Source organism: Pavona decussata, unplaced genomic scaffold (genome assembly GCF_977016875.1).
Source record: "Pavona decussata unplaced genomic scaffold, jaPavDecu1.1 SCAFFOLD_91, whole genome shotgun sequence".
Classification (NCBI taxonomy): domain Eukaryota; kingdom Metazoa; phylum Cnidaria; class Anthozoa; order Scleractinia; family Agariciidae; genus Pavona; species Pavona decussata.
Genome location: NW_028145508.1, coordinates 1,165,204 through 1,447,893, shown reverse-complemented (window position 1 = coordinate 1,447,893; position 282,690 = coordinate 1,165,204). Strand labels below are relative to the sequence as shown.

The following is a 282,690-nucleotide window of genomic DNA, read 5'->3' as shown; positions in this document are numbered from 1 at the left end:
GTCACTTTTGCCAGATTCAAAGTTACCCCATGGTGTTAGAGTAGACAGGTAGACAGTGATGGCAGAGCTTGGTGGGTGATTATGTGAACACTGGAGTTTAAGCACCTCAGTCATAGCGCAAGTGTGATTTTACCTTGAACACAATGAATCTCAACTCACCTGGACCGTAAACAGAATCATCAGGCCATCCATTTTCTGTAACTTTCCCATCTTTTGAGTCGCTGATAATAAGGGACACAGATAAAAAGGCAATTGAAATTAAAAGCTTATTGTTTTATTTCTATATAATGCTTCACGTCAAAATCAATAGTACTGTGCTGCTATTGTGTGAGTCAGGGAAGCAGTAGTGTAGCAAATCTCGTAAGCATGAAATAATAATTGTGTAGCATCTGCAGCTATTGTTTTTAGGGTTGGGGGTATTGTTCTTTTGTGTGTTCTATTGTTTTCAAGAAGGGTTGCAAACCAATCACGTGAGACCTTCTTAGAGCTGCTACATTGTCCCAGGGAAGGCCTGGTCACATGTACGGCATACAGACTTCACTGCACTTTATCCATGTGCCATAGCTGAAAGACAAATATTTTACTTTTTCAGTCAGAAGAAACTCGGTTTTTTGGCACATGACAAATTATTTGAAACTGTTTATAGCTGATTCAGATGGTATGATTAAATGAGGGGGATGGGAAGGGGGGTGTACTCCCTCAGTAGTCCTACATTGGTATGTACACTTGACACGTTTTCTAGAATGGGAAGTGATATTGCAAAGCATAGTAGCTTCTGAGATATTGGCTATTCTGAGAATCGACGAAAAACATTTTGTTTTGTTTTCATTCTTTAAAGGTAACTGGAGGCAACCGTGGAATTGGTTATGCAATTGTTAAACGATTGAGCAAAGAGTTTAATGGAGTTGTCCTTTTCACAGGTAATTCCAATTACAGTCGAACCTCGATTATCCAGACTCAACGGGACCTCGGTAAATAGTCCGGATAATCGAGAGTCCGGATAATCGAAAATATGAATATTAATGAGATAGAAATGTTAACAAAAGGTTACAGCAAAGAAAACATCATTTTAATTGTGAAATCTACACACCCTGTAACAAATGAGCTAATCGGACATCAGCTGAACGCATCAGAATATTTCTTTGTCTCGTCGCACTTGCGAATTTTGAAAAGCGCAAAGGATAAATTATACGCTGTTTCAACAGTCTTTTGAAAGGATTATTGGGCTTTTTGCGACTTTGAGTTTTCAAGATCACAACTAATTAATATTAATGAACAAATTGGGACCAGAGAAAAAAGTCTGGATAATCGAGGTCCGGATAATCGAGGTTCGACTGTAGTTAATTTATTAATCTTTTTATCCCCAGTTATGACACGCATCAAATGTCTCCTTACGTGCCCAATATTATCAATAAAGGGCTGAGAGCATAACTGACCCAAATGACTTTTCAGATAGCTTTTTGTTGTACGTTTTATCTCCGATTCACCGGAATTTTGAATTTTTTTCAGGAAATGTTGCTTCATTGTTTTATCTGTTGCTTTGCGGTTTCTTTGCAATAAAAACCTATGATTGTGGGCAAGATTTCCATTTTTATCACAAAACGAAGCACAAATTAAGCAGTGGATAAAACATTGGAGCAATATGTTTGCTAAAGGAATTGAAAAGTCTTTTGGGTCGGTTACATAACATGTCTCTACAGACTAAATGTTTAGGTCAAATAAAAAATCTAGAAGGTCAACTTGGAGAAGTCTGAGTTTTATAAGCTCCTTTCAGAGTTGCCATGGTAATGGCAGTGACGATATCTTTAAAATTATGTTACAACAATATTATCATATGGATATCGGCACTTTCTCAGTATAGTCTGGACAAAGCTGTTTTGTTTTCAATCTTGATGATTTAATTCATACGAATTTAATTGACAGTGATAAGCTTTTAAGAGCCTTCTTAAGAAGTCATGTATGTAATATATGTATGAATTGTTTCAAAACTGTCCAGAATGTTTATGGAGTTGCTTTGTACAATCTGAATGGTATTAATTAAATAAATCCATGTGCTGAAATATTATTAAACATAGATCACTTAATTTTCCAGCTAGAGACACTGATAATGGCACCAAAGTCTGTGGAGAGCTTAGCAAGGAATTGAGTGCAACGAACATCCAATTCCATCCACTGGACATTACATCTAAAGAAAGCATTAACAAACTGCGAGATCATGTCCGTGATAGGTTTGGTGGGCTTGATGTCTTGATCAACAATTCTGGTGTGTATCTCAAGGTAGGTCAAGGAACTTTAAGAGACATGTCATTCTTTTTAACAATTGGCTCACCTTGAAATCAAAGATTACTGGCCATAGAATATCATTCCATAAAAGCCGCGCATATCTGTGCTACAGGGTACTTGTATGTAGTGTGCTTATAATATATAAATGTATGAACATTTTGGTGAAAATGTTCCTGCTTATGTTCGTAGTCGGAAATAATTATTAAATAACTTATTGAAACCAGTTTTTTTTAAAGAGGCTTAAATGACAGCTTTTTGTTGACAATGGAAGACGACATGGCCTTGCGGCTATGTTGCCGCACTTGTAACCTTGAGGTCCCGCTTTCAAGTACTGCTCTGACCTCTTGGATTTGTTTCTTGAAAGCTCCATTTTCAAATTTAAGGCCACTCTGACTATGTACATAGCGACCAGTTGGTCTGCCTTCCTCCAGTTGAGATTTTTAATGTTCAGTAATGGACAGGTTCCCCAATTAGTACTGCAGTGCCAAATACTTTCATTACACTTAACTTAAGTTATTGTTGTCCTTAACCAGTTATCACAGATCAATTTTTTCATATCCTAATTAAAGAAAACTGTCAGTTAATTATGATTGAACCAACAGAGATCTGTACCTTATGCAGACAGAGCAGAAACAACAATTAAGACAAACTTCTTTGGAACATTGGACATGTGTAACAGTTTCTTTCCACTACTACGACCTCATGCAAGGTAAGGCTTAGCAGCAATAGTCTGGCCCCAGTTGTTCAAATAACAGATAACTTTATCTAGTGGATAAGTCACTACCCTGCAGATAAAATGTATTGGTTGGAGTGGATATTATCCACTTGATGGTGATTTATCCACTGGATAGCATTATCCATTCTTTGACAATCGGGGCATGGGTGTGTAGCAGTCAAGTTGTTGTCTATGAAAGAGGTGGGTGTCCATTGTATACCGGTATGTGCTTCTTAGACATTTGCGACAGGGAAGGGTGTCCATAACAAATTGGTTACTGTCTTTGATGTAGAGGTGGGTGTCCATGGGTATTGGTGTCTGTAATATTGGAGTGGGTGTCTATGACATAGGTGGTGTCTGTAATGTAAGAATGTGTGTCAATGACGGCTATAATATACAGTGTAGGAGTGAGTGTCCATGACATAGGTGATGTCTGTAATATAAGAATGTGTGTCAATGACAGGGGTGTTGTATATATATGCAGAGGTTGATATCCATCTCACAAAGGGGTTGCTATTTATAACAACAGAGGTGGGTGTCCATTAGTTAGGGGTTTTGTGTCCATGATACATGGGTGGGTGTTTAGGGCAGAGGTAGGTGTCCTAACTGTGTCTGGTTTATTTTTTGACAGGGTGGTAAATGTGTCCTCTCAAATGGGAGACTTGCAAAATGTTTCTCCTTCGCTTCAGACAAAATTTGCCTCCCCAACATTGACGATTCCAGACCTAACAGCACTTATGGAAAAATACATCAGGTAGTTTGAAAGCGTCAAAGTGATGTACATCTGGCTCCAGTTGTTCAAAAGAGTGGATTCATGTAGCGTTATCCAGTCAATAAGTCACTAATACAGCAGAAAAAAATCTACTCCGTCAAATCCATTTTATCTGCAAGATAGCAATTTATCCACTGGATAAAGTTGTCCACTCTTTGAACAAATCATGGCCTGCCCAAATTCCCATGTTAGAATTCACACAATTTTATGTGTAACTTACTGATATTAATTTGTGAATAAATGATTAATGAAGTAAAACATAATTGAAGGACTTGAATGCTTGGTGCATAACCAACCTATACTGCTTTTCACATCATTTAGTTTACTTCTTTTTTGGTCAGATTTCCCAGTTTTTTGCATTTTGGCCATCATTACCTTCACTGAAGAAACTTCTCCCTGAGATTTTTTCCACTGGTAGGAGAGTATGTTCCACCCGGGCCTTCAATTTGAACCCAGTTTTAGAAGGGTGTTGCAATCAATGTGATACCTTTTTTTTAATAAGCAATTTTTTATACTTTGTTCCAGATCGAAGGCAGGAGATAGTAGGCTATAATTAATTAACAAACATATTTTGTAATGCAATTTTCTAGTATTACTCAAAAGCACAGCTCATATCCCAGAAGCTTCAGTCTATGCTTTGCAATATCACACCCCATTCTAGAAAACTTATCAAATGTACATACCCATGCAGAACTTCTGAGGTAGTTTCCCCCCCCCCCCCCCCATCCCGCTCAGTTAATCATGCAATCTGAATCAGCTATAATCAGTTTCAAATAATTGGTAATGTGCCAAAAAACTGAGTTTCTTCTGACTGAAGGGGTAAAATATTTGTCTTTCAGCTATGGCACATGAACAAAGTGCAGTGAAGTTTGTATGCTGTACATGTGACCAAGCCTTCCCTGGGACAATGTAGCAGCTCTTATAAGGTGTCACGTGATTGGCTTGCAACCCTTCTTGAAAACAATAGAACACACAAAAGAACAATACCCCCAACCCTAAAAACAATAGCAGATGCTACATGCTTACGAGATTTGCAACACTACTGCTTCCCTGACTCACACAATAACAACACAGTACTATTGATTTTAACGTGAAGCATTATGCATAGAAATAAAAAAATAAACTTTTAATTTCAATTGCCTTTTTATCTGTGTTTCTTATTATCAGCGACTCAAAAGATGGAAAGGTTACAGAAAATGGATGGCCGGATGATTCTGTTTATGGTCCAGGTGAGTTGAGGTTCACTGTGTTCAAGGTAAAATCACTCTTGCGCCGTGACTGAGGTGCTTAAACTCCAGTGTTCACGTCATGACCCACCAAGCTCTGCCATCACTGTCTACCTGTCTACTCCAACACCACCACCATCATCATCATCATCATTGTCACCATCATCATTATCATCATCATCATCATCATTGTCATCATTGCATCATCATCATCATCAACATCATCATTGTCACCATCATCATTATCATCATTATCATCATTGTCACCATCATCATTATCATCATCATCATCGTCATCATCATTGTCATCATCATCATCATTATCATCATTATCATCATCATCATCATCATCATCATCATCATCATCATCATCATCATTATCATCATTATCATTATCATCATCATCATCATCATCATCATCATCATTATATACTCAGTGTGGCTCATCGTGCCAGTAGACGCATGAGGCCTCATTTATCTATTGTTATCATTTTTAGCTTACAGAGTATCTAAAATAGGAGTGACTGCACTTTCTATGGCACAAGCTCGACAGTTTAAGCATGACCAGCGTGAAGGAGTCATAGTCAATGCTGTGAGTAGATATGTCTAAATACAGTTTTAAAAGGCCCAGACATACTAGGGGGCATGTTACAGAGACATGAAGAGGGGGCATATTGCAGGGATAGGCTAGTTCCCCTTCAAATAGACCAAACGATGGAACAAATACCCTCAATCCTAAAAAACAATAGCGGATGCCACAAAATTAAAACAATTACAAGCTTACGAGTGCTGCTACACTGTTGGAAAAGATAGTCTTTTTATTGCCAACTCTAACACTTGGGACAATGAAATTAGTAGTGATCCTCTAGGCTCCGTGCGGGAGTTGCTACAAGACCCACAGATTTAGACATCGCTATGCATAAGAGGTCCTTTACGGGTTGCGAAAAACTCACGTGAAAAGGCATCACAAAATTTGGCCGATGAAAACCGATGGCACCCGTTAAGCAGTTGTCGTTTTTTTTTTAATTATAGCACTCCCATTGCAGCCTAAAAGGGCTGAATCGCCCAAGTTTACAAGTAATCAATTACATGTTCGGCTAAAAAGCCAAGATAATTGAAATAACCTAACACTCGTGGTCTTTCCTTTCGCTTTGAAAAATGAGTGTTTAGCAGTCAGTCTGTGGTTGTGTTAGTAGCTCAGTGGCGTCTTTTGTGTGAGGCTAGACCAATCTTGGATTTGCATGCACGGTGCACATGTGTTCAAGAGTGGATGGAGACAGAGAGCCGTTAACCCTTCGTCGAGCACGTCTTTCCCGTAGTTCCGCAACTCTGATTTCCTCAAATGTGTGGACTAAGATAAAAACGTAATTGCAAGAGGAAACAATAAACGTGTTCAAAATACCTTAATGCTACACATAAATTGTACGGTGTTCCAAAACCGATTAGTGCGCACATGTGAAATTTAATAACCGCGCTTGTTCCTCAGATTGTACGTCGGGTCGTGCCCGGGTTGAAGTAGATGATGGAGCTTGTGTGCCAGATCAGACGTTGCAGAGTCGTTTTGAATAAGAAAACTGGTCATAACAAGTTTGTTCGAAGAGGACCCACCTTGTCTGGGGTAGGGGGGTCATCGAAGACACCACTTATCTCATGAACATTACCGACAAAATGTTATTGGCTTCGAGAAATATTCAGCTTGCAAAGGTCAGCATTGCTTGGTAAACAAGGAAAGTGAGGTTTCAATGTCACTGTCATTTTTTACTGCTGAATAGAGGGGTGCATAGCTATGCAATAAGGACACCATCTTTTGAGATTGAAGTAGAGGGGGTACACTCCGCAGGCACAGTACAGACCACCATCTCTTTTCGGGTTTGGTGGTTCCTGTCCGAGTATAGTAATTTTGACCACTTTCCTAAGATATATTTCGTTGGATTTGTGATCCATTTTAGGTGTGTCCTGGCTGGGTTAAGACTGACATGGGGGGACCAAATGCTCACCGGACTCCAGATCAAGGTCAGCAAACCATTTACATGTTACGAGAAGCAGTTAATGGGCCCTTTTTAGCTAACGGTCACATGGTACAAAAAGCACCTTGCTGGAGAGCAAGCTTCGCACTGGGACATCCAAAACAAAGAAAATTCAAGTTTGACTGGATGAATTCGCTTTGTTTAGGACGTCCCAGTGCGTAGCTTGCTCTCCAGCAAGGCGTTTTGTGTACATTGTGACCGTTTGCTGTAAAGGGCCCGTTGTTAGCCGAGTTTCTTCTCTATCAATATTCGTGTGTTCTTTGTTTCGTTCGCTTAACCCTTTCTCTTCTGTTTCAAATATAACGTATTTCGTTAATTTCTCGATTTTATTTGTCTCGTTTAAGGCGCTGATACTCCAGTATACTGCGCACTTCTTCCTAAAGGAACTACAAGCCCGAATGGGGAGTTTGTGTACAACAGGCACATAGTACAGTGGATTTCAGGCAAATAATACTATAAACAATGTATCATAGTAAGAACCTGGGCACGGTTGATCGATTAAAAGATTAAAAGAGCTAAGCTTGAGCCGTAGATAAGGAAAGTTTAATTCAAAAGTGACAGGCAAAAATCTTTGTAGAAAATCTTTGTTTATTAGTAATAAAGCTGGAGTGAGAGTTCACACTAATCTAGGATAAGCCTCATCGTACTTTGAACAATTGGGCCGTGCAGAGTAAAAAAAAAAACTTTCTTTTTTTAAAACTGGTTTTAAACCATTTATAGTTAATATGTTGTTTTAGTATATTCATTTTGATAAATTATGAGGAACCACACTTGTATATTCCACACTTTCACAGCAAGAAAACTGTGATAGTTTCTCAAATAAAACATGCGAATCGTATTCCGGAGAAGTGCTAATTTGTTTGATTGTGCATCACCCTTGAAATTTTGGATCTTAACAGTTTTCTTTATCAATTTACTACACCTCAATCTTATTAGTATGCGAACACTGAGCTCCAAAACCTAACTAACGATTACATTTTTGCTTCCATCAATTATAATTAAACGACTACCAACGGATCATGAAAACTACAGAGAACGCGCGCGAGCCACAGGACACCTACTCACACGGGCGAGGCTTGGTTAAATGGGCGGTTGGTTCCATGCCTAGCCTCGATCGCGTGTTCTTTCCCACCCTCCACCTCCACCTCCACCTCTACCCTGTGTGTACCGACAATATACTGTTGAGAGGGGGGGGGGGGGGTGACCCCAAGGCCCAAGGTGGACTAGCATCTCATCAAGGTGGGTGGTGCGGGAGAATTGCTAGGTCTTGAAGTTAGTCACTACTTGTCACAGTATACTCGGAAACTGGAAGAACCAAAAACAAAATTACAGCTTCAATTTACAGCTTTTGCTTTTAGTATTTTAGACTAAAGAAGTAGGGTGGGATGGGTGATGTCATTCTTTCCTATAGCCTACCCCCCACTCGCCCCACCATCTTGTTCTAAAATCAGTCTGCACTTGATAGCTCTCTTCTAATTTTCCATCGTTTTGTGTTGCATCTTCTTTGCTTCTTCTTTACGATGACTTCAGACAAAAAGTTTGTGCGTGTCTGTTCTAACAACAAGAAACGAAGAAGAAACGCTTGAAAGTAGCTCTTGGAGCTGAATGATCTTCGTACCGTCTTTTCAAAGTTAATTTTAGTAAATGACTTTCTCGACGTTGTCAATAAACCAATTAATTAGGTGCGTCAAAGGATGTTTATTACTTCAAGAGCTGGCTGAAATCCCGAAAGAAAAAATAGAGATATGGGGAAAAAAATCGCTGTGGCAACATTAACGGATGTTTGGGGAAAAAGAAAAATGCTCGAGCTATTTCGAAAACGTTTAACAATCGATTTATTGTGTTAATATGTGAACGTATTGGCGTTCGGTGTGGCTATTGCAATATAAAAGTTAAATGATGCGCTTTTAGAGTTCGAAAACAAACCGATTAGCGAAAGACGAAGAAAGGTTGAGCTGAGGAGAAACAATGCAGTTTGTTTATAGGTTTTAACTTAATGGAGCTTGGCTTTGTGACGTTTTCTTCTAGCTACCATTTTCTATTCCATGCGGCGCAATCTATAGAAATTACAGTACAGCTTTTTGTTTACTAATTGAAAGCATTTTCCTTGGCGAAAAAAATTCCAGCTGCAAGTGGTCAAATGAAAACAAATTAACAAGTAATATGGGTTTTTGCGCTGCGGGCGTAAATATTTTTAGACTGTTTAACTTTAGGAACGGAGCTAATTTCCTTCGATTCGTTTTGTGTGCACTACCCGCCGGCATAGCACCGAAAACTTGTCAAAGACGGGGTTAATTTATCGGGCGAAAACAATAGCACATGGATTAATACGCAAACATTGTCCAATTTTTATGGTAATATTTCTCTAATATCGCCATGCTTAAACCTTTGTTTATTTTGATTACATAGCACATATCTTACGCACGTTCGTAATTTCATCAGTTTGCTTGTGGCGTTTTTATGGATAAATCTTCAACTTCTCCCGTAGTCCCTTTGCTAAATGTTCCTGGCTACGAAGGGAGAAAAAATGACGTCGTGTTTTGTGGTTCCGAAGGCCAGCAACACGTTGTGTTTTTTCCAGGCGATGTTCAGGTAAGTCCAACAAATTTTCATGTCAACGGAAAACTAGTGCGTGAAAAAGGTCAAATTGTTGCGAAAAAGTGTTAATCTGTAAATTGGCTTTTCCGTTTAGCTTTGGCGATATTTTACGGTTGTGCGCTAAGTTGTTTAAGATTGTTTAAGAAGCATTTCACGGTTATTTGAGTATACCAATGCTTTGTCTTGTTTTATGGAAGTTTGTTTTGCATGTGATTTTCAGCCGAGTTCGCTCCAACTGCTATCGGCTATCTTTCTAGATTACAACAGCGCAAATAGCTTTTTGCCGAACTAAAAATGAAAACAATCGAGATTTGCGAAGTCGTGGAAAAGAAAATCCTATCTCAATCAAGTACAAGGTCGTTAATAAATTGATTTACCCTATCATAGTTTTGTTGATGAAGCCATTGAAGTTGAAAGGTTTCAAGTGATGGCGCGATGTCGTCGATGTTTATATGTCCTCATTGAGTATTTGCCGGACACCTAATGCGCAAATTGTTTTATTGAAGACTGACAAAGCCAGATAAAAGCGAAGGATATTCTCTACAGTTTTTAAAACTGTTGTTAGCGAGAGGTCAAAGCAAATGTTAATTTCTCAACAGAAATGCTGTGACTGTTTTTCTTTTAACGATCTGTGTAAAATCTACTCTCCAGGGAACTCCTTGTTCATTGTACTTTGCAGTCTTTCCGGCTGTGAAATCGTACTGGGCTTCTTGTATATACAAATTGATATGATACGGCCCTAAAATCTCCGCCAAACTGCCTTCATTTATTTAGTGTAATGGCGTCAAAGCGGTAAACTGAACGAGGCAATTTGAACAAGAGAATAGGAATTTATTGACGGGGATGTGTGTTGGTGAAAATCAAGTAATTTGGCTACAGGTGTAAGTCTCGGAAGATAGAAGCGTTTTGTTTCTTGGTAGGTTTTCTGCCAAGTTTCCTACCAAGAGCTCCCTCCCTGAAAACTAGGCGGTGAATTTCATTTCTGGACGTTTTCTTTCAGTTACATTCACTTAAAAATCTAAAACTTTGGAAAGTTCTTGAAGGAAAGTACATTTAAATGCTCGTGTCTGGCCAAAGACTCCGTTTTAAAGCTGTGCGTTGAGAAACTGATTCTTCCGAAAACAGTTTTAACTGGCTTTGTTAAGACTTAAAGTAAAACAATTTGCGCATTTCTCATAAACGTTGTAGTAATTGTAATTCATTCAGATATTGATTTTGTATGAAAATGTGTTCACCTTTAATTCCATTGCAAATGTTAGATGAAGACAGATATTGCTTTCAACTGCAATAGTGTTCAATACCCTGAACAAACAAAATGTTGAAAAGGACCGAACGAGAATATTTCTTAAATGTTCCTTGTGTTTTCACGTTGTTTTATGTCCTTTCTAAAGGCATATTTTCGTTAGCTGTTAAAGACAATCTGATCCGTTTGGATTCTTTAGTTGAAATTAAAGCCACATTGAGTTTTTAAGAACCAAATGTTTTATTCCTCGTTAATTTACGTGCTGTTGTTGGCGCTTCCCTTATTTTGCACTTTAAGCGACATGTCGGTTACCCTTGCGAAAACAAAAGAAGTTTCGAAAGTTTGAGGTGATATTTCGATAAACAAAACAGTGGTTTCATCGCAATTTAATCCGAATCTCCGAGGCAGTTAAGCGGTCTTCCGAATAGATCTTCCACAAAAACAAATCGTTCTGTACCTCTGATTAATAACAATCTTTACTTGACCGAGAGTCAGATTTTATTTGCGACTTCGAAACTTTCGAGCGTTTTCAATTTTAGTTCGGTGTTGCAATTTGTTAAGAAATGACGGTGAAAGATCAACAGTCATAAGCCGAATATTTGAGGTATGACGTTATTTGCGTAAAAAAAAAATACAAATAAGTGTAAAAGCACCAACGTAGCATGATGTCTTCTAGTTCTGACACTGTTTGATTTGAACGTTTTAACGACCTACACGAGTTGACTTCAGCGTAACAAAACAACTTTTCGTTTCTTTTCAGGATTACATGGAAAACATGGAAAAACACGCTGACAACAAGAAATGGAAACAGTGGAATCTAGAAGCCACAGCCAAGATATTAGAAAAAAGATTTCCATACAGCTTTATTTGGGTTGTGCGACCGTCCAGATATCATCTCAACACGTTCGCCTGTTATCAGAACTTTGTAGACGTGAATATGTTTGGTGTACCTGACCACAGAAATCTCGATTATGGGGCTTTGTATCATTTGAAAGCTCTACTTGAATCATCTGTTAGACGAGGTAAGTGTATAGTTGGTTGTTTAACTTATTAAGGAACTTCGGCAGCCACGACGGCGACTGCAACGAGAACGTCAACAAAGCAATAAGCTTAATAACCAAAACATGTTCGCACGTTCTCCATAAAGCCTTGAATTTGGTCATTTTCATGTTGTTGTTTGGCCGAGGACGACAAAGAAAGGCACGTGCAGTGCCTATTGTTTTGTGACATTTTCGTTACCGTCGTCGTAGTACCTGCTTATAAACACCTCTAATTTCCTTCCCCTGAATGGTATTTTACTAAAAGCCTTGAAATGAAAACCATGTCAGCGTCATCAAGCCAATCGCAACGAAAGTAAATTAGCCAATAAGGAGTCGCGAAATATAAAGCACAACCAGTGTCAAAAGTGGGAAGCATGCGTGTAGCTTGTATCATGTACAGGAAAGCACGGAACTGTTGCTAAACATGGCCGGGAAAGGTGCAGAGGTCAAGGCGCGATTTGTGCAATTTGATTGGCTAGAGGAGAGGTTCTGATGACCCTTTCAGTGAAGACAACTATAAATAAAGTGAGAGATTTTTTTTTTTTTTTTTTGGAGGGGGGGGGGGGGGGTTGTTAAGCGGGTAAGATTGATATTCAGTTTTTAGGGCCTGGACATTTGATTTGAAATTTTGTTGTGGTATAAGTGGTTACACCTGTTGGACAATCAACAGTTTTGGATGCCTTCGCGCGCGAAAACTTTGGGGAAAAGACCCCGGCTTTCTTTTCCAGTGGTTAAACCCTTCCTGGTTTAAAAGTTTCTGGGTTAAAGTATGAAAACAATACAAAACGTAACACGGTAAGGGGAATTTCACATCGCCAAGACGTATGGTTGACAGTTTCTCACTTTTGAACGTATACGGTACTTAACCCAACGTAAACAAGCTAATTTTACAGAAATGGCCTTCGAAAGATTTGGCCCGGCTTGATTTAGAGGATTCCACATTTGGTTCAAAAATCAGTTTGGCAAATTAAACCGCAGCTCAAAAAATCAGTTTGGCAAAACTCAGCCTTGCTGTGTAAAACGAACAGGAGTTTGGGGACAGCAAGGTAAAGCTACAACTGTTTGACTTTGTTTTAGAATTCTGACTCAAATCATTCAATCCACATAGTTTTGGACATTCCAGAGGACGAGGAAGACCCTACATCTGATTTCCCGGTGGTTCTTATAGGATTCAGTAAGGGTTGCGTAGTCTTGAATCAAATCATTTACGAGCTTTCTATGGTGTCGGCGGGCGTCGACCCGCGCCTCAATGACTTTACGTCACGCATTTCTACAATGTACTGGTTGGACGGCGGCCACAGCGGAGAATCTAACACGTGGATCACTGATGAAAAATTCCTTTACCATCTGGCTAAGCACGTGCCAAGCATTCGCGTGCACGTGACACCCTATCAAATCAAGGATTCCACGCGGCCTTGGATTGGAAAGGAACAGAAAAAATTTGTGGAGAATCTGCGCTTGCTTGGCGCGAAGGATGTAAAGGTCAAAGTTCATTTTCAGGATAGAGATCCCTCGCTGGCATTCCATTTTAAACTTCTTGAAAACTTTAAGGGAAAGTTTTGAGCTACTGTTAATAGGTCTTAATAATCTAAATAAGAAAACAAAAGGTTATAAAAAGGGGAATAACACACGGTTCAACTCACGTTAGTAATCAAGTTATTGGATTGTTCAGTATTCAACAAATATGAAATGGTGTATCGCGCCATTTTGAATATTAGAATAGGCCATTCAACATGTTTTATTTCGTTCAAGAATGTTCAACATTCCCATCAGCAAAGAAAATATCAAGCATGTTATGGTTGAACCTGTGCCGTTTGTTTAAAGGGGAAGTATCATAGGGTTTTTGATATCTTTTGTTAAAAATGATGAAATAAGACCTTCAACTCAATTCTTCAAAGGAACAACTCGTGATCTGTTCTAGCGCATTTTGGAAACAAAAATGCGAGAACTTGAAAGACGTTAGCCTAACATTTTTCAAGTTTCAATCCATTCCGACCTACTCTGTCTCTGGCCAGAGGCACTAATCGACAGTTTTATTGCACTGGGGTGATAGTTTATAAAAAAAAACGTGTCAATCATTTCGTTGTTTCTGCTGACAGACAAACATTTTGGGTTTTGAAATGACAGCAAATTTGCAGCAGCAAGAAAAGTAAAGCACATCCAGTTACAATACATGCAGATATTTTACAAAACAATAATTGAACGACAAGGTGATCATGAAAACGTTTGTTTAGAAACCTTGGTATTGAGTGCTGCATATATTGTATATGGTGAAGCAGATTGTGAGTGAACTATTTCGTATTTTAACGGTCGACGTTTTTCATTAGGGACCTTAGGGAACGTCAGCGACGACGGCAACGCCAACGAAAGCGTCACTTGAAAATATAACTTTGCTTCATCTGTGCTACTTCGCGATTATTTCAACTCGTTCAACTCCTACATAAACGGTGAACTACACAGGAACCAAATTGGAGGAGTAGCGTCGGTTCAAGTTAAGAAAGAGAATGAAAAATTCACCGTCGTGTGTTCACGTTCTCCACAAAACCTTGAATTTGGTCATTTCACGTTGTTGTTTTGCAGAGAACAGCAAAAATAATTTACCAAAATGTATAACGCACGTACATAGCCATTGTTTTGCTAATTACAGTGTAAATTATTTTTTGACGACCTCGTTGTCATCGCCGTTTAAGGTCCCTATATCGAAACATCATAGTCGGAACATCAATAAGCTCGACAGAATAATTTATTTCAGAAATGTTTTTAATATATATTTTCAAGAAAAATCGACAACGAATGTACAGTGTTGGTATACATATACATAGTAATGCTCTTGACAAACTGAATACATTGCACAGCTATATGAGAGTGATTGACATACAGTTTGACTTTATCATTACACAAGTATCAAGCTGCGACCAATATCACACACTGATAGATACGGAACCCTGTTACAAGGTTATTTAATAGCTATTTAAAACTGGATCATTGTATAATGTAATTCCAGGGATTTGATTGGCTTAGCGGCCATGGTATATCAGCCATCATCAGTTTAAATCGTCTTCTGGGGCCCATTTGTCAAAACTCCCGAACAGTTTTCCAGAACCCGAGAAGTATTTTTCAAAGCCATTTTCCATCGGCTGCTGGTAGCTTTTTGTTCAAACTATCCCAAAGTGTTTCTTAATCTTATAAAGTTTTCAACGGTTTAGCTTTCAAAATCATAAAAGTCAATTTTCTGGCAATGAACATCGTGCAAGTAAAATAGTTTTTCGGGCCCGAAAAGTTTTCCGGGAGTTTTGGGAAACACGACACGCTGGTCTCTCTTGCGAAACGAAATCAGCAAGATGTAGCTATATTTTTTGGTCCTTTGTAATAAAACAATTATTACACTATGAAATCGGGTTGTATATGTGAACTCAAAAGTTGGCCATAAATTCATGTTTAACGATTCGCTTTTTAGCAGCGGTCTCAGGGACCTCTGCTAGCAGGAAGTTTAACGAGGTTGATTGAAATGATTGTTTTATGATGTACTCCTCGACAGGGTAATATAGAGTGTTTTCATTCACGTGACTACCGACCATTTTGGTTTACTGAAACAAAAGAAAGTATTTGCATAAAAACAGAGTTCAATTCCCAGAGGTTTAGTTTGGGACACCAACATGGCCGCCATTTCTTTGTTTTGGGACACCAACATGGCCGCTGTGACGTCATGTGAAAACACTCTATAGTTACAAATTGTCGAGAAAACAATGAAGAAAACAAATAGAAGAAACCGGCGTTCAATTTTCCAGTTTCTTTTAAAAACGTAGCTTTCCAAATAAGGTAGTGGTAACATGCTGTGTCACGTGGCTCATTGAGTAAGGCACCAATCAAATTGCTGCATGAAAACTGTACTGTCGTAAGGATAACGAGCTGTTATTAAATGCTCTCCACGGTTATGTCCTACATAACTGTTAACTTAGGAATATTAACAATTAACGAATGTAACGTACAAGGTTAAATAAACACGATTTGTTTGACTGGTTTAAGAATTTGTGTATTCTTGATCCTTCTTTGTACAGCTCCATTCTCAAAATTTAAGTTCTTCTAACTTCTGTGTGAACTTTTTTTATTGGAAGAATATGGTATGGAATAACTTTTTAGCTAACCTGAAGACATTCACTGGCGGAACAAGAGAAGCTCCCCCCCCCCTCCGATCCCGTACTTTTACGACCAAAACCAAGACTCGAGAAAATTCGTTTTTCACGAAGGGATGGAAGATTCGACTTGGGGAGGTGAAAGATCGAATTATGTGGCTCTAACATTTATGAAATCGTAATATCTATGGCACTAATCTAAAATCATACATATTAACTCATCAAAGCTATTAATTTTACATACGTTCGCTTGCCGATAGACATCAGCTACCAAAATTAATCGAAGTTCAAAACATTCGACTGCTCGTTTGCCTCAATTAAGCTTTCCTTGGGCAGTTTGTTATCTAAATGTACAAAAGCCAAATTTTTGCTGATATTTAAAGCGTGAACCAAAGCGAAAGCTAAACGATATTGATGTCAAAATATGGCTACATTTTGGTAAAAAGTTTTACCAAAACATTAATGACAAAGCATGTTTTTGTGTTTTAAAAACTTTTGCAAACGTCTTGTTAACTGAACTGGAATATCAACAGCTACAAAATTAATCGAAATGATTTCCATACGCTCTGTGTAATGCCTACGTTATAGATTAAACGTTGCTTTTACAAAGCGATATTTTTTTTTATCCAGAATGCGAGTTAATGCTTTTCAATTACAGATAAAGTTTTGCTGAAACAATCCACGACAAGCAACCATTTGTAAGTCTAATGTAATAGTTATATTTTTTGTAGTTCATTGGTTGTTTCTCTGAAATTTTTGATTATTTTTATCACCTCTCATTCTAATCTTTTATTTTGTGAACGCTTGATCGTGCTGGAAGTCATGAAAAATTTGTATCAAACAGGTAGAAAAGATATTTCCGGAGAACAATGAATGTTTTAAAACCATTTTCCACTCATTTAACTAATGGCCCACACATTTTTTTTTTCAAATACTTCAAGCTTATAAACAAATTACCGAAACGCTTAATGATTTTCCTATATTCTGGTTTTTTAATCATTTGTTCTTCACTATAACACAGAGGATGCATTCATTTGCCGCTAAATGTCACAGTCGTTTTTTTCAATATTTTGAACCTAAACAATTTAATTTCAGAAACGAAGTAGATTGTAATGGAATATTGCCATTTGGACAACGGATACATATTTTTGTTTTATCTAGCATAATTGATTTTTGTATTTACACGATAAACAGTTGTGCAAATAGGTCCGCTTGTTTTTTCCGTATCTGCTTAAAAAGGCAATTCTTAGGAGTGGCTTTTATCACGTCGACAAAGATTTCACCACGACAAAACGTATAGCTAGCTTGTTCCGTGTAAAGTCATTAGGGAACCTAAGAAGCGACGAGGGCAACGCCAACGAACTCCTGAAAATATGCGTATTTCATCTGGGCTACTTCGCGATTATTTCAACTTGTTCAACTTCTACAGAAACGGCGAACTACCCAGGAACCAAATTGGTAGGAGTGGCGTTAAGAAAATGAAACATTCACCGTCGTGTGTTTACGTTCTCCACAAAACCTTGAATTTGGTCGTTCCACGTTGTTGTTTTGCAGAGGACGGCAAAGAAATGTTCCAAAATTTAAAACGCACGTGCAGAGCGATTATTTTTGCTCATTAAACCTACTGTTTTGCGGCGTTGTCGTTGCCGTTGCCGTTGTCATTACTTAATTTCCCTATTAAATTCTTGTGTTCTGATAAAAAAGATTGCTCCGAGTCTGTCATTTTTCTTGTGTTCTGATTAAAAAGATTGCTCTGTCGTTTTTGTTTTTCAGTAATTAGCTTCTAAAATTTTTGTACTTCTAGCTAGAAAAAATATATAGCTGGTTACGGCAGAGCATTTTTAAAATGTCGTCTTCTTCTTCTTCTGAATCCAAGTGGATTAGGTTGTTATAGCCCAAATGTTTAGAAGAAACATTGCAAGCAATAAACCGTAGCTGTATAATTGTGTTACTTGCCCTGAACTCTCTGTCCCGCGTACTTCGGGTCCCTGGCAATTCACCGCGGATTTGGACAGTTCCGGGAGGTAATCATTCCAAAATGCAACTTTAAGGGGCTCGAAGTCTTTGGCCATATGAGGGTTTGCTTCGATTCGAAGATATGCTTGATCATTTGGCTGAAATTCTTTCCAATTTACGCCATACACAGGCTTCGACGTTGTGACTCCATTTTTGACAAAGTTTGTGTAAACAGTCACCATAAAGTCGCTTATGTTTCTATCCTCCTCTGTATACGGGTGCGGTAAGCTTAGATTTAGCAGAGGGACGCCGAACGCATACGCTGTTATGTCTCCGTGCGCCACGCCTTCCCACGCTTGTTTAGGGCTGTGCTGAGAGCGATGCCGAAACTCGTACAACCATGTTGCAGAATAACGACTTTGGAAAGCCAGGCTTGCATGTGTCGGCGCTACGACGAAGTAATCGGTCAAGGCATCGATCAAACTTTGTCGAATTTTTGAGGCGTTGTTGGTATTTCCCGGCCAGTGTGTGTACTGAAACAGAACTGCGTCAACCAACAGCGACTTCCGTTCGGCGGAGTGTGAAATGCTGTTGATTATGTGCATCTCTATGTTGCTTCTGAACAAGGTTTTGTCGTATTCTTGCGCAGACTTACCCAGCAAAAAAGAGCCTTCGTGGCTCACGAAACCAGCGATGGTGGGTAACTTCTGAAACTTGCCCGCTTTTCGCAGATTTATCGGAGAATCGAGCAAAAATCTTTCATCGACAACGGGATAAAAGAAGCCGTTGGTCCCAGACTCTAAAATTTCCAGCGCCTTTTTCGACCTTAGACATTGCAACATTAAACCTGTGCTTTTAACATCAGGGCACTTTAATTTCTCTGCAAGCCGCCTCGAGGCCCGGGAAACGCCTGAATTGTCGTGAAAGGCAAATGGCGACAAATCGGTTCCGCTTTCTGTGATGATACGATGAAAAAGACCTTTTGACAGAGGCGAGAGAAGATGAAGGTTAACGCTTGCTCCACCAGAACTCTCCCCGAAGAGTGTTACCCGTGATGGATCGCCTCCAAATTTTTCAATGTTCTTTTTGATCCATCTCAGCGCCTCAACCTGATCTAGCATTCCGTAATTTCCTGGAGCAGCTGAGTCACCTGTCGAGAAAAACCCGAAAGGGCCAAGGCGATATTGAATGCCAACGAGAATTATTCCTCGCAATGGCAAATATTCGCCTGGGGACACGACGCGTATAGGAGTTCCAGCGAAGAAGCCACCTCCGTGAATGTAGGCCAGGACGGGGTAAGATTGATTCGAGTTGGACGCGTTGGCCGGGGTGTAGATATTCAGGTACAAACAATCTTCACTGATGTTGTCTGCCTCGGAGAATCCATCCCAAGCTTGCCGAATTGACATGTTGTAGTGGTGAATCATCTGCATACAGATGCTTTTGAACGAGGTCGCTTGGTAGACATCCTTCCAGCCCAGATGGGGCTGTGGCGGGGCGAAGCGCAGGTTGTCAACTGGAGCCATTGCATAAGGAATCCCCAGAAATTTATGGATCGCCTTAACAGATCCGTGGGCGTTTGGAATTACCTGAGTAACACCTTGAATTAAGCCCAGTTCAGTTGTTATCAGAGCGGCAGGATCGTGGGCTTGAACTGTAGCAATTAACAGCGGGACGAACGAAAAAAGGACAATTCTACACGAAGTTGCTTCTTTCCTTTCCGCCATGTTTACCAAAGGCCTATCAGTGCCAAATGGCTGCCTCACTCACCAAGCTGTCGTGTTTCTAATTTTCTCACCTGTCAGGATAGGCTAACGACACAATCTTAATTGCCTTCAAAAAGGTAATTTCGGTTGTTAAGCTTGTTTTTCAATGGATAAAATCAACGGAAATGACCAAAGATATTTATTATTGATGTAACCGCAAGGGGTATGAACAATAGTATGCAATCAGTTAGGGTAATTGAACAGAACACCTTTCCTTGAATGGTAATATTGCAGTGTCTCCTGGACGTCAAAGAAAATCGTTTTCATTTTTCCGCTTCGAATGCCAGTTTTTCACGCAAATTGCCTTTAATTTTTTTTGTAATCGTTATTGGTCATAAAATACGTTTTCTGTGAAGGGTAGTTCTAGCGAATGAATATGCGAGAACATAAAAGAAAATTATTTCCTTGTTTTTGCCCGTTATTGGAAATTGCACACACCATGATATCACCTTTTCTTCTGGGTCAAAATCGTGTTTGACCTGACCAGCAATTAATTCGCTTAAACCTTTTATTCCTTTGTCATCTAAGTTTACAAAGACGTTCAGATCGTGGAGCACCCTTAAAAAACCTGCCGCATGCTGTGTATATCTTTGTTGAAGAAATCTTCAGTTTATGCCCATTTTCCATTTTCACTTGTTGGAAATTAACATGTCACGTGAAGGCTCCAGACTTGAAAATGTTCTGTTGGTATACAAAGTGTTGAAAGTTACGTCTGTTTGTTATCCATTCACTGGTGACCGAGGTTTCTTTCAATGAATACTGCAATGGATTGAAATCGCTTCTCTCTTATCAGTTGTCTTCACACACCGCGAAACGATCAGTTCTTCTTCGTGGTTGCAAACTTTAACCATAGAAACATTTATCTCAAGAATAAACCTTTTTGAAATGATTTTTTTCCGCTTGTTAGCCACTTGTTCAAGGAATAAAAAATTACATTTCTCACTAGTCACTCATCACATTGAAATCAAAATATTTTTTAATATGCGTAGTAACCAGAGTTCAAGTGCTTCTCTTCATTGAAAAAAGAAAAAAACTCTTTGCCTTTTCGGCCTGGAGCTAATTTTCTGTAATTAAAACCCAAGAAATGATGAAAAATGAACACCCTACAGCATAGTATTGCTCAATAGCTTTCATTTGAATGGTCACCCTCTTGATCTCGTTTCGTATCCAAAAAACGAACAACCTTATCGCATGTCTTTCTAATTAGCCTGTTCCGTGCGAACTATAAAGGCGAGGAAAATATTGCGAGCGTTAGAAAAAGTAGAAAAGAAACGCAATTTGCTTCACACGGCTCCCCACTATTTGAAAACCGGGAACAGGCTAGTTTTCTAAACAGCTTTTTTTTAAGCCATGGGTCTTGCGCAAACCTTCAAGATAACGGCACTGCCATCTTTGGACATTTTCCAGTAGAATTACTTCCAAGTCACGTCAAGTCCATTTTTTAACTCCAAAACCTAACCACAGCGCCTAGAAGGCCATAGCTCTTTCCTGAAACATATCATAAAAGTATACCTGTACAGCAGTGATTAAGTTATACGGTGATGGAAATTTAATTAACTTTGATGTAGAGTTTGGATCATTCATAGAATAGTGATAGCTTATGGAGTGAATGACTCAGAGGTATTATCTGCAAGAAAACCCACCTTGGTTTAGTGAAAACATCTGCCAAGGACCTTCGGAGATCGTTCTCCGTAACTGCAATTCGTCTAATGTTTTAACTTTAAAAAATGGCGAGGAAAACTGAAGTTGGTATCTATTTTGTGGCAAGGGCAGGAATGGTTAAGTCAGCTAGAATGTGATTCTCGTCAAATTATCTTAACTGCAAATACAAGAATCTTCCACGAAGCGGTAAAGTAATCCTTTAAAGACGAGAGGTACAATACTAACTACTTAATTTTGCAAATTAAGTTTTAACATAACGAGTTTTTAACTAACTCTGGCGACGACGCTGTGGGGTATGGCGTGAGAAATCTCGTCCTGCAATTTCCTCTTTCCGTTAAATGCTACTGTACGTATATCCAGTTTCGCAGTGGGAATAAGGGGCTTTAGGTCTGTTTGTGTATTTTGCTTCTTACACTGAAATTTACCGCTAATACGGAGGCAATAGATTTATTTACCGACTTGCAATTGTTTACTGATTAGTAAACGACGTTGTTAACTTTGAACAAATGATATTCTTGTTATATCCTTGTTAGAGAGTTGAAAGACACGAGACAAACTAATTGGAACCTTCAAATGTCATATTAGCATCAACAATAGGGAAGCCCTACCGCGAGGAATTTTTTTGGGTGGAATGCAAATGCTTGAAAAGGTGCCCGACACAAGAGAAATCTGTGTTGCTACACTCTAAATATCAAGAAACAATCTGCGACAAGATACAGTGTCAACTAGAATTGTCCAGATACTCAGCCTAGTTTACGACAAACGACTCACAGACGTGAGATTCGCGTTCATGTTTTCTTGAAAAAATTGGTACACAGATGAGAACAGTGGAAAACAATTCTGACGTTTGATGCTAACGCAAAACTACTCAATTTTACTGAGAAACTGAAAACAGCTTGCGGCAAATGTTGGGTACGGTAAACATGGTCACGTGGTCATTTCTGCCGTCTGCCGTTTGCCGTAAGCGTAATTCTCTAAATCTCTTTAATAGTGACGATAAGCTCTAGGCGGCCGAGGAGAAAAATATCCCGGCCCAGGTAGATCGAATCGATAACAAAATAGAACAAAATAAATAAAAACGAAAAGTAAGCAATAAAGGGACAGGTTCGAGAGCTAGCTGGTCAGTAATACAAATAACTGTACAACCGTAGGTAACAAGGCGTTCAGGAAAACCGAGCTTAACAAAGGCGAGACTCTCGCATGGCGGAAGTGTTGCTTTTGAAAGGAAACCTAAGCTTAGAGACAACATGCCGAAGGGTATCACAATACCATTTTGTGGGCGTGACTCAAGTTCACTTAGTCTCCATTTGGATCGTCACACGACACTTTTTTTATATGTGTACTTTAAGTTTTTCCCGATCAGAAAGTACAAAAACCCAAATTTTACCATCTAAAAGTTACAACTACTGTATACAGCTGTTTCAATTGACGTTGTTGGATCAAAGTATAAAGCTTTAAGGCAAGACCTCAGGATTCTGTGGATTTTTTATGAATAAGGTCATCAAAGTCAGCGATGCCTCGTCGTCTGTCCAGTAAAGATATACGATGGCGAGCCATTTGGATGAAAGAAATGTTAGGATATCAAATGGATATGGTGGCAGCCTCTTTGAAGATATCTTTAAGCTCTAAGCTTTGATCCGACAACGTTAATTGAAATAGCTGTATAACCCTATATTATCTTTTACGATTTTATTTTCGCCAAATACACAGGTAGATATATTAACAATAACTGTATGTGATTAGAACTTAATTAAGAACAAATACAATATTTTGTTATCAAACGTTAGAGCCTGGAGGCTAAATAAACCGATGAGTTTTCGAGTTAGCCCCAGCTAGCTAGATTAAATTGCGTCAGTTCTAGTTAGGGAGCAGAAGAAGGTAGCACTGGTGATGGGTAACAAGAGTCTATTGACTATTATCTTGAGGGTGGTACGTGTTGGTTTTCGAGTTGATTTTGGAAAAGTCGATGAGTGTTTTTATAGATTCGGGAAGTTTTCTCCAGAGGTCAACAGCTGCGTGAGATATTCTTTGTTTGCCAATATTTGTTCTTGCACGTGTTTTGAATGCCCACATTCTTCTACCTTCTCCTATGACGAGCTTCTGCCTTGATTTATTATTATTATTATTATTATTTTTTTTTTTTAATTTATTTATTAATTTTGTTTTCATGCTGACCTTGTCTTGACCAGTGGATTTACTTGCAGGAACTGTGTCTCCGCCGGAAGTGCCTTAACGCAGCTTTTATGTCAACAGGTCTTTCTAAGTGCTATGAAAAGTTGTGGAATTGTCATTTTGTTTCTTTATTGTCCTGTTGGAGTTCTCATTTGTTTTGTTGACAAGCGGAAGACATTATATTTGTCGGCAAACTGGTCATGTTACAGAAATACGCCGACATTTCCAGTGCCTGAACATTTTAAACGCGGTTCACTTCTTTTAAAAATTAATTTTAAATAATCAAATTTTTACGCAGTCATTCATGCAAGTAAATTTTATTTTCTGGATGGCTTCAATATGTTTGTATATAGTGTCCATAGTCTTCTATAAGTATTTATTTATTTATTTATTTATTTATTTATTTATTTATTATTTATTTATTTATTTATTTATTTATTTATTTATTTATTTATTTATTTATTTATTTATTTTGAGGGCCATGAGGACCAGATCATGTGTGCAATAGGCTCCCTCGGTCGACATGTCGACCCTGACGCATCGACGAAGTGTCGACCGAGTGTCGACTGATGCACGACCGGCACTCGGTCGACCCTTTATCGATAATTCATGTCGGTCGAGAGTATAGGTCGGAAGTTGACCGATATGTTGGCGCCACGTCGGTCGATACTTGACCAACGTTTTGTCGATAGTTAGTCGCCATTTTGCCGACGCATGTCGGTCTACTCTCGAGACTGTCCATGTGATGCTCGCGCGCGATTACACGCTTCACGGCTGCCTCGCGTTTTCGCGCTTTCGGCCATCCGCGTCTCCCACCGTGAATTTGGAACGAAAAAAGACTGTTTTGCAGTCCAGTTTATATGCCTGCCTCAAAAATCTAGTGAAGGGAAACGTTAACTGTACATTTGATATGGAAGTGTTACTTTCCAATAAAATAACCTATAATGTGATCACGCGGAATTCCGCCATTTTTCTTAGACCTTTTTGTACCCAGGTTTCCCGCCAAGAATTGGCTATCGTACCCAGAGTCCTCAGGCTCTTTGGCCAGCAGTTGGTTGACAGGAGCGACCAACCGCTGGCCAAAGAGCCTGGGGACTTTGGGTACGGGATTAACATTCGGTCAGACAGGCAAAATTCAAAACTCTCCGTATCTTTATATCGATCAAGAATATCATAAAACGCGCCCCAGGTCTATACTTTTGCAACACAGAACGTAAATTCTTCCTAGGCAACCACGAAATACACGTCTTTAGTTGAATTAGCTACAAACCCTGTATAACTTATTGATGTCTGCACAATCAACGACCGCCCCTTGGAAATAGCCCATTTTACAGTTGTGTGCTATGTGACCTGGCCTTGGATTGTAAGCGAGGCTGGGGTGACTTTGTTTTGAGACGAACCTCACTGCTCTTCATATGTAGATCATGCTGTTCTTATGCTAACTAGTTTACATTTACATATGAAAAACAGTGAGGTTTGTATCAAAGCAAGGTCACCCCCAGCCTCGCTTCCAATCCAAGGCCAGGTCACTTAACACACAACTCAGTAAAAATGGCCCATTTCCATCGATTCACTGCACGTTGTCACACCCATCATCGAGAAACACAACTATTTTAATAGCAAACTGATTGCTAGGCTGATACTACAGCAAAGGGCTTGTCTAGGGCCAGAGCTAGTGTCATCCCTGTAATCAGTTTGGTTTATTTACACGTAAAAGAGATGCGGCAACGAAACGTATTCAGAACAGTTTATTTGTGCAAATGAATGTCAATATATAAAACATATATTTTGAGCTGCGGACGAAATATCAAGTAGAAGAAAGATCCTTGCAGTTAGCACGCAACTTAAGCGGTTGCGAAAAGAAAGCCTGAAACTGCTTAAGTTGCGTACTAACTGCGAGGATCTTTTATCTGCCTGATGCAGTGAGAAAGTGATTGTCATTGAGGGGATGTGGGAAGTGGGATTTGTGCGTCGTGTGGTCCCCTGCATTCAAAAGTTTCGTAATTATTATTAAACCTCCAGTCTGAGACACTTGGTAAAAATATATGGGGCTAAATTAAGACCAAAAGGAAAAACTGTAAAACAAAAATACTATCTGATAGTGCTGGGAAAAATAAGCAGGAAAACCCTGAATCGTTCCCAGTCGTCTCTCTCGTCTTTTCGCGCCAGGGCTGATTGCCCTCCCCCCTCCCCACCCCCCGTGCGTGCTTCTCTCCCCCTTGAGCGCACATTTCCCCTCGTGCGTGCCTCTTCTCAAAGACAAGAGAGTCGTAGCCTGCGTAGCAGTCGTTTTCGTTTCCTTCAAGCCAAGCGGGGCAAGCGCGCGAGGGCATTGGACAAAAAGGAGCAAAAAAAGTAGGAGCGGGGGGGAGGGGCGCCCCTCCACCCCCCCCCCCCCCCCGCTCCTACTTTTTTTGCTCCTTTTTGTCCAATGCCCTCGCACGCTTGACCCGCTTGGCTTGAAGGAAACGGAAACGACTGCTACGCAGGCTAAGAGAGTCGCTCAACTGGGGGCAGTCATGGAAAAACCCAAAGTGTCAAAATGGTGATAGCCAGATTACAGATCAGAACTGAAAAGGAATCACCCTTGTTGACATACAAAAACAAAGTTCCCAATCTTCTGCTTCCAAATAAACTGCAATGGCTGACATGGGCATAAGACCTATGTTAGATCATTATGAACTTTTGTGCCAGAAGCTTTTCAACACCATACTAGACGACCCATGCCACAAGCTTAGGGCAATCCTTCCACCATTGCATGATGACTCACGGTATAACCTTAGGAAACAGCACCATTTTAATATGCCAAGGCTTCGTACTGATAGAGCTAAGAATACATTTATATTTGCAATGTCGAGGAAATTTAACTGGAAATTTAGCTAAACTTTATCTAGGCTGTGGTTTCTAGTTTTTAGTTTCAGCCTAATATACGTATCTTTTATGAGACATAGTTACATTTTTCTATTTTTTCTACTATTTCTGTAATTAAGTTTAAATTTAAATATTTGTAAATATTCACGTAATTCAGCCTTTAGGCTGCGAAGTGATTTTTAAATCAATCAACCATCAACTATGACGCTAGGGTGGGTCGATACCAGCTTTTTTTAAAATCGATCCGATACGAGTGCGATATTTACCGATATTTGGCATTTTTCGATACCAATATCGATATTGTGACGTCACAATCCAAGACTTTTCTGTGATGTTGTCACTGACAAGCGAAAAGACTTCAGTTAATGGACCGCATGTCAAAAATTTACGTCATCGCTAAGGTAGTGCCCGGGACGTACAGTGCTGTTACTTTCTTCAAACACACTGCAACAACACATACACAAACTGGAAAATATCGGCTTTCGGCACAAACGCAGGCTTCAGTTTTCAAGTGAATGGTCACGTGAAGAGTATCGAAAGGGATCGAAACAAGCGATATTTCCCCCAAGTATCGATATTTTTCAACGAGGCCTGGTATCGATTATGTCGAGTATTTGGTATCGGTTCACCGGCTTAAGATTTACAACATGTAGGAAAAAGGCACCTCAACAACTGCGTGATTGCTGACTGATTCAGATTTAGCAGACTCCACAAAAAATGCATAATCCAAAGTTGACTTGCTGTTAAAAAAAACTCGCCTTACGAGGTACTAATGATTGGAATTCGATACCCGAATTTGATAGTATCGGTAAAAAAGTTATTATTGGTACCCATTGGCACCAATAATAATAATAATAATAATAATAATAATAATAACAATAATAATAATAATAATAATAATAATAATGATAATAATGATAAATACAATTTTAATAGCGCCAAAATCCAAATGTTCTAAGGCGCTTTACAAACCTTAATTAAGGTTACAATTAAATTAACAAATTCACAATTACAATTATTAAAAGCATATTCAAAACTAAGATGCATCATAAGCAGAACGCATACTTGAATAAAAACGTCTTCAAGTTACTTCTAAAGATGTTAAAACAGGCAGTGTTCCTCAACTGTGTACATGTAATGGGAGATCATTCCATAGCTTTGGTGCACAAACAGAAAAAGCCCTATCACCATATGATTTCATCTTAGCAAAAAAATACCGCTGAAAAGTTCTGAGAAGATGACCTGAGGTTACGTTCAGGGGCACCAATATTGTACCAATAAACAAGTTTAGACTGATGTCAACTCTAAATTACAGGCGATGCAGAATTCTGTTCGCATTCAAATAGATTGCAGTCGTAATCGAAATCGACTAATAAACTAGAAAATCATTCTCTGCAAATTTTTGAATTACAAAAAGTGTTCAACCAATCAGTATAATAAATAAACTAAATACTTAACTTGTAGAACAAGTTCGCGGGTAGGCTTCTATTTACCTCCAACGGCTGAAAGAAAACCAAAGTTTGACTGACCAGAACTTGAGGGCCTGAATTGTGGAATACCCAGGCACAAGGGCCTTCTCCGCGAGACCCCGAAATGGAAAACGAACTGCTTTTTGTTACCTTCAAATTAAGAGATGATTTTGAAGGTGATGTTTTTTTCCTTTAGCTTTTTGGCGATAAAATCAGTGTTACTGAAGAAACCTTCTTGAATTTATTTTACGGTTCAAAACGTTAACTTAGCGTTCTATCACGCGATGCTGTTCTCTTATTGGCTACGCTACTCACTATCAGGGATTTTGTTGTAGATATTGAGTAGAGTGAGTAGCCTAAAGCTGGCGATTTCATAGGCTGATCGCGGCCAATTTGACTCGACAGTGAAAATCGCAAGCGATTTTGGCCGCTGATTGATGCGGACACACCTGGCAATTTTTTCGCCGATCGCGGCGATGTGGCACTTCAACTTTGTTCCCGGGCTCCAACGAGGGGCATTTTGAAAAGTCATGTGATAAAATCGCCCAACCTGATTGGTTGACTTTACTGGCGATTCGCAGCGATGCAGCATAGAAAATCGCGGGAACGGGCACACTTGGCGAATACCTAGGAATACTATAGTCGCGCCGAAACGATTACAGAGAAGGCAAAAAATTGCAACAAAATAAGGAATGAATATTTTTCACGGTAAGAAAAGGAGTCGAAACAAGAGTTAAATGATTTTATTCTTCATTTACACTTTTCAAAGTTGGCAATATTATAATTTGAAAACATTCAAAGTTACGTTTCACTGACACATTTTTTAAAAAAATTGGCTTTCAAAGGGCTCTTTTACGTCAGTATATCTTTGATTGTCATTTTTACATTTTCCAATTAAAAAATCCTCGGCTCCTCGATTCAGTTTCGAGCGAACAATTGAGGCCCAGACAAAAATCAAAAATTGAGACAAATGTCTCAATTTTTTCTGGCGCGAGATTTCACGTTGAGCGGCTCGCGCCATGCATGGCGGAAGTTCGAACTCATTTTCGACGTAAATGCTTCGGTCGATAACTCTCTTTCGAGTGTATAAGAGTTGTTAATTCATATTTTTTTTTAGGAAACAAATGGACCGTGCGGTACGGCTTTATCCTCTAGAAAGCACCTTTTCGACGAGCAATTTGACGGTAAGCATAAGTTTATTTAACTGGGAAATGAGCGATCGGCTTCACCGTTGAAATCATCATGTTGTAATGAAAGGCTCTCTATTTTCAACCGGTTATTTACTACGCTTTTAGAAAGCGAACTAGGGAGTGTGACCCAGCAATTTGGGACAGCTTTGGCATTCAAAATTGCCATCTCGGCTTCCATTCTAGTGATGACCTCGCCTTCAGCTAAGTAGAAAAAACTGTACTTCGCAAGTTTAACAATAATGGCACTGACCACTGACATAGACCCGTAAAGTCCGCCGTTTGAAAAATAAAAAAAAAGCATGCGCAGGCTGTTTTTGTCTAGGGTTCGCCTCGGATACGTCACCAAAAGGAATTGACCGTGAGGGCCTGGGAGAAAGCTGTACAGGGACTAGACTAGGCAATACCAGCAGTAGATTCGCGTGACTGTTTCGAAGCCACAGAGGGCAGAGCTGAATTGGAACCTTATTAGAAAGACAGCGAACCTCCAGGAGGAATAACTGTGCTCGGTTCAGGAAAGATTTCAGTAAGGTTACTCTAGTGAATAATGCAAGGACCACTTGTACAAACAGCAGCAAAGTGTAGCCGGATCTTTGTGTAGATCAGGATCAGCAATGTTGAATAAAACGTAAAACCAAATGCAAGGCTGATCCGAGACAGTTCACAAGGGTAATTTTATGTATATAAAAAAATTACCCTTTTTAGCTTTCTGATCAGCCTAGCAAATGGTTTCAAAGCTTTGAGTAACCGACATAATTTACAGGGGAAGAGACAGTCGTATGACGCGAATGAATAAAAATGAAAGCAACTGACAATATATATACCAACGCTGCGCTAATGATCGAAGCATTATTATAACATATCACGTAACACCAGAAACAGGGTTAAGTAACCCATGATAAATACATACGCCAATTCCTCTCGCAAGTGATCACGCGCGCAAAATCGGACGGTATCGAAGCAAGCGATGACGTCGACACTCCCGCGTATCGATACTTTATCGGCATCTCCCGGTATCGAATACGTGTGTTTTGATATCAGCCGATCTTACTGGAGAGCAGATTGGAATTTGAACTACCGATATTCAAGTAATTTCTGACATGTAATAGATGATACTACACACGATCTAATTCTCGGAAAAAAAATTCAGAGCCCCCTGAGGCATTGGGTGGTTGTCTGGTTCGCTAAATTTCTAAGTGTACACAATTTCTGAAATAACTTCCTAAATAAAAGACGTCTGAGCGCAGGCTAATAATTCTGAAAGGTATTAAATCTCAATGAAGTGTGATTAATTGACTGTCAATTGGCACTATCCCAGACAGGGGCGGGTCCCTGAAGGTTTTATTGAAAGAGAGGGCTGTCAATCGTTGTGAGCTTGGGACTCAGGGGAGGTGCTAGGCAAGACATTTTTGAACAAGGAAGTTTTAAAAGAAGGCAAACCTGATATTTGGAACCCTTATAGTTGACGCCGGGCTTGCAGCAATCAATCAAAAACTTTCTTCAAGTGTCAGACCTTGTACAGCTTAGGTCAAACAAGTCCCATACTTATTTATGTAGGGACACAAATAAATTACAGCAAGCTAACAATAACTGTAGAAAAATTATAATATGTACAAGGAATTGTATAAAAATAAATAATAAAATCTATGATTAAGAAATAATTCGAATTATACGTTTATGGAATTAAAACTCCTCGTTTTTACATCCTTAAGGCGGGGGTTCACCTGAAAGCCTTTTTCACGCCGCTTAAAATCGGTCAAATGGAAATATCTTGTTCGCATTTCAAGCTATACAAAAACCCTCCATTCATTACACATATCAATGTTTTGGGGTGTTTTATGAATTTTTGGGTGATTTTTAGGTATATTTGGAAGGAAATAATTTTTCTTGAAGGATTGGTAAAATTAAAAGAAATAAGAAATGTTGAAGATTTAGGGATGTTTTAAAATTAGAATTTGTAGTTAAAAATTAATAGACAGACACCAAGTTAGTCCACTAGAAACCTGGGGTGCTCTTGCGTGGGTATCAACTGTCTGTTAGAGTTCCAAAAATCATTTTCTTTCTTCTATCCATTTTTAAAACCTCTTCAAATCTCACTCAAATTCAGGTAGAGCCCCGCCTTAATTTCGCCTTCAAAACTAGTTTGTTTGAGAAGTTATATCAAACACTCGTCACAGTGTTTCATCACAATACCAAAAATCTAGAAGTTCGTCAAAAGTACTCCGCTACGCGTCGTATTTTCAACTCTCTCCTCGGTGTTTGATTATCGCATCCGGGAATTTCAGAGAAGATCCGGGGATGTTTTGTGCAGGCTTACATGATGCACTACCAGTTTGATATGTGATGAAACACTGTGTCTCGTGTTTGATATATTACGTCTAACAGTCAAGTATACTGACTGTACCGATATTACGCTTACGTGTAGTGTTTTAAAAACGGCCAGCGATTTAGCTAATCTGTCTGCCGTTGCCACAGTTTGTCCCATAATTTCGGGAACAAATAACTTGCGTAATGAAGGTATTGTATTGTATCTGGGTGTGGAAAAGTCTGCCTTAAGTTATAGGATGAATTATGACTTCCTCAGAAATACCACGGATATTTGTAAGGCTTAGATTGTGTTTCACTTTATCCTTTATACATTAAGATTCTTATGTCCTATAAGCGCAGCCCCCCCGCGGCCTATTTTACTGAACGTAGGCAACTTTGCTCTCTCTAGCAACTGCGAATAACTAGGGTGTTTTTCTCTATAGACCGCCCTCACACCACTTTCCTGTACTCTTTCTAACTTTGTGGGCGTCGCTTAAGAAGTGCAGAAATGCCATACCAAATGGCAGTATGTGAGGTGCGGTAAGATGACTGCAGTGAACAATTGTAGCTTTGCATTTGTTGGAATCAAGTTTCTAAGCCTCATAAGTATACTGATCCACTGATTGGCTTTTTTTTTTTTTTTTTTTTTTTTTTTGCAGAGTTTACGTTCCTTTCTATTATTGTACTATCGTATCAGCAGTTATGAGACTAAGCCGAGTCATCAACTTTAACCCTGTTGTCATACTTGCGAAATGCCGGTTCATTCAAGACCTCCACGATACGTTAAATACCACAGGCTGTCAGCACCCTCAGGCAGACATTGGCTCATATCAAGACCGAGCACAAAGACCCATGCACCAGACATTTAACTCAGTGGAACAGCAATTAATATAAGTACCCACTTCACATTGAAATTGTCACGTAATCTATATATCTCTTAGGAGATTTATCAGGGTTGATAGAAGTCTGAGTGAAGCCACAGAAATGTGAACAATTTAGGGTTCTAACACGGAATAAAACTGTCTTCCTTTTTATCGCTGATTGAATTGCATTTAAAGCCCATCGTGTCTAAACGTTTCCGTCTTTAGTTTCAACTGATGTCCCCAAGGTCAGTGGGTACGTACAGAGCTTTGGACTCAGATGACAGAAGTGCTTTATAAAACAACGAAGCTCTGCTATTATCGATCCAGTGAATGTGCATGAAAGTTCCAGAATCATAAGACTCAGCTAATACAATTTCGCAATTGGAATTGTTAACCTTTTTCTCCTTGTTTGGCTCACACAATCGTTCTAATTAGTATGTCATCGACTATCATATTTTCATGTTTTACTGTATATACTCAAACTCTAGCATCTCATCTGGCAGTACTAGCATGGCGTCGCTAAAAGGATGTGGCTTTTTCAAGGTTTTGATTGATTTTTAATTTGTTTTGAGAGCCACAAAACCTAACTTAATTAAAGGGGAAAAAATAGCACATTGCAATTTCAAAATATTCGGAACTATAACAGAGCAGAAAATCGGTAACAGCAGAATTATTGGCATCATGTTCACTGGGAATAGATAAACTTTCTAGATCATCAACGCAACTTAATTTTGTTTTTCAGCAGGTTGCCTCGTCTATTGTTTAGCTCACAAATGTAAGGGGATTCTTGCCCAAGTATTTGATTAACTATGTCAAACGAAGAAAGTAAAAAGCGATTATTTCAGTGATAGAACCATAGCCTCATGTAGTTTCCAAGATTTGCATCAATACTTCGCAGCCACTTTTCATTAAACGGTGATTCCGATACCTGGGGTTAGAATTTCTATTAAATTTTTTTTTTAAGCATAGATTACAATCAACAAAATTTCTTTGTCAAAGTGTTTTTTTTAAATTTGCGGTGACTGGTGATTCATAAACCTAGAAGTTACTTTTTGGGAGCATTTTGCAATCTTTGTGCAGAGTACATGTTGGTTTTAAATCGCCACCAAGCCAGCTGACGATTTTGCGGGAAACCGAGAAGATGTTATCACCTGGGCACGCCAAGATCGCGAAAATCCGCCAAGTCTTGCCTGAGGGGGCGATTTGCGAGAAGCTGTCACATTAATGAGTCGTGACAGTAAATTGTATCCGAAATAAAGATGATTAAATTATATTCCTTTGCGGTTACACGCAAAGCCTGCATTGCGTTGAGACGCAACTTTTAAACAGACCCAGAAATTGGTCCGTGGATGAAATTGGCGCCATAAAAGGTGTCTTGGTGGCTGAGGTAAATTTCTAAGTGGATTGAGGAGGCAACGCTTTCGTTACTTGTGAAATCCTATGCCGTGCGTGGTGCTTGAGAGAGATTAATTGCAGAGTTTTGTGATCACATATGATGGGGATTATGCAAGTGAAAAGCTTGTTGATAATGGCGGCGACTGTGGTTGTGCATTCGTCCTTCACGCTTTCAATCCCTTTTGGAAAACCACTCGTGGAAACCAAGTATGGTATGATAACTGGAAAGACCACGCATTTCTCCGACGAAAATAGCGACATCAAGTATGTAAACACATTCCTTGGAATTCCTTACGCCTCACCTCCTGTCCACGGCCTACGCTTTAAACCCCCGGAACCCCCGTCTGCATGGAAACCTAAGATATATAACGCAACTTATTTCAGAAATGTTTGCGCGCAAGATCGAAGCGACTACTTTAAAAATTCAATACGCCTAGTCTGGCCTGACTTCACTTGGGAGAAGGATTCTAGTGAGGATTGCTTGTACTTAAATGTTTTTGCCCCAGGAAGAAATGCCACGAATACAAGTCGGCAGCTTTATCCGGTGATAATGTTTATTCACGGTGGAAGTTACGTTTACGGTACGACGGCTCGGCATACCACGCCTGGCGAGGTACTGCCTCGTTGGGGTGTTGTCTTGGTGACTATTCAATACCGTCTTGGTGCGTTTGGTTTTCTCACCACTGGTGATGACAACGCAAGCGGAAATTGGGGAATGCTAGATCAAGTAGAGGCTTTACGTTGGATCCAGGAGAACATACAGGCGTTCAGGGGTAACAAAAACAGTGTTACCATATTAGGAGTGAGCTCTGGTGGGGCCAGTGTTGGGCTGCACCTACTGTCCCCCCTTTCTAAGGGACTTTTTCATCGAGCCATTGCGGAGAGCGGGGTAGAGTTCTCTTCATTCGCGTTTAGCACAGTGAAGAAAGCTGTTAACAAAACTAAAACAGCTGCCAAAAAACTCGGGTGCGACGTGGATAATCACCAGGAAATGATGGTATGTCTACGAGCAAAGGATACCAACGAAATTATTGAGAATTACGAATGGCCATTCACTGGGCCTGTAATTGATAATCACTTCATATTGGACACACCCAAAAATCTCCGCCGGTCGGGGCAATTTCATCCCGTTCCGCTGATTAGCGGTTTCAATAGCCACGAAGGGGCTCACAACATTCGACCCAAGTACAGGCCTCCGACAGAAATCACACCGGCTGTGTTCAGAGAAGCCATCGAGGAATTTGTTGAAAACCAGACATTTCACAAGCATGACGTTACCGCTGCCCTGATAGAAGACGCAATCGAATTCCAGTACACACCCTGGGGCAAAACGCCAGACTCACCCACCCTCCGACAGAAAATAGTTGACATGCAATCCGACTATATTATTGCCGCCCCCACAGTGGAGGTGTTGGGGATTCACAGCCAGAAAGCGCCAGCTTACATGTATTTGTTTAGCCACAGATCACAGCGAAATACTGCCCCAGCTTGGATGGGAGTAAAACATGGAGATAACACACCGTATGACTTTGGCGCCCCGTTTTTGAACATTACCTCGCTGAATTTTACCGAAGAAGATCGAAATGTCAGCAGCGTGATTATGTCGCTTTACGCGAACTTTGCTAAGGACGGAGCACCCACGCCTTCTCCCGTGCACGGGGTGACTTGGGGCGAGTTTAACAGGACGCATAGTTTGTATTTGGTAATTCAGGGAAATCCTGAAATAAAGGTTAACTTCAAGCCGCACAGAATGGCGTTTTGGAACAGTTACTACCCACGTCTGTTGAACTTCTCGAAAAACTTCGCGAATTCTAATGAATCACGTGTAATAATACATAATACAGGAATGGGACGAATCTTGAACCCAGGTTTTCTCGGTTTAGTTTCAGCTGTTATAGCCATTGCAGCTGTTTGGTGATTACAATGATTTTTGACTGCTGCTAATTAGCCACAAAATCAAAGACAAACCGCCGCTCATCGGCACGAAAAGAAAACAGAATGTCCGAGATTTATTGTCAACGATCCATGCTTGGAAATCGGTTTGCAAAGAAACGGAATTTGTAATTTCATTTGGTGGAATCGACCGTAACAAACTTATCAAAGAGAAAAAGCGGGAAAGACCTTCAGTTGTATTGTAAAGAAAGGAAAGAATTCGCCGCGATTTTAATAAATGCTGCATGGAGATTATTGTGAACGTGTCTTAGAAACATAAATTCTAATTTAATGTAATGTCATTGAACCAACAACAATGGACACTATATAGACGAACTCTAAGAAAGCAGATTTCCGTTTATTAACGGAAGTTCATCAGCATAAGCTGGGTAAATCCCGCAGAACTTTTTCGAAAGGGGAAAAAATCGTAATCTACGCTTTCAAGTGTTGTATTTTGATATAATCGTTGTTTTATTTTGTTGTCAGTACCTCTAGTGTTTTTATTTTATTTTATTTTTTTAATGTATATACAACTGAAAAGTATTATCCTTAAAATCTAAATAATCAAAAGGGTCCTTTGTATTATATTGTACCTGAATAAAGTAAAGATCCGTAGAAGTTCTGGATTGTGTCAAAGAAAAGCCGCAGCGAAAAGCAGCTCTAAAAAATAGATCTACACGGGAAAGGGTTAACTCAAGGAAATTGAAGGAATTTTATACAAATAAAGGCTCGTTGTCATAAGCTCCTAATTTTAATCCGCCTCCAAGCCGGATTGAACGCAAGGGATGACAATGCGCGCTTTTGCCTTTCCTCTTAATCTGCCGGAAAACATAACGACAACGCAAACAGAGTGTAAATTCACTGTTTTCAACTCATTTTGCGATTTTCCTATTGATGGTTTGCATGTGACGTCATGGCGGCCATGTTGGTGGACAGGAACAATAAGATTTTTCTCCTCTGGGAGTTCACTTCCATTTTTATGTAAACTTTGTGAACAAATTTTCTTTTGGTTTGTCCACCAACATGGCGGCAATGCAAACCACCTATCCAGGAACGCTCAAATTATGAAAGAGAATAAAAAGAGATCCATTGTCTTACACAAGATGACAAAGAAATAAATCAGAACGTGTAATGCACGTGCAGAGCAATAATAATAATAATAATAATAATAATAATAATAATAATAATAATAATAATAATAATAATAATAATAATAATAATAATAGCATTTATTTAAACAAGAGCAAGTATGAACCACCGGCATAACGCACGCGCAGAGCGATTGCGTTTGCTCTTGTGACCATTCTCGTCCTCAGAGCCCCAAGGTTTTTTTTTTTTTAAATTGTTGAACGAGTGGCTCTGGGTCCATCCAGAAATATCTTTTTTTTTATTGGCTGTCGAAAACCTGATGCGCTATAAGGTGAAAAATGCTACGCTTCTGCGCATTTGTCTTTTCTTCCTAATACTGAGGAAATACTGAGCAATAATAATACTGAGCAAGCGCAATGGTGATTTATCACACTGAGCGTGCGCTACCGGATGTCGTGAAATTCACGACATCCGGTAACGGCTGTTACCAGGGCCTACGATCTCACCGCTGATCAAAAGATCGTAGGCTCTGGGAACGAAGATGTCTTGTGACGATCTCGTTACCGTCGCCGTCGTTGTTGCTTTGACAGGACATTTTTACTATGGCACCATTTGACTACAACTACCAGAATCCTTCATTTTTTTTTTCTCATGATAGAGCAGTTTTCAATTGAGTGTTGAAAGTAATTTCGCGTTTGCTTTGGTTTTGCATTACTACGCTCTGTGATTGGTTAACAAAACTCGCGCCACTTTCTCAACCAATGGGAATCCAACCCAAAACCAATCGTGTTTTCGCCGCACGTGTTTTCCCGCGCTTGGCGCCAGTTACATGTATTTGCTTCAAATTCTGATTGGCTCGTTGCGTTGTTTACATTTGTTGCGATTGGCCAAAGTAATTACTTTGGTTTTGGTTTTAAGAGCGGCTGCCTGTAAGAATCGAGAACTGCATTTCAGCGACCACTTGGTCGAATTTCTGATATTTCGTCTGAAGATATCCTTGGATTAACTATTTTCGAAAATCATATTTTAAAGTTCCAAGGTATTTTATTTTTTGAGAAAATTGCAAGAGTTTGAAATGCGGCCTAGGTGCGGTCACCGGCCGATGAAAACCGCGAAAATTTAGGTCAAAGGACGAAGCCCCGTTTACGGTGTAAAATAACTCAATGAACTTGAAACTTTACACAAACCTAGACCAACCATCTCACAAGAAAATTAATACAATAAACATTCCAAACTCGCTGGCTGCTTTCTAAAGTATGCAGATTTGTGTACGTTACTCAAAATGGCCTTGAAACTAATGCCTATTTTCATTAACATAAAAGTGTTTCTGGTATGTGATTTTCTCTAAATTAAATCTCATATCTCGAAAGACGAAAAAAAGAACTTTCTTTGCTCCAAGTTTCAAGCTCTGATTCACACTCTTTCTCACTCAAGGAAGATCGAATATGCATGCGATACTTGCGGCTCGCAATTCACGTCACGAATTATGAGATCAGAACCGATTCACAAGCACTTGACATCTGAAGCCCGTGAATGTTTCCAAACATCACATATTGGTCCCTAAAACTAATCAGACTGACTGAAGACAGCCATTCAATGTTTTCCGATCCCAGATTTCTTTCCTATTCTGCTCTAAAATAATATATTTATTCCGGTCAATTACACTAGCCTACGAAACATGTGCAACAAATTTGCATACCACTTCGATGTCGCAGGAAAAAGAAGTGCAAATCAAACTTTACAGCTCCTTTATCTTCTTAAATGAAGCAGTCGATCAGTAAAATGGAGAAAAACGTGTGACTTTGTTCCTGTCGTGTTGTTTTGAGTGTTCGTTTTTAGCAGCGGCGGCCCAAATCAATAAGCCAGTGTGACAAAACAACTGTAACTCGATATTCACTTCGCTGATGCCGATAACGCGCACGTGATTCTGGCCAGGCACTTACGCGTTCAGGGCGCTTTTAGAAAAGTACTGCTTGGGGGCTACGAATACTCTGGTGATGATGACCTTGTCAAGCTTAAGGACTGTACAAGAGATCTGAGAGCCCACCTTTCCAGCTTTAGTTTTTTCCGAAAAAAAAAATCGACGTTAGAGTATTAGTGTCAGTTTTTGGTTTTATGACTTACAGTATAATGCAGATTCTGGAACGTCGATTTTTTGCGAAAAAAAAAATATATATATCCATAACCACCATCCCCACAATTAAAAATATAAAATTTGTAACTTTGAGGGTATCAGAGTAGTGAATTCCCCACAGACTAACCCGACCTCCCCCACCCCCACCAGCTATAAGCGTCAATAATATTGTGGTTATTGTTTACTTTCCTAGACCGTTTTCTCGCTGCTCCTGCCAGTTTGTTTCAACTCCGTGAAAAAAAATGATAACATGAAATCTGAAATTGAAAAATTAATAGGCGAAATACGGCCCTCACCCGCTCGTGCTAGCTATAAGGTAGTTACGGCCCTCACCCGCTCGTGCTAGTAATAGGGTAGATACGGCCCTCACCCGCTTGCGCTAGTAATAAGTTAGTTTTCGTGGCCTTCACCAGACAAACCAAGGCTGGCAAGATTCCTATCTTCTCGGAAATTGAAAGAAACTTGCAGGAACAACGAGAAAACCGGTTAAGGAAAGTAAACAATAACCACAATTGACGCTTATCGCCAGGGAGGATGAGGAGGGGAGGTCTGTGTTACAGCCCGTCGCACCAGATCAGGAAGGGTGGTCAAGAAACGTGAGAGACTGGACTTATGACTACCCTACCCTACCCTACCCTAGTAAATTAGCTTTCTAAGTCACGTGCCCTTGTTCATCTCGCTCGTATATCGAAAGTGTTGTAATGTCGCTAGATCGGACGTCAAAAGGTTGTACATCGATGTCTAATGAGCATTAAACGTTGTGTTCAAGAGGAAAGCTGTGTTGGTCGAGTTTCCTAACAGTCGGGTTGTTGGGGAATTCACTACTCAAATATGCAGATTTCATATTTTTAATTGTGAGGATGGTGGTTATGGATTTCTTTTTTTTTTTCGCGAAAAAATCGACGTTCCAGGGTCTGTATAACTGTAAGTTAAAAAACGAATTGACACTAATACTTGAATTTTTTTCCGCGAAAAAAAAAAATACAAAGCTGGCAAGACGGGCTCTCGCATCTCTTGTACAGTCTATTAGCTTGACAAAGTTTTCATCACCAGGGTAGTCGTAGTTTGCTGCCCACAAGCAGTACTTTTCACTGTTTACAGTTTCTAAAAGCGCCCTCCACGCGCAGGATTCCATACCGAAAATCACGTGCGCGTTACCCACATCAGCGAAGTGAATGTTCAGTGTCACACTGGCTTATTGATTTGAGCCGTCGCTGCTGAAAACGAACACTCAAAACAACACGGCAGGAACAAAGTCACACGTTTTTCTCCATTTTACTGATCGACTGCTTCATTTAAGAAGATAAAGGAGCTGTAAAGTTTGATTTGCACTTCTTTTTCCTGCGACATCGAAGTGGTATGCAAATTTGTTGCACATGTTTCGTAGTAATTGACCAGAATAAATATATTATTTTAGAGCAGAATAGGAAAGAAATCTGGGATCGGAAAACATTGAATGGCTGTCTTCAGTCAGTCTGATTAGTTTTAGGGACCAATATGTGATGTTTTGAAACATTCACGGGCTTCAGATGTCAAGTGTTTGTGAATCGGTTCTGATCTCATAATTCGTGACGTGAATTGCGAGCCGCAAGTATCGCATGCATATTCGATCTTCCTTGAGTGAGAAAGAGTTTGAATCAGAGCTTGAAACTTGGAACAAAGAAAGTTCTTTTCTTCGTCTTTCGAGATATGAGATTTAATTTAGAGAAAATCACATACCAGAAACACTTTTATGTTAATGAAAATAGGCATTAGTTTCAAGGCCATTTTGAGTAACGTACACAAATCTGCATACTTTAGAAAGCAGCCAGCGAGTTTGGAATGTTTATTGTATTAATTTTCTTGTGAGATGGTTGGTCTAGGTTTGTGTAAAGTTTCAAGTTCATTGGGTTATTTTACACCGTAAACGGGGCTTCGTCCTTTGACCTAAATTTTCGCGGTTTTCATCGGCCCGTGACCGCACCTAGGCCGCATTTCAAACTCTTGCAATTTTCTCAAAAAATAAAATACCTTGGAACTTTAAAATATGATTTTCGAAAATATTTAATCCAAGGGTATCTTCAGGCAAAATATAAGAAATTCGACCAAGTGGTCGCTGAAATGCAGTTCTCGATTCTTACAGGCAGCCGCTCTTAAGACACTCAATTGGAAACCGCTCTAAATAGACCATTTCCGAGTTAATTGCTTTGAACCTCATTATGAAAGCGAAGCTAAGTGCAAAGTTTTTATTATGAAAAGTAGTTTTCATTCATATGCAAACAAAAATTATTTTCATACGAAAAGTTTTGCACTTAGCCTCGTTTTCATAGTGAGGTTCACAGCGACTCGGAAATGGCCTCAAAGGGCTATTCTTTTTTGCTCTCCACTGGGATTTAATTTGAAAAGCAAGACCAACTGAATTCTGGTAGTTGTTGTCAAGTGACGCCACCACGAAAAATTCCTATTCTCGTAGACAAAGCCCTCAGACCTTTCTCAACCAGCCAGACACTGCTTATGACTTGCCAGGCTCTTTCCCCGTTTGTCGGAACGGCAGGTCATTTTTTGTGTGTTTTCCTCAATTTGTTGGCTAAACTGTTTCACCTTTTCACTGCCAGGCTACAACAATCAATTCTCCTGTTATTACGTTGTTTCCTATTGACAATCATGCAGATGCTTGTCCCATGAATCTAGTTTAATGGCCTTAGCTCCCACGAGTCTCTTGTAGCTCAGTGGTAGAGCATCCGAACTAGTAATCGGAAGGTCTTAGGATCGACTCCTGATAGGAGTACTCGGATTTCCTTTTTTCAAGTATGCCTGTGTCACTCATTCAATAACACATCATTCTCATACTTAAATTGTTGTCTCCTTCCCAGATCGTTTTGTGCCCTGTTAAAGACATGATCGTGTAAGCTAATACAGTTTAATCTGCTCGAATACTTTAGCTCATAATTTAAGTTGCAGAAACTTTTAGTGAACAGAATTTTATTTCCCGAAGTTACGAGCTGTTGCTGGCTTTTACAAAAATGCTAGCTTACCATTTTTTGCATTTTTAACGACGCTGCGCTCCTTCGAAAACGAAAGCAATTAGTTTTTCAGTGTTACGAAATTTTGAACTGACATTTTGCAGAAGAAAAATTAGATTTTCTTCAGAACTAAATTTATGAGGCGATTTTAAAAGGCCCGAACAGATATCCACCGAACTGAATCGTCGGCTACCTTGTTCCTTGTGAAAACGGGCAAACACAAAAATAATAAGCAAAAGCATAAAAATAAAAAAAGGAAATTTTCAAAACTTACGCTTATGCTTACAGCTTATGTGAGTTGTTTATGTTTGGCCGGTTTTCACGTGCATATAAGCGCCGTAATGTCTTCTTTTTTTCTTTGCCGTTTATTTTTTTTAATTTGTTTGTTTACCTTTCCTCCGGTAGATGCATCGTTGCCCTTTAAGAATGAATGCTAATTACACTGTCAATTTTTTTTTCACCAAGAGAAATGACTAAACCTTCCTCTTCTGAGTCATGAAATTAAGTGTGGCTCTGACTTCTCTTATACTTTCCAAATGAAAGTTATTAAGTTGTACTCCAAGAAGAACTTGTTTATTACGCTGCAAAAACTGAAGTTGTACGAAAATTGAATCAAAACTGACCCTGACGGCTGTTGGCCAATGTTATGCTGTCCAAAGCGGCTCTAACGTTTGAGTCTGTGGATGAAATCCTAAAGTGTGGCCATTCAAATGAAAGCTACTGAGCAGTACTTTCCTGTAGTGCTGTTTATTATGCTGTACAAGGTGGTTCTAACTTTTGAGTCTGTAGATAAAATCCTAAAGTGCGGCTATTCAAGTGAATGCTACTGAGCAGTACTTTCCTATGGTGCTGTTTGTTACACTGTTCAAAGCGGTTCTAACTTTTGATTCTCTGGATAAAATCTTAATTGTGACCATTCAAATGAAAGCTAATGAGCAGTACCTTCCTGTGGTACTGATCATTATGCTGTACAAGGTGGTTCTAAATTTTCAATCTGTACTATGACAACCAAAAGTGTGACCGGTCCAATGGAAGCCACTCGTGAGTACGTTCTGGCCTGCCGCAAGACTGTGCTACTCATTTTGTTTACAGTTTAAAACTTTTTAAGTTCAAAATTCGAGAAGTTTTAAATTGAGATAAATAAGAAGCCTTTGTCCTGATTCGTCGGCTGACAGCAAGTGAACCACAACGAATTGGCTGCCCGTTCCGATCCGACTGCCACAGATTCACTGCATTTACTTATGAACGTCGGGGGGAAAACAAAGTTGTTCTCTTTTTCCTTGATTTCTTCCTAGAGTAGAACTGAATATTGTGGGAAATCGCGGGTATGTTGTACACCGTAAGCGTTGACAAATGGGGCCAAACAATCGGCCGAAAATAGCCTGACTACAAATTTTGACCGATGCTGTGAATACCGCAACATCGTAGTTTTCAAAATCAAAATTAAAAATGACAGCTGTTTGTCACATTATCACGAATTTTGAAGTTTACCTCATTGTAGGTTACAGCACCACGATCTTCCTTTTGCCAGTTTGGTTTGTAGCTTTTAAAAATAATTGCTCACAAGCAAAGGGACTAAAGTTTTGGCCAATCACCAACATGCGACTCAGTTTCATAAACAACAGGACCTGCATGTAAGCGAATATTGAAGCGCGTATGACTGACACTTCAACACAGAGCCTTAAATCAGCGCAAAACAAAATAAACTTTTTGTTTGAGTCTTCTTTTCGTGTTAAATCGATCACTAAAGTAACATCAAACTGGCCCCCACCCTCGCCCCCCTGGGTAAGAAATGTCTTTGACATTACAGCGATGTTTACTAATAACATTAGAACAATTCTAGTTGGTGTTCAAGGAAGGTCTCTAAGCGCTTAAAGTATACCGCTTTTTTAATTTAAAATACACACAACTCAATAAGTTTAGATTATTTCACCCGTAAGATCAGTTTTTTTGACAACATTTTCACAGGCTGGAACGATAAGAACGCAAAGTTAGTGAAGTGAAAATTCCACAACCGGTTTTTCTGCCAGGCCTAGTGAAGCATTACACGCGAAAATAAAGGACCACTTGTCCTGTTGTTTGTTGAAATAATGGTGCCAGTTATTTCGCACCTGCTTTTCTCCAAGGATGGAATCGTAACAAACCGTCGGAACAAAGGATCGCCTTTCAACGATTCGCTAGGTTTGCAACTTGTGAATAATTCAATGTGACAGGTTTCTTCTAGGTTAAGAAAATTTTTCGCTTCTGAGGATAAACTTAACTGTCATATGTCACAACAGGCGGTTGTAAAATCAGATCACGCAAAAGAAAACCCAGATTTTCTGGGCAATTATTTTCGCGTTAAATCCCAGCGCGATCGTTTTTGTTTGGGAACGCTAATTTCTCCGCGCCCCTAACTCATTGCTACGCGCATGCGCCAATGTTACAGCCGCGCAAAATTTTTCGCCAATGAACAATAGCTCGGAGAACAATGGAGACCTTGAACCGTGCTGTTACACGTTCCAGTTTGTGTTTAATTAATGACTTCAAGATATAAATTGAAAAACAGCGCTTTTCAAGCACATTTCAACGATCGCCTAGCTGGGATCAGAGGTATGAGAAATTTATTTTAATTAAATAATTTTCCTTTCAAGGTCTGTCTTTCACTAATTCGAACACAGACTTGGTTTTTTGATGCAGAAAGCTTTTCGAAAGGTTGAATTTTAGAATTTAAACCGCACTTATTAGTTTTTAGTTAAGTTTATTAATATTTAGTTGAAAACTATATAGATGGTTCTTTTCTTTTAGCACTATTTCATGTCCATTTTCAGCGAGAAGAAATAAGCGACAGAAACCGCAATCACAACAATACTTTTTTTATGCCAATGTGGAAAAGAAGAGTTTTCAACGCATTTCGCGCAACTCAATCTAAGGAGAATTTTTCAAGTAACTGTAGTATATATTTATCATGAATGGATGTGCCAACTTCTAACACAATTAATTGGTATTTCTTTCCAGATGGCGTCTAAGTTTATTTTAGGGTGCTTGGCGCTCATGGTCGCCTCAACCTACGCAAGATCAAGTAAGTTTTGATGTTTCTTTTTTGGTTTAAATACAAGCTTAATCGCGAAGAATTTTAACGCGATTTAGAATAATACAAGTAGACATGAGGACCAGTAACAGTTTACCACTGACTACCAAACCTATCCTTTCCAAATCTGTTGAACACAGCTCTATAGTCAAAGCTCTAATCAAATAACACCTTCAGTGTAAGAAGTTGGGAAAGCTAGTAAATGAAAAGTTAGCGATGTAAAATATTTCCAAGAGGTTTTCCTTAAACTAACAAAGGGTCCATTTCTTGTCTGTCGTGAATAATTGATTATGACTGAGTTAGGAAAAACAACAGCGCCCAAGCGATCAACCTTAAAATGTTTGTTTCAGGCTGATCACCGAAGCGCGAAGGAAGGAATTTTTTCGTCGTGATGAAATCATCACCCAAACTTCCCAATCATTCAAAGCAATACTACGCTTATATCAACATTAGTAAATTTGATTTCACGAGTGAAGAGCATTTACATAATTTGACGTTAAATAGAGAGCAAAGATCTGTGGAAAAAAAAATTTTGCAATGACAATTTTGCAAAGTTAAAATTGTTTCTTTCATTCCTTGTACGATTTGCCATGCGAACCTCTCCGCCAATCAGAAACGTTGCACTGCGTTCTTGATTCGAAAGATTATGGATTGTTATTGGTCAAGGTTTTACGAAACTGCGGGTTCCTGTAAAAACCTGCAGGTTAATAGAGCGAAAACCTAAAACATGAGTTTTGTATTTATATTTTTTTTTCCGATGGTGCTGCGGTTTAGACTAAAATTTTCCTTCCTGAAATAGAATTGGGTCGTTGAAAAGCGGTTGTTTAGCGTCGCGAATCGCTAAAACAAATTTCTAAATCAGAAGTAGTTTGAATAATTTAGCTGTTTTCGATTCCATCAAAGAACAGATATATTTCCAAGCAAGGAATATTATTTACCCTTCTCAATCGCTATCATTTATGGAAAAGGTAAAAAGAACGGATATTCTGAAAAATGAATGTGAATCAATTTGTCCACCTCGAGCAAAATGATAATAACTTAACAATGGTTCATGTGGTGAGGTTCCAACTTTTCTGTCTAAGAATGCGATCCTACAATACTGATGACTTTTCAAATAAAAGCTACAGAGAAGTTCTTTCCTTTAGCGATGATGTGCTGTCTATCGTCACTCTTTTACAAAACGAAATTATCATTTGGTTTTCAGCGCCCTACTTAGCGATAAGGCCACAAGATGTCTGTAGCTGTTATGAACCTTCGTTAGAATTCCTTATACTTAATGAATCTTGATGAGTAATTTCTTAGAAATAGATTTTGTGATAAAAATACACGCTAAAAAGTCACGACGTTTCGACCTCTTCGAGGCCATTTTCAAGTGGGAGTAAAAAAATAAAAACGTTAGCCTTAGCCATTGGCCCCAAATAACATTGCGCAAAGTTGATTGTCTTATTTTTGAAATGCTTTTTTATCAAAGAACTGAAACTATAACTAAACAAACAGTGTGATTCCATCCGCGCTAAATTATTTATTTAGCTCAGATCTTAACAGGGCTCATTATTGCTTCGTTTTTTATGTCCTTTTTTAACTTTATAAATGCTTATCATTGACATGTTTTATCACATTTTAGCATTCATGACATTCTTACCGATTTTTGACTGTTGTAATATATTTATGCTAAGGTTTCTATTTTTTACTCGCTCTTGAAAATGGCCTTGGAGAGGTCGAAACGACTTTTTAGCGTGTATTTGTATCACAAAATTTATGAATCTTAATTAGAAAATGTCAACAGCAATTGTCAGATTGCCTTAGGAGAAAGAATTTTAACTTGGTCCAAAAAAGAGATTTGTGTCCATGATGCTCCACAAAATTTTCAAAGCTACGGGTATCAGCAAAGTGAGCTTCAGAAAAAAATCTTCAACAACAACAACAGCAACAGTTTAAGTGTTAACCACCGTACAATATCAATGCTATCTTACTTAGCCAAATATCGTCTAACTGTGCGTGTATTAACTTCCTCCTTTACTTCGCAGCATACAAAAGAAACGCTAACCCGTGTCCCCCGGGATGTCCCGGAAGCTGTGCGCCCGCGTGTGCGGTGTCCTGCTGTCTTCCTCCACCACCTGCTCCACCACCACCTCCACCCCCACCACCACCACCACCAGAGCCCGCTAAACCCGGACCACCTGGACCTTCTGGAAGAATGGGCCCACCCGGACCAGTTGGACCTATCGGACCCATGGGAGAGGCCGGACCTCCAGGACCACCCGGACCCCAAGGACCCCCTGGACCACCCGGAGAACCAGCTCCTCCACCACCACCACCTCCACCGTGCCCACCTGTCTGCGCCCACACGTGCGTCTCGTCTTGCCCGACCCAGTGCTGCTCCGGCAGAAAGTAAACGACCTCGTGATGATGTTATTAGCATTACCACGACTCTTAGGAACAACTCTATCTCTAGCGTTCGTAAAGTACTTTTTCAGTGGATTTTTTTTGTTGTATTGCTTTGTACAAATGAGGTAGGAGACGAAAGACAGCGAATTGCCTAAGGTTCATTCGTAGGCGGGTGTACGCGTGAGGAATATTCAAATAAAAAAAATGTTTGCTTTGTTTGATTAAAAACCTATCTAGTTTTTATTGACCAATGTCTTGTGTCCTTGCTTATACTTTCTGTTCTATATCGAAAACGAACTTCATATCGACATAAGCAGAATTTGCAGCGATCAGCAATTGTAGGCGCGCACTTTACATCGATCCAAATTCCGCCAGAAAACCAACTCAAGGCAACACGTGACCGGAAATGGAGTGGTTTTCTGGCAGTTATCTTTGCATTCTGATTGGATAGTGTCTCTTACGTAACTATACCAAATAAATAAAAGCGCATGTGAAATGCGAGCGTTCTTGCCGCCGATTGTCATGAAACTAAAAACCAACTTAACCACATTGGCTTATCATAAAAAACGCAGACAACACCATGGAACTGTTTGGGCCGATTATTTAACGAAATTCAGACAGGTGCTCAACAAAACCGCGGCATAAACCGATTTCATTCTGGCCAACTACCCGAATAGTTGACGTCCTCTACTGTTAACAGTGTGAGGAAGGCATAAAGTAGAAACTAAATTCCTTCTTCTACTTTCTAAACAGATACATAGGTCGATTGATTGTCTTAAACCACTGTGAAAGTTACACTTCGTTTAAATAACCACCCCTAAGTAAAACGCCTGTGAGCAAGTCACCACTGGTTTTGATTATTGGATCAGAGAATTAACTCGGCAGTGTACGTTACAGTGCTAAAGTGAAACCATGAATTTCCCACTGAGGGTAATACATTAGCCCTAGAAAGAAAATGGGAGATAACACCAGTCAAAGAAAAATCGGACGCACGGCCTCAGGATTTTATCAACTGTTGCTCTATCGACTGAACTACGATTGAGGCCAGTTTCATAAGCTTAATTTAAAACATATTTGCTTTGACTTTTGCCAAAATTGAAACACTTTCCTCCTTCCAAACGCACGTTTTAACGCAAGCAGTCAATCTTAGCGCTCTGTATAGGAAAATTCGGACCGCTCTAGGAGCCAATCAGAATGCTCCTTTTTAGCGCGGACCAATTGAGCTATACAGATTAAATCCTCTTTCTTAACTCGAACGCCACGCCTACCAATTTGGTTCTTGGGTAGTTCGCTGTTTTTGTACAATTTGGATGAGTTGAAATAATCGCGATGTAGCACAAATAAAATGAAGTTATACTTTCAAGTGACGTTTTCGTTGCCGTCGTCGTTGTCGTAGTTTAAGTTCCCTATTTTCACGTGATAAACTAGCTGAACATTGGATATCACAGTCCGAATTTTCCGAATTGTGCGAGTTTGTTAAACCGTATATGAACCGTATATTTTAATAGGGGCTTTTTTTGGTTACACCTATTTTTTTCAGTCTATTCTAATCAAATATATGCCTCAAACGTAACAGAGGCTACAGTGACAGGGAGCTGAGCGAAACAAGGCCAACTGACAGGACTTTAACGATATGGCGGCATTCGAGCAGAGGCCAGTGGAAACAGGGTAGATTAAGAAAGCTGTGGTTGTTATTACAAACAAACAAATGAACAACAACAAAACAAAACATTCACTACCTTGTGCTCTTGTGCTCTTAAACGCCAGTGACTTTCCGATCATGTTTTTTTTTTTTGACTGAGTTCATTGATGTTTATCAATTCATGTCTTCGAGCGGCAGCCGGTCACTGAACTTGCGATTTTTACTCGCTTTCGCGTTGCAATGAAAACAAAAATTCTTAAAACTTAGGCCAGTTCCGCGAAACGAGTACGCGGTCCTCTCTGAACGGAATACCGGATCAGATAGAGCGGTAGAAATTGAGACCTAACGTTATAACGTATTATGGTAAAAAAAAAAAAATTAGCGTTAGAAGAGACGAAGAAGAGACAGGTTGGGGAACGAGGGTTGGTGCTTTTGTGTTGTGATGTCAGTTTGACGCCGAAAGAATACGCCACTGCCTAGCAACATCGCTGACCAAAACGGCGGGCTCATTCAATTCCCACCGGATTTTTACAGGAAAGAACATAAAGAAGAAACCCTAATGCCTGCGAAGGAAGGCAGGCACGTGTATTCGCAAGGCTAAAGTAGAGTTTTTGACTGAAACGTTAACAAACAATGAAACTTTTTAACGTAACACTTCCTGAATACTTTTAATGGTTGCAGCCAAAGATACAAGAGTGAAATCGAGGGTCGTAGAAGGCAAGTCACTGAATTAACGCAAAGTTTACATTTCAAAAACACGAATTGTGTTACTTTTGTCACAAAATAGCCTATCATACAACATCCAGAGGAATTTTTAGTTCTACTGGACAACAGAATGCAAAGTAGTTATACGAAACAAGCGAAAAGTGTCGGAATAATGATTTACACCACGACTTTCATTAGTGTTCTGCCTTTACGATGCGAGGTTGATGTTGTGTTGCACAGTCGTAGTGCCGCTTTACAGAAGTTAAAAAGCAAAATCTCTCAGTTGTTTCAGCAGTTTACAAAACGACTGTAGGTAGGTATCACGAGATCACTTTTGTCACCTGATCGTCACGCGCGCATCAAAAACCAATCAAGACAAGCTGTTATCTGTAAGTCATGTTCCTCTGATACCCAAGGCTTGTTCAAGTTCAGCTCGTTTCTGTTGAACCTGGAACGAAAACAATAGCTTTAGCCTCAATTTCACTTCTCAATGAATTTAGTGTCACTTTACGCTGAGAGGCAATTTCTGAGTGGATTCGTCGGTTCCTTTGATACACCATGATCCGAGTGATCTTGGATCAAAAATCCGGATTTGGATTTTCCCAAAGAAACGCATTTTACAACCATTAAAGTGAGTCTTCCATTATTTACCTTGCCATAGAAGTAACGGCACACAGCCTCCTGCGACCAGGGAAGATGAAAGAAATCTGCTCGTCGCTCTTCCTCGGGATTGCCTACCACATCTGTCATTACCTGATGCACAAACAAACATCATTCAACTCAAAAGCAGAACCAAATTCACAAAGAACAGACAGCCAAAGTATAAACAACCAAAGGGCTCCAATTAACAAATCGACGGCAGTTTTCTATGGTCTATACTCTTATAGTCCATGAAATAACACCGCCTGCCTAGATTAGCTCGCTATTTGCAGGCGGTGTTCATTTGTAAGTAACGTTTGAAAAAACTTAATAAAACTTGAAACTTGAACTTGATAACGTCATTTTAGATAGACCATAGAAAACTGCTGTCGATTTGTTTCTTACAACAACATGGAAAAAATACGAGCGGAATTGGCTTTATGAAAAGCGCGCGCGTTACATAGGACGCCAATTTTATTGTCTGTACTCTTATAGACAATAGCTATAAGGTAATCAGCCCGCGGAATTTTGACAGTTATTATAAAACTAAAATTGCATGGTCTTTTCATAATTACCGCTGTTTATACTTAATTGCATACTCGCATCAGATTCAAATATCCAATCATAATTCGAGCACAGCATTTTTGCCACTTTTTAGACACGACTTAAATAATCGATGTCAACGTATAAACTGGTTCAAATATCTCCGTTTTCGTCAGTATTTTCGATCGTTGCAGCGGCTAAGGCTATGCTATTGGCAAAAATGCAGCAAAACGAAATAACTCGAGCACATAAAGTGTGGATAAATACCTTGAGATCTTGGCTCTGTGACTGTATCCATTGATTAATAAATTCCTAACAAAAGTAAATTAAAACTATGAAAATGAAACAAAGTTCACATAACTTAACCCTGACTGTAATCACCCTCCCTCTGCGAGCACTCCCATACTTTTCTCAGGGCTGGTATTGGTAAAACGAGCGACCCACGCGACCGCGCACGAATATTGCGCGTCTCCTCGCAGAAAGCAATTTTGGCGCGCGCGCGCGCGTGCTTGGCTCGCTTTACTATCCCTTACAAAAATAAGGGAATGCTTACAGTCTAAATAAAGCAGCACTGTTAATCGCGATATCTAAACGACAAAGTTGGTGCCTAAAGTACGAATATTATCACCCTAAAGGCACTCAGTACGAAGTAAATCTGAAAGGAAAGAAAGGCGGAATTGGAATTTAGGGCACGTTTTTAAGCTTTGAGAAATAAAGCCAACAGAAGTGCGAAGATATTCTGCCCACATACTTGCATAAAAATCAAGCACGCGGGAATGCCATCGAATTAGATTCAAATATTCAAACTCAACTCTTTAAGCATCTCTGACATTAAACGTTTTCTCCATTCTTGATAATGATGTTGGATACATCAATTTTTTTCCAGAAGTGTTGATATTCTGATTTTTCTTACCGGAGGATCTCTTGCAAATCCAAGGAAAAACTCGCGGTTGATTTTTAGTTGGTTGATGGTTTCCACTGTTTCATAAATCTGCAAAAACAAACAAGAAGGAAATTTAAAAGATGTAGGAAAACACTTGACTCAAACTCTGGGCACACAACGAGGAAAATTACTCATCAGCCGGGCGGGGGAGGGAGGGAGGGGGGTTAAGGACTTTTCGAGGCTTTCCATTTGGTCAAACGTTCCGGTTTCAATAAGGCGTTGAATGCATCAGTATTTTCCAGTTAAATCGACGTGAAAACAAACCTGCTCCATTCACGAGTTTTCTACACAATAAACCGAAATAACAAAATCAACCCAGCCAGCGAAACTGAGCCCGAGTAGGAATGCTTGAATGAAGCGGAAGTTTCCGATTATTCCGATTTCCGGAACGCGATCGCAACCTCGCGAGGTATACCCAATTTTCTGAAATTTTATCCCCGAAAATTGCTGTTCCATTCGATTCCTCAACGCGAATTTCCGACATTCTTTGTCGAATGATAAGCGTCGCAGGTCAATGTCAAGAGTGCACAATTGACCATTTCCGAGCTGCTTTGAACCTCATTATGAAAGCAAGGCTTAGTCCAAAGTTTTTGTCATGAAAATTAGTTTTCATTCATATGCAAACAAAACTAACTTTTAAGTTTACAAAACATGTTTCGACAGTGACTCCTGTCATCTTCAGTTAGTTAATGTACAAAGCGCTAGAAGTTGAACATTCAAAGAAGTTCATATTCAAAGGGAACAACTTTCCTTGAATCAACAATTACACCATGTAAATCTAAAATTATCCTTATAATTCTCACATTGTCACGTTTCATGTTCACTTTGTTGTCACCGTTTATCAAAATTAGCATTTTTGTCTACTTATTATAAATTCAACTTCCAACGCTTTTGTACATTAACTAACAACTGAAGATGACAGAAGTCTCTGTCGAAACATGTTTTGTAAACTTTAAGGTTTTGTCGTTTTCTATAAACTTTTGACTTGCCTGTCAAGACCCTTTGGAAACTAATTTTCATATGAAAAGTTTTGCACTTAGCCTCGCTTTCATAATGAGGTTCACAGCAACTCGAAAATGGCCTATTCTGTGGCCACAGAAACAGTGAGTACAATTAGTTTGATCCAGATTACTCTACAAGGTACCTTGTTGTCATACGCAGCAATCTCGTTTTGACTTGCTGTGGAAAGCAGGAAAGATTGCATTTGAGCCTTTAGCGTGTCATCCTAAAACACATAAAGAATAAAGTTAGAATAGAAAACAATCTGTCATTTAGCAACAGCAGGGAACACAAGTTAAGCACTAAATTTCGCTCTCTCGATTTTTTTAAAAAGCAGCCTGCAAGCTATGAATTAAAACACGACCGTAAATCAGACTGAAGAGTTGTATAAACCAAGGTTTAGTTTTTTCAAAACATTTGATAAGGTAATTTGGTCAACGTGAACAGATACAAGAGCTGACGTTTCGACCGTTAGCCCTTCGCTCGTTCACAAAACCAAACACTCATTTATACTCTCTCTCCCGACGAAGCAACACAGTTTTTTTTAAAAACTGATCCTCTGAACAGGTGTATGTTAACAGGACATCTGTAGAGAATGGAAGAAACAAACAAACAGGACAAGAATTGAAGAACATTTTGTTGTTACTTACAACTTCTACTTCAATGTCATAGCAAGTTGTCTTTTTGTTCTCCGGCGTTTCTTTACTAAAAGGATAAAATAAAACAAATAGAAAAAATACAAATGTAGCTGCCTAGACAGGTCTAGCCCCTGTGATCACACATTCAGTTCATAAACAGTTTGGTTACATTAAACATCAAATGACCCTAAAGAAAGTTAAAATAACACAAATTCACATTTTTGCAGTGGCATTTTCCTTGTGACCTGCCTCCGTGGTTGATAAAGGCCCCGAGGGCAGACAACATCAGATGTCAATTATTGTTGTTTTGTTTCTTGCTTGTTTTAAGGCCCAGGGTGTAGGTACAGGAGAGATTCTCCTCTATTCTATCACTCATTTTCCCATAACTACATGTCAATGTGAAGGGACCTTTAAACTCCTGTAATAGATAAATATGACCTTTTCCTTCATCAGCAAACTACTATGATCTAGAGTTAAAGCCTAGTTTTCATATGTTGGGAAAATGCCAGACAATCAGGGATTTCACTGTTTTCTGACTGTCCCAGATTTCTGCAATGGTTGGTGATCATTCCCGACATAATTGAGACAACTCAAATTTGTACTGTCAGGGAAGTCGGTGACAGTTTCAGCTCATTACCAATCCTCTAGATTACTTCACTCCAGTTCTCCACTTCCCCCCAAGAAATAAAAATGGCCTTTGTCACCGACAAATACCTCAAATTTTGGACAGACATCTGGTGATTTCTCGATATCTCGGCAATCTGGGACGGTCGGGAAACAGTGAAATCCCTGATCGTCTGGCATTTTCCCGACCTATAAAAACTAGGCTTTAAGAAACAAGAACATTGTTAATAAACTACAGTAGTCTAACCTGATAAGGTGATGGATGACAATGGGATCTGGCGGCAATAACAAAGCACTTAAACGCTGGGGAATCTCACTAAACTTCATCCGGTTACATTCAAATATCTGAAAGAAACAACTTGATATATTAGACAGTGTAAAACCACACAAAAAATGCTCCAATCACACCACAACTCCCACAAAAATTTTAAACTACACACTAGTTGATAATCCTTCACTTCAACTCTCTGCAAAATTCACACAAGACACTACACAGAAAATCTGACTCAGTAGCATAACAAAATCGTGAGAAATGGCGAGAATAAAACACATTCCTAAAAATCATTCACATTATTCATATTGTGGGTGCTGTCTTAATTTGCTCTGAACATTGGCAAAGTGACATTATGCCGAGCTTGTGAATCCCCCAACCACTTTTAAATAACCAAGAACTGGGGGATGGTGGGGGTGGGGAAGTGCTAATCCTTACTCTCCTTGTTTCCCATTCATGCAATTCTCACCTGTTGAAAGTATCTGTCACAGTTAATGTACTCTCGCTCATGTGAGTCTTGCAAATTGTGACTCTAAAATCAGTGGAGTAGAAACAGATTAGTGACAAGAATAATGAAATACACTGTAATGAATCAATAACTTCCTCTTGATGCACAAACAAACTGTCTTGACTCAAAAGTGCAACGTCTTTTTATTAAACAGGCCCCAGTTGTACAAAGAATGGATAACATTATCCACTGGATAAGTCACTATCCAGCGGAGCAAATGTACTCCAACCAATGCTTTTGGCAAGTTTTCCACACAATCCCATACTTGAATTTGACATATGTTTCTACTCTATCCACAAATTATAGGGCCATTGGGAAAATCTTGCACACATTTCATCTGCCGGATAGCGACTTATCCAGCAAATAAAACTATCCGCTCTTTGAACTACTGGGGCCAGGTCTGCATAAAGTGGAACCCTTCACCAAAGGGACATGCACAAGTGTCCGTATTTAGTAGGCTCTCACAATAAATGTCACGGACACATGCTTTATTGATACAGAGACTGAAGCAACAGAATGATGTTTATTGTCTTAATTAACTGTAACTGGAGTTCAAACTGAAGAAACCTTTCGCTCATAATTATGTTCAAAAAGTCTTGCCCTAAAATTACGGTTATCTCAGTGCTTCAAATGTGACTGACAACATAGTCATTCAAAAAAGTCAGTGACTTTGTTCTGCACTAGCATTTCAAGTTTGTACGTGCAGTTCAGGCAGATGGACTGGATATTAGACAATTTATACAGTGTGCAGATAACCACTGTCCATAAAGTGAGGATAACTTCGTATGATAGCGTGTCACTCGGATCACAAAAAAGTGTCCCTTGTCTGAATCAACCAAACTCATGGGAGAGAAAATATTATGAGCTTTTCGTCAGGGAAAAAACACAACTGTCCATAATAAGCGGGTGTCCTTAAAGTGGAGTTCCACTGTACCTTTATGAACAGTGCTTCAGTTTGTGGTGGAGGTAAACCTTTCTTCTGATGTTTATCCAAAGCAGAACTCAAATTCACAAGTATCTTTCCGTTTCTTACCTTGATGTATTGCCAGATTGCATTGACGATCACTGGCCTGGTCTGTGTGTGGATACCCATAAGACGTGCCAGTCTGGGATCAAGCTTGTACTGAGGAGGCTAAAAATAATGACACGTTTGTCAAAAGAAGATTGTCAAAACGTTGGTTACTGTTAATTTAGACTCTTGGTCGTTTGTCAGCCAACTGTATTGTTAACCTTTTGTCGGGTGACAGATTACTGTTTTAGCAAAGAGAGACAGGTAACTATGAACATAGCTGAAAACATCCTTTGCCCAGAATGACACTACATGTAGTCAATCTGTACACAGCTTTTTAACTTATTGCATTCAATACCTGATAATCCAACAGGAACATGATTGTACATTTCACATTATCTTCCCCTGGTCGTTTCACCTTAAAATGAACAAGAATCACAATATCACTGCCTGTATTAATTAACTGAATTAGCTCAACTCACAAAGTCACACTGGTATCAATGGTAATTTAATTTGATACAACATTGGATTTTCGAGACATGATCCAGAATGTTCGTGTTAGTATGTTGCTGCTACACGACCATTTGATTTTCGTTGACTGTACTAGGCCGTTCATTATAGCAAGTGTACAGTACGGCTATTTTAACTGTGGCCACATGGACAATAAAAACAAAATGAATTAAATTGCGGGACAGAAACAGAAAATTCCAACTTTAATAATATGTATGCAGCTAATGGGGCTAATCAGAGTTGACAAAACAATTTACATGTATATGTCTTCTTTCAAGTTTACCGATATACTCTCCATTTCTGCTCTGTAAAAATGATTGATTTTCTTCATCTACAGTATACAGCTCCAGTTACAGTTCTGTAGCATTGTACTGTATGCAGACTTGTGCAAGCCAACACCGTGTACATGAGGGTCTAAAGAAAGGTTTCTGTCTTCATGCATAAAGTGTGCCCTCTAAGAAGGGGTTTTATGTTCATTTTGAGAATACATTGTACTCAAAGCCTTGCATTTTGTGATGTGTCTGTGAATGGCAGCTTGAAAACTTGACAAGACATATAGGTTGCTCAGATCCAAGTGGATCAAGCCATCCATACCAGGACCACCTGTTTCCAGCGTGGTTGACCTTCCTCCTGCCATCAAGACAACAAACACATAAAACAGGAAAGTGGAGAGTAAACCAAGCGTACCTGAAAGCCATCTGTCTCTTGTGTGGCACTGGTTCGGTGCCACTGCAGAAAAACAAACAAAACACAATGTTATCCCTGGAAAAGCAATGGATTAGATCCAATTAACAGGAATTGTTTTAATGTCAGCCATCTCCTCCCCCTAACCCACAGGGGGTGTGGGAGAGAGAGTTTCTCTCTAACCCATGTGGGTTAGGGGGAGGAGACGGCTGACATTTCAGACTAATGTGACAGGGCATTTACAGCAAACGAATGTTTGGTTTATCAACAGAGTTAACAACTAAAGATAAATTGGCCACCTTAAAGAGATTCGATGAGTCCTGACGTTTCAATTGAGCATTCAAGATTCGAGCACTCACTCTGGCGAAGGACTAAATGCTTGAAACATCACTACTTGAATCTATTTACGGAGGCCAAATTACCTTTTCAACTCTGTTGATAAACCAAACATTCTGTTCTACTCCCCACCGACGCAGCACCGCAGTTTCTTTAGAAACTAACCCCCTTATCCATTTACAGCCAAGCCACAACACAAAAGTAAATTAAATAAACCTTCTAGCAGAAATTTGTATGTTTCTTTTTTGTTTGTTTGTTTTCAGACAGAAAACATCTGATGACCCTCCAGTCATCAGATGTGATACAATCCAAGCTTTTAATACTACAGCCGTAGCTAACCTTACAGTTCCCAAAGTATTAGACTGACAAATTTCACTCAATTCTGTGCAAGAATTTGAAATAGCTTTGTTGAAACTTTGTTTACTACCTCTACAAGGTGGTTGTCTGGTCCATACAGCTCCCGGTCCAACTCGATAACAAGACTCTTGAAATAAGTGGAGAACTTGTGCTTCTGTCTGGGTCCATCTGTTTTGGGTGCTTGAGTCTAAAAGAGATATGACATTATTGTGAATACTTTAGTAACAACCTCAAAGAACCTTGCACATTTGGAAGCTAAGAAAGACTGCCAAATGTTAATAACTGCTGTTTCATATGGAGATCTAGAAGAGCTGCCAATCTCCAGAATTGGAAATCTGAAGATTTATTTTCTTTTGCTCCAATCACCCCTGCCCCCCCTCCAATCATCAACCCACTCCCCTGGCCTCACAAAAAAAAAATAAAAAATAACTAGACTCCTTTGCCTTTAAAAATAAACCCATTTCCTTTAGTTTCAATAAATAACAGACTGAGTGAAAGATGCCCGAAAATCCAGCCACTGAAGTGAAACATACACTTGAAAAAACAAAATTTAGGGGATATGGGAAACATGGGGGCAAAAGCTTTGTTTATTATAAAAACAACATCCAATGAGACTGGGAGGTTCAAACCATCTGGGAGAGTTGCCAAATATGCCAAAGAGGGCATGTAGACACGTAGAGATATTAGTAGCGGTTTAGCTATTGTATCACATGCTAAGCAAGGCAAGCTCTTCATTACTGCTGTACAGCAAGTTGCTACTGACAGCATAAATACATGTACTGAAATTACTGATACTCATACCCATTGGATTAACTTTGTGGTGGTACACTACACACAGCACTGCTTGAAACAATATTGACCCATTTGCCATGATTTTGCCTCGGTTAAATCGCAGTTTTGATCAGACTGCAGTTTGACCTAGGCAAAACTCCGCCTAACCACAACAAAAACCCTGGATTGGCCTGGGTTTTTCCAGTGGACTTAAGCTACGGTGAAAGGTAGGCCATGGTTTAGTTTGAATAGGCTGTTGTTCACTTTGTTTTCAAGTTCGTTTTAAGCAACAACAGGTGAACGGCCAGGTTTAGGTGTGATAAACTGTGACATGTAAATATTTGGAAGAAGTCGGCACTGGAGGCTCCCTCGTACGACTATGTATAATTTTATGGAACAATTTTCACGTCAAGTTCAACATGTAAAGACGGACTTTACCTCTTCTATGAGCCGACCTTCCACTCTTAACTCCCACGAAGGCACAATATTTTCTTCATCCTGAAAACACATGTATGACAATTAACAGTTATAAATAAAAGAAGCAATAGTATAATAAAGGTGTGAGCAAAAACAAATTGATGCATACATGCACAACAGCAAGTTATAAAGGGAAATAACAACATTATACCAACCCAACTTTGCTACTCTTAATTCCCTAAAATGTTAAGGTTTTTTTGTCAGCCCACTCAAATGTGGAAGGCAACTAAACACGAGTAGCAGGCAGAAACAGCTAAGTCCAAAGGAGCCATAGGGAAATTTAACATGGATTAAGCAGCAATTTTATAAAAACTTTATCGGAAACAAAAGACCTTAATATAAACATTAATTTACAACATTTAACAAAAATAAAAGCACCACAAATCATATTTTACATCGATAAGACTAAAGCCCCATTCACACCACAGGGCTTCTGATATTATGCGATGTTGCGATTTGGCATAATTGAACTAAAATCGCAACAAATCGCATAATTCATGAAAAATCGCAGAATTTGTACAAAATCGCACAATTTAAGGAAAAAAAGAGCAAAAATCTCGCTTTATGTTAAGTTTTCCGATGATTTAAGCGTTATCTCAAGGAGTTCTTTCTTTCAAAAGGCGTCAAAAATCACCTGGAAGCGTTCGTTTGTTGATTAAGCGAACAAACAGGCGTTCTGTGCTTCATTTTACATGCTGGGGACCTGGTGCTGGTTTTCAATATTAAACAAGTGATCATTGGCCCAGAATAAATAACAATCCTTTTATGTAAATACACCAATCACAATCATTGATATATTTTTAAGATGTCATTCGATCCCTTCATACTTGCGATGTAGGTATTAGCGTGAAAACTGCTTGATAGTCGCTTGCAATATGTAGTTATTTTGTTTTAATTGAAACAAACATCCTCATTATGGATAAGTTTGTTGTTAAAACGCCGAGCGCTTCTTCGCAGTAGAAAAAAAAGATCGCACCTCCCTGTAAATATTTCGGCAAAAGACAAGGCAAGAAAGTACCCGAAGGAACGTTTCATGTTGACGATAGTCTGTTGTTTATGCTGCGAGCAGTGTCTCCTTCGATCTTCCTAGATGTTTTGCTCTTCGTGCAACAGAGTAGTTGATCACCTTCGAAAGTTTGTGGTTAACAAGCACATTGAAGCTGAGTCACACAAGCGGAACGTGGAAAAAAATGCGGATGGGAAGCAACAAACACTGACTTGACCAAATTAGCAATATCTGATTTTTAATAAATATGTGAAATGAGGCAACAAATGATTGATTTCAGCTGTTTCTTCATTTCTCCGTGCTCTAATTGCTTCTTGAGCAGCAAAAAATGGATTGTGCTCCTCTTAGACCTAATAAAACAAGGTTAAATTAGCTTACATGAAATCGCATAATTTGCCGCATAATGAGACTTAAAAGTGCCGCATAATTGCCAAATTTTTTCCGCACCCTATCAGAAGCCCTGACACCAACAAAACATGTTTAATTAAACCGGGTTTAACAAAATGAAAATTGGTAACAGAAAGCTGAACCATTGGCTTTGACATAGGATTCATGTAAACGTTAACTAATGCTTGCATTTGTGCTAAATCTGTAGTCTACAAAAATCCGAAAGCAGCTTTTATGAAGGTAACAATAATTTTAAACTGTGTTTAACTAAACAGCTTTTAAACGTGTTTAAGCCTTGGTGTGAATGGGGCATAAGTTTACACAAAACGTAATTACACATTACACATGTATCTGGTTTATAACCTATCTCCCGTAAAAAAAAAGAGAAAGAAAAAGGTGTGAATTAAAATATGAGCCTGTCAGCTGCCTCATACTACACACATATTTATTTACTGTAATGTGATTTGCCACAAATTTCAATGCAGTACTTTTCAAATAACTTGGATAAGAATTCATCTAAATTTGGTTTCTTTATCAACTTTTAATTTTACAAGAAGTACTTCTTTAGCAATAGAGTCAATAGACGCAGTATTATTACATGTAAGTGGTGAATCCTCATCTGTTAGCGACACAATGGCCAGCTGCCGGTACATTTTGAGAGTATGTACATTAAAGCACAGAAACAAAACAGGTTTCTTTTTCTGAATATAAACCAATGCATAATTTACAGCAGGCTGATAGATCAGAATAACAGTTAGTACTTACTTCATTTTCTGGTCTCGGCATGTAAAAGTTAGTTGTAAGGTAAATTCTCAACTTCTTCTTTTGCTGTATAAAAAAAAATCAACTTGATTAATTCCTGGTCAAACAAACTAACAACTTTTATAGTTAAGCTATGGAACTACCTTATTGTAGCCACCTTAAAATTAAATCTCTTGGGCTCAGCCTTCAAAATCTTAAGGAAGGTTTCTCCTTCTGCACATGCCAGGGCAGTCCCAGAAACTCTGATTTGTTAAAGGACAGTGCCTACTATTCTAAGGCATTTTTGGGTGGTTTCTGGCTGGGAATGATAAAGTGGGAAAAGAAGATCTTAGCAAGTGTTAATGAAATCCAAACGAAAATTGTGTGTTAAACCACACATTTTTCAGAGATACATGTACTTCAATTTGGAAAAAGAGATCATTCATTTGCTTTAAAGCAGTTTAGAGATATTGTTGGTTAATTATCTCTACAAAAAGCGTGATAACACCCAATTTTATTTTTTGATTCCATCAAAACTGTGCAAAGTACCTCCGTATTAGGAGGCACCATCCTGAAGATTAATCTTACCTTCATTGGTCTCTTTAAAGCTTCTTGAATGTCTAATCTCTTGCGCATTATAGTGGCGTCAAGCTTCCTTTCAAATGCAAGCAGGTCCATGTATGCTTGTGACTCAGGTACAAGGTCGCGAACCTCAAAAAAGTAACATGACAAAATATATGTAAGATACTCAAAAATATAAATACATGTACCCTGGACAGAATCTCATGATGTGAGTTTTAAAATTTGGATCACAAGATTTGAATTATAAGATTTGGAAAAACGGATGACTTAGGCTACTGTTAAAATAAAATTAAAGAGATTACAAAAGATTACACTCACCCTTTGTGGCAAGATCTTGTCTGCCATTTTCTTCTTTCTAAAACAGAAGATCAGCAATGCTTTACAACAAGGATATTAAGAAAAGATTTGGCAATTAAGAGATAATAAAATAATAATATTGATTAATTTAAATCACCCAAATTCAACATGCATTTTCATATGTGTGTAACAAATTAATACTAACACCATAAAAATAGAACAACAAAAAAATATACCATCACATTTATTCCAAACACAACTTGTTTGATATTATAACAAATTAACACTGTCCATTAATTTTGTCAGAGCTGGCTGTTCAGACAGTCATTTTGGAAATGGAATCCCCCATTTAAATGAGTTATAATATGAGAGATCATAAACCAGTACTTAAGCAATTTCGTCTTAGAAGTTACCATTTTGAGGAAAAATATTCATAGGACTACAGCAGCCTCTTAAAGCGATGCATTTTGTTGACAAACTGATACATCTGATTGGACTGTTCTGACAAACAGAAAGAACCATTTTTTTTCAAACCTTCTTCTGTTCTTGGCATCCTGTCGTCGTCTTGCTTGTTCCAGGGCAGCAGCAGCACCAGGTACCAGTCCTGCTCGAGGAACACTAGGACCATAAGGATGTATACCTGAAGCTCCCTGCTGTAAACGCATTGCCATAGCAGCACTGGAACTGTTGCCGGGACGTTGCTATGGCATAATCATATAAGACACTTCTTAAACCTTAATTTTTAACATGTAAGTTCTCTTTACTGTGACATAGATCCTCATATGTTTTTTGATTTTAATGTATTAGCGAAAACGCGTGAGAACAATAATTTCAAGATAAGACCTAAGAAGACACGTTGAATTACTTTAAATTTTCATTTTTTAATCACTACATAACAGACTGGAATAGTTTTCCAACAAACATTATGCATGCATCTTCATTGAGCAGTTTTAAATCCCATCTTTTAGATCATTTGTGTCATTTAAATCAGGAGTAACTCGTTAGGTTAGCTTTGGGCCATTTGTAAATTTTGCTTCACAATTCTTCATATCAATAATTATTTTAGTAGGTAATTTGTTTCATTTTTTTTCTTTTTTTCTTTTTTTTTAGAATGTTTACATTTTTTTTTTTTTTTGAGAATATTCTTTGAATTTAGTTTCCCCCAATTATTCTCGGGTCATGCGCTTTTTATAACTTTTGAATTTTCATTTTTTTTTTTATAGTACATATACTAGCATGGCAAAGCATTATTAAACATTAAAGTTAACATACTGTTTCTAAGCATTTCCTGTAGTAACAATAATTAATATCGTAATTTGATCAACAATCAAGAAGATCTATTAAGAACTTTGTGTTTTGGTTTTCAGTAATGCATGAGTCATAAGTACGTAAATTATGATCATCTGGGTGAGTGTAGTCCTGAGAAGGACTGTTTGAGGTAACATTGATTGATATTTTGACAACCTGAGCGGAAGTGATCTTTAGAATCAAGTAAATCATGGAAAATCAGTAGCTGGTAGATGGTATAAATTTATACCATCTACTGACGCTTTACAACTTAGGGGCTGTTTACATGGAGGGAGGAAGATCCTAGCACTAGGAAGATCCGAGAAGGCGGAGAAACTTTTCGTTTGCTTTACATGCAGGAGGAGGTTACCAAATGGAGAAGGACAAGAAGAATAACTGCCGGCCTTGAGCAGCTGAACGCCCGGCTGCCGCCATGTTTGTTCTTTTTGTCCCTAGTACTAGGATCTTCTGAGCGAAAGTAGTTTACATGGTGCTAGGATCTTCCTATCTCTCAGCTAGGAAGTTCCTATCTCTAGGAAGATCCCAGCACTAGGGCCTAGTACAACCTTTTGCATGTAAACTGAATAGAGAAAACATACCATGGCACCAGGATGATCCACCCTCTAGGATCTTCCTCCCTTCATGTAAACAGCCCCTTACTTGACTCTGAAGATGACTTCCACTCAGGTTGTTGAAACGTCAGTCAATGTCACCTCAAACAGTCCTTCACAGCCTACCCTCACCCGGATGATCACAATTTACGTACTTTTGACATGCATGACTCCCAGGTTTAAACCGTTTACAGTTTTACAATGCATTTATTTAGTGTTTGTTAAATTAATTGCCAAACAATGAGTGAGATCTGCAAAAAGACAAATCCAATAAATCCGGATGATTGGGATTTTCCCAAACGAAAACACCCTTAGATTTGGAAAAACCAGCTCCTGCCGTATTTTGCCTTGTGATCTGAGCTGATCACGAAAAGCTTGTCAACCGCTCCAACATGTATGTTATCTTTACGCCACGGACAAGCACTAACGCCCGCGGTGAAACATCAAAAATATTCTATAGTACATGAAATAACGGCCATCAAAATATTCTTGACAATCGTTGATGATCTAAAAAATAGCTTTAACGCTTCAGTTAAGGCCATTTCTTTCATTCACGGCTTGTTAACGTAATCTCACGAGCTATAACGAAAAACTAAGGCCATCAAAAGCGTCGAAACTTACCGCCATCCCATATGGTTGCTGTTGAAACTGAGAACGCTGAAACATAGACGCTTGTTGTGGATTATTTGCCATTTTCTGCATCGAAGCCGAAGCTGGAAAACGAGTCGCCATATTGGATAGAACAAAGTAATCCCATAATGCAACGCCTCGTAGACTCTCCGGAAATACGCGACACATTTTCGGTAAAACTCGGTTTGTTTTCGGTAGACAGGATAGAAAGTCTTCCGTGTTCTTCCGTGAACAGACTTATTCCGCTTTCTTTCTGTTCAAATGTTTCAATGCTGATTTGACAGTATGAAGATTCCTTTGGTTTGCTTGGTATTCCTGTACGTTTTGACAGAGGTAAGCTTTATTTGGCGCTCAGTGTATTGTATGATCAGTAGTTTGACAGAGCTCAAAGCCTCGGGGGATGTGTTTCGTAACTGCGCAACAAGAGTGGGTAAACTTTATCATTCCAAAATTTCATAGCTTGATGCCAGCCTTCTTTTTTAAATTGCCGTTCTGGGGGATATTATCAACTGTTAATAGAGAAAGCTTATAATTTATTTGAATATGTATCTTTTCTTTGTCTGTGGCTAAACTATAAGCTTGTTAATTAAATTAATCGGATGAGCAGATACACGGAGCGAGGGAAAGTGAAATTGAAAGAAAGGATTTACTTCACCGAAATTTATCTCGCCCGTTTTGACTTTCTTTCGCCCGAACATCTGCCTCTGGTTTCCTGAGGATGTACTGTAGATATTGTTTATTCTATACATGCTCTAGGAATTTGTTTGTGTGTGTGTGTGTTTGGCAGGTTTGTTTTTGCCTCATGTTATTATGGATGTAAAGGTTTCTCGTTAACCCAGATGTTTTCTGTTTGGATAAAACTTCTGGTAAAATCATTTTGCATATTTTTTATTTAATTATACACTGTGCTCTTTGTAAAGATTCTGATGACTTCCCCTTGTAATGAAGGCTTAAAAGTTTTAGCCGAAACGGAAACATTGGGATTACTTTAATTTGTATTGATGGGTTGCATGTGACGTCATGGCGGCCATGTTGGTAAACAGGAACAATAAGATTTTTCTCCTCTGGGAGTTACCTGCCATTTTTATGCAAATTATGTGAGCAAATTTTCGTTTGTTTTGTCCACCAACAAGGTGGCAAATGCAAACCACCTATATAAGCTGATATTTTTAACCAGAGTAAAGTATGATTAATTTTGTTATGAAAAAACAGTTATCTGAGTTATGTTCTACAGTTTTTTCACTGATCAAGGGACACTGTAGTCCCAATACATCTGTACTTTTTACAGCATTCTTAGTGCCCAGTGGAAACTTAAGTCTACTTCAAAAGTAAATTTATTTTTGGCACTACACAGTCTCAAACAAAGTACGCTCTGCAGTCTGACTGGTCGATCAAAATGGCCTGATCCCATTTGCATCACAATTTCCACGCCTTTGCTTTGCACGCAAGTACATGGAAGTTGAAAAATATAATGTTATTAGTTAAAGGGAGAGTTTCACGGTTCAGCGCATGTGCGAGCGATGACGTAGGCACTGTCAGGCTTATTGTTTTTGGACCAATTAGAAGCGAGTACACAACACCGGCGGGATACAGCGGGAAGTCTTATAACTTTCTTTCAACCTTACAAAAAACGAACTTATATTTACAAGAGGAAACACTAGATTGCAAAAAGTGGAGAACAAAGAGCGGATGATCGAAATTCTGGCACGATTTCAACAGATTGTTTCACCACAAGCTCTTTTAGTGTCAATCCGTACAATTTATTTTGTGAGCCAGTCTGCTTGTGCATCCGCTTAACCGTGAATATCGGCCTTTAACACTCCTCTCCCTCTATCAAAGTGGTGCCAAACTGCTTATTACCATACGTCTCTCTATTCAAAGTTCTGTGAAAAACTGCTTGCCATTCTGACACATTCAACGAACTTATGCACTTTATACAACATGCGCACACTACAGGCACTAACTGTTTTTGACAAAACTTGAGTGGCAGCTTTCATTTCATGGAATCTTGACAAAGTAATGTAAACTCATGGATCAGTATTTTTTTCTGAAAATGGTCAAGGTGAACTAATTAATTACCACCAACGTCTACATCTGTATTTTTGTCGTAATATCAATCCCCCCCCCCCCCCCCCAAAAAAAAAGATTTTCTGAAAAGGCATCCCCCTACCCATCTGGAAATTCCAATTTTGGTTTGACTAATTCACTTTAAATTTTTGGCCTTTGGGGTCCCCTTATCCCACCCCCTGGGAATTTCCAATCCCTTCTGTGAGGGGGAAGGGGATGATTTCAATATTCTCTGAAACTTACACGTTCTTCATCATGTGAGCAGACAAAGTCGTTTTACTGCAAATGTTGAGCATGTGCAGTAATTCAGTTTGTTACATTCCTGATATATCATGACGTCATTAAAATGGACGTTACCTGATGCTCTCTCTCTCTCTCTCTGTCTGAGAGTGAGAAAATCATTTTCCATTAATAACTGTAAAGTTCTAAGGTCCTGTTGCCGGAGGGGGGAGGGCAGGGGAGTAAGCGGGTGGATTGGGTTAACTTTTAGCCTTACCAAGCGGGGAAGGGTGTAGGATTTCAGGTGGGTGGCTTGGGTTATCTCTTAGCCTAACAATTTGTACCAAGGGGAGGGGGGGGGGGGGAGGGCAGTGGTTGGGTTATCTCTTAGCCTAACAATTTTAAAGACAGTTATTCCTTATCCCTAAAATTACCAAGGCCATTTATGTAAGAATTAAAATAAAAGTGAAGTGCAGCTGATGTAAATACAACAAGTGGTACGTATAGGTAAGCTAAAGTCCTTAGTTTTTTTAACCTTTTGCTCAAATACTAAATATTAACAAACTAAACCCTTGCTTGTGGTATTGAAGGTCTGATGTCAGACTCCCTTGAGTGCCTTGTTTTTGCCTTGAAATGGAAATCACTCCAATTAAGCTCTATTTTTTAATTATGCCGCTTACACTCAGGAGCACTTTTGATTTCAAGGCAAAAGGGGCATTTGTAGTAGTCTTCAATTATTTCATCAGCATTAATTAGGCCTTGGTGTCCATTCGCCGATGTCACGCGACGGCCATCTTAGCATGAAATCGAGGCGATGCATGCTGTTGTTTACAGCAACTGTTGCCACCGCAACTCCTCGTCGCAACATGCCGAACAAAGACAGATGTTGCGTACCTTTGTGTCACAACAAAAGGTCCGCCGAGTCACGAACACAAGGGATAACTTTTCATAGGTTTCCAGCAATTAAAAAGGCCAAGAAAGATTGGGTCATAAAAATTCGCCGAGATGTGGGCAAATTCTTCAAGGTGAGCCGATGTTTTTTGTTCGCATTATTTCACATCATGCACAAGCTTGTCCACTTTTTCTCGCCGGCGGCCGACCGCGGCTGTTAAGCTGCATGTGCCGTTGGGAGGATAAAAAGTGCAAAATGTTATTTTTATCATGATTACATACATTATTACCAGTTTGGATTTACAAACGTTTTGACTTGCTTGATGTTTACAAGTTGTAAATTAAACGTCGTTGTCACATTTGTCATTTTCGTGCGGCTGACTATTTACTGTCAGTAGTAAGTACAACAACAACTTGTTGTTTCAGATATCAGACAGCACAAAGGTGTGCTCCGAGCACTTCCTGCCACAAGACTTAAAAAAACATTAACAAGGAAAACTGTGGTTGCCCAGGGAGCAGTTCCTTGTATATTTAAATGGACCAAATCACCTAAGAAAAGGCCGACATGCAGAACAACAAGCAGGATTCAGCGAACGAATTTGCCGTACACAGGTATTTGCTTGTTTTCGTACTAAACACATTTTCTATTTTACAATTTTTGTAGTCCGAAATTCACTTTATAATATAGGTATATAAAGAAAGGTAAATTCCGACAAAGAAAGGCAATTCCGAGAAACTGTATTGCGTAAAATGTAAACATAATTTGATAAAAGTTGGCTCGATTCATCGGCGCGGCCCGGAGGTCGTTGTTTTGATTGTTTTCGTTTTCAAATTAGACTGTCGTTTAATTAGTGGATAGTCGTTTGTTTCTGCCTTGTAATTGTGTACCAGTACTACAAGAGCTAATCCGGAGCGGCCTAGCGAGCAGCTATTTTTTGATGTTAAAATATTCTCATCTGCGAATCGATCGGAAAAGACACAGATAAAATATTAGATTTTAGACTACTCGGTCGCTAATTACATGTCTGAGTTTGAACGAGGCGTACAGAAACAAAAGCTATTCAATAAGATGCAATAACATGTAAATGAATAAGTGACTGCGTCTGGAAGGTATTCTATTATACAATCTATAGCCTTTTTGTTTTTTTGTTTAATTCTGGCTTATAATTAAAAAGTTGTACATAATAATGTTGCTAAGAGCACAATTTCATGCAAATTGTTGTTTGTGTTATTATAATAATTAAAGGTATAAAAAAGTATGTCTGGATCTAATTAACGCCCGAATTATTTTTATTCAGTTGTAGAAAATGTTTGTGAACAGGAAAGTGAAGTTCCAGAAACCTGCACACCAACTATTAACAACCATGACTATATAACCAGTGAAGATCAAGTCCAGACACCATCTACTGAGGACATGCTCTTAGCTGCTCAAAACAGAATCCATGAGCTGGAAACAAAGCTAAATCATTTACAGGCAGTGCATTCTTTTGTGGACCTCCAGTCCAAACCAGATGAAATAACAAAATTTTACACAGGATTCCCCTCATATGATGTTCTAAGTGCCACATTTTATGTTATTCAACCAACTGCTGAAAAAATGTTTTCATGGTCCCAAATGCAGCGTTTAAAACATAAGGGGGTTGAGGAAGTGGATCAACTTAGGGATGCGATGAAGAACTGCAAGTTAAGCTTGTTTCACCAATTCTATTTACTTTTACATAAATTGCGACTGGGATCATTTAACCAGGACCTTGCAGACAAATTTGGCATTTCAGTTGCAACAGTCAGTCGTGTTTTTATTTCATGGTCAAATTTTTTATATTTTGTGTTTGGCACTATGCCAATTTGGCCTTCAAGAAAAAAAATTCAAAAACACATGCCTGAGTGCTTCAAAAAGCTCTATCCAAGATGTTGCGGGATCAACGACGCGTCAGAGATTAAAACAGAAGCACCTTCCAGTTTAATGCTGAACACTGAATTCTACTCTTCTTACAAGAGCCACACCACATACAAAGGGAATGTTTTCATCTCCCCCTCTGGCGAGGTAATTCATGTGAGTGGACTGTTTGCTGGATTGATCTCCGATAAGGAACTTGTGAAGCAGTCTGGCCTTTTGGTATTACTTGAACCTGGTGATCAGATTCTTGCTGATAAGGGATTCACAATCAAGGACCTCCTAACCCCCATTGGGTGTGAGTTAGCAATACCTGCATTCCTTAGCAGCAAGGGTCAGTTTACAAAGGAAGATCTGACAACGAGCAAGCGCATCCACAATTTGAGAGTGCATGTCGAGCGAGCCATACGGCGTGTCAAAGAATTTCATTTCTTTGATGGCATCATTCCTCTCAGCATGGCTGGAAGTGTCAATCAATTGTGGACAGTGGCATGTCTCATAACTAATTTTCAGGGGCCACTATTTTATGAAAAGTCATAATTAATATTGAATACTAGCGTGTGAGGGCATGGGGTAGGCAAAGCTTAATGCTCCCTACTACGGGAAGTTGGACGTTCCCGCCCTAACCAGAGTCTTAAATAAATCTTTAGGTTCCACTCATAACTACTGATTTTTAGTATAAATATATGTTAAAATTTAATTGAGGGTAATGGGCACTGGGGTAGGGCAAGCTTATGCTTCAGCCTACTGTGGGAATATGGACGCATCTGCCCACCAGAGTCTGGGGTGGCACCTTTGGCAAGTGCCAGCAATCCCTAAGCCACCCTTGTTAGGGTAACAATTATAGCCTAGACTGAAAACACAATTCAGCTTATAATATATAATATCATGTGATATGATGTGATGTGATGTAATATAATGTAATGTATGTAATAGTAAAATAATATTTAATAGTACTTATAATAAGGGGAGGGGGTTCAGGGAACCACATCAATTTGAAGCTCAACAACAACAATGAGCAACAATGAGTGGGGATGGTGACCCCATGATACCCCTGCATGCTAAATGGGTAATAAAATAAAATAAACAACAATGACTGCACAGTCAACACAGTGGTCCCCCGCCAAAAATAACATGACATAAAACAATTATTAACATGCGCCCTTACCATGATCAACGGGCTTATTTCATGCGACAAAAACACTAAAACACTAATATTAACACTAAAGCGCTATTTACAAGAATATTATAACTAAATGTCTATTTACTGTAATACAAGAAATAATACTCCATAAGAATGTATGCAAAGTATGCCTGCACCAGAAGAAACCGGGGGAAGGACTACCAAAAACCTTTTCCCCAGGAAGTAAGCAAATGTGTGTACGGTAACAAAACAGTTTAAAGTGAAACATTGATTTTTCCAGTGTTGTCAACTGAACATAGAATACTGTTCAGTGACCAAAAATTTTGGTGGAGACTGAATGTTCAAGCCAGATACCTAGCACCTTTGAAGAATAATTTTTACATAGTAATTCTAGGGGCATAGACAGGATTTTTGATTGAGAGAGGGAAGGGGTGCTGGCTGCTGTCTAGGTGCAATGTTGGTCATGCCCCCACCCATCAATGGAAAATTTCAAACATTATGTCCAGAATTCTCCACTCTACTGCCCAAATGGCAACATCTTGGACACTACCACGGTACTTCATGATGGCCAGTGGGTGAGGGGGGAGGGGCATTTGAGGACCATCCCCTAACTACGCCCCTGAATTCAATCTTAATTAATTTCCTGAGGCTACTGATGCTGGTAGAAAATAATTGAAATAAAATTGATGTAAATCGTCACAGATGTTTGAAAATAAGTTGTCATCTTTGTAGATTCGTTCATAATGGTATTCTTTTTGGCATTGCACAAAGAACTCTGACCACCCACTACCAGAAATCCCCAAGCAGCCAATCACTTGATGGTAATATAGGTGGCTTTTCTTAAGAGAGTATTCTCCTGTTGTTAGATCTTGTTGGAGGTATGGCACATCTTTCCGCTCGTCTTTCATAGAGCACTTGATTTCAAAGAGACCCCAGGGAGAACTTTCAGAAGGGTCGTCGTGTGGCTTCTCATACACGCATTGCCTCTCGACTCGTTGTACCTTATACGTACGCACGTAAATATAAAGCCAGTTAAATTCACGATCGTAAATTAACTTTTACGTTCACGAGTGGCTTTTCATCAGCTTTCATAAATCGTGTCCCGTTTTGTTTATGCATGTAAAGCCAGTTAAATTCACTCCCAGACCCATACACAATTTAATTCCACTTTAAAAATTCTATTTTCCCCAAAAAACAAAATAATCGGCGGAACACTTTTCAAACCAAGAAGTTGGTAATGATTTAACGCATACAGTAAGCCAATTGTATGTTGACACAAGCCTTTCCCAGCGGCACAGCTGCAATTGAAACTGTCTATTCCGACATCGTTTTGATTAGAAAAGACAACAGTGATAAAGTGTGGTTCCTCGTTTTTCTTCATACTTCTAAAACAACGGCAACGCACGGCACAACCAACTGTCCTTGAGGGGTTTCTCACTGCGTGTGACATGTAAAAGAACTGAAAACGCTAAAACACGGCTACCAATTATCGATGGAACTAGACGAAGCCGGACTCCACGAAAAATGACAGAAAAACCACTTAAGCTTAAGCTTACTACAATCGAAACACAATCACAACTGCTTATCGAACACATTTTTATTGAGAAACCACAAACCTTGTACATCATGAATAAAACCTTCATGATAAAACTTGTACCCTCTTGACAACGTGGCCTTTATAGGAAGGTTCTCCTGTGCAAATTTTTCTATAAACGAGCCAGTGATAACTGGTATTTGGTCGAGGTTTTTGTGCCAAAACTCAGACACAACAGAAACGGTCGCCATCGCGACCGCCATCACTACAATCCCGACAAGTACACCAGACACGCATCGCCTCGATTTCATGTTGGAAATTCCCAATATGGCCGCGCGTGACATCGGCGAATAGAAGTGTTTCATGGCTTTTTATGGCAGTCCTAAACTGAATCTTAGTTGTGAGTACTTTTTTTTTGCATTTTTCAGTGTTATGGATACCGTACATGTTCCTACACCAGGTACAGCAGCGTGTATCATAAATATGTGACCAGCTATTACAGGTATTTGTATTTGAATTACAATTATCAGTTGTCATATTTTTTCTTAAACTTGTTTTTTAAATAGACTGATGACATACTTACCAAGTAGAGCATTATCAATAAAAAATATCATTATTTTTGGTTGGTCTCAGCGATACATCTCTTTTTCAAATTGAAGGTGTTCAAGTAGTCAGTACTGCTGTGGGACCAGTAGCTGCTGTACTTATGTTTATCGCAGATGGTACCTATGGTGAGTATCAAATAGAAACTGTTTTACTTATATTAAGGACGGTGCCTACTAATAGCGAAGTATTTTTGTGCGGTTAATGACTATGCGGGAAAAGCAGATCTTAGCAAGGCCTATTGGAATCCAAAAAGAAAATTGGGGGTAACCACGCATTTTTCAGAGATAATTAAGCAACAATGTCTCTAAAAAGTGCCAAAATATAAAGCAATGTATGGGATTTTTTCCCAAATTGAAGCTTAATTTTCTCTGAAGAATGCATGGTTACCCCCAATTTTCTTTTAAGACACCAAAGGTATTTGGTAAGTTCTGCTTTCTCCGCATAGTTTTAAACTGCGCAAAAATATTTCTGTATTAGTAGGTACCACCCATAGGAAACCCGAGTATCTCGCGATGCGCAGAACGTATGCGCAATAACAATAGTAGGCACTGTCCTTAAAGCCATGGTATATTTATGAACATGTTTTCAAAAGTGCCAGAACGTCAATGCCTGTACTTATCTACTTACTTATATTTATATTTACTAATTTATTCTAATTTTGTTCATGTTTGTAATAATTATTAAGTTACACAGCCCACCTCTGCCATATACAGACTGTGTATTCCTGTAAAAGATAGAAGTATATTATAATTAATTAAAGTTGTTGTTGGATTAGGGCATGTCCAAGAAAAATATTTTGATCTTTTATTAATATCTTATTTGATGGTTTTACACATAACATGTCAGGATATTTTGCGAGTTGCGTTGTATTTTTCAGAGCCCTGAAGGGGAGAAGAAAAATACTGGCAATGGGCAAAATGTCCAATGTGTATTATTATGTAAAACCATCGAATAAGAGATTTATTATTTCACTACAAAAAGATTTCTTTCTTTTAGCTCCTCTTTTCTGGTAAGAGTCTTGAAAAACATCCGGCATTATCTGTCCATTAAATGTATGGCGCATTTGAATGGCATAAACAACACTGAAAGCCAGTGAAATGTGTTCGTTGGTATTGCTCTGTTGTAAACTGGTCAAACTGGGACACTACGTTGTATTATGGTCAATTATATTTTGCGCATGCTCTTGACCTTATTTGGTGAAATGACATAACAGACAAGTGGAATAATAACATCTATTAATTCACTGACCCTCACATGTTAATTGAATCTGTCAGTAACATGTACTACAATGTAATTGAAGGGCTGAGCTAGCATTAACCGATTCTTACATTGAATTTTAGTCGATATTTTTCGTTTAGCTCAAAAGTGCCTTAATTTTTGCATCTGGTCTTCAGTTTAGTCAGAGAACATCACTTTTTTCCCGCCACTAGTTTACACTTAGTTGTAAGAAAAACGAGTCCAAAATATGTATTCAGCATCGATCATTTCATGCCATCCAGCTGAAGAAAAGAAAGCAAAGAAGCAGAACATAACAATGCTTTGGAGAAAAAAATGTTCAGCAATATTCTATGGTAAATCGAAGACCACAAATTCCAGCACTTTTGAGCAAAACGAAAAGGTGGCCGAAAATTTAACATATTAAGGCAGTTATGATCTCAGCTAGCCGGCACGCCATCAGTTGCAAATATTTTGTTCTTTGTTTACACTCAGTAAGTATGTATGTTAATTTTACGACTTATACACAAATGTATATGTACTAGTGGGGCGGAGTGTCCAAACCTTTGAAACAAATAACTCAGTCAAATTGAATTTAAATAACTGTGGTTAAAAATAATCTCAACTGACAGGAGGCAAACCAGTTGGTTATGTAATATGTCAAACACGAGACACACTGTTTCATCACGTACATATCAAACACCGAGAAGAGAGTTGAAAATACGACACGTAGCGGAGTATTTTTGACAAACTTCGAGGTTTTTGATGTTGTGGTGAAACACTGTGACGAGTGTTTGATATAACTTCTCAAACAAACTGATTTTGAAGTAAAATTAAGGATGCAAAAGCGAGAAGTTTTTGATCAGATATCCAAACACGTCACGGTGCATGATTTCCTTTGTCTTTGGCTTTTGAATTATTAATTAGTTTGAGAAATAATTTTCAAGCTTGGGGGAGGAGTTGAACTCAGGGATAAAAGTGGGACTCGAACCTGGAACCTCTGGAATTCATGTCTAAGGCCCTAACCACTCGGACCTCTACCTCATCAATCACCACTGTACCTCAAAACAATTAAGTCGTTAGAACTCATTAATAACATCTGTACTGTCAATAACACTTTCAGGTTTGTCATTGTGTCATTTGCCATCATTGTTTTCATCATATGGTGGTACTACCGCTATCGTTATCGTCCTCGCCAGGTTTTGGTCGCACAAAACCGTGCAGTTGTTACCCAAGGAGGTCCAGCGATTGTTGCAGATGGTGATGTGAACATCTTTAGGGTTAATGCCCCTCACCCCACTTATCCTCAAGCAGGACCTGCAACCATTATGCCGAATGGAAGTACTGTGGGCTATGCAGCATATCCACCTCCTGTCCATGGGCCGGTACAAGCTTATTATCCTCCACCTCCAGCTTACACCAGTGTGGTGAGGACGGGAACAACTGTTACTGCGCCTTCTTTTCACTAATAAGAATAACATTATTTTAACCCCAGAGGGTGAGGATTCTCATATAAAATTGATGGGGGTGATTGTCGGAAATTTTGAAAAGAACCCCTAAAAAGTACCAGGAAAATTATTTTGCAGTCCAAGAAAAACCCCATACCCACCCCAAGGAAGGTCATTGGAAATTCCTTGGGGGAGGGGGGTCTTAAAAGGCAAAATTTTAGAAGTAAAGTATGAAGCTAAACTGTAATTTTCTAAGGGGAAGAGGGGTGCAAAACAAAAACCTTCCATAGGGGAAGTATGGATATTTTCTGGAACTGCACATTCGGAAGTGTTTTGTGGCAACAGACAACCAATGTGTTACCCCTAAGAGGTATCAATTCTACAACAATACACTAACTGACAGTTGACTGCCATTTACTTCCTCTCATATTTTCGGCTCAATATATCCTAAAAGGTACCACCATACCTCTGACGGAAGTCATTTTAGATTTTAGCACCCTAAGGGGTACCAAACCACTAATATTTGAACCCCTAAAAGGTACGACAATCACTGCCGTCACTTTTATATGGGAGTTCCACCCCTCAGGTGTTTAAATTATAAGGCTTGAAACAGCAAGGTCATGCTATAAATTATGTGATTTTAGTGTAAGGTGGCTGAACACAGTTTTATAGTCTCTGCACACAATAGTTATTTATGTTAAAATGTTTGATGATTTTTATAAGTTTTTAAGGGGCAATGTCAAGGAGAGTTTGCTGTAATGAAAGCCACTCAAATATTTAACACGTAACCTTTTCTCTGACATAAATTGTTCATAGAGCACTAGGAGGAAAATATTAACTGATTTCTCCAATGAAGAACAATCTTTAAATCATGTTTTAGCAATTTCTCCAAAATAAGTATGGAAGAACTTGAAAAAACTGGCCAGTTTTCAAGTTGTAATTCAAATTTTCCATCCAAGCTATCCTCAGGAAAAGATAATAAATACTGGCTTATTTATGCTCGTAAAGTATTGTTAGCAATACTGAACAATTATTTTAACATTTCCATTAATTGATACAAATATGCTTTTTCACCTAAGCTGAGTCATAATTTGATTGCAGGTAGTTTATTTTAATTTTTTTGACATAATATTACATACCAGAAATTCAGTTGCAGATTTGTTTGTATATAGCTATTTTGTTCTTGAAGAAAATAGTGTTTTTGTAAATGTTAATCTTAGAAGTGTGTAATGAAATTGTTTTGCATACATTTTCACCAATAATGTTAATATTATATAGTCGATGCAGTGTAAAAAATCGTCATGTAGTGTTACTGAAGTTCAGTTCAGTGGTACCACTGGTGGGTGTAAGGGAGGTGCCCATGGGGGGGGGGCTACTCCCCCACCCCCTCCCCTTATCTTCTAGACCTACTGAGGCCGTAGTGCCAAGGCACCAAGATATTTCGTTTCACAACGAGAAGCAAGTGAAGTGTTCCAGAATCCCCCTCCCCTCCCCTGGTACATTATCTTGTGCCCACCGCAGTATTGAAAAATTGTTAGCAGTGTATTTAGTGCAAGGAATAAAGTGTGCGTGAAAACATGTACTGTAGGCGCCAGTTTTGGTATTTTGTCAAAGTGCATTAGCCCCAGTTTGTTTTCTAAAAGGTCATTGATTGTTTAGTGCGTAGCAACGACCAATCAGAATAAACAAGATGTAGTATAAAACTAAAGAGTAGCTTTTACGTCACAAAAGTGAATATGCAGAGAGGCGAATAAACCTAGCCCTTCACCTTAAACTCTGTGGAATCTGTTGATTGAGTCCAGTTTGTCGGATAAAGTATAGACCAGTATGCCCTTAGAGAACAGGGCAAGGTTCACCAATACAAGGGTGTTTAATATACCTTTTGTTTTGTTGTTGTTGTTTTTGTTTGTTTGTTTTGTTTTTTTGTCTTTTTTGTTCCGAAACATGAAATGTCTGCTTTTGCGTGGTTCTCCATTATTCGTTAAACGAACCTGGGGATCTGTCAAGGGAAGCGATGAAAATGTGCATCTTACTTTCTATTTAAAAAAAAAGTTACCAGCAACAAATTTCTCCTTAATTACGGCATTTTTTTATATTATTCCTTCCTCTGCAAACTTAAAGGGGAGACCTGCACTGTTTAACAACGCATCCGGACATCGTTGGTCGAGAAGACAAAAGAACGAACAACGGAACAATGTTCCCAGCCCTAAAAAAAACAATGCAGCTGCAGGTTATCAGGGTCCAGTGAAAATAGAGCTTTACCAAGGTGTAGGTCTACTGAACGTACAGGCCATAGTACCTCTTGAGGTGCTGAAAACTAAAACGGCCACCGTTGTGGGTTATTCTGGTTTTAAGCGGGAAACAAAGTGTGAACAAACGACGCCCACAACCGATATCTAGCGTGTCTCCAAACGTAAAAACACTTCGAATCCGGGAAACTATTATAGGTGAGGGTTAAAAAAGCTATAATGTTTAAATCTAAACATTTAACAAACGCATTGGACTAGTTTGCACGAAAAACTACCTCCCAATGTAACGCAAATCCACAAAAAGCAAAAAAAAAAAAAGGAGGGAAAATCTACAACAAGGAGGGCAAATGCGCAAAAAGGTAGACAAACCCACAAAAAGGTACGCAAATCCACAAAACAGGTAGACAAATCCAAAAAAGTTAACAAATCACCCAAAAGGTAGGCAAATCCACAAAAAGGGTCCCAAATCCACAAAAAAGGGGCAAATCCAAAAAAAGATAGGAAAAATCCACAAAAAAGTGGACAAATCAACCAAAAGGTAAGCAAATCCAAAAAAAGGTAGGCAAATCCATAGAAAGGTAGGCAAATCCGCAAAAAGGTAGGCAAACCACCCAAAGGTAGGCAAATCACCCAAAGGTAGGCAAATCCACAAAAAGGTAGGCAAATCACCCAAAGGTAGGCAAATCCACAAAAAGGTAGGCAATTCACCCAAAGGTAGGCAAATCACCCAAAAGGTAAGAAAATCACCCAAAAGGTAGGCAAATCAACAAAAAGGTACGCAAATCAACCAAAAGGTAGGCAAATCACCCAAAAGGTAGACAAATCACCCAAAAGGTAGGAAAATCAACCAAAAGGTAGGCAAATCACCCAAAAGGTAGGCAAATCACCCAAAAGGTAGGCAAATCAACAAAAAGGTACGCAAATCACCCAAAAGGTAGACAAATCACCCAAAAGGTAGGCAAATCACCCAAAAGGTAGGCAAATCACCCAAAAGGTAGGCAAATCAACAAAAAGGTACGCAAATCAACCAAAAGGTAAGCAAATCACCCAAAAGGTAGACAAATCACCCAAAAGGTAGGAAAATCAACCAAAAGGTAGGCAAATCACTCAGAAGGTAGACAAATCACCCAAAAGGCAGGCAAATCACCCGAAAGGTAGGCAAAACAACAAAAAGGTAGGCAAATCACCCAAAACGTAGGCAAAACAACCAAAAACTAGGCAAATAAACCAAAAGGTAGGCAAATCAACCAAAAGGTAGGCAAATCACCCAAAAGGTAGACAAATCACCCAAAAAGTAGGCAAATCACCCAAAAGGTAGGCAAAACAACAAAAAGGTAGGCAAATCACCCAAAAGGTAGGCAAAACAACAAAAAGGTAGGCAAATAAACCAAAAGGTAGGCAAATCACCCAAAAGGTAGACAAATCACCCAAAAAGTAGGCAAATCACCCAAAGGGTAGGCAAATCAACCAAAAGGTAGACAAATCAACCAAAAGGTAGGCAAATCACCCAAAAGGTAGGCAAATCACCCACAACGTAGCGAAATCAACCAAAAGGTAGGCACATCAACCAAAAGGTTGGCAACTCACCCAAAAGGTAGGCAAATCACCCAAAAGGTAGCCAAATCAACCAAAAAGTTGGCAAATCACCCAAAAGGTAGGCAAATCCACAAAAGGATAGCCAAATCCACAAAAAAAAGGGGCAAATCCAAAAAAAGATACGAAAAATCCACAAAAAAGTGGACAGATCAACCAAAAGGTAAGCAAATCCAAAAAAAGGTAGGCAAATCCATAAAAAGGTAGGCAAATCCACAAAAAGGTAGGCAAATCACCCAAAGGTAGGCAAATCACCCAAAAGGTAAGAAAATCACCCAAAAGGTAGGCAAATCACCCAAAAGGTAGGCAAATCACCCAAAAGGTAAGCAAATCCAAAAAAAAGGTAGGCAAATCCACAAAAAGGTAAGAAAATCACCCAAAAGGTAGGCAAATAAACCAAAAGGTAGGCAAATCACCCAAAAGGTAGGCAAATCACCCAAAAGGTAAGCAAATCCAAAAAAAAGGTAGGCAAATCCACAAAAAGGTAAGCAAATCACCCAAAGGTAAGCAAATTACCCAAAAAGTAACAAAATCACCCAAAAGGTAGGCAAATCACCCAAAAGGTAGGCAAATCAACCAAAAGGTGGGCAAATCACTCAAAAGGGAGACAAATCACCCAAAAGGTAGGCAAATTACCCGAAAGGTAGGCAAAACAACAAAAAGGTAGGCAAATCACCCAAAAGGTAGGCAAAACAACCAAAAACTAGGCAAATAAACCAAAAGGTAGGCAAATCACCCAAAAGGTAGACAAATCACCCACAACGGAGCCAAATCAACCAAAAGGTAGGCACATCAACCAAAAGGTAGGCAACTCACCCAAAAGGTAGCCAAATCAACTAAAAAGTTGGCAAATCACCCAAAAGGTAGGCAAATCCACAAAAAGGGTCGCAAATCCACAAAAAAAGGGGCAAATCCAAAAAAAGATAGGAAAAATCCACAAAAAAGTGGACAAATCAACCAAAAGGTAGGCAAATCAACCAAAAGGTAGACAAATCAACAAAAAGGTAGGCAAATCACCCAAAAGGTAGGTAAATCAACCAAAAGGTAGGCAAATCAACCAAAAGGTGACAAATCAACAAAAAGGTAGGCAAATCAACCAAAAGGTAGGCAAATCACCCAAAAGGTAGGTAAATCAACCAAAAGGTAAGCAAATCACCCAAAAGGTAGACAAATCAACCAAAAGGTAGGCACATCAACCAAAAGGTAGACAAATCAACGAAAAGGTAGACAAATCAACGAAAAGGTAGGCAAATCAACAAAAAGGTAGACAAATCAACGAAAAGGTAGGCAAATCACCCAAAAGGTAGGTAAATCAACCAAAAGGTAGGCAAATCAACCAAAAGGTATTCAATTCAACCAAAAGGTAGGCAAATCCACAAAAAGGTAGGCAAATCCACAAAAAGGTAGGCAAATCAACCAAAAGGTAGGCAAATCAACAAAAAGGTAGACAAATCAACGAAAAGGTAGGCAAATCACCCAAAAGGTAGGTAAATCAACCAAAAGGTAGGCAAATCAACCAAAAGGTATTCAATTCAACCAAAAGGTAGGCAAATCCACAAAAAGGTAGGCAAATCCACAAAAAGGTAGGCAAATCAACCAAAAGGTAGGCAAATCACCCAAAAGGTAGGTAAATCAACCGAAAGGTAGGCAAATCAACCAAAAGGTAGGCAAATCCACAAAAAGGTAGGCAAATCACCCAAAAGGTAGGCAAATCAACCAAAAGGTAGGCAAATCAACCAAAAGGTAGGGAAATCCATAAAAAGGTAGGCAAAACCACAAGAAGGTAGGGAAATCAACCAAAAGGTAGGGAAATCACCCAAAAGGTGGTAGGCAAATCACCTAAAAGGTAGGCAAATCAACAAAAAGGTAGGCAAATCCACAAAAATGTAGGCAAATCAACCAAAAGGTAGGCAAATCACCCAAAAGGTAGGTAAGTCAACCAAAAGGTAGGCAAATCACCCAAAAGGTAGGCAAATCAACCAAGATGTAGGGAAATCCACAAAAAGGTAGGCAAAACCACAAGGTAGGCAAATCAACCAAAAGGTAGGGAAATCACCCAAAAGGTGGTAGGCAAATCACCTAAAAGGTAGGCAAATCAACCAAAAGGTAGGCAAAACAACCAAAAGGTACGCAAATCAACGAAAAGGTAGGCAAATTAACCAAAAGGAGGCAAATCAACTATAAGGTAGGGAAATCACCCAAAAGGTAGACAAATTCACGAAAAGGTAGGCAAATCCTCAAAAAAGTAGGCAAATCAACAAATAAAGGTAGGCAAAACAACCAAAAGGTAGGCAAATCAACTAAAAGGTAGGCAAATCCACAAAAAGGTAGGCAACTCCTCAAAAAAGTAGGTAAATCAACAATAAGTTGTGCAAGTCCACAAAAAGGTAGGTAAATCCACAAAAAGGAGGGCAAATGCGTAAAAGGGGTGCGGAGGGTTGGCGCAAATGCGTAAAAAGGTAGGGAAATTCACAAAAGAGGGCACATCTGAAAAGGCAAATTAAACGCAGGCAAATCAACAAAAGGGTAGGGGCATGAAGAAAGAAAAGGTATGGTACAAGCCGAGGTGAAAAAAAAAAACCTCTGAAGCCGTAAATTGCTGAGGTACAACAGTCTAAAGAAACGACACTAAAGCCGCGTACTTTTTGTTTAGTTTATTAGCAATATGGGGTGAATGCAAAGATACATGAACTGGGAATCTGTGAAAAAGTGCTCACACCAAGATTAATGGATTCCACGCCAAGCAATTTTACGCAATTCTGCAATGTACAAAACCTAAAATAATAGACTTTTCACGATTCCGATGATATCTTGTTGGGGTGGGGTCAATCCTGGAGCCCATGACTTCTAACAATTCTTAATGAATTACAGAAACTGTATTGGATTTTGGCCGACTTTGAACATCTGTAAACGTTGCTCGAATGTGTCGGGTTTTAAAAGGCATTTTGTCCTACGAATAATTTCTTCAAATATGGAGGAACAGGAACGATTCTCTATATAACGGCTGTAAAAGAAATTTCAACTTCAAATACACCCTTCGAATCAAAATTGGCCAATGGCAGTTTGTTACGTCTGTAATGGCCCAGTATCGTTCCAATGAATGATATATTTATTTGATTTTTAGGAAAATAATTTCATTTAAAAGTCCGCCTATGTCGGCCAGAAATCCCATATTTTTACTGTATTTTCAGCCATGTTTGCATCCCAAACAAGATGGCAATGGAAAACAAGAGGAGGTCTATGGCTAAAATGACAAAAAGGCACACAACCAATAGATAAATAATACAACAAAAACATCAAAAGCCGCAAAATCTTGTGTAACCGTTTGCAGCGAAAAACCACAAAGTGGGGTTGTATGGATGCAAACGTTCATTGACTATCAGCTCAAAGCCACCAGGGACTTGAGTTGGTTTCTCAAAAGTTTTCCTTGGATTTATGATTGGATATTTGAGCATGCAATTTAATCTGCCTCATCCCCAAGCGCCTCTTTCTGGTCAAACGGGGTGCGCATGGTGATGTGGAACTGTTGCAGTCTCTTTTCCACCAAGCCCTGCGCCCCCATTTTCCCGCTCTTTGCACGAAACGCGTTGGCGCCTTGGGATGAGGCGGAAAATTAGAAAAAAAGAAATAGTCACTCTTCGGCTTTTTAAGTAGTACAGTCGACGGAACGGAAAGAAGAAGACAGATACCTTGGGACTTTTGGGTCGAACTTACAATTCAGTCACGTCGAAAACAATTCAAGGTTCAGAATCGAGTCTGTACTCTGTTTAACTTTCACATCACCTCTCACAGCTATAAGTCGATCAGTTCGAAACTTCAACATACCCAATGAGAAACCCACCTCCCCCAATCCCACCCCACCCCGAGTATTTGAACTTCGGAAATTTGGCTGGTTCAAATTCCCGCCCCTTTTTCAGCCAAAAATCTGCTCAAATCCACTACCCTTAGGTGCTCAAATGTCTCTCTTTGTGGACAAATTTTCAGGTTAATCAAATGCAGATCAAGATATCTTGATGACACCTTCAAAACTCTTTTGAATCCTCTTTTGAGTGAGCCATTCGCTCAAAAAGCCGAAATACTGTCCCTGATAATCTCCTCAACTCCCGAAAACTAATTGCAGGTTTTGGTTCAAATTGCCCACGTGGCTACACAATCAAATGCCCGGAGATGGGAAGAGGGAGGGAGGGGGAGGGGGTTAGTGGAAGCTTGAATTACATTCGACAAGACAGAAAAGCGACATCTGAACTGGGCTACGAAACAATCGTTTCGTAACCCTTTTAACTCAAATAACTTATTGTTATTGGTCAAAGAAATCCTGAATTAGTTAAAACATGAAGGCGGCTGAAGAATTTCAGACTCTGCAGTCCCTCAGCCACGAGCCTTGACTTGCTTCACTTTGAAAGGATTTCTTTTCTTCATTTCCTTCTTGTGTTCTCTCTCCTAACAAAACAAAACAAACCAACTTAACAGAGGCAAAATATAGCACATTTAAATCACATGGCACTTCAAAACTCATTAAAAATTCATAAGCCCATTGACCTATCAAATGGTCGATGATACAACACGTGCAGTAACTTTATATCGATAAACCACCTCGTTATTAGTATGCGGTGTTTTATCAGCTGATAAGACACTCCTCATTAGTATGCGGTGTTTTTCTCTTATGCTAATTTCCAACGTTCACAAAAGCATAATTGTTATGAACTCTATTGACACACGCTTTTCCAGGAATGTTTTTGAAGCCGTTCAAAAACCTCGCAGCACGACTGTTTTAGCGGGTCTAAAACCAAACGCGATAAAACACTCCTGCTTGCTTTTTAAACATTACATAAACTCAAAACTGTCTTTTTAAGGGTACAAAACAGATCATTTCGGTGGATATCTGTTCGGAAGGCATTACGCGCCTCGGAAAATCAGATTTAGTGATTAAGGTAATCCCAAGTTGTCTTTGGCAAAGGGACAGAGTTCAAAATTTCACAACACTGGAAAACCCAAGGTTTGATTAGCTGAAGATAAAGAACAGTTGTTTGACAAACTGTTTCACAAACAATTGGTTTACTACTGGGCCACCCCGCCTTTATAAAGTTACTTACTAACTTACAAGTGCTAACGCATCTAACAAACAGAGAGGTTGCTTGTTAAACTTAATTAAACAGTCATGAACACTAACCTCAAGCCGACGCTGTCTATCCGGATCGTCTTCCTGCATGATGCGTTCTTTCTCAGCTCGTATCTTGTCTTCACGACGTTGTTGTGCAGCCTTAAGTTCAAATCAAGAACAACGTAATCAATTTAGTATAAAACAAATACGCGAGGTCCCGCAGTTATGCCCTACCTTGTGAACAAACCATTTCACCCCGTGGATAGAGAAACCAGTTGCCTACTGCGGTCAAACGTCGGCGCATGCGTCAGAATACAACCATTAGATGAATCGGCTCTCCACATGTCGGATCCGTGGTTCGTACGAAAAGGGCACCGAAATGAATAGGTTATTTCCGAGTTGCTGTGAACCTCATTATGAAAGCGAGGCTAAATGCAAAGCTTTTCATATGAAAATTAGTTGTTTTTTTTCACCCAATTAGCCTCGTTTTCATAATGAGGTTCAAAGCAACTCGGAAATGGCCCATTGATCGTTTAGGCCTGGAAGGAAGCCTGACAGGAACTAAGCAAGGAAATCAGTCTTTGTTCCACCTTACCTCTTGCCTTTGGGCGTGTGATTGTTTCAATAAGTTTTCCTCAAGCTCCCGTCGGTTTTTCTCAGCTTTAGCTTTTGCCTAAGAGTCAACACAACACTGATTAGCCTTTCCAGTTCAAAGTGATTCAAAATAGAGGATAACTAAGTCAAAGCTACAACAGTCCGTATTTTCTGCGTTGGTCCATCGCATGAGTGAGACTGGGGAGAGACATATTTCTCACATGTGAGACTACCACGCGAGAAATCCGCGCTATCTACGCTTCGTGCCTTGCCACGCGAGTTCGCGATTCGCATCTCCCTTCGCAAATTACCACTGTTTTGCAGTCTAAACCTACAGTGAAAAACGATAATCAAAATCAAACCAAACAAGCCGTTTAAGTGAATTTTGACGCGATTTTCGCAACAATTTGGGGTTTTTATTCAGTGACTAGCCTGCGAACGCAGCCAAATCGTCCAGCTGTCGCTTCTTCTCCTCCGAAGAGAGAGAAGCGAGAGGCAGACTGATACGTCTGCCCTCGCAGGCTATTCGGTGACCGACTTTCCGTGAACTGTCGGCAAACTGTCGGTCATCTGTCGTGGAAATGTCGGATGGAAATGTGGAAATGTCGTGGAAATGTCGGATGTCTGGAGCCAATAGAAACTCGGTCAGTGATTGGATAATTTTATAGACTTCCTATTTGCCAAATATGGCATCAACCGGATGTAACGCAAATTTTCTACGAATTTTCGACGATCGATAGATTGCAGGGCGTGACAAGAATGAGTTTAACTATCGCAGAGGGGTTTCGACTCAGTCACACAACCAGTTGCTACAAACCTCTTTTCCAAGCCTGAAGCGCCGAACCCTGTCAATACAGTGAAGTACTAGCTTCATCATAGGCTCCAATTTGACCATGTCTGCAGACTTGGTGTTAGTACTTTTAGACGGCACTGCAAGGAAATGAATTACAAACAAACGATGAATAACTTGGATGGCTCAATTACACGTCCCCCCTTGAAAGAGCGTTCGTTAAACTGAAAAGAACTGGGATGAATGGATGAATGAATGAAACTTTATTTACCCTCGGATCTGATCGAGGCTGTTTAGACCTCTAGCAAAATACATGCTATTATGCTGAGAAAGAAACAAATCATTTCAACTACCCTGAACGGGATGCCTGTACAATCCAGATTCACCCCCAAGCACTTCGCTGTTTCCAAGGCTTTGAAGCAGAGCAATCTAAGCAAGGGATGAGGAAGCCCACAAAGCATCTCTCAGCTGATCTTTTTTTTCACCTTTTAAGCCCTAACAGTGATCAGCATCAAATTTCTCCTCATAATATCGATGCTTATTCAACCCCTGAGGTCATGAGAATTAAGGATATGATCACCCAAGATGGATTTTCTTGACATTTCAATAACGTCTCCCCCCCCCCCCCCAGTACTTTTACAAGAAAAGTATGGGAACAAGATAGGAGAATTTGTTCTTTGATATTTTGGGCTTAAGGGTACACAAGGCAATTTTCTTTCATCCCCTCTTTGCAAAATATTGGAAAGATTTAGCATTACGTTTCAGCAAATGGCAAACGGCAGAAATGACCACGTGACCATGTTTACCCAACATTTGTCGCTCGCTGTTTTTCAGTATCTCAGTAAAAACTGAGCAGTTTTGCGTTAACATCAAAGGCCAGAATTGCTTTGCACTATTCTCATCTATGTACTCATTTTTTTTTAAAGGAAAGATAAACACAAATCTCTCGTTTGCCGTTTGCCGTGAACACAATTCTTGATCTGCTTATTTTTGGTCAGCCTCGTTATTTTTTGCAATGGGTTTTACATATAATCTTCTATCATGCACTCAAATGAATGTGCAAACAAAGGAACATACCATTGAAGTTAAAAAGCAAAACTTTTTTAGGTTTGACAGGCTTTCCATTGGCTGCTTGTTCCCTGAAAGAGAAGATTTTTGTTTTTTACTTAAGTGTAAGAAAACATGGAAGAACAAAAGAACAACGTTTTGATATCTTTCTAACATTGGTAAACACATATCAGATTATCAGAAGACCTTTGGTTTTGTTCACCCTAACCTTCCCTGAAAGAAGCAAAGTGGTTTGAAATAGTTCCTTAAATACAGAAAAGCTGAATTCAACAGATTCCAGAAACCATCAAATTACAGTCACAAAGATTCATGAAAATTCCACATGGAATGTTATCAGCTTTTAAGAAAGTACATGGCAAACTAATGTGAATTATTTTGATGCAGTCAACAGTCCACTCTACAGACAAAGATGGCAACTGGTAGTTTACACATAATTCTTAGTGGTAAGTGTGCAAAACCCTAAAAACGCTCACAAAAAGGCACAGAAAAGTTCTAAAAACTTCAAACTTAGCATACGCAATGTTATTAGTACAGGGAAGAATTTTGCAAAAAAATGTGGCTTTCTATGTGCCTATTGGCTGTGTTAGGTTCGCAAGGTATTGTGGTAAAATGTACAGCCGCCGTTGTTTTCCATACGGTGGATTGTTCCGGCCATTGTTGTGGATTGAAAACAAACTCCAAGCTGTCTTTATGCCCATATTTCCAGTAATAAAATGTTATTACAGCTGTGCACACTTGATTGGACCTCGATGTTCATGAATGCCCTGTGTCAACATTACTTACAAGACATGTTGGTTATGGATATGTTAATCACAGCAAAATGTATGTGACTCAACTTACTCATCATCTGGTTGTTTAGGACCAACATATTGGTCAGAAAATATTAATGAATCAAACATCTCTTCACCGCCTGAAATAGCTCTTGTGATCTAGGGAAAAGAAGACAATAGTACAGTGAAGGAATGGAATAATATAATGTTGACGTTTAATGGACTATTTCAGACTAATGTTATGTTCCCTCTCATGCATACTATTCACAGCTGTACAATCCTACTCCCTTACATATAATTTCTCCCACATATGAGAAAAAAGGAGATCATCAATTAAGGTGGTGTTACACCTGAATGTTTATTAAATGGGGAGTGATTTTGTGAAGAGAAAATACACTCATGTACCCTGACAGTGTGCTAATGATGCAATAAAAATCAGCTTAAAATCTTCATTTTTCTCAATTTCCCTAAAAATTAATTCTTCGCATCAACCATGCATACCAGTACGTCTTCTTTGCTGTGTTTGACAAAGGACTGAGACATACAGTCAACTCTCTCATAAGTGACCACCCTTGGGGCACGACAAAGTGGTCGCTTACAGGAGGTGGTTGCTTACGGGAAAGATCTACAAAATAAGCCTTATACTGGATTGATTAATTAATTACATAAAAATATTACCTTAGCAGCTAAAATTAGTCAAATAGAAACTAATTTATTTGATTTTTTCACATCTATTAATTCTTCTGATGAAACTTTGTATGACAGTTTGGAACAGATCACTGTAACAATTCCCGTTTACCTACAGATCTAATTACAGCCATCTACTCTGTCTGTAAACTGTTATTATCTGTCAGCAGTTCGCTGTAGTGTAATTAAAAATTGAACTTGTGTCACTTCTGATTTACTAACGATCATACGAAATTATGTTGGGTGGTCACTTACCGGAAACAGAAAACAAAAGAATATGTGTAATTTCTGGCCTAAAAAGTGGTCGTGGTCCCTTAAGAAATTTGAGTGGTGGTCGCTTACGAGAGTTCTTGAAACAGTATTTAACTGAGAAACAAAACGGTTGTTTTCGAAGTGGTCGCTTACGGGAGGTGGTCGCTTACAAGAGTGGTCGCTATGAGAGAGTTGACTGTATACTAATCCATTGGTGTGCCTGTGTTGTCATGTGCGTGTCCTGTGCATACCATCAGATCTTTTTCGTTCGGCATATGTATCGTTCATCTTTTCGTCACCATTTGGAATGACGTCGCATTGTAGTTCCCCAAACAGGCATTTCGAAGCACTCCCTAATCTTTGATTACAACTAGTATTAAGATACTCTAAATTCACTCAAAAAATCTAAGATCTATGTTTATGGGACTGTATGCTACAAACCTATGATGACGTTTTGGATTGCATCAAATGTTAAGGAAATATAAAACATACAAAGGTTAAAAGTGACAATAACTTAGGAGATGCTGTCTCACTTAACAGATGCTGTCTTCACAACCTATGAATTCTCATAACAAGCACAAGAAATTGTGGAGCAATCAGTTAGGAAAATAAATGTTTTGAGCCTACATAATTATATGTTGATGGTACCTGCTGTGATAAGATGGCACTGGCTGCCTCAGCTGATTCACTTAACACAACATATGATGCAGGAAGATCATACTTAGCACCGCTGCGCTTATCAGGACAGAAAAATGTCTGAAAAAGAAGAACACAAACATTGAAAAACTGCTGAAATGGCACACGCATCTACATGTACAGTTTAGAGTGAAAGATCACCACACTGCCATGTCACAGGAAAGATTGAGAAGAAGGGCTGGAGGAGTGAAGTTTAAATGGATTAAGGTGATTGAAGGAGGATACATTGATCTTGGCATCTCATTAGTGGGCACAAGATGCAACGCTGCTGAACAAGAAGGATGGTGTCATGATATACTCCTTCTTCAGTGGTGGATTGAGCCGACAGTTTTTCCTACTGATACACGAAGCATGAAGCAACTTTCATTATGCCCCAAAATGTTTGAGATAGGTTGGAACAAACTTTAAATTCCAAGCAGCAAAGAAGTTCAAGATAACATGGATGATTCTAGAAAAGTACAAAAAAAAAAACTTTGATTACCAAATCCTGCAGCTCCTTTTGCATTTTTGCTGCTGTCTTTTTTGGCAAAACAGCAAAAACAAAGTTTTCCATTTCTTCATCTGTCATATGCACTGTAACAGTCTATAAGAAATGACCAAAGTTAAATTTTGTACAACTCAAGACACAATTTCAGTGATCAGAAATCTCCAATATTTGGAGGGCATGAAAAAAAAAAGACAAAAAAAAAAAAAACAGTGTATCAGAGTTACTCAAAAGATACTGTCACTTGCTTCTTAACAAATCCACATTAAAAACATCACTTAGGGTGGTGAATGAACATGCCTTCTGACTTGACACCCCCACACCATCTATTACAGTAGTCGGTAGATTCCACTGTTTTGCTATTTCTTCTTGTGAAGTGCTGAAATTTTTTTGGTTTCTTGATTCTCCTGTTAGCATCAATAAATATTTAAGTCATTTTTCAATTCAACTATTAGAATTTAGAATTTCAAATAAACTCAACACAATAGACAAAAATGTTTTTGAGAGAAACTTCTTTCTGGTCAACAGTTAAAGGTACAAAAGTTTGCTTAATGTTTACGCAAACTTCAAAATAATATGTGATGACAAACCACAAATTACACTAGGAGATGTTTTTCATGATGTGGTCACACTCAGATGAAACTGAATGTCGGTAATACACATGCAAATTTATGGATGACACAGTGTTTAAACCCAGATCTCTGGGCTTTCTCATTGATCATATTTTGCCAGGAAGGAGAGTGCAGCAACTTACTATCGTGTCTCTTGCTGGTTTGAGTAAATATGACATCACACTAACTAGATCATGACGCTTCTGTAACTGTAAAAGGAAAAACACCAAAATAAATTGCCACTTATTATTATTGGAAAAAAAAAACACTTCATTACACTACAGTACATTGTTTGAATTCGGTAGTGACAGTAGTTTGTCTAACATTTAACCGAGTTAAGCAACAAATGAGTAAACAGTCAACAAGCCTTGGTGGCCAGCCAAGTGGTTGAACATGGCAGTCAAACTCAGTATCAAAATGGCTTGGTGTGGAGTAATTTGGTATTTTCCAGGGTTTTTTTGGCCTGTTATTTTGCTCCTCTGGCAAAGTCAATGTGATGAGTGCCTGGGCACATGTGGCTCATGGCCGAGGTGCAATGAACTCAAGTAATGGCTGGCAACAAAAATTTAAAAGACCATCAGGGTCTGGTTGTTCGAAAGCCAATCTGGTTGTTCCAAAGCCGATTAACGCTTATCCATGATTAAAGATTAATCAAGATTTATCACCTCGCTCATTAAAAATGGCTTCAAATGCTAATTTCAAGCTAAAGGTAAAGAAAAGTAAACGTCAAAACTGAGGGACAATAATCGTTAGGAAGGACCTGTGTTGATGAGTAATTAAACTTGAATCAAAGTTCACATTAATCCACTGAGAATAATTTAGCTTAATCGGGCTTTGAACAACTGGGGCCAGGGGGCCAGTTGACCATAGTGAAGGTATCTGTCTGCCATTTTGTAACGCTAAGCAGTTGGTTTATGTTCTCACACATTGTACATTACATACCTTTATTTCTACAAGCATTCCATCACAGCCTACCCTCCCTGTACACCACAGAGTGTAAAGGCTTTCACTCTCTTTCACCAATACTCCTTGCTGAGGTTCATCGCTGGAACCATCGTCACCTGTCAATCAAATGTCACATGTTAGTCATGTGATTAACCTTTTAGTCACAGGAACAACCTAAGAGCACATCTGGGGTGGATAGCTTTTGCCATGGATTGAAATGCTGCCTTCTGATATCACCAAAGAAAGTCATGGATACCGTATTTATGCGATTCACCACCCATCTTTGAATAGGTGCCCCACCTCGAAAAAGTGCCCAGCCTTAAAGCCCACAAAGTTAATAAGTGCCCACCCCACCCCCTCCCATCAAAAAACATTTCTGTACTAGCCCCGCATGAAGTAAGAGGAGTGCCAGTTGTGCTTCAAATTTGGTTTACAATACGGTTGTCAATGAAGTTTTACTGTATATTGTTTATGGCTGGTTTATGTTAGCTTCTGCACTTTGTTTTGTGTTAGTGAAGCAAAATAAACTTGTTATCACTTGTTTTGTTATTCTCTAAAAATGCCCTTGCTTAGGATCTTTATTTAAAATATTTTGTCATCAGTTCTAAGGAGACTTGTATCCACTTGAAATACACATACATGAAAACAAGTTCTGACTTACCCACTATGCTAAAATTACTTTCTAAAAGTTCTTTGTTGGATTTCAACCTAGAAGGACATCAAAGGCAATAATTTATATCTACAGTACACCAAATTGCTCGTTATACATGTAGTGAGAGAAGAAGGGAAGGAAAGAGAGGTTACAGTCAGTGGTAGGTTTGGGATGGGATCAGGTCAGGGTTAAGTTAAGGTTAGGTCGCTAGAGGGAGTAGGGTTACCACCCCCCCCCCCCCCCCAAAAAAAAGGAAGAAAAAACACCAGCCCACATTTTTAAACTTAGATTAATAACTGATTTAAACTACACCTGTAGGATGAGTACATATAATTTTACTTAGGTTAAAGGCAGATCACCAATTCAACCTATAGTAGCCCTAGTAGCGCTAGTGCAACACACAGGAAGGCTTTCTCTTTTTTAAATCATTAAAAAGGTCACGTTCAGTGAATTAAATCAAGCTTCCTCCAGACTTGAGAAGTTCATAATTTGAGCTCCTAAATTCAGGGTACAGTTTTTTTTCTACGGTTCTATGTTGCCTTGATCCAAAGTGCCAAAATATATATAATTGACGACAATTTTATAAGTCTGTATTCTTAAAGACCATAAAATGTCATCATAAAAATTAATGTTCAAAACTCAAGTGTGGCTCATGGTTTCACTGTCAAGTTTTGAACATTTTATGGTTTATAAGAGTACATGTATAGACCATGGAAGCCTGCAGTTGATTTGTTTTTTTACAATAACCTAGAAAAAGTATGAGCGGAATTGGCTTTTTTTATTTCATTGAGAAAGCATGCCCATTACATCTGATATAATCAGTATACTAGAATTTTGACAGTTATTGTAAAAAATATATACTGAGCGACGACACACCACTTACCATGCAGTTGCAAGTCTGGAGTTTTTACTGCGACCAGCAAAGAAGTTTAGAGCATATGCAGCAAGCCCTGCTAATGCCAGAATTTCTGCATAAAATCCCTCCCAATTTGTTCTTAAATGGACAGGAACCTAAACAAAATAATTTTTATATTTTAAACTAAAACATAGGTTAAGTACAATCTGAGAGACTTGAAAGTAAAAATCAGAAAACAACAACACTGAACAGCTGAAAAAAGAAGGGACTTTTTGTTCATGTAATTCCAACAAATCATGACTGTTCTCAGTTGTAATTTTTTCAGGAGATTCAACTGACTTTTTTTAGCTGCCAATCAGAAGAAAAGTGAACATTAATTTTAGCTTTTTCATAAAAAAAATCCCCAATAAGACCCTGTCTCTACAAAAAAGCCACACAATTTGTATACTGATGGTACAGTACTGCTCAGGGAAAAAATGTTTAATACTGTACCTCAAATAGGAAGGAAAAAAAAATCATATTTTCTAGTCAGAAAATGAGTAAGTGTTTAAATGAGGTGTGCCACACATCCCCACCAAACATTTTGAGAGGACAGGAGTACCCCAACAGAGGGGATGCTATATCCCCAAATACAAGAATTGTATTGACACTTCTTGTTCAGTTTTTTCACCAGAGAACATAATTGTGGCTTCAACACACGCCTGCATTCCCAGACTGTACAAAGTAGACCTACCTTTTCAATTTTTAAATCTGGCTGTGGACCAGATTTTCCTTTTGGCATCTTTTCTTTACTATATCCCTGAGAAGTAACAGAGAGAATTAGAATAGGAGGAAAGCCACAACAACAAAATATAAGTAAACTTTAATGAATGTAACATACAAATAGCCTAAAAGAAAACAAGAGTAATATTATGCCTACCTCAAATTCTTCTTCATCTGTGAAGTGGTCAAATTCTTCTTGTTCTTCGTCAGGCTAAAATCAATTTTCACAAAAATGTCAGTCTTGAACTTTGATTATTATGATGGCAGGCATTTTTTTATTACTAAATTTGCTTGACAATTTCGTTAAAACTTTTCTGACGATTACTTTTGTCAGTGCTTTTCAAACTACCCAAAGGACAAAATGTTACAAAAAGGCATATACCTCCTCAACAGTGGCCTCTGATTCGTCTGTCTCTTCTTGAGCATCACCTGTCAAGTGTCATATCAGTTATTATTAGGAGCCATTCACTGTGATCTCTCAAACACACATTTTGATGAGAATGATGTATTAATCAGTAAATGACAGGCATACTCGAAAAAAATCTGAGTGCTCTTATCAGGAGTTGAACCTAAGACCTTCTGATTACTAGTTCAGATGCTCTACCAATAGGAGACTCATGGGAGCTAAGGCCATCAAACTAGGTTCATGGGACAAACATCCTGCATATTGCTAGGATTGGAATGGCAATGTGTGGCATATACGCAATGGAAATAATGTGATGGAAAATGTTAAGCCTGGTGAATAAATGAGAATGATGTATTAATCGGAAGGTCTTAGGTTCGACTCCTGATAGGAGCACTTGGATTTTTCTCCGAGTATGCCTGTGACATTTACCGATTAATACATCATTCTCATTTATTCACCAGGCTTCACATATTCCATCACACTACTTCCATACATTTTAATTCTGATTTGTTTATATAATCACTGTTTTGCTACGCACTTGATTGGTAAAGCTGAACTTGTGCTTAACCCTGAAGATCAGCATATAATTTCTCCTTACAATTTTGCAAACAAGGCTTGTACAGAGGGTCATGAGAATAAAGAATTACCTGAAATTATCACCAAAGATATTTCGTCTTGATGTTTAAACAAGTTCTCCTAACTAACACCATAAGGAATACTGTCTACTACAGTCATGTTCTGGTAACATGTTTCCTGAATCTTAGGCCAGAACTGGCATAGGGCTTTCTATGATAATGCGATTACCTCAAGGCAACAACACATACACTTTGTTTAAATGAACATTGCTTCTCTTTTGTACTTAATGGTCCCTTGTTTCATTAGTATTTATAGACTTACTTTTCTGTCTCATTTTGACTTGACAATGACGTTTAGTAAAATAATGTTGAAATGTGGTCGATTTTTGCTTTTTTCTTTTATTCGCAAGATGAACTTGAGAGGTGTTTTAATGTTGATTTTTATCGCTAAACGTTTAAATAAGTCACTTTTTATTAATTTAACACATACACTCCATGTGAAAATCAGTAAGGATGTGACTTGCATGACTAAGATATTAGGGCAATTATCATAGAAAGCACTCAAGTTCATTTGGTCCAACTGTGATATATTAGAGTCAAAGATCACCAATTTCATATAGAGACTGTCAGTTCTTCACCATCTCTATAATCATTGACATATGCAGATTGCTTTTCATTGACACCCTTTCACATGACAGGTACCTCATGAACACGTGAAATCGATTAATGCTTTTAAATTAAATTATTCAGTTGTGTATTTCACCATGCCGGTGCACGCAAATGGAAAAACTTGACGCACATGCATCACAGGCATAAAGTAGAAATGGATTTAACATCAGCGAAAATTGTTATAATGGAACAATAAATGATTGCAGGAAAATAATAAAGTGTGTAAAGCCAATAAGCTTATTTACGGACATTTTCATTACAAAGTCATACTGGATCGGACTAAACCCAGATTTTTTTAGTGTAACTCCGAACAAGATCGATATAATTGTACTTTGATTCCATGCAGATTGAGCAACTGTGTTTCATTGCCTACCACAAGCGTCGTTGTTTCACCTTTTATGGCCTATAGATCACGATGTATAAGGATACTTCATCTCACCTTCGTCGTCTTCATCTTGATCACCCGTTCCATGCGTCTCCGTTTCTTCCTCTTCATCTTCGTCCCCCTCCGTTTCGAATTCCGCAAAATCGTTCACGCTGTCGTCTGGTTCGTCCGTAGCAGTAATGTACGTCAAAAATCCGACAAGCAAGAGGAAAATCATAATTAAAATTGGCCTGAAAGGCTTCAAATAACTCTTCATGGTCGCCATCTTTGCCGACTCGCCAAATACTAATCCCAGAAAACCTTTCGCCCGCTTTGAAGGTGTGCAAAGAAATCTGGGAAAGAGCGGCCATATTGAAATTGAACGTTCTGAAATCGTGTTGTGGTTGTTGAAAGTTCCAAATTATTTATTTTGGAAAGAATAAGCTTAAATCAAAAATGGGAAGCGAGGTAAAGATGGAGGTGGATATGGATAAATTGAATAACCGCGAGGAGAAAGAAAATGCGGATAGAGACAGAGAGAGAGAGAAAGACAGACACCGGCAGAAAGACAGACATCGAGAGAAGGATTTGGACAGCAGAGACAGAGATAAAGAACGGAAGAGAGATAAAGACAGGCATCGTGACAGAGACAAACGTGATAAAGACAGAGACAGGAGGAAAGACAAAGATAGAGACAGAAAACACCGCAAGAGGTCTAGGTAAGTGAAATTTGAGAGCAAAATGGAATAAGCCTATATTTGTATAATTTGGAAAAATTTCCGCGTATCCCCATTGGACTTCTTTGTTCACGAACGACAGTCTGCAAAATATATTCATAATTTAGTATGGGGTTAAAAAGAAGAAAGACTCTTGCAGTTATTTACGAAAATTTAGTTCACAATATGACCAGCTCCTAGTTGGCTTCATATATAACTCATCTGGTATCTGGGAGCACTGCACTGGCATTGCAGAGGTCATGGGTTCAAATCCCGTTCAAGCCTGCAGTTGGCATTTTTTTCAGGCTTCTTTTCGCAACTTCTTAAGTTATGTAAATAACTGCGGGGGGTCCTGCCTTCTAATTTGTCTTTCACCCGGAAATCTTGCCCCCTCCCCCCCACCCCCCAACCCCATTATCCTACATTTACAGTTACCAGACAGTATATTTATTTTCTTGGAGCCTCCAGCTAAACGTTGATAGGTCCAAGGTGCATTTTGAGAAACATTTTTGACATGAAGCATTCAGCCGGAGTTATTTTTCAAGTTTCATGTAAGGTTTTAGCCAGAAAGGTATCCAGGTGTCGTACAGACACAATTTAAAAAAATCTCATGTTTGACCTTTAACCCTTTCACTGCTACAAGGACGTACTGAGTACGTCCTGTATCAGATTACTCTTATGCTATGAGGACGTACTCAGTACGTCCTAAGTTACAGTGCTTGTATGAATAATACCGCACATATTAAAAACAATCAAACCGCACATAAATAAACTTATGAAGGCCTGGTAAAGACTGGTACATTTGGTGACAGATACATGGCCAAAAAAACCTGCAAGATTTGTTTTTCCTGTCAACTGCAAATAATATTATCCGCCATCTTGGATTTCCATGTGTGGTTTTTGGTAAATTTTGTGATTTCTTCATCCTTTTATCACTTGAAACTTACAAGCAATGAGTGGATACACAGCTCACAATGTTGTAGAGAGGCTTTGGAACGATTCTGCTGACCCGTAAGGCATTTTTGGCAATGAATTTGACGGCGAAAGTGATGAAGATTATCGTGACGAGTCTGGTCCGCACAGGGGTAAAAAAATGGCCCGCAGCAAAAGGGTTAACCTTTCTGTGAGACAAGTTTTGAGTGACACTGGTCGTCATGGCCGATGCAAATGTTATTTCCGATCTAAACTGTTTGCATTGATTTATTTTATGTTTCAGATCTAGATCACCTCATAAGTCTAAAGACAGCAAAAAATCAAGGTTAGTCACATGTACCACAAGGCTTTTCATATGCACCTTTGATATCCGTGTTTATTCAGTCATAATCATTCATCAGTCCATCAATTTGTCTGTCAGTCAGTCAGTCAGTCGGTCAGTCAGTCCATCCATTTGTTGGTGAGTCATTCATTCCCACCCTCCCTTCTTCCTTCTTGTAAAATTTGTTTGTTTATTTGTTCATCCATTCATACTTTATCCAAGATGCAGAAATTACAGGACACAGATAACCACGGGTATATGATCAAATAAAACATTTATAAGAATTAAAAATTAAGCATCTTGAAAAGGAGGTTAAGAGGTTAACCCTACATGTATATAAAAACTCCCTCTGAAAAAAGAAAGAAAGAAAAGATCATTGATGAAACATTCAGGTGCAATTTGAGCTTGGATTTAAATAGCTGAAGGCTATCAGCTTCCACTATGTCCCTTGGAAGATTATTCAGAGTTTTTACATGTATAACAGTTCAGCCCTGACATTGTCATGTATAAATAGAACAGAGGATGACAAAAAGGAGGAAGACGAGCAGGAACAAGCAAAGACCCAAAAAGTTGAGGTGAGAAAATTAGGCACTGATTAACAATATTGGCCATGTATGTGTACCTTGTAACCACTTATATATAATTAAGCTATTAGAAAATTTTGGACAATGCAATGCAGGACCTGTCTGGTTGTATAGCAACTCAGATCATCTTAAATACATGTAAGTGCAAGTACAGTGTAACATACATATAACATATTATAATCTTTAATTTATTCATCAGAAGAGATAGAAAATGGTTGCCTTGTTTCACACATGTAAATCTGATGCGAACAAACAATGGAGTTTGGGAGAATTTCAAAAGGTCATGTTCACCCAAATTATATGCACTTTGAGTATTTCAAAAGTTTATGTTGACATTATTTTAGTGGGCTTTTACATGTAAATTACACTTCCAGACTTCCTTTTCTTTTATTGTGTTTGCATCAGGATACACAAGCATGTACACCATTTTCTGTTTCTTGATTTCTTAGAGGCAATCTACCTGTACCTAATATTGATTATTGCAGTGTTATGATGCCAATTTAGTATGATTATCAGTCAACTGGAGCTTAAAAAACTATTGATTTGTTGTGTTGCTGTATAGTGTAAGTTGTTGTTCAATAACTTACATTAACTAGGCAGTATGATATCATTTTGTATACTCATTGATAACATTTTTTTACATTATTAATTTGTTAGCCCCTCTCACTTGAGGAAATGATTGCAAGGCGAGAAGCAGAAAAGAAGGCTTTAGAAAAGGTAACAAGCTACGTGTAGCTACCACATGAAGGCATTTGGTACTGTGTTCATCATGAAGATCTCAGTTGTGAGTTCAGCATGCAAATTGCTATTTCAAAGAGCTTGTTTCAGTAGCACCAAGTGAGCTGTCCATAATAAGACATTCAAAATATTGTTATTATAATATCATGGGTGACAAATTACTCCTTAATTTTGGTGCAAAATTTCAGCATTAATTTACAAAATTGCTATCTAATGGCAACATTTCGTATATATCTCAAAACCTCATGATTGTGAGTGTAATTTGTCACCAATGATATTAAAAGATAATTTAGGCTCAGGAAATTATTAGAACTTTGACAAAACATGCGTGAAATTTATTTCCTAATTTCACTTGTCACCATTTGATTACTCATATGAATCATTATTATTAGTTGCTCAGCATGGCTTTCTGGGCCCGGTTGTTTGAAAGCCGATTAGCGTTAATCCACAATTAAAATTAATTAAGGTTTTCATCTCGCGCGATAAAAATGGCTTAAAGGCTAATGTCGAGCTAAAGGTAAAGAAAAGTCTAAGTCAATACTGAAGGACAAATAATCTCTTGGAAGAATCTTTATTTTAGTAATTAAACTCGGGTCAAACTTTACATGGTCTTTTAGCCATAGTCATCACGGTGATGATGATGTTATTGAGTTAAGGGTGCATGATGATGATTATTATTATTCTGTTTCTTTAATAGCCAACATTTTTAACCAAAGAACAGAGAGCCGTGGAAGCACTTAAGAGAAGGCAACAACAAGTAGAAGAACAAAGAAAAAAGACTGAGGTCAGGAACACATTCTAGAGGAAATAGAGGAAATATATTTTTTAAAAATTATAATTTTATTGATTACCTCTTTGGTTGTCTTAAAAGGATCAAGTTTGGATGAGTTAAACCCTCTGCAAGGCTAGAGAATTTTTACTAGGCATAACTGAGTAAAGTTGGATTATCACTAGCACTGTTGTGCAAATTGTGCGTACATACAAATGTACAGACATGACATGAAGAGTTGGAGTGCTAAACATTTTGCATCTATGCTAGGCTTTCATTCGGTACTTCATATATGATTTATTTATACCCCTATAGCCAGATAAATTTATGTTGCTATGCACATGATAAAGGAAATCCGCCTTAAATGAAGCAGTGTTCCACATACATGAAAGACAGGGTCTCAGGTCAAAAATCGGGGAAAAAGTTGGCTTACTGCCCTGACAAATTGAATCATGGTGTTTACTGAAGAAAATCTAGAGAGAACCAGATCTATTGACCCCTCCAAATAGACCTTTTCCGAGTTGCTTTGCACCTCATTATGAAAACGAGGCTAAGTGCAAAGGTTTTGTTAATTGAAAATTAGTTTTCATTCATATGCAAATAAAACTAATTTTCATATGAAAAGTTTTGCACTTACATGTAGCCTCGCTTTCATAGTGAGTTTCTCAGCAACTCGGAAATGGCCTATTCTTCATTGACTCTTTGACTTTGAAAGTTATCTGGAACACTGATGAAGGTCTAATGTACATAGTTCCAAATATTTAAGGTACAGGCTCTGAAATTGTTTTTTTTTTTTTGTCACACTCGGAAACAACTCGGAAATGGCCTATTCTTCATTGACTCTTTGACTTTGAAAGTTATCTGGAACACTGATGAAGGTCTAATGTACATAGTTCCAAATATTTAAGGTACAGGCTCTGAAATTGTTTTGTTTTTTTTTGTCACACAGGAAGAACGACAAATGAGAGAGAAGTTCTTAAGAGAGGCTCAGTATTCTAGAGGTCGGTGTTGATTAACCATGAACTAGTTTGAGGTTAATAGTATGGTGCATTTTAAGTTAAATGGTTGATTATGACTGTTTTGTTTTGTTCTCTTTTGGTAGAGGATGAAGCTGAAAGAGAAAGAAGAGAACGGAGGGAAAGACGTGAAAAAAACCTCACAGAGGAAGAGGTCAGACATTATATTTTCACTGCCTTCAGTACCATTACCAGTATTCTTACCAGGCCACGGCCTTGTGGGATTCATGCAAAAAAAATTGAAATGGTGCATTAAAGCGCAGTAAAAGCACTATTGATGGCACGCAAGTTCAGATCAGATGCTACAAGCAAAATCGACTTATAGAAGTTTGTGAGCAATTTTTTGATTGTCAATCAAAGAATTCAGTTTTGTATATCTCTTCATTTAACAACACACAGAATGCTTTAGACATTCCTGATCCTAGTAATATGCAGGAAGCATGTTCTATACGAACCTATTATTAAGACCCAGCTTGCCACATCTCTCTTAGTAGCTCAGTTGTTAAATCATGTAACAGTTGTGGGTGTACAGAAGGTCGTGGATTCAATTCCTGTCAGACACTCAGGTGTTTTCTTTGTCCCCCACTCATATCGTGATAAACGTTACCTCTTAGAAAGTGCTATTGCCCATTCCACAGTACGGAACTGTGTCTTCTTTGAAGTATATTATTGGTAATTGAAGGGAAGCTTCCCAGGATACTTTTGATTGCCTTTTGGCCCTCTTTTAATTAATTGTTTTTATGTTTGTATTTTAGGCAGAGAATGAGAAAGCAAAGCTACGAAAGGTATGGCTGTGTACAGTTTTTACTGTCAGTTAATATGTAGTTTATAATCCATGTGTAATGTGTTTTTAAGAATAATGTCCATATTCAAATTCAAGTGTTCACTTGTAAAGTGTTCATTCTGCTTATAGTAGGTTAAACTTTTAAGATAACAAAATCAGTATGCATATTTTCACTGTTTTTGATATTTTTCTTGTAGTACTAGTTTGGAGAAGTGGAATAAACATCAAAACATTTTTAATTACCACTTCTGATAATTTGGAACCTCTATTTGCATGCAATCATGTTTTGATCAAATAGTGATGTTGTACGTAATATATCAAACACAAGGAAGAGTGTTTCATCAGATATCCAAACACTGAGAAGTAGTTTGAAAAAACGAGGCGCAGCGGAGTTTTTTTTAATGACTTCGAGGTGTTTGGATACCTGATGAAACACACTTTTGAGTGTTTGATATGGCTTCTCAAATGATCAATAATTCTTGGAGAAATTCAAGGCTAAAGTTGGCAAAATTTTATGGTAATTAGGATCACATTTCCAAACCATGGTCACGGTAGTGATTTTCTTTGTTTTATCTTGATGAACTATTAATGGGTTTGAGAAGGAGAAAATATTTGTTGTTCTCTACTGGGGCTTAACTGATCAGGGCTGTCGAAGATACATTTTGAGCCACATGTTGTATTGAGCTTCTCACCAATGACAATCTTGTTGTTTTGTGAGTAAAGTGAAGCTACGTAAGTCAAGATTGCCCGGCGTAACATCTACATGTAGGTTCTTTCCTGGTATTCTGCCGTAACTGGTGTTAGATGAGCTTAGAGATACATGTAGTTTCCTGTAAGGTTGGGGAGCCACATAACAATCAAGACGAAAGCTTACATGTAGGTTAACCATGGCAACCTTGTCAGCAACAACAACCTGGCATGGTGATCACACTAAGGTGTCCACTTGGTGAAGGTGTTTATGTACAGTAGGTTACTATTTGTAGGGACATCCCAATAAACTTTGAGAGGTAATGTTGATAGTGAACATGCCTCATCGATTACTTAAATTGCATATTGCCTATTTTTTCACAGGAGAAAGAGCAAGACAAAGAAGTCGTAGCTATTAAGGTAGGTGTTAAATTTACATGTTTATAATTTCTTCAGGACTGGTATGGGGGTGTCATTTGCCCTTTCAATCCTCACTGAGACTCTAGGATTATTTCCATAATTAACCAAGTTATCACAGCTGCTACATGTCAGTGCTCTTATTATATATGAAAGTCTGGAGACTCAGGCTCATCTTAAATTTGTAGAGCAGGTTTCAGTAATAACCATTTTGACTATTTCTGAGCCATTGTCTAACTACAAGTCTGAGCGAATTGTTTGGGACAGTAGCCTCATTGGGTCCATTGGAGACAAAGTCAGTGTTCCTCCCCCCCCCCTCCCCTCCCCTGTTCAGTGTTGATGAACAGATAATTATCAATACATATGATATCTGCAAGTGTTAATGATTAGCATTGAAGACTGGGGTTTGGGGATGGGGAGATATACCGGTATAATTTTACAGTCAGTCCACGTCATGCATGACCATTATTTCCGGGAATGAAATGAACATTCAAATTCCTCTTTGTAATGCCTGGCGTTTGAAAGGCATCTTGAAAAATCCTCTGGAAATCTTTTTGAGAAAGATGCATCAATTGAAAAAAGTCAAAGTACTTGGGAAACAATTGCTATTTTTGAAATACTTATTAATGATGTAATGTAAAGAAAATTTGATAGCTTTATTCTGTCAATAAACTAAGGAAATTTCCCTTGCTCTCGATGTTCAAAACTGACATAACATGTAAATTTCAAAACTCTGTTCAAAATTTCAAAAATACTAGTCAGGTGTGATGTAGATTGACTGTAATACCAGTGTATGTCACTGTACCTGCAGTGAAGATGTTGATGTCGTAGTTGCTGAGGTTAGCGAAAGCACTGAAATTAATAACTCCCAGTTGGCCAGGTACATGTTAAATAGTTTGTGTTGTTTTCTGATGTGGAACATTCCAGGAGCGCTACCTGGGTGGACTGAAAAAACGGAAGAAGATCCGTCGCCTTGCTGACAGGAAGTTTGTGTTTGACTGGGACACTGGAGAGGACACTGCTGTTGATTACAATCCAATGTAAGTGGTTTGAGTCAAAATGTTCATGAAAAGTTAGTAGCAACTGTTACACACAAAGAAAACAACAACAAGAGCAATATTATTATAATTGTTCTGAAAGCGATGAAAGCGATGAAAGCTGCTATTACAAATTTAGTGCAGAGTGCTAATTGGGGACACTTTCCTCGTCAAATTGGAATTTGGAAATGTTGAATTTTTTTCTGGGGACGGAGGGGGGCTGGTATTACCTAGAGATAAACCTCTCAGAACCAGGACAAGAACCGTCAACAAACTTAACCCATTTTTGAAGCTGAATCAGCAAATTGAACCCTGACTGCATTAGCTTGGTAGGAGGCGAGTGCTCCCACCATTGCGCCATCCCTGCTCCTACGGGATGACGCAGTGGCCATTACTGATTATGAAGGTGATGATGATGATGATGTTTATTAATTATGATGGCTTTAAGGACAGGCACAGGGAAGTTGTTGTGTTGGATAGAGCCTTAGAGGTACAGGTGTATGGGGCATGACAGTTGTTTGTTTTATTTAGTTATATGGAGAAGCATCAGATACAATTGTTTGGAAGAGGACACATCGGTGGGATTGACATCAAGGTAACCATGATTGTATTTAGCCATTATTTTGAAACAAACACTCTACATTGTCTAAGTTAAATTAGATATTTAATACTGATATATACTCTTGATCAATAGTTGAATCTATCTATTAAGAGACCTTAATTCAGACTTTAAAATAATATAATTTTAGCAGTGTTTTTTTTATTCCTGTAAACCCCTCCAGGCCTTCGCTTATGGTGCCCCATGTTGATTTTGACCACTGATTTTTTCTACAACACACCATTGGAGACAGGGTAGATCAGTTGTGGGTTATATAATTTAGCAGTGTTTTTTTATATTAACACATTTTTGTTCAACTTCAAGTTTATTATGCCATCTTTCAGAATACAAGTTTTCCTTCAGGAGCATAGTTAATTGAGAGACTGGTTATAAAATCTTTCCATGTTAACAATGGTGCTGCAATTTATGTTGGAAGGGCCACAACCCTGCACAATCCTTTGTTTTAACGTTTACACTACAGTTGAATATCTTAACAGGAACATTTCTATTGGTCAGTTGCTCCAACACATTTCTAAATCTATTGTGGTTTTTACATGGTCAAGGCCAAAAATGCAACAAAAACATAACAAATACGTTTGTCAGGCTTCATAGCCATTGCCTTTTATTAACTATGACCTGAGCTTTTGTTTATTGAAAGCCTTTTTTACATCTTAGGGAGATTTTTTGCATTTTTAAAACTAACCCCCTAATCCTTCTGTAATAACAAGGTTTGGCTATGCCAAAATGTTTTTATGTACATGTTCCTTCGCAGTGGCAGAAAAAAGAAACAGGAAAGTTTTACCAGGAGATGTTGGAGAAAAGACGAACTGTGGAGGAAAAGACTCAGGAGGCGTAAGTTGTGAAACTTCCTTTTGAAATGATGGATCGTAGAATGAACTCTGCAGTGTATGTTAAAGTGCTAAATGAACCCATAAATTTCCTACTGAGCGTTAGCCCTAGTAAGGAAATGGGAGAATGCATGAGGCAAAGGAAAAAATCTTTGACTTCAGCAGGAATCGAACCCACAACCTCCGGATTTGATCAGCGTTGCTCTACCGAGTGAGCTATGAGGTCATATGAGAGCAAGTTGACGTCGCGGGACAAATGAATGTTGTGCTGCTAGCACTATGGACACAAATGATGGATTAGAGAATGCAGTGTATGTTAAAGTGCTATGAACCCACCCATGAAGATGTTTGCTAGATCCGCTGTTTTGCAACACCAAAGACATTTGACCCTTTACTTTGTCCATCGCTTTACTGTTTTAAGTTTTCACGGAATTTCTGAGTGTGTTGTTTTGTAACTCAGGTCACGGATAAAGAAGCAGCGTGATCTGGAAAAGCAACGTGCATATGATGATCGTCACTGGAGTAAGAAATCGTTGGAGGAGATGACTGATAGAGATTGGAGAATCTTGCGGGAAGATTTCACCATTTCTACAAAAGGTACTTAATGGATAGGATTTTTAAAACATTTGCTTGTTTGTTGCTTAACACTTTAAGCTCCAGTGGTGACCAACTTCTAAAGGAAATGACAATCAAAGACGTCATTGGGGCTTAAAGGGTTAACCCTATTCAGCCTTATGAGGGGGAGGGGTGTCACAAAGTGCTTATAAGGTTTGCAACTGTGCATACGCTCTGTACATTTCGGGACAATCCGAGAAAACCTTATTTCTTTAGGATGGCACCTTCCAATTCAAAGGTATTTTTACGTGGTTTATGGCTATGCTGGAAAAAAAGATCTTAGCAAGGTTTATTAAACGCTGCACCCTGCGACATCCAAAACAAAGCGACTTCATCCAGTCAAACTTGAATTTTCTTTGTTTTTGAATGTCCCGGTGCACAACTTGCTCTCCAGTGTGATGGACTTTGTACCATGTGACCGTTAGCTACAAAGGGCCCATTGCCATGTAATGCCCAGAAGTAGTAAGAGTACAAGAGCTTTAACTGAAAATATAGGACATCCCCGTCACTTCTTACAGGTGGAGTATCTTGTTAACCTTTCAAAACCCATTAATAATTCATAAGCCCATTGGCCTATCAAATGGTCGATAAAACATTACGTGCAGTGGTTTTAAAACCCGATAAAACCTCCTCCTTATTAGTATGCAGTGTTTAATGTTTTTCCTGTATGCTTATTTCCAATGTTCACAAAAGCATCATTGTCATGAACTCTCTTGACACACGCTTTTCCAGGAATGTTTTTGAAGCCGTTCAAAAAACTTGCAGCACGTGTTTTATCAGGTCTAAAACCACTCAGCTGCACGTTGTGCTTTTAAATCCCGATAAAACACTGCTGCTCGTGTTTTAAACATTATTCAATACCAACTTGTTTTTTGTTGCAGGTGGCAAGATCCCATACCCACTGAGAACATGGAGAGAAAGCACTCTTCCAACTGAAATACTGGACATTGTTGACAAACTGGGATATGAGGTGATTTACAATACAGTACAATATGATAACTTCGTTTAAAGAGGGAGGCGTAATAACCTATCACAGTTTTCTAACTATAGCCCTCAAAATATGAGGAATAAATACATATAACATGCACAATATTGAAGTTGACATGCTATAAATACAATTGGGCGATAATATTGTAAATTTAAAGGCAGGGGAGGGCACTGCACACCTGTAAAAATGTTGATGCAATCAGCTTTTTACATTTACTCGAGTATCATACATCATCTCTCATTTACATGTAATTTACACAAATCATTTGAATTTACATTAGTACACACTTAAAATTGACATGACAGGAACAATTCTCCTTCAGGTCTGTTGTTTTCGAAATGTTGGTAGAATTTGACTTAGTTTGCACCTCTTTTTTGTTAATTTTTATTTTAAAACTATGAAAAAGTGCCTTCTATGGTATGGTTTAAAAAAGTTGATCATGTAATGTGCTGATTTCTCCCACCAAAAATATGGTTTTACATTTCAAGCAAACATAATTTGCTTCCTTGTAGGATCCGACTCCAATCCAACGTCAAGCCATTCCTATTGGCCTCCAGAACAGGGACATTATTGGGGTAGCAGAGACAGGTTGAGTATTTAAAACAGTCATACTTTGCAATCTCCTTGTCTTTACGAGTAGCCGACAATCTTGGCCAATTGAGTTATGGACACTTGGCTCTATTTGAAAATTTTCCTTTTTTACCTGTTATGCCTCAACAGTATCAATGTCTTTGCTGTAAGTTGCTTAGTTACAACCCCCCCCCCCCCTCCCGCCTCCTTGCCCCCTGTTCAATGTTTTGTGTTAAGACTTGTACTTGTCCTTAAATAATTTTTGTACTTAAATAATTTTCTCTTCCACCGAAATAATTTCCTCTTCCATCGTAAGCAGTGCCCAACTCGAAAGCAGCATGCTCCTTTGGGCACTGCTCACACTAAACCAAACAAATTTATCCTAATTCTTGTTAATCCTCCTTTGCAATATAAATGTTGATTGTTTTTTTTTTTATGTATTGTATTGAATCTCTTTGTATGTGTGAAAAATAAAATTGAATTGTCACTCACATTGATTTGTGTTTGTTCATCAACATTGTTAGGGGGAGGGAGGCAATGATAACACGTCTAGATCAGCCTCACCAAGTCCTCTGTCCCGAATAATTTTGCCAGGATTGTAAGCTGCAAAAAGGAAATACTATAATGTGGACTATATTTTAGTTTTATTTAAAGTAAGAGCTACTAACATTTATCTGCATCTTCAATGGGTATACAGCTGTTCCAACAAAGGTTGTCCAAAAAAAGGGTAAAAGTGTATGCGACAACGCCAAAAGGTAGCTTTTATTGAAATTGCTGTGTACGTTTTTACGCTTTTTTGGACAACCTTTTACGAAACAGCTGTTTTCAGTTAAAGAATGCACATTTATTCAGTGCCTTAGCATTGTTCCGCATAAGACAGGTCTAAGGTTAAAAACCCGAGATAGCTGACTTCTTGACATGACAAATTGAATGGTAATATGAGGAAAATCTAGAGAGGACCAGAGCTATTGATCCCTCAAAATTTTTTGTGGACACCCACACTTTGAAAGTTATCTAGAACACTGTGATAGTCTCATAGCCCATTCTGATTCGATAACATGTTGTTTTCATCAATATACAGGCAGTGGTAAAACAGCGGCATTTGTGATTCCCCTATTGGTGTGGATCATGGGATTGCCCAAGATTGAACGAGACTCTGATGCAGACAAGGGACCATACGCTATTATCTTAGCTCCAACCAGGGAACTGGCACAACAGGTAAACAAACAAACAAGTTAGGGATAATGCCTCCTAATATTGAGGTATTTTTGTACAGTTTATGACTGTGTGGGAATAAGTGGATCTTTGCAAGAGAGATTGGAATCCAAAAAGAAAATTGGGGTTAACCACACATTTTTCAGAGATACTTAAACAATAAGTTCCGCTATAAAAAGGCAAGCCCCTCCTTCATTTCACACTTTTGTGGGCGTGAGATTCAAATTTAGACGCTTCTCGGTCATGACAAGTTGTTGACTCAAGCATCCTCTGAAAAATATGCCTCAAAATTTGATAATATCACCACAACAATATAAGATATCAATTTCTAATTTGTTTGACAAGGGTTATTCTGAAAACGAAGCCAATTTTATGGGTAAAAGCCGAAGGAAAAGTCACATGTTGTTTGTCAGTTGTTTACACTCTGATGGTTGATTGACAACTGAAGGTGAGAATGGCCAGGCCAGACCCCTTTTATACCGGAACTTCCTGTTTCAGTAACCATAATTAAAAAAAGGCTGTAATATATGGCAATATATGGCATTTTTCTCCAAATTGAAGCTTCATTATTTCCGAAAAATTTGTGGTTACCTGCTAAGATCTGTATTTCCTGAATAGTCATAAATCTGTATGACTCAATACATTTGTTTTAGAAGGTACCATCCTATAAGAAACTTGAGATTTGCGGACCATCCCAAGATGCGCAGAATGTATGTGCAGTAACAAATGGAGGCATCGTCCTTACAAACATGAAACTTGCACTGCATGTTGTTAATTTCATTATGGTTGTTCATCATCAACAAATAATGAAGAAGTAAGGAAGTGCCCCCAATTACCCCATCCAGCCCCTGAGAACTTGCACTGTATGTAAACAAACAAATTAACCAACCCCATGATTTGGAATAAGCCCACTCATTCTATATAAAAGGTCCTTTTTAGTTAGTAGTCATTTCACATACCACTTTTCCTTTTCCTTTTAAGAAGCCTCCAGGCCACGGTTGTTCAAAGAGCGGATCATTTTATCCACTGGATAGGTTGCTATGTGGCAATTAAATGTGTACAAGAATTTCCCTATAGCCCTATAATAACTTGTGTATAGAGAAGAAGCGTATGGCTAATTTAAGTATGGGATTGTGTGGAAAACTTACCAGAAGCGTTATTTGGAGTACATTTGCACTGCTGGATGGTGACTTATCCACTGGATTAAGTTTTCTGCTCTTTGAACAACTGGGGCCAGGTCTACCAGCTTGTCTTTTCTTGAATATTTGAGTGTAGGTTTTAATGCATTCAATAATGTATGTTTAATCTTGTCAGATTGAAGATGAAGCCATTAAGTTTGGTCGTCCTCTTGGCATTAGAACAGTTTCTGTGATTGGTGGGGTAAGCAACTGAGTGATCAATGTCTAGTTTCTCCTTTTAGTAAAAACACATTACCAACCAGAAAGTTGAGAAGAATATCAGATTCAATCTTATGTTAACTTTCAGAAGAACACCCATGGACTTCATCACGTCTAAATTTATGAGGGATCAAAGGTTGGGTTGTGCAGTTGTTGTTCTAAGCCCAGAGATGAAATCATAATAATTATCGGCATTCTGGGATCAGAATTGTGAGAAAAACAAAGCAGTGCTAGATTGAAAAATTTGTTTGTAACTAAATTTTCTGATTGTTTTTCTTCATTGAACTCACAGCTGTCCCGTGAAGATCAAGGATTTCAGTTAAGACTTGGATGCGAGGTAAACTATAAACTTAAAGATGTCAGAAAAGTGCACATCAACTTCTTTTTTTCTTAATCTGGGACTGAATGTTCCAACATTTTGGTGGTACAACACTGTTGCAACGTTTAGCACGCCATGTAGGATGACGTCAGGGCTTTTGAATGTTGGCATGGCTAGTGTCAAGTAATGTTTAGTTACATGTCTAATATTGCTTTCCAACAAAATGATGTTACGGACAATAAGGTTACTGATAGGGAAGAAAGGTCGAATTTCTCTCAAAAAAACTTTTTAGGTAATCGTTGAAACGAGAAAGGGGCGAAGGGTTTAGTGAAAACGGTAGTTCGAAATCTTGAAAAGAACGCGAGCTATCTGGGAATAAAAGGTTTTGTAGGAATAGCGGTGAACGAGTGAGGGTGTCATAATCCAATTTATACGGGGCTGTGTCGACGTTTACGCGGCGAAGTTTACCCGCGATCTCGAAATACCGGGAAATTTGCATATTTCGCTTACATCGTGTTCATCGCATGACACGACGTTTTATACTGAATTTTACAGTGAGACAGCGTTCCATTTTGGATTTGAATAGAGCGAAGCAAGATAAGCCGCCTTGGGTGAAAGTTAAGAAAAAACGGGGCTTAAGAAGGCAAACAAGGTCAAACTCTAATCGTTTAACGAAAAAAGAAACTTCAGCTGCCAGCGAGCGGTAAAGGTTCGTGGTGCAACCAGAAAATACTCCATTTTTCTCGCAGCTTCTTTTCAACTCTGACCATGTGGACGGGTGGCACTGAACAAGTTAGGATGCTGATGTTTCTGTCTGGATGTTGGTGGACCCAGCCTTTTTTCTGCCTTCATGGTGTTTAGTTAAAAAACTACTTTCACTCCACTTTGCCTCTTTCCACCTCGGCATATGAATTTCAGGGCTGCGAAACTGGGTTGAACTCTAGCGTATCCCTAATGGACAGAGTATAATCTCACCTTGCCTTACCCGTAACTTAAGCCGCCGTTACACGTTGAAACTTTTAGCTGAAACTTGTGTGCAACGGCGAACGAGACCAGTTTCACGAAGTGGTGTTACACGGTGAAACTCTTGTTTGTTTGTATTCTACCACTGCGATCGTTGCGAGCCGTTGCAGAAGTAGAAAGCGGTTCTATTTTTCGTGAAACTTGTCTCGCAACGGAAGTTCGAAAAAGGTTCACGAAACTGACCATGTTACACGGTGCAACGCCTGCTGAAACTTGTTTCGCAGCGCTGTTGCACACAAGTTTCAGCTAAAAGTTTCAACGTGTAACGGCGGCTTTACCTCAGTTTTAAATTGCCAAAAATGTGTAGACGTAGCTTAGTTTACTCTGTGACGCGGACTAATTACTTTTTTGTTGGTGTTGTCGTTGTTTTTTTTCCAGATTGTCATTGCAACACCTGGTCGTTTGATTGATGTCCTGGGTAATTATAATCTTCTTTATATCAAGTTTCAAGTTTCAGTGTCAAGTTTTGTAATGGTGATGATCATTATGACAATTCACTTTTGTTGTTGTTACTGATTTTTTATTGTCTTCTTCTCTTTTTCACAGAAAATCGGTACCTTGTACTCAGTCGCTGTTCTTACTTCGTTCTGGATGAGGTTGGTGGTGATAGCTTTCTAGGCATTCATAAACGTGAACCACGTACCGTAGACATCCTTAAGGTTTTGGCAGTCTAACATTCGTGAATTGATAGATATTTTTCAGTCAACAAACATATTATTTTACACGACCCCACAAGCTGCAGAGCTTTAATTTTTAATCGTGCTGAAATAAAGGCTGTCTCTCTGACTGTCCGTCTGTCTGACTGGCTGTCTGTCTGACTGGCTGTCTGTCTGACTGTCTGTCTGTCTGACCGTCTGTCTGTCGGTCTGACTGTCTGTCTGTCTGTCTGTCTGTCAGTGACACAGACATCTCGGAAAAAGGAAATCCGAGTTCTCCCAACAGAAGTCTAACCTATGTGGTATTGATCCGTCAAAGTTTAAGTGCCGGAAGTGGTGCCAGCCACCTCAATCTGAGATTTACCTGTGATGATCATTTTAGGCTGATCGTATGATTGACATGGGCTTTGAACCTGAAGTTCAGAAAATCTTGGAACATTTGCCAGTCAGCAACGTGAAACCTGATACAGAGGAAGCTGAGGATCCAGAGAGCTTAGCTTACATGGGGAAGGACAAGTTTAGACAGGTTGGTGAGAAAACTGGTTTAACTTGGTCATTTCTAAGGCCTGCCGCACACTTGAGGAGAGAGCTCAGCAAACTGCCTCGCGAGACGATCAGCTCAGCTGTTTCATCGCGCGTGCGGTTGAGTTTTCGTGAGTTTTTCGCCTCGCGATGCCGTGGGGAAAATATCTGTTGTTGTTGTTTGGTATTTGAGATTTCGCCTCACGAGGGGAAATTCTCACGAAAACTCAATCGCACACTTGAGGAAACAGCTGAGCTGATTGCCTTTCGATGCCTTGCAAGGCAGTTTGCTCAGCTCTTTCCTCAAGTGTGCGGCAGGCTTAAGAATGAATAAAAAGATTAAATTTCATTTTTACTAAAATAGACTTTAAAACAAAATTACATGAAAGTACTGCTTTTAAGCTTCTATTTGAATGGCCACCCTGAAGGCTTTTTGTAACACTGATTTGAAAATCAGAACCACCTTGTACAGGTTAGTAAACAAAGGAAAGTGCTGCTCAGACCATGTAGCTTTCATTTGAATGGTCATACTTTAGGATTTCATCGCAGACTCATAAGTTGGAAATACAGTATAATAAACAGCATCACAGGAAAGTACTGCTCAGTAGCTTTCGTTCGAATGGTCACACTTTAGGATTTTATCCACAGACTGAAAAGTTAGAACCACCTTGTACAGTATAATAAACAGCACCACAGGAAAATACTGCTCAGTAGCTTTCATTTGAATGGTCACACTTTAGGATTTCATTCACGTACTTAACATTAGAATCACCTTGTACAGCATAATAAACAGCACCACAGGAAAGTACTGCTCAGTAGCTTTCATTTGAATGGTCACACTTTAGGATTTCTTGGACAGATTAAAAAGTTAGAAACATCTTGAAGACAGTGTAATAAACAATATCACAGGAAAGAACTACTCGTTAGCCCTCATTTGAATCGACACCCCTATCTCCAACAAAAGCCACCGCTAAAAGCTTGTCATCCACTTTTTTCAGACTGTCATGTTCACAGCCACCATGCCTCCACAAGTTGAACGTTTAGCTAGAAGCTATCTCAGGTAAGTAATGCTTGCCTGTTTAATCCTTTAAGCCCCAGTACAATATTGGTTAACTGTAAGAACAGCTCCCCACTACCGACTGTCGGCCGACTGTCGACCGACAAACGGCCAACAGTCGGCCGACGAACGGCCAACAGTCGGCCGACAAACGGCTAACAGTCGGCCGACAGTCGGTAGTGGGGAGCTTTTCTTCACAATTACTCAATATCGCTTCAAATCTCATCCACCTCCTCCATCCTTAGGGAAGAAATGTGTACATATCCCTGAAGAACAGGCTCACGACTTGATGTTTTCTGAATATGAATATGTGAAACATATATTTGAACTGCGGGTGAAAGATTAAATAGAGAAAAGATGAAAATTTCAGGCTTTCTTTTCGCAACTGCTTAAGTTTCGGAAGTAATTGCGAGGATCTTTCCTCTATTTAATTGATGTTTTCTCTTGCAGACGGCCTGCTGTGGTTTACATCGGCTCCATAGGTAATTATCGTAACTGTTCTTTATCCTTGACATTTAAGCCAAGTTGAACTTGACCGTGAATGCCATAAGGGCTTGAATAAATGATGCAACATTTGGCGTATAGCAGCAAAACCGCAGCTAAATGAGCGACTTTTGGCGACTCGCGTTGTTGAAAAATTATCGCGTCGCCACCGCGTGGTAAAATCGCCAGTGTAGCCACCCTCACACAGACGATGCGGCAGCTAAAAAGTCACAGAAAATAGCGTTTAAAAATTAAAGGAACGGAGTTTTCTCACTGGGTTGTCGCATCGCCTGTGCAAGGGTGGGCCTGACATGCGATTTTCACGGCGTGCAAGCGAAACGACAAAAGTTGCTCGTGTATGAAGTAAAATCAGGGATAAAGCCACTTTACGACTTTGCTGCTTGTTCGTCTTTGGTGATCATTTCCGTTATTCTCATGGCATGTACGTGTGATGAAGTAGTGTTAATTTAAGGAGAAGTTAGGTGCTGATCGTTATTGGGACTCAATGAGCTTGAGTGTATTTAAGCATGCACTGGTATCTATTATTAAGGACGGTGCCTACTATTGTTACTGCGCATACGTTCTGCGCATCTCGAGATACTCGGGTTTCCTATGGGTGGTGCCTACTAATACAGGGATATTTTTGCGCCGTTTAAATCTATGCGGAGAAAGTAGAACTTACCAAACGCTCTTGGTATCTCAAAAGAAAATTGGGGGTAGCCATGCATTTTTCAGAGATAATTAAGGTTCAATTTAGGAAAAAATCTCATACATTGCTTTATATTTTAGCGTTTTTTAGAGATATTGTTGCTTAATTTTCTCTGAAAAATGCGTGGCTACCCCCAGTTTTCTTTTTGGATTCCAATAGCCCTTACTAAGATCTACTTTTCCCGCATAGTCATAAACCGCACAAAAATACTTCAGTATTAGTAGGCACCGTCCTTAAAAATACTTTTTAAAATAAACGTTTGTTTTTGTTAACAGGCAGACCAGTTGAGAGAGTGGAACAGAAGGTGTACTTGCTTAAAGAGCAAGCGAAGAGGTAATCCACATGTATTGGTATTGTTTGAAAGATTTCTCCTTATTCCAATTTATTTATGTTGTTAGCATTTAATAATTTGTGCAAATCAAGGTATCCACGCTTCCCTGATTTGTAGATGTCATGTGTTCCTGACACGAGTACTCCTCAACATTGCACCACAATTCATTTAAACTTCTCCATGTCTTAGCAGTCACATATGAAACAGTAATAGTAGTAAATGGGTTTAATTCCTGTCGGTGACTCAGATTTTCTTTGTCCCGACCCTTTCTTACCCCATGTCTTCTTTGTGACTGCATTTATTTAGCTTCTGCCTAAAGAGGCTTTGCTGAAACATTGTTTGTCCATTCCTCGACAGGAAGAAGCTGCTAGAGATATTGAACGCTGGCATTGATCCTCCCATAATGATATTTGTTAATCAAAAGAAGGTGAGATGCTGTCAGTCTGTTTATTCCACGTTCTGTCACCTTCGCGTTTCAATTAAGCTCACCATCCTTCTTCCTCTCTTCAGGGAGCGGATGTGCTTGCAAAGTCTTTGGAGAAAATGGGCGTAAGTTTCTCTATCTGTTGTTCTGTTGTTGTTTTTGTTGTTGTTTGAGATCTTTGAAGAAACAAGTGAATACCCGAAACTAGAAGGACCTAACTGTTGAAAGGCTCTGTTTTGTTTCGCGTTGGTTTTGTTTGTTTATTGTGTCGTGTCTTCGAGTTGGGTCTTCAAGGAAGACATGTCCTTTGTCTTGCCTTCGTTTTTCCTAACCTAACTAAGAGGTTTTTCGGGAAGAGGGTGGGAAGGGAGTGGGGAGAGGGGTGGAGGGGTACGAGAGAAAGGGAAAGAAAAGCCTGATAACTCAGGCTCATCTGTACCATTTGCATCGTCTCACATGGTTGGTCGAGAGGACAAAAGAACGAACAACAGAACAATGTTCTCATCTTGAAAAAAAAAATGCAGCTGCAGGTAAAAGGGTCCAGTGAGAAAGGTGCAGGTCAACTAGACAGCGTCCCCTTCTCATACGATTCGGTTCTCCGAAATCAGAATCACTAACGGTTATTTTCCTTCCCTTTCTCCCCTCTCCCCTCTTCTAACGAAGGCCTGATGATACTCAGGTTATCGTTTTTCCACGATAAGTGTTCAGATTGAAGGTGATGCTCGTTGCTCGCGGCGTTGCGTCTCATCTTCAATTGCATGGTTTCCCTTCGTCTTACCCAGTTACCATTTTCATTTCTGAGCAGTTCATAACTTTCTTTTCTTTAGTTCCGCGCCACAACCCTTCACGGTGGAAGAAATCAGGAACAGAGGTGTGTTTAACGTGTTATTTCTAATTTCCTTTAATCCAGATATTTTTATATTTCTCTTTGTTCTGAGAACTGATGTGATTGTACGTCCAAACAATATTTCGGTCTCATGCACTAATTGATCGCGAAGAAATTTCAATAAGTTTACGGGAGGCGATTTACCGGTGCTTTGTCTCTGGATATGGCCTTAGGCGCCGGATGTTTAGTGGGGCAGTGTGTTTTTTTAACGCTGTATTAGTTGTCCAAAACTGTGTGCAAGTGCCTTTAGTTGAACAAAAACCGGTCATTACTGTGCGGCAAAAGTCGCTTACATGTTTCCTTTCCTTGTTTTCCAGAGAGTTCGCTTTGTCAAGTCTCAAGTCTGGAGCTAAGGATATCCTTGTAGCCACTGATGTGGCTGGTCGTGGTATTGATATCAAGTACGTTGTAATCAGTTTCGCTCAGTTTCGTCTTATTTTGTTTAGCTTACGTCTTATTGCCGGTATTTTTAGCCGCTCAAAGTTTTCTCTTTAAAGAAACACACCAGCTAGTTGGTTTATAATGTCCCCTTGTTTGAGCTGGTGCTTGGGTATTTAATTATATTGTGTGCTTAATTACCTTGCCAGGGATGTATCGCTTGTCATCAACTATGACATGGCCAAGTCTATCGAAGGTAAGTGTTACCTTTTAATTTACTAATGCACACGCTATAGCGCTTTAAACTTTAAACACACCATCAACTGATCAACCACCATTCTGTTTTGATTCTCAAGATGATTGTTGTTAATTTTCTGCATTTTGTCAAAACGTCGATACTCCTGGGATGAAATGATTGCTGTTATGGGCTTCATTTGTTGAAATTTTGTTTCGTCTTTTCTAGTTTGTCGCCGTTTTCAGACCGTTTATATCTTGGTTGTTGTCTTTGTCTTTGTTTCCACTTTATATTTTGTTGCCGGTGGTATCTTTGATTTCATGGTGTTGACAGTTTGTCATTCTCTGTTAGTTGTGAGTTTTTACGCAGTTATCTAAGACCAAACAATTTTCCCATCAAACTGCACTCTACAAAATGTCAATGTTATTAGCATTTGGGTTACTTGAATGATTAAAGTTGCTTTCTTTTTTAACCTGTTTTATTTTTATTTTTTTTTTATCAGGCTACACACATCGTATTGGTAGAACCGGTCGAGCAGGAAAAACTGGTGTTGCCGTGACGTTTTTGACTCAAGAAGACTCGGCCGTGTTTTACGATCTCAAGCAGACGTTGCTAGCGAGTCCGGTGAGTACAAACCGTTGGGAATTTGCTAGAACGTTGTAAAAAAAAGTAACAAACGGAATGCAGTGGAAGAATAAGAAATAGACACTGGAGAAAACCATACCACCTTTGCCAAGCGCCGGCGCGGGAAAAAGTACGGCCGGTGCCAAGCGCGGGAAAAAATGCGACCGGTGCCAAGCGCGGGAAAAAATGCAACCGGTGCCAAGCGCGGGAAAAAATGCGACCGGTTCCAAGCGTGGGAAAAATGCGACCGGTGCCAAGCGCGGGAAAAAATGCGACCGGTACCAAGCGCGGGAAAAAATGCGACCGGTGCCAAGCCCGGGAAAAGTGTGACTGGTGCCAAGCGCGGGAGAAAAGTGCGAACGGTACCATCCGCGGGAAAAAATGCGACCGGTACCATCCGCGGGAAAGAATGCGACCGGTGCCAAGCCCGGAAAAAGTGTGACAGGTGCTAAGCGCGGGAAAAAAGTGCAAACGGTGCTAAGTGCGGGAAAAAGTCTTACAGGTGCCAAGCGCGGGAAACGCAACGTGCGGAGGAAGTTTCCTCAGCGCGTCGCCTCTCCTCGCAGGAGGCAATTTTCGCGCGCGCGCGTGGGTCGCTCGTTTTACTATCCTTAAGAAAAATAAGGTCCTGCTTGTAGTCCATAGAGTGTGTGCACGGCAGCCATGTTGGAGGACTAAAACAATAGAAGATATTTGCATAAAAATATAATATATTTCCCAAAGGAAAATCATTGTATTGTTTCGGTCCTCCAACATGGCCGTCGTGCACACCCTCTTTAGCTTTCGGACGTGATGCTTTGTCGTGAATGGCTCGTTTTTGTTTGTTTGACAGGTGAGCAACTGTCCGTCGGACCTTGATAAGCACCCTGACGCCCAGCACAAGCCTGGTACAGTACTGACAAAGAAGAGAAAGGAGGAGACAATTTTTGTATAGAAACATACGCAGCTGAACACAGCAGAGCCACATTTTACAATTCAGTACAGTGAAATAGTAAACCAAATACTTATATAAAAATAAGCAGTTTTCAGTACCTTGTGTGAGGTTATTTCTTTACAAGTTATTAACTCGCTGCAGTCGGTTTAGAGGGGAAGTATACAGTATCACGGAGATTTTAACCTTTTGCGATGAAAATGTTGCGACAACAATTTCACTTAGTTATAACTTATGACCTGCCTCAGTGCATTTTGGAAATGAAAACGCGAGAACTTGAGAACAGTTAACCAAACTTTTTTCAAGTTTTAGTCCATTCTAACCCAGTCCATCTGTAGCCAGACACGCAGCGATAGTCTTAGTACACTCATAGTTAATAAAAGGCAATGGTTATGAAGCTTGACAAACTCCTTTGTTATATGTTTATGTTAGCGATTTTGGCCTTGACCGTGCACAAACTACAATAGATTTTGAAATGTGTTGGAACAACTGACCAATAGAAACGTTCCTGCTAACATATTCAACTGTGATGTGAACGTTAAAACAAAGGATTGTGCACGGTCGCGGCCCTTCCAACATAAACTGCAGCACCATTGTTTTCATGGCAAAGTTTCATAACCAGTCCCTCAATTAACTATGGTACACTGAGGTGACAATCTACAACTAATCTGAGCAATACGTTTAGGTTTCTGTTGACAAAAAAAAATGTTTTGAAGTTTTTGATATAACGTGACACTTTCCCCTTTAACTTATAAAATAAACGCATCACAGCAACTTATAATTGAACGAGTCCGTCTGAAGCTGGAAACAACAGAATTGCACTGAGGTGGAAAATTTTGCTTGTGAAATTGGGCCACATCGGTGCGTGTAAATTAGTCTTCAGACAACGACCATTCCAAAAAAATCAGGCAAGGCGAAAAGTTAGCGGCTTTCCACTGGACTGATACAGTCAACGTTTTGCGATCCAACAGGTCGTCGACTTGGACAGACAAGTCGTCTGAGCGGGAAAATGGGACGTACTATTATGAAAATACTCTCTGATTTGTCCGTCTGTTTGCTCCGGCGTCAATTTAGGTGATCAAAAAGTCAGACGACTTCTACGTCGAAAATCGTGTCCGTGCCTTTCTCAGAAGATGACTTATTGGTCCAAGAGCAGTGCCCTCAGTTGGTCTTTCTTGTATTGTAAAAAGGCCATTGACTCTTACATACAAATTTTTATATAAGTTAAAAGAAAGTACAATCATCACCAAAACTCTTGAGAAGATTGCTAAGTTTTACCTTGCCTTTGCGTTCCCCCCCTCCCCTGTATCAATGTTGAGTTTCAACTGTAAATTTTTACGCATTATTCTTCGTGGGGAATCCAACATTGAACAGGAGGTGGGGGAAACGACAGACAAAGGCGTAAACAACCAAAGCCAACAAAAATTGCTATTAGTATACCGGGTTTGTTTTCTAACCTTCCCAACAGAAATTGGCGAGGATTGTAGTTCGGGAGTAGAAGAAAATTACAGGAGTAAAAAATATTATATACTATGAGAACATGATTATGATGTGTTGAATGAGTTTCAGCTAATAATATACATATAGCGCGCTCAGTGCTTTGTAGGAAATAAAACGAATTATTTGTACACATTTTCAAAGAGCAGGCGGAGCGAATAAGGGCAATGTAGTTGGCTCCTCTGTCTGTGATACCGGTAGAGTCGATGGCTCCACGGTAGCATCAGTCTTCTTACCCACGGCCCGGCTAATCCCGGCTGTACATTCACATCTTGAAACTAGAAAAAATAAGAAAGCATAAATCATCTAGATCACTGCAGACTCACTCACTGTTGGACTCACTGTAGGCTATTGTCAGGAGTAAATGCATAGGATGCATCTAAACTTATACCCTGCGAGCAGAGGCCCTTCGATCTTCCTAGATAAGACGGGAAGAGGAAGGGACTTATCTAGGAAGATCGAAGGGCCTCTGCTCGAAGGTACTAATTTTAGGAATCAATTGTGAATCTGGCGCCAGGATGCCAAATTATACATGTATAGGGCTTTCTGTAGGACCTCCAGGTAGCTCTCCACGGTCAGGCGAAAGGGAGATCTCTAACTTTAATCTTAATTACGAACCCAAGCATATAATAACACGACACTCGCGTCCGGAAAGCCGTCAATTCAGTCCGAAACTATGTTGCAAGTTACTTATATTACCAGTATCTCATGACTAGGAGCCTCTATCTGTATTACTTAATTCCTTGAGTCAATCCTTTCCCGAGTAGATTTTCTTTAGAACTACTTTTCCCGCGAAAAGGTTCAGAGCGGTATAACATTTTAATGCCCATTGGTCTTCTTTAACTGGGTATTTGGATTGTGAGCGTTCCAGAAGTCCCTTGAGACTGTTCTAAAAATAAATCTGCTCGGGAAAGGGTTGATTCCTAGGCTTAGTATGAGAAATAGAGGCTCCGGGTCACGGGGTTTTTACATTATTTATTTTTTGTGTATTTTCTCAAACAAAGGCCCTATTAAAAGTGTAAGAAAAAATAAAATGGTGGCCACGCGATGAGGTATCAGCTTAGTACACTCGTGTTATATTTGCAGTCTTTGTAGTTTGAATAAACGATGGTAAAGAAGGGTACGTTATACTAACTTTTCTCTTCCAGTTCCATGACAATAGCAGTCAGCATTCTCATCTGGTCTTTTAATGCTGTGATTTCATCAGGCTAAAATACAACAGAAATTGATGCTAGTTAGGTAAAGATGCATGGTAGAGGGCGAAAAACGCAATGCTAAGCGAATAGACTAGCTCCACCCATGCCTTCCGGATTTTCGTTCAATGCTTATTTGTTTCTCGTCGTTGGCTTGCGCCCGCCAGGAAATTCGTAGATTAACCTCAAATACCTAGGATCCTGGTACCTAGTACCTCCTGGTATCTGGTACCTAGGATCCTGGTTATCCCAAAGCTTTTCACTTACTGTTGGCGGGAATGCGGGTTATTAATGTAACAGGTGTGTGGAGTTCCGTGGGTTGACTCCAAACAAAAAATCTGCTGTAGAAAGATTTGGCCCTTAAACTTACTTTGGCATCAAAAAATTACCCTCATTCCTAGACTGACGGCAGAAAAAGTCTACATTTTTTTCTACACTCAAACTAGGCGCATGTTGCGCTATAGCCGGTTCATGCTTTCAGAGAGTAGGGCCGGCCAAGACTAAAATCAAGAAGAGAACGCAAACATTAAACGCGCGTTAACTCGCGTTTAATTTTCGCGTTCTCTTTCTTATTTTAGACTGTGGCTGGCCTCACGCTCTTCTGTACTAGCAATCTTAAGGCCCGTTTAAACGGTTTCAACATTTTCTTCAACATGCGTTCAACACTTTGTTGAGCCAAATGTCGGAAGCGTTTTAACAGATCATTCAACATTGTTGTTTAGTGTAAAAACTGTTGAAAGTTTGTTGAAAGTGTGTCCAATCAAATTTAAATTGGTTTGAACTTTCATTCAACATCGATCCAACCGGTTTCCTTTGCTCTCGAAAATGTTGAATAGCGTTGAAGCCGTTTTTAAACAACATTTGTCCAACATCTACCCAAGATCTGTTCAACTTTTGTTGAACGAATGTTGGTCAAAAGTTGAAACCGTGAAAAAGGGCCTTTACTGGCTACGATAAATTTAAAATGTGCCACTGTGAAAGTTAATCCCTGAACAAATCATGAGTTAGTTCTAAATAGCAAGCGTTGGTCGCCTCCCGGCTTAAAAAACACTTACCGAGGTGCTGATTCCCGGGATTCCAGGTTCCCCTTGGGGTCCGGGAAGTCCAGGAGGTCCTCGTGGCCCTGGTATTGATGTCCCTGGTTCACCCTTTCTCCCAGGGGGACCGGTCACTCCCCGTCTTCCTGGCGGCCCGGGTGGTCCGGCTGGTCCGGGAGGCCCCAGTTGTCCTGCAGAACTTCTTGAGACTGAACTATCCATGAGCAATACTGACTCAGATGCTTTCGGGGATTTCTTTGAAAATTTGAAAAGAAATAAGTGACCTTTGGCAACACTATTAACAGAGACCCCGGGCCCTCCTGACGTCACGGGTAAACATTCTCGTCATCAAGGTCTTCTTAAGGTCGGAACATACCAGGGGACATTTCAGTAACAGGGACATGAAGGGGGAGCAGCCCCTTCACGTGCATAGGAGGCACGTTGGGATAATGGATAACGATTTTTATCAGTCCATTTCTATTTGTGGAGGGAACAGTTTGCAAGAGTAGTACACACAGAATGCGATATTGAAAGTTTGGATCACTTTGTTCCGCTTCATGACGCACAAATTCCAACCAGCTAAATTCCATGCAGCTTGTAGCGGGGGAAATGTTACTCCCATCAACATGCCCCCGCTTCATGTCCCTCCTGCGTTAGTGTCCGCTAGTGTTAAGTCGACCGAACCTGAAGAGAAAAGGGCAGAGTGGATATGTATACGGGAATGGCAGGGGGTGGGGGTGGGGGCTCTTCTAGGGCTTTCTTCAATAGGATAGGATAACAATAGGGTCAGGTTTATGCAGGTAGGGTCAAATAAAGTAAAAAAAATAAAGTAAAGAAGAGAAGCATAAAGACAAAAACAGTAAAGGAAGAAAAGGATAAGTATTAAATGCGAGCCTACTTTTTAAACTGCTAAAGTAAGGTGTAAAAAATCGTTAAGAAAATTTCTATATTCATCATTAAGTCGGATCATATGGTAAATGGACGTCGCATGGTACCACAGCAATCGGAGAAAAAGTTGTAAATCGTTTAACGTCCTTAGAGAGCGAAGGAAATTTAACCTATAACTTTTTTTTCGATTAATTTTTATTTAATTTTACCATTTGAGTTGATGCTAAACACCCAGATAAAGTATTCACTCATTCAATCATTCATTCATTTATTCATTCATTCATTCATTCATTCATTCATTCATTCATTCATTCATTCATTCATTCATTCATTCATTCATTCATTCATTCATTCATTCATTCATTCATTCGCTCGTTCGTTCGTTCGTTCGTTCGTTCGTTCGTTCGTTCGTTCGTTCGTTCGTTCGTTCGCTCGCTCGCTCGCTTGTTCGCTCGCTCGTTCGCTCGTTCGCTCGCTCGCTCACTCGTTCGTTCGTTCGTTCATTAATTTGGAATGGCCGTACCAGATGAGGTAAATTCGTTTCCGACGCAAATAGTTAGTCACTGGTGATATCAACGAGATGGTTCTATAAAATATGCTTTATTTATACTAAGTATCTATTTACCTTTTCCAAGGCTGTTAGCCTGGCTTCCAACAGCCGAAACTCCGTACAGTTGAAACAGGCTGTCAAGAAAAATCACAAAGTGAGACAGCCGTGACAGGGGAATGGTTCAGAGAAGTTTTTCCAATAATATGACCGAGGTGACATCATTATATCACTTTATTTAAGTGTCAATGTCTTAAGTGCAGAGCACTACTGTAATTGGGGACACTTTCCAAATCGAATTGGAATTTAGAAGATAAAACCGCTTAGGAAATGCATTCCCTTCGCCCTCTTTCTGATGAAAGCGGGTTGGTCCAGCTCTTTTTTTTTTTTTTTTTTTTAACCGACAAGAGTCTAAGTTTGCGAAAATTGAGATTATACAAGTTTACATTAAAATTTGGAAACACCTAAGAAGGAAACGAACAAGAAACTTGACATAGAAAATTGTCGGAAAGATCTCACGTACTAGGATGAGTTTTCGGGACTGAGTAACTAGGTATAAGCGACAGGCCAGGCAGCTTTTACGACGACGTTCATCAACACTCATTGTTTATGAACAAGACACGCCGTGTAAAGTGCGTGAGTTTTTGCCCATTTCCCTGATGAACGAAAACACCCGCGGCTCAGAAAAGATCACTGAAATACTTGCTTTCCTAATCCGGCTACTCCCGCACTCAGAATACGCTTCCTTTCTTTTTAGTGTGAACATCTCAACCTCAAATATATGGCTCCATTCAAGCGTCTGAGATTGCAGGAATCGATTTTTAAAATAACGATAACAGATAGGACAACACTCACCTTCACTGCAGTCTGAGCCCGTGAATCCGGGACAGCAGTCTTTTACTGACGTCATCACTGTTCTCAATTCTATCTTATACTCTGGTCGATACGTTACTCTGAAAGTGATAAAAATAAAAACGTTTTAAAAATACTGCTTCGACGACCAGTGTCCACGATTCGAACCTGTTGAAAAAGCGTTTAAATCTGATCTAATAAAATGCACAAATCTGTGACTGAATTTTCGGAAATTTCCTGATGCCCTCAGTTCAACAGAGTAAAAGCCGCGACAAGTTGATAAGCTCTTCTATACAAACCTCTATAACTAGTCTTGACTTCTTTGATGACCTGTTTCAAACCTTAAATATAACCTTAAGTCACAGGGGGGGGGGGGGGGGGAATTTGCGTAGCATGCACAAGAGCAAGTTCTCGAACACGCGTATGGAGTAGTGTACGCGCGCTCCTCCCACGTGCGTCGGCAAAATCTAGATCTCCCGTCCAGTGTTTAGTTCTTATTAATATGATGCGTATTTTTCAAACGCCGTTTTGCCTTCATAGTTTAAATTTTCATTTATTTATTGCTTTTGCTCTTCAGTTGCTTTTCTCTCTTTTCCCCATAGAACTAGAGAGCCTAGTTGTAAGGCTGTACATTTATACAAGCAGTCCCACCACTTGATGCGCTTTGCATGCAGGCGACTTTTGCGCGCGCGCCTCCCACTTGTCGTTCGTTCCCATTAGAAAAGGCAAACTGATCTTCTCTTCTGTTATATCTAAACTAGACTGCAAGCAGTCCCTTTCTGGATAGCTGAGAGGTCGTACGAAATAGCCGAGCGCCGAAAAAACTGGAGCGAACGAGCGGAGGAGCTCGCTGCGCTGTGAGTGCACCCTCTCGACTAACCAGAAAGGGACTGCTTCCAGTCTATAGCTAAACATACCTGTAGCCTGTACAGACTTTTCCTTGGGCTTGCGATCCACAGTAGTACTTGTATTGGTGGGTTACCCTCTTCATGTGCGCAACGTTGCAAGTCACTTGTTTAGGTTTTTGGTAAATGCAGTACTGCCCTCCAGAGGCCGCACTTTCCTGGGGAGTAGCCGGGCTACTAGGCTCTTGACTTTGTATCGCAGGACTCGGTGCTTTAACACCAGTACGTTTGTACAGCGGTAGCTTGTTTGAAGGATCGAGCACTAATCTATTTGCTTGATGTCTATGGTTGCTGTAAAAAGAGACCACGATGACAGTTTAAGCAATGTTGTCATTGTTGATCAGCGATGGCGTATTCCTTTTTTTGTTTGCTCTTTTGCAGGCTTCTAGCTTTGCTTTGTTTGTTACTTTAATGCTTCCACAAGAAAGAAAGAAGGGGCATAATAATAATAATAATAATAATAATAATAATAATAATAATAATAATAATAATAATAATAATGACTTTAATAACGTGTCAAGCAACAATCTGGCAGAGGGGATTCCCACTGCTAATAGGAGACAACTGACTTTCAAAATACAATCTAAACTACAAAACAAATCAATGATAACTCACTTACACACCAACTACTAAAATTCTATTCATAATTATAAAAAATCTTGTAATTAAAACCGTAATTACGAATTGCAAAGGTAGCAGCTACTACATCCATCTAAGATGTTACTTTGATCAAGACTACGTATGTGGGTCTTAAACTGCTCAAGACTGGCAGCATACACGTCTTTGCTTGGTATCTTGCTCCAGAGTCATGGACCTAGCAGTATCGAATTGAGCGTTTTCCGTGCGTAACTGCGTTAAAACCAGGTTGATAAAATCGTATGTACACGCAGCGCGGACGTATATTTCATACCGAACAAACGTCATAACTGAAGTGGGCACCGACTTTCCATTCATCCATACGAGACGCGCAAATATTCCCAGTCTCCCTCGTCATAATTACATTCGCCTGCGCTCGATTACCAGCCGCTGTTCGGGAAGTGAGCCAACACTCAATTCCCCCCCCCCCCCCCCCCGCCCTCGAGTGAGGAAAACCGGACTACTGCTTTATGTGAATGTCTGTCTGTTTCATGCTACTGTTTTGTGTGTCTTCGAATACGTATTGTGCGTACGAATTATAGGCCACAGCTAATGTCGAAGGTCATTTTCTCTTGAGCCCACCTAATGTCGAAGCCCACCAACAATTAAATAGATCATTTCCGAGTTGCTCTGAAACTCGTTTAGAAAGCGCGGCTAAGTGCAAAGCTTTTCATATGAAAATTGGTTTCGTTTGCATGTGAACTTATTTTCATAATAAAACCCTTGCACTTGGCCAGGCTTTCATAATGAGGTTCAAAGCAACTCGGAAATGGCCTATTGTTCAGGGTCCCAAAGGGGGTTAGGGCTCCAGGGCTCCGGCCTTAAAAATGCAGGGCTCCAGGGCTCCAAGGCGAAAATTTCAGGGCTCTAGGGCTCCACATCATACGCTTTAGGGCTCCGGGCTCCACTCTGGTCTACGATCTTGATGTGTAAAAAATTCTATCTTTAGCGCTAAATCAAATACGCAAATGAAAAAGTCAGCTATTCCGATCAATTTTTGAAACCCAAGCAGCCAGTTATATTATCTCCTATAATTTAAAAGTGGGTTAAATATTAAACTTGTTTAAGTGGGGCTGACAACTCCGCTGTGTGCCCATTGTGTTGATAAAAACCTTTATAGTTTTGCTTTAACAAGCATGTCTTTAAGCGACTTCCCTTTTCTATAAGACATCAAGGGAGATTCCTTGTATATCTCTCTTAGTAGCCGCTGGTTTTGTATTAAATACCATTTGTCCATTAGAATATTTTCAAACGTGGCAGTGATGGTTGAAATTGTGTCACGAAGGGTAGAATCAGATTTTCTTGTGCGCTTTCTGTGTGTAAGAGCGTTCTTTCTTTCCGCGAAGTTAACTTCGGAGAGGATTTTGTCCATCAGGTTACTAGGATGACCTCTCGATGCTAGGCGTGTTTTAATTTTTTTATTTTTTTCCCTCAAACACTACTTAAGAAGAGTTTGTCCTCAGAAGCCTAAGGGCTTCTCCTTTAACGAAGCCTTTTTTGACGCCTGCTGGGTGGTAGTTTGCAGTTTGTGTACTGAAATGTTTCAGTAGGTTTGTAATGTGTGCGCATGTCGAGAATCGATTCTTTCTCGAATCTCTCTATCTTATAGAATGCTGTTTCTAATAATTGTGAGACTTCAGCGGTAAACTTTATGGTAGGGTGGTACGAATTTGCTTGCTCAATGAAATGTTCTATTTCTTCTTTGTTTGTATTGTATCCCACAAGCAAAATACAACGTCAATGAACCTTTTCCACGTTAGGGGTTTGTTAACGCTCTGCCTTAAGATCTCCTTTTCTATAGATGCCATAAAGATGTTGGCAAAAGCTACTGCCATTTTAGTGCCCATGGCAGTTCCGTGTGTTTGGAGATAGTCTTTCCCGTTAAATCTCGGGAAATTTGTAGCTATAGGAGGGTTATTGGCATGAAAGTTCTCGTATGCGTTGCATACTATAGTGATTCCTTCCTCCTGTGGGATATTCGTGTAAAGGCTAGTGACATTTATTGAGGCTAGAAAAGCATTTCTAGGCACCCTAGTGCTTTCAATAAACCTTATGAAATGTGTCGTATCTTTAAGATACGAGTCCTGTATTTGTGCTATTGGCTGAAGTAGTTTGTCTACGAATAACGATAGGCGTTCTGTTGGGCCATCACACCCAGATATGATAGGTCTTCCGACTAATGTCGGTTTGTGAATTTTTGTGAGGGTATAAAACACTGGGATTCGAGGCAGATTGGTGTTAGGTTTAACCATTGAACAGTCATTTCGTCTATGCACCGTGCTGGGTGAAGACCCGAAAGTTAGGATGGAAAGGGTCATGAATCAGATGAACAGTGAACAATATAATCTATTAGAGACTGGGTAAGCATTGAAATCAATTAATCTTTATAAATTATTATTTGTATCTTCAAAACGATCTGTCAAGTATTTTTCTTTTAATTTGTTGTAACTGATACCTGCGAGCAAACTGCCAATGGAACGTCTGGTTACTATAAAGTTGTTTTCATCGCGCTCACTACAATTATAACAAAGTTTTCATTAAATTCCTAAATAAGTTGTTGCATATCATTGTAAACTGAGATAACCGCGTATACTTGTATTATGTACTGTCTTCTCTTCAGATTCTGTTTCTTTATGCCCGTTAACACACACAAACAAACACAAAAAGGCATTAATTAAGAATCAATGCAATCTGGGAACTCGAATGATCACACTTGAAAATGCTGGGCTCCGGGCTCCGCGCAAAATGTCTTTGGGCTCCGGGCTCCACAGCCAAAAAAGGATCAGGGCTCCAGTCAGTAAAATGATAGGGCTTCGGGCTCCACAGCAGAAATTTCAGGGCTCCAAGGCTCCAAGGACCCCCCCTTTGGGACCCTGATTGTTGGACGGACGCACGAGTCTTTTGATCTATCAATGAGATTGCAAGTTTGCAACCGAAAGCGAGGCTCTTCGCCCTTCAATGGAAAAAGCCTTTCCATATGGCACGGAAAACGTCCAGAATTCCAAACTGAAAATTTTGGCATCATGGAGAGCACCCTTGGGTGTTGCCTGTAATACAATTGAGGCAGCTGATGCGGACGAACTGCACTGGCCTGTAACTCGGCACACGCCACTTCCGGCTCTTATTTTACCCACCGAAAGCCGGAAGGGATGTCGTCTTTCGCAGGCTACCGACGAATACACTCGAAATTAAACGGTAAGTATCACACGAATTTGATGTCATTTCAAAACCCAAATATGTTTGTCTGTCAACAGGAAAATATAATAATTGTCTGGTTTTGTTAAAAATTATCACCCTAGTGCAATAAAACTGTCGATTAGTACCTCTGGCCAGGGACAGAGTAGGTCGGAATGGATTGAAACTTGAAAAATGTTAGGCTTACGTTTTCCAAGTTCTCGCAGTTTTGTTTCCAAAATGCGCTAGAACAGATCACGAGTTGTTCTTTTCAAGAATTGAGTTGATCTCTTTCCTCCCGTTGTTCTAAAATTGTTTTGTAGCTATGTGAAGGTCTTATTTCACCATTTTCAACCAAACAGGTCAAACTGAAAACCCCATGACACTTCCCCTTTATTAATTATAAACTCTCGATTTCTTATCCCTTCATCTTGATCTCTCGCTCCGCCCCCTATTTTTTCCCCATTTTTCAGGGTGGTTGAAAATATCTTATTTATCCCTCTTCTGATTTAAGAGATAAAAAAAAAAGTATAATTAGTTTTACCAGAAGTCCATGGCCACGACCCTGGTTTTTCTTTGCTAAAACTGAGGCCGTTTGAGCCGGCAGATCTGTGAAGCTTCGAGCGTTCCCCCGCAAATATACGGTAACGGAAATATGAAGACTCTCTATCCCTTTTCGCGAGTCGAAAGGTCGGTGATTAAAAACATCTTGTTTCGGGACAAGCGGGAGATTGTTGCTCGAAAGAAATGTCTTGCATTTTAATCAGGATTAAAGAAACAAAATCTGCTTTACATGGAGACTTTATCCCGAGACGCAATGTCGTCTCTTGCTGAAGACGGTAATGAATTCATTGAAAACTCGTCGTGTTTTACAAGAAAGGTCAAGAAACTCTGTCCTGTCTCGCCCATGTAGTTTTACTCTTTCGTGTTTAAATAACGCACTTTTAAAAAGTTTCTTTCTCGGTGACTGGGTGTGCCGACTTGTTGTTATATGTTGTCTGTTACAGCCTAGTTTTTCAAATCGATCCGATACGATAACATTTTGCTTTATTGAGATGGTATCGATATTATGACGTTCAGCATTTCGATTGGTAGTGTTCAGGTGATAAATAGTGCTTGAGTACGATACCCTGTTCGCGTTGAGTATCAACTATCAACAGTACCTACATCCACAGGAAAAATATTGACTTTGTACAAGAATTCAGTAAAATACTTGGGATTTCAAGAGGTCATATAAGCAGTATCGAAATATATCAAAAGACCTGATATGTCTCGCAGTATCGATGAGGGAAACCCAATAACGACGATGATATCGAATGTGTGTTATCGCTATAGGCCCACCTAAGCCCGAGCTTTGCAAGGAAAAGTGAAAATACAAGGGGTCATAGAAATTCTCAGAAACTAAGCACAAGATAGGCTAAAGGATTGCGCCGGTTTCTGAGAATTCACATCAACTCTTGTTGTAGCGGGTGTCAGCTCCGTTGTCGGAGAGATCCCTGAAACTCACAGAAAACCAAATGACTCACAGGTTCCACAAGGTTGAGAGGTTTATTGTGCCAACTCTTAAAGCAATCCTGTGTAGTAGGACGTGTTGGGGCGAACGCTCTAGTAGGTTCTGAGTTAAACAGCAATAATTGCTCCCGTCGTTCACGTCGAATTTCTGTGAGCCTTATGGATAATTACACACGTCTTCGAGGCCGGTTTAAAAGCTAAGGACACGTGACCGCTAGCGGAAAATTTCCTTGTGACGTGTTGCGGTTACAATAGGGAAAATATCTAAAAATACTACGAAACAAAACTAAGGGACGCGGGTGCCGTTACACTAGTTGTGCTCGTGCTTAAGCCTGCCCTTGTGTTTAATTCGCTGGTGAAAAAAACTTTAATTACTGCTGAAAATGTTACATGTATTTCCGTGACCTGTAGAGGAGGTTGGCATGGTGGTGACTTCGACTTACTTTGGTCACGAAAACTTGCAAGATGTCAAAGGTTGGTATTTGATATGATAAACACGATAAATGTTCAAAACATTCAAAGGTTTTTTTTAGGAGTGGAAAACCGTAACCCGTGAACCGCAAACCACTCAGTGATCTTAGAGAAATATTACAGATCGCCATTGTCAAATTGCAAATAATTACTAATTTAAAACGAGATAATTTCCTTCTTTAAATTTGTCAGTTAAGTGCGAAGATTATGACACCGAATAAACAACTTTTAGCGCCCAAAAACTGTCAAACAACTGAATACAAATTTATTTGCTCGAAACTAGATAATGCAGCTCTCGCAAACTTAAAACCGAGACGTGTTGTAGCCGGAGCATAAGTTACATGCTCGTCTACCATGTTGTTACATTGACTGATAAATTCCCTCGCACGCACTTTCAGTACATGTACACTCCGTTTCATTGAAAGTCTGGTCGAACTGATTAATTTTTTACCGTTCACTGCTTACTGATAATGCCTCTCTCACTTTCTAAAGTTTACGAAGGTTGTCTATTTTGAGATCATGTACAACAGGTCGTTTATAAATGCATGAAGCTTTTGAATAATACTGAATACACTAACTCAACTAAAGACTAGCAAACTAACCTTTGAGCACTTGGGTTGTTGTAGTTATAGTGGGGCATTTGCCTGCCTGAGTACGATCTAGAAACGCTACGAAAACCATCGACGGAATACAGAACTGTGAGGAGAAAAAGTGTAGTTCCTAAGGTTTCCATGTTGTCAACTGTTCCCTTCAGAATCCTCAGTCCTCGAGGTCTTAGGTGCAGTGAAATCCGAATACTGGCGCCTTTGTTCCTCCCAGAAAATCGGCACTTTTCAGAAATGGCCAAACCCAACTTTAATCTTGTGTTGTTGACGCCGAATTTGTCGAATTGATCACTGGGAATTTCTTGAAAGGATTATGCTTTTTGGATCAAATCTTCGAGTCCTGCGAATTTGAGAAGGAATTATTGATAGGTCATAGTGATGACAAAACAATTAAACCACAAGCCCTTGAGTAAAAAAAACGACAGTTGTAGCAAGCTTATCCCCTGATTGATTCCTGGTGTAATGGAGAGGGATTTCCGGTCACGTTGAGTAAAAATAAAATTTCAAAGGTTTGGAAAATATCCAAATATTACTAACATGCGCGCACGAAAATGAACTTGAAGCTAGTCAGCAAAATATTTCCGAAATATTCTTCCACTGCAAAATGTATTTCTTTAAAATCTGTGAAAACATTCGTATAAAGTGAACGCACTTTGAAGATACAGGCAAAGTATTTCAAATAGTTTCCGCCAGTTTTCCGTCTCCGTTGACCTATCTTGGCGAGTGTATTTTAGATAAAAGTAACCTAATTCCAGGACTTGCCAACAGTTGATCTTGTATTGTACAAAGGGTTGAAATGAAATCGCTCTTCCCTCGTTGATCAAACAGATGTCACGCAGATAACAGAACTTCTCCTCCTTTGTATTTTTTGCGGACATCCGTTATTTGTTAGTTAGAAAAACACAAAATATTCAGAAATGATCCCGCGCCTTTTCTGCATGCTGGCAAGTCGGTGGAATGACCGCGGAGATACCCGTCAGCGTGAAAATCACTTCTGCTCCAAAAATCTGACGCACGACAGTTTTTAGAGTAAAATTTGCAAAACTCAGATCCAGTTTTTAAATAATAAGATCTGAGTAATCATGAACATTTTTGCAACTTCTTATGTGAATGATCAATACTGGACCAATATAAAAAAAATTACAAGGCTACTTCAACACTCTGTTTTGCATACTTACTTCTGCAAATTGAAACAGGATATATTAAATTAAACAAAGAGACCCCGAGAGAGACAAGGAAATTAATGCGGGATCTTTCCTTGTCGACTCCACACTGTATTGTTGGAAAATTTCCCAACTTTTGTTTTCTTCTAAAAGGTCTTAAAATAAAGAGGACAGGAAAAAAGCAACAGAGGGAAGTACTACTGGGGGTGATTTTATAGCAACGAAAACCTGACAAAAGCCGTCTTACAAAAATCATCGGGCGATCGAGAGTATTAATTCTTCCAGTTTGTTCACTTTTACTCCAAGAATAATTTTTATACATTAACAAATAGCAACAAAAAGAAAATTAAACCTAACATATTGTTTTTTTCGAAAATTTGTTGCAGCAACCACGTAACCAAGGGCAACCTTTGCCGCACTGTAAAAAGTCTCCTGATAAAAAAAAATAATGGTAATAAAAATAAAACAAACTGTAACTTGAATCTTGTTGAAGATCATTTTAGCATTTTTGAAAGATTAACCTCTAAACCAAATACTTTTTATTCACCGTGGTTAACCTTTCATAATGTAATTCTTCTAAACCCAGATTTTCTTAATTTTCTTCTTATCTGTTGCTCTCTAATTAAAAATCGGGGTGCGTTAGGGTTATTTTCAAAGATAAAGGTTGACCAGGAGTCTTCTGAAGTGACAGCAATGCTCGTTACATAACATCCCTGTGTAACAATCTTTCGTCTTCAAAACACACCAAGTAAAACGTGAAATAAAGCAAGACAATTCACAACGCAGTAGAAAACAAATTTAGTTCTCTGTTTTGGGCAGGCCTGGTTTTGGGGAATCAAAATGTAGTAGCGTTTCACTACATCTATCGGACCTATGGGTGTCAAGTCAAACACATCACGCTGAAGCAAAACTGAAATGGAGATTTCCATGCATGATTAAGAAAGGTTATCTTCAAATACTTCACTTAGAGAGAGTTCTGATAACCTTATATTTGAATGAATCAGCGACAACTATTTTGGATGAAACCTGGAAGTAATTCCTTTTGAAGTTAATTACGGCGGCAAGAAGTAGTAGCGCGGCGCACTTCATCTATTGTTCGTCTGCTGTCTCGGTATGTCCTTGAAAAGTAATTGCACATGTACAGGACAGAAGCATTTTCGGTAGAAAAAATATTTACCAAGTAGAGTTGAACGGGGACGGTCTTTTCAAAGAATTCTTTCCACATGCGATTATACCTTAAAACAAATTAGTAAGATTAAAATCTCGGGACGAACCTTGTTATCTCCGTTTGCCCACTCAGAAATCTGACAGCAAATTGATCTTGAGGTCAGAAATGAAAATATTCCTGCAAATTCCGATAGCTATTTCTCCTGACAGGAACGTCGCGCTTAAATGTAATCATTTACAGACTAGAATTAGAAATTTGGGCCATGGGTCAGCTCAGAGGATGGATCTTTATGAAACTGAAATTAGAAGAAGGGAAAAGAGTAATTTCAACCACGTTCTCCGTTGGTAACCTCTCAGTGTTTCTTCGTTCACTAAAGAAACTTCTTCGATTTAGCCGCTTTACATGGCAACTGTTGAAATACTGCATCTCTTTATGGTTGGGTTGGTCTCTTCGATGTTGGAGGCCCTTAAAATTTAGCTCCTAAGTTTCAGTTTCCCCTACCCTTTTAAATACCTCCAGCCTGAAAAAAAGGTACCCCCTTCGAGGGAGCCTCCCTCCCCGTATAATCCATTAAAGAAAGTACCCCCGGGCTTAGCTCAGAGTGCTAGGCTGCGCAGAATTTGCTGCCAGATACAAAACCGCGCATGGTGGTTCAAACTAGTTAAAGGAGGGTGATAACGGAAATAACTGCCCACTTATAGGCAGCTATACGGCAAAAAATCACTTTATTGTATTCAAGTGGCATCGTGAGCCATGAAGGGCTCTTTACGGCATTCATTAACGGGTACATCTTTCGTAATCATACATTCTTTCTCACGTTTTTATGGGGCCGAAGGTGATATGGCTGAGGTCAATCTGAATAAGAGCTTATCGATTTTATCAGACAACCGATTTCTAAAGATATTTGTTTCCATTTTTATAGACTTAATGCCGTTAAGGTTCTACTTACCACCTGAGGAGATTATTTATTTTCACGCCTTGAGACGAGTGGAATTATTAGGCGAGGAGATGATAGAGAGGAGGAGGGGCGGGGGGGGGGAGCTTATTTCAACTCATCAACGTCGAACAAAACGTGAGCTAGTTTTTTCAAAATTTTACCTCCAGTCACAATATCATTCTTACCTTAACTCAATAATAATCCTTCTGTACATTGAAAACCAATTCAAGTTGTCCTATAGAATGGATATGGATTCGCCTTTGAAATATTTCGTCTGTATTTTCAAACATGGAAGAGGGGATGGTGGAGAATAGGGAAGGGGCTCTTAAAAAAAAACTCTGGGGAGCTTAAAAGAGAGCAGGCTTGATTGGGAGGGATCGGGAAGGTGATTGATTGAAGGGGGGGGGGCTTAAATGGGGAGAAGGAGCTTGACTAGGGGGGGAGGGCTTCCTGGTTGAGCTTGCAATTTTCTTGAGATTATTATGCTTCCATCCTTTCCTCGATATTCTAGTCACCTGCAAACGGATTTTCATTCTTCCAGGGAAATAGGAAAAGGTGCGATGCATGCCTTTGCGCGATGTCAAGTTACGTAACATAAAAGTCAACGTAGAAACTGAGATACCATAGAGGTTTATTTTTCGTCGTTAATGGCGAACAAGCATGTTGTGTAAGCTAGGTCATTTGTGCCAATATTTCATTGGTAATTGTTCTGGTTTTGCACCAGACATTTGCGATAACGCTAAATAGACAGTGAGCGATTTGCCAAACTAACCATGTAAAACTGAGATGTGAATGTAATTAAGACCGTGGTTAACCTTTCGTAATGTAATTCTCCTAAACCCAGATTTTCTTAATTTTCTTCTTATCTGCTGCTCTCTAATTAAAAATCGGGGGTGTAAGAGTTATTTTCAAAGATAAAGGTTGACCAGGAGTCTTCTGAAGTGACAGCAATGCTCGTTACATAACACCCCTGTGTAACTATCTTTCGTCTTCAAAACACACCAAGTAAAACGTGAAATAAAGCAAGACAATTCACAACGCAGCAGACAACAAATTTAGTTCTCTGTTTTGGGCAGGCCTGGTTTTGGGGAATCAAAATGTAGTAGCGTTTCACTACATCTATCGGACCTACGGGTGTCAAGTCAAACACATCACGCTGAAGCAAAACTGAAATGGAGATTGGATGATTAAGAAAGGTTATCTTCAAATACTTCACTTAGAGAGAGTTCTGATAACCTTATATTTTAATGAATCAGATTTAGAGAAGTTTTAAAATTAGAATTTGTAGTTAATAATTAATAGACGGATACCAAGTTAGTCCACTAGCAACCTGGTGTGCTCTTGCGTGAGTATCAACTGTCTGTTAGTGTTCCAAAAATCATTTTCTTTCTTCTATCCCTTCCTTAAACCTCTGAAAATTCCATCCAAATTCAGGTGTACTCCCACCTTAACCATGTAATCTACGGGAAGCACTGATCACTACATGAGATGTATATCTCATGGGGGAGGGGGGATAAAAAAGAACGTTTTTTATTCGCGGGGAGGCTCCGCCTTGAGGTCCAAACCCTTACTCTTTTATATACCATTCTTGAAAGGAAAGTTTACTCTTTAAGTTTAAGTTTTCTACGCAGTCCAGCCTTGCATAAATTTGATTCATTTATATTTTTGGCTGATCAGGATCTTTTACAGATCCTGCGTATACCTACAGCATTTTCGTTGTGCGGTTCCTTGCTTATAGTTTTCTTTCATATACCCTCCGTAGAAAATGGTACCCCTTTCAATACCTACAGTAGAAACACTGCATCTCTTTGCAGTTGGTCTGTTCGATGATCGAGACATTTTGAAAGGCCCTTAAACACCTAAATGACAGTTTTCCCTACACTAGATCATTTCCAGCCTGGAAAAAGGTATCCCCTCCGGGAGAGCCTCCCTGCCCGTATAGTCCATTATAGGGAGTACGCCCCCGGGTTTAGCTCAGAGTGCTGGGCCGCGCTGGATTTGCTGCCGGATACAAAACCGCGCATGGTGGTTCCAACTAGTTAAATGTGTGTGATAACGGAAATAACTGCCCAGTTAACCGGAAACTTATACGCAGCTATACGGCAAAAAATGACTTTATTGTGTTCAAGTGGCATCGTGAGCCATGAAGGACTCCTTACGGCATTCATTAACGGGTACATCTTTCGTAATCATACATTCTTTCTCTCGTTTTTATGGGGCCGAAGGTGATATGGCTGAGGTCAACCTGAATAAGAGCTTATCGATTTTATCAGACAACCGATTTCTAAAAATATTTGTTTCCATTTTTATAGACTTAATGCCGTTAAAGTTCTACTTACCACCCGAGGAGATTATTTATTTTCACGCCTTGAGACGAGTGGAATTATTAGGAGAGGAAATAATAGAGAGGAGGGGGAGGGGAGAGCTTATTTCAACTCACCAACGTCGAACAAAACGTGAACTAGCTTTTTCAAAAACTTTACCTTTAGTCACAATATCAGTCTTACCTTAACACAATAATAATCCTTCTGTACTTTGAAAACCAGTCCAAGTTGTCCTATAGATTGGATTCGCCTTTGAAATATTTCGTCTGTATTTTCAAACATGAAAGAGGGGACGGTGGAGACTAGGGATGGGGGGCCTCTTAAAAAAACTCTGGGGAGCTAATTAGAATTGAGGCTTGAATGGGGAGAAGAAGCTTGACTAAGGGGGGAGGGGTTCCTGGTTGAGCTTGCAGTTTTCTTGAGATTATCGTGCTTCCATCCTTTCCTCGATATTCTAGTCACCTGCAAATGGTTTTTCATTCTTCCAGGGTAATTGAAAAAGGTGCGATGCATGGCTTTGCGCGATGTCAAGTAAAAGTCAACATTGAAACTGAGATACCATAGCGGTTTATTTTTCATCATTAATGGAGAACAAGGTAAGCTTGTTGCGTTATGTCATTTATGCCAATATTTCATTGGTAATTGTTCCGGTTTTGCACCTGATATTTGCGATAACGCTAAATATACAGTGAACGATTTGCCAGAAACTAAGCATGGAAAAATGACATGTGGATGTAATTAAGATAAAATGATTGGATTAAAATATGATTTTAGTCCATTGCACTCAACAAAGTTCAATACGCGGTGAGGCTCCGCTCCGAGGTCCAAATCCTTACCTTTTAAATATCATAACTGACTATTATTTTTGGCAGAAAAACCGTTTTATATACCTACAGCAGAAAGTGAGTTTGCTGGAGATATTTCTAACGGCTTTTTAACATGTTTTAAATACCTATATGACAGATTTCCCTAGCCTTTTCTATACTTCAGCTCATGGAATCCTTTTTACTTACTGGCCTACTGACAAAGGTACTCTATTCGGGTGAAGCCTTTCCGTTTAGCCCGTTACAGGGGGTACACCCTGGGAAAAGGATATATTGAGTATCACGTTCAGTTGGCCTTTTTGCTATAATGTGAAAGATTGTGCGAGACCCTGAAGGTTCAAATCAAAGCTGTCGAGTAGAACGTGTTATTGACGTTTGGGTTTTTTTTAATGAAAGAGTTTTCTTAAGTAAGAACAATTAGAATTGAAAAAAAAAATAAATAAATAAATAAAAAACAATTAGCATTGAAAGGAGTTAATTTCTTTTCGGTTTCCTGAGCGACACTCGTTTTCTTACTTCTTTTCTCCTCGGTGCAGGTGAAACATGAAAGGTCGACACCGAGAGTACCAGTCCCCGACGGCCAGACTAGTTAGGAGCGGAGCGCGAGGCACGCGAATCGCACTCGCGAGGGGCGCGAATCGTACCCTTCCTGTCGCGCGTGACTCGCGCTCCGCGCTCGCCTCGTGTCATTTAGGTGAAAATAATGCCTGTTCTGCAGGCTACTCTAGATCTTGTAGTGTTGACACAAGGAAACTGGTTGAGGGACTTGCCTTCACGAACAGAACGAACAGTTCACACGAAGGGAGAAGCATAAGTTTGAGGGATAAGTACCTGGAACCTATCCTTTCAATTAAACCAGTTCAAAACTCGTGGAACAAGTTGTAATTGTCGGAAATTTGTCTCCCACACGATTGACAATTTTCTCGATATTAGTCCCTGCAGTCACTTCCCAGGAACTTGCCTCGTCGTATGTGAGCGCCGGCTTGAAGGAATGCTCATTTTTACATTTTGTTGTTGTTTTTTTTTTTAAACAGACTCACTGAAATCTTAGACTTTATTTATAATACCCTGACTGCATAAACAAAGTGTTTCAAATTTAGGTTTTACCGCCCGCACTAAATAGCCAACCGTTTGGAGAAAACACAGATGAAGTTGACTGATAACCTGAGCTCACAAGGGATGTGGTCGGGGTATCGAAACAAAGCAATGCTTTATGCTTCCGACACCGTAAAGGAAATTAATAAAAAGACAAGCAAAATCTACTTTCCATTACTTTAATCTTGCCTCTTTGGCTAAATGTTTCTCTTTTTCAGGATCATAGTGACTTAGCAAGTTTGTTTAAATTGAAAAGAAGATGTAGTTGGCCGCCCAAGAATGCAAAGCAAATCCATAAACAAGGAACAGGTAACGGTCGTTGCCATTTTGAAAGGCCTCGTCTAGCAGGTCGCCGAATTCTAAAGGGATCGATTTTTTACTAAGGCCTGCGTAAGACTATAGTTTCCAGTGGCGGTAGTCTGCATAGTAAGCGTTCCAATGGGGTTTAATGCCTTTTTTTGCTTTTTGACCGCGCGGATATTGCGACAAGAGAGGAAAAAACAGAGGACCCTGGGAACGAGGTTGACCCTCTCGTCCCAATTTCCACGCGTTCAAACAGCGAAAAAGGCAAGGAAAAAAAAAACAACAACAACAAAACATTGAAACGCTTTTCCTGTAAGCGGCGGTACAAGATTCCATGCACACGTTTATAAATACAAGCACAAGAGTCCATGCAAGCACTAAGAAATACAAGCACATTAAACAAACGTTTTCCAGTTAAACCGCTACCGGCCTTGAGACAAAATGTCAACAACAATTTTATTTTACAGATACAGATTATAAAAAGGGCTTGTCCCGCAAATAGCCAGAAAGCTAGTCGAGGCGGGACAAGACAAAAAAAAAATGACAAAAAAAAAATTACAGTAAATTTCAAACATGCAAGAAAACGGAAAACTTAACTTTACTTTACTTTACTTGCGCATGTCTTTCAAGCAAAACTTCAAAACGAGACTACATAAATGAAAAAGGCGTCGGTGGGTAGTGGAAAGTAATAGACCATTTCCGAGTTGGTGTGAACCTCACTATGAAAGCGAGGCTAAGTGCAAAACTTCATACGAAAATTAGTTTTGTTTGCATATGAATGAAATCTAATTTTCATAACAAAAACTTTGCGCTTAGCCTCGCTTTCATAATGAGGTTCAAAGCAACTCGGAAATGGTCTATTTGGCCACCGTGATGAGTTCCGAGTGTTGATGTTTCGAGCGTTAACTCTTCGTCTGAAACAGTAGGCAGGCAAAAAGGCATGCAACATAATCGGGGTGTACATGATAAACTTTCTTTTTTTTTTCTTGGTTTATTCAATAAACTTGGATATAACATTTCGCACTATTGTGTCCGTCTGTTCAGCTTGATGTCTTTCGAATGACTCCACTGAGCTTGCCAAATGAGTGAAATATCGAGGCTCCTGGCCTTACACGACCAGAGAAAAATTTTTTTATAACTATTAGACAAGAAATGTAAACATCTGTACGTGCCGGGTCACTTTATAACCCGTCTGGTATAGTACTACCAAAGGAAGAAAAGTAAATTCTTAAATTTCATTTTGAGAAATATCCATGAAAGTAACCGGATATCATGAAATTATTGATCAGTAATTTTCGTTTCAATGGTCGCAGTTTACAAGGATTCGCTTCACAAAACTAAAGTTAGAAACATATTTAATACAAGCCCATAGGTCTCTAACTTTAAGAGATAGGAAACAAGCTCACCTTTCAGATCGATTTGGTTGCTTTGGTAACTATATTTGTTTCTCCGGACTGATTGCTAATCAGCTTGGTGTCTTTACTCCCTCCACGATCGAGCAACAGAGGAACTCAACGTCACACCCTGAGCCAACTGAGCGCGGTTTTCCTTTAATTTCTTTGGAAGAATCACTAGCGCCGGAACGAGGTAGACCCGTGTAACACTGCATCGTGAACTCACCAAAGAGGCCAAAAATATACATCCGGATGTATTTATATCATAAACGGCAAGCCAAAACCGCTAAATAAATATTTGTATAGGTGTTTAAAGTCAATGTATAGACACACTTGTGTTTGAACAAAACATCCCTCCAGGCTTGCACTAGGTGTAATCTATTTTTGATATCTGCTTTTTCATGCCGCATCTGTGATGGTAGGTGCACCAAATGCCAAGGTGACCTTTCTTTCAATAATTTAATAGAAAGGATATAAATAGTACGTTTAGTTATAAAAAATGTTTTTTTTTCTGTTCTTTGTAAGTCACAGTAAGTAACCTTATTCTAAGCATATCTCACTTGTTGACTTTTAACACAGGATAATTTTCAATCATACTTTGTGATCAACCGCGGCTTCGTCTACTATTTTTTTTCTTAATTGCTAACAAGCAACTCGGATTTTCTTTTGTTGTCACTGACCGAAAACAATACCTCTAAAGTTGACATTTGTTTGGCAACCAGAATCGTCCAGGGGGGTTTGAAGCAAAGCCGTACCAGTTAGATAACCAATTAAAATCTAATTAAAAGTAAATATTAAGTTGTTATAATTCAATATTTTCGAAAAATGGACAGTGGCACACAGTGTGCTCAGGTGTACTAGCAACATCAGTCAGTATTGGACTGATATATCACTGCGTAAAAGATACATTTCTTTCACATGCCAGCTTTCTTTAGAAATGCATTTCACTTTTGAGAATAGCAATATCGTTGGGGTTAATAAGGATAGCTGAAGGCTAGGTAAGGATTTCAACCTGGATTTCCTGATGTCCTCGAAAGATCTTATTCCTTTATTTACACTGGACGATAGAGGTCAGTCAGCCACTCATCGACATTCAAATCCCAGCAGTATGCAGTAGGTTTGTCAAATGAATCTAGTTTAATGGCCTTAGCTTCCACGAGTCTCCTGTTGCTCAGCCGATGGGCTCGACTCAGCTCTCTGTTGGGAGAACTAGGATTTTTTTCGGCCGGCTAGTATACCTGTCTCACTGACTGAAACAATACCTTTATCATTTATTCACCATGTTTAAAACATAACATAACGTCACATTTCTTTTAATATTTTTATTATTCCCCAAACACGAGAAATTTGCCCGACGTTGGTTATAGTTTGCCACCTATTTAAAGGCCCCCTTGCGAAAACACAAGATATAAGTAGCCGATTACTTTCGAATTGTTAAAATCTGGGTGACATTTTCAGTAGTCTTATCAACTCTTGTTCAGTGTCCGGCTGCTGTTTCGGTCTTGAAAGTGAATGGGACGATTTCCGCACACCCGTACATGCACCACTGGCTCTGTTGTACTAAATCACCCTTCAAACAAACAGCAATTTTTAGTGACAGCACTGACGTCAAGAGTGTCACGTGTTGTTAGTGCGGCGTCATAGATTCAAGGTAGACAGCGATGGCGGGAACAGAGGTAAACTCTTTTTTTTTTCCTTTTTACTGCGATCAGTCGATTGAAATGTTTTTGGAGATTTTGCCTCAGAGACTTTTGGTTGTTCACGAGTACCGTTTTAGACTTTTCATGCAGAGTTCAAGATTAGAACAAATCGAGAAGAGCTCATCTGCATTAAGCTTATTTTATTGTTTTCGCTTCAACTGTTTATAATTTGTAAAGGTCTTGGGACAATGGCACGAAACAGAAAGACTTACTAATTTCCCTTTAGTTCGATCTAGATTCGTTTGCTAGCGTTGAGGTTGTTTAAATGAAGTCTATTGAAAGCGATTTTTTGTCTGTCTGTGTTTGCATGTTGATATAATATTCTAAAGGTTCAATATCGAAGCCTATATTGACCACCAGCTCTTCAGAAAAAACATCATCAAACATCTTCGTCCATTAATGTCTTCATGAAACCAGAACTGTTAATTATGAAGCTGTTGAGCCACAGTACCACTTAGTTATTTATTTCTAGTTGTATTGAAGCAAGATAGTTTACAGAAATTCAAATGAAATTTTGAATATCGAAGAAACAGGAATTTTCCGGCGTGACAGTTTGTCACGTGATTGAAAATCGTCACGCAATTAGTACCAAATGTTTTTGCAGATTCAAAGAATTGTCAATTTTATGAATTGAAAGCATGCAATAAACTTTTGGAAGTAAAAGGGGTTATCAGTCTTCTATTATTTAATTCTGTACAATTTAAATTTCCTTTTTAGCTTTAAAGATTGTGTTATATTTTGTTAATCTTTTTAGATAATTTTATTTGGTTGTTTTATGGCCCTATATAAATATGTTATTAAAATTATCGTTATCATAATTAACCTGTATTCTTTTTCTCGTAATTTCTTGCAGCATGCTTATGAAAGTGAGTCAGTTAAAGACCACTGTCCAGCATTTAAGGAGGGCTGCCCTTATTCCAAGCTAGCACAAGATCTTTTTATGGAAAAATTGAAAGAGTGCCCTGAGTTTATAAATGGATGCCCCTTCAAAAATGCCCACAACGTGAAAGAGGTACTTGAAGAACTGTCCAAGATGCCAGAATCAAAGCACCATACAGGCCCAGCACATGAGCAATTACTTAACATGCTGAAGGCTGTCCATTCCGAGTCAAAAAGTTTGGAAGAGAAAGTCGGGGAATGCCCTGTGTTCAAAACAGAGGAAGGTTGTCCTTTTAAAGATGCTAGCAAGGAAGGGAAGCCTTTGGTAGAGCCGCCAACAGCCGTCCTAACAGGTGTGACTGCTTCTGACATCAGTGAGTTGAAGGAGAAATGTCCTGCTTTTAAAGAAGGATGCCCATTTGCCAAGATGGATAATGAGGCCCTCTTGGAAGAAATCAAGAAATGCCCTGAGTTCAAGGAGGGCTGTGCTTTCAAGGATGCAAAATCAGTGGAAGAAATCTTCAGTAAACTATCAGAGATGCCTAGCAGCAACAAAGATGGCCACCACAAAGAAGCTCTGATGCAGACCATGAAAGTTGTTCACAGTATTGGCAATGAGAAAGCTGATGAGTGTCCGGTGCTTCAGAAGGAAGGATGTCCTTTCAAATCTGTGAAGAGCGAAGGGAAGCCACTTGTGGAACCAGCTGAGGCTGTGCTGCCAACAGGTGTCAAAAGGAAGACTCCTGCCTCCGATGCAGGTTGTCCATTTTCAAAAGTTGGCAAGAAAGATAAAGAAGAGAAACCTGCAGGCGATAGCTAGATTTTAGCTTTTTATTCTTTTTACCTAGATCATGTGACACAGTCCATGTATGATTTTGATTTTTTTATGTGTGTGAGAAAAAGGAGCTGTTGTTTTAAGCACGTTGATTGAGGGCTAAGTAAATATAACTTTGTAGCACTATTGAAAAGTGTAAACTTTTTGAGAACAAATTCAAATTTTTTCAATAATTCATGCTTCCTGTATGTCTTGTAAAGCTAAATAAACATGAGAATTGTAGTTTCTTTGCCTAGTTTCCTTAATAGTTGTGTTTTTTAATCTCAGCATTGATCTTGAAAAAAAAATTACAGGTAGTCCCTCCTTTCAGTCTTATAAGAGACACACAAGAGAACATTTGCATTAGCAAGTACATTGGTACAAAATCTCCATCCACAAGGGGAATTTGTGGCAAGGAATGAGATGTAACGGGGGAGAGGTGGAGAGGAAAATAACATCTTACTGGTCCTTAATGCATGCAATTATGTCTGTGTGCACTTACAAGTTTTAATACTGATTTGCATCCATTTGCTCTAGCTTGCAGTCCAGATTCAAATGAACCCAACAATGTCATATATTTTATTTTGTCATTCATATTTAAAAAGGGTATTGTTGTGGTCAAAGGTAAGACTTTCGTTTTAGACTCACCCCACCCCCCTCCCCCCTGCTGCCTTCCAACAGAAAACTTTAGCTGACCACCCCTTCGTGCGTTCCAGGGTCTGGCGACTGGAATAAAACAACGGAGAACGAACTGGGAACTAGTTGAAACTTGTCCCCAGTCCTTCAATGTGATTATAGTTCAAAATGGCGGATGTGTGAGGGAATGTTTATTCTGATTTTTTGTGGAAAATTTGTTGAAGTGGAAACACATTCTCAACAGATGGAGACCATCTGAAGTGCAACATGGACTGTGAAGATGCCGAGCGGGTCATTCTGCATATTGTAGTGGTGGGATTCCATCACCAGCGGGGATCAGAGGTGAGAAACTTCGCCCCGTCCGGATAATTAAGAATTTAGGATGAATATTAAGCACAAATTTTTTAGTAGAGTTAAAACAACTTTGTTCGCTTTGTACGTGCTAAAATTTGGGCTACTGCAATTTTGTTTTCAAATTTAAAGCACCAGTAATACTGTCACTTAGTATTTATAGTTCACATCGTAAATATTTTGTATTCCTTGCATCAGTTTCTTGTAAAATTAATTATTGATTTAAGTTCTTACTTGATTGTCTGCTCGGTTAATTTTTGCCCATCCAGGTTGAGTTTTCATATCCGCCGTTTGGAAACTCTCAAAACACTTCGCTTCCAAGGGAATGGCGTTTTCTGCCATTTTTGGCATTACCCGATGGGGCACATAATTGCGAGCAAGGTACTAAGCTTTATTTTTAACTGCCTCATACAATGCCATAATAAATAATAAAATAAATAAATCACTTTATTTAAGTTTATTTATTCATTGTATTTAGCACAGAGTACTTATTGGGGACACTTTCCAGATCGAATTGGAATTTAGAAGTGTTGGTTTTTGAGGAGAGGGGAAAACCAGAGTAACCAAAGAGAAACCTCTGGGAGCAAGGACGAGAACCAAAAACAAACTCAACCGACACATGATGCTGAGTCCAGGAATTGTACTCGGGCCACATTCGTGGGAGGCGAGTGCTCTCACTACCTTGCCATACCTGCTCCCCACATAATTTAATTTCCATCAACATATGAAAAAAAAATTTATCTTGGATGTTAGTACGCATCCTTCCAACTCCTTCTCAGAGGGAAGTATCTAATTGGCAACTTTACAACTTTTATAAGTATATCTGCCCTTGAAGGAGGTAATCAAGCTAACAAATGAATCCCATGGAAGGCCTCCTAGGTATATTAGCGAGAGGGAGGTGTGAAGACCTTTTTTGAGTGATTATGGACTTATTGGGGGCTTGATTTCCACATTTATGTATACATTTTGCAACTCAAACTCTATTCATACTCCCTGATTTTGGAAGACGGTTAGTGTGAGAGTGGTGCACGTATAAATAATGTATGGAGCTGTGCAGAAATCTTTCCATTTTCTGGTGAGAAATTTTTGGCAAACTTTTTTTGGGGGGAAAGATTTTGCCAGGGTCTTTTGTAGATAATTTAAGTGTTTATGTGGAGAACAAATGACCTTTTGGGTTGCATTCTCAGTTGCTGGACTTTTTCAGGTACACTTTTAGCCTATTACAGGTCTTTTGGGGTCTAACAACTTTGCCTAATTTGTATCTCCCATTGCTGATTATATACCTGAATGCCCTCTGGTGAATAAATTATAACAAGTGGGAGTCTACAAGTGCATGCCCCCCCCCCCCCCTTCCTCAGTATACATGTATGTTGGGAGAGGGGGAGGGAAGGAATGGATGAAACATCACCAGTAAATGGAAGAATGGCTTTCCATTTATCACAGCATTAGTGTTCAGGGACATTTTGGGTAGCATTATGGGTTATAGTATTTAGTGTCCAACATAAAAAAAGTTAGTCCATTTTGTTCATTACATTTTTTTAGACACAACCCTCTTTCATTTGCCAAGTCTCAGCACAACTCTTACCAAACACAACTCACAATCCACTGTGTTTGGAATATCATGTTTCAAGCAAATAGACAGCAAGGTATGTGATGATTTCTGAATTTCATGTTGTCTGACTTGAAAAATGTTGTGTAGTTTTAGAAAATGGCCATTAACGTCCCCCCTCCACAGTAGTGATTGGTAATTCCAGGGGAGTCTCAAACACGAAAAGATTTAAAGGAGAGTATGAAGCTATGGTGTTACACTACCTCAGCTGGTGCTTTAACTTGGCTCCGATAGGGCACTGTATAACCCACAATTTCACAAACCGTTGATCACTTGATAGATTTAATGATATTTAAAACAAATTTAATAAATGGAATAAGCAGAATGAACTAATTTAGGCTGCATGAACTTAAGGCTAATGCAAAAACTAGTGGGCAATTGTTACAATAATCATTGTTCTTGCAAAAGGAAAACTTAAAATAATACGTCGTTCAATCACAAATTAGTTTCAGGCAGATACGGTATTAGTGTACTATCTTACAAAACCTCCAAGTAGTTCAGCAATGTCTAGAACAGAAATCAAACAAAAATCCTTCTAGAAGCAATGGTCATGCAATGTTCTATTGGCATGACAGCGTAGAGGGGTGAGAGGGTGGGGAGTGATTCAGCCCTTTTAAGGTACGGTACATGTACATTGTATATACAACTTGTAAAGCTAACACCTGTGAATATATGTTAACAATAACAGGATCTGAAAAATAAGAAGGATGATGTTACAAGAAGTACTGTACAGAAGAGTGTTTGCATCCTCTGCTGTCTGGTGAGTGATTCTCTACCTGATTTTGACTGATTACTGTCTTGTTTGATGTAAGATATCAAAATTTGAAATCTTACGTCAAACAAGTCAGTGGGCTCCCGGTGAGGAGAAATTAGGTGCTATAGTCACTACTAAGACTTAAAGGGTTCAGTAAAATTATTATAACCTCAGGGTATAAACTGTCCTCTGGAAAGTGTGCTTGTTAGACCTTTTGAAAGGCAGAAAGCATAGCCATCTTACAGTGTATGTTAAATTTAAGGCTGTTTTTTATTTGGCTCAAAAGTGCCTAATTTTTTAAATTTACTTCTAACAGACAATTTACATCATATGTTTTATTCTTAATCCAACAGCCCCTTTATGGATATTTAAAAGAAAAACTTCAAGTTGCCACAAGGGTGTATTTTGAAGAAAAGGACTTTTCAAAAACAGGAATTTTGGAGGTGAGTCTTACTTGACAGGTAGAGTATTATTTACAGAGTAACATTTCTGACTTGTTCTTTCTTTTCTTCGTAGGAATTGTATAAAAGTTTGAACATGTCCCTGTCGCCAAGTCTGATGGAAGAGTCCTTGTTGTTTGTTGGTGAGTTGTCAAATGAATGAGAAAATAAATTTTTTAATGTAATTTAACTACAAGAACGACAGACCTTCCCCAGCCCTAAGTATCTGTGTAACCAAGGGAGAGTAACAGGTAGGAAAAACCCGGGATTAGAAGGAGTGGAGGTCTGCAGAAGGTGAGAGAAGAGAGGGCATGGACTAGGAGTTTGAAAGTGGTGGGAACTGAGAGAAAATGATCAGAATTATTTGCAATACTGGATGATACGGCCACATAGTTTGCCGTGGAAAAGGTACAGTGTACAAAGAGGTGCAAACCACTGAGAAAGGAAATTCAGACAGCTTCTCCTCCCCTCTCAGGGCTGACCTCTTCCCCCCTGTCAGTGCTGACATTCCGCCTCTCCCTTAGGACTATCATTAAGGTTTTACAAACTATGTAATGTTGCATTGATCTTCACACCTGTAACAATCTTGTTGTCCTCTGAGTAAAGTTAACATTCCACCATCAAGATGCATTTTGGGGTTAATTTAGGCATAGCAGTTGTTATGGGTTATGGCCCTTAATTACAGCTCTGCCTCCACCTTGTATGTGAGTGTAGCGATATTTATTAGTCTCCTTTTTACTCATGATGCACTGCCATTTTTGTTTTGACTCATACACCAGTTGAAATAAAGTTACATGATTCTGGATCTGTATCAAACTTTATTCGCTAAATATTTTACTTTACAGGTCTTTCCATGGTTGAATTAATTAGAAAGTTTAGACATAGGGTGAGTATGTGAATGATAAAATTACTTAAACATGTATACTTTAGGGTACAGTGTAATCTTAGGGTATACCTGTAGGTTAGGCAGGAGTGAATGACTTTTAGCAAGTCTAACTAATGATTATTATCCAGACAAAGGAGCTCACTTTGCATGCTTTCTTGTTTTTCAGATTTTAGTTCTTTTTAAACTACTTCTTTTAGAGAAAAAGGTAATATTTACATTGTTCTTTATTTTATTAATTTTATGATACATAAATGACTACTAACAGTTACTTCAACAGAAAGTCACATTTTTATTACATGAAAATATTCATGTTGGGTTTCTTTGAGAGGAATTATTGAAGTTCCCCTTGTATTTCCATACCACTTGCATTTTACTCACCAGGGAGACTCACAGCTTACTTGGTCACGTTAGTTTACTGATTTAAACACCACATATTTTTTTCTTTTACAGTAGATCTTGCTAACCATTTTTCTATTTTTTGTAAGGTGATATTTCATGGCTTCCCAGTTGGCAGTCTTTGTATGCAGCTTCTGTCGCTAATCTCTCTATTTCCAAGTACGTCTTTTCTTCTGATATTAAAAGTGGTCCATAAAATATCATTTCACTAGTAGTTGCAACAATCCCAGTGGAGGGGGGAGGGGGGGGGGAGGTACTCCCTACATGTATAATGGACTATACAGGGAGGCTCTGCCCAAAAGGGGTACCTTTTAAATACCTCCTTAGGAGGTATCTAAAAGGGTATGGATTTCACAAGCTGAAGTAAAGAAAAGGGTAGAGAAAACTCTGATTTAGGTATTTAAAAGGGCCTTTCAAAATATCATGAATAGACCCAATGAAAAAGGTAGAGTGTTTCTACTGTAGGTATGTGAAAGGGAATGACACCATTTTCTATGGAAGGCATAAAATGGTACATATTTATAAGGGTTAGAGTTTGGACCTTGAGGCGGAACCTTGGCATATATAAAACTTGCTTGAGTACCCCCAGCCCCCCAGGGGGTACCCTGGGTTAAAAATGACAGGGAGGTGTGAATAAGGTCATAAATTGAAGCAAACCCCCAAAAATTCCCTGAATCAAAATTTATAAACCCATAAAAATCCCATTCTGGATTTTCGAACTGTAAAAACACTCAGAAAAGATTAATGGACAAACAAAGAACAACAGTAAAAATGGATTGTTTGTGTCTGCTTTTTGTAGCTAAATGTCTGCTTAACTTACCCAACAATTTTTTACTGTGAACCTTCCCATATTTTTTTTTTTTTTTTGAAATATTTTTTTTGAATACCCAAAAAAATCCCTGGTAAAATGAAACTACCCAAAAAAATACAGTCAAACCCCGTTATTACGGACACCATTGGGACCAGAAAAAGTTTCCGTTTTACAGAGTGTCCTTATTAAACAGATTAATTTTAAGGAAAAAGTATGGAGCGTGACCCAAGAAAACTGTCCTTTATAACGAGTGTCCGTATTAAGCGGGTGTCCGCAAAGCCGGGTTTCACTGTACAGGCAAAATTTACTTACCAAAAAATTCCAGAGATTGTGAATTTCAAACCCAAAGATATCCTTCGCACCTCCCCATCACTTTTAACTGCTACTAAATCTACTACCAACAGATAAAGACAGGTTTGAAATCGTGCTTCTTAGACCCGCTAAACTATCAGCACTTTTGAGAAAGAGCTGGCTCCAAGCTGGGTCTTTACTGTTTGAAGAGCTTGCAAAGCATTGCTCCTCATGTTTGAGATTAGGTTAAAATATGTCAGCAAAAGGAAAAGATCAAGTTGCATTTACTAACCAACTTAGTTAAACTGTCGAGATATCAAATGGCTCATAAACAGCATTTTACAATAACATTCTGATTTGTTTTAATACTAGAAATGATTCAAAGTGGTCTGGTGTATGCTGCCCCAAGGGAGAATGAACTGGACAAGTCTGAAAATGTATGCATGGAAATTTTGTTATTTTATTGAACATTTATATTGATTTTGTACTTTGGTCAGCGCCATTGGTTGCTTACCAATCTGCAGAGTGGGAGGAACATAAGTCTGACTGAGGGAGACCAAAGGCACTGCAAAGGCTATCACAAGTGTGTTGACTGTTATGTAATGTTTAAAACACGAGCAGCAGTGTTTTATCAGGATTTAAAACCACGAGGTGCAGCCGAGTGGTTTTAGACCCGATAAAACACGTTCCTGCAAGTTTTTTGAACGGCTTCAAAAACATTCCTGGAAAAGCGTGTGTCTAGAGAGTTCATAACAATGATGCTTTTGTGATCGTTGGAAATTAGCATACGAGAAAAACATTAAACACCGCATATTAATAAGGAGGAGGTTTTATCGGGTTTTAAAACCACTGCACGTGACGTTTTATTGACCATTTGGTAGGTCAATGGGCTTATGAATTAATAATGAGTTTGAAACCTTCATGTGGTTTGCACGCCCTAAATGGTTTCCCTGTGAGGCTAACCATTTAGAAGCCTTCAGCAGTTCTGCCACCAAGAGACTTGCCCAAAAACCCTGACCAAGAGCATCAGCTAGTAGGCTACTGAATGGTTGTCCTATCTCCAATGTTGGAGTGTACACCACTGTGGAAGAAATTAATGTAATGATGCTCCCCCATCCCACTGTGACCACCCACCCTGCCAGTGTGTGGTTGACCTAAGATCAGATGCTAGTTTTGTGAGGAACCCTATGTAAGACTGTCTTGTATATTCCACTTCCATGATCAGTTCACCTCTATGGGTATACATGTGTTAAGAATTCACAATATGACCAGTTCCCAGTTGGCTTGATAGCTCAATCGGTAGAGCACTGCACCAGCATCACAGAGGTCATGAGTTCAAATCCCGTTCAAGCCTGAATTTTTTTCAGGCTTTCTTTTCGCGACTGCTTAAGTTGCAGAAATAACTGCGAGGATCTTTCTTCTATTTTTAAATAGATTAAAATCCTTCATCCGCAATTCAAATATATATTTCATATATTTACATTTATTTATTCATCCTTCACGTGTATTTTACGAACTCACAATGTGACCAGCTCCCAGTTGGCTTGATAGCTCAGTTGGTAGAACACAACAACGGCATCGCAGAGGTCATGGTTCGAATCCCGTTCAAGCCTGAATTGTTTTTTTCAGGCTTCTCTTTTCAAAACTACTTAAGTCGGGTACATTACTGCGATGTTCATTCACTTATTCATCAAGGCTGTCTTTGTGACTCCTGGATGTAAAAGCACTCTTAATTTTCACCACTGACACTTTTTAGTTATTGAGTGATAAAACAAAATTAAATCGTTATTTATCATTTCATAACAACAGATATTTCTAAAAAATGATTCATATTTTACAGGATAGTTTTCGTCCGCTACATGTACATGAATGTGAACAATTATCAGTGGATATTTTTGGATTCCCGTTATCAATTTTTACAAAGGTAAGCAAGTCATCATCTTGAAATTTTTATCATTTTTATCAAGTCCCCTGTGTCTATGTTGATTAGTGCTTTAGAAGAGATGAACAAGATGTAAGAAATAGACTGTAGACTAAGTAAAATAATACAGGCGATAACCGTTTTAACAAATGTCAACATTTTTTCTAATTTTTCTGCAGATTTTAGTTTCTGTTGGTAAATCATTCTAACACTTTCTTGGATTCAATAACTCCTATGTTGATTGTAGTTTGGTTGAAGGATTAAAACAAACAAGAAAACAATTTGAACAAACAACATGAAACCAGGAACAACAGTTTTCCTCTGTCACAGAGAATAGCAGCATCTCGTAAGACATTTTAGTGGGTGCAATGTCTTGTTAACTCGTTGAGCTTGTGTGGAGTCTTTCAACCATTGTGCACGTTAACTGAACCAACATGTGTCATCTTTTTCTTACAGAACTCCATATTTCATCCTTATTTATCACTACAACAAATGGAGGTGTTAAAGAGCCCTCACGTTCGTAGCTTTGTTATTGGAGCATCAAATTATTTGTTTAAACGACAAAAGGGATTATCAGATGTTTTAGTTGATGTAAGTATGGGAAGTTCAAAGTATTTTGTTAAGGGGGTGTAAATTTTAACTGACAATTGATGTTTTTAGAGCGCACTTATTTCTTAGTTTATTACACTACTGAATAGCTTTCGCTGACGCCAGAAAGACCTTTAAAACAATTAGATGCAATAATCATGGAACAAGTCATCATATAAATAAATAACTATACACGTCAAAATAATCATTACAGGCGCTTAACATGAGCTGGAAACTAAGCGAGCAACAGCCTAAAGGGCAGTAAATTTAAAAATAGTTGGTGAGGTGGCGATCACTGCCTCATGCGCAAAATATTCCAAACACGACTAGCTCTCTCGATAACTACTGAAAGTTTAATTATAATTTAAGATCATCGTCACAGCTACCATTATAACCTTATAATGCTACAAAAACAAAAAAAAACATTGGGAGACAGAGCATTTCAAGTTGCGTCTCCGGGACTGTGGAACGGTCTCCCAAATGACATTAGAAATGCTAAGACAATGGACGTTTTTAAGTCCTTAGTGAAAACTCATCTTTCTAGGAAAGCGTATGCTTGTTATTTTTAGAATTTTACATTTTTGACTCTGTGTAATTTTTAGCTTATATATTTGAAATGGATTGGATAGTTTTATTATATTAGTTTTATTATTTTATTATTATTTTAATGTAACTTGTAAGGCGCATTTGAATATATTCATATAGATATTTGCGCTGAATAAGTAATAAATTATTATTATTATTATTATTATTATTATTATTATTATTATTATTATTATTATTATTATTATTATTATTATTATTATAAAGACAAACGTGACTTCATACTTCAAAACCTTATTCAATGTTTTACCAGTATTTTTTTCATGCGTGTGGTTGTCAATTTAACTGGGTGCGTGCATCAGCGAAATAAGCGAAGAATACTAAATGGCTTGCTTTTAATGATTAACTGAAGAAATTTCCTCGTACGCAAGCATTTTGTATCTCTTCCCTCATTTTGGGTAAAGCTGGTTAAATTTATGTCCCCGCGCGATAAAAATTACCACTTTGGTTTGCATAAACGTAAAAGGTCCATCACTGTTCAACTATATACGTTCACTCAAACGCTCACGCATCGTCTTCAATTTTGTTTACGAACGTAAAACCAGTTACATTTACACCCTCACAGCTCACGCACCTAAAGTTTACGCAACAGTGGAAATACGCCTGTACATTAGTCGTACATCTCCCTGCTTGGCACCGGTGACGTTTTTTCTTACGCCTGGCACTAGTTACTGGTTTTCCCGCGCTTAGCACCAGTTGCATGTTTTTCCATGCTGGTGACTGGTTTACATTTTAGCTGCCCTTGGCACCGGTTGCACGTTTTCCCGCGCTTTGCATCGATTACTTGTTTCCTGTGTTTGGCACCGGTTGTGTGCTTTCCCGCGCTTTGCATCGGTTACTTGTTTTCCCGGGCTTGACCCCAGTTGTGTGCTTTCCCGCGCTTGGAACCGGTTGCCTGTTTTCCCGTGCTTGGCACCGGTTGAGTATTTTCCCGCGCTTGGCCCAGTTGCGTGCTTTCTCAAGCTTGGCACCAGTTGCTTCTTTCCCGCCCTTGACAGCAACTGCATCTTTTCCCGCGCTTGACACAGATTGCACATTTTTTTCGCGCTTACCACCACAGGCTTCCCACCCTTGGCACTGGCCACACGTTTTCCAACGCATGACACCAATCTCATGTTTTCCCATCGGGCAGAAGTTATTTTTCCCGTGCTAGGCACAAATCGGATGTATCCCACGCTTGCTGCTGTTGTTTAGAATAGTCGAAAACTCTAAGTTCATGCTGACAAAATTTTTTTTTCGAAAATCATAAAAATTCATGAACCACAAATCTAGTCTTTATTGTTTTTCACGTAAACGTAAACGTCTTTTGTTGAAAACTTACTGAAAATGATTGTCGATGTTGTTGTTTGAGTGTTGAAATAGTTGAAGACTGAAAATTCATGCTGAAGTACTTTTATTCTCTCTAACAGCTTGTGAATGACACTGTAGAGATTCATGATCCTGAACTAAACGATCAGCTTTCGTTATCAACCGCTGACTTGAGGTTCGCAGACTATCTTATTCATCATGTCAACGATTATGTTGAAAAAGGTGAACAGGAAGCAGGTTAGTTAAACTCCGCTCAGCAGTTTTTTTTAGTAGTCTTTCTACTATAAGTGTTGCAATTCCGTAAACTATACTATTGTTAGCAGGCGTTTAATTACATGTACGCCGACGCGGTTTGAAATGATCGCTGGTGGAACCTGGGGGGTTTTCTGACCTTGAAGCCGTATGGGAAAACGATATTGTTTTTGAAGTGTTTAGACGGAATAGTTCATGCCGTTTTTCTTGACGTTTAACTTATTTTAAAGTCGAATAATAATTTATAATAAAATAATTTACTTATTTATTTTTTTAAAAAAACTCATTAATAATTCATAAGCCCATTGACCTATCAAATGGTCGATAAAACATCACGTGCAGTAGTGTTTAATGTTTTTCTCATAGGCTAATTTCCAACGTTCACAATAGCATCATTGCTATGAACTCTCTTGACACACGCTTTGCCAGGAATGTTTTTGAAGCCGTTCAAAAAACTCGCAACACGTGTTTTATCGGGTCTAAAACCAGTCAGCTGCGCCTCGTGGTTTTAAATCCCGATAAAACACTGCTGCTCGTGTTTTGAACATTACATAATTAAAACAAGAGGTGCACCCTCATCGGGACGGCCAAAAGATGGCCGCGGCCGCTTTATAGGGGTGGCCGTTTAACAGAGGTTTTATTTACAGCACGAAACTGACAATAGTTTCGGGACTTTGATAACTGGCCGCTTAACAAGGGTTCGACTGTATGTAATTTACTTGTTTTATTTTTGGCTTTATCAGGCTGGGACGGTAGTGATGAGTGGATTCGAGCACAGTTTAAAATGTATCTGATGTCCTTACTGTCCACGATTCAGCACACAGGTTTGTAAGGTTTATTATAAAAAAAAAATGGTGGAATTGTTGGAACGCGTATCCTTGGCCCGAACATTTATCAACTACGATTTTTAGCCTGTTTGATGCCTTGATACAAAAGAACAAAAAACAGTTCTAACAGCCATCTCGCGAGAAAGTCCGTGAGATGCAGTGTTACTGACAGCAAAGTACATCTATCTGTGTAGAGGAATAACTCGTTTGTTGTTGTTGTAGATGGTGAAGGTATGGCAAACTACAATGAACGGTTTGTGGAGGTCTGGAAACAAACCACCAACTATCAAGTGTGGCGAGGGAAAGAGCATGCTGGGATTGATGACGTACATGCCGGGTAATCATGTGACATTTTAAAAATTGTTGTCTTAAAAGATTTACAATTAAGGACTCAGAATGTTCTAAACTTTTTGTTTGTTTGTTTGTTTGTTTGTTTACAGGCATCCATTTCAAGGGCAGATGGGACTATCCGATTTAAAGATACGACTCTCGAAGTAAGTGGTAACTGCGGTAGCATCCATACATCTACCTCGCCTTGCACACCGTTTTCGCCTGTTCTTAGACAGGTTTTAGCTATGGCATTTTTAGTAGTTTTTGACTGTGCTAAATGTTGAAGGACCTTTGCTAGAATAATCTTAGGACACAAGGAAGAGGAAATTACCTGAATTGTCGAAGAGAGAAAAGTTGTGGTAATTTTTTGAGTTATAATCCGTTTCCATCATGACAGACAAAGACGCTTGTGCATCAGTGTTAGGTTTACATTGATGCAAACTGTCTTTTCGAAGGTCAGCTAAAATAGCCGTAACATAGTCTCTTGAACCTTTTCTTGGTTAACTAGACTTTTTCGTAGTATCTGTTGTAAATGGGGTTTGTGCTAGACAACCACTCAGCTAATGCCCAGCGAGCCTTGTGCAGCATTCGTAGTAGCCTGATTTGATTTTGATCTTTATAACGAAAGTGCATTTCTCTGTTGTTTAGTGTTATGCAAGATGTAGCCACCAAGTCAGAAAGAGGCCGCAGGATTGGGCAGGCTGTGGCCGACACAGGGAAGGCAGTAGGTAAGTCGAGAGTTTGAGGAAGGCCTTCAGCGCTGGGGTTGTGTTCTGTTTTTCTAGTTCAATTAGCAAATCTAACAATAAAGCGGTTTTCAATTAATCGTCGAAAGAAATTCGCGTTCGGTTTGGCTCTGCTTTACTAATCTTGTAATTGACTAAAATAAAACTTGCAGGACTTCTACAATTAGCAGTTAAACCACAACCAAGTTACTCCCAAACCCAACTTTGTCCTATACTCGAGACATGATGAAGATGGCGTCTTTCTCTAAACTAACTTCGTTGTCACACGCGTTTTCTCAAACTTGACTCTTTCACTTCCGATTGCTGTTTGTGTTTTTTGTAATTAGTCAGAGTGATGACCATTGGCTTTGGTTGTACGACACACGAGTGAAAATACGAAAAAAAAAACAACAACAACAAATAAATCGATATATGATCAATAAAGAAAGGTGTAATATTCATCAGGTCGCGTTCTTGGGCCAAAAAAGGTCTTACTCCTGCGATGGGAATCGCCATAACCACTGAGCTAGTGGGAGACTTGTGCAAAGTTAGACCATTTTCTAGGTTTGTCTGTGACACACGTGCTGCATACTGCTTTGAAAAAGCGCACAATGAAGTAATCAGTGGCTAGAGTATTAGAACAGTGTGCAGAGGGCCATGCTTTCTAAACGAGGTCTGTTTGTGGCTCACGAAACAGTAGATGAACGATCCGAACAATACCACAATTCTAATAAAATTAAATGGAAGCTACAGGTTGGAGAGAACAGGGAAAATAGATAATCTGGAAGAGATGCTGCCATGCTGGTCTACTGGAATGTGCCTGGAACACGCGCCCTTAAGAGCGACTCTCTCTAAGATCCTCATATTCAATTTACATCTAGAAATAGATTTCGCTGATAACGTATTTCACATTTGTTACCTACTTGCCAAGAGAAGTTGACCGATCAGCGAAATCTATTTCCAGACGAAAATTGAATGTGAGGATTTTAGAAAGAGTCGCTCTTAATTTTTCTGCCTCGTTTTCATGTTGCAGGTGGCGCTATCAACAGCGCACGCTCATTCGTGACGTCATGGCTATCAGAATTGACGCAATCGGCCTCAGAAGAGAACGAAGGGAAAAAGAAAGATGAAAAAGAAACGAAGGAAGATAAAGTAACGACAGAAAATGAAGAATTATAAGAAATTGTTAGGATTAGGAAAAAATGCTTGTTTATTTATTATCTGTCACTCGGGGTTTGGTTTCAGAGGCAAGAAAGTTTCTTTGCATAATAATAAATACTTATTTGAAGTATAAAAAGTCGCTTATTAAGTTACACGAAACTTCAGTGTAGGATTTTTTTTAAATATAACATGTTTATAATATTTGGGACTGGTGACTAACGCAAAATATCTTCAAATGGCCAAGCGCTGGCCTTTTATCAGCCTTTGCCCGTGTGTAAATACTTGTAGTCCAATGGTTTTGAAGTAAATACTCGCTTACTTAGCAAAGTCTCTAAATAAACTTCTCAAACTCATTAATAATTCATGAAGAGAAACAGAAAATCACTACCGTGAAGGAGGCTTGGAGATGTGATCTTAATTATCATAAAATTTGGTGAACTTTTGCTTTGAATTTCTCCAAAAGTTATTAGTGGTTTGAGAAGCTATATCAAACACTCGAAAGAGTGTTTCATCCTACACTTTGAAGTTTATTCAACCGACTTCTCGGTGTTAAAAATTGGATGAAACACTCTTCCCAATGTTCGATGTATTATGTCAAAATTGATACAAAGTTGAAAGAATTCCTTACAGCGATAAATAAAGGGTACTTATGTCACAAAACATAAATAGTTCTTTTAACCCACTTCAACTAGTACGTTCCTTCATCACAGTCAGTGCAAAGCAGTGGTATAAAGTCTTTGTTACTTGGTTTTAACCTGCGTTGCATTTGTTAACTGCAGTGCAAATAAAACAAGTCTAAATAAAACAAATCTTTTAGGCCTGCAGAGAGATGCCATTACCAAAAATATATCTATAATTTAGAGATTTTCGCATGTGTCCGGTGTCTACTAGTAATTGATACAAGGTTGAAACAATTCCTTACTGCAATAAATAAAGAGTATTTATGTCACAAAACATAAATAGTTCTTTAACCCACTTTAACTGGTACGTTCCTCTATCACAGTCAGTGCAAAGCAGTAGTATAAAGTTAAGTTAGCAGTTTGAGCCTTGACCACACAGTATTTGGTTTTAACCTGCGTTGCATTTGTTAACTGCAGTGCAAATAAAACAAGCATAAATAAAACAAATCTTTTAGACCTGCAGAGAGTTGCCATTACCAAAAATATTTCTATAATTTAAAGATTTTCGCATATGTCCGGTGTCTACTGGTAGTGAACAGTTTCTGTATATCAACGTGAGAGCCAAAGTAAACAATACGCAAAAAGGACAGAGAAAGTTCCGTTTCAACTTTGCCCTCCTGCGGAACAGAAAACCGGTTTGCAGATCTTGGACGCGAAGCACTAAAGGCGCAGAAAATGAGCCACCCCAATTCCCTAGTAACAGAGACGTCGCCTTATGCTGATGTCAATTATTCAGGCGCCCTCTGAGACCAGTTCTTTCAATAAAGAACATCAGTTGTTCTTTCGATGTTAGCTTCCGCGGGATCTTCAGTTGATTGACGGCAGTGGGTGTGGCTTTGAGGAGAAATTCACGAAACTGTTGGAACGTGCCGGGTTCAACCAAGCGAACCTTAAGCCTGTCTATACAGCCGCCATTTTCCCGTCGGATGAGATAAAATGGGTTTACTTCACAAAGGGCTTCGTCCAACTAAAGAGGAAATACAAAAATTTATTAAAGTAACCACAACAAACCAATAGGTTGCGATAAGCATTTGTCCGACAAAGCTCCACCTGCAATTAGAGATCTTATCACCTTACGCTCGACCAAGTATGAGCTTCGAAGAGCTTCGACATGATTATATCCTTTCTCTGCCAAACGTTCACACGACTAATGGAGATATTTTGCCGCAAAGATATGGAACGAGCTAACAAATGATATTAGAATTAAAGCCGGCACTAATGAAGTGAAGAGCAAAATCCGATCGCTTAAGTTTTGACTGTTATCGGAATTTTGTTTTTTCATCCGATTCTTAGTTCTTAGCTTTTACAGTTTTTATACCAAGAATTGTTGTTCATTTTTTAGTTTCTAATTTTTAGCCGTGGATTACCTGTAAACTAGCTGATTAAGCTAAGCGTAAATTTAAATAAAGTATCTTATCTGTATCTTATCTTAACCTCGTTCCGAGGCTCGCGAGATTGGTAACGAATAATTTTGAGAGCTTTAATTTTAGTTTCAGCAGTTCTATAGTAAAAGCCGTAAATTTCGTCTTTAGTTTGGCTACTGGGTCACTGCTCATCGAGTTCAAAATTCCCTTTCGGGTACATAGGACAGTCGCACCTTGGACATGGAAATTAAAATAAGCTGCAACTCAGCTTACCTCTTGTGCAAGTGATTCCGTTTCAGCCGCATCTTGACGCAATCCCCTCACCTCTAGGAAAATCATGTAAAATGGCTTGACACCAGCGCCAAGTCCGGCGTGGATTCCCACATGGGTCTTCGCGCCAGTTTCTTCAATCGCTTCGCGACAACTGGGGAAAAAGTCCAGCAAAATACTCTCTGCGCATGTGTAATCCACAAGTTGAATCTTTTCGCCTTTTCTGCGCATCACCGTTGTGATTGCCTCGTACATCATCGTTTCACTCGTTTTCTCCGAGCGCATGTTGAGAAGCTGACCTTGCCTGTACTGGAACTCGATTACCGGGCAGCTGTTGTGAAAACGGACCACCTTCACCACATCTCCGATCCTGTATCGGCAGAGACCGCTGAGTGTCGTCACTACAAGTTCATACAGGAGGCCAATCTGAACTTCTTCGCCAAAGAGTGTCTGTCAATTGTAATGAATAAGTGTCAAGGTGGGTGGAATGTAAAAACTGCATTTTTATGTTCAGACTAATCCATAAAAATATAAAAATATTATCGTGATTATCTTATGTGAATATTCAACAGCAGGGCGTTTGTGGCTCGTACGAATACTCGCAGTGGGCATTTGAGGCACTAATGGTTAATCCACTTGTTGACAAAACCTGTTATCAACACCAAACAACAACAGTTCAGGAAAAAAAAGGGTTGGGTTTGTAACTATTATCGAAACAAAAGAAGAAAAACCTAAAAATGCAGGGAGAATAAAGCGACATAATACCGTGTTGGAGGGTAAATTTTAACATATTTTAAGCTCGGTAATGGCAGGAAAAAGATCAGTTATGTTCATTATGGCACGAGCTTGGGACAAATAAACTTCTGAATCCTCGGCGGAATTTCGTTCTTTCTTTCTTTCTTTCTTTCTTTCTTTCTTTCTTTCTTTCTTTCTTTCTTTCTTTCTTTCTTTCTTTCTTTCTTTCTTTCTTTCTTTCTTTCTTTCTTTCTTTCTTTCTTTCTTTTGGTTTCCATGCGTAGATAGCTAAGAAAATGGTTGATAACTGACATCGATAAGTATTGGCCAATCGACGACCAACTTCATGATCTTGGATCATACTGTGTTGTAGCGATAAAGCTTTTCCTCGTACCTTTGGCTGTTCTTCGTGGCTGTGTTCCAGTGGTATGAATTCAAAGAACATCGATCGAGGCACCAGAAGATAACATGGCGTCTTCTCCAGCGGCCATAAATTAACTCCCATTAATCCTTCAGTGGCGCCATAGATGGTGGAACAGAGAGGGACGCCTTTCAGATAACGATTCCGCAACTGGGTGGCGTACAGCTCCGATGATCCTAATTTCCAATTAAAAACGGATTTAGTGTTAAGCTACTTAAGAAGGTCCATAACTAGACTCATCAGTTTGAAGACAAATTATCAAGGATGAAATAAAAGAAAAGTACCCTACCTTCCAAGTTAGCAAGTAAACTTATTTTTTAAAGCAACCATGCAAATCCATACTCATTATACAAGGAACACTCACGCCTTCCGTTTGCCTTTCTACCAGACTAATATCACACAATTTTCGGTTTTTTATCAAAGACTCAAGTTTTAAGATTCTCTTAACGCCGAAATCGTTCGTTCTACCTCTCCAGCTTACTTTAAGATTTCACTTCATTTTGTAATAACTGTTTACAGTTTTTAATTTATGGTAGATGACTGTCGGAAAATAGATGGTGGTCTCTCTCCCTTCTTCCTCAACCTCAAAAGATGGTATCTTTATGTTTATTACAAGCCATCCCTCTACTGATCCAGTAGTAACAAATGACAGTGAGATTCAAACGTCACTTTTCCTATTTATCTAGCAATGTTGACTCTCGCTAACTGAATATTTGTGTCAACTCAAATTTTAAACCTAATAAAATTGTCTGGGTACGTAATGATCATGAGATAGGTTGTGTCTTCGATAACCGGCCACTACCCCAGATTAGGTAGGTCCTCCTCGAACAAACTTGTTATGACCTGGGCTGAGTTGCTCGAAGCATGATTAGCGCTAACCATTGGTTAAGAGGTATTAAAACCTATAGGTTGTCATGGTATTTAACCCGAGTTAGCGCTAACCATGCGTCGAACAACTGGACCCAGTTCTCTGATATTTAAGCTTGATAGCTTCATCTTCCCAGTTTCCTTTTCCTTACTATTATTATTTTCCTCTTTTGCTTTGTGTTTTTGTCACTAACGTCTATGTCCTACGTGTGGCAAATGAAAAAAAATTCAATTACAATTAAAAGTCATGGAAGACTACTGTTGGTTCGAGTTTATCCCCAAAATATCCCTGATGGAGTACAAAACGCAGGTGTTTATTATTGTAGTAAAGAAATTCTTCATACCAGTCACCACCCCATGCACGTGTGTAAGGTTCGGCCAAATTCTCCTGGCGATTCCATCAAATCCTTTTTCAAACTCACACCTGAGCTCATACGCTCGCTGTTTATCAGGGCTGAGCAGGTTGTTCAGTTCACTGTAAGTGAAAAACGGAAGAAAGACAAAATTATAGGGTTATTGTTGGCTTGCTTTTAGTGCAGTGGGAAAACCCGCAACGAAGGGAGCATCAGAATCACATGACCTTAAGTCACGGTTGTTGCACATTTTCTCGCGCTTAGGCAGGAGCTTGGCATCGGTTGCACATTTTCCCGCGCTTCACTGACACCGGTTGCATATCTTCCCGCGCTTCACACCAGTTGCACATTTTCCCGCGCTCCACAGCGGTTGCAAATTTCCCCGTGTTTGGCCGGTACCGGTTGCACATTTTCCCGCCCTTCGCCGGTACCGGTTCCACCACATTTTCGCGCGCTTAGATAGCTTGTCACTGGTTGCATGGTTTCCCGAATCTTTGCCCAGGTTTCCGTTTTCCTGTAATTGACATTGGATGTGTGGATTTGATTTCTGATCTGATTGGCTTATTGCTATATTTGTGTTTGACATGATTGACCAGTCGGAATTATTTTGGCTTTGTTACCACAGAAATGGCAAGTCCACAGAAAACCCTTTATCGCAGAGATTGTTTACTTTTTCAAAACGTTTATGTTTTGTTGTGTTGATTGAATACTGAGCTCCGAGTTGAAACCATTTTAAAAGGGCACTCGAGACTGACCGTCTTACCTTCGAACATGATCTGTTATTTCAAGATCAGCATTAACCTCTCCTTTCTCCAAGTCTTCCACCATTAGTTCCCAGTTTTCCTCCAGGAAGACGAACACCCCGTGAATCCAATACGAAAAGTTACCCCAAATCGAGCCCAGGTCCCTATCTCTCAATGCAAACAACATGTGAATGTAGAGTCCCGCAGGTTCGGACTGGACATCCAAAAGTACGCGAGGAGTAGAGAGAGCATGGAGCTGTAAGGAGGGGGCCAATGTTGAAGGTCCTATGGGAGTACCTCCTTCAGAGTACTTAATTTGAGGAGCGTGAAACAGCTTGAGGGACTTCTCTAGGTTGTCTGCCTGTAGCAGTAAAATGTTCACTGATAAATAATAACTTAATAAACAAATAAATATATCAGTCTAGGAAAAGGGCGTTAAGATAAATCGACTTGTTTCTGGTTGTTGGACTGTTGGGTACTGACAATGGAGAGTCCGTTTATGCCTGTGGGTGAATTCCAGATGCAACCATTCAAATAAACTTTACTGGGCAATACTTTGCAGTGGTACTGTTTATTATGCTGTACAACGTGGTTCTAACTTTTGAGTCTGTGGTTGAAATCCTAAAGTGCGACCATTCAAATGAAAGCTTCTGAGCAGTACTTTCCTGTGTTGCTGTTTATTATGCTCGACAAGGTGGTTACTTTTTGTGATAAACGTTGTTGAGTATGGGCAGTTCTTTTATCAGATATGTGGTTTTGTTGCCTAGTTTCGATATTTTTAAATGGAATTCGTAATAGTTATAGTTTTTCCACTTAGAGGAAAGTAAAATGAGGAAATCTCCTTTCGAATTTTTCTTTTTTCGTTTCGTTATCGTCTTACCTGAGGTAGAGCACCAAATATGGTATGATAGACACCGACAGCGAATCCGAATTCAACAAAAGCGCGGGAATTGTCACGTGTCTTTGGAATCAAACAACTCTTTCCTGTTGTCCCGGATGTGACCGCCAACATCCAAGGCTCCTGGCTGGTTAGTATGTTCTTCTCTCCCTTGGCGATTCTCTCTTTTGAAAGAAGAAAAGATATAGCTGAATATTAGAGAGACTGAACTGGAAATATCCTCCCCTTCTTTACTCACGGTAGTCCCGGAATTACAATGCGTGTCCAACGTACAGAGAGATTTAAACTTACGTTTACGGCGAACGGCAAACGGCAGGAATAACCACGTGACCATGTTTATACTATATTTGCAGCTCGCTGTTTACAGTTTCTCAGCAAATTAAAGTTAGCATCAAAGGTCAGAATTTATTTTCCACTTTTCTCATCTGTGTACTATTAATCTTTTTCAAGAAAACATAAACGCAGATCTCACGTTTGCCGTAAGCTCGATTCTAAATCTCTGAAGTATTGCCTCGAGAGCTTGCGCAAACTCAGAATATTCAGTTTCTGTGCTGTTGTTTACCAAGTATACCGCACCTGGTGGTACCTTCTAACTTTTGAGTCTGAGGATAAATTGAGGATAAAAATCCTTAAGTGTGGAAAGCTATGTAGCAGTAATGTTGAGCAGGACTGTTTATTTTGCAGTACAAGTCAATTTTAACTTTATCGGTGTGTGAAAATCCATCCTAACTTGACACCATTCAGATAAAAGCGTCATTACAGTGGTATTGTTTATTATTCAGGTAAAAGGTGGTCCACAAACTCTTTGAGTTTGTGGATGAAATCCTAAGCGATGAGACCACTGCAATGGACGCTGTATGTTGGTCAATATTTTCCGCATGCCAGATTTCTAATCGTTTGTCTAAAGAAATTCAGGCTTTCAATCTGTTTAGAAGCCGGAGGTTATGTTTTGATAGAATTTATCTCTATAGCTTCAGATATATAGATATGAAATTCTTAAAAGCTTTGTTGGTGCTATATTCCTGACGTATTTTTAAACATCGCTCGTAAATAAAACACGCAACGGCGACAAAACAATTCATTTCCCACTCGGTATGTGTTCCCCCTTTAAGTTCCTCCTTCCCACTTTTAAATGAAAAATGCTCCTCATATTTTAAGAAGTTGTGTGTGTATTAAAATTCCTTAGTGTCGTTCAGTGTGTTTCATAAAACTCTTTTACGAAACTGCGTTAATTGTTAAAAAAAATAAGTTGAGGGACTAGAGGGAACATGGCACTCATTAGTTGTCAGTAGATCAAAGATCATCGTGAATTTCCTCGTGTTACTCTTAGCGGCAGCTGAGAAACACTGGTAAATTCGACTTCAAATTATTAATTTTAAAAACTCAAATAGTTTCAGCAGTGATTAGCTTCGTTTCTGGGGTAATCATGGTGGTGACGGTGATGGTTTAGCCTTGAACTGAAGCACATCCTGAGTATTTGTATCTTATTTAAGATGGTTCTTCCCACCTGAATGACTTCAGTCCGACGAAAATAAATCCTTCGTCATACACTGACTTGTGGAAGTTTACTTTGCTAAATAAAAAATTGTCAAGATCACGATGTTTTGATATTGTGCAACAAGGAAAATTAAATGACACATGCAATCTTATCTGACAATGACAAGCCGATAAAACACAAGTGAGAGCCCTTCATATTTTTAGCTCAGGAGAGCAGATCAGGAATTAAAAATGTCTAGTTGTGTCTAGCTGGCACTGAAGAATGAATACAATGACTGCTTCTCTGAAAAAAAATTCATTTGAGATAACGGTCAACTTCCCTGGAAGATCGACTACCATTATTTGCTTCCTAGCAACGTATATCTTGATGATGATCAGTTGAAGCTTATAAAAAATCTCTTCTAAAGCTCCCTCTCTCTCACACACACGCTTGCAAGAGTAACGAAGCGTTTATGTGCCGATCCTGAATTTTCTTTTCATATCCCTAGAAGGGACTAGAAGGTGTTAAAAGGTAGCCTTAGCTGTGAGGTAAAAATATGTTTGAACGTACCATGATATGTTTTTTGCAACTTCGAAAGATCTGCGTGCTTCAGCCCCAGTGCCAATCTTAAAGGGGAAGTATCACGCGAATTTGATGTCATTTCAAAACCCAAAAATGTTTGTCTTTCATCAGAAACAAAAAAAATAATTGTCTAGTTTTGTTATAAATTATCGTCCCAGTGTAATAAAAGCTATCGATTAGTGCCTCTGGCCAGCGACTGAGTAGGTCCTCGTTGTTCTAGAATTATTATGTAGCTAAGTGAAGGTCCTATTTCACCATTTTTAACAAAAGAGGTCAAAAACCCACTGATGACACTTCCCCTTTAAAGGGGCAGTATCATGGGAGATATCATGATTTTGGGCAAATATTCACTAAATTTAAACTTTGAACACTGTGTTGATTAATTTTAAATCGCTTATACAAAGAAATATTGATAGTGATTCTACTGAGACGAAAGGTTGAACCAGAATATAGTACAATTGATTTTTAGTGCGTTACGACAGCGAAAATTGAAAACGTCGCCCCGACGTTTTCAAATTTGAACCCATTTTTATTTTGGTCATCTGCCGGCGAAAATATCCGTGGATAGTTTCTTTGCATTCTGATAGCCAGTATTTTAATGGAATTTTGGACATTATATCTAGGCTGCTATCAACCGAATAGCGTCTTTTCATTTGTCAATGTATTACTAATAGACCTAATAGAGTGATACTATCCCTTTATTAAGGGCTGATTCAATCCCTTGTGATGCAAGTTAGGTCACAATTATATTTGGCCAATTTGGAGCAAACTGCGGGTGGTATGAAAGATAATTTCAGTCCACTCCGGGCCTCATTTTTAAATAGCTTTTGAATGCATTTACGACTCAAAAATAGCACTGTTTTACTCACCGAAACTGCCCCATGGCCAATTTGTGGTCTAACAAAGATCTTTAGAATTTACAGCCGGCATCCTCTTCAGTTATGCGAAGGATGTGGGTCCAGAAACCTCAGCTGTCGCTTTCGTGCATTTTAACAGAATTTTTTCACGGAATATGATAAATACTGCGTGTATTACTCCCTAATACTTACCGACAAAATTTTTGTAGTGACTGTAGTTTGTAACTGGATGAGTTCTGATAAAATCCAAGCGATTCTTTACAAACCTAAACTTGAACTTCTCTCCATATTCTGTCCCTGAATTTTTCTTTAGGATGTTCAACAGGAATTCTTCTTGCACTTGAGCAAAATTATACGTATCACGTTCCAACTGCCATCTTGCTTTTACTCCTAGAAGATGCACAACACGATTGAGAACAAAGTGAATTAAAAGGCTCCTTGCGGTGTGAAATCTGGAACGACCATTCCTCCAAACGCGAAAAAATTCCGACGCCACAAAAATAACGAGACCGAGGAAAACCGAAAATAGTGTAAAACCGGTTGCCGTTAACATTCCGTGAGCTTGTCAAGGTTTAAAGTGACTATTTTTAAAATTTCCAGAACTGTCTTTTCTCTGCCTGCTGTGTCATAACTGTCAAGTCATAACTGTCTCTTGTACATGCGCTTTTTTGACGTGCTTAAACAGGAAATTCCCTGGACAGGCCATTCCCACCTTCGGTTGTCAATCAAACATCAGAGCGTAAACAACTGACAAACAACATGTGCCTTTTTCTTCGGCTTTTTTCGATAAAATTGGCTTTGTTTTCAGAATAACCCATTTTTAAACAAATTGGAACTTGATGTTTTCTATTGCTGTGGTAATATTATAATTTTTTGAGACATATTTTTTAGAGGACGCTTGAGTCAACAACTTGTTACGACTTAACAGTCTCAAGCCCTCAGGGGTGTGAAATGAAGGAGGGACTTGCACAGCTGCACGTCCGGTAATGACATTTTCACCCAAGTTTAAAATTTTTCTATCTAAATTCAGTTCTGTCAGTCGACGGAAGGTCAACCGATTTCCGCGTGGACAGATTTTTTTGTTCAAAGCTGAACAAGAGTTGGCTCTGCCTCAATGCAACTTTTATCCTGCAATTGATCAAAATTGTCTCGTGAAGCAAAAACCCACAGCTAAAACTGCGAGGATGCAGCATTCCTCCAAATGACATGTGCCAGGTTTCAAGGCTCGAGTCTCTTCAATGCCATCAAAGACCCAGACATTCTTCATTAAAATTTCAAGAATGTGTTTTGCTGTTACAGCAGATAGGGCAAAACCGTCATTTGTCTTTGGTCAGTGTCTGTTCCTTGAGGCTCACAGTTTTTCTGTATGTTTTGTCTACGAAAATTGTTGCCTTCTCGGAGATGTTGTCTACAGACGAGTGCAAAGTATCGCCTTTTCACTGAGGTATATAAGTTGGTATTTATATTAAGTATTTGACGGGGGATGGATGAATCATCAGAATATTTGTATTGGTTCAGTCACATGAATTGGAACATATAAAACCACAGGGCACAAACAAAATAACCAGCTGCGTGTGGTCACTCAGAGTTTTAACATAAATACTTCCTCGCCGTAAATAGGAAGTCTTGTGATAAGCCCACATACTAACAACACTTGAGCACTGCGATAAGCTTCTTCCAATTCATACTACAATACGTCGTTTGCTCCTATTTGACTTGTTACCCTGATTATATATACACACACATTTTTTTAAAGAAATATTGTTTTTGGATTATCATAAACATGCTAGGTTACGACAGCAGACGCATTTCGCGGATCTTGTTTTGACCCCGGAATGAAAGAACATTCGGAAATGGCGTAGACCTCAGTGCTCTCGCAGCATAGACATGCAATAAAGAACGCTTTCCATAAAACGCAAACGCTGATTGGCTAAAAGCTGTGCTCGTTCCATCGATGCGCAGAAACTAGACAATTTGCTATGGACTTCTCTCTACAGGAAAATCGAACAATTTAATGCAAGAGGCTTGAGAGACGTCAAAACACCATGCTGAAGTTTATTTCCGAGTCTGTAGGCAAGTGGGAGTTGCTGAATATATACCCCAGATGGATGCTTGAATGCATGGGCTGTACTAGTGCTGCCGTTAAGAAGGTCCTCTTCAATTCTACAGCGCGTGTAAATATGCTTTTCCGGCTTCTCCGTTCCAGTGGTGTTCGATTCATTCTAATTACTCCTTAAAAACTGTGTTATCCTAAAATTTAAAACTAGAATATTGCAAGGCACTGCAAAAACGCGTGCGTAACAATTCACGGCCATTGGTAAGGCTCATGGAAAGAAATTAAATCCTTTCCGACTTTTTTGAGATAAACGCCTTTAAGAGTGAATTTGCGCACTCCCTTTCACGAGAACTGGCGCTCGTCCAAGTCAAAAGAATCCCAAAACTGCACAAAACATTTCGCGGTAACTGTCCGCCGCTTACAGACAAAATAATGGAGTACCCGAGTGGTACTATTGAACATTGGAATGTGAAAACAGAACTCCGGTATCGTTAATCAAGTAAAGGGCGAAAACACTTACAAAACAAAAACTTTGTTTAGTACCCTAAAACAGCTTTTAATCGGATCAAACAAGATTAAATGTCTAGAAATTAGATAAGGTCAATGAGAAAATAAACTACGGTCGACTCCCGATAACTCGAACCCTCGCTAACTCGAACCTCGCGCTAACTCGAACCAACTTTCCTTTCCCTTCAGATCATCTTCTCTATAATTTTACCCTCGATAACTCGAACTCCCGATAACTCGAGCGTTTTTCAATTTCCCTTGAAGGTTCGAGGATCAGGAGTCGACTGTATGCCGTTAGAGCTGTGACAATTAAATTTAGAAAGTCTGGAGCGTCTCCTTTATCATAGGTCATTACCGGTACTATAGCTCTTACAATGCCATTGAAGGGCACTACAAACGAGAAAACATTGTTGTGAAAACATTTTCAACTTAAAACATACTCCTATTTGCGAGCACATACCCTAGCGAAAGACAGGAGCAAAATTTGATTTGGAGAAAGTAAAAAGCGTTTCTCTCAGAGAAATTAGTCTTGAGCGACAAATGCACTCCTGTGCTCAGTACGGCGGACAGGTTTTGAAACTGACTGACACAGGAGTTTGTCTCTTTTTCCGCCTGAGCAACGGGCGCCTAAACTGTTTTCATCTGTGAGTGAATTCCACGTCAATCACGATCATCGACTTATCCGTGCCCATGACCAACGACTTGCGCCAAAGACGGTTTTTTTCTTTCCTATTTCTCCTCAAAAAGAATTGAGCGTCATTGCAGTTTGTTCCCTTCACCGCTCAACACTGTTTGAGGAGAATGATGAAAGCCTGTCACTGTGGGACCAGGGTAAGTCGATGGTTATCATTGAGATGGATTTCACTCACAGATGAAAACAGTTTAGGTGCCCGCAGACGAGGAAAAAACCGAAATATTGTCAGTTTGCCAAGAAAACCTTGAACCTTTTCCCGTAAGCGCGGGAGCACAACATTTGTATTTGGGTGCCATCGATTGGATTGAAATTTTACTACACCAAGTGCTATTTTCGTTTAGATGCTGAACCTTTCTGTTTCCTCATTCTTCAGATGTGATTTAATAATTTCTCTGCCATACAAGAGAAAAACTCTTGGTTTGAACAGCGACATTGGTCAGAGAGAATCAGTGCGGTACTCGCACTGATTCCTGGTTTTCAATAATGTAGGGAGTTGGGATGACGCAGTGGCGAGAGCACTCGTCTTCCACCAATGCGGCCCGGGTTCTCGTCCTTTGCTCCGAGCGTTTTTCTCCGGGTACTCCGGTTTTCCTCCCTCCACAAAAACCAACATGCCCATCTCCCAAGCCGATCTGGAAACAGGAAGGAAGCCACTGGAATTCCCATTTATTTTATTCTATTTAATGTTCAGCGGAACAGTTAAAACCACTCAACTTGTGTGCTCTAATCGTTTCTGCCCTTAGTTTAACCATGGAATTTGGAGATCAAATGCCAGCAGATAGATATGAATCTTCGAGAGACCTCGTAATTAGAGGCATGAAGTCAGAGTAGTAATGATACTTGTATGTGACATTTTCTGAAAAAAAAAAAAAAAAAAAAAAAAAAAAGAAATTAAGGTCACCTGCCAAGCAGGTCAAGTAGATATTCGTGACAATTTTCTGAGTTACGCAAGTTAAGGTTGAACTAAGCTATAAGCCCGTTACAGATTTCCGTTTACGCCGAACTAGCGACCTTCCGCTCGCCCTGACGCATTGCCATGACCTTCGCCTAATCCTCCTTCCTATTAATTCTTTAATAAAAATACGCATGGCAGATATCTCGTGGCCGCTCAGCCAATCAAAACTCTATAAATGCACCATTCAATTATCCGGGTTCTTGTTTCAAAAAAAATAACATAAATTTCATACAAGACACGATGACGTATATGAGAGTGCATCACTACATGTTTTCTGTCAATATTTTGCAATCGTTTGTAGTTCAGTGTCGTGCGCAACAATCATCGCATGTAATAGTTGTTGCTGTTTTAAAGTTTCGATAATAAAAGTTAAAAATACATCAGACGATGGCAATCCATTCAGCGTCCCTGGTGGTCACGTGCTCGGCACGTGCTGCGGATGTAGGTTTGCAAGTAGCAGGTCTCCCGCTTCCTTTTTTGTTATGAACCGCGGGGTTTCAAACTGTATTGGTGACGTCGAAGGGTTGGCTTCTATCAGATAATCCCCCAGTTTGTTAAATGTCCCCTTTTTGACTCGATACAACCGAGTGGGTAATTCCTCGCCCGAGCTTTGATGTCTCCTGTAGGAGGTGTTCTCGTTGCCAAGGGCTTCATTAATCTGCAAGTTGAAAAAATACCAAACTTCGTTTCATAATAACACGAAAAATCGTCGTTGAAAGATTATCTCCAACTAGAAGCCACAAGCCGCATTATCGTAGCTTAAGGTGAACTTACGGTGAAACTAGAGACTTGTAAAAATCAACCAACTCGATTTGCGCCGCAATTTCCCGATGAATTTAGCCGGAATTTACATCAAATTTGACTCCTCTGTGCCCTGTGTTCAAGATATCAAATCCCCTTAAACTAACCCCTGAGAAAAAAAAATAAAATAAGCAAGCCCCTTCTCAAAAAAATATTTTGCAAAATAAAGTTTCGCATCCATGTCGGTTAAAAGTAAGCGAGCTTTGCAGAAACTGTCAACAATTGAACATTAGCCACATTGTATGCGGAATATAAGCAGGTTTGAACATTTTACCTTTTGTTCCAACAAACAGAATTCTTCTGCGGTCAAAATACCACTCAGTTCAGCAAATATCACGTTAAAACTACCCCCAGACTTCTTGACCCGCGCAGAACTCTCCGGCAAGGTGTCGAACAATACGCTATCTGCGCATGTGTAATCCTCCAGTTGAACTTTACCGTCAAAGCTTTGTACACACGTGGTTAGTGCTCTGTACATCATTTTCTCCGTCATATGGCAACGATTAAACAACTGGCCTCTACGGTGTTGAAATTCCAAGATGGGAGTTTTGTTGTGAAAGCGCGCAACTTTCACTATATCATCCATTCTGTATCGATACAGACCTCCTGGTGTGGTCACGACTATCTCGTAAAGACAGTTCACTTCCAGGTCTTCCGCTAGACGCGTCTATAAAGGTAAATGACAGGATCAAAGATGCTGTTAGTCAAGTCATTTTTTTAGCAAACTGTTGGTTCACATATAAATATTACATTGTACTAAGAAGCCAATAACAGCACGCTCCCTCCCACAAAGTTTTAGAGTACCCCCACCCCCTCCCCCCACCGGGTGACAACCTCTGTGGAGATTTGAAACTAGAGACCTCTTCTTGCGCCACTCCCACCCCCTTACCCCCCCCCCCCCAAAAAAAAAACAAAACAAAACAAAAAAAAACAAAAATATGTCTGAACCGGTAAAAAAAAAGTTTTCTGTAACATACATCCATTTCCTTTGGTTTCTGTGTAAACACATTTAACAGATAGTGTGATCAGAGTCCTGCACAAAAATGCACACTGCTCAAGGATCCGCAACATGAATTTGGTAAACCGCAGTTTTGTGGGTTTTCGGAAAGTTTGGGCTTGAAAATCTTAGTTGTTTGCTGTGAATGAATCAAAAGATTAATTCAGGAGATTTGGTGACCCATACCGGAGACCAGGCCCCGGTTGTTCAAAGCGGGGATAACTCTATCCAGTGGATAAATCACTATCCAGCGGATAAAATGTACTCAAATCAATACATTTTATCTGCTGGATAGCGACTTAACCGCTGGATAAAGTTAGCTGCTCTTTGAACAACTGAAGCCAGGAGATTCATTCTACATCCCAAAGACTCCAAGATGAATATCCAGGAGAGTTAGTATCTCTGCATTTAACAAGTGCTGGTATGCCCACCTGAGGCTGCTTCTAATATAACCCCATTTTACATGTGAAACAGTACCCAATTCCAGACCAGCTTTGCCCTAATTCAGACTAAAATGCTTAAAATCTAAACCCATTTTCAGACCAAAATGGCTAAAAAACTATACCCTTTGGCACTGACCCTCCTTCCCCAGAATAAACAGACCCTTACATGTAACTGGTAGCTTACCTGAGGCTGTTCCTTCTGACAATGGTCATAAGGAATAAACTCAAAAAATGCAGCAGACAACATGGGGAGATACACAGGATCCTCTTTTGGCCACAAATTTACACCAAGTATCGTCTCCGAACTTGAGTAAATAGCAGAATACATGGGCACATGACCCGTGTATTTTGCCCGCAGTTTCTGTGCATACAGTTCCTGAGAACCTTTAGAGAAAAAGAAGGGAAAAGACATAACAAATTTAATTTCTTTCCTCTTTTAAGCTTTTCCAATTCCATCCCCACATAAATAATAATAATAATAATAATAACAACAACAACAACAACAACAACAACAATAATTATAATAATAATAATAATAATAATAATAATAATAACTTTGTTAATGTGACATAAAGTACATGTGGACATTAATATTGAATACTTTATTATCAGAGGAGAGAATTTAGGCTGCAAGCCTTTGTTGCATGTTGATCGAGCCTCATAGCAAACATTGGCATAAAAAAAAAAAAAAAAAATCTATACTAACTAACATAGCAACAAACAAATACACCCGACCTGACTTCTAAATTGAAAGGGCTTTGTAAACTTAGTACTTGCCAGAAATTTGAGCAATGACACATTAAATAGTTTTTGGGAAATGAACTTTAAGATCTTACAAAAACCATATGACTGGGTGGCAAGAGTTGCCACTCTGCAGCCATGCATATTTCTTTGTAAATAACACAGCTTTTGGATGCTAATTTTTCCAAGAGTATTCAACAGATCACACTAATGAATTTGACCCTCGATCAGACTACCGAACGTGACAATATTCTCTTTTAGTTTATGATAAACGTCCATTTGCTCTTAGCATAATTTTTGTGTCATCTATTCTTTCAGAGGCAATGATGTCAGCAAAGATAAAATTGTGTTGGGTTGCTAGATCAATCTGGAGATTGCAGAGGATGGGATTGATTAAGGGGGGGGGGGGGGGGGAACATATAGGAGGGTTGATGCAGAACTCGGCTGCTGCAGAACTATAGCCATGGTCAATGTACCTGTAGCTACACTGAGTATAATGCGCAAATTTGGCCAGATTCTTGGAGCTATTCCATCAAATCCCGCCTGGAATTCTTTTCTTAATTCTTCAGCTCGCTTCTTGTCTGGTTTAAGATAATTATTCAGCTCACTGCAATGATAAATAATATTGCAATTGTAAATATTGGAAACAACATGAGTAATATGTTAAGTCTGGTGAATAAGTGAGAATGATCATATCAGTACTTGGAAAAAAAATTAATATGTAATGTTAAGATAATATTAAATTTTAGAACCATTAAGTAACAAACCAGTAGGTCTGATAAATTATTTGTATATGAAAAACTTTAATTTCTATCCAGGTTTAGACATTTTACAAACCATGATGTCATAGGGTACATTTTTTTGGGAGAATCCAAAAACGGATTTGTTATCTCAGATCATTCGGATCATGGTGCATCAAAGGAAATGACAAATCCACTCCCAGAGTGGATTCGTCAGTTCCTTTGATGCCATATGATCGGAATGATGTGAGATCACAAATCCGTATATCTGGGATTCTCCCAAAAAAAACACATCCAAAATTATTTCTTGAAACTGGTTGAACAGGTTTTTTCAACCAGTCTCAAGGGTTTGTCAAGGATGTCATAGCATTCATGGTAATTATTAAGTTATAAAATATTGTACAAGAGCATTTTCAAAATTACTGAACTGCAAGTGCAGCTTTCTCATCTTTGTGAGAAATGTATATATAAAGTTGTTTGTTAAATCTTGTTTACATTTTGGATGTTCCATTTACAGCCTGTTACAGCATTCAGTGAGATTTTGATCTCTCTTTCTTGTACATTTCACTGGTTCATCCATATCTGAGTCACACAATTATTTACAATTTTATGCATGTGAAAAAAAAAAAATTCTCATCTTCCAGAAATCAGGTTATATAAATTAAATGTCTTATATGTTTTGGAGTTGTGGTGAATTCGCTATAGACACATGTAACATTTACAGAATGGATTATGAGAAAGTAACTCAGCTGCCTATCAATGTAGTAAGGTTACTGTAAAAACTCTATTAAAGTTAGCCTGCCCATACTCCCCCCATAGAAGGTTTTTGTTTTGCACCCCTCCCCATCCACCCCCCAAGAAAAAAGTTTAGCTTCATACTTTGCTTCTAAAAGTTTTACCTTTTAAGACCCCCCTCCTCCTAGGAATCTCTGATGACCTTCCATGGGGTGGGTATGGATTTTTTCTGGAAGTGCACACTATGAGAGGGTTACAAGTCAGTTGCTATTCAATGCACTACGAAAAGGTTCTATAATATATATTAATTTTACTGTAAAAACTCTATTATTAGTATTGTAAGCCCCCCATTGGCCCACCTTTTTACCATGTTAGAAATAAAAAAAAAAACATTAAATAGAAGAAAAATTCCTGACAATTAGTATACAACTTAAGCAGTTGCAAAACGAAAGCCTGAAAAAAACTCAGGCTTGAACTGAATTCAAACCGTGACCTATTGCAAGAAGTCATGGGTTGACGAATCCCGTTCAAGCCTGTATTTTATCAGGCTTTGCTTTTGCAACTGCTAAGTTAAATTGCATACTAACTGCAAGGATCTTTCTTCTATTTAATCTTTCATCCGAAGTGCAAAATATTATATTTATATATATGTTTCATATATTCATATTCAAAACATTTAAACACTTAAAAAGTCAGGCATAATGATATGAATGGTCAAAATATTAGTCAGTCTGTAGCAAAAAGTGTCCTTGCACTTAATAATTTTCAAAAATGTATTATGATAAAGTGCAACCCAATAGTGCCATGTTTAAGTTGTGTGGGAGCTGATAATCGACCATTATCACTAGGCAGCCATGTTGAGTCTCGGGGAATAAAAAGCTTAGCTTTGTTTTCCCATGGCAAGCCTCAGCCAGACACAAATTCAGTGCGAGGCTTGCCATGCAAAAAGAAAGCTTTTTTTCTCCTGAGACTCAACATGGCCGCCGTGTGATAAAGTTCTATATAGAGACATCTAATATTTACACATATTTATTATTTAACCTTCTCGTCTCCGCATCCAACTCTAAATCAGGATCTAGTCTTCCTTCTTCAATATTATTCACCAGCTGTTTCCAGTTATCTTCTAGGGTGAGGAATACCCTATACATGACCTGAGCCAGGAGTGTAAATAAAACACCAATGTTGCGATCTTTTAACCCAAACACTAAATGAACATATGATGAAGCATGACTGTCCATGATGTAAAAGCCAGGACCTGGAGTTGAAAAAATCGATAGCTGGACTCCCTTTGGGGGATTACTGGAAATAGGGCATTTACGAATTCCACCTTCGGTGATTTCCTCTTTCTTTTGCCGATAAAAGGACAAAGTTCGCTGTAGGTTAAAGGTCTGCAACAATTGAGGAGAAAAAAACATTTCATTTTAACTTCGGAATGTTTACTTTAACTTGGATATTAAATGGAAGTGAGTTTAGAAATGCGGAGAAATGGAAAGAAGCCCTAAAAGTCACCTGTATCTAATTTCGTCTCACAATTTATTATACCTGATAATTGATTAAACATACACAGAGGTCATGATCATGGGAGAATAAAGATAAAATGTACTGATCTTAACAAGTTCTCCAAAAAAGAGGGTCCCCAATAGGGTTCTTCAATCCTGGACAAAAATTTGCCCTCACACCGTAATCCCGACTGCTCTTTTAGCTCAATCCCAATCCCGTTCAGCTCAGAGTTTTTGTCATGCACCTTACCTCGACGAAAAAAGGCATTTTCAGTTGGATATAATTCCTACTGCAAATCTGAGTACTGATCTTTAATGTACTGGTCTTTGGTCATGCAAGAAATATTAGCTGTAAGATTATTTCTTCTATTTCTTTCCATCATAACTACGACATCGTTCATTTAAGACGTTTTTAAAGTTTTCGATCCACAAATCGTGTCAGTCAATAAGTCCTTAGCAATTCCTTTTTAGAGCTTGTTCTCTTTCCCTTTTTTCTCACAATTGAATGGTGAGGGCTGCCTTTCAAATCACGTTGATCCTTGGAAAACTTTGCTGTCATCAAACTCTGAAGAGCATTGCTACTCACGCACCACAACGTGAGACTGCCACAAATATTTGAAAAGGGGATGGGCCAAACACGACTCCCACTGGCTGTTTAATGTACCTTTGACTTCTGGATTAAGTGCTTTTCTGAGTACGTTTCTTCGTTTTCGATCAAAATGTGGTGAGATCTCTCTGTTAAAACCTTTTGATTTTGATCATGAAGGAAACTTAACTCAAATTTACCGAATGGAGGTTTTCTTAGGTCCTTATCATTTGGAGCTGTTTGAATTAGTCCCTTTATGCTGTTGTGTACGCCCACTCTGTGGCAATTGTTTAGGCTTGTCAGTTCAAGTTAAATGCAAGGTCTCAGGGAGCACAAATAAATTTTATCTGTAAAGAAACAGTACCCGTAATTTAATTTTCTTGTCCAAGACAGTGACAAGTAGATTTTCATAAATTTTACATTTTCGACACCGGACTTCCCGGATCTAGTTTCTTTATAGTAACATTTCCCGCGTCCCTCTTCGTAAAATCGTAAAATCCCAGGTCCCGTCCATAATTCTAATCCCGAATATCATCACTCTTTTCCCCTAAAATCCTGAATCCCGACCTTTAAAAAAGCCAAATCCCAGATCCTGAAAAACCTATTGGGGACCCTCAAAAAACACCATAAGAAATATTTCGAGATTACTGTGATATTAATGAGAATAATTATGCATGTTTTATATTGGGGCTTGAAAGCAAACTTCCCTTAATCAACAGTGGGTGTTGCCATTTAGCAAATCCAGACTTCCTCAAAAGATAGTACAAATCAGGAAAACACGTACAGCTTTTTAAGTAAGTAAGTAAGTAAGTAAGTAAGTAAGTACGTACGTACGTACAAGTAAGTAAGTGAGTAAGTAAGTAAGTAAGTAGGTAAGTAGTCCTTATTTAATAGCAGAGGTTGAGTTGGGGTGGTATCTTCATGTAATTACCCCTTAGAATCAGTGGTTTACATGAAACTGACAGACAGACAAATAGACAGCATTTATTTCAGCACCATTAAAAATTTAAGCTCAATCTGCAACTTGTGGGTACGTCATGCAAAATAATGAGAATAAAAAATATATACAAATTATAGACAGTGTGCACCACATGACCATATTTGGGCAGTGCCACAATTATACGTATATATATTTATACGCACCTCTGGGTATACTTCATACATTTTGTGATACAAGGCCGAGATGGCCAGAAAGTTTGGATAATCTTGACTTGGCACACGAGGGATCATACAACTGGGGCCTGTAGTTCCTGATGTTATGGCTAATTTACTTGTCTTTTCCTTTGTTAACGCTGCATCTTCACCCTTAGCAATTCTCTCTTAAAAAAAACAAAAGGAGATACACTCACATTTCACAAATATGCCATTACAATATTGCCAAGCAGGAAAATTAAGTGATTCAAAGGGAAGGAAAATGGCATCACGTCTCCCCAAAGTTTTGAATCATAGGAAACCTGACAAGAGTCTGATAAAATGAATGAATGAATGAACGAACGAACGAACGAACGAACGAACGAACGAACGAACGAACGAACGAACGAACAAATGAATGAATGAATGAATGAATGAATCAATGAATCAATGAACGAAAATAATCAGCCACAATGACCCCTTTCACGAGATAGTCTGATATAATTTTACACTCATTGAAAAGATAATTATCTAAGTATGTGATTTACCGTATGTCACTAGGAATTGCAATTTAGCACCATACTTCTCCTCCCCACAAGCCTCTTGATGAGGAAGGGAATACCCCAGCCCCCCCCCCCCCCCCAACACTCTTTGAATTTCCAATGAATTTCAGTTAGGGTGTAGGGGGGGGGGGATATTTTCTGGAACCACACAATATATAAACGACTGATGGGGCTGAATGGTGCACGATAACCCGTCTCCCATCAATCCAACCCTTCAACCGATTCCCAGTTGTGCAATAAGCACAAACATTACTTGCACAAGCCGAAGATCTAGAAACTCAGCGATGACATTCTTTTGGGCATAAAATTCATGGCAAGGTAAGGGTGACTATATGGAGGGCTACGCTAAGGGTTAGGGTTAGGGTTTTCCTTTTGTCACGTATCACACTTACCAGTATAGCCCTTGTAGTGTAATTTAGTCGTCAGTGGGTGAGCCGCCATGAAGTCTTTACTGTTCTTGAAGCTTTCAAAATTGTACTCTCGACCATAAACAGTATTCTTGTTGTTGTTCAACATCTCCATCAGCAAGTTTTCTTGTACTTTGCTGCAGTCTTTTGATTCACTCTCAAGGCGCTTTCTCGCCCGCCATCCGAAAATCCACATCGATATGATGACTAGATAATTCTGAAGGAGACTTCGAAAGGTGTGAGATTCCGACTTGCACATACTGAAAAGGTGGAGGCTTGCAACAATCGCAATGGTGGCGAAGAGAACGAGTACGGCCGAAAATAGGCACGCGGTTATCTTGATGGGAAACACTGCTAAACACAGCGGAACCAAGAGAAATCCACAAAGTTTAAAGAAATTCTTTCGAGCCATTTCCCAAGAACAAAAGAAACAAATTTTAGGCTGTGGAAACGGAGAGTATATAATTGCGTGCCCTATTTGATTGTTGTCCGTTGGGTTGTAACACCTTTCCGTCACGCTCCTTTAAAGTCGCAAGCACGGTAGGGAGTAAAGGGGAGTGGGGGCACGGGAGTGGTACGGGGGTGGGGGTGGGGCTGAAATTGCAACTAGTCTTACCGGTCAATCCAAAATGAATCTCGTAGATACTTCAAGGTTGCCATATCTAAATTATGGTTGAAATTTCTTTGCCTAAAACAGTGCAGCGGCTAGTGACCACTGTACCACAAGCCCCTAGGGACTGGTCAGACTGGTCATTACTTATCGGGAGGGGGGGGGGGGAGCTGGTGCAAATAGGGGGTGGGCCACCATTTTTATGCATGGCTTAAAGGGGGGGGGGGGCATTAAAAAATAGGATAGGATAGGATAGGATAACTTTATTTATACACGGTTTTTCCATCAGCTACTTAGATTATCATTATCAATTAACTATCTATCTACCTAACTAGGATTATAAAAAGTTAAAAAATAATAAAACAATAAATGCTGCTTTTCTTGGAGGCCGTGTTTAAAAATCTTACTTATAACTGTGGCGTCTCAATTTAGTCTTAAAATCATTCAAGGAAGTTGCTTGCCGTAATTCTATTGGCAAACTGTTCCACAACTAAGCTCCACTGTATGAGAAACTTTTCTTTAAATAATCAGTGCGCGGTTGTGGAAGAGTTAGCGTGTTTTCAGTATTCCTTAAATGATAATTCAAGTTATCGCGAAAAACAAAGCTTGATCTTAAATATTCTGGTGTCATCCCATTTAGAGTTTTATACATCATAATTGATTTTTTATCCAATCTTTGATGACAGAGTTTTCGCCACCCTAGTGCCCGGAACAAATCATCCAAGTTACTATCATATCCAGCGGACATTAAAATGCGGGCTGCGCGGTTTTGAAGCTTTTGAAGCTTATCAGAAAGGCCTTTGTTACAATTTCCCCACACCTCATTACAATAATCAAAGTGAGGTTGAACAAGGCTATGATAAACATTGATTAAAATATTAAATGGCATTAGATGTCTTATGCGCTTAATTGCACCAATGGCGGAAGCAATCTTTTTAGAGATATTTTCAATATGACATTCCCAATTTAAAGTTTGGTCGATGTAGACCCCAAGAGATTTGGCTGATGCTACCTGTTCCACAGCCATGTCATTTATAGTTAGAGAGGGTCTCTCAGAAATATTCGATAACTTCTGCCTAGATGCAATTAGCATAAACTCCGTTTTTGTTAGATTTAAAGTAAGCTTGTTAGCTGATAACCAAGTGTAGACTTTGCTTAGATCATAATTAAGACAATTATTTAAATGGTTAACGTCAGTACTAGCAAACGTCAAACTGGTATCGTCAGCGTACATCCTAGTCTGTGAAAATTGCAAGCAATTCGGTAAGTCATTGATATATAACAAAAATAGAAGAGGTCCTAGAATTGTTCCTTGTGGAACACCACATGACAATAATTTCGGAGTCGACTTACAACAATTTATATCACAGATTTGAGTTCGATTATCTAAGTAAGAAGCAAACCATTTAAGACTAGTCCGTCGTATTCCGTAATATTGTAATTTACGTAATAAAATGTCGTGATCAACTGTATCAAAGGCCTTTTTTGCTGGCAAACGTTTTGCCAGCAAAAATGTTAAAAGCTGCATCATTAAACATTTTTATAAAAACAACTTTTATTTTCTTACAAATCACTATCTTACAGCATTGATCTTCTTTCTACTGTAAACATAACCAGCACCATCATCGTCAATGTTGTTGTCATCAGCATTGAATAATCATCATCATTGTTATCATCACCATTACCATCGTTGTCTTTATCATCATCATCATTATCATCATCGTCATCATCATCATCATCATCATCATCATCATTATCATCATTGTCATGATTATTACTGTCATCATCATGGGCATTATCTGGTTCTAGGTTAGTGTTTTCTTTTCTTGGAAAATTGTCTACATATTCACTAATCAAGTTTACAGCTTCAGTAGATAGTTGTCTATCTTCATACATAAGTTTTAGATATTTTTCTTGAGTCAATGATAATGTAAAAATAGAGCTTCCAATTTTAGGTTTTGGAATTGAATTACTTCAGCCGCAGAAGTATTTGAAATAAACTCTCGCACTTTCTGTATGTTGGCAGCTTTTCTCGAAACTTTCCTTTTTTTGACTTTCTTCTATTTCTATCACCCTTTCTTTAACTTTTACAAGTTTGGACATAAGTCTTTCATCAAACGTTTTTGGATGGTTGTGCCCTGGAAGCAGTTCCCCTGCTTTGGAGAAGTGAGTTCAAGATGTTTTTGTGCATCTCACTCCTGCCTCTGGATGGACGTCTTAATATCTTGAACCATTTTCAAATTGTTTCCAATATAGGTAAGTCAGAGCGTGTAAATACGTAATCTTCACTGAAATAATTGCCTGCAACAGCACGATTGTTAGGGTCCATAACAGCATCAATTCTCCTTTTAAGCCTCTCACCCCCACATTCTGCATCATATTCATGCCTTAAACAACTATATCCCCAAGCCATATCCCGATGCACAAAGACCTGGTCTCCATTATCTTGATACGAAAGAGTGAAAGACACCCCAACTGTTGGCAGAAATGTGGATGATTTCCACCCAAGGGTTCAGCTGAAGGCAATTTTCAGAGAAGATAACTCATTTTTGTGATAATCCCAACAACATCCTGAAGATTTCTCGCAGAAATACGTGGTTACTGAATACGCCATCAAGATGTATGTCAATCACATGAAACTTCTATCTTTAAGGAAAGAAAAAAGATCAAAAGAAAAGGCTGAGCAATGTGAAGAAGAAGCTAGAAAGACATACAAAGACTATGACTGGGAAGGAATGTTTCATGAGAGGAGCGGGCTTTCACAATTAAAAGTTGTCGAGTTAGATAAGTACATAGCACACCATAACATTGGAAAATATGGAACAAAAAAGGCAAAGTTGGAAGCAGTTAAAGAAAATATCATCCAAGAACTTTCTAAACGCATTAAGAGAGAGGTAGATGGGAAAAGCGACAATGAGTCGTCTTAATTCTGATTCACTCAGTAGAGAATCAGAAGACGACTCGGAGGAAGAAGACTGTGTCCTTGCAGAACTTGGTATTTCAAGCTCTGAAGAGGAAGAGGAGTCGACTGAAGAAGAAGAAATGATTGAAAGCACCGAGAACCAGTTTAATGTCAATACGACAATTGTCTACAAACAGTCTAGGCGGAGAGCAACTCGAATCCAAATTTAAGGTAGAATTAAATAGAATGTCTATCAGTTGGACTTGGTGAGTTTTTTATGCATGCCGGAGGACAAAGGGGAAAAATATGTCATCTAACGGAATAGCACGTTCTTCAGCGTTAAGTTGTATATGATCAGACTTAAAAATCTTTCAACCTGTATAGTCTTTTATGCTTCCAATTCTAGAAGTTCCCATCCCTCCCCGGGCGATTTTAATATTCACGGCCCACTTCAAGCGAAGATGGCGGATACCGTGACAGCCTTGTAACTATTTTAACACTCAGGTGACGTCGCCCTAACTAGCTCTCCGTTTAGCCTACAGAGCACTCCTGTTCAGTAGCCTAAAGAGCACTCCGGTTAGCCCGAATAGCACTCCGGTTAGCCTGAAAGGCATTCTGGTTAGCTTAACTTAGCTTAGGTAGATTGCGAAAGCCAAAAAATTGCAAAATTTGACTGCCAGTCGTCCGTAGTAGTCTAGGTTAAGGTTCCCCCTTAGGATCCCAATGACCCGGGTTCGACTCTCCTTGGAAACATCTCTTTTTATAGTCAAGTCCAAGCAACAACCGTGGACGATAATCCTGCTGGTATACTCAGGCCCGTAACCAGGGGGGTGCACGGGGTGCGTTCGCACCCCCCCCCCCCCTCCCCACAGGCCCCAAAGGTCCGCATTTTGATACTCAATATCCAAGTTAAGGAGTGTAGTCCGTTAAAATGGAGTTTAAAACTTAACAGTGATATTTGAACAAAGCCAAAGAGTGGAAAAAGCAGTAATGTATTCACTGGTAAACTAAAACCAGCTGCACTCTAGTAGCCCGCGAGCCATTCAGAACATTTCAATAAGCGCACAGATGTCCGAGCTTATCTAAATGAATAATGAAGTTATGGGTAAGAGAGAACAGGAAAATAGAAAGAGGAAGGCTGCAGCTAAATCTTGCCAGTCTCTCGATACATGGGTCAGTAGAGTACCCCGTCAAGAGCCATCAGACGCTGACAATGACAGTGCATGCAGTCTGCGACGACAGCCCAGCTGAAACCACGACTTCAGATCTATTTCAGTTAAGTACAGTTTTACAGCGAGATATAGAAGGTAAATCACACTTATTTTCGCGATGTCCACCAGTCTTGATCCCATTATTATGCTCTGAGATTTAGTCGCTATTCCTCAATATGAAACAAACTAACATCGCTTAATAAAAAGCCAGTGAGGGAACGCAGAGTAACAATTCGGAGAGGGACTGGGGGAGGGTTAATCTAAAGCAGTGCCTTCTGGAAATCCACAGGCATCACAAACCATCAAAATAGAAGTTTTCGAGACACAAAGAGGGAAAATAAATTTTATGTTTCTCTTGGTCTCTTATCGTCATTTCCTGATGCATGTATCGTCATTTCCTGATGCATGTCAATATTTTATGAAAAGCCGATGTGTACTTTCTTAACAATTCTGCAATTATGTATAAAATTGTAGAGACATTGCAAGCTCCAGTACCTGAAAATACTGATGACAATCTAACGCGGCATCACTTAGAACCAATGATGCAACAAGAAATAAATGACATCGGGAAGTTCTCGACGACCTCTTAGAAATTTGGTTCTTCCGCAAATAAGCTGCCAGTTGGTCAGAAGTATCACTTGACTAAAAGTCATTTTGGGCCACCGATTAACTACAACTTTCCAAAGCGATTTCTTCATTAGTGCCGAAGCCCGGGTGAGGGTTTCAGTCACGATACCACAGTGAGTACTCGTGGATCTCTATAGCCCTTCAGTAGATGGAGTATTCTGTAAACACTGTGCTTTGATGACACCTATGCATTGCAGGGAAGACAAGGGCGCATTCATAAACTGTCATAATATTCAAGAAAAGGCAAAAAGACATGAGCAAATGAAGTACCATCACGACGCAATAATCGCTACCGAATCCTTCCTTAATTCGGTTGAAAACCCAGAGCAAAACGTGAACAACCGAATAGATGACGAAAATCAAGGCTTACAACAACAAATTACACAAATGGGTAAGTGAGAGATAACAGTACATATTGTTTCTTATTTCTTTCAGATACTCCTCAAAATCGAAGGAAGACAGGCCAAATAAAGCAGCCAAAGCTCTTTAGGAGATCATCTTTCCAAATATATATGCGCTCCTAAAGATATGCGCCTGCAATGAGCTGTGAATGCGAAAGAAGTGCGAGTTGTTTAAGGCGGCTGCATACATATGACAGCGCATGCATGGGTCAGGAAAGGCTGTCGTCCCTCGCACTAATGCACGTTCATTATCAAGTTAAAATTGTTTTTGATGAGGTCTAAATCTGTTTGCCACCAAACACCCACGGGAAGTTGGAGCTCGGGACAATTCTGAGGGATTAGTTCCAGAGTATTTTGATGAATGATTTTACATCGTAAAATTAGTCCTCAATAACTTAATTCAAACAATTGTATTCGACAAATGTAATATTCAGTTCCTACCGTGTACTTTGCCGTTACAATTTCTAATGTATTGATACTTTCCTAAATAAACGAATCAGACAATAAAAAATACGTTTTGGTATTTTGGTCCACTTTGGCCTCGTTAGCACCCCCCCCCCCCCCCCCCCCACATAAATCCTGGTTACGGGCCTGTATACGTTGGATCAATTGTTGATCTGATCGGCTTAACAAATACAAATGATAAAAGAAGCAGAGACCGATACGACGTAGAATTACGGTTTAAAGGTTACTATATTTCGGCTGGCCAAACCAGCCTTCTTCAGGTACAATGAAAATTTACATTGGGACATACGCTTATATAGCTGACAAATATTTGCGCAATAGCGGAACTACGTTAAACTAAATTGATTGACAGTATAAAATATGAAGCAAACGAAATAATAGCAACAAGAAATAAAAAATAAAAAATAATAAAAGGAAAAAAGCTAGTAAATTTCTTCGCGAATATTAAGGCCATGTGGAAAAAGTGTTCTGCCTTTTGAGATTAAAAAGGCTTCCCTGGCCTTACGGATTGAGTCTCGGTTAGAGTAGACTTTTTCTATGGGGATTAATTGCATGTCGTTAGCCGTGTGGTTAGGAGCGGCGAGGAAGTGTTCTGCGGGTTTAGATTTAGTGTTAGGGTTATCTATGGTGCGGCGGTGTTCATTAAAGCGGTCTTTTAAGCGTCGTTTAGTATCGGCCATTTTATAGTATCGGCCATCTTGAAGTGAGCGTAAAAAAAGTATTGCCCTCCCCGAGCGTTAGTTGGGCATTTTTTACATTGTCTGTCACGGCTATCGGGCATTACCCTTCTCCGTCCCCCCCCCCCCCTTCCCTCTTCCCCCCCTAGACATTTGACTGTCTCGTGGTTTTTACCACAAAACTGTCGCTTCGTTTCCATTATAAGTTCATCATCAATGACAATACATTCTTGATTAACTACGTCTGGAGAGGACAAAAACGAGATGACAGATCCGATTGAGTCGACCGGTATTACGTCATGAAATTCAATATGGCGACGCCAAGGAGATTTAAGAGAGAAAATAGAAAAATAGGCAATAATCAAATCCTGTTTTGTCCGACAAAGAATTTTGTATTTCTATGTTTTCCAACAAAATTGTAATTAGATTGTATTTTCAACAATTTAACGGCAATTGGTTTCAAGACTGGAGGTTTCCTTCAACAATTAGTCAACTAAATGAGCACAGGAGCTCATCAGCTAGGACCACCTAGGATAGCGGCGAGTTTGCTGGGGTTTGCTTATTGTCGCGGAATCTTTTGCGGACTCCGCATTCGCCGGTTCACAGGTTGAAAAGGGCTCTATCTTTCCTTTTCTGAAGTTTTAATCCAACAATCTGACAATCTCCAATATCCAATCTATCGTCCAGTATCCTCTATTTTCGCGATTCTATTCTATTCTATTCAATTCGTTCTAACTCGATCTAACCGATCTAATCTAATCTAGTTGGCTCGAAGATATTAGCACTTCAGTGCTACACTGTAAATTCGAGGGTAAATAAAGTTTATTGATTGATTGATTGATTGATTGATTGATTGATTGATTGATTGATTGATTGACGTACATGTAATATTAGGGCCTCTTCATATGAGCCCTGTCGACCGGGCTTGCTCGGTTTTCGAGATCTCACCTCGACACTCTTTTCTTTACAAAAATTTCGATGTTCATATGAGAAGGCGGGCTGGCCCGGTTACCGAGATCTTCGTTTTTGCGACAGAGATCTCGGTAACCGAGCTGGAAATTTTTCCGTATGAACACTCCAGCCCGGATACCGGGACGAAACATTTTCAACTGCGCATGGCTTGTAAGGTCGCTGACAAGTCAGAACGCGGTTCCACGGGTATTTTGGGGGCCTTTTGGACATTTTTTATCTCGGTAACCGCGATTAAATTTCCCATATGAACAGAAGACAAAATTCGTCCCGCCTACCGGGCCAGCTCGGTTACCGGGCTTATATGAACAGGCCCGTACTACGCTAAGACTTACTCAGTTTTATTTGCGCAACAAGTGTAGTTACTTTCCCAACAATCACGAGCACAGTAAAATCCCAAGCCTACACTATTGTAATGCTCCCAAATTCAATTCTAATTACTCAATTACACCCGTTTCTTTTCCTAATTGAGCTTAATAGATGTGTGCCGGTTACATCACTGTCATGTATTCACATTACGTGATACATGTATTTCGTGACATTCATTCAAATAAATTTTCTAGTTAATATTTTATCATGCAATATTTAAGTTACGCACGTCAGCTCTTCTTACCCGACACTAATCTCGTACCCCAGGGCGTACCCTGATCTCAGTTGGTTCGGGAATGTCGAAATGTGAGATCTGGTAAAGTTCGATACAACGCTATTTCTGGTTGGTTACCAGAATTAAGAATGCCTCATTCTAATCTACTCTGTGATTGGCTCTTTCCTTCTGTGTTTGGTTTTCGCTCAGCTCGGGGAAGAAACAAAAACACGGAAAAGTTTTCGCTCCGATGAATTAGAAGATTGTTATGCGACGTTTTAATACATACATGCCCTTTGTGTGGGGAGAGAACAGTGAGAAATTGTATTTTCGGAAGACAACAGCGACTTTAGCCGAAAAGAGTTTGCAGTAACGTTCAAACGGCCTTGCCAAATTACACAAGTTTCCAACACGATGGATATAAGCTTGCTTACTTTTGAGGAAAAAATGGAGGTAGGTCATATTTTATTATTATTATTTTTTTTTTTTTGTATTTCTTGACAAAAAATGGATTTTTCTTAAAATGATTATTTATTTAGTAAACGCAAATTAATTTCCCCAAAATACTGAACACGCGGGCCGCATTTGCTAGCATATTTTCACTTCAGTTTTTGTCTTCTGCTAATTAAAAGACTATTTTTCTTCTATAAATTGAACTGGACTTTGAGCAAGTATTATAATATTAGTCCTTTCAGGCCAGTGTGCTTATTCCTTCAAGATCCATACAACATCTCTCATAGGACTTTGGAGAAATTGATAGTGTCCACACAATAATATTATTCATCTGGTGAGATCAATATCCCTTCCACCCCTCAGCTAAGAGAAATGAAAAATGTCTGACTTATGACCACCAAAATAATAGTGATGAAACCTGTACTACAAAAGAGAACACCTTGTCTGAACCGATTAGGTCTCTTTATGTAAGTGTAGTTAGTTTAATTTTATCCCCTCTCCCCCACCTACTGAGTTAAAAAAAATTGCACTTGCTGCCCGATTTGGGGAGCGCGGGATTGCGTGACAGAATTTGTGAGGTGTCACATTATCACAAGCTCCTTTGTATAGCCCTTACTCTTTTTGGGGGTGGCGAATGGTAAATGCGAGACTTTGCGAGACGGCGAGACTAACGTTTTTCTTTGCGATTCCGAGACATTTTGAATTTTTAGATTTCGAGACCGAGAATTCACAGTGTTTTGAGTGCGAGCGCGAGAAGTTCAGAATCTTAAAATTCGAGCCCAAGATTTCTTTGAGAGCTATGAGAATGAGCTAGAATGAGCTTGTACAGTTTTGTAGCTTTTTGTGGAATTCAGACAATTAAGGAGAAGTTAGGATTGACTTTTTCTCGGAAATTAAGTCACTTTAATGAATTTCAATATCAAGTGACGAGAAAACGTCACAATGCGAGACTTTGCGAGACGGCGAGACTAGCGTTGTTCTTTGCGATTCCGAGACATTTTGAATTTTTAGATTTCGAGACCGAGAATTCACAGTGTTTTGAGTGCGAGCGCGAGAAGTTCAGACTCTTAAAATTCGAGCCCAAGATTTCGTTGAGAGCTATGAGAATGAGCTAGAATGAGCTTGTACAGTTTTGTAGCTTTTTGTTGAATTCAGACAATTTAGGAGAAGTTAGGATTGACTTTTTCTCGGAAATTAAACGTTACTTTAATGAATTTCAATATCAAGTGACGAGAAAACGTCACAAAAAATAAAGGGAACCAAGACTTCGAGATCCTTAGCCTTGCAAAAAATCGAGACTCCGAGACACCTTCGTATAAAAAACGAGACTGCGAGACCCGTGAAATTCGACTTAAATTTTGCGAGACCCAGAGTTTTTGAAGGACCATTCGCCACCCCTTCTTTTTTTTCGGTTGACCACCTCGTGGTCAGTGAGTATGTCGAAGAAACGAGCTGCTGAATTTTCCGTTGCTGATTTGAGAGCACAAGTTCGACACGAAGTCAATGTCCAGCGGCTATTTGATCAATTTGTCTCGATCAACTTTGAGAATTTAAGAGGGGACACGAGAACATTGGAGAGCTGGCTTGTGGCAAAATATGGCCTCCAAGTGACATATGAATGCGTGAGGTTTTTGAAGTCTTCTTCACCCTTGCCCTATTCTGCGCGAAAACGTCTATTCGAAAAGTTTAAGCAAACCGTCGTGGATGATTTTGATGCGTTTCATTCTGTGTCAAACGTGTTTTCTGAAGTGCACAGCAAAATAGAAGTTTTATCTCCTCCCACTTCCATGTGCTTGACCTGTGAGAATTCTACTCTCTCTGTAAACAATCAATGTGATGTGGTTGTTTACGGATTGAGTGGATCTTGTACAGCAACCAAGGTCTCCACGCGATGTCAGTCCTGTAGAAAAATTTACAATTACTCCAGATATGGCAATGTAGCGGAAGGTTGGAAGCTCTACAAAGAAGAAAGAGATTTGGTCGAGGCCAGCGACGTGTGTTTCGTCGAACGTCGGATGTTTGAAATGCAGTGTTCGTTAGCGTAAGTTTCCAAGCTAAGTTTGTTATTACTCCCAGGGTTTCGCACACAAGCAGCAAATTTTTTATATCCTTGTACGTTTATCAATGTTTCGCTGTTTATATTTTTATTCACATTTGTTATTCACCTTTCATTTGAAGACAGAAACCGTTTCTACATTGATTGTTTTCCTATAGTAAACGTGAGACATCTTTATCTGACTATCCGCCCGCGAGGTCATAGACTGATTTAGTTAGCCTAAGGAGCACTCCAGTTAGCCTAAATAGCACTTTGGTTAGCTTGATTCTTAACATTTAAATCGAATTTATAGTGCCATATACATCCATTTTAAGTAGTTACAAGTGAAAACGCGCCTTTTAACATGTTAATATAACAATAAAAAAAAAAAAAAAAAAATGAAAAATAATTTGAGCAAAATGCTTCCCCGTCTCTGCTCCCCCCTACCCCCCTCATTGGGGTAGAGTTACTGGGTGCAGAGTCTCTGCAGAGTCCCACCCTCACCGTTCCACCCGCTGAGGGAGCTCCAAAAGCCTGATGATGCTGAAAACATTATCTAAGACGCGACAGCGTCTTTCCCTCCCATGTGGGACACATTTTCTTAGACGTGCACGAGGCACGGCCTCGTTTTGGTGCGAAGCTAATCTCGTAGCCAGATCTCAGTTGGTTCGGGAATGTCGATTAGTGCGAAGCTTGTTTTCGTCCTATAACGTCATGAAATTACTGTTTTCATTCACAACTCTGGCAGAAGTCTTGAACTCGTGGATTTCTTGACATCTTTTAGGTTGATGTCGATTACATCAAGGAATTTCTTGAAAATGTTCGTCTTAAGGCGGGGGTAAACCTGAAAGCCGTTTCCGTGCCGCTTAAAATCGGTTTAATGGAAATATCTCGTTCGCGTTTCAAGCAATCCAAAAACTCTCTACTTATCCCGTAAATCTTTGTTGTTGGGTGTTTAGGGAATTTTTAGGTGAATTTAGGGTATATTTGGGAGGAGATAGTTTTTCTAGAAGGATTGGTAAAATTAAGAGAAATAAGAAATATTGAAGATTTAATGAAGTTTTAAATTAGAATTTGTAGTTAATAATTAATAGACGGATACCAAGTTAGTCCACTAGAAACCTGGGGTGCTCTTGCGTGGAGTATCAACTGTCTGTTGGTGTTTTAAAAATCATTTCCTTTCTTTTATCTCTTTTTCAAACCTCTTAAAATTCCATTCAAATTCACGTTTACCCCCACCTTAAATAGCTCCCCGGCTAGCTTAACGGTTGGGGTTGTTCATGCCTCGCACGTCTGGCTCGCATATTGCAAACACTCCTCACGGCCCGAAAACAAAATGAGTAAAGTCTAAGCAAAAACCGTGGACGATAATCCTGCTGGTATACGTTGGATCAATAGTTGATCTGATCGGCTTAACAAATATAAATGATATTATAAAAGAAGCAGAGACCGATACAACGTAGAATTACGTTTTAAAGGTTACTATATTTCGGCTGGCCAAACCAGCCTTCTTCAGGTACAATGAGATTTGCATTGCGACATACGCTTATATAACAAATATTTGCGCAATAGCGGAACTACGTAAAACTAAAGTGATTGACAGTATAAAATATGAAGCAAATGAAATAACAGTAATAATAACAAAAAATAAAATAAAAAATAATAAAAGTAAAAGAAGCTAATAAATTTCTTCGCGAATATTGAGGCCATGTGGAAGAAGTGTTCTGCCTTTTGTGATTAAAAAGGCTTCCCTGGCCTTAAGGATTGAGTCTCGGTTCGAGTAGACTTTTTCTATGGGGATTAACGGCATGTCGTTAGCGGTGTGGTTAGGAGCGGTGAGGATGTGTTCTGCGGCTGTGGTGGGTTTAGATTTAGTGTTAGGGTTATCTACAGTGCGGCGGTGTTCATTAAAGCGGTCTTTTAAGCGTCGTTAAGTCTCTCCTATGTATTGTAAATTACAGCGATTACATTGGACCATGTAGATTAGATTTTTAGTTTCACAGGTCAGGTTAGATTTGATAGGGCGTGTTTCACCGGTGGAAAAAAAGGTGTAGTTAGTGAGACCATCGGAAATGTATGGGCAAGTGGCGCAATTTTTACCGCAACGATCAGGGAGCCAGAAGGGACTTGTGGGTGGGGATTAGTCGAGTTAGAAGAAAGTTTAGCCGAAACCAGTAGGTCACGTAGGTTAGGAGATCGTCTGAAGGCCACAACAGGTGAATTTGGAAAAACCTTTTTGCAGCGGTCAGACGAGAGCAGTAAATGGTAATGTTTTTTAATGATGTTAGAGATGTGAGGAAGTGATGGGTTAAAAGTCGTTATAAAAGGTACACGTATAGGTTTGTTCATGTCTTTAGTTTGTAAAGCGAGTCTGCGTGGGATGTTGGCGGCACGGTGTATTTGTTTAGTGACAAAGTTTCGTTTGAAGCCTCGTTTGAGTAGGTATGTAGTAAGTTGAGCAGTGCGTATATTAAACGTTTCGTCAGTAGAACAAATACGTCGTAAGCGGAGTGCTAGACTGAAAGGAATAGCGTTTTTTGTATGTAGAGGATGGCAAGATGAATACAGTAGATGTTGGTGTTTGTCTGTAGGTTTCTGAGTGTATAGGTCAGTACTGATGTTACCGTCGTTAGTTAAACAAAGAACAAACAAAGAACGCGACCGAGAATTTAAAGAATTTGATAACACGACAGAAAACGTAACTCGTACCAGCCGAGTACAAAAACGAGACCGAGAGCAATAACTCGTGGCCCGAAGTCTTATCTCTCGGCCCATTGCGACCCCAAAGAGGAAAAAGAATTTGATAATGCTACCGAAACCTTAACTCGGTCCGCCTTACGGCCCGAGTAACAAGCGTTCGAACAGTATCACAAATTTATTACTAAGTGCTAACTGGAGTGCTCTTTAGGCTAACCGGAGTGTTTTTTAGGCTAACCTGAGTGCCTCAAGGTTAGTTTTGTTTAACCACAAATTTGGCAACTAAATCAGTCTATGACCTCGCGGGCCAAGATAGATAAAGATGTCTCACGTTTACTATAGAAAAACAAACAATGTAGAAACGGTTTCTGTCTTCAAATGAAAGTTGAATAACAAATGCTTTCCCCTGATTTTCATTTAAAAATATAAACAGCGAAACATTGAAAACCGTACAAGGATATAAACGTACGCGTGATGCGTAAAGTTACTCTAGATCCCGGGGGGGGGGGGGGGTACTCAACAGATGCTTGGGTAGGGAGGTGCGACCCGGGCGATCAAACCCTGACCCTGTTTAAGACACAATTCTCCGATTTCCCTATCCCGTTTAAGACAGAATTCAAAATTTTCAGGCCCTTTCTAAGACATTTCACCCAAAATCACACCCTGTTTAACACTATAATGAAATAAGAATACACTAGTTTCTTACTGTATTTTAATGCATTGGCAATCACAATCTGTTTAAGCCATTAGGTCATGTAGGGATACCCTGTTTAAGACAGAAAGTGATGAAATAGGTACTCCGTTCAAGACAAAACACCCTGAAAACCATACCCTATCGGGCCGCACGTCCCCGTTAAGGTCACATAAGGGAGTACCCCCTCGGGTCTAGATCATACCGAAAATTACGATCCGTTATTGACCCGGCGTCACATACATATTAGGACCGTACAAATGGTTTCTGTTTCTAAACGAAAGGTGAAAACGTAAGGATTAAAGCCCGGGGATTATAAAAAGCATTCGTATGACAAATGTCGTTTTCCCCTGTATTTCATTCTGACTGCAAGAAATGCAATTCTATCTGGTGGTTACTTATTGCCTCACTATATCTCTGTAGCTATCTATTTGGTAGCCTGCGAGCCATCCCTCTTGGGGGTGGATCCTCTTTCCCCCTGGAATTGGCGATGCTGGAGGTTATCACTGTTAAAAGATTGTAGGCTTTACGCACCCCATAGTCAAATATGGCCCGAGTATAAGCTGGAAACAGCTTCTTGTTTTAAAATATAAAGCAGGGCAAGCTTTGGAAAGTGTCCCTACACAAATAAATTAAAGTTACTGAACCTGCTTTGAACAAGCAATAGAAGATATATATTTCTTCTCAGCAATCAGATGTTGCTGGTATTATTCACAGTAGACACCTCCTTATCCACGCAATGAGATAATTTATGTAAAAAGGATTCATCGCACCGGATAACTTAGATAACAATATTAGATAGTTCAAATGATAACAGTTGTCTTCCTTTTTGTGCATTCGTTATAGACAACACGTTTACTTAAACACACCTGCACTAAAGTTGCCGTTACTGCTGCAGTTTTTTTCTCGTTCAAAAATGCCCGTGATCTTTTTTTTGGCGATGCAATTCTCGGGCTCGTCAGACCCAAAAAACTCCAGTATTTTATATATTATCTACAAGTTTTGATGGGTATGTTTTTGCAAATCCAGCCAGATATTTCCAACCCATTGTATCAGTCTTATATAATGGTTAATTCACAGTTTGCACCGATAAAGGCCTTTGTAGACCTTTTTTTCTTGCCTTACTTATCGGCCTATTGTGGTGAAATAAGCCGCGGTTTACTCTGGGCGCGGCTTACATAAGACGGTACAATTTCTAAGCACGGCTTATCCTGACTGAGGGTTTTGGGCTGTATAAATAGTTCCTTTTGCGTTTTATGTAAGCCGCGGCTAATTTTCTCTCGTATGACCGGCCCTATTGTGGCGGACGCAAATGTTTCCCATTTCGGCCCCTCAGGAAACATTGTTGCGGACGCATGTCTTGCAAATTTTGCTTTGCGAAACAAATGTTTCCCAGTTTAGCCACCTGAGAAACAATCCCAGGGAAAAGAAATTGATATCCAGATCATTGAGCAGAATGTTAATGATCAGCAGTGGAGACGGAATCCCAGGTGAGCGGCCGCAATTAAAGCAGATAGAGGAAGGACAGCCGCCTGCATTGAATATCTCATTTGATGATTTAAATTAGTTGCACATTTAGCACTTAGTTCGGTGTTGACCAACCTCAAGTTAAAATTTGTATTTTGAGCCGGCACTGGTTAACAGTGGCGGTGGAGGGGGGGGGGGGGGGGGGGAAGGGAAGGAGGAGGAAGGAGAGAGGTTTAAGAAGTCGCTTGATGGATCACCTCGTAATATCGCGCGGAAGACGGAACAAATTAACGTATACAGGTATATTGTGTGTTTGTGTGCTCTGGGAATATGGTTGTATTTGCTTTGAACCAACTGCTACCTAAATCGTTGAAGATGGAAACAAAGTAACTATGATGGAAACTGTTCTAGAGAGCGCTAAGGTCTTAGAAGAGGAAGGTAGCATCTTTGTTCCCAGAACCCGATGACCGTATTTGTGAACATTATGGCATAACTCTGGCTATGACAGAGGAGGTTAGCAATGATTTGTCTCCTTCCCCGTTACAGCTAAACCCAGCTTTCCACATCGAGAGCAACCACAGTTTCAGGGGCATCCAACGACAAGTTTCGGCAAAAGTGAAACCCATGAAAAACCCGCAAAGCGTTAAGGGGAATAAGGGAACGAAACGGTAGATCTAATCCGGAGGTCATGGGTTCGATTCCCACCGAGGTGAAAAGATTTTTTCTTTGCCTCGTGCCGGGTTCCCTGATGCCCCTTAAGGCTAACACCCAGCGGGTTTTTCATGAGTTTCAATTAGCACTTTAATTTAAACTTAAGGGTTAATTCTCTGTTCCATCATTTCCGTTAAGAACGTCTCTATTTCGCTCATTTGTTGTTGTTATTGTTGATTGGTTTTACATAATTACAAGGAAACGTAAAACTGCAGGAAGAGTGAAAATGAACCGCCGAAGGGGCGAATTAGACACGATATCGACGACAACAAAGCTACCGGGCATTTTATCATTAGCATACCAAAAAGGAAAGCACTGATTAAATAGGTTTATTTGATATCCAAGTATGTTCCTCTAACTTCAAAGATACATACTTTTGTAATGAAAAGCATTATTTGAAATCGATCGTCTTGGCATAAACAAAGGCAACACCTGACTGATAATTGTAGGATTTTCAGTATAGTAGAGCCCCTGCAAGAAAAAGGAATAAATTAGTATAGCCGGTAATAGCATGATTTGTATTGATATTTGGCATAAATACCACAAGTGATATTTCGAAATTGTTATACGTAATTTCGAATAATAATTATATCGGTGAGGGTAAAAGGAGGAAAGAGTTTGCGGAATGGTATGTGGAATATCGTGCGGAATGGCATAATTATGCGAAATACGATTTACGCGGGAAATAAATTAACTCAAGAGCGCGTCATGTTTTCGCGCCAATTTTTTAAGAGCAGCAGCTTTTTTGATGCTGTGGACTCTTGCTAAATATTAACAACAATTCGAGGATTTGATCGTCTGATTGTTGATTTGGAAGAAGTGAGGGTAAAGAAAGCGATGAAAACTGTTTATTGTTTTCGCATTCAAGGAACTATGAGTAAATCCGTAGTAAATTAAATTTCATGTTCACTTTACTCCATGCGACTTCGGTTGACAAAAATAACGTGGCAGCGTGAAGTCTTCTCAGGACAAAGATTGATCCTTTACCAAGGTTAAATTATAAACCTTTTTTTCTTTTTTTTTTTAAACCCTCGGTAAAAGATCAATTCTCATACCCTGTATGCTCGATGATTCATTTATCATGAGCGGGAAAATGAACAACAATTTGACCAAAATGCATTTGTGATAAGAATAGTTTTACAACCTTTCAAACAACCAGTGTCGATAATTAGACACCATACTTGTCATCTGCTTTTTTGCTCTAGGGCTTTTTCGCTTTTAAGTCTCATTTTAGGTTGGGACGTCTGGCACTGAAAGACCTTAATTAAAGACGGATATGTTTAGTTCGATAACGCGTAACTGAACTATAGCTACCTGAATCGCCGTATTAAATAGCTAGGAAGCTAGCTCAGCAGCTCAACAGTGACTTGCGTACTCGTGGCTCGACGAAAATGTAAGGTGAGAAAAAGTAGAACATATTTTTCCCATGAGTTGTACAAATTGTAACCGTCAAAGAGTCTGATAAAATGACCGAGTTTAAATTTAAAATTTCTCACATAATAGTTTTGGCCTTAGACTGATGTTATTTCTCCAGTCTGGTGTTGCTTTTTGTCTAGGCTACTCGCTGCCACGTTCTTTTTGTCAACTAGAAATTTAATTTATTCTTAGTTCCTTGAATGCGAAACTTCATCGATTTCTTCACTGTCACTTCCTAACCAGCGATCAGACATGTTCTATACCAGGTGTATATTTTCTAATCCTCGATCTATTGTTTGGTTGTTTAATAGTCCGCAACATCGAAAAAACTGCTGCTCTTATGAAATTGGCGCGAAAACAGGATGCGCTCTTCAGTTAATTTATTTCCCGCGTAAATCGTATTTCGCATAATTATGCCATTCCGCACGCCATACCATTCCGCAAACTCTTTCCGTCTTTTACCCTCACCGCTTTACTAGATGTCGTGCGTGTCAAAGATCATTCATTCCTGTGTTATCCTTTGTGAAAGCAAGATCGTGTCGCACCACTGAGAACCGATCATTGTTGAGCCAGTCCCCTTACAACTGTTTCGTCTTTTCGATTTAGGTAATCATTTGGACGTCTGCATGCGTGTTTTATTTTTGGTCAAACAAACCCTTTTTTTTCTTTTAGTGATTATAACGAGTCATTTCCAGGAATACCCAACATCCCACCCTCTTCCCCCCCCCCCCCCCCCCACCAACCCCGAGCTGACCTCAGGCATTAGATCTGTTTGAAAATAAACTGGCAAATGTCCAACGGCCGAGACAAACGAACTAGTCAAATGCCCCACGATGCAGTTAAAAAGAACGTTGATTTCTTCGCTTCTGGGATTGTCATAATAAAAGCTTATTCACACCAAACTCACTCCCAGATAAGTCCCATTTCTCAGTACTTATGCATCAGTCAATTCAAGTAGTGCCCGGCCCATTCCTCCGGGCACGAGGGCCGGGTAATAGTCTTCCCGGCCGGGGTACCACGCCAACCAACTTGAGACGACGACCGTGACACGTGGGAGACGGTAGGCAAGTGTGAACTCGTACGTAATGGGTTTTCTTGGCGAGGGGGACAAATTTTCCTTTGAATTGAAGCTGTCCAGCAAATAGTACTTTTGGAAAATCGACTTAAGATGATCTAGATCTAACGTCCTGTCAAGTTGGGGTAGCCTTTCTTTTTCTTTCTTTTCTTTTTGTTTGTGTGGAAATTGGGACGAGGGCGTAAAAGACGGGCTCGTCCCAGGTCAGAAATTGAAAACCGCACAAAACCAAAGAGACATTTGCTGGGGTGGCCAAGTGGGAGCAGTAATAATAGACCCTATACAAAAATGGCTGACATTTTAATATTCTTTTGTTTGCATTCAAATTAGCTTTACTAACTTCGTTTTGAGTTCAAAAAATCAAAGAATATTTCACCTTGAACGAGGCTAGTGAGGCCAATTCGAACGCAGACAAAAGAATATTAAAATGTTAGCCATTTTGCACAATGTCTATAGCGTCCACCTGTAGCCCCACCCAGGATGCCCCTGGCAGTATGTATATTTAGGAGTCCAATGAACACCACATCAGTTCACATCAAAGAACAAATTCTCCTATCTTGTCGCCATACTTTTCTTATTAAAGTACTGGGGAGAAGTTATTAAAATATTGGGCTCATCTCCGGTGTAATATAATAATTCTTCACAGCTGATGTGAAACAAAACATCCTCAACAATAAACCTAACCCTGACAATAGTCCATAAAACAAAAAAAATCCATTTCCATCCAAGCCATCCACAGCAAAAGATAGTGAATACTAGCTGTACTCTCACGTTTACTCATGGGGTTTAACAATACTAAACTATTATTTTTTAACATAAATTTCTATCGATACAAATATGTTTTTCGGTTTCCAGTTTCACACCACAAATCAGTGACACCGCCCCTTTAAATTAATATTATTGGAAGTCATGTAGGGCATAACAAGAGCAAAAACACTGAATTCAAAACCTTATTCTCGTCTTGTATTGTTTTATTGAAAAATCACAGTACATTTAGTTGTCTCTGATCTATTGTCCAAAATAACAAAACCTTTTTTTTCACAAATATTTTAGATATTGTTTATGATATATTATTTGTAGATATTATTATATAATATATTTCATTCATCAACATAAAATTCACAAATTTAAAATCTATATAATTTCTTAATCAATACAAAATGTCAAAATTTGTTGGTCTTTTATCTTTAAAACTGCAACTAGCAAATACCTTATTCATAGGAAATCAAATCACTCCATGACATTAACACAATTTCTACAACAGTACTTTTCCCACATTCTGGGCTCAGTTGTTCGAAAGCTGATTAACGCTAATCCAGGATTAAAAGTTAATCGAGGTTTTCATCACGCTCGTTAAAAATGGTTTTAAAGGCTAATTTTAAGCTAAAGGTAAAAAAAAGTCTAATTAAGTCAATACTGAAGGACAAAAATCGTTTGGAAGAATCTTCATTGATTAGTAATTAAACTCGAAAGAAAGTTCACGTTAATCCAGGATTAGCTTAATCAGGCTTCGAACAACTGGGCCCTGATTCCTAAGTACGGTTCATTGAAAAAAAAATTTAGTTACTACGTACCTTGTTTGGCATGTTAAGGATGGTGCCTTCTCGGGAGTTTAGCTACTGTGCATAAAAATTGGGATGGTCCAAGATTCCCAGGTTTCATAAGGACATTGCCCAAACAAAAACAAAGATATTTTTTGTGTGGCTCATGACTATGCGAGAAAATTAAACAAGTCTTAGCAACGGTTGTTTGAATCCAAAACAAAAATTATGGGTAACCACACATTTTTCAGAGATAATTTTAGGGTTAACATTTGGAAGCTCAAAACCTTCAAATATATTTGGAAAAAAAAACTACCATACATTGTTATGTATTTTACAGCTTTTTTGAATGATTGTTGCTTAATCATCTCTGAAAAATGCATGGTTACCTCCAATTTTATTTTTGGATTCCAATAACCATTGCTATGATCTACTTTCTGTGCATAGCCATGAACTGTGCAAAAATACCTCTGTATTAGGAAGCTAGGCGTGTCTTTCCCAACATTGGTTTTGGTGGTACTACAGACTGCAAAAATACCTTTGGAATCATCAAAATACTCTCTTTCTTTAGTAAGAATACACATCCTTCACACTTCCATCAATTATGTTTGTATCATCTTAACTCAATACCTTCCCTTTAAGATAATTTAAGTTACTCTAACTCGAACCACTGTATTTCTGTTCATTGTCTGCATTAATTTCAAATTTCTTAATTAACACAACAGCTAATTTCCTAGAACCTGCTTGCACAAGCATGCACTTCTCTTATGCAACAACCACTTGTCCTGCACCGGCTTCCTGTTCAGTCAAATCACTACAGCTGAGACCTCTCATTACGGACTGTGTCCATCCTAAGTAACTGCACTTAACCTGGGCCCAGTTATTGAAAGCCCAATTAAGCTAATCCTGGATTAACGTGAAATTTGATGTGAGTTTAATTAAAATCAATAAAGATTCTCCCAAAAGATTTTTGTCCCTCAGTTTTGCCTTAGACTTTTCTTAACCTTTAGCTTGAAATTAGCCTTTTAAACCATTTTAAATGAGCAAGATGAAAGCCTCGATTAATTTTTAATGGTGGATTAGCGTTAATCAGCTTTGGAACAACTCGGCCCTGGAATTTTAGTGGTCACTTGAAGAGGTTAAACTGTATGACAAGTCTTGAGTACGGTACCCTCCAGAGAATCATGAGTATTGGATGGTAATTAAACTCTTATTTCTAGACCTTGCTGGTGCCTTTTACGTTTAAATGCACCATATCAATGTTAAGCTGCAGTGGGATTAGAAGGCCAGTGGGGGGCTCTTTCTATTTAGCCAAAATGTTTGGTTTGTAATTCAGGAAACTTGAATGAAAATACTTTTTCCATTAGTAGATGAAAAACGTCTGTAATGGTGCATGAAGCCAAGAAATAGCAAGTGGAAACTTTGTGCAAATGGAATGGTAATTTCTGTACTGTGTATAATAATTATACACAGTACCAGAAATTTATTATCCATGTGTTGTATATGCATTTCAACTGATTGACCCACAATTTTTTCTCTAAATAGAAAGAGCCCAAGGAACATGAGGGATATTTGACAAGTATTTCCCAAACATTGTTCAAGCTCGGCAGATTTAATCTATATTTGGACTGGATGCCCCACCCCTGACTGGCCTTAAACCATGACCTCTTGATATATTTTTTTTTGTTATGATAAATTAAATGGTTATGTCCAAAAACAGTAAAGCTTCTGAGAAACTTTTCTAAAATTACACTTGATCTTAATTCCAGAACAACAACTTCAAGTGAAACACATAGAAGCAACTTCTATGAATGAAGAGTGTTCTATGAAAAAGCTTGCTTCTAGCCTTAGCGGGCATACACATGTAATGCAAGCACCTTTTTTGAAATGAGCCATCCAATGACAAAGAACCAGTAAGTTACAAAATGTTGTTCTTATGTGGTGATAGCTTCTTTCATAGTGTAATTTTTTTCCCAAGTGGAAAAATAAAATACATGTAACATTTAGAAAACTGGTCAAATTAGTACAAGCGGGCTCTCTGGAGTTAAGGTACTACAGATTATAACATTGTTGTCTGAAGTCTACAATTCCTTTACCTCATTTGAGAAAAGATCACTCCTATCAAAATAGCTGCGATTGCAATGAACACTGCCAGCAGCAGTGGATTAATGCTTTTTCCCTCTTCTTTTGGAGCTGTGGTGCTTGTCTGCGCAGGTTTCTTAGCCATGGTCGCAAACGGACATAACCCAGCAGCTTCTCCACCAGTGTCATCAATAGCACTGTGGAGCTCCTCAATTGTGACCTTCTTCTTTGGTTCTTGGTCTTCAAACCCAGCCAAGGCATCAATCTCCTGGAACAGGTGAATATTAAGGAGGAACACGTAATTTGCTTCTTTCACAATCTCATCTGATTTGGCTTTATCGATTTGAAGCTCATCAAGGCGGGATCGGTACATGTTCTTGAACTTCTTTGCATCAGCGACGTTCTCAAACACATAAAACTTCACCCCTTCACCTGTGCTAGGCAGATCCATTGCTTTGATGGCCATTTTACGAAGGATCTGTCCCCCAGACAGGTCACCCAGGTATCTGGTATAATGATGAGCTATTAGAAGGGCAGGATCTGTCTGGCTGACTTCATGGATTCTGTTCACATATGCTTTGGTAGCATCAGACATGGGAACTTCTTTCCATTCAGATCCAAAATAAAACTCCATGTCCTCCTCCAAACTCTGCAGACGGCCAAGTTCGTTGGGAAAATGGACAGCCTGAAACAGCTCATGGTCCTTACATTTTTCACTCTCTTCTTCAAGGGCTCTGAAAGAGAAATGAAAAAAGGAGGGGTAAGAAATTTCATTTAATGACAGTTGGAATGTAAAATAATAATAATATCAAACATATATTTTGAACTGCAGATGAAAGATCAAATAGAAGAAAGGTCCTAGCAGTTAGTACGCAACTTAAGTAGTTGCAAAAAGAAAGTCTGAAAAAAATTCAGGCTTGAACGGGATTCAAACCCATGACCTCTGCGATGCCGGTGAAGTGTTCTACCAATTGAGCTATCAAGCCAAATGGCGCTGGTCATGGGTTCGAATCCTGTTCAAACCTGAATTTTTTCAGGCTTTCTTTTCACAACTACTTAAGTTACATACTAACTGCTAGGATCTTTCATCTATTTGATCTTAATGACAGTTTGTTGAAAATTTTGGTAGATTAACTTAGTGATGAAATAGAAACAGGTTCTAGGAGTCTACTAGCCCCACTCAAGCCACAAAAGGCATACAATTACTTAATTATTAAATTGCAAATGGAACACAAAAAAGTATAAAATTTATATAAATACCAAGTACATACATGTATAAAAATATTAATGTAAGACTACTTAACACTGTTTAACAATAAACTGGGGTAAAATCAATGGGAGGTTACACATTTCTTGGTGTTAACGAGGACCCACAGTCCTAACCAAATTGTTGCATGTACCACACTAAACTGGGATGTGAATATAATAAACTCTTCAAGTAGACACCCTAAACTCAGGATGAGCTCTTATTGCCCATCTTCAAGAGGTGTCTTGGTCAAACAGAGCTGAGTTACTGAACAAGAAATTGAGCTACAACTAGCCAACCTGATGGATGTCAACAATCTTATGGCGTAGTGATATTTACAAATAAAAATTACTATAATAGCTGATAGTTCTAAATACAGTTGAACCTCTCCACAACGGCCACCTTAGGGACAGAAGAAAGTGGCCGTTGTGGAAAGGTGGCCGTTATGGGGAGGTAGGGGTGTAATATGACACCTTTTTTCGGGAAGTACAACATGTTTATTGTGCCAAGTTCATGCTTACTGTAGCCTATAATGGCAATCCAATCTTAAATAATATATAAAGATAAAATACACAATAAAACGTAAATAATGTTTTGAATCAAAATGTTAACAAGACGAAACGAGTAAGGTTCGCAACATTCGCTATGTTATTGTAGACAATTTATGCTTACTGCAGCATATAAATGGAACACAATCAAAATACGTATATCATTAAAATGGATACAGAAACGCAATGTTCCGAAGACAAATGTCGATGACTGCATCATTTTATAAAAAGGTTTTTCAAAAAAGAACTGTACTGGCCGTTGTCGAGAGGTTATTTTGGCAGATGGGGACACACTTTAGAGAGGTGGTGTAGAGAGGTGGCCGTTGTAGAGAGGTTTAAACAAGAGCTAATGTATGGACTGTCCGCCGGGACAAAAAAATGTGGCCGTTGTCATGCGGGTATAAAGGTAGTAATAATAGTGTCGGTTTAGTAACGAAAGGCGAAGATAAACGGTACAGACAAGAATCAGAACTCAAACAACAATCAGAAAATGTATTCAATATGGCGACCGCATTACAAAGGTTCTTGCCATGTGACTTGCGCGCGCATACATTGTTAACAAAGATCGCATGACAGATTAGGCAACAATAACAAACAAAACAAAATAAGATTAAAGTTCAAGAGCCGTTGTAGAGAGGTGGCCATTGTGGAGAGGTGGCTGTTAGTGGAGGTTCGACTGTATGTAATAACATTAAAAAGTTCCACACAAAAATTCAACAGAAAGAAGCTCTAAATTCAAATAAGTCTTGAGGTTACATTTAAAGTCCTTTAAGTTTCAGAGGTGAACATGTAATAATTTGCTTTGGGATCAGGTCTACATTATCAGTGTTCTTCCTTGTGGGAGAGAATGGGATGGCTCAGTTGTCAAAAAGCCTATTTAGGATCTTCACTTACTTCAAATAGCGGAACGAAAACCAACCTGTACACAAAGTAGAGATCAGCAAGAAGTTCTTTGTACCAATGTTTTTCAATTCTGCCTTTGGCAAACTCTTTTACAAAGTGAATATTCTCTGCCTCTCTGTGTATTTTCTTGGTGCCCTTTTTGAGTTCCTTGGAGAGCTGCAGCGAAGGCTCTATTTTCTCAATCTCTTCATTCACATCCTGAATGACGTCATCTAAGGAGCTTTGGAGGATGTTGGTCCAACGCTGACCGTCCAGTTTGTTAATCAGTGGCTCACCATCACTGCATACTGTCTTAAATGGACATCCTTCATCTGTCAAAAACACTGGACACTCACCCATCTCGTCTTTCAAAGAGTGGGACACTTCATGGATGTGCTTGAACATGTCTAGTAATTTGGTGCCGTGAGATCCCTCGGTAGAGAACGCCGGCAAATCGGCAAGCCTTTTGTAAAGGTCCCCCACATCTGTGCTACCCTTGTAAGGGCAGCCATCTTTAAATTCGGGGCACTCTTTCAGCTCCTTTGCAAAGTCTTTCTCACCATCTTTTGCAAAAGGGCAACCTGATTCAAATGCTGGGCAGGTTTCCTTCAAATCTGTGAGGTCAACAGAATGAACAGAGGGTGTTACTGATTGCAGTTTGCTTTCTTCAGCTGGAAGAACAGCCACTGGGGTATTGATGAGCGGCTTTCCCTCACTCTCAACCGACTTCAAAGACTCGTGAGACTCCATAGATGAAGATCGAGATTCTAAAAGGTAAATGAAAAAAGAAATATACTTCAGCATCATACAAGTCTAAAGAGTGATTCATTGGAAAAAGGAGTAAAATTCCAAGTTTACTTGGACCACCATATATATTGGTGCCAGAAATTCCAAGAAGATTGAGTGCCCACCCAAAATTCTGAAAATTATAGGGGCTTTCAGTGTTCTGTGCATAGCAGAGAATAGCAACTACATGTATCTTTCGACATGCTACAGAAACAGCTAAAAGACCATTTTAACTATTATGCTAGAAAAGTTTCCACTTATTGGCAAAAGAAACAACAAAGTAACAACAGCAACTGACCTAAAATGGCTGATAAAATTATGTGTTAACTTTGTACAGCTCTGACAGGAAAATTCAAACTTTTGATCTTTTCTGTTCTGTAACTTCTAGTAGAAATTATATGTGGCTGTTTTATTCGCAAGGTGTTAAATTTCAAAACTGTTGATTTATTGATCTCAGATTGTACTTCTTGATATTCCCCACATCAGTCTGCAGATAAATAAACCCATTCTCACCGCTCATACATCAACGGTAAATAAATCATGGCATGTCGAAAGATAGTCTGCTTTGCACATAAAGCTGAAAACAGCTGTCAAAGAATCCCTGGGGTTTAAATGTGTACCTTTCCCTGACCCAAACTCATGCTGGCCATAAATATTGGCTCTGCTAGGGGGGAACATGTTTTTATAATTGCTGCCGCAGCGAGGGAACCTGTAGCGACCGAGCGAGGCAGCACTTTAATCAGCACAAATTTATACATATAGGGCCTTTCGTTCAGCTTTCTTGCAAAATGTAAAGGATTGTGGTCGCGCAAAGATTAAAGGAACAAGGCATTGTGGTTAGTTTTGTGGACACTACAATACAATGTGCTTCTCTGCTCTGCTCTGCTCAACTTTTCTGATCGACTGGAGAAATGGAAGTGAGCATTTTTTCATTTATAACATTTGCTAATTTTACGGAATGTTTCTACTTCGTTTGTATTTTCTTAACTGCATCACTTTTAATTTTAGAATGCAATATATTGGCATAGCTTAAGGTGTATCCTTGAAGTAATAATAAATAGAGGGAATTTAATTCTTGAAAGTTGTGTTGTTGACATCGATAATTTGATATTCTTATTGCTTTTGCGATTTCGTCTCGAATTCCACAGTGCCATGTCTGCCTTAAGTTAATTAATTTTAGTGGTAGCTAACAAGTCAAACAACCTGTCAATTTCCAAGAAACTCGAGAAGTAATGTACAATTGTCCTATAGTAAGAAGAGTGATTCGCTCCTATGGGAGATGACCCAGGAGACGCCGTCAAAGTGCCAGGATTCTAATATGATCATTTTTTATTACAAAACTTAGGCACTCAGGCTACACTATAATTTGAGGACTACCTTATAAATGCAAGAAGCAAAGAACGCTTATACAAGGCCTGTGTTTGTAGAAAAGTGGTCTTGCACTAGAACTTTGGCAGACCATAACACTGGCTAACAATTTGTGCCGAAATCGATGAGCGTATTTTCAATTATCAATCTTCTATATCGTCTTTCTATGAAACCGAAATGGATAATAAAAAAAAATAGATAAGCTTAAGTACACAATGAAATTCTCAGAAAATTATTTTGAGAATTTTCATCGTGTAATAATAATTATTATCTCATTTTCATAGCATTGGATGGTTGGCCAGTCTCCCTCGCAGCCGTTTTTAGTGTTGTCAGGCAACGCTCCTCCCCACTAACGGCTGCTAAATTGGTCAACAACGGGGGAAAGCAATGTGGTTCAAAGTTTAGCAGCCGTTTGTGGGGAGGAGCGTTGTGTGACGACACTAAAAAGGGCTGCGAGGGAGACTGATGGATGGCTGGTTTGCTAAATATTTGAATGATACTACAAATGTTTTGCTGGATATTAATCGTTTTCAAATGACAAACTCGACATGACAACATTTTATTTCATTTCAGATTTTTCACTACGCCACTTTCAACATGCCAATAAATACACTTTACATTGTTATACATGTTATTTGTCCTGTTTTTTTGCTTCACGCAGGCACAATGAGCCACTTTCAACCTTCCCTTCCTATTCTCACCTCTCTCCCCAAGGCAGCGTTTACTGGCGTTCCAGTATACTAGATTTGAAATAGAAATGTGGGCTCCCTAGCCTATCCACTCTCTCCAAGATCAAAGTCCATCCGATGGGCATCCGACCAGCCCTCACCACTCCCTCCAGAGAAAATTTAGCTATAATTTTCAAGCTTTCCAGTTAAAATGTAAGGTTTGATATTTAATTCATAAGCGCTAGAGTTTCCCTATAAAAGATTTGCGCACAAACAAGTGCTAGCCTGCGTAAAAACCTGTGAACCTGTGAGCTTCGTAGAGTATACGATATGCGAATCACGAAATTCAATTTTACAAAAAATAAGCTTATTAAACAGATTACTAAACCCAAACATTCCCAACTCTCCACAGAAAACAAAACGGTTGAACAGTAGCCATAAAAGGATGCAATTTTTCCATTTGGTGGAGAAGGACGGACGAGTGAACACTCAACAGCCGCTGACATTGGATTGATTGAGTTCAGTTCATACAATAACAACACTGGCGAGCAAATAAAATTATGGCAGAAAGAAACGACGACGCAGTCAAACGCGCTGAGACATTTACCAGAATATAACAGTCTGTAGCAAATGCATTTAAACAATCAACAGATGTACAGCATTTGCTGGATAGGGCAGAACTTCTAGAGAAAGAAAATCGAATAAAATTACCTGATAACTCCTCAAAAGATGTTTTCGTTCTTCGCAATGTCTTGGAACCTATGTTGGGCTAATATGGGTGAACTATGCTGCTCTTATATCATATACCAGCGACGTAGCAGTGGACGACCAATGAAATTGCTGTATTTCCCTCATGTGATTCCCTTGTGACTTTCACTTTCTGCAGCATCATCGTGCCAATAATAGATCACAGTATTGTGACAACAATTGTGCAATTCACTAGGAATGCCACGTCACCGTGGTATTTTTCGTAGGCTGGGCTGGCATTGTTCCAATATTGTTTGTTCGTGCGTTTTTATCAGTGGGATTATCCCTGACAAAACTTTAATCTTTAATCTTTAATTAGCTAATCCGGCAATGGATTTCCACATGATTTAACTGCAAATAGTGCATTTTCTCTAAATTTGTTCACTTTAATCGGTTAACGACAAACGAAATAAATGCGAGAAAATGTTCCCGAGGAAAGTAGGGATCACAGGCTTCCAAACTTATGGGAAGAGAAAAATCAGCCAGCAGAGTACAGCAGGGCTGAGTTGCTCGAAGCATGGTTAGCGCTAACCATTGGTTAAGAGGTATTAAAACCTATAGAAAATATTAACGGCAGACTGATCCCAACGGCGGAGGTGACAAGCTTGAGATTTTCTATTTGAGATAATTTGCTGATCCAGGTCTACAAGTGATCCGGCACCACTCATTGGTTTGTCGCTGTGGAATTGCAGATTTTATTGTATTCATTGCCCAACAGTTCTCCACCGGTCCTGGAACACGGATCCAAACCTTTGAGCTCACCGCACGTTAATTTCAAAATTATGGGGATTGACCTTTTTCTGTGGAGACTACGCGTTGGTTCTTTCATCTCTTCCAGACGTCACAACAACCCAAGACGAAAATCAACGGCCATCTCTTATAGAAAAAGTAAACCTCATCACTACAACATTTTTCGTTTCCTATGTTTACTTTTTGTATGTTCATCCTGTTTCACTTTCCTCGCGTCTACAACTACTGCTTTTGACTCAAATGAAACCTTAGCTCATTTATCCGTCTACAGTTACAGACCCTCCAAGACTTCTCACACCAACACAAATGTCACGCCAGAAGCAACAGCTTCAAAATGCCTCTACTCTCCAAATACCTCACATCTCCTGCTCTGCATGGACGTCGAATCTAATCCTGGGCCCCAACGTATCTCTGACCTTCCTCCTTCTACCAAAGAGTTCTTTAATAAAGCCAAACGAACCAAACTGAAACTTGTGCGTTATGAAAGTCACCACACTAACTTCACAATCTACGCAACGAAGGATTTGATTCCGAAAGGCTTACTTCCTAAATGCAACCCAGCCATCCACTCAGACAACCCCCTCTTCTGGAGAAAATGGAATGAAAACCTCAACAACCTCGCCAGAAAACAACTCCAGCTCCTGTTGGAAGAAACCCACAATCACATTAAACTGTTAACAACGCTTTTAAGCAATCAGCTGGAAGACCTGCGAACCTCCGTTAATAATCATTCAACGTACACCATCTTAACTACTCTCATTGAAAATATGGCATTCAACCTCAGCAACAATCTAAATTCACTCCGCACTAAGAAATTAAAACGTATGCCTCCAACTGACATTAATAACGATGCATCTAATCAACCTGCAGAAAATAACCCAACATCGATGAATAATGCGGAACAAACTGATGCTGAAAATACCAACCCTGTACGCAATGTCATCACTGCTCCTTCCGATCCTCCCAACAGAAATACAGCCAACTCCACTTCTAGAACACCAACAAACGTCAACCAACACAAAAAAAATCGCAGAACCCGCTCCCAAAACAATAACATATCACAGCCACTACAAGACAAGGAAACAGTGATCAACCTTTCTACCGTACGACTTTCAAACTCTGAGACCAAACTATTATCACGAGGACTGACCTTCGTCCCCACCCCCAAAAGTGTCAACTGGTCAGAAATACAAGCAGATATCAACGACTTTGCAAGACGTTTACGACTAAAAGAATTCTTTCAACAACAACAACAACACCTAACTGCTCCAAATCTTTCATCTGATCATGAAGTCAAGCGCTTCAGATGCAAGGGATCATGGACTCCTTCTAATGGAAGGGACATAGCCCTTGACACTTTTATCAATGCAGTCGAAAATGAGATCATGACCTCAAAACCAGCCACTATCCACAACAATCTCTCTATGGAAGAACGCAAAGCTCTCACAAAACTCAGGAAACGTTCAGATATAGTCATTAAACCAGCTGATAAGGGCTCTGGAACTGTTATAATGGACTACTGCTGGTATGTTGATGAATGCCGCAGACAGCTCAATGACACTAAATATTATCAAAAACAATCTTCAGACCTTACAAGCAAAATACACGAACGCGTCAAAGAATACACTACCCGTTTACACAAAAATGATCTCATTGACTATGAGACATTTAAATACCTCTCATCCAACTCTGATCCCAAGACTGGTCGTTTCTACATTCTTCCTAAAATCCACAAACAAGGCAACCCTGGCCGACCCATCATATCCAGCAATGGCCACCCTACTGAACGCATTTCCGAGTTCGTCGATTACCACCTGAAGCCCCTTGTTCAGAATCTTCCTTCATTCATAAAAGATACTACACACTTTCTTCTTCAACTCGAGAAACTGGGACCTCTACCGGAAAACGCCCTCCTTGTCACCCTGGATGTTTCCTCATTGTATACTAACATTCCTCATAACGAAGGCATCGAAGCCTGCCGCCATTTTCTAAACACTCGTCAAAACAAATCCCTTCCTGCTGAAAGCATATGTGATCTCATAAGAATGATTCTTACAATGAACAACTTTTCCTTCAACAACGAACACTATTTACAAGTACACGGGACAGCTATGGGAACCCGTATGGCACCTTCATACGCTAATCTATTCATGGGTAAATTTGAACAACACGCCATTGGAAACGCTCCTCTCAAGCCGTTCGTTTGGTGGAGGTTCATCGATGATGTCTTTATGATATGGACAGAAGGAGAGGAACACCTTAAAGATTTCATCAGATACTTAAACTCTATTCACGCGAGTATCAAATTTACCCATGAATACTCAAATTCCTCTCATCAGACACTCCCTTTCCTAGATGTCCAAGTCCACCTCAGCAACAACCACATCCAAACAGATCTCCACACAAAACCCACAGACAAGCATCAATACCTCCTCAAAACTTCATGCCACCCGAACCACACTAAACAAACTATTCCATTCAGCCTTTTCCTGCGAATCCGTCGCATATGCTCTACTGACGCTTTCTTTGATAAACGAAGCGAAGAACTCATCAAGCACCTGGTCCAACGTGGTTATAGCCGCTATTCCCTACAAAAAGATGCAAATCGCGTACGAGCCATCCCACGTCACGCAACACTACAGCCACAAGAACAGAAAGCCACAAAAACAGACAGAACACCCTTCGTCATATCCTTCAATCCTGCACTTCCCAAAATCTCATCTATTGTGAAAAAACATATCAACATCCTCCAGTCCTCCGCCAACTGCAAACAAGTTTTCCCTCATCCACCAGTTATCGCCTACAAACGTAACGCAAGTCTACGTGATCTCCTGGTCCATTCCGAGCTACCTCAAAACAAGCCCTCCAACCAACAACCCGCTGGCATTCATAAATGCAACCACCCACGATGCCTAACTTGCTCATTTCTCCAAGAAGGTCAAACGAACTACACTTTTTTCAACACTAACGAATCACGCAAAATTTCTGACTACATATCTTGTAATTGCAAAAACCTAATCTATTTAATTCAATGTCAGAAGTGCCACTCCCAATACATTGGGGAGACAAAGCGCAAACTTAATGAACGTTTCGGGGAGCATCGCAGATCCATCCTGAATCACCATCAACTACTCAACCCCACTCCTGTCTCGCTACATTTCAACCAACCTGGCCACTCAATCAACGACGTCCAACTAATCCCGCTTGAACTTATACGCAGCAAACGTGACTCAGTTAGAAAGGCTCGTGAAGCTCATTTAATCAACAAAGCTAAAACATTGCACCCTCTTGGTATAAATAGACGTGACGAAACACGCCAATGACATGTCTCACACTTAGTCCTAAACAACCAATCATTGTCACGCATTTTATATTTTAAATCTTCTTTGTAACGATCCTTTTATGTTTCTCACTTTTCTTTTTCGTTCAGCCCCCGAGGAAGGTTTGTATTGCAAACCGAAATATCGGGCAAAAAAATTTGTTTTTTTAAAAAACAAATATATTTCAGTTATTCTAGCTTTTGTTGTTTGCTCTCTCAAGCTTGTCACCTCCGCCGTTGGGATCAGTCTGCCGTTAATATTTTCTATTTGAGATAATTTGCTGATCCAGGTCTACAAGTGATCCGGCACCACTCATTGGTTTGTCGCTGTGGAATTGCAGATTTTATTGTATTAAAACCTATAGGTGTTATGGTATTTCACCCGGGTTAGCGCTAACCATGCTTCGAGCAACTGGGCCCAGATCGAGAGCCTGCTCACAGGCTAGTGCGCGGCCATTATCCATCTCCTTACGGGAAACAAGAGAACTGTCAAGAATTCTTCAAGAATTCACTAGAGCTGGACGGTAACTATCTGATCTGATATTTTTTAAGGTGATATTTTTTCCTGTCCCTTCTCGTTCACTTCATAATGACAGCTTTGCAGGAGCCTAGGCTTCTGAGCACTGAATGACAACGGGGAAGGGGGTGTGGTACACTTTATATTTATTTATTTATTTATTTATTTATTTATTTATTTATTTATTTTTATAAGAACCGAACGTCTAATTTTGGGGCTGAGGCTAAACGTTCTTATTATTTTTTGGCAATTTGAGCCTGAAAAGTTCTCAAGATGTTCTTAATTATCTGTTATCTCTCTCTCTTAGTCCTTTGAGCCCCCAGTAGGGCATAGGGCCGGTATTATCTGTTATAGTATTTCAATAAATCCGTATGCGGACGTGACCAAGACAGCTATTATTTTGGTTAATTGGACAATATTGACTGAATTTTTACATGTATTATTTTATCCGGCCGTATTTATACTGTTCACTTTAAAAACATTTGGTCGCAATAAAACTGTTCTTAACTGACTGTCAGCCTGGGTAATGTCCTTAGTATGTTCTTAATTTTAGTTAATCTCAGCTTCAACGTTCTTATATAAAAAAGAGTGTAATCCTATTGCATTTATAGACTGTACTGCCCTGTGTCCCTGTGTTTATCTCAGGGGCACCCAACGACAGTTTTCTCTCAGACCCTTTGAAACGCTGTTTTAGGCTATCTGGAGAGCCTTTAAAGCTCTGTAGGTTCATTTCAGGCCGCGCTATAATATTTTTTATCTGTTCGGTCATTCTAGGGCAACTTGAGTCTTTTCGAAATTACTAGGGCATCTTTGTCCATTTCCCGAAAACCTTAGGCCTTATTTCCTTTCCGAAAATCTTAGCTCACCTTTTTTCGACCCTCGAAACGATATTTTTAACAATCCGAAAACGCTAGGCCTAAAGTTTACCATATCACGAAAGTTCGAAGTGAAAATTCCCTATAGAAAATTGTTGGGGATTAAGGGACTTCCGAAGAGATAAATTACGGAAACGATCCGTTGGGTGCCCCTGTTATCTGTTATCCAGTCACGCCAGTTTCGGTTTTCCCTAAAATGTATGGGTTAGTTATTAAAAGACAGTTTAGACGGTGTTTAACAAAACCACGTTCTAAGCCATTTTCAATTTTACCAGCAGTCATATCTAAACATTGTCTGCTGCTGACGGTAACAAGAAGGTTTGCATCCCAGACTAGAAAACTATTTTTCTACTTAAAATAAACCACTTATAAACAGATTTGGAGGTCCACTACTGAATTGTCTTAAGCCGGGGCCTAAGTTAGACTGTTTAATTAACTGGCCCTGTGTGTTTGCTTTTTATGATAAGAACCACAAAAAATTGTCCGTATTTCATGGCTGCTTTTACTAAATGGTAGTGAAATATTTGAAATTCATATATTTGAACTCCGGACGAATGAGTCAATACATATGAGACCATTGCAGTTATCTACGTAATTAAACAGCTGCGAAAAGAAGTAAAGAAAACCTGACATTTTTTTCAGGTTTTCTTTTCGTAGCTGCTTTAGTCGCGTAGATAACTGTGAAGAGTGATTCAAGTATGTGAAAGAAATATGATGCAGTGAATACATGATACACTAGAAATAACTGAATGATGTGATTAAACATTCCCTTCCAATATAAACTTGCAATGTGTTTGCTTAGCTTTCAGCTAAACATTGGGAGGCGGAGGATTGGGACCGGTCGAGAGCGTCTCGTCTCGCCCCAATCTCCTCTCGTTCGTACCCCTATTGCGCTCGAACAGTACAGGGCGGATCTTAAATGCAAAGCCGGAGTCTGTAAGCAGTCTGCTTCCAAAAAATTCCAGGCTGTTGGGGACGTTTAAATTAAAAAAATTTTTATCCGAGCCACCTCGGGCAAGAGACTATGAGGTAAGTACCTCATAGTCTCTTGCCTCCGGCTAGCCCTGCCGGCTCTGATACTTGTATTGAGGATTGTCACAACATTATCGAGGCAGGCATCTTCACCATGGACCACACACATACCACCTCTACGGATATATTACGAATGCACCAAATGACCAGCTCCCCGTTGGCTTGATAGCTCAGTTGGTAGAGCATTGCGCGGGTATCGCACAGGTCATGGGTTCGAATCCCGTTCCAGCCTAATTTTTTTTTTCGGGCTTTTTTTTTGCAACTGTATAAGTTCCGCACGTAACCGCAATGGTTTCTAGTTTATGAATCACAAGTTTGTCGGCCTTGATAACGCTAATGTTTTTATCTCCTTCTTTAATCTTGAGGCTTAAAAATTTAGTTAGTAATAACCTAATCGATCGTTTCCAACAGTATATTTTTCATTAATTTTTACCGTTTATCCTCAATGGAGTTGCCTAGGATACAAACGTTTATCTCAAATATGCTATTGTATTACACACAGACAGAAATACAATAACAAGTGAATAATATATAGTTCTTTTTGTCAATAAAAAACATTGACGAAGCTAAGATTATTACTTGGTTGTATCTCAGTAGTCTGAGAAAGCAGACGGCCTAGTTTCCAACGGCAAACGTGCAAGGATAATCGTTAATTTTCGGGAACTTCGTGTTCAGGTTTTGAACGATTTTGGTGGCGTATCAGCTGTTAGGTAAGATATTTGTTGGTAGAGCAACTAAACTGTTCAAGGGTTTGCTCAATTAAGCTCTGCGCAGTTTGCATTGTGGCAAGCAATTTTGCATATTCTTATGCAGTTAAACTTTTTATTAGTATGACCAAATGTTGGTGTTTTGTATCGAACTGTTCATTTTTAAGAACTCCCCATTTGGGATGTTTCAACGATGGTTTACGTTGAATACGTAAATCGAAAGGATTACCACCAAAATCCTAGACACGACAAGAGGGGATGAGCCCTCTTGACTACGAGCTGAGTGCCTTATTTTTCTCACGGATGGTAAATCGAGCACGCCGGATCCACGCGAGCAAGCACGACAATTGCTTCCCTCCGGTGCCAATTTCTATGGCTTTTTCCGGGTGTAGCCCCTTGCTTTTTGCGGGAGGCAATTGTCGTACTCGCTAGCTCGCGTATTTCGCTAGCTTCATTATCCCAAGGACATCTAAGAGACTGTTCATAGTCTACTGAAAGCCGTGTATTGTTAGATAACAAAGAGATTAAGAATCACGATTACGGCACACGGCAAACAGCACAAATGACCACGCGACAATGTTTATCCTTCATTTGCCGCTTGCCGTTCTCAGTTTCGCCATCAAATTTGATAACAACGTCAAAATAAAATAACATCAAAAGCCAGAAATTTTCCTGCACTATTCTCATCTATGTACTCATTTTTTTCGAGGAAACATAAAAGCGAATCTCACGTATGCCGTTTGTCGTAAACGCAATTATGCTGCTTCTCCTCGCGGGGGACAATTTTCGCTTGTGTTACTCGCTTTACTATCTCTTCCCAAAATAATTAAGGAACTAGTTGTAGTCTTGATTTTAAGCACTATTCACCCTACTTTTCAAAGAAGTGAAGTAGTTTGAAGCAATCAACGGTTCGTTTCGGTGAACGTCTGTTCGGAATTAGGCCTTAATAGTCTCAGATTTTTTGATTGAATTTTAATGAGTGTTTTCAGGAGTGAGTGTTTTCTTTGGTGGTTAAATGTTACCTGAAACTTCGTAACATGGGAAAATATAGTTCCTTTTTTTTCGGGGGAGACAAAGCTACAATTCAGGGTAGCAAATAAGGCCAGCAAGGATTTTCGGAAATTCAATAGATATAACTAAGATTCCCTTAACTAAAAGTTTCTGTGACTTGAAAATTCAGCTAAAAGTACGAAAAGACAGCCGTATTCAAATTATTTTCACTTTACATCTTAATGCACCGCAGTTTCTGAATCACTAGTTTTAAATCGCTTTTACTCATTGAAATTCATTCAATCTAAATTTTTATAATTAGCATACACGCAACGCCGCTCTATACAAAACCAGTTTTCAGCTATTTTGTGAAATTAATGAGTGAAAAACGAGTCACTGTGTTAAAGACAGGAGGTTTTAAAATCGCGCGCGGTCTAAGCACGCATGCCCACTCATTTTGACGCTGTGCCAATTGTGTCCATTTAATTCACTATCTTCGCTGCTGGAATGGTCACGAAATTCAGCCGCGCTGTTGGTAAAGGCTGGTTTCCATATGATCGCAGATCGCAATAAGGTCTGCGATCATATGGAAACCAGCCTTAAGTGTTTTCCCAGCTCCTCTCGTTCTGCGTGTAAAGCCCCTTGTTATTGCATTTTCTCTATCTCTCGCAAATTTACGCTGTTTGGGAATGTTACTTCAATTTTGTCGTCACCACTATCGTCGCCGAAGCCTTTACTTCGTCTATGGCAGCTTCTGTGTTCATCGGCTCACTTCGATGGATTTTCAATTTAAATTCATCTGCTCGAAAGGCCTTAATTTAAATTCATCTCCTAACAAATTCGCATTTAGTTGTAAAGAAAATCTAAAGTTTTCTTCGGCAAATGTCAGTGTCAGCTCAAAATTTCGAAACACTAGAAAACTAATTCCTTTCGTTTTCTAAGGGGCAAAATTGTCGTTAAAAATTCGAGAACAGGTTAGCTGTAAATTAAGTCAAGAACAGCTCGCAAATAGGCCTATTTTACAGTTGTGTGCTAAGTGACCTGGCCTTGGACTGTAAGCGAGGCTGAGGTTGACCTTGTTTTGATACAAATCTCACTACTTTTCATATGTAGATCACGCTGTTCTTATGCTAACTAGCTGCATTTACATATGAAAAGAAGTGAGGTTTGTATCAAAACAAGGTCACACCCAGCCTCGCTTCCAATCCAAGGCCAGGTCACTAAGTACATAACTGTAAAAATGGCAATAAAATTTCGTTCCCCAGAACTTTCAGCAACTTAAATTTTCAGCTTAAGAATTTGAACAGATGAAATCCAATTAGTTCATACAAATTATGCCTTTAATTAAAAGGACAGAAAACGATTAGGGAACATAGTAGAAAGCAGTTTAGTATTTTTGCTTAAATTTCCTCATTGCTCTGGAAAATTTACTGCAGTGCGGTTCCACCGCAGCTGAGCGGGTTCATGTTTTCGTGTCTCTTGCCTGCGCGAGTGGGCGTTGGCTAGTTTTGTCCCCAGTATAAGTTATTTGGTAGTTTGTTTTATATGCGTGGATAGTGGCTCGCGTGTCTTCTGCGGTCTTTTCTACCAGATATGACTAGCGTGTAAGCTTGCATATTCTGCTGTATTTTAGTAATTTAGTTCATGTGCCTACCAAAGGTTTGCTATCGTGCCGAGGATATTAGCCGTATTCACACTACACACTCTTGCCCGAGGGAAACCGAATTTTTATAAGCGTGACCGATGTTGCCCTAGGTAAATTACTTCAGGAAAATAGGCCTTATCACGGTTTTCGACGCCATTTTGACGAGTAAGCAAACAGGCTTGAAATAACAGTGTTTGTATGGAAATCCGATGTCAAATAATTTTCATAAAACATTGCTGCTAAAAAATTCATGAATTGTAAACTTTTGGCCTTAGGAAAAGGATTTTAAGAAAAAAAAATTGGAGGGATGTAACTGTGCCAGAAAGCGTCCAGTCGTGTTTTGAACTTTCCATGCAGTCTGTATAGCGAACCAGCCGTGAACCGTTACTAAAAATAGTTCGCGGGAAAAAGATACAGGGAAATGTATGGAGAGTTCAAAACACGACTGGACGCTTTCTGGCACTGCTAAATCCCTCCAATTTTTTTTCTTAAAATCCTTCAGTTCCTAGTGCCAAAAGTTTCCAATTCACGAATTTTTCAGAAGCGATGTTTTATGAAAATTATTCGACATCGTATTTCCATACAAACACTGTTATTTCAAGCCTGTTTGCCTACTCGTCAAAATGGCGTTGAAAACCGTGATGAGGCCTATTTATCATCTGGACCTTGGATGTGTCAAGAAAACAATAGAGTTTCCCTTGGCAACTACCCCAAAGCGAGAGGAAGGGAAAGTTCAAATCAGCCAAGGTAGCTAACTAATGACGAAAAAATCACTTGAAAATATAAGGCCACGTTTCTTGAACTCAAAAGGCTACCTCGCGATTATTTCAACTGGTTCAACTTGTACCAGTGTGGCTGAACTATCTAGGAACAGAATTGGTAGGAACGGCTTTTAAGGTAAGACAGATTGATAAAAACTTCACCGTCGGGTGCTAACATTCTCCACAAAACGTTGAATCAGTGGTCATTTCACGCGGTTGCTGTTTTGCCGAGGACGACGAAGAAATATACCTAAATGTATAATGCGCGTGCAGGGCCTTTGTTTTTCTCATTACATCCTATTGTTTTGTGATGTTCTCGTTGCCGTCGCCGCGATGTTGTAAGCAGCGCAAAGCGCGAGAATGCAACAGCGTTTCAAACCAGAACTTTGTCCTTCAAAGAACCCATGCTACACGACCATACGGTTGGGCCGACGGTGTCGTTCCAGGCCAAAAGAGATAAAATTTGAAGGAACACTGCTCTCCTTCTCTGGCGTCAAGAAATCATTGAAATCAAAGCCCTGGGAAAGAGGTTGACGCGTTATTTATTTATTTAGCTTCGCCTAACTAAAAAACAGATACAGATCCATATGCATGAATACGTAAAAAAAAAAAAAAAAATTCCGGCAGGGAGACCACTGCAGCCTAGCCAATTACAGCAGATCCCACGTTTATTATTTAAAACTTAAAAACTAAAGCTACTTATATAAAAACAAGAAAATAAAAAACGGAAATTCAAATTGCTAGAAGCAGCACGTCGTCGCTATGTTGCACCTGGGGCAGATTGTTCTCCAGGTTCTGATGTCGTCAACGTCGTACAGGTTCAAAGCCTTATTGTAATATTGAAGTAGTAAGCTTTTAAATGAGGCTAGAGAGATGTGCGTTGGACTAACCTTAGAAGTAGCTGGGGAATAACAACACTTCTCTTTGAAGGACTCGACTTTCGCGGATAGTACCGTTTTCTAAACCTATTTTTTGCATGACAATCACACTTATCACCTGAGTGAGTGTGCCTAAGGTAAATCATTCTTCCAACGATAAAAGTGCGTAATGTGACCACTGATATGAGTTCTCAAGCAGTTTAAGGCCTGGGTTAAGGGCTTTTAACAGGAAAAATGGTTTATTCGAGATAACCTTAACAAATTGAATGACACTGAACTGAAATTTGGCAAACAAAAAGTGTGGCAGCGCGAGAATCGGTGGTTATGACTCTCGCGCTGCCAAACTTTCGCGCTCCCCCCAACAAAGGTAAAAAAAGAACGCCTGATCGCAGGTTATGTTGGAATTGACTGATGCATTAAGGTCGCATAGGACGTACTCTTGCTCTCATTATATATGTATTTATTTAAAGAGTTTGCACGAATCTTGTCGGCTGATTCCGACAATACGCAAGATATTCATGACAAGATTTAATGTTTGTTTTGCGTTCTTAATAATTTGTCCAGTGTATTCTGTAATTTCTGTCTCGGTGTTTTAGTAATTACGCATGTGATCAAAATTTTGAGGTACAAATTTTCTGTATTTTAGTGTAAACTGCTCAAATATTTGACAAGATACCTTTTTTCTAACAAATTGCTCTCAGAGGCACCGACTGAGAAAATATTAAGTGATTTCTCCTGGGAAGAACATACTGTAACCATATCTTTAGCGAATTCTCCAAAATACACGAGACGAACTTGAAAGAATTAGCCAGTTTTTGTGCACTATTAGGGTTAGCCGTTAACAAAATTGAACCATTATTTTAACTTTTCCAACGATACAAATATGTTTTTTGGCCATCCAAAGTAACACTTCAAATAGGTTGTCCCTTTAAGAACTTCTTGTGCATCTCAAAACTTGTAATATGTACGGTTGAATGCTAGATCTTTCATACGGTATTTTTTTGACGGGTAAGAAAAAATATTTTAATTCTTCTTCTTTTTTTTTTAACAATTTTTATTTGCACACATGACATGAGATTTACAATACTGAGCACTATTAACAACTATTAATGTCTTTTAGTGAACACTTTTTCTTATTTTTACTAACAAAACATTACTTTACATCAAATACAATTTTACAAATTTTACACTGATTCCGTACAAAATGATCAAGCTAGAAAGCAACTGCTAAAGATTCTTACTAAATTAAAAGAAAAAAATATATATTTATATAAAGCAATTTTTAAGGAAGAAGAACTGCCCATCTAAGTCTAAAATTTGACAAACACTTATTAGCGACAGCAATCTGTTGTAGAGTCTGAATTTTATCGGAAAGTCGTAAAAGGAAGCTCTGGAAGCTCGGTACACCCCCGCCTTTGACTATAATTCAGTTGCTAGTTTTTGAAACAGAAAAAGGTTCCAAATTATCATGATAATTACATTCACAACTTCAGAAGGTACGCCGTTCGGGAGACGGCGATGAAACGGCAATTTTGTGACCGAGGTTTCGCCGCGGATATAGAACTTCAGGACGGAAGGTAATCAGCTATTAATGTACTCTATTCGGCGATTTCACAGAAGCGAAATTGGGAAACTCCGGCAAAGCTTTCAGAAAAAAGATCGAAAGCTTCAAAGTCCAATCTTTCACATTTTTACTTCTTTCGAAGCCAGTAACTTTCAACGCGTCTTGAAATTGCAAAATTTGCTTCTGTCACATCACAATAGAGGTTATGATTTGCCACTAGATAATGCAATCATTTAACTTTGGACGCTTGTCAAACAGAAAACTGCTTTATGGTAATTCCAACTTTAATAGCTTAAAACAATACAGTAATGCGTGATCCGCCAGCAAAACAACAATCATGATATAATTCCATTATTTGTTAACATCCCTACAAATTTTCAGCGCAATCGACTCCAGAAATTGAGAGATGCGAAGGTTTATAATGGTAAATTAAAGTTACCCTCGTGTCTAGAGCGCAGAAGTTGCTCGTGTGTTCCCTGTAAAAGTTATTCGTGTGTCGAGCGTATATAAATTACTCGTGTGACGAACGCAAAGGTGTGCCGAGCGTAGTCTAAGTTCTATGTCACGAGGAAGTTGCTCGTACCTTGCTGGTGTTGTCGAGCGAAGAAGATGCTCGTGTGTCGAACGCGTAGAAATTGCTCGAGTGCCGATAGTAAAAGTGGCTCGTGTGCTTGGAATAGGACTGATTAATTTGCTCGTGTGTCGAGCGAGTGTAAACAAATTTTTGGAATAAAATTTACCAAGCTAAATCAATATCAACAATATCCCCAACAAATATATTGAAAAATAAAAACTTTTAAATGTGTGCGTACGTTAAATGTATCCATTTTAAGCTAATAGAATGGAGAATTCTCAAATGAAAATTGTTTTAACGTTTGCTTAATTTAAATTTTGTAGTCTCCAACTGATAGAAGTGTCCGTTATACAATTATTTACATTTTAATATGTGTAATTAATTCAAATTGTATAGCTGTTGAGTTAATGTAACGTAAGTAAAATATAACATTACGCTGAGACTGTGCTGAGGAAATTGAGTCAGTAACTTCCTAAGAAACAATTTTTTAACGTTGACTTCGTCGTATGCAGCCCTTTTCAGCACGGTGAGTCCGAAATTAACGCAATCAATTCATATTCGCAATAAGAGCTCATATGCATTCATATATAGGTGTATACCCAAAAAGCACTTTAAATAAATTTTAATTAGTAGGAAAGGTGTATATCGGTTTGGACTAATTAATGATCGGTACAGTGAGATAATCGTTATATTTCTGGAAACGTCAAATGACGAATTTCAAGAATGAGATCAAATGAAACAAAAAATTTCTCTAAGAAACTTTTCCAAACACATGAGAATACCTGTAGCAGTAGCAACGTCTGAAAGGTATGTAGCAATTACATAACCTGATTAAAATCGTTGTCATCTCCTTTGAAATGTACCTATTTATATACTGCCTTATACTTCCATGTTCGTATGGATTTTGTACATATAGGGTTATACCCAAAAAGCACTTAAATAAATTTTAATAGTAGCAAAACTTATGCCGGTTTAGACTTTATGATCGGTACATTAGAATTGACTTAAATTTCTGGAAACGTCAAATGACTAATTTATAGAATGAGATCAGATGAAACTAAAAAATTTTCGCTAAGAGACTTTTCCAAGAATATGAGAGGAATTCCTGTAGTAGTAGTAACGTCTGAAAGGAATGTTTTACTTACACAACTTGATTAAAATCGTTGTCATCTCCTTAAAGACGTACCTCTACTGTAATTAAAATTGTATAGATGTGGTGTAGATGTGGTGTAAACTCACTTGACTACAACATTTTGCTCAATGAGGACATTGATTCAGCAACTTTACGATAAGAAAATTCGTCTTTAGAGCTCAGTATTAAGGAACAACTAATGTTGAAATAACAATGATATTATCCTGCGAAATCGCGGAATAAAATCAGGGGATATTCCGCAAGATTGAGCAGGATAATTGTTTTACTTAATATTCAACACATTGATAATAGAGCACAGTGCTATTGCAGAAAATCTGGAGATGATCTTTATTTTGCCATTTTTCTCCCCGACGCACGGAATTACGTATATCGCAGGACATTTGTTGTGTACAGACGACGAATATTTAGTGCGAATATATGGTGCGATTTCGCACGATAATTGTTAAATATACGTACACAGTACGAAACAAATAAAAATGTGTTATCGGTGCTTTGCAAGTAAGCGAAGAAAGTACAAAAAAATTGTAGGCTACAACGCGAGCCGCACTGGGAAGTGTCTCTCCTTACTTCTTGAGTGCTCTCGTCAATTCCTTGTGCGCTTTATAACAGATCTCACGGTTACGGCTTTTTTGTTTGCGTCATTTTGTAATATCTGTAGAGAAATTTGCGAGCGCACGGAATTGCGTCGCGGATCACTGTGTTTTGTTTTACAATATATTTCTGTGGGGCGACCAAATTCCTTCAGTAATTAAAGACAAGTACCACTTGGTCACTCTGTGTTTTATGATTAATTTCGCGGTATAGCCGTACTATTCAACGGCAGCGAAAAATCATGTTAGAACATGCCAAATCTGTGGATAGCCAGATTCAATAATCATTTTACTTTTACAGATCTGGCGGGAAAAAAAAACTGACCGCTCGAAGGTCCCTACCTCGGGCGGCAGATAGCCAACCAGGACGCGGGACAAACACTATCTCCTCGTTTGGTATATAGTACATGTATGGTAAGGAAAGACGGCATTTCGAAAGGCCATTAGCTCTGAGCTTCCCAGCTCAGAAAATTGGGATATAACATTTCGTTCGTTAAAATTTTCTGCCATTTAAGTTTTCAGGTGTAAAATCTCCCAACAGATCAAATTATTTTTAATAGTTTACACAAATTTTGATAAAGGAATTCGAATGAGTTGTAGTCTATTCATTTCATCTCAGACCTGTACTACACAACGGAGAGACGCCCACTGCAGGAATAAACTCATACAAGATACAAAGACAAACAGCGACGTGATGTGTTTGTACGCCATGTTAATCAGTGGCTTCCGGCGATGGAAGACGGACCAGCAAAGGGAGGAGTACCACAAACACGACAGCAAAGGACACCACAGTAAAGACGGATCTCATTCAGACATGTCTGCTGTGAAAGAACCTGAAGAGAAGAAGGCCACGAATACAGACCGAGACAAAATTCTGTAAAAGGGCTCAAGCAAAGGACGCTACTCACAGACGATATGCTGTATATATAAAGACGCCTTAAGTGTAAATAAGGACTACTAGTTTTGCGCAGTGTTGGCATTTGGAGGTCTAATCTAAAACTTGAGATATAGAAAAAGTAAAATGTAGTATTTTCTGGCGGTTCCAGATAAAGAAAATTTTCTTATCAAGTACATGCATCCCAGACAAACGGTCTTTGTGACTGGTGCTAGTCAGGGGAAGGGAATCGTACGCGCGGGTGGAGTGCTTAGGGAGAACGCAGTAATCTCGTTTGGCGTTTGCGTCGGATTCCTCTCCTCTGTTCCTCTTTATATCGCCTGCCGTGTACCCCAAGGCAAACTAGTTTAACACGTCTTTAGAAAATCAACAATTCCTGCTAAATCATCGTTTGTATTAAGGGTTAGTGACCGCTGCTGAAATTTGAATGCGTTCAGGCGGTTGTCTAACGAACCTTCTCCATCGGACTTCGAGTCCGATCAAGGTTAGTGGCATGAATATGTTCAGCGCGGCATCAAAGTCATTGTTTATCGGACATATACAGTGGATTTTGACTCGCTTGGTGTTTTTTGTCTACAGAAAAATGTGAAACTATTTACAACAGTTGGCGTTAGTATTGAATTGTCTTAATTTAATTGAAGGGTTAAATAATAAAATTGACATTTTTGTGCTTATATGAGTAAAGCTGCAGTTCATAGTTATGCAGTACGTTCTATGGCAAGACTAATTTCTTTTCTTTGTACTTCTCGAACTCATAAATAATTCATCAAGAGGAAACAAAGAAAATCACTACCGTGACCGATGTTTGGATATGTGATCCTAATTACCATAAAATCTTGCCAACTTCAGCCTTGAATTTCTCCAAGAATTATTGATCATTTGAGAAGCCATATCAAACACTCGAAAGTGTGTTTCATCAGATATCCAAACAACTCGTAGTCGTTTAAAAAAACTCGGCTGGCCTCGTTTTTTCAAACTACTTCTCAGTGTTTGGATATCTGATGAAACACACCTTCCCGTGTTTGATATATTACTTGAAACATCTTGGCGGGTTTTTAACTTTTCTGTGAGGTCGCTTATTTGTGAGGCCACAGTAAAAAAAAGAAAAGAAACCGTACAATTTTAATTCCTTGGTGTTTTAATAAGAGAGTTTTTTTTTTTTGCATTGTCTTTGCACCCTTTTAGCTCCAGGGTCTACGGCAAAAATTGTGGGCTCCGGGGATCCCCCTTTGAGACCCTGCTTGTTACATGTATATACAAGTTGCTAGAAAGTTGTTTAACACCCACACCTAGCAAGGAGACTAGTCAGAGACTGGTCTAAGTGGGCGACTACTCAGCATGTAGCATGGACAGCCACAATTTGTCATTCAAGTCTTCATGTGTTCAATTATTGGAATCCCAAACAAGTAATTTCAGCTTTCAGCCTTCTTCATATTGTCTATGTTTTGTTTTCCAACCAACACTTCATCCTTCACTGTCCATTGGTCTGTCATCTCTGGGTTCCTCAGGGGGTGGGGCTGGGTTCGAAGCATCCTCCATCGGCACAATAAGATTCTCTTTTGCCATCAAGTCGTACTTCAGCACATAGGTTGTGAACCTCTTACATAGAAGAGTTTCATTCTACAAGAGGAGAAGATTTTTCAAGTTTTTAGTTCTATTACCAGTAATTCACCACAAGTGTAGTCTAATACATTCACTGCAAACATAGCTTGCTAGTTCATTGAAAATGAGATTTCTCGGCCTGCTCTACAAAATCTGAGATTCAAGGGGTTAGCGTAACGTTTGTGGGATCCTGGATGTTTCAAGGTACCATTCATTATTTTTACAACACTTACAAGTAGTGAGCAAGCCTTAACACCAGAGAAAAAAATTTAAATGTACAAAATAATGCAATGGGAATGATATGAATGGAACAATAATTGAAGAGGTGCGTTGAAAATGACTCCAAATGACTCTTGATCTCACATTAAATTCTTCTCCTTTTGACAAGGAAACATAAGGTTATTTGAAAGGAGAATCTAGCAGTTGATCAAACATCACTTAGGGCTATTTTCTAGCCACCTCTTCAATTTATTGCATGTTAATTAATGGTGTGGGTGAATTGCAATTGTCACACATCCCTTCTTAAATGATTGGGCTGTATATTTCTGTTTGAGTTGGCCAAGTTTGATTGAGAAGTTTGTTGAGCTGTCAACTTCCATAATCAGTGAAGATCAGGGAGAGTGCGAGACTGCTAGGGGGGAGGGGTGGGTAGTGTGGGGTGAGGGAGCTGCCCTTTTGACCTCCACCCTCACTCCTTCAGTAGTTTTGACTCTCAATTGGTAACATGGGAGTGTGGATTTTTTCTGAAGGAATGGTTATAAGAAAGCTTTTATGAGCTTCACACAAGTGTTCCAAAGGATCCAATGTGGCAACAGAATAAATGTTCAATGGATCTGTTGGATGGCACTATAAAGCTGTAATTAACGCATAAAAGCTAAGGTTGACAGTCGGCTTTCACCTCGAATTCGTCATAAATGCTACGATGATGAAAATACGCATGTGAAAAGATCCTGTAGACCCGTCTGCAAACTGATCCTAGTTTGGCCACTGATGATTCTTTGATACTCACTCTAAAGAACAAAACATAATTGAATTCCAATGCATTTTCATAACACAGCTGCCTATCAACCAATTACTGAACCCAGAAGGCTATAAAACCAGCAATTTTCCTTCCAAACAGAAACTAGTTTAGTTTTAGTTTAATCAAGTCCTTTAAGTTACATTTGGTTTCATGTTTTGAGTCAGTAGATGAAACCTTTGAGTTCGACCATTCAAGTTTCTGTAGTAGCATAATGTTTATTATGTTTGCAAGGCAATTATCACTTTCAAGTCTGAGACCGTGGAAGGAATTCTGAAGTGCAGAATTTAGTATTTAAATAAAAGATTCTGACCAGCACTTTATTGCGGTGCTGTTTATTATGTTATAAATAGGCTTGATTTCTGCCACACAGGCTCATTTTTCAAACAGCAGCTGGTAAAAGAGCCTTTGTTATATAGTGTAGTTCTAAGTTCTGAACCAGTGAATTCAATCTTGGTATTATTTGACTGTTTTCCAAATTCTTTTAAAGACAAAACTAATTATGGAAATCCTGCTACATGTATATTTGAACCTTGGCACTGTAAGTCGGTAAGGTACTCAACAAAATTCAGGGATATCAGTACTCACCTGCTGGGAAAATACTTGTTGCTGTTCAGTAGCGACGCTGCCCCATCCAAAGTATGTCTTGTATAATCTATAGCTGGACACTGTGAAGGGCAAAATAAGGACCAATATTATACACTTAATGTATGGTCCCGAGGGAAACAGTTAGTTTTGTTTTCGCGAGAGTCCTGATGTTTCCCGAGACAAAGTCAAGGGAAACATCAGGACTCGAGGGAAAACAAAACTAACTAGTTTCACGAGGGACCATACATTAAGTGCTTTGTTATATATTATAATAAGTATTAGACTTTCCCTTCAACAATCACAGCAAAACAAACAAACAAACAAACAACTGAGAGGGAAACAACTGCGGAATTGTATCCCGGTCGGGATACATTTGTATTTGATCAGGGGCACGTGACCAAGAATCAACCAATCACAGTGCTCGTTTTGTTGAGTGAAAGTCTAGGTATATAACAACACTATTTGTTGCAATAGCCATTGGTATTACATGTAATACAAATTAGCTTTTCAACAACTACCAGTCAGGACAGGTGGTTACAATTGACCTTATTTCATTGTTCTGTTTTGTTCAAAGCTGTTCCACCATTTCAATAGTTTCCTTTCTTATACAAAAAATACTCTTAGTGCACCAAGAGGAAAATACATAATTATAACCAAAAGGAGAGCAAACTGCAGTATGGCACATATTTAGTGATTTTCCCAATAATTTGGACAGTTTCAGTTCACCAGTATAGTGATGTCTAACAAATCTGGGCAACTACCGTTAGTTTTCAAATGGTACAAACTTTCATAGTGATAGTAAAATAAACCGCACTGTCTTTTTAAGTATCGTTATTTAAAGTATTGTCCATACTTCTCTGGGGGTCTTGTGAGCTGCACACAGGAAGATCCACTGCTCAGTTGCTGTCATTTGTGTGCAGGTAGCAGGGGTGCAGTCAGCCTAAGGAAAAGTACATACCAAAGGTAAACAAACATGACTACATAAACCTAACAGACATTTTACAGCATCAAATACTACATCTTATTATTCCACTATTATGTCATTTCACCAAATAAGGTAAAGAGAACGCGCAAAATACAAGACTGTGATACACTGTCGTGTCCCGGTTTGACCGGTTTACAACAGAGTGAATACAGGCAACGACATTTCACTGACTGTCTGTGTTGTTTATGTCATTCGCATGTGTCATATACTGATAGATAGCTGGATGGACAGATAATGCCATAATACTCCGCAACTTGTATTTGGGAAATGTTTCCGGGCAGAATTTGGAAAGAAGCATGAAAAAAAACACACCTTGTTAGTTTTACTTAGGTTGATTTAGCTCCTTCTTCATAAAGTTTTCCCTTCATAGAATGATAAACAGTTCAGCACTTCTTTTAATTTGAGCCAAACACCCACCCTCCTTACCCCCCAGATTGTGGTACCCTACCTCCATACAGGTGTATATGAAATAATATGGGTATGTGCAACTGTGAAGGGTATGTTTTTCTAGGAGCTCAGCCTGGGTCAGGGTATAGAAACCAAAGACGTTTGTTCTAGAATAGGGTATCATTTACCGGAAAACAGACAGTATAAAAATTTAGTTGAGAATAAGAATTGAGTTTAACACGAGCTTGCTATAGGGTAGGGAAGTTTGTTGTCTAGTCCAGAGTAGGGTAGCAAAATGCAGATGAATGTGGTCTGGTATAGGGTAACTGATTCCCTGCACAAAAATTCTGGTCCCCCTCTCCTCCTCTCCCCAAGCACAATCTTCTTGATATTTTCTAGCATCATGATTTCCACAGGATTCGTTCTCTTTTGAGCTTTTAAACTTCCATGATTTTCCATGACCTTTTCCATGACTTATCCAAGTTTTCCATGACCTAAATTTGACCATTTTCTTGGAAATCATCTTCCACTTTGGGTATGTTTTTACTATTTTCTTTGCAAAAAAACCCAATTTATTTTGTACTTTTTAATAAACATCATTTCCCATGACTTTCCATGACCCACACCAAAATTTCATGACTTTCCAGGCCTAGAAAATGAAATTCTAAAATTCCATGACTTTCCAGGTTATCCTTGACCTATATGAACCCTGCTTCCACATTACATCTGTACCTGAAGTTTGATGGCCAGTCCATTAAGTTCCATACAAAATTGTCTAAGATGTTCATATTTCCACACTCCTTCATCCTGACCCTCTGGTGACTCTAAGATGGCATCAATGTTTGTGAAGTCTGCTCTGATCTGTTGCTGTATATACTGACAGAATAAACAAGAACTGTTTGCTACAACACTAAACACTTGTTTGTTGAGAGCTCACTTCATTGTAAAGGACTGGTCTGTACTGCACTTTGGCAGTGGCAGATCTGGAGGAGGGAGCCCCCTTATTCTTTTAGACTAAACCGAGGTCCATAGGGCCAAGGCGCTGAGATATGTTGGCTTCACAATATTGCAAAGAGAATCATTTCAAGCATTTGAGAGTGGACCCCCATTTACCTGAAGATCTGGATCAGCCACTGTTAGGAATTAATGATAATGATGACAATAAATTAGTGATATCTTTAATGATGATGATAATGGTGATGATGAGGATATCACAATGATGATGATGATGATGGTGATGGTATTCTAAATAGCCTGATGACAATCACTGGGTTAAGTACAAAATGAATAGACAACAATGGGTCCATCCAAGTTTTTCTTTGGCTGTTTCCCTAAATTTTTTGATAAGCTGATTATTTGCTACATTGCTGCAGCAACTTGTAACTCGCATATCATGTTGTTGCTGCATTAATAATGTACCTGTTGTACAGCTAGAGTACTGTCCATCTCTTCAAATGGTTCATCTGGCCAGCCATACATGTCCTGAATGCAAAAACACAAATTTTTCTGAATTAAACACATACACTACCTTGCTGATAGAAGAAGGCCCCAAATTGAAGGGAATAAGATAAAGAAGCAAATGAATGAATGAATGAATGAATGAATGAATGAATGAATCAATCAATCAATCAATCAATCAATCAATCAATAAATAAACAAATAAATAAATAAAAATGTAACAACTACGAAGAGAAAAGATATTGAATAACGACAATGGATGATTACGGAAAGACTCAATATACAAACAACCTCGACTACGTACAATTCAAAACAACAATTCACAGTTTTCAGCCTCAACAAATTGACATGATTGCCATTGAAGAACGGCTTTATTAAAGCGAATGACACTTCACACACGATTCATCATTTTTTGAGTAACAGATGTTGGCATTTCGTTGTCAAGTACTTAAAAAATAAATAGTCTAACGACTCTAACTGACTTAATTGGGAAAAATCAAGCGAGACAAAAGTCAAATCAACATGCTTCAACTCGGAAATATAACAACATGAATACCTTCAATTCTATGTGTATAAGAACATTAAACTTTCAAGCGTTTGGTCTATCACTGATAAAATAAGATCCTACCGCAGCCTTTGTGCCCGGCCTGTTTCTTCGTATGATAGTTGTTATCACGTCTGCCGCCGCCATCTTGGAATTTGAATTCTGGTTGCAACCGCAATCGTGGTCAGCAGATATAGAAAGAAACAGGTAGGTACCTCATGTTTGTGATGACTATAAGAGACCAAAATAACAGAAGCTCATCGACATGTCGACAATGAACAGTCGAAAATTGTTTCGTTTTGTTTTACCTTTTAATAGCTGTTGCTATAAAAAGATAACCTCAATGGGTAAGTCTTTTTTTCTGGTCAGTTGATTTGTTTTCCCCGAAGGTTCGTTAATTTAGCTCCTCCATATAATGTACGTTTCTATCAATGTTTTATAATGGGACCTTCCATGTATTATCCGACCCCCCACCCCCCTTACCCCCATGGAAGATCAGATTCCAACACCATGGTATTTTGCTGTCGGCACCTTTGAAAAATTTGCATCTTAGAGGTGCAAAATTTTGTCTGCTTTCCGACAGCCCCTATGACAGAAACCACCCACCACCCTCCACAAAGGGTGGGGGGACATCTCCTACGCAGCCGTTCTTAGTGTTGGGAGGAGCATTGCGTGACGATGCTAAGAATGGCTGCATAAGAGGCTTTGTGGGGGGGGGGGGGGGGGTCGGAAAATTTTTGGAATGTCTTAATAGGAGGAGAGGCCAGGCATTATAGGCAGGGCAGTTGAACCTACCTGAGATTTTCTGTTTGAAAGCCCCACTCCAGGGCATTTGCGAATGGTCAAAAGAGTCTCTAAATGTCATTGAAAATGTGCTAGTTAGTCCACTAAAATGGTCAAAGTCCCCATTGTCACTAAATTAAGTTTCCACCTTTTCACATGAGTTCTAATTAATCAGTAGCCTGCGAACAGCAGACGTATTTCTGGTCGTACGACCGGAAATACGTCTGCTGTTCGCAGGCTAATTAATCAGTAAATGCTCTGAATACTCTTACTACAGGTAGACGATCCTTGACAACCGGACCATTATCAGGAGTAAGGGTCCTGGACTTATCCAGGTATGCTACAGAAGCCCTCATTTTAATACCACTGATGTAATCAACAGAGCTACTTAATTCTGCTATACCTGTTATATACTTGAAAAAAGTACCTTCCCCAGTTAAGCGAGTAACTGCAGAATGTGCAGTTCCAAAAAATATCCATATTCTCCCTCCCCCCTCTACAGAACGTTTTTTGTCTTGTACCCCCACTCCTTCATACTTTGCTTCTAAAATTTTGGCTTTTAAGACCTCCCTCTCCCTGGGAATTTCCATTGACCTTCCATGGGGTGGGTATGGGTTTTTTTGTCTGGAACTGCACAATCACCCCGCCACTTTGAAGCTCTCCACCCAAAAATTGTGTTACTTGGCTATGCAGTGAAAAAGGCCACCCCTCCTCTTCTATTTCATGGGGTTTTACTAGGCCTCCACAAATTTGTCAGAGGGGAGGGGTGGTCTTTCCCACGGTAAAGCTGTGAAGCCAATATTTTTTGGAGAAGAGCTTCAGAGTGGAGGATTCTCTAGTTAAGCCATGGTGGAGCACCTCCCCACAGAAGCATTACACATTAGCGGGAAATGATAAATATTTATTAATATTAAGTCTGCTTTTCTGTTCTTGTTTAATTTTTTGTTTTTCCTTTTCTGACAGAATTCTTGCAGGACCATTTGCAACCATGCTTCTGGGAGATTTGGGAGCAGAAATAATTAAAGTTGAGAACCCAGGTAATCCTGTCTCTTGTGGAAACTTACTGTCAAATGTAAGTTACGACTGAAAAATGATGGTAATAGGCTGAAATCAGTTTTCAAAAATATGTAATTTTCTCTTTACTTTTTTTTAATTAGAGGGTGGAGATGACACTCGTTCATGGGCTCCCCCATGTTGTGGAGATGAAAGTACGTATTTTCTTTCTGTCAACAGAAACAAAAAGGTAATTGGAGGATATTTTACTTTCAGGAAGGTCCTGTCCCCCAGTGGGGGTTGGGGTGGGGGAGCACTGGGACTCTAAAACCCTTACCTCCATTTTGCAACCCTACTACTAGACTTAACACCAAAAATCCCTACCCCATCCCAGACTTGCTATTTTCCAGAAACTTGGTCACTTTCACAGTCCAGCCAAAACAGATTCGTCTGTGTACAACAACAAATAAAACAGGTTTTTTTTAGTTTCAATTCCCAGGAAACCTAGTGTAGACTACACTCTTTAAGCAATTGATCAGTTTTCTAAATAATGATACCCTATTCTTGACCAAAACCTAAAATCCAAACCCAAAATCAGATTTCTATACTCTATCCCAGGCTAAACTGCTTGAGAACCAAACCCTTCAGAGGCTCATACCAATATAGCTTATATATGGGAGTACCCCCACCCTCCCTCCTAGGTCCTGTCCCTCATCCCCACAGTTGTCTTGTGGCCTTAACTTCTCTTGGTAATTTTTTTACACTTTCAGAGTATTGCTATAAACATCAAAGATCCCAAGGGTGCAGAAATTGTTAGAAAGGTGAGTTTAGAAAGGTTGCAGGTATGCAGGTAAAATTCCCAATCTAATAGATGTTGTCACTAAAAGCAAATTAAGATTTCTTAAAAGAAGAACAAAATATATCTTTCCACAATAATCATTATAATTTGTTCCATAAATAAGATTATGTCACCCTTTTCAATGCAGGTCCCATATTAATTATTTATCGTTATTGTTTATTTAATTAACAGCTTGCCAAAAAAAGTGATGTTCTAGTGGCCAACTATCTACCAGGAAAACTGGACAAGCTGGGTTTAGGATATGACAGTCTAAAAGCATCTATGCCATCATTGATATATTGCTCCTTAACAGGATATGGCATTGGAGGACCTTATGATCAGAGACCTGGGTATGATGTCGTAGTATCAGGGGTTGGTGGATTGATGCATATCACAGGTCCTGAGGTAACTAATGTCTTTAATCAATCTTCTAATTATGTAATGTGTAATGTGACTTTCAGTTGTTAACTGTTCAGGGGCCCGTTTCTCGAAAGTAGGCTGTTAAACCTGTTTAGACCCTAAAATTGTTATTTTAATAAGCAACAGGTCAGTTCAAGTAACACAAGTTAAAATGTATTTCTAAATATTACTCCAGAGTTGACAAAATGCATTTCTAAGGATCTTATTTTAAAACTTTTCTGGGGTACATGCCTCCATGCGCCCCTAGAAGCTCAGTCCACTTCAGGCCACAAAGACCACTTCATTATGACATATAGGGATGTTAAATTGGTGAAAATGTGCTTACTGATATCTTCCCTGTGTTAAAACGTTATGATAGCCTTGCTGGCATCCCATCTATTGGAAAGTAGGTAATCCTTAAGATTCAATGGAGGGGTGGGGAGAGTAATACTGGTACTCATGTTCAGGAGGAGTCTTAAGGCTATTCCAAAGGTTTACAGGGCTACTTTTATCAGCCAATTTAAAGTTCATTTGTCAATTTAATAATTTACAAAAACGGAAATGAAATCTTAAAAAATCCGCACAAGTTATTGAGGAAAATAACTCTTTTAATTCACCACCAAAGTGTCATTATCTTCAAAAAACCTCAACTCCCCACTTACCTTTTCCTGGCAAACAGGTTCATCCGGAAGCTTCTTTTTACATCTCATTAGCAATTTTTGCCTTTTATTTTCTTAGGATGGAAGTCCATGTAAAGTTGGTGTTGCAGTAACAGACCTAACAACAGGATTATATGCACAGGGAGCCATATTGGCAGCATTGCTACAGAGACAGAAAACAGGGATGGGCCAGAAAATAGACTGCTCTTTACTGGCCTCACAGGTACTTGTCTCATATATTGTTTAACTACTGTACACAGTCATGATTGTTAAGAAGGATTTGAGACCTGAAAGTTTGCCGTTGTTGCTTACTTTTTGCGGTTCCACGTGGGATCTTATTCACTGTTAAAAGAAAAAAGAATCGAAGCTTGATCGCCATTTTGCATGCGTGATTTTTGCTCGAGTTTTTAATCAAATATTACAAAAGAGATGACATAAGCTTGCTGATTAAAGATTTTTTTCCGTTTTAAGCCAAGTCTTTTGTTTGTTTTGAAGCCTGTCCTAGCCTGCTGAAGTTGCCAAGGACTTTTTACCACTGCCAAACAATGATTCACCCTTGATTTTGAGAGGGAAAGGTTTTTTTTAGCCTGTGCACAGCCGCCCCCTCCCCTCAGGATTTTTCCTGAGGGGAGGAAGCGGCTGTGCACAGGCTAGTTTTTTTCAATGAAGAAATTTTTGGTTATATGTTTTAACCCTGGGAGTGTTTTAGTTGGTATAGTTAATTATCAGTATATAAAACTTAATTAACTGCTCAAATCGACTTTCCTCTAGAAGACCATTGCATTGTGTTGAATGTTATACAGGGTTGAAATTAAGGTTTAAATAATGATGATGGTGATGACGACAGCGGTGGTCAGTGATCACAGGCAATGGTGCTAAATAGTATTCATTTAAATGATCCTATTTCAAGTGAACCTTTTAATGAAAGGTATTTCAAACACAGATTCAAGAGTTAGAAAACTGCACCTTTTACAACATTTCGGAGCGGCATAGGAACGTACGCTCAGTAGCCTTCATTTGAACGGTCACACTTTAGGATATCATCCATGGACTCAAACGTTGCAACCTCCTTGTACAGCATGGTAAACAGCACCACAGGAAAGTACTGCTCAGTAGTTTTCATTTCGAATTGTCATCCATTAATATTTAAGTCAAATAGACTCAAAGAACCAAGATAGTGCGAGATTAAGCCCAAATGTTACCCTTTTCTAGGTAGCCATGCTATCTCACATTGCCACTAGTTATCTTAATGCTGGATTTGAGACAGGACGATATGGTACCGCACATCACAGTATTGTCCCATATCAGGTGAGTTACATCACACATAAGAGCTACGTAAGACATCAAGTACGCTAGGAAATGTTAGAGCATGTGGAATTCAAAGGAAGTATAGTGGAACCCCGCCTTACGACCACTTTTTTGTGCCCCAAACGAATTGAACATTCAGTCATTTCCTTAGTTTTACAACCTCGTTAATCCGGCTACTCCGTTGTTTTGACCACATTTTCACGGCCCGAAGGTGGTCGTATTAACGGGGTTCCACCGTAGTAAATAATGTTTACTGATGCCGCGTAGTTGCATCCTGAAGCCAACCTAAAAATGCTCTCCATAGTTTTCCAGTTTCCAGTTTCAGTAATGTTACCCGTTTAGGCTTGACCCATTACAAAGTTAGGCGTATGCAGAGCGCGGTTCTAATTTATGCTTATAGCGTGGGATTAAAAGAATACCAAAGCTTCTGATTCGTGGTGTTATTTTAAAGCATTTCTACTGATATTTACAGTTTGATGCTGGGTCGCAGTATGAAAGGAGCCTGTGATTTCTAAAGGCATCCACGTCGTTAAGCCGTATAAAACCGAATTCTAATTCTGAGATTGAAATTTGTCCTGGTCTATCCTAATCCTGCTTTAAACAACCGGGCCTGATCCACGATGTGGTCTCTGCCTGCGACTGTGTTTGTAAATTTCTATGATGTATTTTACCATTACGCCTCTGTTGTTTATTTTACAGGCTTTTAAAACTCGGGATGGATACTTCTTGGTTGGTGCTGGAAACGACGGCTTTTTTAGAAAGCTTTGCAATGTAAGCTGAACCTCCTGTTTGATTATAGATACGATGTTGTAATCGCAAACTGTCCTGTTCTTTGGGCTTTGGGCTATTCCTTCGTAGGCAAATGGAGTGTTACCTGACTTTTAGGCGTCCAATTTACGGTATTCGACAGGAATTCCGCGGCCTTTTATTACATCCGTTTTGAAATCACTGGTGATCCTTGCAATTTGATTGGCTATCAACAGTGCGATTTATTCACGAATCACACTATTTTTTGCTCCACTTAAAAAGAGGGTTTCCTGGAGTTGATAAATAAATATTAATATTGACAAAAAACAAAAACAAAACAAAACTGTGTGATTTCAAAATGGGTGTAATAAAGTAGTAATTGAACATACTTCGTGTCGTGCAATTTTGGTCTGAAATCATACTTGTGATTTCAAATCGAACTCGCGCTGAAATCACGCTTATGATTTCAGACCAAACTGCACTCCAATCAGTTCAATTACCATTATTTATCATGGAATAAGCGAGTGATTAGGTTCTTTGTTTAGTTATTAGGTTTGGATGATTTAGCCGATGATCCTTTGTACAGCACAAATGCTGCTCGTGTTGAAAATCGCTCACAGCTGCTGGCTATTCTAGAGAAAAGGTTAGCTGTTTTTACAGAGAATAAAGAGATGTGAGTTAAGGTTACCCGATACCTTCAGAGGTGTCTCGCGTTTAAGCGATGTAGCGCGTCCAGTTTAAACTGTAGATACCTAAACCCCTATATTAAATTAAAGCTCATAGAGTTGGCTATCAAACTATACCAAGAGTTTTGAAATAAAATGAATTGTCAAATTTTTCACGACCTCTAATTGCGAACGTCCGAATCATCTTTTTAAAACTACAAGTCAAAGTAAATTTTGTTTTTTGCTAATTTAATTTGCTCCTCAGTTTCCGGACTCAAAGCGCTAAAAAAACGTGTCGGCGTTTTGCCATATTCAATCGCAGTGAAAAGTTATAGAGCATTTTCGAAGTAGGATGAAAAAAATGTGGAGTAATCGTACAAAAATCGCTCTCGGAGAAAAAATATTTCGAAAGAAAAAATTCGCAGACACCTTTTTGTTGTTTATATGTTAAACTAGCTACTGTCCAAATTTGAAGGCAAACGAACAAATTCCTTTTGAGTTTTAGCTCTTTGAAGTGGCTCCTCCAAGTGAAAAAAAATTATTCGAGAAAACAGCGCTAAAAATTCGGCAATTCATTTTTTTTTTAAATTCTTGGTTTAGTTGGATAGCCAGTTCTATAAGCTTAAATTTGATATAAGGGTTCAGGTATCTACAGTTTAAACCGGACGCGCTACATCGCTTAGTGGCGAGACAACTCTGAAGACACCTCTGAAGGTACCGGGTAACCTTAATTAAGACGAGCTAAGAACGGACTCTTGGGGCATTTGCGCATTAAATTGTCACATTTCGCATGTGTACCCAGTTTCAAATTTTAAAAGAAGTCAGCTGTTTCTGTTCAGTCGCTACTGGGCGTATTTTTCTGCTAGAGACCGGGTGATTGAAGGAGGTCGAATGGCAAAAATTCCGTAAAATTCGAGATGGTGTGATTGATAACTGCTGTAAACGGTGCCTACTTTTGTTACTGCGCGTACGTTCTGCGCATCTCGAGATACTCGGGTTTCCTATGGGTGGTGCCTACTAATACAGGAATATTTTTGCGCGGTTTAAAACTATGGAGAAAATGTAGTGACTTAACAGGTGCTTTTGGTATTCAATAAGAAAAATTGGGGGTAACCTGCCTTTTTTAGAGATAATAAAGCTTCCATTTTGGAAAAATGCATTATTATTTTATATATATTTTTTAATCCTTTACTGTAAATATAACGTAATTCAACCCTTGGGTTGCAAAGTTGTATCTAATAAACTATCTATCTAAACTATCTATCTTATAGTATTTTGTATTTTACAGCTTTTTAGAGTTATTGTTGCTTAATTATCTCTAAAAAATGCGTGGTAACCCCCAATTTTCTTTCTGGATTCCAATAGCCCTTTAGTGTTAAGATCTGCTTTTTCCGCATAGTCATAAACTACGCAGAAATACTTCTGTATTAGTAGGCACCGTCCTTAACATTCCAATTGATTTCTCTTTCTCCAATCCATAGTTTTCAAGAAAGAACTACAAAGGAGTGGACCGAGTTATTTGATGGATCCGGCATTCCTTACGGACCTATTAATAATATAAAACAGGTTTTTGAAGACCCACAGGTAAGCCAGTCGGCACTAAGGAAAGACAGAGTGTGGTGTGTAAGCGAGTCTTACTGGTTTGACTAGTCTCCTTCGCAGCCGCTCGGGCCGGAGTCACGCAACGAGTGGGGACGAGGAGCGTTGCGTGACTCCGGCCTGAGCGGCTGCGAAGGAGACTATGGTTTGACCTGATGGTGAATAGTTTGAATCTAAGTTCGAATCCTAGCCACTCTGCTAGATGACCGCTGACAAAAAAATGTACTTAGCGATCACGTGGGACATTGATATGATGTCGTGATCAGTGATGTTGAGAGAACGTATATGTTACAGATACTTTTTAAAATTAATGTTCGGTTTTATCAACAGAGTAGATTAAAGGGACAGTATCACGCTATTTTTAGTAACACATCGAAATTCGGAAAGACGCTATTCGGTTGATAGCAGCTAAGATATAATGACAAAATTCCATTAAAAGACTATCAGAATGCAAAGAAACTATCCAAGGATATTTTCGCCGGCAGATGACCAAGATAAAGAGGGGTTCAACTTTGAAAACGTCTGGCAGACGTTTTCAACTTTCGCTGTTGTAACGCACTAAAAATCGCCGGTTGTACTATATTTTGGTTCAAACTTTCGTCTTAGAATCACTATTAATATTTCTTTAAATTAGCGATTGAGAAATTAATTAACACATTGTTCAAAGTTTAAATTTAGTGAATTTTGGCCAAAAATCATGATATCTCCCATCGATCTCCCATGATACTGCCCTTTAAGGTAATTTGGCCACCATAATAAGATTTGAGAGCTGACGTTTCGAGCGTTAGCCGAAAAATGCTAAAACGTTGTTGAACATTCATTCTTCATTTCACAGGTTAAGTACAAAGGCATGGTTCAAGAAATGGATCACCCCACAGCGGGCAGGATACGAATGCCAGGTAAGCCCTGTGATCAAATTAAAATCTCAAAGTAAAATGCAACATCTCGTTCGCTAACCCTCAAGGCCAAAAACGTTGTCGAAGTACCCAGCTTGATGTCGGCATTCGGACAGGAAACAAACTCCAGCTTCCAGCAATGTTTTTGATAATTGATTTTCTGGTCTTATGGACTCTGGAATTTTCGTAAATAAATGGCCTTATCCCCACATATTTTGTGGAGGAGTCCGCGCCAAGCTCCCTTGAGAATTAGCCCAGTGTCGGTTTTCTAGCAATGTCACAAGCTGTGAATGAACTTAGAGTTTTTACCTACCATGTGTGAACAGGCATGTTAGTAAGAAAAAGCGCGCAAGAAAGTCGGTGAATGGAAACGACCTGTTCGGGTAGGGAGGAGGCGACTGACCCAGACAGGGTGCCCTGTTCCCCACCGAGTGGTCTGTTCACAGGTAAATCCTCCCGAAAACTCGGGACATGGAGAGATGGTAGGTCCCTTTGGCTGAGGCTCGGAGGGCTCTGGGACGAGAATGGAAAACGACCCTGTCATTTTCTGAACGCTAATAAATGGTCTCCAATCCACTTGGACGATGTTGTGCCACATACGGGCATTTAACAAATATTGTGTATCATAAAAAACTGGATCATTGTACAATGAAATTCCAGGAATTTGATTGGCTTAGCGGCCATGGTATATGAGATTATGCCATGCCCGAGAAACAGGTTGTTTACCATTTCGAAAAAAAATCCGGAAATTTCGGTTGCGATGTAAATGGAAAGACTAATTTGGTCTTCCCAAATGGAGAATTTCCGGGGAAAACGGGATTTCTTGAAAAGTAGACCAAAATTCCCAGACGGAATTTCCGAACGGAAATTGTGCGTTCTATTCGCTCTTTCTGGCCATTTCCAGGCCTTTCGGTTTGGATCGCGTGGCTACACAGCTCGCTTTCCCGCTCAAATAACAAACATGGCTGCTTCGCAAGATTCACAAATGTTTCATTGTGGAGTTTGTGGCTTGCTTGCTTGGGCAATGTCGTTGCTGGTGAGTCAGAAGTGTACCTCTATTGGTTCGGCGTCCCAGGTTGCGAGTAAAATGAGTTTATTACAACAGTTTCGTACAACAGAACGATTTCGTCCGCCATATTGAATCGCATCACGGCTACTAGTTCCAGGCTTTACTCTGCAAAATCCAGCCACGGTAAATGGAACAGCAAATCCCCGTATGGAAATTCCCATTCGGGTTTTGACGCTTTCCATTTACCACACCTGTTGACCAACCGGGTTTTCTGATAGGCCTTATCACGGTTTTCGACGCCATTTTGACGGGTAGGCAAACAGGCTTGAAATAACAGTGTTTGTATGGAAATCCGATGTCAAATAATTTTCATAAAACATCGCTTCTGAAAAATTCATGAATTGGAAACTTTTGGCACTAGGGAAAGGATTTTAGGAACAAAATTAGAGGGATGTAGCTGTGACAGAAAGCGTCCAGTCGTGTTTTGAACTTTCCATACATTTCCCTGTATTTTTTCCCGCGAACTATTTTTAGTAGCAGCTCACGGCTGGTTCGCTATACAGACAAATGTATGGAAAGTTCAAAACACGACTGGACGCTTTCTGTCACAGCCACATCCCTCTAATTTTGTTCTTAAAATCCTTTTTCTAGTGCCAAAAGTTTCCAATTCATGAATTTTTCAGAAGCGATGTTTTATGAAAATTATTTGACATCGGATTTTCATACAAACACTGTTATTTCAAGCCTGTTTGCCTACCTGTCAAAATGGCGTCGAAAACCGTGATAAGGCCTATTAAATGGTAAACAACCATAGCGACCATTAAATTGTCTTATTGTTGTTCTTGCAAAGCGAAATCAGCAAGATCTAGCAATATTATTTTCTTGATTGTTTAAATAAAATAATTGGCTCATTCCACTCACGTTTGTTGGATATGAGATGATAGATAGCGAACGAGGCGCGTAGCTCGTGGAATAATCGTTAATTCGTTATGTTTCAGGGCCTGCTGTGGAGTACAATGGGCAAACCTGTCAGGGAGTCCCCACGCCACCACCCATATTAGGCGAACACACGGCTGAAGTGTTAACAGGTTTCCTAGGTTATAACGACATGGACATTTTACAACTAGAGAATGATGGGATTGTAAAATGTTACTTTGAAAATCCATTTCAATAAACCACAATGTAAAATTTGTATAGGTAAATTTAGCTTGCAATATAAAGGCGGAATAGAAGTTTTTATAAATACGATACAACCTTGGTGAAAACGGGAGTTTTTCGACTACTTTTTACAACTTGACATCGGTTCTACAGTTCACAAAATAGTTTCAAGCGTTAGTGTCCTTCAGAATGGTAACAGTTGCCTTAACAACTCACATATGGGGGCTTATTTTCAGTTGAAGGACTCAAGTTCCGATATAAAAGGGCAAGCCCCTCCTTCATTTCACACCTTTTCGGGCGTGAGATGCAAATTTAGACGCTGTTCAGTCCTGGCAAGTTGTGGACTCAAGCGTCCTCCGAAAAATATGCCTCAAAATTTTATAATATCACCACAACAATATGAGATATCAAGTTCTAATTTGTTTAACAAGGGTTATTACGAAAACTACGCCAATTTTATCGGTAAGGGCTGTATAAAAAGACACACGTTGTTTGCCAGTTGTTTACACTCTGATGGTTGATTGACAACTGAAGGTGAGAATGGCCTGGCCAGACTCCCGTTTATACGGGAACTTCCTGTTTAAGAATCCACCTACCCTTATGAATTCCACTGATGACGCATGCGTTGTTCGTCCCTACTTAGTATCAGCAGTTATTTTATCTTTCTTTGAAATATTTCAGAGGGTTCACTGATACTAAAAAATGGCTGTAATAGTCCTTATAATCTTAATTTTAAAAATGGTAATAAAACCACTCATCTCTTTGTACGAATTCTCCTTTTATTTGCTAGCTGTGCTAAACTTAATTACTATATTACATTCGCACCTCACAGGCGCTCAAATTCGTTAAGAAATTTGATAATATTGACCGCATACAGTCCTTAAAAATTGATTTAAAAGTTGATTTCTTATCATTACTACAATATTTATGGCGAGACTGAGACGAGGAAATAAATTTCTGTTACACTGTTTGCGGTCAGTCAGTTTTGTGCCAAAAGGACGGGGTGGGCCATGTGTTTTTCATCCACCACATTTGCAAATGCTCCGGCCCACCCCACCCTATACTTTTTGACCAGTCCCTTGACGTTGACTATAAATTAGAAAACTGCACCGTTCTTTTAGTAAATAACTGCTATCTAAAGTCGTCCACGTGAATTGTAAGTGGGACTTCAGGTCTTCTTGCTCGCTTTTCTTTTCTCCTGCAAAAACAATCAATCAATCAAACCAACCAACCAATCAATCAATCAACAAAATTGTAAAGACAGGCTAAGGACAGCCCATTGCTCAAACCATTCACAGTATTCCTGTTCTTGGAAACGAATGTTTGATTTTGTCGACTGAGTTGATAAAGTAATTCAAAAACTCATTAATAATTCATAAGCCCATTGACCTATCAAATGGTCGATAAAACATCACGTGCAGTGGTTTTAAAACCCGATAAAAACACCTCCTTATTAGTGTGCGATCTTTAATGTTTTTCTCGTATCCTAATTTCCAACGTTCACAAAAGCATCATTGTTATGAACTCTATTGACACACGCTTTTCCAGGAATGTTTTGGAAGCCGTTCAAAAAACTCGCAGCACGTGTTTATCGGAATTTAAAACCACTGGGCTGCGCCTAGTGGTTTTAAATCCTGATAAAACACTGCTGCTCGTGTTTTAGAAACATAAGTTAACTCAGTTGATAAAAACAAACATTAGTTTTCACTCCCTCATCGACGCAGTACCATAGTTTTTTTACTAACCATCCCCTTTTTCATGGAAGACAAACAAGTTTCGATTTACCTTCTTTTCTTCTCCTCCTCTTCCTGTCGAAGTTTTTCCTTCCCTTCATCATCAGCTGCTGTGCTAAAATCGTCTTTGTCGTCCTGATCCAAAGCGCAATCCTTCAAAATAAAAAAAGGCAACAAAACAAACAACAATCACCAAATTGCTCAACATAACGTCGTTAACAAATAAAGAGTCAATAGAGAGATTTACAATCTCGTTTCCGGTATAATAGAATAGGAGAACGGAAAATGTGAGAAATTGTAGCGTTTTACTCTTACAACGCCAAGAAACGTTTTCATTTTAAACAATCTGCTCACTCATTTTTTTTTAACTTTTGTTTCTCCTCAACACCTGCCTATTACCCATTCTGACTCCAAAGGTCCGTTCTCCTTTTAAATATCAAAACTGAAGAAAATGAGCGTCGACGGTCCACAGAATTAGAAGCCCCCCGAAACGGGTCGCGCGCTGCGCGCTGTGCCTCCCCGCTCGCGCCTTCACCGCACCCTCTGGCATCTTGTTAATATAAACTTTACGAGGAAATACATTTCATTACCTTCACACCAATGACGTCTCCATCCTGAAGGTGAAACGGAGATTGCCTTAAGTTGATTTTCTTTTTCTTGCCTTTGTGTTTTCCCTGGTAGAACAGACATTCAAAGAGATCGTCATTAATTTTCTTTACCAGGTACGTTTGAACGTTATTTTACAAAAATTTTCTTTTTTGATCGACATAAACAACACACCGCCGCGTATGCTCAATCTTTCTTTTTTATTAGCTTTGCCAAGGTCACTACAGTGCAATAAATACATAATAAATAAGAAAAGAAAAAGAAAAATGACAGATACAGGCAGGGACGTCAAAAACACATAAAATAAGATAAGATTTTATGAATTAAGGACGGTGCCTACTAATACCGAAGTATTTTTGCGCGGTTTATGACTATGCGGGAAAAGCAGATTTTAGCAAGGAGTATTGGAATCCAAAAAGAAAATCGGGGTAACCACCCATTTTTATAGATCTAAAAAACACTAAAATACAAAGCAATGTATGGCGTTCTTTGTCCGAATTGAAGCTTTATTATCTCTGAAAAATGCATGGTTACCCCCAATTTTGTTTTGAAATACCAAGAGCACTTGCTAAGTTCCGCTTTCTCTGCATAGTTTTAAACCGCGCAAAAATATCCCTGTATAAGTAGGCACCACCCATAAGAAACCCGAGTATTTCGAGATGCGCAGAATGTATGCGCAGTAACTAAAGTAGGCACCGTCCTTATAAATGAATTGAGTTGAGTTAGAAACAACCTTTAATGTTCCTTGTTAGGCTCCGGGTTAGGTTACATGAAGTACATACGGATTTGACGGATCGAGGGTCGTCGGGGTCATAAGAGACTTGAAAAGCTTGTCCTTTGAATCAATTTAGTGAACAGTTATTAATGGAGAGACCAAAATCTCGGGCTAAAGGATTCCATAGCCTAGTAACCTTTTCTATTCCAGAAAGACCTTTGACTGAATGAGGTAGATTTACACTTCCTTGTAGAGCCCCCTTTCTTCTCACACCGCTATTACGAATGCGAGAGGGAGCTGTTTTGCTTTCAGTGCTGTATACGAGAATATAGCCTTTCTTATCGCTCAAAGCCGGTTCGGTTATATCGAAAGAGTGCGGGGGTGGGGTGGGGACTGTATTCACAGTTCACTTTGCTACCGGTTGGCGTTCTTTGTACGTGGGAGAAGACGTCTTCTTCCATGTCTACCACCCCCAAATTCAGCTCAAATATCCAAATCAACTCTCAGCGTTCTGTACAACGTTAGCTTAGGTTTGACATACCTGACTAGTGAGCGCATCCATAATAGGCAGCCAATCGTATTTTTCTCTGAAGTATTTGGCCACATTCAGTTGATTAAGAGGTATGTCGGATACCCTGCTGACAAACTGACGTAAAGACGCGGGTGTGGCACCCTCAGCGGCGTCAAATATCACCTGAAAACAGAAGTACCTTAGATGAGCGGATGTGACTGTTGTGTTTCTAAAGCCCGGGCTAAACGTTCTAATATTGTTGTGCAAAATTTTACAACGTTTAGCACCCCATCTTAAAATGATGTTAAAGAGGCATAGCCGGCGCATAGCATCCTGCCGCACCGCTCAATGATTTTGAAAAGTTTAGCCTAAATTTTGCAACGTTGTCGCAAGGATCGGGTTGACGGTTACATCGTTCTTGATCTTATCCATCCTTGTATAGTTAGCTTCAGTAAACGTTGCTTTACTTCAGTTGTGATTCACGGGATGCCTCTGTAGAGTTTTTGGCAACAATTTTCTAGCGAGCATCATGTGGCGATTGCACCAGCATCCCTCGCAGACGCTCTTTTGGCTCGAGGCTACGATTGCACGGGCTGCATTTGAAAGAAAACAATATAGTTTTGACAGCTGAACGTACACAGCAAATGACCAAAGATTGTGACGTCATGTTCTACTCGGCCCAACTCTCCATGTGGTTCGCAGACGTTTTAATCTGGTAATGACGGTGGAAATCACGCTTGAAATAATCGAGCTTCCCGTTGGAATTACAACTTAAAATTTGGCATGGGTAGTACTTTCCTCCTGTACTTTCGAATGCTGAAGATAAAAGGGAAGGTACAATTTTGATCACAGTCTTTGTTTTTTATTGGATGGTTGTTGGAGTGAATTTACATGATGTTTAGCTGTGTGGCCAATGTTGATATACGACAATTGTTGGACGTGTTAAAACTAACATATGACAACGTTAGGATGTTTAACCTGGGCATAAGATGAAGAATCCTCAAAGACTAGCATGATTATCACACGGTCTGAATAAACAACCTCCGACCTTCTGAGACAGGTTATCATAAGGCCTATGTAGAACTTTTAATACAAGGCATGCCATCATAATCCAATCTGTTCCTTACCTCTTGTTCTGCATTGTAGCGTCTCTGTCCTGGAATTCTTCGCTTCAGCTTCAACAGCAGTGCAGATGAACTTGAAAAATGTAAAATGCACAATTCTATGAGAACGACGAAATTGCCTACGCCTTCTTTCCGGATATTACCCGGTTTTCACAGGATTTGTAATTTTACAATAACTGTCCAAATTCCCGCGCGCTAATTGGCTCGTAGCTATTGTCTATAAGAGTACAGACAATAAAAATGACGTCAGATGTAACGCGCGCGCTTTCTCAACGAAAAAAATAGGCAATTCCGCTCGTCCTTTTTCCATGTTATTGTAAAAAAACAAATCGACGGCAGTTTTCTATGGTCTATACTCTTATAGACCATAAAATGACGCCATAAAATGTCCAAAACTTGGCAGTGAAACCACTCGCCTGCGGCTCGTGGTTCCACTTGAGTTTTGAACATTTTTGACGTCATTTTATGGTCTATAAGAGTATAGACCATGGAAAACTGCCGTCGATTTGTTAAATAGATGAATTGGAATTAGCTATCGTATTTTCAAACCTTCAAATTATTATTCCTGGGAGGGTTGCATATTTACTACTTTTGTTACTGCCATACGTTCTGCGCATCTCGAGATACGCGGGTTTCCTATGGGTGGTGCCTACTAATACAGGGATATTTTTGCGCGTTTTAAAAATATGCGGAAAAAAGTTGAACTTAACAGGTGCTCTTGGTATCCAAAAAGGAAATTGGGGGTAACCATGCATTTTTCAGAGATAATAAAGCTTCAATGTGACACAAAAAAACGCCATACATTGCTTGTATTTTACTGCTTTTTAGAATAATTGTTGCTTAATTATCTCTAAAAAATGCGTGGTTACCCCAATTTTCTTTTTGAATTCCAACAGCCCTTGCTAAGATCGGCTTTTCCCGCATAGTCATAAACCACACAAAAATACTTCGATATTAGTAGGCACCGTCCTTAAGGAAAGTAGGGGTTTTCTACAGTCGTTCCCTAGGTTCCGAAGGATTTTCCCGAGCGGTATATTGAATTACTCGGCCGAAGGCAGTTTATTGGGGACAAGCAACACAACAAGAGTACAAGAAAACCCTTTGGAATGCTGAAACGATTACAGAAAACTCACATTTATCTTTAGACGCTTTATGCAACCAAGCTCTCGGCTTTATTCCAATATCAATAGATTTTCGAAAATTTAAGGAGGGCTCTGCACCCCTCATACATTAAAAATAAGTAAATAAATAAATAAACAAAAAAAGAAAACAACAACAACAACTTTGCAGAAAGTTGTATCTGAACATGTTGATTACGGTTCCATAATAAAAAATGGGTGCCACCGAGCTCGTTTTTGAGTTATAACCACCTGAAGCTAAAATTCGCGATGTCGTTTTTCCAGGTTATTCTATTGCTATGGTACCCTATTATGTCAAACGATTGGGCATTTCTTTGATACCATTATTGTACAATCACTGATAAAGAGTGGTAGTATTGATCCATCAAATGATTAGAACCGGAAACCGCACATGAGCCACCTAAAGTTGATTATTTTACGCTTGTAACCTTGTTCATTCACTACGATTGATTGACTAGCTGATCGATTAATTATTTGATTGAAGAATTTCAGGGCTACTGACAGAGAAATAGGAAAATTTAAAAGTTATTTGTGAAAACCTCAAATCCTCTTCCTGCTTTAGAATGCGTACAGACAATTGCGTAGAGGAGGTCACCTTCAGTTGCCTGAAAGAACAAGAAAAATTGTAACAAACCTAAACTCTGCTAAGATAGAGGTCGTAAGTTGTACGGGTTGCGCAGGGTTGGATCTTACACCTTGGGCGAGTGACGCAATACAGATGCTCGCAAGTAGTGACATAAAATACCAAATAACTCCTTTCCAGGACCGGTAGAAACTACGACGTCATGATCGAATCATAATGATACTTTATCTACGCAACGTAATTTCTCCGTCTAGTGCCATGCGCGGCCAGCACCTCCCTGCACCACCCCTCACATTTTTCACTTGACTCTTCTTCCCTTTCCAAATCACCTCCTATTTTTGTCCAGTTGTGCTTGGGCTTCAAATCCTTACAGGGGCGGATTCAGAGGGCGGCGCGGCCCCCCTTTTTCCTCGTATTTTTAAAAATTTTTTCTAACCGTTTTTCGAGTGGTATTATGCACTCAATCGTTTCATAAAATCCTCTTAAAATCTGTCTTCCAAAGCCTTAACTTTTTGCCCACAAATGCCCCCGGAATTGTTGTTAAGTAGAATCTCCAAATTGCGCTTGGGCTTGCGCTCTCACCACAATTTCTTCGGTCCCCTCTTTCTGGATTTTCTGGACCCGCCCCTAGCTTGTTATGTTTCAAGAGGAATTTAGTAGTGTAAACTCATCACTGTTCGACAACTGAAACGCTACTTTTGTGAAACGAGACAAAAGCTATTTCAAAGGAGGTAAATTCGTCAGTCTAATAAGAATACCAAATAGTTCTACCTTAAAGGAAATTTTGCTGTTTATTGTGAAAATTACTTAAAAAAAACAAAAACAAAAACAAAAACAAAAAAAACTGGGGATAGAACAACCTCAAGGTTCGGTTGATTCCTCTAAGAACTCTCGTCTGCTGCCCGTCTGCAACTTCCTGAAGTCTGATAAAGCCTGGGGTCGGGATCACGTGATCAGCCAGCTGTGGACAAATTTCATCAAAACATGAATCAATGTCGGTGGATTTCTGTAGTGTACAGCGGTTACACGCGTGACATACGGGACACTTGATTGAGCGAGCACGAGTGAGTGAGGAGTGTTGACTTCGTGTCGGGCCGACACATTGCAATAAAGTGTGCTGAATTGAGCCTTTGTGGCGGTTACTGAACTACAATGTCTTTCAGACTAAAATACGATATACTTCTGACTTGCCCGCTGTTGTATCCGAGCAAACAAATTTAATATCCTTAAAATTTCAAGACAACTTACAATACAAAACCTACACACACAAGTCCCTAATCTGTGCACGCTTCGCCTTGAATACCGTCTTGAGATTAGCATACGTAATTACATTCTCACAACCGTATTCGACAAGTTCATGACATTCTCACAAGTATGCCAAGTACGCTTGACCGCTACGCTACACCTGCTAGTCGAGCTCAAGAGTTTTTTTTTCTCGGAGAGTTGAAAACATGAACAAAAACAAAACAGCGCGACTTTCTCGAACCAACTAGACCGGAAATAGAAGGGAATGTTCTGTTGCTTTGGATCATCCACTTATTCATTTATTTCTTGTTTACGCTTACTGAGATTTATTGATAATAGACCCGTATCCTAGGTACAATAGTTTCCTCTCTCATACTTTCATTCACCTACAGGTAGATCAGAGAGGCCCTGGGACTTTCGGAGATTTTCTCTAGGTAAAGGGGAGGGGGGAGGGGACAGAACTTCTTCCTGAAGTGTAACAAATCTTACGTGCGACACAAGCAATGTGTCTTGTATTAAAAAGATTACTTTATTTAAGTGTCAATGTATTTAGCGCAGAGCACTAATTGGGGACACTCTCCAGATCGAATTGGGCCCCACCAGTCCCCCCTGCTCTTGTTTTAAAAAGATCGCGTTTCTATTGACTAACCTGTGGCAAGGTGCTAATATGAAGCTTTAGATCATACAGTGAAGACTCCTGGGATACCTCTATATCACCAACAGGCACCAAGCACTCGGAAACCTGATGAATCAGTAAGTTACATGAAATAGGAAGCGTTTAATCAAATGTACTTCGAAATGGCAGTACAAAGAATAATTATTACGGCTACCTTGTAAGCAACTGTTTCTCAGAATTTCAGAGATTTAAAACTATTGAATAAACGATTCAACTCGCCAAGAGCTTCAGTGTAGTTCAGTGGTTAGAGCATCTGATCGCTGTGTGAAAGTGTGCGAGATTTTGTGTGACTCACCCCTCCCCAAATACTTTTCACAATGTTATGTAATGTGCGGTCACGTGAAAAGAGGATGGGAAAAGACAAAACGCGCGTGAGGATTGTAAGCGAGTAAAGCGAGTACTTTTCTTTGAGTCAACCGCGAGTTTGGATTCAAACTGTGGGACCGGAATCGCATCGTGTGATTTACTTAGTGTACGGTTTCAGTGTTCGGCTTGGAAGGTCACGGATTTAACTCTCCTCGGGGACTCAAGAATTGTTTGGTTCAAATCCTAACAGTATGCAGGATGTTTGTCCCATGAACCAAGTTTAATGGCCTTAGCTCCTACGCGAGTCACCTGTAGCTCAGTGGTAGAGCATCCGAACTAGTAATCGGAAGGTCTTAGGTTCGACTCCTGATAGGAGCACTCGGATTTCCTTTTTCCGAGTATGCCTGTGTCACTCACTGAATAATACATCATTCTCAAGTGAAAGAATCTCACCTCTGATTTTTCATCTACCTTCTCTGAAGTGTCTGTTATTGAAGCCGGACTAAGAAGACCTGAAGGAATAAAAGTGATTTTATAAGAGGCAGTAGTAAACAAAACAGCACAAAAAGAGAATCGAGTCTCAAAATGGAGGCAGCTTTATGTGAAGTTGGCCCACCTTGAACGCAAGATGAAATTCGAGAAAGAACGCCATCAGAATTTTCTTCTTTCATTTTCTGGCCATTTGTTTGCCACAATGAAAGACGAACAAATCCCTAAATCGAAAAACAAAGCATTTATTATTAAACATCAACAAGGTGGCAGCACAGCTCTTGGTCTGGGAGATATTTCAGTTTTAGTCATGAATTTAATTTAATCTTGTTTTTCATGCTTCGACCAATAGCGTAGCTTCACTGCTCACTATATTAACGCGCACAACCCACAATTCCTAGATTCGCTCTCACGAAGGGCTAACGCTCAAAACGTCAGCACTCGAATCTCTTTACGGTGGCCAATTTACCTTTAGTTATCAACTCTGTTGATGAACCAAACATTCGTTTCTTCTCCCCACCAATGCAGCACCACAGTTTCATTAGAAACTAACCGGCCCTTATGAATGGACAAGTTGTCAATTTGCCGCGAGAAGTGTAAATTCAGACTAATGTGAACACGACAAACGTTCTTGTCTGATAATTACTTACGCCCGAAATGCTTATACTGTACTGACTGATAAAATTAACAAAATACCTATGAGTAAACCTCCACGAGTGACAGCTATTTAACTTAACTCCCACAACTTTCCGAATAGTGAAGCAATGGATCGAACAAGGCAAAGGGAGAGAACTAGTCAGTGGCTTTCATATTTTGTAAAAAATTCTAACAGAAAAAGATGATCTTGATTTACCTTTGGAGGAAGTCTTCCTTCTTCAATGATGAGAGTATCGCCATTCTTTATATTTTCATTCTCTAGCGTCGCATCCTATAAAATGAACCAAAGTGCAAAGCCATTTTGTAACTAGATAACGGCATTTATTGTTTTGGTTCTGTGCAGAAAAAACCCCTTGGACGCCAGTGCTCTGTTGACCAATCGGGCTAAAGCAGCATTTTTCCACCAATCAGAAGTCATGCTCGCGCATGTTTTCCCGCGCTTGGTACCAGCCAACTCAAAGGCCTAATTCATACGTCGCATTACTACAAACCAAGTAAGAAGGCAATAGAATCTGCACTTTATTCAACTACAAAACCATTCACCTCTCAAAGTAATGCGCCGATCAATTCGAACCTCCAACAACCCTCCCCCCTCCCCCACCCCGGGCATACCCCGAGCATTTGACCATTTTCCGAGCCCGGGGAGTAGGGCATTTGACGCGAAAGGCCTTCCAAAGGGTGAGGACTAATTTGAACTTTATCTGGGTGGGGTGGGGAAATTAGAACCTGAAGTATCAAGTAAACACCTTTCTTCTTGTCTAGCAGAATACATGTGGTTCCTGATCCGTGGTCGAGTTCAAGGTAAATCGTCGGTTTTGTAAGCGACTGGCTCACCAAAAAGGGTCTCCACAAACTTTGCAGTACTTTCGAAGTTATGTATTAAACGTTTGATTGAATCTGAATGAACTAGTTACCAAATATAATAGTGTATACTAAAAATTGGAAGCTTTATTTTTGGGAGGGCATTTGATCGTCAAATTCGGCGAAGGGCGTTTGAACGGCTTTCGGAGCCTGCTGGGCGGGAATTTGAACAAGCCAATTTCCAAAAGATGGTTCATTGCTTCACTGCACTGAGTTTCAGGTGATTGGAAATGTGTGATTACATATCGCACAGTTTCAGCTTTTGCTATAGTCGTAGGGTTTTGTTTTGTTTTGTTTTTTTATTATTATTAGCCTTTCACAACACCAACATTTACAATAATAAAACACCACGTAGACTACTTATAACAATTACGATGCTGACATCAACAAGACATACTATTTGTACTGACTATAATCCTAGTATACTTTAGGACATACAATACTTATCATACGTATACTGCAAACTCTACAAACAATATTTACAATACTTACAATACTCACAATGTTCTGGTTGGCTAATTACCTTGCACCCGGGCCTTGCACGAAGACTAATTAATACAATGATAAGGTTTTAATACTACCGGCTGAAAAACGCTATGCATTACAAAAACTGATTAACGATATAGCCCTAGGTACACGAAGTTGGTATTCACCTCGTTATCTAAAGTGTCCGCCGGCTCACCAATCCAGTTTGTTTTTTTCAAGTGCCACGTCATTCCTGAAAAAAAAACAAAAAAAAAAACAAAGATATAGACTAAGAGTGCTTTCCATTTGCCAGAACTGGCCGGTTAGAGCAGCCAGTCTGTAAATCGAACGCGTTAGTTTGAAGGGATGGTGCTCTAAAATCTTGAAAAATAATCATTCCGAAAATGGTACGTGCTGTTTTGAAGAAATTCGAACTACTAGAATAGAAATTAAAATTAAAATTGGTAAATTTCGTTTACGAAATGACCGGTCTGGAGAGCCAGTTCTGTCTAGCCTGTGAACAGGCTCCCAAGTGGGGTATAGGGCGAAAACATAAGAAAAATCGGCGAGCCGGGCGAGCGGAGTTCGCCCTATACCCCACTTGGGAGCCTGTTCACAGGCCAGTTCTGTCAAGTGGAAAGTGCCTCAACTAAATAAGTGCTAATTAGTGTAAAAACGGCTTAAATAAGCGCACACGTACTCATGATCTCCTGTTTGTTCTCAGAAATTTCTTCCGTTTGTCAAGTAGCCAACAATCAACAATGTGTCGCTGATTAAATAATCCATTTATGTTTTCACCATGACAAGAAAACGTAACTATGGAGATTAGCAAACATTGCAAAAACTAACGTGTCAGTTTGTACAGTAGTCAGTTACTACGGACCAAGACCATAGTTAAGGGACTGGTTATGAAATCTAATTGCCATGACAATAATGGTGCTGCAATTTATATGTTGGAAGGGTTGCGACCGTGTACATTCCTTTGTTTTAACATTCACAATGCAGTTGCATATTTTAACAGGAACGTTTCTATCGGTCAGTTGCTCCAACATATTTCAAAATCTATTGTGGTTTGTGCACGGTCAGGGCCAAAAATGCTAACAAAAACATATAACAAAGAAGGCTTCATAACTATTGCCTTTTATTAACTATGCTAAGAGATACGAACCTTCAAGCCCAGCGTTCGCCATCAACAGTCTTAAACACTGTAAAATAAACAAAAATTCTGTTCTGAAGAAGTAATAATTATTTAAAGCTATCCAGTTGACTGATACAAGGCAGGAAACCAAAAGTATTGCATTCTTGTTGAAATTTTAATACTCAGTTCACTGTTGGAGCTTTCCAGGTTGGTTTCCGTAACCCACTCTAAAGTGTATATGACAGAATATGCTTTACTTGCTTCCTCCATAGGAGGGGGATAATATTCTTAATAGTATTGCGGTAAGCTCCATTTGATTGGCCGGACAGAATCCCAGTCCTTCCCCTAGTCGTCCACTATTTCTCTGTGAAATACAAATAGCGGAGTACGGGAATAGCCACGATAGGCTAATTCAGCCACCATTTTGTTTTGAGAGCCTGCGCGCGTCCTTCATAATGAACCAACGGACCAAACAGAGCGCGCTTCTTCAGGAGGAAAAAAATCCAAGCGACTTGGAGAAAGTCTAAGACTTTGTTCAGAGTAGCTGCCCGTGCCAGGATCATTTGCCCGGGCACTGAAAAGAACGTTGTTCAGTCTCCTTGGTGCCCAAGGAGCAATCATTGCCTTATTTGTCTTTTCAGCGCCCGCCATTTTCTTTACTGGATCGCAAGGAGACATAGTGAAAAGGCGTGAGAACTAATAAAATCCTGTTCAGATCAGTGCCTGGCCAAGGACCGGCGCCCGAGAGCTATCTGTTGAGGTAGTACCCGTTTCCGGGCATGGTGCCGAGGTTTTTGCTCGGGCATAAAAAGTCCGAGAGCCGAATGGGCCTAACATACCTTTCGCCTAAAGACAACTTACGTGGCGGGTCATGCGTGACTAACCTCTCCAACGGTTAAACTTTTTCGGACAATTTGTTCCATTTCTTCTCTCGTGTGAGTCGAGGAACACACGTAGTATCGGATCATGATTTCTCCTTCAAGAAGGGGAGCTCCTGGTTCTAAGACAAGCTTCTGACCCTCTTTCATCCAAGACTCGCCTACTGTGTTGTGGTCATATACTGTATGGCAAACGGCAACAAAGTCTTGTCAACAATAGTCCCAGTTTAATGAATTTATTTGCAAATATTAAAAACTGTATCATTGTATATTGCAATTCCAGGGATTTGATTGGCTTAGCTGTCATGGTATATGAGCCATTATACCATGCCCGAGAAATAGCGACCGTTTAATTGTCTTCTGGTTGTACTTGCAAAGCGAAAATCACCAAGATCTAGCAATATCTCTTGATTGTTTTTAATAAGACAATTATTCCACTCGCGCTAGTTGGGTATGAGATGATTATAGCCAAATCATCTCATATCCAACGCGTGCTCGTGAAATTGTTAAATATTTTAACAAAGTGTTATTATACTGTCATTTGTTTCGGTATAGATATTTATCCAATGTTATATACATCCTATGACAGTTAACCACTTCCTCTTTGAACCCTCGTTTCAATACATTTCAAACATGCTGCTAATGGTTTCACTGTCGTTAAGTAAGGAGACTTCGTACCGTACGCGCGCCAGTTTTGAAACAACTTTGTCAAACTATATTCCAATGGACAGTTTAACAAACGAAATTTCTGACAAAAATATAATTTTAGCGACTTTTTTTTTACATTTTGAAATAACAAGAACCTGTAAACTCCCAAGCGACCTAGGCCTGTTTGATTGAATTTATCGGGTATAATTATTTGTCCCTCGATCATAGGAAGTAACTTTTCAACCGAAGGTTTGAATAAATAATGACATCGATTTTGACTTTGTTTTTGTTGGTACTTAGCTTGTAGAATAGTTTATAATATAAACAAAATAAGTAGGTCAACATTTTTCAAGAACATATCCTTATGTTGCCAAGGTTGGTTTAAACGATTTCGGTGATTATTGGTCAAATTACACAAAATGCAGTCTCGCAAAATATTTCAGACTTCTTCAACTCACACGGAGCACTGAGGCCTTGAAAATCATCATCCATACGCAAACGGCAAAGGATTTCTGAAAAGAAAGATAAGAGAAAAGAAATTATTGAGAGGTTAAGATTATGGCAAAAAAGTAACCATGCAGTAAACAACAAGGTTTGCAAGCGCTGGTTGTCCGCCTCGATGAGCCTTTGCTACTTGCGGTAACCATAAGAGATCCTACACATGCAGTTCAAATATATCTTTCATATATTTATGCTCATTTATTCATCCATTCACCTTGACTCTTCCGGTAGACACTCTGGGCTTGCAGTGCTTTGGTTTTGAGATCTCCAACAGTCTGAAAGACATAAAGCGCAGTAACAATTAAACGGCTGAAGGCTGGATAAGAAATCAGAACTTAGAAGCAAAAGTTGCAAACGTTTACTGCAACCAGCACCAAGCGCAGGTAAACATGCAGCCGGTGCTTGACGCGGGAAAACATGTAACCGATCCAAAGCGCGGGAAAACATGTAACCGATCCAAAGCGCGGAAAAACATGCAACCGGTCCAAAGCGCGGGAAAACATGTAACCGGTCCAAAGCGCGGGAAAACATGCAACCGGTCCATAGCGCGGAAAAACATGCAGCCGGTGCTTGACGCGGGAAAACATGCAATCGGTCCAAAGCGCAGGAAAACATGCAGCCGGTGCTTGACGCGGGAAAACAGTTGGCTTCACACTAGAGCTTGTAAGTATAATCTAAGTGCACTTGAAACTACTTTGAGCGTGAAGGGGTAAAACCTACTAACTTGAACTTTACTAAGTGACCATGGAAACGTTCGTAGTTCAGAGAAGCCGAAGTACGCCGCCAAGTATGGCCAACACCACATTTGAGAACGTACTTGACCAATAGGAGATGGGAAACCAACTGAAAGCCACGTGCTGCGGTGCCAGGACAGATAAACATTTTGCCGTGAACTAAAATCAATCCAAAAAAATTCAAAATGGATGGCTGGAGATACGCCTCGCAGTTTGAGGACTCCGCGTACCAAATCACACAAAGCGTTGAACGTTGGACGAGTCAGGCGGAAATGCATTTTCCAAAGCGGATTCATGTCGCGGTTAGCTAAAAGCAGTCTAAACCAATTTTGTGGACAAGGCCATGCCCAAACCCTGTGGCGATTTCTTTGCCGAAAACCACGTTGCTGAACCATTCTCGACAAATACAGAAGATGTCGCCTGCTCTTTTATGTTGTCGCCAAGAACTCGTTTCCTCTAATGTTAGCACTCTCTGAGTTAAAATTAAAGACAAAATTTTACATAAAACATTTTTCCGTTGCAAAGGCTCCATGATTTTCCGGCGAGCAATCGCATTTTTGATTTTACCGCGAAAGATGATTGACAGCTTGTGCTTCAAGTGTATACTTTGTCACCAGGTATGAAGCCAAGTTTTCTAAAGTGAGACTTGAGATTTGCAAGTGCACTTGAATCAAGTGCTTACTTGAAACTAACTTAGCTTGTGGTGTGAAGCCAACAAACATGTAACCGGTCCAAAGCCCGGGAAAACATGCAGCCGGTGCTTGACGCGGGAAAACATGCAGCCGGTGCTAGACGCGGGAAAACATGCAGCCGGTGCTAGACGCGGGAAAACATGCAGCCGGTGCTTGACGCAGGAAAACGTTCAACCGGTGCAAAGCACGGGAACACATGGAGCCAATAGCAAGCGCGGGAACCATGCAGTTGATGCTAAACGCGGGAAAACAACATGTACGCAAACATGCAACCATCAGAAGCCACCGCGATTTGGTTGTCTTTGAAAATGAATGGCAGAAGTGTACGGATACGGCTACTATGCTATACCTGCTCTTTGAGAATCTCGACGGGAAAAACTGGCCAATAAACGATACCGTCTTTCTCCTCCTGTGTCGCGGTTGACTACAAAGAGAATGGGAAATATAACGACAATTGTGTTCAAGTAATGCTGCTCTCAATATCGGATACCTTTATTATTAAGGAATAACAAAATTGCTCACCCCACACCTATTTTCCACCATAAAGGACACTGTGCTGGCATACTGTTCACTCTCTCGTGAAGCCAAACTAGTTGCAATCTGCTGAACACTGGACCTTGATAAAACAGGCGACATAACGCATTACTTGTACTTATCAAGTGATTTTCTTGCTTTTCTAATAAATGTGTACAAACAAAACCAAAGTAATCACAACGGACACAAAGAAAGCAATGACTGACCAATCAGAACTTGCTACAAAAGGATACAACCGATGCAAAGCAAAGCGTAGAAGAACATGCCCAAGTTCCAAATGGTGGCGGGCGCGGGAAAACTTGTAACCGGTCCCAAGCGCGGGAAAACACGCAAAAGCCAAATTACGATTGTTTTTTCTCCGTATTGGTTCAAAAACAGATTAATAGCTCTGGTAGATAAGAGTATGTCGTACTACTTTACTCACCAATCACAAAACTCAGAAAATTACAAATCAAACACGTGATTATTTTTGTAGCCAATGAAAGACCACTCTTTACTTATCCATGCAATGTGACGTGACGTGTAATGATAAACAAAGACAAGCTCAAAGGAAGGTATTATGAATGAAAGGCAAATATCAACAACTGTACTAACTGAATTGGAGCTCTTTTCTCAGCAACTAGATGGTCGCCGTCTTGAAGACCGATTTCATTTAGTGTGTCGCCATCCTAGAAACAATTGAAATCAAATCAATCAAATTTAGCAGGATTAAATAGTTGATTGTGAGAACACGTACATGTAATGACCGCGAACAGGTACAAAATAGCCACAAGACAATGCTGTTCTCACCTGGTCAGAGTTAAGTAACACAACATCGCTGAATTTATCTGTGAACGGAACAGTTTGACAAACAATAAGGGAAATTTTCTCATACAACTTAAGATATATTAGGATACAAGAAGGTATTTACTCTGTTCACTCCACTTAAGCTATGCAATGTGTTCATTCAAATCTACGTCCTCAAGCAGTACGTCATGAGGTGCTGGCCGTTGTCATTTTCCCAGCATTGTTACGATGTACATGCAGTTATCTGCGATGGATAGTACAGCGAATTGTGTGTCTGTTAGCAGTTTTATTTGGGTTCAATACATCCAAGAAAAGTTATTAAATTTTGGAAATGGCGCAAAACTGGTGACAAAATCGAAATAAGTTACAGTTGGACAAAATATTGTTCCCTCGAATTTGCTGCGATGGGGAGCACAAACACTGCGCTGGCAAAAGCCCATGTTTAACTGCAATGCCAGGAAAGAAACAGTTTTCCGATCGATTTATTTTCTTGAAGTTATAACACTACAAATTTTACTTCTTGTAAAGAGGACATGAGAACCGCACGAGTCATTCTCAAAGAAGAAATTCAATACTTTTCGGGACAGCTCCTATTGTAGCAATGCTTTGTTTGCTTACAATACATAGAGAGACGCTCGATAATGCCTGTTTCGTTAATATTTCAATGTTTAGGCTCGCCGAAATGTAATTTGAATACCATATGGAAAATCGTTAAAGGAAGGGGTCACTACTACGATACTCAAACAAGATCCACCAAACCACATCTATAGATGGTGGTTTTTGCCTGCACCCCTCTTCATCAACCTCAAAAGATGGTGTCCTTATTGCATATCTACCCACCTATCCAGCAGTAAAAAATGACAATGAGTTTCAAAACTCACTTTTCTTGATTAGCTAGCAATGCTGACTCTTGCTAGCTGAATATTTCTGTGTCAACTCAAATTTAATTTTAAAACCAATAAAATTTTGTCGATAATGTTCACGAGATAGGTGGTGTCTATGGTAACCCCCTTAGCCCAGACAAGGTGGTCCTCTTAGAGCAAACTTGTTATGACCAGTTCCCTAACCGGTAACTCAAGCCCCATCCACACCAACAAAACACGTGTAATTAAACCAGGTTTAACAAAAGGAAAATTGGTAACAGAAAGCTGAACCATTGGCTTTGACATAGGATTCAAGTTAACTTTAACTTATGCTTCATTCGTGCTAAATTTGTAGTCGACAAAAATACGAAAGCAGCTTGTATGAAGGAAACAAATTTCAACTGTGTTTAACTAGACAGCTTTTAAACGTGTTTAATCCTTGGTGTGAATGGGGGGCATCAGATACCGGTACCAGATTCCAAATGGTTACTCTAACTAGAGAGAAAGAATGCGGAGCAAAACGTCTTGACCAAAGAAACCTCATTTGGGCTGCGATCGTAATGAGATTTAATTCATAGACTTTCGGATTTGAGGTCCACTGGAATATCGAGTCTTCAGTCACGCGGATTTCTGCTAAAACGCATACTTCAATGTAAACAACACATTTTGAAATAAACCCTGGCCTACCCTTTGACTTCACCCGGCTGAGGAACAGATCTTGATAATCCAATCCAATAGTGTTGCACAACATCAACTGAAAAAAGTACAAGGTATTCTAATTAGACCGTCAACAGGCTCCCAAGTGGTGCATAGGTATACGCCACCAGCTCGATCCCACGGGTCAAGGGCGAAGAGCATTCAAATTTAAAAATCTGTCTGTAAATGTCTCTCTTGTTTTCCACGATAGGCTTGTAAATGATTTTAATTTGTATTTTATATGATTTTGAATTAAAGGAGATCTCAAAGGTATTGGTGTGCGGTGGTATTGAAACTTTGAATGCGTTAAGAGAACGGAGTAGAGGAAAAGAATACCTTATTATAGGAAATTGACGCGTCATGAAATTAACGCGGATTTTAAAAATTCGCGTTAATATAACGTTAATTTCCGCATTATTAATTAAGGGCGCATTAATTTCCGCGACCTTAATTTCCATTACTTTCGCCCCAGATTCTCAATACACTCCCAAAAGCATTGTTTTATCAGGGTGAAGATCCGCTGATAATCAAGGACACTGCATGTGAAGAACGCTGGAAGTGGCCAGATTCCTTTCCTTAACACCTACGTTTAGCGACAATTCCACGGACATTATTTGCATTTCGGATTTTTACACTAAAAGTAAAACTAAATTTGTTCATGTTGTCTCAACAAATTCTGTTCTTGCTGTAATTTGCGTTAATTTCCCTCATTTTGAAATTATTTCCTTTACAGTATTGGGAAGTAAGTTTTCCTTCAATTCGCGTTAATTTCGAATACCTTTTCGAGTGTTAATTTCCTATAATAAGGTAACTCAGATGTCAGACAATTATTGTTATTTACTAAGATATATGTAGAATTTGAATTTTAAGCACTCTAGAACAAACACATGAGACAAAGCCAAACACTGATTCGGCAAAAAACCATGCATGTACATTGTAAAATCCAAAGGTATGGATTTTTAAAGACTTCAAATGTTAACGACCGACCATTATAGATCTTGTTGTCAAAATGATTCCCCTTGGAAATCAATCCTTTGACATATCGTCACCATTCCTTCGAAGCCCACCAAGGTGATATAATTCAGAAGGTTAAAAATAAAATACTGCAAGTAAAATCTCGTTTTCTTCATCATGCATATTTTATTCAGCTTTTGATTTCTCTCACGATGTATAGCCCGACGTTGCCTCGTTTTTCCATATCAGCCCGTAACTAATAAGGCAGCCGAATCTTTATTACTCTTGTAAACAAAGGTTGTACCATGTTGTACCGTATGTTACTGGGTTTCTTGCTCGTCACTGGCTCCTCCTTCTCGACTACCAGGTAGGAACACAGCAAGGAAGAGATACATTTTAGGTGTTTTTATCCCAAATTTTACGGACAATTTAAATTTGTAATAGGGAAACTTAATTTTCTACGGTTGGATGATTGAGAAACGAAACCATGCACGAATAACTTAACAGAAAGGTACTTATTGATGAAAGCTTTCATTTATATACCCAGTGTATATGGACACATGCAAAAGAAATGGTAAAATATTTATCACTCGATTGGCCTTCGACTGAAACGATGCTATAGTAGTTTTTAAGACAGTCAATCTATTTGCTTTCTTGAATGTAATTAATCTTATTTTAGGATGATATAGGAAAAGCAGAGTTGTATGTTTGGGTTTCCCGTGAATTGCTTTCAGCCGTAAAAAAAATCTCTCTTAATAAATATCACAGAAAAATTTTGCCACATTCGAATTTCGTGATTCTAGAGGGAAGATAATTCGCTAAATAACAATAGCATTTCGCTAAATGACGCCATTTTGACGAGTAGGCAAACACGTCTTGAAATAACAGTGTTTGTGTGGAAATCCGATGTCAAATAATTTTCATAAAACATCGCTCCTGAAAAATTCATGAATTAGAATATTTAGACACAATGCAAAGGATTTTACAGAAAATAACTGAGGAATGTAGCTGTGCTAGAAAGCATCTAGTTGCGTTTTGACATTTCCATACATTTGTCGAACCAGCGGCACTAAACTATGCTAAACTACACAGATCTGAAACGATCACAATCCAATTTCGAAGGCCGTAAACAAAAGGGCTATTCAAAATTGTACCAAAGTGAAACAATTTTTCTTTCGCAGAGGTAAGATGAGATACAGAGTGCTAGAGATGGACGCTAAAGGAAATCTGTATTTTTACAGGACTTCACTGTTCTGTAAGAATGAGATCATTAAACGACTGGTAAATGGCAAATATAATCTGGTGGACTCGGCTCCTTTGGGTAAGTTATTCACTAAATGAATTTAACGTGTATATATTTACGCTTTTCAAAAATAAGTGAACAACGAGCATAAAGTGACGTTAGAGCAAAGAATCAATGTTAAGAGAAAATGAGGCTAAAATCAATCCATAAATCACAGTTTCAAAATGAGCTAAGGGCAACAATTATTTAGCACGGCTAACTGAAATAACTAACAAGATAAAATATTTTTGCCATTCTGCATCTTATATTGTTATCCTTTTTTTAACACAGGCTTGTCCAAGGAGTCTCCAGTACTGAACTGTAAAGACCTCAAACTGAAAGTGCCTTCTGCCACGTCAGGTGTCTACTGGATTGATCCGGATGCTGGTTCCCATGGTAACGCTTTCCAAGCCTACTGCGATCAGCACACCGACGGAGGGGGCTGGACACTAGTCTGGAGTTACACCTTCACAGCTTACTCAAGCTTCACGAGTAGCGCAAACGCCGTCACCCCGCGTCCAACTTGGACAGTCAGCTCTGCTAACACACGCGCCTCCACAACAGTGCCATTGAGCGAGACGCATTACGAGGCTATGAACTTTGCTTTGTGGCGCACCATTGGCAAAGAAACACTGATCAAAAGCAACATCAACAACTGGATCGTTTGCAAGGAAGGTACTGGCAGCATAGTGAGACAGAGGGCGGGCTCAATCAACTGTAAACTGGTTAAACAGGTTTCAAAGCAATGCGCTGGAGTGGTGCCAAAGTCTTTGAAGATGGACAATAACGGACCTTATCTCTCCAGCAGTAATGCCCATATTTATTACTTTGACGCTAATACTCGCCATAACTGGCCCACACATGACCCATGTGGAAAAAATCGACCAAATCAGTTAAAAGGTGTGGCTAATCCGCACGGTAATATTTTTGTCCGTTAAAAGCTGATTTCTTACCCGCTCGAGTAATCAAGATAAACATGAAAGTCTGCAATGACACAGCTCAGTTTTTGATTTTAACCAATGCTTGTTAAGGGGTTTTTAAAAAATAAATATTGTTAAGCCCGCCACTCGAGCCGTATAATTACCACTTTACGCTTTAATGTAAAGGGAAAAGTTTCAGAATTTTTATACCGTGTTTGTAAGGTAACTTATGGTACAATGTTGCAAATAAACGAAAGTTTTCGTATTTGAAAGGGTCTCATTTTTTTTTCAGTGTTCATTGATATTTTTTCTTCGACTCTTTCAGTCCCCTGCTGTTTGTATGACATTTTTTAAATTTTTGCCAAGCAGAAATTTCAAGCAACTGAAGAGACTTAATATGAAATCCTTGAATAGGGACAATTTTCGCAGTTCTCCAGACTTGCCATTTTAAACGTTTTTAAAGAAAGCAATTAACAAAGCACTATACTCAATGTTTTGAGAAAGGAATGTCATTTTCTGTTTATTTGTACAGTAATTCTGAAATAATGTAGATTTCACTGATATTCAAATTTCAATGTCTTGATTCGTTTATGTTACAACTCGCTGTCCTTGAACTTCTATTTCAATGAAGAAAGTCTTTCCACGAATTGATTTCACTACATGTCAAGGATGACCTTTCGCGTCTTAACTTTTTATGATTTTGGAATATTTGTTCAAATCGAGACGCTAAATTTTAGTATTTTTTCAAAAGTCCAAAACAAACTTGAACTACCAAAATTGAATAAACAGGAAAATAGGAAGGCAATGAATAAAAACTGGTGAAATAAGGGAATCCTTGTTTAGTACTGAGACGGAAGGAGTACATTCCTCCATATTCACCGGTCGTAAAATAGGCTTCTGTACAAAGACCTTTTTGGGTTGGGACGTTTTGCAACTCGTCGTTTTTCGCACCTTTGACTTAATTTTACTTTTCCCGCCAAAAGGTTTCAAGTTTGGACAATAATAACATTTTTTCCTTTCACATATTACAAAATAATGCCAAAGATACTCCTGATTCGACGCAGAAATGCTGTAAAAATAAAGTTTGAAGGTTGTTTATCATGTGGTATCATATGAATGGTCACGTGGCAGACGTTCGTGGGCGATTTTGTTCTCGCGTGTTTCCACGCTCGCCTTGCCCTTCTTCGACGCACACTTTCGTTTCTAATCCACCATGTTACAAGGTTTCTTTTTTAAGGTTTTCTCTGAGAAATGTCAAAGTGTAACGAAAAAAAAAATGTTTTTAATTAATTTTAGTTAATTTCCTTCACAGTATTGGGAAGTAAGTTTTCCTTCAATTCGCGTAAATTTCGAATTAACACGAGTGTTAATTTCTTATAATAAGGTAACTCAGATGACAGATAATTATTGTTATTAACTAAGATATATGCAGAATTTGAATTTTAAGCACTCTACAACAAACACATTAGACAAAAAAAGCGTCCGCCGCCAAACACTGATTCGGCAAAAAAAAAAAATAATAACCATGCATGTACATTGTAAAATCCAAAGGTATGGATTTTTAAAGACTTCAAATGTTAACGACCGGCCATTGTCAGATAATAGATCTTGTTGTCAAAATGTTTGCCCCTGGAAATCAATCCTTAGACATATCGTCACCATTCCTTCGAAGCCCACCAAGGTGATATCATGCAGAAGGTTAAAAATAAATACTGCAAGTAAAATCTCGTTTTCTTAATCATGCATATTTTATTCAGCTTTTGATTTTTCTGACGATGTGTAGCCCCACGTTGCCTCGTTTTTCCATATCAGCCGGTAACTAATAATTGCTCTTGTAAACAAAGGTTGTACCATGTTGTACCGTATGTTACTGGGTTTCTTGCTCGTCAGCTCCTCTTTCTCGACTACCAGGTAGGAACACAGCAAGGAAGGGATACATTTTAGGTGTTTTTATCCCAAATTTCATGGACAATTTAAATTTGTCATATGGAAACTTAATTTTCTACGTACGGTTGGATAATTGAGAAACGAAGCCAAAGCTTTCATTTATATACCCAGTGTATGCACACAGGCAAAGGAAATAGTAAAATATTTATCATTCGATTGGCTTTTGACTGAATGATGCTATAGTAGTTTTTAAGACAGTCAATCTATTGAAATATGCTTTCTTGAATGTAATTAATCTTATTTTGGGATGATATAGGAAAAGCAGAGTTGTATGTTTGGGTTTCCCGCGAATTGCTTTCAGTGGTCAAAAAATCTGTCTTTAGTTAATAAATATCACAGAAAAATTTTGTCACATTCGAATTTCGTGATTCTAGAGGGAAGATATTTCGCTAAATTGAGAGAATTTGTTAACAATAGGCCTTATCGGTTTTTGACGCCATTTTGACAAGTAGGCAAACACGTCTTGAAATAACAGTATTTGTATGGAAATCCGATGTCAAATAATTTTCATACTGAACATCGCTTCTGAAAAATTCATGAATTGGAAACTTTAGGCACTATGCAAAGGATGTTACAGAAAATAACTGAGGAATGTAGCTGCGCTAGAAAGCATCTAGTTGCCTTTTGACATTTCCATACATTTGTCGAACCAGCGGCACTAAACTATGCTAAACTACACAGATCTGAAACGATCACAATCCAATTTCGAAGCCCGTAAACAAAAGGGCTATTCAAAATTGTACCAACGTGAAACAATTTTTCTTTCGCAGAGGTAAGATGAGATACAAAGTGCTGGAGATGGACGCCAAAGGAAATCTGTATTTTTACAGGACTTCACTGTTCTGTAAGAATGAGATCATTAAACGACTGGTGAATGGCAAATATAATCTGGTGGACTCGGCTCCCCTGGGTAAGTTATTCTCTAAATGAATATTAACGCTTTTCAAAACTAAGTGAACAACGAGCATAAAGTGACGTTAGAGCAAAGAATCAATGTTAAGGTCAATATAAGAGAAAATAAGGTTAAAATAATGGCTAACATCAATCCATAGATCACAGTTTCAAAATGAGCTAAGGGCAACAATTATTAAGCACGGCTAACTGAAATAAATAACAAGATAAAATGTTTTTGCCATTCTACATCTTAATTAATGATTGGATAAAACCGTAGTCTCACGATGTTAAAGAACTAATAATCAAGCTATTGCAGTCCTTTAAAAAAAATATTTTCAGTGGGGAAATGCTCATAATTAAATCAAGCCTATTTTGAATAGTGTCCTTATATCTATTTATTTTTCACTTTTAACACAGGCCTGTCCAAGGAGTCTCCAGTATTGAATTGTAAGGACCTCAAACTGAAAGTACATTCTGCCACGTCAGGTGTCTACTGGATTGATCCGGATGCTGGTTCCCATGGTAACGCTTTCCAAGCCTACTGCGATCAGCACACGGACGGAGGGGGCTGGACACTAGTCTGGAGTTACACCTTCACAGCTTACTCAAGCTTCACTAGTGGCGCAAACGCCGTCACCCCGCGTCCCACTTGGACAGTCAGCTCTGCTAACACACGCGCCTCAACAACAGTGCCATTGAGCGAAACGCATTACGAGGCCATGAGCTTTGCTTTGTGGCGAACCATTGGCAAAGACACGCTAATCAAAAGCAACATCAACAACTGGATCGTTTGCAAGGAAGGCACTGGCAGCATAGTGAGACAGAAGGCGGGCTCAATCAACTGTAAACTGGTTAAACAGGTTTCAAAGCAATGCGCTGGAGTGGTGCCAAAGTCTTTTGGGATACACAGCTACGGACCTTATCTCTCCAGCAGTAATACCCAGTATTACTTTGACGCTAATACTCGCCAAAACTGGCCCACACATGACCCATGTGGAAAAGCTCAAGCAAATCAGTTAAAAGGTGTGGCTAATCCGCACGGTAATATTTTTGTCCGTTAAAAGCTGATTTCTTACCCGCTCGAGTAACAAGATAAACATGAAAGTCTGCAATGACACAGTTTTTGTTATTAACCAATGCTTGTTAAGGGGTTTTAAAAAGATAAATATTGTCAAGCAGGCCACTCGAGCCGTATAATTACCATTTTACGCTGTAATGTTAAGGGAAAAGTTTTCAGCTTTTTTATACCCTGTTTGTAAGGCAACTTATGGTACCATGTTGCAAATAAACGAGGGTTTTCGTATTTTAAATTGTCTCATTTTATTTCAGTGTTCATTGATATTTTTTCTTTGACTCTTTCAGTCCTATTCTGTTTGTATGACATTTTTTAAATTTATTCCAAGCAGAAATTTCAAGGAACTGAAGAGACTTAATATGAAATCCTTGAATAGGGACAATTTTCGCAGTTCTCCAGACTTGGCTTTTTAATCGTTTTTAGGGTGCGTTCGATTGACACTATTCCGGAATAAGAATAATAGGAATAAACCCGAACAACCGGTCGATTGAGACGCTATTCCAATTCGGGAATACATGGAATGTATTCCAAACTTTCTGCTCCAGAGAGCAGAATACTTGGAATAATCCGGAATAATGACGTCATGCTTCGCAGTTTTTTTTCAAATCAACAAACAAAATGGCTTACGCTGCGTGCGAGCAAAACGAAATTTTACTCAAAAAAGGATACTCCTGGAGTCGGGAAGAGACCCTTCTCCTCATTTCCTTGTACAAAGAAAAGGAAGGGATGTTCCAAAATGTTAATTACAAGAAGAAACAAGTCTGGAAAGTGATTGCGGCGATAATGCAAGCGGAGAGTGTCGAGAGTGGTCGAAATATTTCGCCGCGGGCTGACCAGTGCGAAGGCAAATGGAAAGCTCTCACCCTTGCCTTTCGCAAATGCGAAGATCATAACAGTCAAACTGGAAACGAAAGAAGAGAATGTCCATTTTACAAGGAGCTATCGAAGTGTATGGCTACCGGAACAACAGTTTCCGCATAACCTTCGATGCGAACCGCTTTACGCCGCTCTGGCAACAAGTTATTTGCATAAAACAGGGGCAGAAACTCTTGTAAGACATCTTCTTCCTCTTGTACAGATTCCTCCTCGAGAAATTCTTCAACAAAAGTTGCAAAACCTGCAACAATGACCTTTAATGTCGCCGCCATGTTGCTGTTCACGATGTTACGGAAATTTGTTTTTTCCTTCGGAAAACCGCTGTCTGCGTGTTATGTCGCGGGCGTTATTCTAGAAACGAAATAATCGTTTTATTGACGAAAGGATGGAATGGCTATTCTGGAATAATCCGAAATGTATTCTTATTCCGGAATAGGGTCAATCGAACGCACCCTTAAAGAAAAAAATTAACAAAGCACGATACTCAACTCTTTTGAGAAAGGAATGTCATTTTCTGTATATTTGTACAGTAATTCTGAAATAATGTAGATTTCACTGATATTCAAATTTCAATGTCTTGATTCGTTTATGTTACAACTTGCTGTCCTTGAACTTCTATTTCACTGAAGAAAGTCTTTCCGCAACTTGATTTCACTACATGTCGAGGATGATATTTCGCGTCTTAACTTTTCACGATTTTGGAATATTTGTTCAAATCAAGACGCTAAATTTCAGTATTTTTTCAAAAGTCCAAAACAAAGTTGAACTGCCAAAATTGAATAAACAGGAAAATAGGAAGGTAATGAATATAAATTGGTGAAACAAGGGAATATGGTTTACCACTGAGACGGAAGGAGCACATTCCTCCATATTCACCGGTCGTAACACAAGCTTCTGTACAAAGACCTTTTTCGGTTGGGACGTTTTGCAACTCGTCGTTTTTCGCATCTTTGACTTAATTTTACTTTTCCCGCCAAAACGTTTCAAGTTTGGACAATAGTAAAATTTTCCCTTTCACATAAAACAAAAAAATGCCAAAGAACCTCCTGATTCGACGCGGAAATGCTGTAAAAATTAAGTTTGAAGGCTGCTTATCATGTGGTATCATATGAATGGTCACGTGGCAGACGTTCGTGGGCTAGTTTGTTCTCGCGTGTTTCCGCGCTCGCCTTCACCTTCTTCGACGTACACTTTTGTTTTTTAATCCACCATGTTACAAAGTTTCTATTTTGAGGTTTTCTCTGAGAAATGTCAAAGTGTAACGAAAAAAAAAAATTTTTTAATTAATTTTAGTTAATTTCCTTCATAGTATTGGAAAGTAAGTTTTCCTTCAATTCGCGTAAATTTCGAATACCTCAATTAACACGAGTGTTAATTTCCTATAATAAGGTAACTCAGATGACAGATAATTATTGTTATTAACTAAGTTATATGCAGAATTTGAATTTTAAGCACTCTACAACAAACACATTAGACAAAAAAAGCGTCCGCCGCCAAACACTGATTCGGCAAAAAAAAAAAAATAACCATGCATGTACATTGTAAAATCCAAAGGTATGGATTTTTAAAGACTTCAAATGTTAACGACCGGCCATTATCAGATAATAGATCTTGTTGTCAAAATGTTTGCCCTTGGAAATCAATCCTTTGACATATCGTCACCATTCCTTCGAAGCCCACCAAGGTGACATCATTCAGAAAGTTAAAAATAAAACACTGCAGGTAAAATCTCGTTTTCTTAATCATGCATATTTTATTCAGCTTTTGATTTCTCTGACGATGTATAGCCCCACGTTGCCTCGTTTTTCCATATCAGCCTGTAACTAATAAGGCAGCCGAATCTCTATTGCTCTTGTAAACAAACGTTGTACCATGTTGTACCGTATTTTACTGGGTTTCTTGCTCGTCAGCTCCTCCTTCTCGACTACCAGGTAGGAAGACAGCAAGGAAGAGATACATTTTAGGTGTTTTTATCCCAAATTTCATGGACAATTTAAATTTGTATTTTGGAAACTTAATTTTCTACGGTTGGATGATTGAGAAACGAAACCATGTATGAATAACTTATAGAAAGGTACTTCTTGATAAAATCTTTCGTTTCTATACCCAGTGTATATGCACACATGCAAAAGAAATGATAAAATATTTATCATTCGATTGGCCTTCGACTGAAACGATCCTATAGTAGTTCTTAAGACAGTCAATCTATTGAAATGTGCTTTCTTGAATGTAATTTTAAATCTTATTTTAGGATGATATAGAAAAAGCAGAGTTGCCGTATGTTTGCGTTCCCGTGAATTACTTTCAGTCGTTAAAAAATCTGTATTTAGTTAATAAATATCACAGAAAAATTTTGCCACATTCGAATTTCGTGATTCTAGAGGGAAGATATTTCGCTATCTTGAAATAACAGTGTTTGTATGGAAATCCGATGTCAAATAATTTTCATAAAACACCGCTTCTGAAAAATCCATGAATTGGAAACTTTAGGCACTATGCAAAGGATTTTACAGAAAATAACTGAGGAATGTAGCTGCGCTAGAAAACATCTAGTTGCGTTTTGACATTTCCATACATTTGTCGAACCAGCGGCACTAAACTATGCTAAACTACACAGATCTGAAACGATCACAATCCAATTACGAAGGCCGTAAACAAAAGGGCTATTCAAAATTGTACCAATGTGAAACAATTTTTCTTTCGCAGAGGTAAGATGAGATACAAAGTGCTGGAGATGGACGCTAAAGGAAATCTGTATTTTTACAGGACTTCACTGTTCTGTAAGAATGAGATCATTAAACGACTGGTGAATGACAAATATAATCTGGTGGACTCGGCTCCTTTGGGTAAGTTATTCACTAAATGTATTTACGCTTTTCAAAAATAAGTGGACAACGAGCATTACAATGATTACCAAAAAGTGACGTTAGAGCAAAGAGTCAATGTTAAGGTTAATATAAGAGAAAATTAGGGTAAAATAACGGCTAAAATCAATCCATAGATCTCTGTTTCAAAATGAGCTAAGGGCGACAATTATTGAGCACGGCTAACTGAATAAACTAAAGCTATTGCAGTCCTTTAAAAAAATATTTTCAGTGGGGAAAGGCTTATAATTAAACCAAGCCTATTTTGAATAGTGTCCGCGTATATCTATATTGTTTTCCTTTTTTTAACACAGGCTTGTCCAAGGTGTCTCCAGTATTGAATTGTAAGGACCTCAAACTGAAAGTGCCTTCTGCCACGTCAGGTGTCTACTGGATTGACCCGGATGCTGGTGCCCATGGGAACGCTTTCCAAGCCTACTGCGATCAGCACACGGACGGAGGGGGCTGGACACTAGTCTGGAGTTACACCTTCACAGCTTACTCAAGCTTCACGAGTAGCGCAAACGCCGTCACCCCTCGTCCCACTTGGACAGCCAGTGGTGCTAACACTCGTGTCTCCACAACAGTGCCATTGAGCGAGACGCATTACGAGGCTATGAACTTTGCTTTGTGGCGCACCATTGGCAAAGAAACACTGATCAAAAGCAACATCAACAACTGGATCGTTTGCAAAGAAGGCACTGGCAGCATAGTGAGACAGAAGGCGGGCTCAATCAACTGTAAACTGGTTAAACAGGTTTCAAAGCAATGCGCTGGAGTGGTGCCAAAGTCTTTGGTGATGCACAGCAACGGACCTTATCTCTCCAGCAGTAGTACCCATTATTACTTTGACGCTAATACTCGACAAAACTGGCCCACACATGACCCATGTGGAAAAGATCGACCAAATCAGTTAAAAGGTGTGGCTAATCCGCACGGTAATATTTTTGTCCGTTAAAAGCTGATTTCTTACCCGCTCGAGTAATCAAGATAAACATGAAAGTCTGCAATGACACAGTTTTTGTTATTAACCAATGCTTGTTAAGGGGTTTTTAAAAAATAAACATTGTGAAGCAGGTCACTCAAGCCGTATAATTACCATTTTACGCTGTAATGTAAAGGGAAAAGTTTTCTGAATTTTTATACCGTGTTTGTAAGGCGACTTATGGTACAATGTTGCAAATAAACTAGGGTTTTCGTATTTTAAAATGTCTTATTTTATTTCAGCGTTCATTGATATTTTTTCTTCGACTCTTTCAGTCCTCTGCTGTTCATATGACATTTTTAAAATTTATTCCAAGCAGAAATTTCAAGGAACTGAAGAGACTTAATATGAAATCCTTGAATAGGGACAATTTTCGCAGTTCTCCAGAATTGGCTTTTTAATGGTTTTTAAAGAAAAAAATTAACAAAGCACTATACTCAATGTTTTGAGAAAGGAATGTCATTTTCTGTTTATTTGTACAGTACTTCTGAAATAATGTAGATTTCACTGATATTCAAATTTCAATGTCTTGATTCGTTTATGTTACAACTCGCTGTCCTTGAACTTCTATTTCACTGAAGAAAGTCTTTCCGCAACTTGTTTTCACGACATGTCAAGGATGATATTTCGCGTCTTAACTTTTCACGATTTTGGAATACTTGTTCAAATCGAGACGCTAAATTTTAGTATTTTTTCAAAAGTCCAAAACAAAGTTGAAGTGCTAAAATTGAATAAACAGGAAAATAGGAAGGCAATGAATATAAACTGGTGAAACAAGGCAATACGATTTAGCACTGAGACGGAAGGAGCACATTCCTCCATATTCACCGGTCGTAACACAGGCTTCTGTACAAAGACCTTTTTGGGTTGGGACGTTTTGCAACTCGTCGTTTTTCGCATCTTTGACTTAATTTTACTTTTCCCGCCAAAAGATTTCAAGTTTGGACAATAATAACATTTTCCCTTTCACATGTTACAAAATAATGCCAAAGAAACTCCTGATTCGACGCGGAAATACTGTAACAATAAAGTTTGAAGGCTGCTTATCATATGGTATCATATGAATGGTCACGTGGCAGACGTTCGTGGATGAGTTTGTTCTCGCGTGTTTCCACGCTCGCCTTGACCTTCTTCGACGCACACTTTCGTTTTCTAATCTACCATGTTACAAGATTTCTATTCTGAGGTTTTCTCTGAGAAATGTCAAGGTGTAACGAAAAAAAAAATTTTTTTAATTAATTTTAGTTAATTTCCTTCACAGTATTGGGAAGTAAGTTTTCCTTCAATTCGCCTTAATTTCGAATACCTCAATTAACACGAGTGTTAATTTCCTATAATAAGGTAACTCAGATGACAGATAATTATTGTTATTAACTAAGATATATGCATAATTTAAATTTGAAGCACTCTAGAACAAACACATTAGACAAAAAAAGCGTAAGTCGCCAAACACTGATTTGGCAAAAAAAAAAAAAACATGCATGCACATTGTAAAATCCAAAGGTATGGATTTTTAAAGACTTCAAATGTTAACGACCGGCCATTATTATCAGATAATAGATCTTGTTGTCAAAATGTTTGCCCTTGGAAATCAATCCTTTGACATATCGTCACCATTCCTTCGAAGCTCACCAAGGTGATATCATTCAGAAAGTTAAAAATAAAATACTGCAAGCAAAATCTCGTTTTCTTAACCACGCATATTTTATTCAGCTTTTGATTTTTCTGACGATGTATTGTATAGCCCCACGTTGTCTCGTTTCCTCATATCAGCCGGTAACTAATAAGGCAGCCGAATCTTTACTGCGTTTGTAAACAAAGGTTTTACCATGTTGTACCGTATGTTACTGGGTCTCTTGCTCGTCAGCTCCTCCTTCTCGACTACCAGGTAGGAAGACAGCAAGGAAGAGATACATTTTAGGTGTTTTTATCCCAAATTTCATGGACAATTTAAATTTGTAATATGGAAACTTAATTTTCTACGGTTGGATGATTGAGAAACGAAACTATGCACGAATAACTTAACAGAAAGGTACTTCTTTTTGAAAGCTTTCATTTATATGCCCAGTGTATGCACACATACAAAAGAAATGATAAAATATTTATCATTCGATTAGCCTTCGACTGAAACGATGCTACAGTAGTTCTTAAGACAGTCAATCTATTGAAACTTGCTTTCTTGAATGTAATTAATCTTATTTTGGGATGATATAGGAAAAGCAGAGTTGTATGTTTGGGTTTCCCGCGAATTGCTTTCAGTCGTCAAAAAATCTGTCTTTAGTTAATAAATATCACAGAAAAATTTTGCCACATTCGAATTTCGTGATTCTAGAGGGAAAACATTTCGCTAAATTGAGAGAATTTATTAACAATAGGCCTTATCACGGTTTTGACGCCATTTTGACGAGTAGGCAAACACGTCTTGAAATAACAGTGTTTGTATGGAAATCCGATGTCAAATAATTCTCATAAAACATCGCTTCTTAAAAATTCATGAATTGGAAACTTTAGGCACTATGCAAAGGATTTTACAAAAAATAACTGAGGAATGTAGCTGTGCTAGATAGCATCTAGTTGCGTTTTGACATTTCCATACATTTGTCGAGCCAGCGGCACCAAACTATGCTCAACTACACAGATCTGAAACGATCACAATCCAATTTCGAAGGCCTTAAACAAAAGGGCTATTCAAAAGTGTAGTAATGTGAAATAATTTTTCTTTCGCAGAGGTAAGATGAGATACAAAGTGCTGGAGATTGACGCTAAAGGAAATCTGTATTTTTACAGGACTTCACTGTTCTGTAAGAATGAGATCATTAAACGACTGGTGAATGGCAAATATAATCTGGTAGACGCGGCTCCTTTGGGTAAGTTATTCACTAAATGAATTTAACGTGTATAAATTTACGCTTTTCAAAAATCAGTGAACAACGAGCATAAAGTGACGTTAGAGCAAAGAATCAATGTTAAGATTAATATAATGCGGTTAAAATAATGGCTAAAATAAATTCTTAGATCACAGTTTCAAAATGAGCTAAGGGCAACAATTATTTAGCACGGCTAACTGAAATAACTAACAAGATAAAATGCTTTTGCCATTCTGCATCTTAATTAATGATTGGATAAAACCGCAGTCCCACGATGTTAAGAAACTAATAATCAAGCTATTGCAGACCTTTAATAAAATATTTTCAGTGGGGAAATGCTCATAATTAAACCAAGCCTATTTTGAATAGTGTCCGTATATCTATATTGTTCTTCGTTTTTAACACAGGCTTGTCCAAGGAGTCTTCAGTACTGAACTGTAAAGACCTCAAACTGAAAGTACCTTCTGCCACGTCAGGTGTCTACTGGATTGACCCGGATGCTGGTTCCCATGGGAACGCTTTCCAAGCCTATTGCGATCAGCACACGGACGGAGGGGGCTGGACACTAGTCTGGAGTTACACCTTCACAGCTTACTCAAGCTTCAACAGTGGCGCAAACGCCGTCATCCCTCGTCCCACTTGGAAAGCAAGCGGTGCTAACAGTCGTGTCTCCACAACAGTGCCACTGAGCGAGACGCATTACGAGGCTTTGCGCTTTGCTTTGTGGCGCACCATTGGTAAAGAAACACTGATCAAAAGCAACATCAACAACTGGATCGTTTGCAAGGAAGGCACTGGCAGCATAGTCAGACAGAAGGCGGGCTCAATCAACTGTAAACTGGTTAAACAGGTTTCAAAGCAATGCGCTGGAGTGGTGCCAAAGTCTTTTGGGATGCACAGCAACGGACCTTATCTCTCCAGCAACAGTAACTATTATTACTTTGACGCTCATAACCGCCATGACTGGCCCACACATGACCCATGTGGAAAAAATCAACCAAATCAGTTAAAAGGTGTGGCTAATCCGCACGGTAATATTTTTGTCCGTTAAAAGCTGATTTCTTATCCGCTCGAGTAATCAAAGTCTGCAATGACACAGTTTTTGTTATTAACCAATGCTTGTTAAGGGGTTTTTAAAAAATAAATATTGTCAAGCAGGCCACTCAAGCCGTTTAATTACCATTTTATGCTGAAATGTAAAGGAAAAAGTTTCAGAATTTTTATACCGTGTTTGTAAGGCAACGTATGGTACAATGTTGCAAATAAACGAGGGTTTTCATATTTAAAAGGGTCTCATTTTATTTCAGCGTTCATTGATATTTTTTCTTCAACTCTTTCAGTCCTCTTCTGTTTGTATGACATTTTTTAAATTTATTCTAAGCAGAAACTTCAAGGAACTGAAGAGACTTAATATGAAATCCTTGAATAGGGACAATTTTCGCAGTTCTCCAGACTTAGCTTTTTAATCGTTTTTAAAGAAAAAAATTAACAAAGCACGATACTCAACTCTTTTGAGAAAGGAATGTCATTTTCTGTTTATTTGTACAGTAATTCTGAAATAATGTAGATTTCACTGATATTCAAATTTCAATGTCTTGATTCGTTTATGTTACAACTCGCTGTCCTTAATCCTCTATTTCACTGAAGAAAGTCTTTCCGCAACTTGGTTTCACTACATGTCAAGGATGATATTTCGCGTCTTAACTTTTCACGATTTTGGAATACTTGTTCAAATCGAGACGCTAAATTTTAGTATTTTTTCAAAAGTCCAAAACAAAGTTGAACTGCCAAAATTGAATAAACAGGAAAATAGGAAGGCAATGAATATAAAAAGGTGAAACAAGGGAATATGGTTTAGCACTGAGACGGAAGGAGCACATTCCTCCATATTCACCGGTCGTAACACAGGTTTCTGTACAAACACCTTTTTGGGTTGGGACGTTTTGCAACTCGTCGTTTTTCGCATCTTTGACTTAATTTTACTTTTCGCGCCAAAAGGTTTCAAGTTTGGACAATAATAACATTTTCCCTTTCACATATTACAAAATAATGCCAAAGAAACTCCTGATTCGACGCGGAAATACTGTAAAAATAAAGTTTGAAAGCTGCTTATCATACGGTATCATATGAATGGTCACGTGGCAGACGTTCGTGGACGAGTTTGTTCTCGCGTGTTTCCACGCTCGCCTTGACCTTCTTCGGCGCACACTTTCGTTTTCTAATCCACCATGTGACAAGATTTCTATTTTGAGGTTTTCTCCGAGAAATGTCAAAGTGTAACGAAAAAAAAAAAAAAATTTTTAATTAATTTTAGTTAATTTCCTTTACAGTATTGAGAAGGACGTTTTCTTTCAATTCGCGTAAATTTCGAATACCTTAATTAACACGAGTGTTAATTACCTATAATAAGGTAACTCAGATGACAGATAATTATTGTTATTAACTAAGAAATATGCTGAATTTGAATTTTAAGCATTCTAGAGCAAATATATAAGACAAAAAAATAAGCGTAAGTCGCCAAACACTGATTCGGCAAAAAAAAATCATGCATGCACATTGTCAATTCCAAAGGTATGGATTTTTAAAGACTTCAAATGTTAACGACCGGCCATTATCAGAAAATAGATCTTGTTGCCAAAATGTTTGCCCTTGGAAATCAATCCTTTGACATATCGTCACCATTCCTTCGAAGCCCACCAAGGTGACATCATTCATAAAGTTAAAAATAAAATACTGCAAGTAAAATCTCGTTTTGTTAATCATGCATATTTTATTCAGCCTTTGATTTTTTCTCTGACGATGTATAGCCCCACGTTGTCTCGTTTTTCCATATCAGCCGGTAACTAATAAGGCAGCCGAATCTTTATTGCTCTTGTAAACAAAGGTTGTACCATGTTGTACCGTATGTTACTGGGTTTCTTACTCGTCAGCTCCTCCTTCTCGACTACCAGGTAGGAACACAGCAAGGAAGGGATACATTTTAGGTGTTTTTATCCCAAATTTCATGGACAATTTAAATTTGTAATATGGAAACTTAATTTTCTACGTACGGTTGGATAATTGAGAAACGAAGCCAAAGCTTTCATTTATATACCCAGTGTATGCACACATGCAAAGGAAATAATAAAATATTTATCATTCGATAGGCCTTCGACTGAATGATGCTATAGTAATATTTAAGACAGTCAATCTATTGAAATGTGCTTTCTTGAATGTAATTAATCTTATTTTAGAATGATATAGGAAAAGCAGAGTCGTATGTTTGGGTTTCCCGCGAATTGCTTTTAGTCGTCAAAAAATCTGTCTTTAGTTAATAAATATCACCGAAAAATTTTGCCACATTCGAATTTCGTGATTCTAGAGGGAAGATATTTCGCTAAATTGAGAGAATTTGTTAACAATAGGCCTTATCACGGGTATTGACGCAATTTTGACGAGTAGGCAAACACGTCTTGAAATAACAGTGTTTGTATGGAAATCCGATGTCAAATAATTTTCATAAAACATCGCTTCTTAAAAATTCATGAATTGGAATCTTTAGGCACTATGCAAAGGATTTTACAGAAAATAACTGAGGAATGTAGCTGTGCTAAAAAGCATCTAGTTGCGTTTTGACATTTCCATACATTTGTCGAACCAGCGGCACTAAACTATGCTAAACTACACAGATCTGAAACGATCACAATCCAATTTCGAAGGCCGCAAACAAAAGAGCTATGCAAAATTGTACCAATGTGAAACAATTTTTCTTTCGCAGAGGTAAGATGAGATACAAAGTGCTGGAGATGGACGCTAAAGGAAATCTATATTTTTACAGGACTTCACTGTTCTGTAAGAATGAGATCATTAAACGACTTGTGAATGGCAAATATAATCTGGTAGACTCGGCTCCTTTGGGTAAGTTATTCACTAAATGAATTTAACGCATATATTTACGCTTTTCAGAAATAAGTGAACAACGAGCATAATGTGACGTTAGAGCAAAGAATCAATGTTAAAGTTAATATAAGAGAAAATGAGGTTAAAATAATAGCTAAAATCAATTCTTAGATCACAGTTTCAAAATGAGCTAAGGGCAACAATTATTTAGCACGGCTAACTGAAATAACTAACAAGATAAAATATTTTTGCCATTCTGCATCTTATATTGTTATCCTTTTTTTAACACAGGCTTGTCCAAGGAGTCTTCAGTACTGAACTGTAAAGACCTCAAACTGAAAGTACCTTCTGCCACGTCAGGTGTCTACTGGATTGACCCGGATGCTGGTTCCCATGGTAACGCTTTCCAAGCCTATTGCGATCAGCACACGGACGGAGGGGGCTGGACACTAGTCTGGAGTTACACCTTCACATCTTACTCAAGCTTCAACAGTGGCGCAAACGCCGTCACCCCTCGTCCCACTTGGAAAGCCAGCGGTGCTAACACCCGTGTCTCCACAACAGTGCCATTGAGCGAGACGCATTACGAAGCCATGAACTTTGCTTTGTGGCGCACCATTGGCAAAGAAACACTAATCAAAAGCAACATCAACAACTGGATCGTTTGCAAGGAAGGCACTGGTAGCATAGTCAGACAGAAGGCGGGCTCAATCAACTGTAAACTGGTTAAACAGGTTTCAAAGCAATGCGCTGGAGTGGTGCCAAAGTCTTTGGTGATGCACAGCAACGGACCTTATCTCTCCAGCAGTAGTACCTATTATTACTTTGACGCTAATACTCGCCAAAACTGGCCCACACATGACCCATGTGGAAAAGATCAAGCAAATCAAATAAAAGGTGTGGCTAATCCGCACGGTAATATTTTTGTCCGTTAAAAGCTGATTTCTTACCTGCTCGAGTAATCAAGATAAACATGAAAGTCTGCAATGACACAGTTTTTGTTATTAACCAATGCTTGTTAAGGGGTTTTAAAAAAAATAAACATTGTCAAGCAGGCCACTCGAGCCGTATAATTACCATTTTACGCTGTAATGTAAAAGAAAAAGTTTTCTGAATTTTTATATCGTGTTTGTAAGGTAACTTATGGTACAATGTTGCAAATAAACGAGGGTTTTTGTATTTTAAAATGTCTCATTTTATTTCTGCGTTCATTGATATTTTTTCTTCAACTCTTTCGGTCCTCTGCTGTTTGTATGACATTTTTTAAATTTTTGCCAAGCAGAAATTTCAAGCAACTGAAGAGACTTAATATGAAATCCTTGAATAGGGACAATTTTCGCAGTTCTCCAGACTTGCCTTTTTAAACGTTTTTAAAGAAAACAATTAACAAAGCACTATACTCAATGTTTTGAGAAAGGAATGTCATTTTCTGTTTATTTGTACAGTAATTCTGAAATAATGTAGATTTCACTGATATTTAAATTTCAATGTCTTGATTCGTTTATGTTACAACTCGCTGTCCTTGAACTTCTATTTCAATGAAGAAAGTCTTTCCACGAATTGATTTCACTACATGTCAAGGATGACATTTCGCGTCTTAACTTTTTATGATTTTGGAATATTTGTTCAAATCGAGACGCTAAATTTTAGTATTTTTTCAAAAGTCCAAAACAAAGTTGAAGTGCTAAAATTGAATAAACAGGAAAATAGGAAGGCAATGAATAAAAACTGGTGAAATAAGGGAATCCTTGTTTAGCACTGAGACGGAAGGAGCACATTCCTCCATATTCACCGGTCGTAAAATAAGCTTCTGTACAAAGACCTTTTTGGGTTGGGACGTTTTGCAACTCGTCGTTTTTCGCATCTTTGACTTAATTTTACTTTTCCCGCCAAAAGGTTTCAAGTTTGGACAATAATAACATTTTCCCTTTCACATATTACAAAATAATACCAAAGAAACTCCTGATTCGACGCGGTTATGCTGTAAAAATAAAGTTTGAAGGCTGCTTATCATGTGGTATCATATGAATGGTCACGTGGCAGACGTTCGTGGACGAGTTTGTTCTCGCGTGTTTCCGGGCTCGCCTTGCCCTTCTTCGACGCACACTTTCGTTTTCTAATCCACCATGTTACAAGATTTCTATTTTGAGATTTTCTCCGAGAAATGTTAAAGTGTAACGAAAAAACAAATTTTTCAATTAATTTTACTTAATTTCCTTCACAGTATCGGGAAGTAACTTTTCCTTCAATTCCGTTAATTTCGAATACCTTAATTAACACGAGTGTTAATTTCCTATAATAAGGAAACTCAGATGACAGATAATTATCTAAGTTATCTGCAGAATTTGAATTTTAAGCACTCTATAACAAACACATTAGACAAAAAAAGCGTCCGCCGCCAAACACTGATTCGACAAAAAAAAAAAAAAAACCATGCATGTACATTGTAAAATCCAAAGGTAT

The 282,690-nt window shown here is 39.1% G+C and overlaps 24 protein-coding genes, 1 long non-coding RNA gene and 1 pseudogene across 34 annotated transcripts in view; 16 read left to right on the top strand and 10 right to left on the bottom strand.

The window, feature by feature from the left end:
- The window catches only part of LOC146474146 (carbonyl reductase [NADPH] 1-like), a 9,674-nt gene extending 1,813 nt beyond the window's left edge, over positions 1-7,861 (top strand). The window contains exons 2-9 of the mRNA XM_085117417.1: positions 839-920; positions 2,093-2,277; positions 2,886-2,992; positions 3,630-3,752; positions 4,938-4,999; positions 5,494-5,588; positions 6,946-7,009; positions 7,368-7,861. Coding sequence (XP_084973543.1) covers positions 839-920; positions 2,093-2,277; positions 2,886-2,992; positions 3,630-3,752; positions 4,938-4,999; positions 5,494-5,588; positions 6,946-7,009; positions 7,368-7,474 — 825 coding nt within the window. The 3' untranslated portion in view covers positions 7,475-7,861. The remainder of the gene's footprint in view (positions 1-838; positions 921-2,092; positions 2,278-2,885; positions 2,993-3,629; positions 3,753-4,937; positions 5,000-5,493; positions 5,589-6,945; positions 7,010-7,367) is intronic.
- A 137-nt stretch (positions 7,862-7,998) lies between these two features.
- Positions 7,999-15,298, top strand: LOC146474145 (mitochondrial protein C2orf69 homolog). The gene is made up of 3 exons (XM_085117416.1): positions 7,999-9,615; positions 11,625-11,886; positions 13,013-15,298. Exons 1-3 carry the CDS (start codon positions 9,484-9,486, stop codon positions 13,465-13,467), a joined length of 849 nt encoding a protein of 282 aa, XP_084973542.1. The 5' UTR covers positions 7,999-9,483; the 3' UTR covers positions 13,468-15,298.
- On the bottom strand, positions 14,857-22,858 carry LOC146474144 (cocaine esterase-like). Its single transcript, XM_085117414.1, has 2 exons — positions 21,403-22,858; positions 14,857-21,247 (listed from the first exon to the last, which is right to left on the bottom strand). The coding sequence occupies exon 2, from the start codon at positions 19,718-19,720 to the stop codon at positions 17,918-17,920; it is 1,803 nt and encodes a 600-aa protein (XP_084973540.1). The 5' UTR covers positions 19,721-21,247; positions 21,403-22,858; the 3' UTR covers positions 14,857-17,917.
- Positions 22,859-33,026: 10,168 nt separating this feature from the next.
- LOC146474143 (neuroligin-4, X-linked-like) lies at positions 33,027-36,235 on the top strand. Its single transcript, XM_085117395.1, has one exon. It carries the CDS (start codon positions 33,783-33,785, stop codon positions 35,601-35,603), a length of 1,821 nt encoding a protein of 606 aa, XP_084973521.1. The 5' UTR covers positions 33,027-33,782; the 3' UTR covers positions 35,604-36,235.
- Positions 36,236-44,347: 8,112 nt separating this feature from the next.
- On the top strand, positions 44,348-47,547 carry LOC146474142 (uncharacterized). The gene is made up of 3 exons (XM_085117393.1): positions 44,348-44,434; positions 44,840-44,903; positions 46,940-47,547. Exons 2-3 carry the CDS (start codon positions 44,840-44,842, stop codon positions 47,305-47,307), a joined length of 432 nt encoding a protein of 143 aa, XP_084973519.1. The 5' UTR covers positions 44,348-44,434; the 3' UTR covers positions 47,308-47,547.
- Positions 47,548-49,593: 2,046 nt separating this feature from the next.
- Positions 49,594-64,634, bottom strand: LOC146474141 (SWI/SNF-related matrix-associated actin-dependent regulator of chromatin subfamily D member 1-like). Its single transcript, XM_085117391.1, has 18 exons — positions 64,489-64,634; positions 62,504-62,670; positions 61,991-62,027; positions 61,679-61,801; positions 61,115-61,177; positions 58,918-58,977; positions 57,779-57,895; positions 57,019-57,060; positions 56,180-56,239; positions 55,846-55,944; positions 54,774-54,836; positions 54,281-54,378; positions 53,422-53,476; positions 52,917-52,997; positions 51,743-51,820; positions 51,097-51,141; positions 50,299-50,400; positions 49,594-50,095 (listed from the first exon to the last, which is right to left on the bottom strand). Exons 1-18 carry the CDS (start codon positions 64,597-64,599, stop codon positions 50,042-50,044), a joined length of 1,455 nt encoding a protein of 484 aa, XP_084973517.1. The 5' UTR covers positions 64,600-64,634; the 3' UTR covers positions 49,594-50,041.
- Positions 64,635-64,672: 38 nt separating this feature from the next.
- Positions 64,673-77,289, top strand: LOC146474138 (uncharacterized). Its single transcript, XM_085117392.1, has 4 exons — positions 64,673-64,830; positions 72,675-72,748; positions 72,906-72,977; positions 75,191-77,289. Exons 1-4 carry the CDS (start codon positions 64,783-64,785, stop codon positions 75,534-75,536), a joined length of 540 nt encoding a protein of 179 aa, XP_084973518.1. The 5' UTR covers positions 64,673-64,782; the 3' UTR covers positions 75,537-77,289.
- On the top strand, positions 67,552-71,411 carry LOC146474140 (uncharacterized; annotated as a pseudogene). Its single transcript, XR_014866228.1, has 3 exons — positions 67,552-67,808; positions 68,101-68,286; positions 68,973-71,411. The product of XR_014866228.1 is annotated as an uncharacterized LOC146474140 (transcript).
- On the bottom strand, positions 71,345-72,600 carry LOC146474139 (uncharacterized). Its single transcript, XM_085117289.1, has 3 exons — positions 72,329-72,600; positions 71,851-72,149; positions 71,345-71,767 (listed from the first exon to the last, which is right to left on the bottom strand). Exons 1-3 carry the CDS (start codon positions 72,588-72,590, stop codon positions 71,348-71,350), a joined length of 981 nt encoding a protein of 326 aa, XP_084973415.1. The 5' UTR covers positions 72,591-72,600; the 3' UTR covers positions 71,345-71,347.
- A 6,269-nt stretch (positions 77,290-83,558) lies between the features above and the next one.
- Positions 83,559-95,961, bottom strand: LOC146474137 (PAT complex subunit CCDC47-like). 2 transcript variants are annotated; one of them, XR_014866229.1, is made up of 17 exons: positions 95,715-95,961; positions 94,008-94,054; positions 93,783-93,836; positions 93,597-93,662; positions 92,891-93,018; positions 92,017-92,063; positions 91,353-91,471; positions 90,554-90,619; positions 89,797-89,898; positions 89,268-89,375; positions 87,751-87,839; positions 86,920-86,981; positions 85,870-85,982; positions 85,054-85,131; positions 84,528-84,617; positions 83,634-83,797; positions 83,559-83,599 (listed from the first exon to the last, which is right to left on the bottom strand). XR_014866229.1 is itself a non-coding variant. In XM_085117403.1 (16 exons), the coding sequence occupies exons 1-16, from the start codon at positions 95,923-95,925 to the stop codon at positions 83,726-83,728; spliced, it is 1,452 nt and encodes a 483-aa protein (XP_084973529.1). In that variant the 5' UTR covers positions 95,926-95,961; the 3' UTR covers positions 83,559-83,725. The 2 variants fall into 2 exon arrangements, 1 of the variants encoding a protein (XP_084973529.1); XM_085117403.1 differs by having other exon boundaries at positions 83,559-83,797.
- A 10-nt stretch (positions 95,962-95,971) lies between these two features.
- LOC146474136 (putative ATP-dependent RNA helicase DDX23) lies at positions 95,972-118,551 on the top strand. The gene is made up of 31 exons (XM_085117398.1): positions 95,972-96,358; positions 97,572-97,613; positions 98,125-98,185; positions 98,852-98,911; positions 99,630-99,716; positions 100,651-100,702; positions 100,804-100,871; positions 101,473-101,502; positions 102,573-102,608; positions 103,533-103,645; positions 104,174-104,237; positions 105,013-105,092; positions 105,549-105,685; positions 106,585-106,673; positions 107,204-107,279; positions 108,343-108,479; positions 109,791-109,856; positions 110,166-110,210; positions 111,594-111,633; positions 111,762-111,811; positions 112,254-112,397; positions 113,392-113,453; positions 113,901-113,932; positions 114,918-114,975; positions 115,331-115,400; positions 115,484-115,522; positions 116,225-116,268; positions 116,601-116,684; positions 116,871-116,917; positions 117,399-117,520; positions 118,353-118,551. Exons 1-31 carry the CDS (start codon positions 96,096-96,098, stop codon positions 118,452-118,454), a joined length of 2,400 nt encoding a protein of 799 aa, XP_084973524.1. The 5' UTR covers positions 95,972-96,095; the 3' UTR covers positions 118,455-118,551.
- Positions 118,552-119,286: 735 nt separating this feature from the next.
- LOC146474135 (uncharacterized) lies at positions 119,287-134,127 on the bottom strand. Of its 2 annotated transcripts, XM_085117408.1 has the most exons (8): positions 134,109-134,127; positions 131,766-132,108; positions 125,383-125,661; positions 124,469-124,566; positions 123,692-123,750; positions 122,197-122,433; positions 121,084-121,156; positions 119,287-120,226 (listed from the first exon to the last, which is right to left on the bottom strand). In XM_085117408.1, exons 2-8 carry the CDS (start codon positions 131,894-131,896, stop codon positions 120,087-120,089), a joined length of 1,017 nt encoding a protein of 338 aa, XP_084973534.1. In that variant the 5' UTR covers positions 131,897-132,108; positions 134,109-134,127; the 3' UTR covers positions 119,287-120,086. The 2 variants fall into 2 exon arrangements, with proteins under 2 accessions (XP_084973534.1, XP_084973533.1); XM_085117407.1 differs by lacking the exon at positions 134,109-134,127 and having other exon boundaries at positions 131,766-132,144.
- An 8,407-nt stretch (positions 134,128-142,534) lies between these two features.
- Positions 142,535-144,612, top strand: LOC146474134 (uncharacterized). The gene is made up of 2 exons (XM_085117262.1): positions 142,535-142,652; positions 143,530-144,612. Exons 1-2 carry the CDS (start codon positions 142,638-142,640, stop codon positions 144,373-144,375), a joined length of 861 nt encoding a protein of 286 aa, XP_084973388.1. The 5' UTR covers positions 142,535-142,637; the 3' UTR covers positions 144,376-144,612.
- A 526-nt stretch (positions 144,613-145,138) lies between these two features.
- Positions 145,139-159,400, top strand: LOC146474133 (late secretory pathway protein AVL9 homolog). The gene is made up of 18 exons (XM_085117401.1): positions 145,139-145,347; positions 145,626-145,737; positions 146,899-147,002; positions 147,654-147,725; positions 148,073-148,162; positions 148,236-148,302; positions 149,005-149,045; positions 149,212-149,250; positions 149,531-149,600; positions 150,916-150,980; positions 152,384-152,467; positions 152,921-153,055; positions 155,065-155,200; positions 155,959-156,039; positions 156,265-156,379; positions 156,483-156,536; positions 157,021-157,100; positions 158,131-159,400. The coding sequence occupies exons 1-18, from the start codon at positions 145,273-145,275 to the stop codon at positions 158,274-158,276; spliced, it is 1,566 nt and encodes a 521-aa protein (XP_084973527.1). The 5' UTR covers positions 145,139-145,272; the 3' UTR covers positions 158,277-159,400.
- Positions 159,285-168,124, bottom strand: LOC146474132 (uncharacterized). Its single transcript, XM_085117400.1, has 7 exons — positions 167,698-168,124; positions 164,572-164,753; positions 163,712-164,052; positions 162,940-163,070; positions 161,702-161,904; positions 160,576-161,022; positions 159,285-159,905 (listed from the first exon to the last, which is right to left on the bottom strand). Exons 1-7 carry the CDS (start codon positions 168,056-168,058, stop codon positions 159,663-159,665), a joined length of 1,908 nt encoding a protein of 635 aa, XP_084973526.1. The 5' UTR covers positions 168,059-168,124; the 3' UTR covers positions 159,285-159,662.
- Positions 168,125-171,416: 3,292 nt separating this feature from the next.
- LOC146474131 (uncharacterized) lies at positions 171,417-180,857 on the bottom strand. Its single transcript, XM_085117399.1, has 7 exons — positions 180,346-180,857; positions 179,403-179,578; positions 177,216-177,562; positions 175,176-175,306; positions 174,143-174,342; positions 172,793-173,185; positions 171,417-172,375 (listed from the first exon to the last, which is right to left on the bottom strand). Exons 1-7 carry the CDS (start codon positions 180,770-180,772, stop codon positions 172,133-172,135), a joined length of 1,917 nt encoding a protein of 638 aa, XP_084973525.1. The 5' UTR covers positions 180,773-180,857; the 3' UTR covers positions 171,417-172,132.
- A 3,896-nt stretch (positions 180,858-184,753) lies between these two features.
- On the top strand, positions 184,754-186,622 carry LOC146474130 (uncharacterized). The gene is made up of 2 exons (XM_085117261.1): positions 184,754-185,179; positions 186,146-186,622. The coding sequence occupies exons 1-2, from the start codon at positions 184,966-184,968 to the stop codon at positions 186,232-186,234; spliced, it is 303 nt and encodes a 100-aa protein (XP_084973387.1). The 5' UTR covers positions 184,754-184,965; the 3' UTR covers positions 186,235-186,622.
- Positions 186,623-200,291: 13,669 nt separating this feature from the next.
- Positions 200,292-209,316, bottom strand: LOC146474129 (heme oxygenase 1-like). Its single transcript, XM_085117390.1, has 3 exons — positions 209,183-209,316; positions 205,687-206,416; positions 200,292-203,707 (listed from the first exon to the last, which is right to left on the bottom strand). Exons 2-3 carry the CDS (start codon positions 206,397-206,399, stop codon positions 202,984-202,986), a joined length of 1,437 nt encoding a protein of 478 aa, XP_084973516.1. The 5' UTR covers positions 206,400-206,416; positions 209,183-209,316; the 3' UTR covers positions 200,292-202,983.
- Positions 209,317-216,251: 6,935 nt separating this feature from the next.
- On the top strand, positions 216,252-226,142 carry LOC146474128 (uncharacterized). The gene is made up of 2 exons (XR_014866227.1): positions 216,252-216,421; positions 225,193-226,142. It is a non-coding gene; the product is annotated as an uncharacterized LOC146474128 (long non-coding RNA).
- Positions 226,143-226,583: 441 nt separating this feature from the next.
- Positions 226,584-232,213, bottom strand: LOC146474127 (MOB-like protein phocein). The gene is made up of 7 exons (XM_085117389.1): positions 232,135-232,213; positions 231,468-231,530; positions 230,781-230,924; positions 229,530-229,616; positions 228,677-228,756; positions 227,969-228,080; positions 226,584-227,088 (listed from the first exon to the last, which is right to left on the bottom strand). Exons 1-7 carry the CDS (start codon positions 232,195-232,197, stop codon positions 226,933-226,935), a joined length of 705 nt encoding a protein of 234 aa, XP_084973515.1. The 5' UTR covers positions 232,198-232,213; the 3' UTR covers positions 226,584-226,932.
- Positions 232,214-232,276: 63 nt separating this feature from the next.
- LOC146474126 (succinyl-CoA:glutarate CoA-transferase-like) lies at positions 232,277-243,265 on the top strand. 3 transcript variants are annotated; one of them, XM_085117404.1, is made up of 13 exons: positions 232,277-232,397; positions 233,111-233,168; positions 233,797-233,870; positions 233,991-234,076; positions 234,597-234,647; positions 234,857-235,069; positions 235,802-235,945; positions 236,935-237,030; positions 237,730-237,801; positions 238,323-238,420; positions 239,924-240,026; positions 240,877-240,940; positions 242,945-243,265. In XM_085117404.1, the coding sequence occupies exons 1-13, from the start codon at positions 232,316-232,318 to the stop codon at positions 243,118-243,120; spliced, it is 1,317 nt and encodes a 438-aa protein (XP_084973530.1). In that variant the 5' UTR covers positions 232,277-232,315; the 3' UTR covers positions 243,121-243,265. The 3 variants fall into 3 exon arrangements, with proteins under 3 accessions (XP_084973530.1, XP_084973532.1, XP_084973531.1); XM_085117405.1 differs by having other exon boundaries at positions 232,286-232,401; positions 233,115-233,168; XM_085117406.1 differs by lacking the exons at positions 240,877-240,940; positions 242,945-243,265 and adding an exon at positions 240,208-240,492 and having other exon boundaries at positions 239,924-240,091.
- Positions 243,266-243,863: 598 nt separating this feature from the next.
- The window catches only part of LOC146474120 (ubiquitin carboxyl-terminal hydrolase 40-like), a 60,676-nt gene continuing 21,849 nt past the window's right edge, over positions 243,864-282,690 (bottom strand). For both annotated transcript variants that reach the window (XM_085117396.1, XM_085117397.1), the window contains exons 20-40: positions 261,676-261,742; positions 260,129-260,166; positions 259,934-260,007; positions 259,328-259,421; positions 259,155-259,229; positions 257,594-257,654; positions 257,337-257,390; positions 256,237-256,412; positions 255,383-255,419; positions 254,403-254,467; positions 253,085-253,159; positions 252,359-252,455; positions 252,196-252,254; positions 251,410-251,502; positions 250,376-250,476; positions 249,472-249,537; positions 247,797-247,866; positions 246,700-246,852; positions 245,428-245,511; positions 244,890-244,990; positions 243,864-244,302 (exon numbers count right to left, since the gene is read on the bottom strand). In XM_085117396.1, the coding sequence (XP_084973522.1) occupies positions 244,236-244,302; positions 244,890-244,990; positions 245,428-245,511; positions 246,700-246,852; positions 247,797-247,866; positions 249,472-249,537; positions 250,376-250,476; positions 251,410-251,502; positions 252,196-252,254; positions 252,359-252,455; positions 253,085-253,159; positions 254,403-254,467; positions 255,383-255,419; positions 256,237-256,412; positions 257,337-257,390; positions 257,594-257,654; positions 259,155-259,229; positions 259,328-259,421; positions 259,934-260,007; positions 260,129-260,166; positions 261,676-261,742 (1,707 nt within the window). In that variant the 3' untranslated portion in view covers positions 243,864-244,235. The remainder of the gene's footprint in view (positions 244,303-244,889; positions 244,991-245,427; positions 245,512-246,699; positions 246,853-247,796; positions 247,867-249,471; positions 249,538-250,375; positions 250,477-251,409; positions 251,503-252,195; positions 252,255-252,358; positions 252,456-253,084; positions 253,160-254,402; positions 254,468-255,382; positions 255,420-256,236; positions 256,413-257,336; positions 257,391-257,593; positions 257,655-259,154; positions 259,230-259,327; positions 259,422-259,933; positions 260,008-260,128; positions 260,167-261,675; positions 261,743-282,690) is intronic.
- Positions 262,606-273,705, top strand: LOC146474124 (collagen alpha-1(III) chain-like). 4 transcript variants are annotated; one of them, XM_085117409.1, is made up of 3 exons: positions 262,606-263,005; positions 263,820-263,959; positions 264,212-265,096. In XM_085117409.1, exons 1-3 carry the CDS (start codon positions 262,944-262,946, stop codon positions 264,856-264,858), a joined length of 849 nt encoding a protein of 282 aa, XP_084973535.1. In that variant the 5' UTR covers positions 262,606-262,943; the 3' UTR covers positions 264,859-265,096. The 4 variants fall into 4 exon arrangements, with proteins under 4 accessions (XP_084973535.1, XP_084973536.1, XP_084973538.1 ...); XM_085117410.1 differs by lacking the exons at positions 263,820-263,959; positions 264,212-265,096 and adding exons at positions 272,339-272,478; positions 272,811-273,705 and having other exon boundaries at positions 262,614-263,005; XM_085117412.1 differs by lacking the exon at positions 262,606-263,005 and adding an exon at positions 263,100-263,149.
- On the top strand, positions 266,672-268,985 carry LOC146474125 (uncharacterized). The gene is made up of 3 exons (XM_085117413.1): positions 266,672-266,751; positions 267,558-267,697; positions 268,099-268,985. The coding sequence occupies exons 1-3, from the start codon at positions 266,693-266,695 to the stop codon at positions 268,740-268,742; spliced, it is 843 nt and encodes a 280-aa protein (XP_084973539.1). The 5' UTR covers positions 266,672-266,692; the 3' UTR covers positions 268,743-268,985.
- Positions 275,270-277,630, top strand: LOC146474123 (uncharacterized). The gene is made up of 3 exons (XM_085117260.1): positions 275,270-275,369; positions 276,209-276,348; positions 276,756-277,630. Exons 1-3 carry the CDS (start codon positions 275,311-275,313, stop codon positions 277,397-277,399), a joined length of 843 nt encoding a protein of 280 aa, XP_084973386.1. The 5' UTR covers positions 275,270-275,310; the 3' UTR covers positions 277,400-277,630.
- LOC146474122 (uncharacterized) lies at positions 278,887-281,414 on the top strand. Its single transcript, XM_085117259.1, has 3 exons — positions 278,887-279,299; positions 280,106-280,245; positions 280,519-281,414. Exons 1-3 carry the CDS (start codon positions 279,241-279,243, stop codon positions 281,160-281,162), a joined length of 843 nt encoding a protein of 280 aa, XP_084973385.1. The 5' UTR covers positions 278,887-279,240; the 3' UTR covers positions 281,163-281,414.

What these genes read in the sequence shown, in the direction of transcription:
- LOC146474145 (XM_085117416.1), top strand. Translation starts at nt 9,484, where the DNA reads ATGGATAAATCTTCAACTTCTCCCGTAGTCCCTTTGCTAAATGTTCCT. An exon ending in TTTTTCCAGGCGATGTTCAG is followed by an intron (nt 9,616 to 11,624) that starts GTAAGTCCAACA and finishes GTTTCTTTTCAG; the next exon opens with GATTACATGGAAAACATGGA. An exon ending in TGAATCATCTGTTAGACGAG is followed by an intron (nt 11,887 to 13,012) that starts GTAAGTGTATAG and finishes CAATCCACATAG; the next exon opens with TTTTGGACATTCCAGAGGAC.
- LOC146474144 (XM_085117414.1), bottom strand. Translation starts at nt 19,720, where the DNA reads ATGGCGGAAAGGAAAGAAGCAACTTCGTGTAGAATTGTCCTTTTTTCG.
- LOC146474143 (XM_085117395.1), top strand. Translation starts at nt 33,783, where the DNA reads ATGATGGGGATTATGCAAGTGAAAAGCTTGTTGATAATGGCGGCGACT.
- LOC146474142 (XM_085117393.1), top strand. Translation starts at nt 44,840, where the DNA reads ATGGCGTCTAAGTTTATTTTAGGGTGCTTGGCGCTCATGGTCGCCTCA. An exon ending in CTCAACCTACGCAAGATCAA is followed by an intron (nt 44,904 to 46,939) that starts GTAAGTTTTGAT and finishes TTTACTTCGCAG; the next exon opens with CATACAAAAGAAACGCTAAC.
- LOC146474141 (XM_085117391.1), bottom strand. Translation starts at nt 64,599, where the DNA reads ATGGCGACTCGTTTTCCAGCTTCGGCTTCGATGCAGAAAATGGCAAAT. An exon ending in CTTTAAAGAGACCAATGAAG is followed by an intron (nt 61,178 to 61,678) that starts GTAAGATTAATC and finishes TTTTTTATACAG; the next exon opens with CAAAAGAAGAAGTTGAGAAT. An exon ending in ATGACATTGAAGTAGAAGTT is followed by an intron (nt 52,998 to 53,421) that starts GTAAGTAACAAC and finishes TATGTGTTTTAG; the next exon opens with GATGACACGCTAAAGGCTCA.
- LOC146474138 (XM_085117392.1), top strand. Translation starts at nt 64,783, where the DNA reads ATGAAGATTCCTTTGGTTTGCTTGGTATTCCTGTACGTTTTGACAGAG. An exon ending in TATGTGACCAGCTATTACAG is followed by an intron (nt 72,749 to 72,905) that starts GTATTTGTATTT and finishes TTCAAATTGAAG; the next exon opens with GTGTTCAAGTAGTCAGTACT. An exon ending in TATCGCAGATGGTACCTATG is followed by an intron (nt 72,978 to 75,190) that starts GTGAGTATCAAA and finishes TAACACTTTCAG; the next exon opens with GTTTGTCATTGTGTCATTTG.
- LOC146474139 (XM_085117289.1), bottom strand. Translation starts at nt 72,590, where the DNA reads ATGTCACGCGCGGCCATATTGGGAATTTCCAACATGAAATCGAGGCGA. An exon ending in TTTTATTCATGATGTACAAG is followed by an intron (nt 72,150 to 72,328) that starts GTTTGTGGTTTC and finishes TGTCACACGCAG; the next exon opens with TGAGAAACCCCTCAAGGACA. An exon ending in ATTGTGTATGGGTCTGGGAG is followed by an intron (nt 71,768 to 71,850) that starts TGAATTTAACTG and finishes TGAACGTAAAAG; the next exon opens with TTAATTTACGATCGTGAATT.
- LOC146474137 (XM_085117403.1), bottom strand. Translation starts at nt 95,925, where the DNA reads ATGGCGACCATGAAGAGTTATTTGAAGCCTTTCAGGCCAATTTTAATT. An exon ending in AAAAGGAGCTGCAGGATTTG is followed by an intron (nt 89,376 to 89,796) that starts GTAATCAAAGTT and finishes CTTCTTTTTCAG; the next exon opens with ACATTTTTCTGTCCTGATAA. An exon ending in TTTGCTTTTTAACTTCAATG is followed by an intron (nt 85,983 to 86,919) that starts GTATGTTCCTTT and finishes ATTTCCTTGCAG; the next exon opens with TGCCGTCTAAAAGTACTAAC.
- LOC146474136 (XM_085117398.1), top strand. Translation starts at nt 96,096, where the DNA reads ATGGGAAGCGAGGTAAAGATGGAGGTGGATATGGATAAATTGAATAAC. An exon ending in TTTCACCATTTCTACAAAAG is followed by an intron (nt 105,686 to 106,584) that starts GTACTTAATGGA and finishes TTTTTGTTGCAG; the next exon opens with GTGGCAAGATCCCATACCCA. An exon ending in TTAGCTAGAAGCTATCTCAG is followed by an intron (nt 113,454 to 113,900) that starts GTAAGTAATGCT and finishes TTTCTCTTGCAG; the next exon opens with ACGGCCTGCTGTGGTTTACA.
- LOC146474135 (XM_085117408.1), bottom strand. Translation starts at nt 131,896, where the DNA reads ATGGAAACCTTAGGAACTACACTTTTTCTCCTCACAGTTCTGTATTCC. An exon ending in GGGCTCAGACTGCAGTGAAG is followed by an intron (nt 123,751 to 124,468) that starts GTGAGTGTTGTC and finishes TTTTCTTGACAG; the next exon opens with CCTGTTTCAACTGTACGGAG. An exon ending in TCCCGGGAATCAGCACCTCG is followed by an intron (nt 121,157 to 122,196) that starts GTAAGTGTTTTT and finishes GTTGTATTTTAG; the next exon opens with CCTGATGAAATCACAGCATT.
- LOC146474133 (XM_085117401.1), top strand. Translation starts at nt 145,273, where the DNA reads ATGGACTGTGAAGATGCCGAGCGGGTCATTCTGCATATTGTAGTGGTG. An exon ending in TCAAGCAAATAGACAGCAAG is followed by an intron (nt 147,003 to 147,653) that starts GTATGTGATGAT and finishes TAACAATAACAG; the next exon opens with GATCTGAAAAATAAGAAGGA. An exon ending in AAAAGGTGAACAGGAAGCAG is followed by an intron (nt 155,201 to 155,958) that starts GTTAGTTAAACT and finishes TGGCTTTATCAG; the next exon opens with GCTGGGACGGTAGTGATGAG.
- LOC146474132 (XM_085117400.1), bottom strand. Translation starts at nt 168,058, where the DNA reads ATGTTAACGGCAACCGGTTTTACACTATTTTCGGTTTTCCTCGGTCTC. An exon ending in ATAACAGATCATGTTCGAAG is followed by an intron (nt 163,071 to 163,711) that starts GTAAGACGGTCA and finishes TTTCACTTACAG; the next exon opens with TGAACTGAACAACCTGCTCA. An exon ending in GCCACGAAGAACAGCCAAAG is followed by an intron (nt 161,023 to 161,701) that starts GTACGAGGAAAA and finishes TACAATTGACAG; the next exon opens with ACACTCTTTGGCGAAGAAGT.
- LOC146474131 (XM_085117399.1), bottom strand. Translation starts at nt 180,772, where the DNA reads ATGGCTCGAAAGAATTTCTTTAAACTTTGTGGATTTCTCTTGGTTCCG. An exon ending in GTCAGAAGGAACAGCCTCAG is followed by an intron (nt 173,186 to 174,142) that starts GTAAGCTACCAG and finishes TTACCTTTATAG; the next exon opens with ACGCGTCTAGCGGAAGACCT. An exon ending in TCTGTTTGTTGGAACAAAAG is followed by an intron (nt 172,376 to 172,792) that starts GTAAAATGTTCA and finishes TTCAACTTGCAG; the next exon opens with ATTAATGAAGCCCTTGGCAA.
- LOC146474130 (XM_085117261.1), top strand. Translation starts at nt 184,966, where the DNA reads ATGAAGTTATGGGTAAGAGAGAACAGGAAAATAGAAAGAGGAAGGCTG. An exon ending in TTTACAGCGAGATATAGAAG is followed by an intron (nt 185,180 to 186,145) that starts GTAAATCACACT and finishes TATTTCTTTCAG; the next exon opens with ATACTCCTCAAAATCGAAGG.
- LOC146474129 (XM_085117390.1), bottom strand. Translation starts at nt 206,399, where the DNA reads ATGGAGTCTCACGAGTCTTTGAAGTCGGTTGAGAGTGAGGGAAAGCCG. An exon ending in GATCTCTACTTTGTGTACAG is followed by an intron (nt 203,708 to 205,686) that starts GTTGGTTTTCGT and finishes TTTCTCTTTCAG; the next exon opens with AGCCCTTGAAGAAGAGAGTG.
- LOC146474127 (XM_085117389.1), bottom strand. Translation starts at nt 232,197, where the DNA reads ATGGCGGCGGCAGACGTGATAACAACTATCATACGAAGAAACAGGCCG. An exon ending in GTACTCTAGCTGTACAACAG is followed by an intron (nt 230,925 to 231,467) that starts GTACATTATTAA and finishes TTATTCTGTCAG; the next exon opens with TATATACAGCAACAGATCAG. An exon ending in GCATTTATGACGAATTCGAG is followed by an intron (nt 227,089 to 227,968) that starts GTGAAAGCCGAC and finishes CTCCTCTTGTAG; the next exon opens with AATGAAACTCTTCTATGTAA.
- LOC146474126 (XM_085117404.1), top strand. Translation starts at nt 232,316, where the DNA reads ATGTCGACAATGAACAGTCGAAAATTGTTTCGTTTTGTTTTACCTTTT. An exon ending in TTTTTAGAAAGCTTTGCAAT is followed by an intron (nt 237,802 to 238,322) that starts GTAAGCTGAACC and finishes TTCTTTGTTTAG; the next exon opens with TTATTAGGTTTGGATGATTT. An exon ending in GGGCAGGATACGAATGCCAG is followed by an intron (nt 240,941 to 242,944) that starts GTAAGCCCTGTG and finishes GTTATGTTTCAG; the next exon opens with GGCCTGCTGTGGAGTACAAT.
- LOC146474124 (XM_085117409.1), top strand. Translation starts at nt 262,944, where the DNA reads ATGTTGTACCGTATGTTACTGGGTTTCTTGCTCGTCACTGGCTCCTCC. An exon ending in TCCTCCTTCTCGACTACCAG is followed by an intron (nt 263,006 to 263,819) that starts GTAGGAACACAG and finishes TTTCTTTCGCAG; the next exon opens with AGGTAAGATGAGATACAGAG. An exon ending in GGTGGACTCGGCTCCTTTGG is followed by an intron (nt 263,960 to 264,211) that starts GTAAGTTATTCA and finishes TTTTTAACACAG; the next exon opens with GCTTGTCCAAGGAGTCTCCA.
- LOC146474125 (XM_085117413.1), top strand. Translation starts at nt 266,693, where the DNA reads ATGTTGTACCGTATGTTACTGGGTTTCTTGCTCGTCAGCTCCTCTTTC. An exon ending in TCCTCTTTCTCGACTACCAG is followed by an intron (nt 266,752 to 267,557) that starts GTAGGAACACAG and finishes TTTCTTTCGCAG; the next exon opens with AGGTAAGATGAGATACAAAG. An exon ending in GGTGGACTCGGCTCCCCTGG is followed by an intron (nt 267,698 to 268,098) that starts GTAAGTTATTCT and finishes CTTTTAACACAG; the next exon opens with GCCTGTCCAAGGAGTCTCCA.
- LOC146474123 (XM_085117260.1), top strand. Translation starts at nt 275,311, where the DNA reads ATGTTGTACCGTATGTTACTGGGTCTCTTGCTCGTCAGCTCCTCCTTC. An exon ending in TCCTCCTTCTCGACTACCAG is followed by an intron (nt 275,370 to 276,208) that starts GTAGGAAGACAG and finishes TTTCTTTCGCAG; the next exon opens with AGGTAAGATGAGATACAAAG. An exon ending in GGTAGACGCGGCTCCTTTGG is followed by an intron (nt 276,349 to 276,755) that starts GTAAGTTATTCA and finishes TTTTTAACACAG; the next exon opens with GCTTGTCCAAGGAGTCTTCA.
- LOC146474122 (XM_085117259.1), top strand. Translation starts at nt 279,241, where the DNA reads ATGTTGTACCGTATGTTACTGGGTTTCTTACTCGTCAGCTCCTCCTTC. An exon ending in TCCTCCTTCTCGACTACCAG is followed by an intron (nt 279,300 to 280,105) that starts GTAGGAACACAG and finishes TTTCTTTCGCAG; the next exon opens with AGGTAAGATGAGATACAAAG. An exon ending in GGTAGACTCGGCTCCTTTGG is followed by an intron (nt 280,246 to 280,518) that starts GTAAGTTATTCA and finishes TTTTTAACACAG; the next exon opens with GCTTGTCCAAGGAGTCTTCA.